The 288,358-nt window shown below is 46.1% G+C and overlaps 1 protein-coding gene and 1 pseudogene across 1 annotated transcript; one reads left to right on the forward strand and one right to left on the reverse strand.

Annotated features, from left to right (window-relative positions):
- Nucleotides 1-792: 792 nt before the first annotated feature.
- gpr63 (G protein-coupled receptor 63) lies at nucleotides 793-149,592 on the forward strand. Its single transcript, XM_038799551.1, has 4 exons — nucleotides 793-1,032; nucleotides 38,845-38,983; nucleotides 84,887-84,973; nucleotides 146,134-149,592. The coding sequence occupies exon 4, from the start codon at nucleotides 146,314-146,316 to the stop codon at nucleotides 147,559-147,561; it is 1,248 nt and encodes a 415-aa protein (XP_038655479.1). The 5' UTR covers nucleotides 793-1,032; nucleotides 38,845-38,983; nucleotides 84,887-84,973; nucleotides 146,134-146,313; the 3' UTR covers nucleotides 147,562-149,592.
- On the reverse strand, nucleotides 75,596-77,176 carry LOC119967924 (annotated as a pseudogene).
- Nucleotides 149,593-288,358: the final 138,766 nt, after the last annotated feature.

Raw genomic sequence — 288,358 nt, forward strand, 5'->3', positions numbered from 1 at the left:
TGATCAAGAACACGCAATAGCTGTTCCTTGAACAAGCTCCACATATCCAGTGTGCCCAACCCTTGCAGCCTACTTCTCCAACCGACACATCCTAAGTCATGTCTAATGGCATCATAATTGCCCTTCGCCCAGCTATAACTCTTGCCCTGCGGGGTATACTTATCCCTATCCATCACTAACGTAAAGGTCACTGAATTGTGGTCACTGTTTCCAAAGTGCTCTGAGCTGAGAGCCTGAATGCCAGTTCATCTGGAGTTCACCTTGTCACAGGCAGGCTCTGTTGTAAGACGATTAAAACCACTGTTTGCTTCTAACCATGTGTCGCATGAATTGATGGTCGCATCAGGAGGTGGGGATAAGATCAATTGACACGAATAGCCCCTTCTTTGTACTTTATGATTCTATTATCGGACGTGGAATATCAAGTGAACGGTGGTTGATTTGATGAGAATAGTGCACATTTGCAGAGTCCATCACTTTGCATAAACGCTGTGCAGGTTTCCCAGGTGATGTGCCATTTCTTTTTCCTCTTCTAGGACGATTCTAGTTAGCAACACATATATGAGGAAAAGTTAGGATGGTTTACTCGCTTTCCAGCGCCTGCAACTGAAGGGGGGGCTTGACAATAGCTTGGAAGGCAGCCCGGCTTCTGCTGTCAATCACCCTCCCAGGCGCGCGCGAGGAGAGGGACCCGAGCGCGGCGGCACTGGGCGCTCAGAGCACGTGACCGGCTGGGAGACAGTGCCGCCCGTGGCAGCTGGGCACGTGATGCAGTGCGCATTCGCGGCGGCGGTGGAGGCTTTGCTGCCAGCGACAATGTAGCAAAGCTGAGGAGATACAGTTTGTCTGTCTGTCAGTCAGGCGGCGGGAGGGGGGGGGATACAGAGTATGAGCTGCAAAGGAGCAGTGGATTCAGCAAATGAAAGGCAGAGCTCAACCATGCAATTCCCTTATTTAAAAAAAAACTCCCTGTCACATTCGCTGGAAGCACATCGGGAATAGCCAAGTGAAACACACACACATGCATGTGAGGTGAGTTGAAAGTTATTCACTTTTTTCGGGGAGTGGGGGCAGTGTTTCTCAGCAATAACACAAGCAGCAGTGAGCATTGTGACTGGATTGCTGGCGTTACACTCACTGTTCAAGGCACTGATTTGTGTTGTATCTGTCAGCCTGGTACTCACCGCTTGGTTTCCTGACTGTATACATTGAACGAACAATATGCAAAAATAATCGAATGCTTTTAAGTTTCTTTATCATCTTGTTTTGCTGGAGAATAAAAAAAAATGCAACCGATTCAAATCTTCCACTTCCCACCAAAATATGAAGACCTTGGTCTGACTTTTTAACTTTAAAGTACCGTGCCACAACGGGCATAAATGGGATATTGTTTGACCTTTTAATTTAGTGGCGAAATTGATGCTGTATTAATTGGCCCTGTTAGTATTCGAACACTTCAGTTTCAAGGTTTGTTTTATTTGTGCTGAGAAACCAAAGTCGATAGATTGATTTAACAATTTCAAGTGAGTTAATATATTTAATATTCATAAGGATTGAAATACAGTAGTGCTGCATTTTAGTGAAAAACTGTGTTAATGCAATTGAGCCCAGTACCTTTCTGAAACACTGAATTTTAAAGGACACACACACACACCCACACATATATATATATATGTATGCCCATGCAAAAAGCTCTTTTATTTTCAGATTTCCGATGCTTCAACGTCAATTAAAAAGAAATGAAAACAACACTTCACTTAAATATGCACTTGAAGGGGAAAAAAATGTACGAAAAATATCGTCAATTGCTGAAATTAGAATTATTTCCACCTCGCAACTTCTGCGATTTAAAAAAAAAAATCAACATCTAAGCGAATTGAGGGCAGTGGTTTTAAATCGAGACTTGGAAATCTGATGTAGATCGGAAGGAATTGGGACGATCTCTGAGTGGGGTTTTATGCAGGATTGGAAGAGGATGGCCAAGCTCTGAGCTTGTTGCAAGTTATGTACATAGTTCGGAGAAGGTATTGAAAAACATTGAGTCTGGAAATGACCACGACATGGATAAGAATTTCAACCGAATTGGGATGAGGTAGAGGCAAGAATGCAAACTGTGTTCGAGATGTGTAATTATGCATTGATACTTCGTACATCACTGTACTTGTGGGATTTGAAGTTTCCACTGTAGAACAAATAGTCTGATGAGCTAGAGAGGTATGAATATGGGGCCTAATTGTAAATGTATTAATAGGGTTGATTTGATCTTTTAATGTGTGTAAAATCTTTGCTGAATCACAATGTGATTTCGGAATAGCTGTCTGATTACAATTGTTATAGAATTGGTTACCGTGATGGCAGAATAGAGGATTTTGGAAGCTGGGTGTTGGAAAAACTGTTGAAAAGCAAGCTTGGGATAAGTTTGGTGATGAAATTGCAAGATAAAAATAGAGAGATGCTGACAGGGATGTTGAATTACAGTAGGCGAAAAGGGCTTCAAAAGAAGAGTGGCAGAGGGTGGAGGTATTTGGGCAGAGGGATAAAAGAACAGGTTAGAGTGAGATTTACATGACAGTCATGTTGCCATCATGTGTAACTGGCTGAGCTGTCTTAATGCGTGAAAGGTATCACTGTCAGTGAGCCACGTTTTGACCCAAATGTTCATGATGGGGAGGACATGGATTGAATTAAAGTAGTTATTTTTTTTTAAATATATATATGGGTGCCATTGACAAGGTCAGCATTTGTTGACATTCCCTAATTGGCCGTGAGAGTAGTTAAGTGTCAGCCATATTACTGTGGGTAAGGCAAGGACCAGATAAGCAGGATGGCAGATTTTTTTTTCCATAAAGGATATTAGTGAGCAAAATGGGTTTTATGACAATTTAGACATTACTGAGACTAGAGTTCATTTCTAGATTTTTAATTAATTGAATTTAAAATCCACTAGTTTCCATGATGGGCTTTGAACCAGTATCCCCAGAACATAAACCTGGGCCTCTGGAATATGGAATACACCTCCAGTAATATTAACAAAGGCCACTGCCCCCCTCATATTTGCCACCCCTTGTAAAAAAAATTTTAGCTGAAGTTTTATTTCTCAGCCCTGGTGAATCATATGCCCTGGGATGACTTTCATTCTGGAAAAATAATTTCTCCTGGACCACTGGAAGACAATTTATGCTGACTACTTATCCCTTTTGTGTGTTATGTGCAAAATTCATGTTTAAATCACTTGACAATCTTCAAGCCACTATCGAAACAAAATGGCCTACAAAGCAAATGAGTTGCTCCCTAGCTAATAATCAGTAACTTACGTTTTGGGAATCATAGCAATGAGTGTGTTGCTCCATGCGTGATGTAGCTTTTCTTCATCTGAGAAATAGGCTGGAGATAGACAAACATGTGACTGTCAAAAATAAATTAAATCTGAACCTGAATGCATTTTAATAAAAACATACAACTGCAGGTCTTTTATATTAATTGGCAACATGCCAATGTCATGTATTTATTCCATTTCTGTATATATTTAAATTCCAATGTAAATTTAACAAAAATGTTAAGATGTTTGCACGTTGCTGTTCATTGTAGAGCGTGATTTATAAACTGCTTAAGTATATTTCTCAGCACTTATGAATCATGCACCCTTGGATGACTATTTCATTCTCTGGCAGAAAATAGTCCTTCTGAATCATTTGAATACAGTTTATGCTGAGTATGTACTTGATATTTTCTGTTTGATATTTTCAACTTTTGTGTGCAAACCTTATGTTGAAATGACTTGGAGACTTTCAGTCTGCAATCTAAATGGAATGGTCTATGAAGTTAATTGTTTTCTGTGAAGCTGAATAGAACCTGGTGGTGAATATAAATGTTGGACAAATAGTGCTGGGAAGGTGAGGAATAGTCAGGATTGTAATTAAAAATCTAATGCTGTTCAAAGGATTAAAATGGAAAATATGTCTTCAGATGAAACAACAAATCGGTTGTGTTTTGTTATTTTGCATATAGCCTAAATTCTTACAGCACGTGTTGACGAGAGCAAGGAAGATGATCACATTCACCACAACACTGTAATACTAGGGAGATCAAATGTAGTTGTAGAGAACATGGCAAATTAGACATAGTACAGTTAGGGGGATAAATATCCTTCACAGTTCAACACCTTTGTTGAAAGAATGGGTTGCCTGCCCACTGCCATGCTTAAGAAGTTCTCCCTGGGCTGGAACAGAACTTGAGTAGGCAGGGAAAGATCCTATTGTTTTGGTTCTTTTTGGGAAAAAATAATTTTTATGGGACGTGGGCTTCGCTGCCAATGCCAGCATTTATTGCCCATCCCTAATTATCCTTGAGAAGGTGGTGGTGAACTGTCGTCTTGAATCGTGGCAGTCAATGTGGTGTAGGTACAGCCACAGTGCTCTAAGGGAGGGTGTACCAGAATTTTGACCCAGTGACTGTGAAGAAAGGGCAATATGTTTCCAAGTCAGGATGGTGAGTGGCTTGGAGGGAAACCTCCAGGTGATAGTGTTCCTATGTATCTTATGGTGAATGTAAGAAATTGGAATATATATTATATGTATCTGGTGCAGTAATGGTTCTAAAAGCCTGGGTTATATTGTGTATATATTTGATGCAGTAATCTTTTAAAAAAAAAAAATGCTTGTATAAAAGAAAGACTGACACTGTGTCTGCAGAAGGTGAAATGAAGTTGTCATAAACGTGTGGTCATCATTATTTCAATCCATGCTTATATTTACAAGGAGAGGCTTAATGGGTTTTTGTTATGATTTCTGGGGTGTAGATAATTAGAGACAGTGTTTAAACTTAAGCAATTTGTTCATGGGATTTGAGTGGAATGGGGATGATGTAATTAATGGGAGGAGATGGGGCTGAAGCAGTCAGTTTTGAGTTTAGTCAGTTTTGGCTGGGTGCTGAATAATAGCTTCTACAAAAGGCTGCCGGGTTAAACAGTAGTCTGACACAGACAAAAACGTGGAGGCTGTTTCCTGAAAGGATCGCTCGAGCAGTTTCTCAAAAAATATTTCTATTCGAAGATGGGCAAATAATCCTGTTTGCTAACTTTATTTAAAAGTGGTTTTTGACCTGTGCTGGGTTTGCTTTATTGGAGATAAAGAAGGTAGCAGTTAGGAGTTAGTTCTTCATTTTGTTGTTAACCGTTGTTTAACTGGTAATTGTAAGCTACATTTTGGTGCTGTTCAAGTAGTTTAATACAGTGCTAATAATAAAGTTTGTTTTAATATACCAAATCCCTATTTGGAGCGAAGTATCCTTTTATCACAGATTTACAAATGTTAAAGTTGATTGGGGTTCCTGTCTGTTTTCCTAGCAAATGCTGATGTCTGGGATCGTAATAAACTGCTACCCTTATACTTCTAGATGTTGGTGGATATGGGTTTGGAAGGTGTTGCCCAAGGAGCAGGAGCCTTTGGTGTGTTCCTGCTGTGCATCTTGTAGATGGTACACACGGCTGCTACTGGGTGTTGGTGGTGGAGATAGTAAATGTATGTGGAAGGGGTGCCAATGAAGTGGGCTGCTTTCACCTGTCACGCTTCTTGCATTGTTGGAGCTGCACTCATCCACACAAATGGGGAGTATTCCATTACACTCCTGACTTCCTTGTAAGTGGTGGACAGCCTTTGGAGAGTCAACAGTGTTACGAGCTGCTTATGACCTGCTTTTCTAGCCACAGTATTAATATGGATAGTCCAGTTCAGTTTCTAGTCAATGGTAACCCCCAGGATGTTGATTGTTGGGATTCAGTGATAGTAATGCCATTGAATATCGAGGGGTGATGATTTGATCCTCACTTGTTGGAGATGGCATTGCTGGTACTTGTGCAGTGTGAATGTTACTTGCCACTTGTCAGATAAACCTGGATATTGTTAGATCTTGCTGCATTCGTAGAAAGTGTCTGAGGAGTTGTGAATGGTGCTGACTGGTGGCGTAATGGTTAGCACTGCTGCCTCACGGTGCCGAGGTCCCAGGTTCGATCCTGGCTGTGAACAAAGAACAAAGAAAATTACAGCCCAGGTCCCAGGTTTGATCCTGGCCCTGGGTCACTCGTGTGGAATTTGCACATTCTCCCCGTGTTTCCGTGGGTTTCGCCCCCAGAACCGCACAAGATGTGCAGGGTAGGTGGATTGGCCACGCTAAATTGCCCCTTAATTGGAAAATGAATTGGGTACTCTAAATTTTTTTTTTAAAGTGAATGGTGCTGGACATTGATGATAGTGAACATCCCCACATTTGACCTTGTGTTTAAAGGAAGGTCATTGATTAAGTAGCATAAGATTGTTGGACCAAGGACACACCCTGAGGAACTCCTGAAGTCATGTTCTGAAATTAGATGACTGACCTCCAACAACCACAACCATCTTCCTTTGTGCTAGGAATGATTCCAACCGGTAGAGAGTTTCCCCCGATTCCCATTGACTCCAGTTTTACTAGGACTCCTTGACGCCACACTTGAGCAAATGCTGCCTTGATGTCAAGGGCAGTCACTCTCATCTGTTAGCCTCTAGCTGCTGTCGAGTAAAGAGTCAAGAGATCTGCTCATTTTCCCAAGCACCTTTATTTTTCTTAAGAGCATCACATCACATGCCTCAATGGCCACCTGTAGCCTCTTTACATATCAGTGCCAATTATTGGATCATATGAGACATCTAATTGGAATGTTTCTTAACCCATTCCTTAACATCATCTCACCTCTGGAGTTCAACTCCTTTGTCCATGTTTGAACCAAGGCTTTAATGAGGTCAGGAACTGTGTGGCCCTGGTGGAACCCAAACAAAGTGTCAGTGAGCAGGCTATTGCTAAGAAAGTGTCGCTTGATAGTACTATTGATGACCCCTTCCATCATTTTACTAATAATCTAGAGTAGACTGATGGGGCAATAATCGGCCAGGTTGGATTTGTCCTACTTTTTATTCACAGGACAAAGTTGGGCAATTTTCCAGATTGTCAGGCAGATGTCAGTGTTGTAGCTGTACTAGAACAGCTTGGCTCTTGGTGCGGCAAGTTCTGGAGCACAAGTCTTCATGACTATTGTTGGAATATTGTCAGGGCCCATAGCCTTTGCAGTATCCAGTGCCTTCAGCTGTTCCTTGATATCACGTTGGATAAATCAAATTGGCTGAAGACTGGCATCTGTGATGCTGGGGACCTCTCGAGGAGACCGAGATGGATCATCCACTCGGCATTTCTGGCTGAAGATTACTGCGAATGCTTCAGCCTAGTCTTTTGTACTGATGTGCAGGGCTCCTCCATCATTGAGGATGGGGAGACTTGTGGCGCTTCCTCCACCAGTGAGTTGTTTAATTGTCCTCCACCATTCGTGACTGAATGTGGCAGGATAGCAGAGCATAGATCTGATCCGTTGATTGTGGGATTGCTTAGCTCTGCCTATCACCTTGTTTCTCATGTTGCTTGACACGCGAGTCATCATGTATTGTAGCTTTACACCACATTTTTCGGTATGCCTGGTGTTGCTCCTGGCATGCCCTCCTTCACTCTTCTTTGAACAAGGGTTGATCCCCTGGCTTGGTGGTAATGGTAAAGTAGGGGATATGAGGTTACAGATTATGGCTGAGTACAATTCTGCTGCTACTGATGATCCGCAGCTCCTCATGGTTGCCCAATCTGTTCTGAATCTACCCCATTTAACACAATGTTGATGCCACACAATGAAGGGTATCCTTATTATGACGATGGGACTTCACCTCCACATGGACTGTGTGATCATCACTCCTACCGATACTGCCATGGATTGATGCATCTGCAGCAGGCAGGTTGGTTAGGATGAGGTCCAGTATGTTTTTCCCACTTGTTGGTTATCTCACCACCTGTTGCAGATGCAGTTGAGCAGCTATGTCCTTCAGGACTTGGCCATTAGTGGTGCTCCCGAACCACTCTTTGTGATGGGCACTGAAGTCTCCCACCTCAGTACATTGCCCTTGTCAATCTCTGTGCATCCTCTAAGTGGTGTCCAACATAGTGGAGTATTGATTCATGAGCTGATGGTGGATGGTACATGGTAATAAGCAGTTTTCCTCACCCATGTTTGACCTAAAGCCATGAGACCTCATGGGGTCCAGAGTTGATTTTGAGGACTCCCAGGGCAACTGCCTCCTGACTGTATACCACTGTGCCGCCACCTCTGCTGGGCCTCTCCTGCCGGTGGGAGGGGGCATATCCAGAGATGATGAAAGTGGTGTTTGGGACGTTATCTGTAAGGTATGATTCGTGAGTATGACTATGTCAGGTTGTTGCTTCACTAGATCATAGACCATAGAATTTACAGTGCAGAAGGAGGTCATTTGGCCTATCGAGTCTGCACCGACCCTTGGAAAGAGCACCCTACTTAACCCCACACTGCCACCTACCCCTGTAATCCAGTAACCCCACCAAACCTTTTTGGACACTAAGGGCAATCTAGCATGGCCAATCTACCTAACCTGCACATCTTTGGACTGTGGGTGGAAACCGGAGTACCCGGAGGAAACCCACGCAAACACGGGGAGGATGTGCAGACTCCGCACAGACAGTGACCCGAGCCGGGAATCGAACCTGGGACCCTGGAGCTGTGAAGCAACTATGCTAACCACTGTGCTGCCCCAGTCTGTGAGAAAGTTCTCCAAAATATTGGCGCAAATCCCCAGATGCCAGTGAGGAGGACTTTGCATGGTCGGAAGAGCTGGGTTTGCCACTGTCATTTCCAGTGCCTCGGGTGGAATCTGAATTTAGTAAAACTGGAAAGTAAAGTTAGTCACAGTTCAAGGGCAATTAGGGGAACAAATGCTGGTCTTGCCATTAACACCCAAATCCCATGAAACAACAAAGTTTGGGTGGCGGGGAGTGGGTTATAGGCTCCCTCAAAAACCATGCAGTAGGCTAAGAGTACACATCAACGAATAATGGGGGTCTATAAGAAAGGGACTGTAATAATCATAGAATCCCTAAGTGCAGAAGGAGGCCATTCATTCCATCGTGTCTGTGCCACCCTACCCAGATCCAATCCCATGCCCTTTCCTGCAACCCCACCCTAAGCATGACCAATCCACCTAACCTGCACATCTTTGGACTGTGGGAGGAAACCAAGGCAGACATGGGGAGAATGTGCAAACTCCACACAGACAGTTACCTGAGGTCGGAATCAAACATGGGTCCCTGGCGCTGAGACAGCAGTGCTGACCATTGTGCCTCCATGCCGTCCATAATCATGGGTAATCTTAATTTACAGATAGTAAATCTTGAGGTTGTGTTTATATAGAGCATTTGGGATAGTTTCTTATGTGTTCTGGAACCAATCAGGCAACAAGCAATCTTGGAGACAGGATTAATTCATGATATCATAGTACAGGGTCCTCTTGGGAGATGTTTATAGTCCACAAAGGACCACAGGCATTTTTCTGCATTAGAGAGAGACAGTTGTTAAATGTAGCCTTGGGGTTGGAGAGAGGTCTATTTTTGGAGGGGTTGTTCGCCAGCTTGCGGGAGTTAATGGAGGAATATGGGCTTTCGTATGCAGACAGATTTAGGTACCTTCAGGTGCGGAGCTGGGTTAAGCAGTTTTGTTTGGCCTTTCCGGTGGTTCAACATTGCTGGAGGCAGCATGGTGGCGCAGTGGGTAGCACTGCTGCCTCACGGCGCCGAGGTCCCAGGTTCGATCCTGGCTCTGAACAAAGAAAAAGAAAATTACAGCACAGGGACAGGCCCTTCGGCCCTCCCAGCCTGCGCCGATCCAGATCCTTTATCTAAACCTGTTGCCTATTTTCCAAGGTCTACTTCTCTCTGTTCCCCACCCGTTCATATATCTGTCCAGATGCATCTTAAATGATGCTATCGTACACGCCTCTACCACCTCCGCTGGCAAAGCATTCCAGGCACCCACCACCCTCTGCGTAAAAAACTTTCCACGCACATCTCCCTTAAACTTTTCCCCTCTCACCTTAAAATCGTGACCCCTTGTAATTGACACCCTCACTCTTGGAAAAAGCTTGTTGCTATCCACCCTGTCCATACCTCTCATAATTTTGTAGACCTCAATCAGGTCTCCCCTCAACCTCCGTCTTTCCAACAAAAACAATCCTAATCTACTCAACCTTTCTTCATAGCTAGCACCCTCCATACCAGGCAACATCCTGGTGAACCTCCTCTGCACCCTCTCTAAAGCATCCACATCCTTCTGGTAATGTGGCGACCAGAACTGCAGTATTTTAAATGTGGCCTAACCAAAGTCCAATATAACTGTAACATGACTTGCCGACTCTTGTACTCAATACCCCGTCAGATGAAGGCAAGCATGCTGTATGCCTTCTTGACCACTCTATCGACCTGCGTTGCCACCTTCAGGGTACAATGGACCTGAACACCCAGATTTCTCTGTACATCAATTTTCCCCAGGACTCTTCCATTGACCATATAGTCTGCTCTTGAGTTAGATCTTCCAAAATGCATCACCTCGTATTTGCCTGGATTGAACTCCATCTGCCATTTCTCTGCCCAACTCTCCAATCTATCTATATTTTGCTGTATTCTCTGACAGTCCGCCTCGCTATCTGCAACTCCAACAATCTTAGTATCATCGGCAAACTTGCTCATCAGACCACTTATACCGTTGTCCAGATCATTTATGTACATCACAAACAACAGTGGTCCGAGCACGGATCTCTGTGGAACACCACTAGTCACCTTTCTCCATTTTGAGACACTGCCTCCCACCACTACTCTCTGTCTCCTGTTGCCCAGCCAGTTCTTTATCCATCTAGCTAGTACACCCTGAACCCCATACGACTTCACTTTTTCCATCAACCTGCCGTGGGAAACTTTATCAAATGCTTTACTGAAGTCCATGTATATGACATCTACAGCCCTTCCCTCATCAATTAACTTTGTCACTTCCTCAAAGAATTCTATTAGGTTTGCAAGACATGACCTTCCCTGCACAAAACCATGCTGCCTATCATGGTGCTCTTAGTGCTCTTTGGGGGGGGTTTAAACTAATTCAGCAGGGGCATGGGAACCTGGATTGTAGTTTTGGGGTACGGGAGATTGAGAGTATAGAGGTCAGGAGCACAGATTTGACATCGCAGGAGGGTGCCAGTGTTCAGGTAGGTGGTTTGAAGTGTGTCTACTTCAATGCCAGGAGTATACGAAATAAGGTAGGGGAACTGGCAGCATGGATTGGTACCTGGGACTTCGACGTTGTGGCCATTTCAGAGACATGGATAGAGCAGGGACAGGAATGGTTGTTGCAGGTTCCGGGGTTTAGGTGTTTTAGTAAGCTCAGAGAAGGGGGCAAAAGAGGGGGAGGTGTGGCGCTGCTAGTCAAGGACAGTATTACAGTGGCGGAAAGGATGCTAGATGGGGACTCTTCTTCTGAGGTAGTATGGGCTGAGGTTAGAAACAGGAAAGGAGAGGTCACCCTGTTGGGAGTTTTCTATAGGCCACCTAATAGTTCTAGGGATGTAGAGGAAAAGATGATTCTGGAAAAGAGCGAAAGTAACAGGGTAGTTGTTATGGGAGACTTTAACTTTCCAAATATTGACTGGAAAAGATATAGTTCGAGTACATTAGATGGGTCGTTCTTTGTACAATGTGTGCAGGAGGGTTTCCTGACACAATATGTTGACAGGCCAACACGAGGCGAGGCCACATTGGATTTGGTTTTGGGTAATGAACCAGGCCAGGTGTTAGATCTGGAGGTAGGTGAGCACTTTGGAAACAGTGACCACAATTCGGTGACCTTTACGTTAGTGATGGAAAGGGATAAGTATACCCCGCAGGGCAAGAGTTATAGCTGGGGGAAGGGCAATTATGATGCCATTAGACATGACTTAGGATGTGTTGGTTGGAGAAGGAGGCTGCAAGGGTTGGGCACACTGGATATGTGGAGCTTGTTCAAGGAACAGCTATTGCATGTTCTTGATAAGTACGTACCAGTCAGGCAGGGAGGAAGGGGTCGAGCGAGGGAACCGTGGTTTACCAAAGAAGTGGAATCTCTTGTTAAGAGGAAGAAGGAGGCCTATGTGAAGATGAGGCGTGAAGTTTCAGTTGGGGCGCTTGATAGTTACAAGGAAGCGAGGAAGGATCTAAAGAGAGAGCTGAGACGAGCAAGGAGGGGACATGAGAAGTCTTTGGCAGGTAGGATCAAGGAAAACCCAAAAGCTTTCTATAGGTATGTCAGGAATAAAAGAATGACTAGGGTAAGAGTAGGGCCAGTCAAGGACAGTGGTGGGAAGTTGTGTGTGGAGGCTGAGGAGATAAGCGAGATACTAAATGAATACTTTTCGTCAGTATTCACTCAAGAAAAAGATAATATTGTGGAGGAGAATGCTGAGACCCAGGCTATTAGAATAGATGGCATTGAGGTGCGTAGGGAAGAAGTGTTGGCAATTCTGGACAAGGTGAAAATAGATAAGTCCCCGGGGCCGGATGGGATTTATCCTAGGATTCTCTGGGAAGCCAGGGAAGAGATTGCTGAGCCTTTGGCTTTGATTTTTAGGTTATCATTGGCTACAGGAATAGTGCCAGAGGACTGGAGGATAGCAAATGTGGTCCCTTTGTTCAAGAAGGGGAGTAGAGATAACCCCGGTAACTATAGGCCGGTGAGCCTAACGTCTGTGGTGGGTAAGGTCTTGAGAGAGGATTATAAAAGATACGATTTATAATCATCTAGATAGGAATAATATGATTAGGGATAGTCAGCATGGTTTTGTGAAGGGTAGGTCATCCCTCACAAACCTTATCGAGTTCTTTGAGAAGGTGACTGAACAGGTAGACGAGGGTAGAGCAGTTGATGTGGTGTATATGGATTTCAGTAAAGCGTTTGATAAGGTTCCCCACGGTCGGCTATTGCAGAAAATACGGAGGCTGGGGATTGAGGGTGATTTAGAGATATGGATCAGAAATTGGCTAGTTGAAAGAAGACAGAGAGTGGTAGTTGATGGGAAATGTTCAGAATGGAGTTCAGTTACGAGTGGCGTACCACAAGGATCTGTTCTGGGGCCGTTGCTGTTTGTCATTTTTATAAATGACCTAGAGGAGGGCGCAGAAGGATGGGTGAGTAAATTTGCAGACGACACTAAAGTCGGTGGAGTTGTAGACAGTGCGGAAGGATGTTTCAGGTTACAGAGGGAAATAGATAAGCTGCAGAGCTGGGCTGAGAGGTGGCAAATGGAGTTTAATGTGGAGAAGTGTGAGGTGATTCACTTTGGAAAGAATAACAGGAATGCGGAATATTTGGCTAATGGTAAAATTCTTGGTAGTGTGGATGAGCAGAGGGATCTCGGTGTCCATGTACATAGATCCCTGAAAGTTGCCACCCAGGTTGATAGGGTTGTGAAGAAGGCCTATGGTGTGTTGGCCTTTATTGGCAGAGGGATTGAGTTCCGGAGCCATGAGGTCATGTTGCAGTTGTACAAAACTCTAGTACGGCCGCATTTGGAGTATTGCGTACAGTTCTGGTCGCCTCATTATAGGAAGGACGTGGAAGCTTTGGAACGGGTGCAGAGGAGATTTACCAGGATGTTGCCTGGTATGGAGGGAAAATCTTATGAGGAAAGGCTGATGGACTTGAGGTTGTTTTCGTTAGAGAGAAGAAGGTTAAGAGGTGACTTAATAGAGGCATACAAAATGATCAGAGGGTTAGATAGGGTGGACAGCGAGAGCCTTCTCCCGCGGATGGAGGTGGCTAGCACGAGGGGACATAGCCTTAAATTGAGGGGTAATAGATATAGGACAGAGATCAAAGGTGGGTTTTTTACGCAAAGAGTGGTTAGACCGTGGAATGCCCTACCTGCAACAGTAGTGAACTCGCCAACATTGAGGGCATTAAAAAATTTATTGGATAAGCATATGGATGATAAGGGCATAGTGTCGGTTAGATAGCCTTTAGTTTTTTTTCCATGTCGGTGCAACATCGAGGGCCGAAGGGCCTGTACTGCGCTGTATCGTTCTATGTTCTATGTTCTATCACTGATAAGTCTATTTTCATAGACTTCATCAGTTTTGAATCGCCTCGATCTTGTGTAAGCTTCCTTTTTCATCTTAGCTACTCTCACAATTCCACCCGTCATTCATGGTTCCCTAATCTTGCCATTTCTATCTCTCATTTTCACAGGAACATGTCTGTCCTGCACTCTAATCAACCTTTCCTTAAAAGACTCCCACATTTCAAATGTGGATTTACCCTTAAACAGCTGCTCCCAATCCACATTCCCGAGCTCGTGCCGAATTTTGTTATAGTTGGCCTTTCCCCAATTTAGCACTCTTCCTTTAGGACCACTCTCGTCTTTGTCCATGAGTATTCTAAAACTTATGGAATTGTGATCGCTATTCCCAAAGTAATCTCCGACTGGAACGTCAACCACCTGGCCGGGATCATTCCCCAATACCAGGTCCAGTATGGCCACTTCCCGAGTTGGACTGTTTACCTCTTGCTCTAAAAACTCTCCTGGATGCTCCTTACAATTTCTGCTCCATCTATGCAGCACGGTAGCATTGTGGATAGCACAATTGCTTCACAGCTCCAGGGTCCCAGGTTCAATTCCGGCTCGGGTCACTGTCTGTGCGGAGTCTGCACATCCTCCCCGTGTGTGCGTGGGTTTCCTCCGGGTGCTCCGGTTTCCTCCCACAGCCCAAAGATGTGCAGGTTAGGTGGATTGGCCATGATAAATTGTCCGTAGTGTCCAAAATTGCCCTTAGTGTTGGGTGGGGTTACTGGGTTATGGGGATAGGGTGGAGGTGTTGACCTTGAGTAGGATGCTCTTTCCAAGAGCCGGTGCATTCTCGATGGGCCGAATGGCCTCCTTCTGCACTGTAAATTCTATGAAGAACACTACATGAGTCCCATTCAATGTTGGGGAAGTTAAAATCTCCCATCACAACCGCCCTATTGCTCCTACATTGTTTTATAATCTGTCTACATATTTGTCCCTCTACTTCACGCTCGCTTTTGGGAGGCCTATAGTAAAGTTCCAATATTGTTACTGCACCCTTCCTATTTCTTAGCTCTATCCATATTGCCTCAGTGCTCGAATCCTCCATCGTGCCTCCTTAATCACAGCTGTGATATCATCTCTGACCAGTAATGCAACTCCTCCACCCCTTTTACCTCCCTCTCTATCCATCCTGAAGCATCTATACCCTGGGATATTTTGTTGCCAGTCTTGCCCATCCCTCAACTAAGTCTCAGTAATAGTCAATAACATCATATTCCCAGGTACTAATCCAAACCCAAGTTCATCTGCCTTACCTGCTACATTTCTCACATTAAAACAAATGCACCTCAGACCACCTGTCCCTTTGCGATCATCATCTCTTCCCTGTCTACTCTTCCCCTTAGTCACATTTGAGTTTATTATCCAATACCTTACTGGCTTTAATTGCTGCTTCTTTACTGACCTCTAACTTCCTAATCTGGTCTCTATCTCCCTGCCACATTAGTTTAAAACCTCCCCAACAGTGTTAGCAAAAGCACCCCCGAGGACATTGGTTCCAGTCCTGCCCAGGTGTAGACCATCCGATTTGTATTGGTCCCACCGCCCCCAGAACCGGTTCCAATGTCCCGAAAATCAGAACCCCTCCCTCCTGCACCATCTCTCGAGCCCCGTATTCATTCTGACTATTCTTAAGTTTCTACTCTGACTATTTTGTGGCATTGGTAGCAATCCTGAGATTTTTAACTTATCTTCTAACTCCCTAAATTCTGATTGTAGGCTCTGGGTCACTGTCCGTGTGGAGTTTGCACATTCTCCCTGTGTTTGTGTGGGTTTCGCCCCCACAACCGAAAGATGTGCATGGTAGATGGATTGGCCACGCTAAATTGCCCCTTAATTGGAAAAACTAATTGGGTACTCAAAATTTATATTTACATTTAAAAAAAAACCAAACAAAACCTTGTTGGAACGGATTTTATCCTGCGCAGGATTGGTGGAGGGTAGTACCCGTGTATAGCGGGGAGGAGTTGGGTACGGTTGAGGGGTCAAAGGCGAAAATGGCTGGAGGAGTTGGAGCTGATTCTAGAGGAAGGGGTGTAGTGTAAGGTGTTGAGGATGAATGTGTAGAGGATTGGCTAGCTAACAGGAAACAGTCAGGATAAATGGGCAATCTTCAGGTTGTCAAATTGCAACTAGTAGGATGCCACAATGCTCGGTCTCAACAAAAAATCTATATATGCGGAGGTTGTGCCTCCTTTTTGAATTGCTGCTGGTCAGCAGTGTAGGCTAAACACAAGAAGCAAACTAGCAAACAAATGTGAAGCATGCTAATAGAAAGAAGGTTTGAAAAATAAGTGGATCTAAAAATGACTAGCGGAGTGGTGTCAACAATGTACTTAACAGTTGTAGCAATAATTCTCTACTTTTATACTTCATCCCCTTTCCAGTAAAGATTACCATTCAATTTACCTTCCTTATTACTTACTGTACTTGCATGCTATACTTTTGTGATTACAAACACACCCAGATTCCGTTGTACAGCATTCTGCAGTATCCTTCCATTTAAATAATATAAATAATATTCTGGTTTTCTATTCTTCCTGCCAGAGTGGACAGCCTTCTGTTTTCCCAGATTATTTGTCCAGGTGATTGTTCACTTTGTCCCAGATCATCATTTCTGAAAGTTTTTCATCACCAAGGTAAAGCTGACTGACCTGTGGTTGCAGGACTTATTTTCATTTTATTCACCAAAGGGATCTGGGCTTCGCTGGCTAAGCCAGTCTGTTGTGTTTACACCCCCCCCCCCCCCCCCCCCCCCCCCCCCCAACCTCAAATTGCCATTGAGAAGCTGGTGGCAAGCTGCCTTCCTGAGCTACTGCATTCCACTGGTGTAGGTACACCTACAGTGCCACTAGTGCTGGAGTTCCAGGATTTTGACCCACTGACAGTGAAGGAACGGCAACATATTTCCAAGTCAGGATGGTGAGTGACTTGGAGGAGATTTTGCACGTGCCAGTGTTCCTTCTCTCTGCTGCCCTTGTCCTCGGTGGTAGAGGTCACGGGATTGGGAGGTGCTGTAGGAAGCAGCTTGATGAGATGCTGCAGCACATCATGACTGCTACTACTGTGTATTGGTGATGGAGAGATTGAATGTTTGTGGATTGGATGACAATCAAGTAGGCTATCTTGTCCTGGATGTTGTCAAGCTTCTTGAGTGTTGTTGGAACTACACATCCAGGCAAGGGAAGAGTATTCCATCACACTCTTGACTTGTGCCTTGTAGAATGCGGGCAGTATTTGGAGACATCCTTTTGGAACAAGTGTGTAACGTTTGCAGTTCTCTGGGCCAACACTGTATCAAAGAAGGATTGGCACATAATGTCCATTGCTTCTAATTTCTAACCATAACTTCCATCAGTATCCCTGGATGCATCTGATCTAGCACTGGTAATTCATCAATTTAAGTACAGTCAATCTTTCTATCAATCTTTAGTCCAGCCATTGTCTCAATTGCATCCTCTTTCACTATGACATTTGCAGCAGCATTTTGTTTGGCAAAGCCAGATGCAAAATATCCTTTCTTTTTTGAAATAATTTTTATTGAAAAATTTTGAATTTGTACAACAATAACGCACCATAGTTAAATACCAAAAATAACAATAATATTAACAATCATAAACATTCGCCCCACCTCCATGAACAACACAGCATTTTAACAACAACGCAAATTAACACAATATAAAGTTACAGAATAGACACTACAATAAGGAACCCCCCCCCCCCCCTCCCCCCGGTTGCTGCTGCTATTGACCAAGTTACCTATCTTTGAGCCAGGAAGTCCAGAAAAGGCTGCCATCATTTATAGAACCCTTGTATTGATCCTCTCAGGACAAATTTGACCCTTTCCAATTTTATAAATCTCGCCATGTCACTGATCCAGGTCTCCACACTTGGGGGCCTTGCATCCTTCCACTGTAGCAGAATCCTTCGTCGGGCTACTTGGGACGCAAAGGCCTCTTTCGCCTCCTGCACTCCCGGCTCTACCGCAACTCCAAAAATCGCGAGTCCCCACCCTGGTGTGACCCTGGATCCAACCACCCTCGATACCGTCCCCGCCACCCCCTTCCAGAATTCTTCCAGTGCTGGGCATGCCCAGAACATATGGGCGTGGTTCGCTGGACTCCCCGAACATCTGGTGCACCTGTCCTCACCCCCAAAGAACCTACTCATCCTAGTCCCGGACATGTGGGCCCGATGCAGCACCTTAAATTGGATGAGACTAAGCCTCGCACATGAGGAGGAAGAGTTGACTCTCTCCAAGGCATCCGCCCAAGTCCCGTCCTCTATCTGCTCCCCAAGTTCCTCCTCCCATTTAGCCTTCAGCTCCTCCACTGACGACTCCTCCACCTCCTGCATTACCTTATAGATGTCAGACACCTTCCCCCCTCCGACCCACACCCCCGAAAGCACTCTGTCCATCGTCCCCCGCGACGGCAGCAGAGGGAATCCCTCTACCTGTCGCCTGGCAAACGCCTTTACCTGCAAGTATCTGAACATGTTCCCTTGGGGAAGGCCAAATTTATCTTCCAGTTCCCCCAGGCCCGCAAACCTCCCGCCAATAAACAGGTCCCTCAATTTGCTGATGCCCGCCCTTTGCCACCCCCTAAATCCCCCATCCTTGTTCCCCGGGATGAACTGATGGTTTGCCACCCAGTGGAGCCTCCATCGAGCCCCCTGTTTCCCCCCGATGCCGTCAGATGCAAAATATTCTGTTAGTACTTCAGCCATGTCTCTGCCTCAATGCTTAAATCCCCTTTTTGGGTCCTAGTCAGCAGCATTATTACTTTTGCCAACTTTTCAACGATTTATGTACTAATCAACGACTTTTGGATTTCATTTTATTTTAGCTGACAATCTCATGCTCTCTCTTTTCATTTACTTATTTTATTTTTAATTTAGAGTGCCCATTTTATTACCAATTAAGGGCGAATCCACCCTCTCTGCACATCTTTGGGTTGTGGGGGTGAAACCCATGCAGACACTGGGAGAATATGTAAACTCCACACGGACAGTGGGCTAAGATTGAACCCTGGTCCTCGGGACTGTGAGGCAATCGTGCTGCCCTTATCATACTCTCTCTTTGCTTCACTTTTTTCACTTCCTAAACTTTCTACATTCAGCCGGTTTTCATTTCTATTATCAACCTGACATCTGTCATATGTACCTTTGTGCTTTTGTACGTTACTCTTATCATTTTGTTTTGTCATCCAGAAAGCTCTGGCATTGTCAGCCCTATCTTTCCCCTTTGTAGGAATGTAACCTAGTTGTACCTGAAATTATTCCTCTTTGAAAGTGGGATTCTTGATGTGACCAAATGACAGATATACAGTTCTCCAAATATTTTATTTATTTTTTTAAATAGAAATTTAGAGTATCCAATTATTTTTTTTCCAATTAGGGGGCAATTTAAGATGGCCAATCCACCCACACCTTTTGGGTTGTGGGGGTGAGACCCACGCAGACACGGGGAGAATGTGCAAACTCCACACGGACAGTGACCCAGGGCCGGGATCGAACCTGGGACCCTGGCGGTGTTAGGCAGAAGTGCTAGCCACTGCCCCACCATGCCGTCCAAATTCGCAGAATATTTACTTTTCTAATTTCAAAGGACTCTTAAAGCAAGGTTATGTATTTACTTATGCACATTTAGCTGGCTTTTCACCTGACCAATTTGTGTGCATCCAAGCTCTTGACTGTAAATATTGTTTTCGTTTGATTGTACATGTAAGAAGTGGTCATAGCATTTGTTGGTAGCAATGAACAGCGACTGCCTCACTAAACCTCAAATGGGTTATCCTGACAATATAATTTCCTTAAGTACTTGGGTATCAGGATCTTTGTCTTCCAACTTCAAATCTGGAATACTGGAGATTGGTGTTGGGAAGAGTTTGGTACGTTTGTTCATATGTCACTTACAAGGCTAGCATTTGTTCTCATCCCTAGTTTCCTTAAAAGTGTGTCTTGCTTGGTCGTTTCAGTGGCAGTTAAAAGCCAAACACCTTTCTGTGGGTCTGGAGTCATATGTAGGTCACTTAAGGATGGCAGATTTCCTTCCCTGAAGGACATTAGTGCAATTAAAGCAATTTGCCTGAGGCTCTGGATTACCAGCCCAGTGAGTTTACCACTATGTCGTCATCTCCATTTCCATTTTCCACCCCTCGAGATGCTGTTTATTAGATTTATATCTTCGTGTCATGATCCCTTTCGTTGCATGGTCATTAATATTGGATGAAAGTCTAGGGTATTTCAAAAGATCTTCTGCATCGAAAAATTGCTTGGGCCATCCTGAGCTTTCTAAGAAGGCTTTCAAAGCTTTCAACGTTGACAGCACAAGCTGGGAAACTGATTAGTAACGTGCCACATTGGCTCCCCAGCATAACATAGACCTCCAAAAAAGTTATTTTGAGAGCGAACAAGAGCAAAGTGAGAAGGCTTCAGAAATTCAAACTATACAGTCTTTACCCCTGGCCCTGTGAATTATACCTGCACCATCTGCTGTGAGGAAAGGACTGTTCTAAGGTTGAGCTCCTCAGTGCAATTACAATATGCCAAAGTAACTGAACTACTTTGATCAAGACTGGTTATGATCTGATGAGCTTTAATTAGAACTGAGTGAGACCAATTTGGATTTGATTTATTGTCACGTGTACCGAGGTACAGTGAAAAGTATTGTTTGGCGCGCAGTCCAGACAGATCGTTCCATACATGAAAAAACAATAGGACATACATAATATAAATACATAGACACAGGCATTGGATGAGCATACAGAGTGTAGAACTACTCAAAATCGAGAAGATTTGTGAAGAGATCAGTTTCATCCATAAAAAGATCCTTCAGGAGTCTGGTAACAGTGTGGAAGAAGCTGTTTTTGAACCCGTTGACTTTTGTATCACCCTGTCCAATGGAAGAAGTTAGAAGAGAGAATAACCTGGGTGGGAAAGGTCTTTGATTATGCTGTCCACTTTCCCAAGGCAGCGGGAGGTGCAGACCAAGTCAATGGATGGGAGGTGGGTTTGCATGATGGACTGGGCGGTGTTCACAACTCTCTGTAATTTCTTACCGTCCTGGGCCGAGTATTTGTCATACCAGGCTGTGATGCAGCTAGATGGCATGCTTCCTATGGTGCATCCGTAAAAGTTGGTAAGAATCAATGTGGACATGTCAAATTTCCTTTGTTTCCTGAGGAAGTATTGGCACTGTTGTGCATTCTTTGTTGTAGTGTTGACGTGGGTGGACTGACAGATTGTTGATGATGTGCTCACCTAGGAATTTGAAGTTGACAACCATCTCCACCTTGGCACTATTGATGTGAACAATACTTTGCTTTCTGACGTCAATGACCTACTCATTTTCTGATGTTGAGGGAGAGATTGTTGTCATTACACCACTCCACTGGGTTCTCTATCTCCCTCCTGTACTCTGACTCATCATTGTTTAAGTCCAACACACTACGGGCGTGTCATCAGCAAACCTGGAGATGGAATTGGAACCAGATTTTGCCCCACGGTCATGTGTGTATAGGGAGTATAATAGAGGCCTAAGTACGTAGTCTTGCCAGTCCTTGGTATTGAGGACTATCGTGGAGGAGGTGTTGTTATTTATTCTCACTAATTGTGGTCTATGGGTCTGGAATTCGAGGATCTAGTTGCAGCAGGAGGAGCCAAGTCCCAGGTTTTTGAGTTTTGTTATGAGCTTGGCTGGTATTATGGTGTTGAAGGCAGAGCTGTAGTCAATGAATAGGAGTCTGATGTAGGAGTCCTTTTTGTCGAGATGCTCCAGGGATGAGTGTAGGGCCAGGCACATGGCGTTTGCTGTGGACCGGTTGTGGTGGTACCGAACCTGCAGCGTATCAAGGCATTCTGGGAGTATGTAGTTGATGTGTCTCATGACCAACCTCTTGAAGCACTTCATAATAATAGGTATCAAGGCCACCAGATGGTAGTCGTTGAGGCACGTTGCCTGGTTCTTCTTTGTCACCAGTATGATGGTGGTCTTCATGAAGCAGGTGGGGACCTCGGAACGGAGTAGGGACAGGTTGAAGATGTCCGTGCAGGATCTGAGTGCACAACCAGGGACTCTATCAGGACCCATTGCTTTCCGAGGGTTCACTTTCAAGAAGGCTGATCTGACTTTGTAAGCTGTGACAGTAGGTATAGGCGTGTCCGAGGCTGCTGGGGCAGTTGCCGATGGTTTCCTACTTGAACTGAGCATAGAATGCATTGGGTTCAATGAGGAAGGGTGCGCTGCTGCCGGAGATTCTACTCATTGTCATGACTTGTTCAACCATCTGGAAATTTAGATGTCATATTTTAACCAGATGACTTTAAAGTGTTATTTCTGTGTTTACAAATCATTGTTGATATGCAGATCATAATCAATTATATGGATTGTTGAGATTATTCACGTTGTCACAGACAAATGTATGTGTTGTTGCTGTCCATGATGAACATACTTTAGCGTTGAGGTGTGTGTATTTTCTTACCCTCGGAATTATGTTCCAATTCAAATAACTCCAGCAGCAAGCTTTTATATACATACAATTAGGAGTAGGCCATTTGGCCCATCAAGCCTGTTCTGTAATTCAGGTAGATCATGTGTGACCTTATTGTGGCCTCGATTCCACATTCCGGCTACCTCTGATAACCTTAGATTCTTGATTAACAAAATAGTCCGTCAATTTACCTCTGTCTTAAAAATATTCATTGAGCCTTACCTCCACCACTCTCTGGGGAAGAGTGTTCTTTGAGAGTCTTAAAATAAAGTTATCTATTATCCCATGCTTTTAGTTGAAGCAAAGTTCTTGTTAGCAGAAGATTATCAGTAAGTTGTGAGGCTTTCAGTAGTTGAAATTCCAGGAGGTTGGTTCTCAGATGAACTTGAATTTGAAACTGGTCCTTCTCCCATGTTCAAAATAGCGCTGTTCATTACTTGGCTATTTAATTAACAGCAGCTAGCTCATTAGCTTTTCGATGAAGGCAACAAATGTGGCCGACACACCCATATGATCAGTTCCAAATCTTTCCAAATAAGGTGATTATGCATCCTGTGTGATGACTTTAACACCATGAGACAGTTAGTGTCTGTGTCTGAATAACTCATTGAATTTGAAACTACCCTTTTGAATCGGTTTTAGGAAAGCATTGGGGCAACATCAGTCTGGAAAATTTCTTTTGTGCTCTACTTGGGGGCAGGGGAGTGTGTTAATCCACAAGGGAATCAGGACATTCTCGACAATCTTTTTTTTTGTAGCCTTTTAAAAAAATATATATAAAATACTGACTGAGTTCATAATATATTGGGACATGATACCTTGAGCAAGCTGATTTTAGAACAAACATTATAGATCGTGATCTTTCTTGCCCTTACAGTGTCATCTTAATAACAAACATTTTCCTGAGCATTTGCTTTTGATTTGCAATACTGGAGTTGTTATAGAATTTTTTACAATGAAACTAACTTGTGTAATGGGAAGAGACTAACGCGAGTATATACATGATTGTGTATAATATGGAAAATAATGAAAGATATTAGCATTGTTTTATTGTCTGACTACTAAATTTATATTTGCATTGCATTCATATAAATATTGCACAAATTGTGATGGTCGAATTCAGTGGTGGGCAACCTACGACCCTGGGCCACATAGAACCATGGAATGCCGACTGTGCAGGAGGAGGCTTTGCCAATGCTGAATCCCCCACAATCAACATGCTGGAGGTTACCATTGATCAGAAACTAAACTGGATGAGCCGTATTAATACTGTGGCTATCAGGGCAGGTCAAAGGCTAGGAATCCTACGGCGAGTAATTCACCTCCTGACCCCCCAAAGCTTGTCTGTCATCTACAAGGCACAAATTAGGTGTGTAATGGAATACTCTCCACTTGCCTGGATGAGTGCAGCTCCAACAACACTCGAGAAGCATCGAGTACATTGAGTGCAAGTTTAACTTGCCTGGTTCCTTAGGCAGCACCTTCCAAAACTACGGCCCTACCACCTAGAAGGTCAAGTGCAGCAGATACCTGGGAACCCAGCACCTGGTAGTTCTCCTCCAAGTCACTCACCACCCTGACTTGGAAATATATCCTTCACTGTCGCTGGGTCAAAATCTTGGAACTCCCTCCCTAACAGCACAGTGGGTGTACCTACACCTCAATGACTAGCAGTTCAAGAAGGCAGCTTACCGTGACCTTCTGAAGGGCAATAAATGCAGGCCAGCGATACCCACATCCCGTAAATGAATAAAATATGAGGCCATTCAGCCCATTGAATTTGCACCAACCCTCTGAAAGAGCACCCTACGTAGGACTACTCCTCGCCCTATCCCGCAATCCAACATAACCTGCACATCGTCAGACACTAAGGGGGCAACTTTAGCATGGTCAATCCACCTAACCTGCACATCTTTGGACTGTGAGAGGAATCCGAAGGAAACTCACGCAGACATGGAGAGTCATGCAAATTCCATGTAAATTACACACACACAAAGTCACCTAAGGCCGGAATTGAATGTGGGTTCCTGGCGCTGTGAGGCAGTACTGCTAACCACTGTGCAACCATGCCATTCGTTCTGGGTTCTGAGTGCGGTCCATGAAACATTTTATTGACCGTTACCCTTGCACAGGCCACGTTCCACTGATTTCCATCTGCGTAGTTTTAGTTCCCACTGGTATACGCACGTATGTGATAATCTTTATTACTGTCACAAGTAGGCTTACATTAACACTGCAATGAAGTTACATGTCAAAATCCCCTAGTCACCACACTCTGGTGCCCCAAGGGAGAATTCAGAATGTTCACTTCACCTAACAAGCACGTATATTTCGGGACTTGTGAGAGGAAACCGGAACACTAGATGGAAACTCGCACAGATTCTGGGGTAACGTGCAGACTCCTTGCAGTGACCCAAGCCGGGCCCCTGGTGCTATGGAACAACAGTGCTAACCAAGTGCTACCGTGCCTATAAAGTGGTACACATGTAAAGCAAGGGCAAATTAAATGAGGTGCCCATAACATTGACTGTGACTGTGAAAGCTGTGCATTCCCTCTGTGTTCGCAGTGTAAATATTTTTATAGGTTTTATCATTTGAAGTTGTTGATAGTTCTATTAATATATTGATGATTATTAATTTTCTAAAACTCGTTATGAAATACTTTGTGTATTAAATGCATTTAATCTTTTTCATGGGGTTATGGTTTGTGAACAAGACTGATTTTCAATCTTCTGAGATGAAGTAGGACCACTTATACAGCCCACTCACTAGCCTGAATTGCTCATCACTGGTCGAGTCATAGACGACATGAACAATAAAATAGACAATTTTGCTTGTTATTTTTGGATGTCTGCCTTGAATTTTTAAAAGTCTTTTGCTTTAAACTTTTACTTTCCCCCTTTTCCATTAAAAGTAGACAGGCAATTAACTTCATTATTTTGTGAAATACCTGCTACTACCTCCTGCAGTAAGAATATATTACTGCAGCACATATATCCACACCCTAACTATTACTGCACCTGATATATAGAATACAATATGTATAAATACATTTCTTATATTTATCACAGTGTGGACTAAATTACATTGAAAATAATTTAAATGTAATATTGTAATAAGTACATTTAGATGACTAGATTATAAGGATGGTTTATGTAGGTTCCTCATTGATACCTGGCAACTCTTGACATAAGTATACATCCTATTTTATTGGATTGGGACAGGATTAAATGGTGTAATTCCAACTACGGTCAAAAAATTTGTTGATGCTCATCACGAAGATTAATGTGAATAGTGACAGTGTGGGTTGGCTCTGTAAGTCTACTTGAATTTGGAGAACCAAACCTCAGCAATAAATCAAGTCTTTTAGGAGGGGAATGCATAAAACTGGAGAAATCGTAAAAAAAAAAACCCATTCTGCAAATTTAAATAAAGCAGTTGCGAGATAAGACTTGTTCTCTGCCATGACAATATGCCATTCTTTTGAGATTATTGAAACCTTGTAACCTTTACTACCATTTCTGCTCAACCGGGTGACCTTCCCATGCCCTTTAGTTTTAAACTTCATTACTGCCTAAAATGCAATTGGTATCACTGTTTGATTTCAAGATTAGAGAGTTCACTGCGAAAGAGCGAATCTAGTCTATTATTAAATAAATAACTACCCTCAAGTCGGACCATCCTGTTGATTAAACAATAACACAGTTTTTTAAATGGGGAGAATATATCAATGGCATGAAGCAACAATCTTTGAATAATCAGTCTTAAAGCAAATTAGTTTCAGCCTTAAATTTATATCAGTAAATTGATCTCCAACCTCAAATACAAGGTGTTGGATGAAGAAGCTCATGGTGCCTCTAATGATTTTCTGCACTCAAAAGACATTTGGCTATTGGTCATATGGCAGTGCTCGGTGACACTTGGCTAAAAATAGTGACTTTGTAAATGGCAAATTGGGCATGAAAATGTTTGATTCTGTCTGATCTTCATTTCCAAATTTTCCCATGAAAATAACATACAGCTGTGAAAATATCTTACTGCATTGTTGAAAAACATTGATGCCCATGTGTAATATCAAGTAGCATTTTAAAAGAAATCATAACATAAATCTTATCTCGAATAGATAACAATTATGTAATTTAGGAGAAAGCGTATTAACAAGGGTGTCATTAAACAAGCACACGTTTTCATTGGCTCTGAATTTCTCTAATTTGACAATTCCTTTGCCCCAGAGTAACATTATTCCTGTAGATAGATTTGTGGCACTTTGGGCTGACTGAAGATTCACTTCTAAAAAGGAATACAATTCCTTTTTTAAAGTTGCTATAGAATCTACTTCCACCACTCTGCTTTCCAGAGCACAACTCAATGTCAAAATAATGCCATTTCTGGTTCTTTTGTCGTTACTGTCAATCTGTGTCTTCTGATTACTGACCTTTCCGTCTGTGGAAACAGCTTCTTCTTGTTTATTGTATCAAAATCCTTTGTGATTTTGAGCACCTCTTTGGTGCTGTGAGGAGACAAATCCCTTGTACCTTTCTAGTAAATCTTTTCTGCACCCTCTTCCTAAAGTGTGCTGTCTAGAATTTGAACAAGACTCCAGCTGAGACCTAACCAGCCTTTTATAAAGGTTTAGCATAATTCTCTTGCTTTTGTACTCCTCTATTAATAAAGCCAAGCATCCCGATGCTTTTTGAACCACTGCCTTAATTTTCCTAATTTGTCTTGCTGCTGCTGATATTGTTGCAGACAAAATCACTCTTGCCATGCCGATAAGGCATGAAAGAGATCATAAACTGTTCAAGTCAAACCTTCATTTTTGCTTATTTAAAAATGGATTGGACCAAAAACATGGCTGCTACAGGTCAGATGATTCAGTTCTCAAAACTTCCAGCACTAATTACAGGGCAAAACTCAATACTCAACACTTGGGCAGCACGGTAACATAGTGGTTAGCACAGTTGCTTCACAGCTCCAGGGTCCCGGGTTTGATTCCCGGCTTGGGTCACTGCCTGTGCGGAGTTTGCACATTCTCCAAGTGTGTGCGTGGGTTTCCTCTGGGTGCTCTGGTTTCCTCCCACAATCCAAAGATGTGCTGGTTAGGTGGATTGGCCATGCTAAATTGCCTTTCGTGTCCAAAAAGGTTAAGTAGGGTTAAGAGCATAGGGTGGAGGTGTGGGCTTGGGTAGGGTGCTCTTTCCAAGTGACCAAATGGCCTCCTTCAGCACTGTAAATTCTATGATTCTACTCATCCTTGTGGAATCTCTTACCTGTCATTGTGTGGACCTATTTTAGTCAATGAAACAAGGGACTAGCAAATGGTGTCTCTCTCCCAACCTGGGCCTGGAACAGAGAGCGAGAGAGAGCCAGCAAAACTTAATTATACCTATCTCCTAAGGTGAACAATGGATTTTGACCAGAGACAGTTAAACTGTTAAGCTGAAACAGTCTCATCAGTGGGCAATGTCACACGACCTAAGATTTTTTTGGTATGTATCTGTGTAAAGTTTTTCTGGTTATTCAATTCAGAGACTGTTCAGTTCACTTCGAATGACTATCACAATAAATATCTGTTGCTTTTCAACTTCTGCAAAAGCACACTGCAACACCTGGCCATTTCCATAGTTGCAAACGTACCAATAGTGGCCACTTCATTGTTAATTATGCACATGAGACATCATGGCACCTATTCTGCATAGAGAGCCAACACGTTCTGGCTTCTTTTTTTTTGGGGGGGGGGGGGGGTGTTATCCTGTATTTTTATGCAAAATGAGTGATTTGTCACACTTTGTCCAATTCCAAGGTACACCCCTCCAAGTGGATGCCATATGTTTGCCATATTTGCTATAAACTTACCATAGAAATTCATTTGGCTCAAAAAAGCATGTGCTTGGTGACATTTGCAGGGTGTGGTGCAGTTCTTATTGCTTAAAACCTTTGGTAAGATGTAACCGATCTTTGTCTGCCCAGTGACCCACGTGCTCTACAGAGTTTTGAAGCGTGTCATATTTTTGTGCTTTCACCTGAACTCCATGCTTTTCCAAATATTTGAGCACCTTTTTCAGTCTTCCATCATGAAGCTGCTTGTGTGGGCAAATCAAATTAGTAACAATATCGCATACGGTATAATTTCCTGGACCAATATGTTGAGGAACCAATAACAGAATGAGCTATCCTAGACTGGGTATTGTGTAATGAGAAATAAATAATTGACAATCTAGTTGTGCGAGGCCCCCTGGGGATGAGCGATCATAATCATAATATGCTTTTAAGGTAATTGTTTCTGAGACTCAGGTCCTGAATCTTAACGAGGGATGATGGTTTGGGGAGTAAGTTGGCTATGATGGATTGGGAAACTTTATTTCAGGGTTGGCAATGGATAGGCAATGGCAAACATTCAAGGAGCTCATGGATAAACTGCAACAATGTTTATTCCTGTCTGATGAAAAAGTAGACTGGGAAAGGTGGCCACACGATGGCTTACAAGGGAAATTAGAGATAGTATTCGATCCAATGAAGGGGCACACAAATTGGCCAGAAAAAAAAGCAGACATGAGGATTGGGAGCTGTTCAAAATTCAGTAGAAGAGGACCAAGGGATTGATGAAGAAGAGGAAAATAGCACATGAAAGTAAGCTTGCGGGGAACATAAAAACTGACTCTAAACGTTTGTATAGATATGTGAAGAGAAAAGGATTGATGAAGACAAATGTAGGTCCCTTAAGTCAGAAACATAATAGGGGACAAATAAATGGCTGACCAGCTAAATACGTACTTTGTTTCTGTCTTCATAAAGGAGGACATAAATAATGTATCAGAAATTTTGGGGAACACAGAGTTTAGTGAGAGAGAGGAACTGAAAAAAATCAGTATCAAGAGGGAAATGGTGTTTGGGAAATTGATGGGATTGAAGGCTGATCTATTCCCAGGGCCTGACAATCGACATCCCAGAGCACTTAGGAAGTGCCCTCGAAATAGTGGATGCATTGGCGGTCATCTTCCAACATTCTATAGACTCTGGAACGGTTCCTGCAGGTTGGAGGAATGTAACCGCACTATTTAAAAAGGGAGTTGAGAGAAAACAGACCTTTCAGCTGATGTCAGTAGTGTGGAAAATTTGAGAGCCCATTGTAAAAGTTTTAATAGCAGAGCACTTAGAAAATAATGGCAGAATCGGACAGAGTCAGCATGAATTTATGAAGAGTAAGTAATGCTTGGCAAATCTACTGGAACTCTTCGAGGATGTAACTAGTAGAGTTGATGATGGAGAGCCAGTGGATGTGGTTTATTTTGACTTTCAGAAGATTTTTGACAAAATCCCACATAAGCGATTAGCTTGCAAAATTAAAGCACTTGGGATTGGCGGTAGTGTATTGAGATGGATAGAAAACTGATTGGCAGCCAGGAAACAAAGAGTAGAAATAAATGGGTCTTTTTCCGAATGACTGGTGGGGTGCTGCTGGGACTCAAAATTATTTACAATATTTATCAATGATTCAAATGAGGGAACAAAATGTAAACCTTCAAATTTGCAGTTTTCACAAAGCTGGGTGGGCGAGTGAGCTGTGAGGATGCTGCTGAGATGTTTCAGAGTGATTTGGACAGGCTGGATAAGTGGGCAAATGCATGGCAGATGCAGTATAATGTGGATAAATATGAGGTCATCCTCTTTGGTAGCAATAACGGAAAGGCAGATTATTTGGCAGCAATAACAGAAAGGCAACTTATTATGTGAATAGCTATAAACTGAGAGAGGAGAATATGCAATGAGACCTGATGTCTTTGTCACTGAAGGTAAGCATGCAGGTGCAGCAGGTGTTTTTAAAAAAAAAAAGCAAATGGAATGGTGGCCTTCATTACGAGTGGACTTGAGTATAGGAGAATGATGTCTTGATGGAGGTATACAGGGTGAGGCCACACCTGGAATATTGAGTGTAGTTTTGGTGTCCTTATATGAGAAAGAATGTCCTTGCTATAGAGGGAGTGCAGCGAAGGTTTACCAGACTGATTCCTGGGATGACAGGACTGACGTTTGAGGTGAGATTGTGTCAGTTTGGGTTATATTGACTGGAGTTCAGAAGAATGAGGGGTTCAGAAGAATCTCATAACCTATCAAATTCTTACAGGGTTAGACAGGATAGATGCAGGAAGGATGTCCCGATGGTGGAGGAGTCCAGAACCAGGGATTACAGTCTGACAATATGGGGTAGACCATTTGGGACTGACATGAGGTATTTCTTCACCCAGAGAGTTGTGAGCCTGTGGAATTCACTACCAGAGAGGCCAAAACATTGTTTTCAAGAAGGAGTTAGATAGAGCTCTTGGGGCCAAAAGGGTCAATGGATATGGGGGGCAGACAGGGCAGTTTATTGGGTTGGATGGCCAACCATGATGATAATGAATGGCGGAGCAGGCACGAGGGGCTAAATTACCTACTCCTCTTATGTTCAATGTTTCTACCATCTTGTGTGAGCTTTGCTTCAAAACAAAAAAGCATGTTCTAATTTAAATTGTGATGTAACCAGTTTCTTTCTAGCAATGTTGGTTTTCATCTTTCGCAACAGTGATGAACAATTTTTTTAAACTTAAGAGTACCCAATTTTTTTTTCCCAATTCAGGGGCAATTTAGCGTGGCCAATTCACCTAACCTGCACATCTTTGGGTTGTGGGGGCGAGACCCACACAGACACGGGGAGAATGTGCAAACTCCACACGGACAGTGACCCAGGGCTGGGATTCGAACCTGGGTCCTCAGCGCCCCAGTCCTAGTGCTAACCACTGTGCCACGTGCTGCCCCATTGATGAACAATTTTGCTAATTGCTCATTGTACATGAACAGAATTGACAGTTGTTAACAAATCTGCCCTGCAATGCTCTCTCAAAATTTCCAAAATTAAAATGAATGGACACTTTTTCCGGGGCCATGATAAACTCTTCAATAAGCTCACTGGGCAACTGATTAATGATTCCGAAATAATAGCAGTCCGCAATCTCCAACGGCTTGGGTTTAGAGTGCTGCTCCAACTTGATTAACATGCCTTGACAGTTACATGTCTTTTGGCTTTGCTAGAGCATGCAAATTTTTGTGTTTCTTCTGGGCCTGCATCAGTCAAAAATATCATCCCCCTCTGTAAGGTTGACAACCGAATTATCAGTATCTTCAAGGATATTGTGAGCAGTTAAAAATATTTCTAGCCATTCCACATAGACACTGAAGCACTGTCATTGCTGTATTTCCCCAGACGCCCAGTAATACCTGTTGACAGTAGCACAGTGGTTAGCACTGCTGCTTCACAGCACCAGGGAACATAGTTCAATTCTGACCTTGGGTGACTGTGTGGAGTCTGCAGGTTATACCCGTGTCGGCATGTGTTTCCTCCGGGTTCTCCAGTTTCCTCTCCCAGTTCAAAGATGCGCAGGTGAGGTGGATTTGCTATGATAAAATTGCCCCTTAGTGTCCAAGGGTTAATTGGGGTTATGGAGATAGGGCATGGGAGTGGGATTAGGTTAGGGTTCTCTTTCAAGTGTCAGAGCAGACTCAATGGGCTAATTGGCCTCTTCCTGCACAGTAGGGATTCTATGACGTAGACATTTTAAAAAGTCTGTCCACACGGGTGCAGCATCCTTTTCTCTGGATTGGATATTTGAGCATTTACAAGTTTCTTGGCTCATTAGCTGGAAGGTTTTCCGACACATAAAAGTTTCAGCTAGGGAATTAGTGATCCCACTTTCGGCACAAAACTTGTCATAACTATACAGACAAAATCACTTGTGTGAACAATATAGTTGTTGGTACAAAATTAACTAGTTGAATATGGTTTGGCATATGTACAAATATCCATAAGAGGGTACTATTATAGCCACCTTTTAAAGGTTTATATAAATACACAAGTGTCTCCTCCGTTCCTGCATCTGGACTTCTGGATCTTTTAGTCAAGTTTTTTCAAACTTTTTTCCCCGGGACCCATTTTTGCCAACTGGCCAATTTTTGGTTCGCTTATCTTTAATGCATTAGGTCCTAATGAGTCACCGGGTGCTAACTTTAATAAACAAAAACACAAGATTGTATATCCCTCTCAGAGAAATCTTTACAATTTAAAAAATAATCAATTGGACTCTGGATCAACATATTTTCTCCCTGTGAAGAGACCACCCTTCTCCAACCATCAGTAAAATGGTGACAATCATGAATCTCCAGGTCCCAATTTCATAGTCAAAAGTATTAGGGGCATATGTTTGTTTTTTTAGAAATAGTGAGTTGACAAGGCAATGCATTTCTTGCACACATGCCCAGCTGGGCACTGACTGACCACAGGAAAGGACAAGCAACAGTATACACTGAAAAATGAGACTTCACATAATAAAACATTCCAATTTAAAAAGTGACAAAATACATACAAATACACTGAATGCTCTAAGGATGCAGGATATTCAGATTCTGGTCCCTTACTGCTGTGAGATGGTTGTGACAGTGTGCCACGCAGTTGTTCCAATATTTTGTGTAAGTTGGTGGATCAGAAAAACATCCAACAGCACAGAAGTCATACAAAACAGCCATTTGAGTACAATGCATCAGTGCTGGTACCATTATACTTACTGTGCTCTGAACAGGTGTTTTCAAAGAATGGAGCTGGTGCATGTTCGCATGACTCTGTGTTGGACCTCTTTATGTCTTGGCTTTTGAATATCACAGATGACCACCGAAGAATATCTGCCACCTGAAAATGAGACTGGAAGGGAGGTTAATACCTTCCCATCACCTGGATTTATTCCACCAGTCTGGTCCAGGCAAGATGGATTATCTCAATGTGGCATTGGCCGTCCTAATGTAACGGATGATTTTAACCCAAACACTGGAAATGTTATCACGGCCACTGGCAATGGCAACAACTCTCCCACCTGCTCCTTTCTTAATATAAATTTAGAGTAACCAATTAATTTTTTCCACTTAAGGGGCAATTTAGCGTGTTCAATCCACCTACCTTGCACATCTTTAGGTTATGGGGTGAAACCCCTGCAAACACGGGGAGAATGTGCAAACTCCACACGGACAGTGACCCAGAGCCAGGATCAAAGTTGGAACCTCGGCGCCGTGAGGCAAGAGTGCACCACCGTGCTGCCCTTTCACCTGCTCCCATCGAACCAGCAACAATCGAACCTTCAAACACTTATAAGATCATACAGGCCTTTGGGAAGTGAACTATCATATGAATTTTCCCATTCCTGATGTTAGTTTGAATCTGGTGCCAAATCATGGGACCTTCATGCTTCCAGCAACAATAATATCAAACCGTCAAATGGTCAAAATGTTGAAGCATTCTCACAGACAGCAGGAAGTAAAAAGCACCGATTACCTTTCAGCAAGCAAGGAAAATATAGTGCAACATTCACATGAGAATAAGACGGAAGCCAAAGTATCGTGAACAAGCTTTTAAAAAAAATTAAGAATAGGTGCAATTTTATCACCATTCTGGAGAACTGGTACTCCAAACTTTTGAGTTCCATCATCTGTAATTGTTAAATGAATCCAATAATATGCTGACCTTCCTTCTTTCATGATCGACACCAACTTTCCAAGCCAGTCAGCCGTACTGAAGATGGGGTTGAAGTGAACATTGAACTTATGTTTGATTCACTCCACTGCCCAGCGATCAATCACTCTATTACTCTTGTTCTATATTCAGTACATGTAGAATTGGAATATATGAAGTGATGCTTGTATTTCTGTATTTCTGGGCTTCTGTCATGAATAGAATTGTTACAATACTGCCCTGGTCATTCTTTTCCCTCAATATTTATTCAAGTGTTGTGATGATTGCTCAGAAGGTCAACATTTACTGTCCATTCATCATTTTCCTTTGAACCATTTTCAGTCCCTGTGGCATAGCCCTGTGGGGCTGGTTTAGCTCACTCGGCTAAATCACTGGCTTTTAATGCAGACCAGCAGGCCAGCAGTACGGTTCGATTCCCGTACCAGCCTCCCTGGGCAGGCACCGTAATGTAGCGACTAGGAGCTTTTCACAGTAACTTCATTGAAGCCTACTCATGACAATAAGCAATTTTCTTTCATTTTCATTTCATTTTCATTTTTTCATACTCACACTGCATGAACCACTAATCTGCATATTCTTTTGCTCAGTACACACTGACCACTCAGCCAACTGAGCTAACCATGCCGGCTGAGGTTATTTATGAAGGCCCTGCCTTCTCGACCTTGGTCTGAGGTGTGGTGACCCCAGGTTAAATTACCACCAGTCAGCCCTCTCTCTCGCTCGCGCTCTCTCTCTCAAAGGAGAGAGCAGCCTCTGGGACTATGGCATCTTCTATTTCATTCATTTCACAGACAGACCACATAAATGTTACTAATTTATGATGAATTATATTTGCAAATTAAAATAAATAGTGAGTTTACGCCAAGAGTTTGTTTTGATCTTTAAAATGGAGACATATTCTGCTCACCAACTGGCATCAACTTTGATATTCCAAGCATTGTTACCAAATAAATAGAATCGAGATAAAAGGCATTTCTGATTTCCACTGCATTGTGTTTCCCCAGCTGTATTTATATTATTTTAAAACCACGCTGACATTTTATCATTTTCACCAAGTTGACATAGGAACCAGTTGACTTGGATATTCACTGCATGGTCCCTAAAGTCTGGATCCCCCTCCCTCTTCACCCCCGCCACATCTGACTCTCTTTCTACTCCTATGGCACTCCTTAAAACCTACCTCACAAGGTTTTGGCCATCTGTCCTAATATCTCCTTTTGTGGCTGGGTGTCGAATTGTGTTTGATAATGCTCCGCCTTGGGATGTCTTTCACGATGTTAAAGATGCGAGTGGGCATTGTTAAAACTGTTGTTTTTTCAACGTTGAAGACCTGGCTAATGTGGCCAGAATAATAAGCAGATACTTATTTTCTATTTGTGTAACTGAAGGACTGGAATTAAGTTATCACTGTTTGTTTTGACTGAGTTTTTCTTCCAACTTTAGTCTTCAAAAAAGACTGTTCCACATCTTCAAAAATATATTTTCTTACAGTTCTTTTCTTGTTACTCCTCTTAGTACGAATGAAAGAAGTCTATGCTTTGAGCAGAAATAATGCAAATTTTAATTGTTTTCAAAGTTAACATAGACAAGCATTAGCTATGAATATTGTGTAAGCATTTTGCTCTAGCAATTAAACCAATGTACACTTGTGTTACTCATCAAAAGTTGGACTAAAGTTGGACTTCAGGTGGCAGGGATGTGCTGAGCAGTCGTAGGAAAGGTGGAGCTCCTCCTGGAAACTTGGATTTTGACGTATTCAGCCCGAAAATAGGCCACTGAGCCAGCAACCCCCCCCCCCCCTTAAACATCACGGACACAAAGCTGATGCCCCCAAACTAACCAACGGGTGAAAGGACGTGAAACTAAGCAAAAGCCAGGAGAGAAAGGTTGAGAAGGCGCGGGCACAAGGAGCAAGGTGGAGCTGGACACAACTGTATGAGCAAAATCTTCCCTTTGACTCCAAAGGTAGGTAAGGTAGGAGCAGAGCAGAGAAGACTGCCGTTAAAACTGGCCCAGACCAAATTCCAATACCTGGGGATCCAAATAGCCCACAACTGGGCATGGATCCACAAATGGAACATTCCAAGTCTGGTGGAGGAGGCACTGTTTCTTCACAGCGCCAGCGTCCCAGGTTCGATTCCTGGCTTGGGTCACTGTCTGTGTGGAGTCTGCACGTTATCCCTGTGCCAGCTTGGGTTTCCTCTGGGTGCTCCGGTTTCCTCCCACAAGTCCTAAAGACTTTAGGACATTCTGAATTTGGACATTCTGAATTCTCCCTCAGTGTACCCGAACAGGCGCCGGAATGTGGCCACTAGGTGCTTTTCACAGTAACATCATTGCAGTGTTAATGTAAGCCTACTTGTGACAATAAAGATTATTATAAAATGGACCTGCAGCGGTGTGGCTCGCTCCCTCTGGCAGTGAGAGTACAGATGATCAAGATGAACATGCTTCCCAGGTTCCTCTACATGTTCAGATCACTCCCGATCTTCACCCCCAAGGCCTTTTCCCCACAGTTGATAAATAAATCATGGCGTTTGTGTGTGGGAGAGAAGGGAAGAACCCGAGGATTTGGAAGAAGATCTACAAAGATAGAGAATCGTGGGAGGCCTGGCCCAGCCAAACCTCCTGTTCACTGTGGCGGCTACCGCCGAAAGGTTGTGGATTGGGTCAAGGAACCGGGAGCAGAATGGAGGAGAGTTTCTGCACAGGGACATCCCTCTGAGCACTGGCCATGACAACAGTCTCTCCCCCCCCCCCCCCCCCCCCCCCCCCCCCCTCCCCCCCCCTCAACCAGAAACTCAAAATTCCAGTGGCAGTTGCCACATTTTGAACTTGGAACCAAATGCGACATTAGTTTGGCCTGACCATGGCCCCCATGTGAAAAAAACACAAGTTCACTGTGTGACAATGGATGTCTCCTTCAAAAGGTTGTAACAGGACGAAGGGACTCTGACGGTTCAAGGCATTTGCATAGAAGACAGAGTAGCGACCCCAGAGAAGCTAACAGACCAGTTCCAGTTCTGGAAATGCACCAAGTCAAAAGCTTCCTCCACAAGGAAACAACAGCATTCCCCCAGATACTAGGACACTCCCTACTGGAAAGACTATTGACTGCGGGCAAGCTAGGAGACGGGAACCAAGCGGACAAGTACGGATGATTATTGGAAAGAGTCATGCTCACCCCTGGATGAGACCAGGGAGAGAAATGGGAGGAAGAACTAAGCAGGGAGATAGGGGAAGGACTCTGGTTCGAAGCACTGCACAGTACAAATTTCACCTCCACGTGCACAGGGCTGAGCCGAAGGCGACTAAATACGTCTCTCAGGGCGCACTTAACCAGGGCGAGATTGAGTGGGTTCTTCCCGGAGGTGGAAGACCAGTGTGAACAGTGCCAGGGAAGCTCGGCCAACAACACCCACATATTCTGACCTTGCCCCGACTTGTCAGGTACCAGACTCCTCCTTCGAGATCATGTCCAGTGTTGTGTGGGGTGAGGATGGAGCCTTGTCCGCTGGTGGCGGTCTTCAGGATATTAGAACAGGCAGAGCTTTTCATGGGGAGAGGAACTGACTCCTGGACTGTCTCCCTGATCGCCTGCCAGAGACTCCTGCTCGACCGGCGATCAGCAGCACCACAAAAGGCTGCAGACTGGTTATCCAACCTGGAGGAATTTCTCAAGCTAGAGAAAACAAAATATGCCATCGGGGAGCAGAGCAGGCTGTTCACCAACTTGTTCCAGGGCCTGTTTGTAACCAGCATCCAGTAAAGTAGGGAGGAAGAGCAGGGGAATGTAGGACAGGCCGCAAAATAAGGAAGAGTAAAGGGGAGGGGTAGTGCGTGGAGCGGCAATTGGGGGGGGGGGGGGGAATAAACGCACCAGAGGGAAACGCAGGGCAGGTAGAAGGGGAGAGAGATCCCCCCCCCCCCCCCCCCAAAAAAAAAACGACTAAGTGCAAGGAAGCAATTGGGTAGGGGGTAGGCCACACAACAGTAACGGCTGACCGTCAGGGGCACCCAAACAGGACCCCTCCCTGTATCTATATAAAAACTGCCTCTCGGGGAAGCGCAGACAGCCACTAGCCCCAGAAGACCGAGTGGGTGTACTATGGGCCATAGTCTGATCCAGAAAGTGCTCAGCAGCATTTTCTTTGTAAATTTATCTCTGTCTATATCTTGCTCGATTACCTTATGACCGCAGCTAACCTATGTGACAAGTCCCATGTATTGAGAGGATATATCATATGTAGAATAGCCAAAACTACAGTTACTGCAAATTCTTCTGGATAAATATTTTGTCTCATGAAATGCATATGGAATGTCAAAACTACAATAAAAATATTTTTTTTAAATTGTAATGTGAAGTTAAAACTAAACTAATTTCCAATTTTACTTGCCAAATTTCTCTGCAGCAGTGCATAATATTACTAACATATCCTCCTTGTATGTGTCATCTTTAAATTGTAGATGACTTTTTCGATTTCCTACTCCAACTGTCAGTAATTTTCCAGGGTTCCCCTTCTTTTAAATTAACCCATTTGTTCTGTTATGAAATAGCCCATCCCTCAGCTTCAAAATTCTTCGGAAAATCAGATTGTCAAAGGGGTTATCAAGTTGGATTGTTGTTCCCACTTTGATAAAGACTGAAAATTCCCTCTATCTACAGAAAGTGATTATATTGCTCTTGGCTTAAATTAAATCACAAAAGGGGTTTCACAATAGATTTCAGTTGGTGGAAGAAAGAGAAGCTGGATGGTTGATGCAATTATCTTTGAATCTTTTTCAGGAATCCAGGCAACTGTTCCAGCCATGGGAACAGCTGTTCATTGTGGATTTGTGCCATGGGCCTGGGAGGCCAGGTTGCTGTAAACAAAATTCTCCGGAGCCATAGCTACATTATGGACAGCGTGATGATCAGATAACAGGTAGTCATTCTGCTTGTAACTCCAGATCTGGAGCGGTTTACAGATGACTGTACTTGTGTTTGGGGTTGGATGGGTAGGTGGTTTTTCGTGGATGCGGTGGTGATGGTGGTATTGTACAGCTCAAAATAAGAGAAAGCAGGTGATAAATTTGAACCCCAGTGTTGTAAGATTGAAAATTTCTGTCATAAATGTTCAGAAATAGGTTGAGCCAAATAAATCCGGTATATTAAAAAAAATTAAACAGGGAATCTGCTTCATGTCCTGCAACACCTGTCATGTGTACATTTATGTAGGAAAACAGATAATTTGTCTTTAGTAATGTTAATGCATTGATCAATGTTGGGAAGGAAATATGGGATGACTCCCCTTCCAGTTGTGCCATGTTAACATCTACATCCACCCAGGAGGGAAGATGTGGCGTTGGTTTATTCTTTTCATTCAAAAGGTGGCACCGCTAACCATTCACTGGAGAATCAGCCCATATTAGGGTCTTGAACTTCTTGAGTGGGCTTTGCATAAAAAAAACCTTTTCACTTCAAAGCAAGTGACACTATTGAGTCATGCCTATTGCATAAATGAATGGAGTGAGGCTGTCTTTGTTTTAATTTGGTCAACTTAAGTAGTGCCGTTTTTATTGCTGTATCGAAACAGTGTGAGGTGCACTGACCTTTTGAAAATACTAAATAACGGGGAAAATGAAAGACTGAGAATTTTGTTACCATTTTTTCAGTTTGAATCAAATCTGTAATGACGGAGAGGAGATGGCAGCTGAATGTGGAGTTTATTAAGTATGCTTTGTTTGACAGTCAGAGCTTGATTTTAACCAGATATCGGGTCTCATCTGATTTCCATTCCAAATGGGAAACTGCAAAACCGTTTTATATTAGTTAATTTCTTAAGCCCACTTCACGTGTTCCCATTTCAATAGTTTATAGCTTACATGTGTTTGGGCTTTTGGTGCCAATGAGATTTTGTGACTCAGTTACTAGTTGAAATTTAGATATTGTCACATACCTTCTACACAAGCTGTTGCTTATATAAACTGGTCATGCACATTGTACATGTGAGGCAGTAGAGCAACAAAAAGCACTTAACAGTTACAATTGTATGTATTTTGAATCTGTAGACATTCATAAAAACAGACCTTATTTTGGCCTTGATTTGTACCTTATTTATCTCGAGTAATGCCAAGCTATCAAATTTTTTTTTGCTCTCTTTGAAAATTCTCACTATATTCCAAAGCAACATTGGTCCGTCGTCAGTTTTAGAAGAAATACACATGAGGAACAATGACACAGAACATTTTAGCTTCAAAATTACCAATAACCAGATGAGTCTTGATAATTTTATTTGAATTTAGGTTCAATGCAACAGTTTTGTCTGGGGTAGGAAGGCGACTAGAGAGGTGGGAATGAAACAGAGTGGAAATGAGCAAAGACAAATGAATGAGAGAGGATATGTTTGGAGAATGGGTGATGGGGAGTGGGTATGGGGGAGAGAGCAAGTGCGATAAGGGAATGGGGACAAAACACAATCACGGAGGAAGTATGGGGAGGGGAAGGAAAGGAGAGCGAGAGAGTGTGATAATCATGGAGATGGTGGAGGGATTCTTGAATGACATTGTGGTAAAAGATTTAAGGAGTTGATATTTTTCAGCGGGCCATTTCCACGTAGCATGGGGAAATCTTCACCCAGTTGTATTCCCCTCAGTCTAAGCAACCTTTTTTCTGCAACTTAGGAATGCGATTGGGGGGTGGAATGCTGCAGTCAAGTGAGTTTCTCCTCCAGGCAGGGGCAGCTTAGATTTAGATATTGCCATCGCAGTATATCCTCAGCAGGTACTGCCTCCACTGTTCCATGAGGATGAGACATCCTTCACCAGTGTTACAATCTAGGATTCTGCTCCACGTGATCCTAGTACCTACTTCTCACATAAATTACTCCGTATTGGATGGCCCCATCCAAAATAGTGACTGACCCTTAATGTTATCAGAGTCCTGTTAGGCTCCAGATTCCCTTGCCAACTTTCCTCAGGTTGTTTTCAATGCTGATAAATTATTATCCTTCAATCCCTCAGCATTACACCCCTGTTTTCAGAAAACCTTGCACTATAACCAATGCTATTCCAAAGTAATTAATCAAAATGTAACTTCTATTCATGCTATTTTTAGTCACACTTTTGTGTTAAAAATTCTTTGTCAACTTGTTTATTTTGACTTGTTCTGTCAAATTTATGTTGCATAATTCAACTTTTTGATTCTTTCCCAATGCCGTGCTATAATATTTGTATCTAATATTCCTGTGCTGTGGCTGCTGAGATGTGAACTAATTCCCAGGTTACTCTGCTGGCCTTACACTTGCTGCCCCACAGACACAGGCACACAGACACTGACACACACACACACACACACACACACACGCAAACATACTGACAGATAGATACAAAGACGCACTGACACGCGCACACATTGACGCGCGCGCACGCACACACACACACACACACTGTCACTTCCTGGTTATGTTGCCAAGCAAGAAATGTGGCTCCGTGTCAGGACAGTGTAACGCTTCAAGCAGCTTTGCTGTTGCTAGTTGAACTCCATCTGCCACTTCTCAGCCCAGCTCTGCATCCTGAATATCCTGTTGTAACCTGAAACAGCCCTCGACACGATCCACAACTCCACCAGCCTTCGTGTCATCGGCTAACTTACAATTCCACCCTTCCACTTCCTCATCCAAGTCATTTAAAAACCACAAAGAACAGAGGTCCCAACAGATCCATGCGGTACACCACTGGTCACTGACCTCCAAGCGGAATACTTTCCATCCACCACCACTCGCTGTCTTCTATCGACCAGCCAATTCTGTATCTAGCCAAATTTCCCTGTATCGTATGCCCCCTAATTTTCTGAATGAGCCTACCATGGGAAACCTTGAGGTTCATACCATGAGGGCAGCACAGTAGCCTTGTGGATAGCACAATTGCTTCACAGCTCCAGGGTCCCAGTTCGTTTCCGGCTTGGGTCATTGTGGAGTCTGCACATCCTCCCCGTGTGTGCGTGGGTTTCCTCCGGGTGCTCCGGTTTCCTCCCACAGTCCAAAGATGTGCAGGTTAGGTGGATTGGCCATGATAAAATTGCCCTTAGTGTCCAAAATTGCCCTTAGTGTTGGGTGGGGTTACTGGGTTATGGGGATAAGGTGGAGGTGTTGACCTTGGGTAGGGTGTTCTTTCCAAGAGCCGGTGCAGACTCGATGGGCCGAATGGCCTCCTTCTGCACTGTAAATTCTATGAAATGCCTTATTGAAATCCATATACAACACATCCACTGTCCGACCTTCATCAGCGTGTCCCGTCACATCCTCAAAGAATTCAATGAGGCTTGTGAGGCATGACCTGCCCCTCACAAAGCCATGCTGCCTGTCTTTAATCAAACAATATTTTTCCAAATAATAATAAATCCTATCTCTCAGAATCCTTTCCAATATTTTGCTCACCACAGACATAAGACTGACTGGTCTGTAATTCCCAGGGATTTCCCTATTCCCTTTCTTGAACAGGGGAACAACATTCGCCTCCCTCCAATCATCCGGTCCTACTCCAGTGGAGAGTGAGGACGCAAAGATCATCCCCAATGGCGCAGCAATTTCCTCCCTCAATTCCCGTAGTAACCTTGGATATATCCCATCAGGCCCAGGGGACTTATCTATCCTGATGCTTTTCAAAATTTCCAGCACATTCTTTTTCTTAATATCAACCTGTTGAGCCTATTAACTTGGTTCACACTGTTCTCACTAATGAATACTGAAGCAAAATATTCATTTAGGGCCTCCCCTAGCTCCTCAGACTCAAGGCACAAGTTCCCTCAACTATCACTGATCGGCCGTACTCTCAATCTGATCATCCTCTTATTTCTCACATAAGTGGGGTTTTCCCTATTCCTTCCCGCCAGGGCTTTTTCATGCCCCCTTCTAGCTCTCCGAAGTCCATTTTTGAGTTAATTCCTGGCTACCCTGTACCCCTCTAGAGCCGTGCCAGATCCTTGCTTCCTCAACCTTATGTAAGCTTCCTTCTTCCTCTTGACTAGAAGCTCCACTTCACTTGTCATTCAAGGCTCCTTCACCTTACCATTCCTTCCTCATCTCAGTGCGACAAAACTATCCAGCAACTGCTCCTTAAACAACCCCCACATTCCTGTTGTGCATTCCCCCGAGAACAACTGTTCTTACTTTATGCACCTCAGCTCCTGTCTAATAGCAGTATAATTTCCCCTCCCTCAATTAAATACTTTCCCATACTGTCTGTTCCTAGCCCCCTCCATGACAATGGTAAAGGTCAAGGAGTTGTGGTCACTGTCACCGAAATGCTCTCCCACCGAGACATCTGATACCTGGTTCGTTGCCAAGCACCAAATCCAATATGGCCCCCCCCCCCCCCCCCCCCCCCCCCCCCCTAGTCAGCCTATCTATATTGAGCCAAGAATGCTTCCTGTACACACCTGACAAAATCTGTTCCATCCAAACCATTTGCACTATGGAGGTTCCAGTCAATATTAGGGATGTTGAAGTCACCCAGGACAACAACTCTTTTACTTCTGAACTTTTTCAAGATCTGCCGCCCAATCTGTTCCTCCATCTGTGCTGCTATTGGGGGGGTCTATAGAAAACTCCCAATAAATTGGGGCCTCACGGTAGCATGGTGGTTAGCATCAATGCTTCACAGCTCCAGGGTCCCAGGTTCGATTCCCGGCTGGGTCACTGTCTGTGTGGAGTCTGCACGTCCTCCCTGTGTGTGCGTGGGTTTCCTCCGGGTGCTCCGGTTTCCTCCCACAGTCCAAAGATGTGCGGGTTAGGTGGATTGGCCATGCTAAATTGCCCGTAGCGTAAGGTTAATGGGGGGATTGTTGGGTTACGGGTATGTGGGTTTAAGTAGGGTGATCATTGCTCGGCACAGCATTGAGGGCCGAAGGGCCTGTTCTGTGCTGTACTGTTCTATGTTCTATGTTCTAAAGTGACTGCTCTTTTCTTGTTTCTGACTTCCTGCTTTTCTGCAGCTGTGACGCACTCCCTAATTAACAGCACCACTCCCCCTCCCCTTTTACCCCCCTCCCTATTTTTCTGAAAACATCTAAACCCCGGAACATCTGACATCCATTCCTGCCCCTGTGAAATCCATGTTTCCGTAATGGCCACAACATCGTAGTTCCAAGTACTGATCCATGCTCTAAGTTTATCTCCCTTATTCCGGACACTCCTTGCATTGAAACAGACACACTTTAACCCATTCCACTGTGCAACTTTACCCTATCAACTGTCTATCTTTCCTCACAGACTTGCTGCATACCATTTCTGCCTGTTCAACAGCTACCCTATCTTCTGATCCATTCCTCTGTTCCCATCCCGCTGTCAAACTAGATTAAACCCTCCCAAAGAGCTCTAGTAAACCTCTCACCTGTGATGTTGGTGCCCTTTCAGTTTAGTTGCAACATATCCTTCATGTAGAGGTCCCACCTTCCTCAAGGTATCCCAATGATCTACATATTTGAAACTTTCCCTCCTATGCCAGCCCTGTAGCCACGTGTTCAGTTGCACTCTCTCTCTGTTCCTTGCCTCACTTGCACGTGGCACCGATAGCAATCCTGAGATTGCTACTCTACTTGTCCTGCTCTTTAGCTTCCAACGTAACTCCCTGAAATCACTTTTCAGATCCTCATCCCTTTTCTTAGCTGTGTTGATGGTGCCTATGTGCACAACGACTTCTGGTTGTTCCCCCTTCCCCTTAAGAATCCTGTAGACGCGGTCTGAGACATCCCCGACCCTAGCACCCAGGAGGCAACATACCTTTCGGTCGTCTCGTACACGATCACAGAATCTCCTATCCATTCCCCTCACCATTGAGTCTCCTAGCACTATTGCTTTTCCATTCTCCCACTTTCCCTTCTGAGCCACAGAGCCAGGCTCGGTGCCAGAGACATGGCCGCTATGGCCATCCCATGATATGTCTCCCCCCCCCCCCCCCCCCAAACCCCTGCTCAAGAATGTGCGGCAAGGCCGTGTTTTCCCTGTGGGCCGAGCAGCCAGCCCCTGACAACACCGCGGGGTGGGGGGAAAGACTAAACAGAAGACGGCATGACGGTCGGACTGGGCCCATCCACACCTTGGCCCCATCACGAGCACTGACCCCGTGTGTCCATCCCAACCAACTCAGAGGCCGCAGCCTCACTTTGGGATACCGCCGCCGCCTCGCATCAACATGAGGGGCCTGGAGAGACCACCACATGGGCTCCGGAGGGCGGTGGGGAGCCTGTATACGGCCCCGAGCTGGAGGCTGTCCCGGCCTCGCCACAGTCCCAGGAGCTGGGCGATGCGGAGCGGTGGAGGCCCCGCAGCTAGATGATCCTTCCCCCCGCAAGCGCTGCCTGCCCAGGCTGGAGGAGGGTGGGTATTGCTACATCATTCCCAGGCGAGCGGGGTTGGGTATCTCCTACGTTTATTCCCATCACCCTGACGCCCAGCCGCCAAGGCGCCCGAGCTGCTATCGTCTCCCGAGCAGCAGAGCCCGGGGCAGGGCGGAGATGTGACCCCCGACGGCTCGTGCCGCCCCGTGCGGTTTTACTCCCCGGTCACCTTCTTTAATTCATCGCTGGGAGCTGGCGGCAGCCACCATAGAATTTACAGTGCAGAAGTGGAGGTGGAGTCAGAGCCGCCACAGCCCACTGACCTAGAACCGTGGGAAGAGCCTGCGAGGGACCCGCCTGAGGATGATCCTGGAGATGGGATCGACTCGGCCTCGGGCTAGCCGGTGGGCGCATGTTGCCTGCCGCACTACATGTGGCGGGGGACTCGGGTTCGGAGGAGAAAGGCAGCTCAGTAATGGGTGAGGAGGCGGATTTAGACGTTCTCTACAGCGAGGCGGAGGGCACCGAGTCTCCCCTCATCTCCTCGGGAGAACTCCGAGCATTTTTGAAAACGCATCAGTCACCAGGACTGTGTGCGGCTGGCCCTGGACAGCTGGGGAAATCTGGGGCTGCTGCTTGAGTCTACCCACGTCGATGCCAGAGAGGTGCGGGAATTCGATCAGGACCAAGGGGAGCAGCGCCAAGCCGTTCTGTTCCTTGCGGGGCTCCTGAGAGGGTGATGACCCGCTACTTCCTCCGAGCACTGAGATGATTGGTGAAGGACACACACTACAACTGACATGGAGGTAACCATAGTCGGCCTCAACATCAACGGCAGCAAGGATGCACGTCGCCTTTTCCAGTGCTTCTCTGACTTCCGGGACGGAAAGTACGGGGTGTGCTTCTTGCAGGAAACCCATGCCATTCCGGGTGATGAAGCTCTGTGGACCCTGGAGTGGCAAGGTGTTCATGAGTCACTTGGCCCCACGTTCGGGCGGGATGGCTATCTTGTTGGCTCCACATATTCAGTCGGAGATTTTGGGGGTCAAGGAGCCAGTGCCAGGCTGTCTGTTGCACTTAACGGTTCACGACGGGGATGTGGTTCTTCGCTTTGTGAATGTCTACGCTCCCCTGGTTGGGCCGCAGCAGGCGACTTTGTATGAATAAGTGTCCACTCTTCTAGGCACTAGCTCGGTGGGTGAATGCATCTTCCTCGGAGGGGATTTTAATTGCACCCTCCAGGACAAGTACCGTCATGGAGTCCAGCGCAGCTCGCCGGTGCTGGTGAAGTTGAGGGACCTGGTTAAGTCCTTCGACTTGGTGGACATCTGGCGGACTCTCCATCCTGAATTGTGGGTGGACACCTTTGTGCGCCCTCTGTTCGGAGCGTCCAGAATCGACCGTCTTTACATTTCCAAGACGTACTTGCCCAGTGTTCCGAAGGCCTCTACCGCTCGGACCGCCACCTGGTGTGGGCGTGGCTCGCCCCGTCCCGCGCTCAGACACGGTACTGGCACTTTAACAACCTGCTGCTGGAGGACGAGTGGTTCCTGTACTCGTTTTGCCATTTCTGGGCCGGCTGGAGAAGGAAGCGGGGTGGCCTTCCCTCCTCGAGGCTATGGTGGGACGTGGGCAAAACTCACGTCCGCGCCTTCTGTCAGGGTTACATGATAGGGTCTACGGCGGGGTGGAACTCCACGATTGCCAAATTGGCTGAGGAAGTCTTCGATCTGGAGTCATGTCTTGCTCAGCCTGATGAGGACCTCGCCGTGGGGCTGGTGTACAGAAAGAAGAAGGGCGCGCTGCGGGACGTGCACCTTTCCGGGTCCCACGGCGCGTACGTGAGGTCGCGGATCCGTCTCCTGACGGACATGGACCGCGGCTCCCCCTTCTTCTACTCGCTGGAAAGAGGATGCGGGGCCCGTCAGCAGATTTCTACGCTGCTGGCCGATGACGGGTCCCTCGTCTCGGATCCGGAGTGGGTCAAGACCCTGATTAGGGACTTTTATTCCGACCTCTTCTCTCCGGATCCATCCAGCAAGGAAACTTGCAGACACTTGCCGCAGGTCGGCCTGGAGGGCGCAGGGAAGCTCGATCAAATCATCAACCTCCAAGAGCTGACCGGTGCCCTGGACAGCTTGTCACGGGGCAAAACTCCAGAGCTGGACGGGCTGATGGTGGAGTTCTTCAGGGCGTTCTGGGATGTCCTGGGGAGCAACTATGCGGGGGGTCCTGGGGGAATGTATCGCGACTGGAGAGATGCCCCTTTCGCGGCGCAGGGCTGTCATTGCCCTGCTGCCCAAGAAGGGGGATCTCCGTCTATTCAAAAACTGGCGCCCGGTCTCCCCCCTCAGCACGACTACAAAACTTTTGCCAAGGCAACGTCTGTACGCCTTGGCCCCGTGCTGGACCACATGATCCACCCTGACCAGTCCTACACAGTCCCGGACCACACAATCTACGATAACATCCATCTGGCCTGGGACATAATTCATTTCACCCAGAGGATTGGTCTGTCGAGCGCCTTCCTGTCTCTTGACCAGGAGAAGGTGTTCAATAGGGTGGGGCACGAGTATTTGCTCGGGACTCTGCGAGCTTTCGGGTTCGGGACGCACATTGCCGCCTGGATCCGATTTACTGTATGCTGCCTCGAGTGTCTGATTAAGGTTAACGGGTCCCTGACGGTGCCCCTTTGCTTTGGGAGAGGAGTGGATCAGGGCTGCCCCTTGCCTGAACAATTTTATTCTCTGTGCGTGGAGCCTTTCCTGCGCCTCGTGCGGAGGAGGTTGTCGGGGCTGGTTCTGCACGAGCCGGACATGGAGCTGGTCCTCTTGGCTTATGCTGATGACGTGTTCCTCACGTTCACTGACGCCAGTGACCTGTGGAGGATGTGAGAGTGCCAGGCTGTGTACTCCGCCGCGTCTTCTGCTCGGATCAACTGGGCTAAATGTTCCGGACTCCTGGTCGATCCGTGGCAGGTGGACCCCCTCCTAGAGGAGCTAAGGCCCTTCAGCTGGAGCCGTAATACTTGGGAGTGCATCTTTGCCTGGCCGGTGAACTGGCAGGAGCTGGAGACCAAAGTCACCACTAGCCTGGGACGCTGGACAGGACTGCTCTGAATGTTGTCCCACAGGGATCGAGTTCTCGTCATAAACCAGCTGATCGTCTCTATGCTGTGGTACTGGCTGGTCACTTTGACCCCTCCCCCTGACTTTGTCACGCGCATCCAGAGGACTCTGATTCGGTTCTTCTGGGACAAAGGATTGCACTGAGTCGCTGCGGAGGTCTTGAGTCGCCCCGATTGCGGAGGGCAGTTTAGCGCTGGTGTGCCTTCGTACCCAGATTGCGACTTTCCACCTTCAGACTCTGCAGCGATACTTGGGCGTCGAGCCTCCTCCACGATGGTGTGTCCTGGCGATGTATTTCTTCACCAGGTGCACGGCCTAAACTACGATGTGCAGCTGCTGTTCGTTGACCGGAATGGTCTTCGGAACTCTTTGTTGCCGCTGCCCTCCTTGTACCAGGACCTTCTCAAAGTCTGGAACACGGTCGCCACACGCCGCAGCTCTCTTCCCCCCCATCAGGAATCGTGGCTGTCGTAAGGGAGTTGATGCTCAGGAACCCGCACCTCTGCCAATATCCATTCAGGTCGCTGGCGGAGCGGAGGGCTGTGGATGCCGGGGTGACCAGGATCGGGGACGTGCTGGGTGGCGAGGGGCAGGCTGGATGACACCCTACGAGCTTGCCAGGCAAGGAGCGATGTCTGTCTGGTGCACGGCCAATGCTATCCAAGGCCCCAAAACGGTCATCCTCGGCCCCGTGGGCACAATTGGACTTGAGATGGCGCGGTTGTGCGGTGGCATATCGTCTGAGCAGACCCCTGCTCGGACGGAATTTCACATTGTTCCCAAACCCCGGAACCCCCCCCCCCCCCGGGTGCTGTGGGTGCCCCACAGCCCCAACCACCTCTTGGAAATACCCTTCGTGCCTTTTCGCATTGCGCGGAAGGGGTTCCTGTACGGCCTGCTGTTGCACATCTTCCACCTTCTTGTCCTTGCGGGGGTCACCACTGGAGGTCCTTCTACAGAGCTGTCCTTCCCATAAAACTAAGGGACCTGGCGTGGAGGGTGTTGCGCATGGCAGTGCCGTGCAACCATTGTTTAAACCACTTCACGGCTTTGCCAGAGACCTGTCACTTTTGCGGTCTGGTAGAGACCGTGGAGAACGTCTATGGTGTCTGTCCTGGGCTGCACTCCCTTTTTGGTTTTTGACAGCGTTGTTGAGGTTTTCTTTACACTTCAGCCCCACGCTCCTGATCTACGGACATCCGGTGCCGAGGGGGGGCGGGGAAGGTGGAGGACCTCCTCATGAACCTGCTCCTGGGCCTGGCCAAACTTGCCATTTATAGGTCCAGGCAGCGGGCGACTGAGGGGGTTGTCCAGCCTGATTGTCTGCCCATCTTCCGCGGCTTCGTTTGCGGCCGGGTGTCCCTGGAGCGGGGGCATGCGGTGTCCACTTGCACACTCGAGGCCTTCCGTGCTCGGGCACCACAGGGGTTGGATTGCCTGATCAACCCAGATTTTCGCACTTTAATTTGATGGGTTCTTGATACGTTTTTGTTTTCCTTTCTTGTTCTTTTTGGGCTGTGCTCCACTCGGTGTTTTGGGGCACTCCCCTCTTTCGTTCTATCCATCAGTTACTTTATGTTCTTTAGCTTGCTTGTCACACCCAGCATCACTCCAGTGTCAGTGGCGGATGCTGCCTTAACTCCTGTACTTGTAGATAAACGTAGAGGTCATCAATTCACAAAAAAAAACACCACTTAAAAACAAAGGAAATAATAAAAAATAGAAAAAATATTTTTCTTTGTTTTATTTTCCCCTGTTAAATTAGAGTAGTAAGACCATATAAAAGGTCTAACCCAAACAGCAACTTTTAATTTAATTTACTAAATAAATAAAAGACTAGTCTTTGGATAGAAATTAACCCTTAATATCCCTTTATCACTGAACTCTTACTTTAGCACTCTAATGCAGCCCAAATTCAGCTCCTGGCCCAGATGGAATGTATCCCAGGTTACTGAAAGAGGTGGAGGGGAAAATCGCAAATGCGCTTGGGTAATTTACCAAAATTGGCTCTGCTCTGGTGTGATTCAGGCAGATTGGAAAACAGCAAATGTGACATCACTGTTTAAAACAAGAGGTAGACACAGGATGGATAAATATAGGCCAGTCAGCTTATCTTCTGTAGTGAGGAAAATGCTTGAATCTGTCTTTCAGGAAGAAATCTGGATAGAAATTGTCCCATTGGGCAGAAACAGCATGGGTTCATGAAAGGCTGGTCATGTTCGACTAATTTAGTGGAATTCTTTGAGGACATTACGAGCACGGTGGATAATGGGGATGTGGTGTATCTGGATTTCTAGAAGGCATTCGACAAGGTGCCGCACAAAAGACTGCTGCATAAGAAGAAGGCGCATGACGTTACGGGTAATGTTTCAGAATGGATAGATGACTGGTTAACGGACAGAAAGCAAAGAGTGGGGATAAACGCAAGTTTTTATGCTTGGTGATCAGTGGGTACTAGTGTGCCTCAGGGATCAGTGTGGGTACTGCATTTGTTCACAATTTACATAGATGATCTGGAGTTGGGGACTAACTGTAATATGTCAAAGTTTGCAGATGACCCTAAGAGAGTGGTAGAGCCAAGTGTGCAGAGGACACAAAGTCTGCAGAGGAATGCAGATGGTTTAAGAGAGTGGGCAAGGGTCTGGCAGATGTAGTTCAATTTCGATGAATGTGAGGTCAACCATTTTGGTAGGAATAACTGTAAAATTGACTATTATTTAAATGGTAAAAAATTGCAGCATGCTGCTGTGCAGAGGGAACTGGATGTCCTTGTCCATGAATCGCAAAACGTTTGTTTGCAGGTGCAGCAAGTAATTAGGAAGGCAAATTGAATGTTGTCCTTCAATACTAGAGGGATGGAGTTTAAAAGCCGGGGGGGGGGGGGGGGGGTTTAATGTTGCAGCTGTCTAGGGTCATGATGAGTCCACACCTGGAGTACTGTGTTCTGTTTTGGTCTCCTTACTTGAGAAAGGATGTACCTGCACTGGAGGGGGTGCAGAGGCGATTTACGAGGTTGATTACGGAGAGGGCTAGAGGAGAGATTAAGTAGACTGGAACAATACTGTCTGCCTTCTTGACCACTATCGACCTGCCACCTTCAGGGTACAATGGACCTGAACTCCCAGATCTCTCTGTACGTCAATTTTCCCCAGGACTCTTCCATTGACTGTATAGTCCGCTCTTGAATTGGATCTTCCAAAATTTGCCTAGATTGAACTCTATCTGCCCATCTCTCCAATCTATTTATATTTTGCTGTATTCTCTGACAGTCCGCCTCGCTATCTGCAACTCCACCAGTCTTAGTATTATCTGCAAACTTGCTAATCAGACCACCTATACCTTCGTCCAGATGATTTATGTATATCAGAAACAACAGTGGTTCGAGCACGGATCCCTGTGGAACACCACTCGTCACCGTTCTCCATTTTGAGACACTCCCTTCCACCACTACTCTCTGTCTCCTGTTGCTCAGCCAGTTCTTTATCCATCTAGCTAGTACACCCTGAACCCCATATGACTTCATTTTTTCCATCAACCTGCCATGGGAAATTTTATCCAACGCCTTACTGAAGTCCATGTATATGTTATCTACAGCACTTCCCTCATCAATTAACTTTACTCGAGTGGGGGACTGAACTGATCTAGGAATTCAAGATGAGGCAAACATGAGGAACTGTGGGCCATCAGCAGAATTGTTCAATGAAGAGAACATGCCAGGATCAACACCAGGCAGAACTAAAAATTAGGTGTCAACCCAGTGAAGCTACAACACAGGATTACTTGAATGCAAAACGGCATTATCAGCAAGCAAAAGACAGCTAAGTAATTCCACAATCAGCGGTTCAGCTCTAAGCTGTGCAGTCCTGCCCCATCCAGTCGTGGATGGTGGTGAATAATTAACCAACTTTCTGGCAGAGGAAGCGGTACAATTGTCTCTATCCTTAATAATGGAAGAGCCTAGCACATCAGTGCAAACGATGAGGCTGAAGCATTCACTAAAATCTTCAGCCAGAAGTGCTGAGTGGATGATCCATCTTGGCCTCCTCAGGAGATGGCAGTTTTCTGCCAAATCTATTCAATGTCTCAATAATCTCAGGAAATGGCTGAAGGCACTGGGTACCAGAAAGACTGAAAATATTCTGGCAATAGTACTGAAGATTTGTGTCCCATAACTTGCATGTCCCTAACCAAGCTGTTCCAGTACAACTACAACACTGGCATCTACCTGGCAATGTAGAAAATTGGCCAGGTGTGTCCTGTACACAAAAAGCAGCACAAATCCAACTCAGCCAATTACCGCCCTATTAGTCTACTCTCCATCATCAGCAAAGTGAAGGAAGGCGTCAACAACAGTGCTATCAAGTGGCACTTACTCAGCAATAACCTACTCACAGATGCTCAGTTTGGGTCCCGCAAGGGTCATTCAGTTCCTCCCCTCATTACAGCCTTGGTTCAAACATGGATAAAAAAGCTGAATTCCGGAGGTGAGCTCAGAGTGACTACCTTTGACATCAAGGCAGCATTTGACCAAGCATGGCCTCAAGGAGCTCAAGCAAGACTGCAGTAAATGTGAATTTGGTGGAAAAGCCCTCTGTTGATTGCCGTCTCATCTTGCTCAAAGGAAGATGGCTATGATGGTTGGTGATCTCAGTTCCAGGACATCACTTCAGCAGTTCCTCAGGGTAATGTCCTCTGTATATCCATCTTCAACTGCTTCATCAACGGCCTTCCTTCCATCATAAGGTCAGCTGTGGTAATATATCAAAATGATCACTATTCACAACTTGGATACTGGAGCAGTCCATGTCCAAATGCGCAAGACCTGGACAATATATTTTAAAAATAAATTTAGAGTACCAAATTTTTTTTTCCAATTGGGGGCAATTTAGCGTGGCCAATTCTACCCTGCACATCTTTGGTTTGTGGCGGTAAGACCCACGCAAACACGGGGAGAATGTGCAAACTCCACACGGACACTAACCTAGGATCGGGATCGAACCCGTGTCCTCAGCACCATGGAGCAGCAGTGCTAACCTCTGCGGTACCATGCCACCCTAAGATCTGGACAATATCTGTGTTTGAACCGCAAAGTGGTAAGTAGCATTCGTGCCCCACAAGTGTCAGGCAATGACCATTTCCAACAAGAGAGAATCTAACTATTGCCTATTGAAATTCAATTGCTGAGACCCCACTGTTAACATCCTGTGGGTTGCCATTGACCAGAAACTGAACAGGACTAGCCATATAAATATTGTGGCTATCAGCGCCGATCAGAAGCTAGGAATCCTGGGATGAGCAACTCCCGTCCTCACTCCTAAAGCCTGTCCATCATCTACAAGGTAAGTCAGGAGTGTAATGGAATATTCTCCACTTGCCTGGATGAGAGCAGCTCCAAAAGCACTCGAGAAACTCAACACCATCTAGATCAAAGCAGCCCTCTTGATTGGTGCCTCTTTCACAAACATTCACTCCCTCCACCACCGATGACCAGTGTCAGCAGTGTGTTCCTTCTACAAGATACACTGCAGGAACTCACCAGGGCACCTTTAGAGCACCGTCAAAACCCACACTACTACCATCTTGGGCTGATAAGTGGCAAGTTACATTCGTGCCACAAGTGCCAGGCAATGATCATCTCCTACAAAAGAGGGTTGAACCATCACCCCTTGACATTCAATGGCGTTACCATCGCTGGTCCCTCACAATCAACATCCTGGGGGTTACCAGTGATCAGAAACTGAATTGGACTGGTCATATTAATACTGTGGCTACCAGGGTAGGTTAAAGGCTAGGAATCCTACTGCAAGTAACTCACCTTCTGATCCCCCAAAGCCTGCCACCATCTAAAATGCACAAGTCAGGAGTGCAATGGGATACTCTCCACTTGCCTGGATGAGTGCAGCTTCAGCAACATTCGAAAAGCTCAACACAATCCAGGACAAAGCAGCCCTCTTGATTGCTCCCTGTTCCACAAACATTCAAACCCTCCACCACCAACGAACAGTGGCAGCCATGTGTACCATCTACAAGATGCACTGCAGGAACTCACCAAGGTTCATTCCCTAACCTTCCACCTCTAGGAACTGCATTGGTTCAAGAAGATGGCTCACCAGCACCTTCTCGATGCATTTGGGGATGGCCAACAAATGCTGGCCTAGGCAGCGATGCCCACATCCCATAAATTAATTAAAAACAAAATGGTCGTTGTTTGAACCATTCCCAGTGTGGTAGCAAATTCCACACTCTTGGCACTCTGGATAACGATGTTCCTTCTGGATTCCCTATTGGATTCCTTGGTTGCTACCTTATTGATGGCCTCTAGTTTCCTCTTCTCCATATGAGAACACATTCATTCTATCAATCTTTTGTAATTTTAAAGACCTTTATCAGGTTACCGCTCAGACACCTTTTCTCATGAGAAAAGAGACATAGCCTGTCCATTCTTTCCTGATATTTGTACCAAACACATTTTTGGGATCATCCCTGTAGACCTGCAGTACACCCTCTATCCTTTCTCCAAAATGGCATCCAGAACTGTAAGCAGTAGGCTGTTTTTTTCTGAACAAAGGATTCATAGAGGTTAGTAGAAGTTCCCTAGTTTTCAATTCTATTGCTTGAGAAATAGAGCTGAATGGTTGCTTTGCTTTTTTATGTCTTTAGTAACCTGTGGCACAACCTTTGGTGTTTTGTTCTCTAAGATCGTTTTGTTCTTCTACCCAAACTCAACACTAACAGTTCAACTAATGTGATCTCTTCATTCTATCTTTTGACAGTAAATACCTATTAACAGATTCTTAAATTCCCTGTAAAACCCACATCATCCGGCCCCGGGACCTTGCCCGGCTGAAGTTCCTTAACGGCCACACCCATCTCATTTTTGGAGAAGGGTCAAACGTTGATTCTTTGAAACCACAGGGAGCTTGAGGGACGATGAGAAGTGCTCCATGTGTATCACCATGCCACCAGATTGACCTGACTTGTACAATTGGGCATTAAAAATCCCAATATGCTCTGTTAATAGGTTTAGTTTTTGTTAACCTCTTATCCCCTGAATTCCACCTGCCTTCTTCTTAGTTACAAGACCCAAGTACTTGCTTGGCTTATGTCCAACCTCCTACATTTTTTGCTTTGTTAACCTTCGACTTCTCTCGGCATATGGTGCCAATAAAGAATGAAGGGCCTTCCTGTACTCCCTACATCAGCCAGACAAACCTCCAACTTGTGCTGGTTTTCCAACATTCTCCATCTTTTGTTGGCTGTGAAAGAAATAACCAACCCCTCAGCATATAAGCCTTTCAGGTCTCCCGCAGGTTGGAAAGAGGGACATCAGAAAGGAATTGACCAGAAGGAGGCATCAAACTGCCATGATCTAGATGGGGTGGGGGACTGCTAAACTCTCCCAGCAAAAATTCCAGTTAGACTGGAGCATGGTCAGAGATCACAATACACAGAGAGCAAGAGGGCACAAAATGTAGGATAGATGTAGATGTAGGAAATGTAGGATAATGGTGGAGGAACCATCTACATAAATTTTTAAAGAGTTATCCGTGGTCGGGGGATTCTGTGTTCTGATGCCTGCTTGAGTGGGTAGTGATTTCGGAATAAAGGGTCCTGTGTGGTGTTTGGCTGCAATGACCTGGCACTCGTGTGGGGTTCCTTCATACTGCAGGTTGTCCGCTAAAAATGTGTGGCTATTTGTCTGTTTAACTGTGATGTCCCTTCCTTGTAATAACAGTGTCCAACAAGCTGCTCTGATCTGGCTAACTGAACCGTCCTTTAACCTACCATCTAACAGTAGCTGCTTTGGGGTGTGCTCGGTTAAAATCGTTCTGGGGTTGAGGCCTGTGATATATGCAAAATATTGAACTGCCCAAAAGACTGCGAGCAAGTGCCACTCGTAGGCTGAAAATCTTTGCTCCACGGGATCCAAAACTCGTGAGGCATAGGCAACGGGTTCTAAACGGTCATGTCTTTCCTGTAGGTGTACTGCAGAGAGGGTTCAGTCGGTGGTCGCTACTTCTATGGGTCTGGTACCTGCAAAGCGGGGGATGTGCCTAGGGCGCATTTGAATTCATCGTCCGTGTGCTGAGGAAGCCATTTCCATGGGGCGTTCTTTTTAAGGAGTTCTGAAAGTGGGGCTTCTTTTGTGGAAAACCATCTATATGGTTTCTACAATACCCAACTAATCCTAAGAATGATCGGAGTGCAGTGACATTGTGGGGTAGGGGCAATTTAACTATTGATTCAATCCATTTCTGTTCGATCTCTATTTTCCCATGGGTGATAATGATGCCTCCCGTGGGTGATAATGGTGCCTAAGTAAAGGACCTTTTCTTTCAGGATCTGGGCTTTTTTCGGGTTGACTTTGCATCCAATTGATTATAAGAGACCTAGCAATTCGGAAAGAAGCTTAACATGTTCTTCCTTTGTGTCCATCTGTAGGAGTAAGTCGTCCACATACTGAATAAGGCATTCGGGTCGGGAAATCCCTGCTTCAGCATGGTTTCGGGACTTGTGGCAACGGTGGGGGCTGCTAATGGGGTGACCTTGTTGACTCTCTGTAGTCAGTGGTTAATCTCCATGAACCATCGGGTTTCTTTATGGGCCAAATTGGGACATTGTTTGTTGAGGCTACGGGCCGAATTACTCCTTGATCGAGTAAGCTATTGATAACTTTTGCAATCTCACCCTCGGCTTTCTGTGGGAAACCATATTGCTTCTGGGGCTTGGGATCGCGACCTGTAATTGTGACTATTCCTGGAATTTTTCCACAATCGTGCTTTGGCTGGGCGAAGGATGCTTTGTTTTCTTAGGACCTCTCTAATCATCTTGTATCTACTAATGGCTTGTGGATCAAACCAATAGTCGCTTACTGAGCAGATTATATGTTTGTAGTTTCCTACTGTGAGCGTGGCGGGGGCTCTTGCTGTTCTGGCCATTTTTCGTACACACTTATTCACGGGGTCAAAGGAAAGGTTGTGTGAGCTCATGAAGTCGATTCATAAAATGTGCTCTGCTGTTTGGGCAAGTCCACTAAAACAACGGGGTGTTCGGTGTTTATGTTTCTGATTTGAATATCTATGGGGCCATAATGTATCCCTGCTGTACATGTCCTGTAAGTCGACTAAGAGCGATGGTGTCTGTGGCGGGCCATTTGTCACTCTGAAACATTGTGGAGGAGTTTAAAGTGGTGCTGATCCCTCCTGTGTCCCAAAGTAACTCTACTGGTTGTCCCCGGACTGCACCTGTGACTACTGGTCTGCCTGATTTGTCCCAGAGTGTGTCGCAGACCCAAGTGGGGGAGCCCGAACACCATCAATCTGTGCTATTAATCACTATATTATCTGATCGGACGCTAGTGCTATGTATGGGCCTAACATTGATCCTAGGTGGGGCGTTCAATTGCTGGTTCGGAGGGCATTGCATTCACGGGCATAATGTCCTTTTTGTCCACAGTTATAGCAACCTCATGGTGCCTGTGCTTTGGGGTGTTGACCTTCATTTCTGCCCTCATTTAGCCATGCCGGGTCCTGAGTAGTCCTGACTGGGTTCATACTCGCTTGTGCCTTCTCCTGATCTGCCTTTTTATGTAGGGATTGTTCCCAAGCTCTGGAAAGTGTCTTTAAAACCCAAACTTCATTATGTGGGGCGTCTGCGGGGTCGTAATTTACACGAGCCTTTTGACCCGCTTCTGTGGCGTGGGAGACTAAAGTACGAGCCCATTTAGTTGTGTTGTTGTTATCTAAGTTTGTGCGGTTCAGTTCCCCAAATACCGCTTTAAAATGGATCCAAAGGTGACCTGCGTATGCAGTCGAATGCTCTCCCTTCTTTCGTCAACATCGGTTCAAACCTTCTACGGGATCTCCTCTGTTGTATCCAATCGCGTCTAAAATAGCTGCCCTCATCTCCAGGAGGCTTCCTCGTCCTACATTCTGTGGTTCTAGTAAAGCTGAGCTAACGGATGGGTCAAGGCTCATAAGCTTAACTTCCTCCCTTTCATCTAGACCGTACATAACTGTTCGCTGCCGTACTCTCAAAGAACTTATGCGGGTCTGCTGTGGATTCAAATGGTTCAATTTTGGCGCAGGCATCTCTCAATTGGGTGCAGGTTAATGGGGTGGTGTAAACGAAATCGGGCTCCTCGAGATCCTGTGACGTGTGCTGTGTGGTGACTGGATTCATGGGGATGTGTGCTGCCTGTGCAGTCGGTGACGCGGGTTCTTTCCTTTTCGGGGCCTGGAGGGCTCTATTCTGATTTTCTGTATCCTTCACATATCTATGGGCGGTTTCATTTAGTTCTTGCCAACTGGGGCCATTCTCCTGATCTAAATTCGGTCAAAAGGTATCTCTGAAGCTGTTTTGCACTTAAAGCAGTGACTGTAACTTTGCTATTTGTTGCCTACATTTGGCGTGATCTACTGTACTGTGTTTGTTCCGTTGTGGAACTATGGAGCGCTCGTAAAGATGCCTTCAAATCTGCGCATTGTTTCTTTAGCTATTCTACCTGCTGTTCCGTCTCTTCTTGTACCAAAATTGCATGCTGTGTATCTTGGTAGGCCTTATGGTTCTGGGTCTGGAAGCTGCTAAGGTGTACTATACAAGATTGGTGTGCCTGTTTGACATCAGCGATCTCTTTATCTTTAGCTGCCAACTGTTCACGGAGTTGCTCATTAATTTTCTCACATTCACTAACGTTTCCTTCATTCTTCTCCTCTTTCTCAACTAGTTGTTTGCGGAGCGTCCTCACGACCTCCTCTGTGTCTCGCAATTGTGCCAAGAAGGACACGATCGCCATCGGTTTACGAACTTTCACTGCATTCTCTTCATGTACCTCGGTTAGGTTGTCGCACCAGGTTTGTCCTATGCTTCCTGCACCTGACTCTTCATTTGAACAAAACGCGGGCCAAAGGGGCCATCCTTTCCCCTTCAAATACTTTCTCAATTCCTCTTCCCATATGGGGCACTGCTCTGCTCTACTGGTCGCTGCGACCTCGGGTTCCTGCGGGTTCATTAGGTGTTCCATTGCCTTTGCTGCCATTGCTTCTATTATCTCTTTTCCTACCGTTAATTTGGGACAGGGGGGATAAAGCGGCGATTCGAACAGCGGGTATGGCCGAGGCTATTTTCCGGTTCACAATCCTCCCGATAGTTTTACGCTATGAAATCTAACGAGTTTACCTTGTATCCCTGTTAGTACTCATGCAAGTTAATACACACTTCCGAATCTTGGAGATTTGATTTGATACGGGCCTTACACTTGTGGTTTCTTTCACTTTTCTCAATTGGGTTTCTGATGCAAAGTTTTGTGGGTAAATAGACTAAAAGGTCTGGAGGTAAATCAACAGTTGGAAACATTTAAATAGACAAATGCTCAATCAAAATACACTGAAAAACAAAAACTCAGCAAGAAAGATCTCTCTGTGGCTCAATCAGGAAATCAAGGACGGCATTAGATTAAAAGAAAAGGATTATGTTGCAAAAAAATCAATATGAGGACTGAGGATTGGAAGTGTTTTAGAAACCAGCTAAGGACCACCAAAAATTTGATTATAAATAAAGATATTAGAATATGGGTGGCCACTAGCCAGAAATAAAAGGACATTTTATCAGAGATTTTATAACTAAACAAAATGGAAAAGAGCAGCTAAAGCAAATGTTGGACCCTCAGAAGCAGAGACAAAAGAAATTATTATTGGCAATGAGTCATTGAACATTTTGTGTGTCTCCATTCTAAAAGATACAAGTTTCATAGCAGGAAAGGATGGTAACCTAGGGGCTGAAAGTGAAAAAATTAATATCAGCAGAGAAAGAATACTGGAGGAACTTGAGGGACGAAAATCCCTTGCTACTCCCTAGTGTTCTAGAAGAGATGGTGGATGTGCTGGCAATTGTTTCACAAATTTTCTTCGATTCGCGAAGGGTCCCATTATATTGGAAGTTGGCAAATATTACACCGCTTTTTAAGGAAGGTAGGACAGCAAAAACGTTGAACTACAGGTCAATTAGCCTAATATCAGCTGTTGGGAAACGCTGGAATGTATTATTAAGTAAGTCTTACCATTAGACCATAGCATGATTAGAACAAGTCAACATGCTAAAGGGAAATCCTATTTGATCTATTTATTCGAGTTTTTGGAGAATGTGACTAGGAGAGTACATAGAGGGGATCCAGTAGATGTAGTTTAGCTGAATTTCCAAAAGACATTTGATAAGGTACCACACATTAAAAAGTTAGTGGGCAAGTAAGGTCTCATGGATTTGGGAATAATATATTATTCACATTGGGAGAGGATTGGTTAACAGATAGAAAGCAGAGAGTGGGCATAAATAGGCTTTTACCAAGTTGACAAGCCGTGAATAGTGGAATGCTGCAAGGGTGAGTGCTGTGGTCTCTGGTATTTTCAATCCATATCAGTGGCTTAGATGAGGAGATGGAGAGTAATATATATAACTTTGCTGATGAATCAAAAATAGTTGGAATGCTGAGATTTGGGGAGGACACAAAAGCTGCAAAGAGAGCTAGACAGGTTAAGTGAGTGGGCAATAAAATAGCAGATGGAGTATAATGTAGTGAAGTGTGAAGTTATTCACTTTAGTCATAAGAATAGAAAAGCAGAATTTGTTTTAAGGTGTGAAACGTGTAAGTGTTGATGTTCAAAGTTATTTGGGTGTGATCGTGCTAGGATTGCAGAATGTTTGCATGCAGGTACAGCAAGAAAGCAATTAAGAAGGAAAGTGCCATGTTGGTCTTTGTTGCAAGTGGATTAGAGTAAAAGAATAAAGCAGTTTTGCTGCAATTGTACAAGGTTTTGGTGAAATCAGCAATACTGTGTGCACTTTTCGTCTCCCCATATTTAACAAAGGATATGTTTGCTCTGGAGGTGGTCCAGTGAAGATTCCCGAAATTGGTCTCTGAAATGAGGAGATTGCTGACATGTGACACTAATAAAGATGAATATTCATTCGATTGTGATGATCCTATGAGAAGAGGCTGAGGAAATTGAACTTTTATTCTCTGCAATTTATAGGAATGTGTGGTGATCTCATTGAAAATTACAAAATTCTGAAGGGTCTTGAATAACACATTGTTTCCATTGTTCAGTGAATCTAACATATGGGGTCACAGTTTCAGGATAAGTGACCGATCACATAGGATTGAAATGAGGGGAAAATTACTTCATTCGAAGGAGTTTGTATCTTTAAGATTCTCTATCATAGGGGGCTTTAGAGGCTCCATCGTAGAATACACTTAAGGCTAGGATAGACTGATTTTTGGTGTCTCAGAATTAAAGGATATAGGGAATGGGTGGGAAAAGGGAATTGAAGCCCAATAGCAGCCAGTATTAAACGGCAGAGCATGCTTCATGGCCACATGGTCTTCACCTATTTTTTGTGTGTTCTTGTGTGAAGGTGGTGGTGGGTGGGAACTGGTTGGGCCTCTGTGGAAGAAGCAGAGAGCTCTGAGACCTGGGATAACGTGTTGAGGATTGGACATCAGTGGTGAAGAGGAGATGGTTAGGGTCAGGAAACTGTTGAAGTCATGGAGAACAACAAAGGATTCGTAGATGTAGGTAGGAGGGGACTCTTCAAGGAGAGGAAGAATTGAGGTACGATAGGTTGAAATTTAGGCAATTAATGCTATGCTAATCTTCAATTAAAAGATCTCGGGAGGGTAAGAGGCCAGAGTGAGGGTAAAATTGGAAGGGTTTCCACTGCGAGGATAATAAAATGTGGAAGTTCATATCAATTCAGATTTCCTTAAAGCCTTAATGAAGTACCCCATGAGAAATAGGAAATCTGTTTCTGGGTTTCCACATCTAACTATGCATAAACAGATGCCCAAAGCTGCTGTCAGTTTCGTAGGGTAATTACGGCAAAGGATGACAGTTTAACTGTTATTATAACTGCATAATCCAGGCAATTGCATTTTCTGCATTACTATTATTTGCCTTTCTGTTACTGCTTCAAATAATTCAATAAGTTGGGTCAAAGATGACCTTTCCTTTCGCAATCTGTGATCACTCCTCCATAATTTATTTTTAACTTCCAGTTGTAATTCTATTAGATCCTTGAGTAAGGATTTCATTACCTTTCTCATTATTGACATTTTAAGCTAATTGGCCCATAGTTCCCTGGACTTGTCTATCACACTTTTTAAATACAGGAATTACATTAGAAATCCACTATCCTCTGGCACTATTTAATTTTCTAATGAGTTTTTGTAGATAAATGTGTATATGTATATATTATCTTGGTGCATATTTTTGCAACTTGACTTCAGCCATGTGAGTTTGCATGTCTGAAATCATTTTGCAAAAAGATGGGTGTGTTCTATTTGGCTCTTTCCCAAGATAACATTTCTCAAAGAATTCTTCTAAACGCAACAGCAATTCATTTTATTTCTGAGAAAAAAATTCCAGTGGACAGTTTGATTCATGTGCCTATATTCATACACAACAGTTGTACAGTAAACATGTAATCATGCAAGACATTCTTTCTCTTTAACAAATTGTTAATGCTCAATATTTATTTTCCCGCAGCAGTGGATATAATGCAATGTATAAAGTAAATGATGTAACCTTATTAATTACGCATACATTTTCTGGGGTGAAATTGACTAAAATGATCAGCTGAAATCCCAAGACCTGTCTCGATGAATGAAGTAAATTAAATTGCTGTCTTTTTGCCGCAATAAATTGTGTTGCAGGTGAGTTGAAACCAGTTCTATTATTCTCAACTTGCAGGGTGAAGAAAGTTGAAGTCTTGCTTAGTTTTCGGCTGCGCTGGTTGTTGAGACGCATTTCCTGGCTTTGGAATCTTTAATGCTGCTACTTTTCCCAATAGGGACTATTTAATGTCTGAATGTCCTGATTTCAGTCTGGATCTTTAAAACATTTACCTATTCTCTATTGCAAATGGTGCATACGCATCTTTAAAACCATTTTCATTTACAATTTAAAAGGCTGGAGAACAGACTGCTTATAAATTCTGATTTACAGTCACTTTAAAGACGCTGCATGGACTATTTTGCAGTTTTCATAAGACTGCTGTAATTGCACTGTTTGTTATGTGGCGTAATTGGTGGCATACTGACATTTCAGTATTCATTTCGAAACATCGAATCAAAATTATTATTTTTCATTAAAAAATATATACTTTTTTCCTGTAAAGGTTTATTGAATAAATTTGTACATTGTGACCTATTTTGGAAAACTGAAAATAATTGAAGGACAATCCATACAAGGACATTGTATATCTCATGTATTTTCTTGAATTTTGTTTAATCCCTTTTCTTCCATGTACTGAATGATCTGTTGAGCTGCTTGCAGAAAAAAACTTTTCACTGTACCTCGGTACACGTGACAATAAACAAATCCAATCCAATCCAATACTAGCTTAATGCCCAGATAGCCAGAAACATTTTACATCTGTACCTTGAGATTTCTCCATGCGTTATTAGTTGGCAATGTATTAGTGTATTTGTGTGAAATTCCTTTATTTGCTCCAGAATTAGCATCTATGCCTTCAGCTGCTAAGGCCCCAGGCTCAGCAGTTACCAACCTAAATCCCTCTGCCTCTACTTCATTTTCCTCTGTAAGACGCTTATTAAACAATGGGTGCGATTTAATAGTCATGTCCTGCCGGAATCAGGGCGGGATGTGGCCAGTAGATCCCAGGAGAGGCCACTTCTGGGATCCCCGTGGTCGTTTGACCTCGTTAGATCTCGCGCGATGTCGCGATTAGATCGCGCCCACAATGGGCAGGATCCTGGCTCTTGTCGTTCGAAGAGCTTAAAAGCTCGAACCGACATCCCGCGTTTATCGGCATTGACGGGGCGACCCCAACTGGGTGCTGATTAGCACTCCTCCCCACAAACTGGCACCAGGCAAAAAGGCACATGGGGTCTCCCATGCGATTGGAGGCCCCCCGGATGGTCGGCCTCTGACCAGGCTGTTGCCACTAGGGCACCTTGGCACTACCCACCTGGGCACCCTGGCAGTGCCACCTGGGTGCTTGCCTGGTGGTGCCAGGCTGGCAGTGCCAAGGTGCCAAGCTGGCATATTGCCTGTGCCGGAATCGTGTCAGGTGTGGTAGGTTGCATGGGAAGGGGGTGGCTTGAAGGAAGAATCCCAGCGCCACAGTTGGCACATTGGGGAGCTCCAAAGATTTAAAAATGACACCCAATCTCTTCCTGCACTGAGGAACTCTGCTCACCGGAACTACGCAGTGCAGGAAATGATCTTTGGTCATCTTAGTTAATGTTGTCTGAAATGGCTTGGTGCATGTTTTGTTAACTTTCCTGTGAAGAACATGGGGCACTTATTATTGCAACGGTACTAGATTAATGTAAGTTGTTGTATTTCATTGTCCTATTCATCTGGGCCTTTTCCTGGCCATTGAGCCGTCTCATACCTTTGGTGTGAACATTATTATGTGTGAGTCACATTGATTAAAACAACATTGGCGCCTGTTTAATATTCTTGGATCCCAATTCTTAAATCTCAAGGATGTCCAAAATGTGGCTGTTGAAGTAGTGTGAAACTAAGTGTGAGCTATGAGCATGCGTATCCTGGGGCCCTGATTCTTTATTTTGCTCTCACTCTCTTTCTCTCTCTCTCTCTCTCGCTTTTCCTAATAGATAAATCTGAGCATTGGTAGCAAATTTTTCTCATGCTGCCATGCTTTAACGTGAACTTCAGGGTGTCTTTTGAAGTTGTCTGTCATCCTCTCCTGGAACAGTGGCATTGAGTTGAGAGCACAGGGCCTGATAGAGGAGACCGTGTTCAACCAGGAGAGGGTTATGCCCCACCCCACATGGCTTTCTCAAAGCTGTTGATCCGGCGAGACCCCTCCATTTGTCACCATGTGGCAATCCTGGATGAGGAGGAATTAACTGGTCCCCTGTCTTTATTGTTGGGCGCAGCAAGATTTAATCTTGAAAGGATCCCTTTTTGTGGATGCCTTTTCTCCAGATCCAATGGTTATGCTTCATAAGGGCCCATGGTATTCGAGGCAAGGTACTAACATGGATTGACGATTGGCTGTCAGACAGAAGGCAGAGAGTTGGGATAAAAGGTTCTTTTTCGGAATGGCAACCGGTGACAAGTGGTGTCCCGCAGGGTTCAGTGTTGGGGCCACAGCTGTTCTCTTTATATATTAACGATCTAGATGACGGGACTGGGGACATTCTGGCCAAGTTTGCCGATGATACAAAGATAGGTGGAGGGGCAGGTAGTATTGAGGAGGTGGGGAGGCTGCAGAAAGATTTAGACAGTTTAGGAGAATGGTCCAAGAAGTGGCTGATGAAATTCAACGTGGGCAAGTGCGAGGTCTTTCACTTTGGAAAAAAGAATAGAGGCATGGACTATTTTCTAAACGGTGACAAAATTCATAATGCTAAAGTGCAAAGGGACTTGGGAGTCCTAGTCCAGGATTCTCTAAAGGTAAACTTGCAGGTTGAGTCCGTAATTAAGAAAGCAAATGTAATGTTGTCATTTATCTCAAGAGGTTTGGAATATAAAAGCAGGGATGTACTTCTGAGGCTTTATAAGGCACTAGTTAGGCCCCATTTAGAATACTGTGAGCAATTTTGGGCCCCACACCTCAGGAAGGACATACTGGCACTGGAGCGGGTCCAGCGGAGATTCACACGGATGATCCCAGGAATGGTAGGCCTAACATACGATGAACGTCTAAGGATCGTGGGATTATATTCATTGGAGTTTAGGAGGTTGAGGGGAGATCTAATAGAAACTTACAAGATAATGAATGGCTTGGATAGGATGGACGTAGGGAAGTTGTTTCCATTAGCAGGGGAGACTAGGACACGGGGGCACAGCCTTAGAATAAAAGGGAGTCACTTTAGAACAAAGATGAGGAGAAATTTTTTCAGCCAGAGAGTGGTAGGTCTGTGGAATTCATTGCCACAGAGGGCGGTGGAGGCCGGGACGTTGAGTGTCTTTAAGACAGAAATGGATAAATTCTTGATTTCTCGAGGAATTAAGGGCTATGGGGAGAGAGCGGGTAAATGGAGTTGAAATCAACCATGATTGAATGGTGGAGTGGACTCGATGGGCCGAATGGCCTTACTTCCGCTCCTATGTCTTATGGTCTTATAAGGAGCCAATTTAACCAGGATTTCTTGAGTTAGAGATGGAGTGAGTTTATTAATTACTAAAGACAAGAAAAGGGTAAATCACATTCATACAGGTTAGAAGGGAGCATTGAATTCTGAGTAAGTAAATCATTTTAATAGAGAACAGTCCTTGATTCCTGGGACATAGTGAATTGAGTGTTGTGGTCATTGCGATTTGAGATTCCAGTAGTGTTGACTTCAGTGGATGAATAACTAATTTGGAGGTTCCAGTAGATGTGACTTCAGCTGGCAACAAGACAGTTTTGTGCCTCCAGTGTTCTGTAATTTTGACTCCCACAGCCAAAGAGAGAGAGATATGTTGCTGCAAAAATAGCTATTTGCAGGGGCACTGTGTGTGGGTGTGCCTGCTGGCTTTTACTTGTGTCAGAACCTCCAGCATTTATTCTTGCAGAGCACACACAGACAGACCACTGTGACAGCTTTCCAGCTGGCTTTACCCATTCTTTGCATATTCGAATTGGGAAGATGAATCCACAAAAGTCTGTCTGCGCATTACACAAGAAATCTCTTGATGAGATCACCATTATGCCCCATTGTCTCGACTGGTGACAGAAATTATTTTCTTTCTCCATACTTTTAGAAGTATGATTATTTGGTAACATGGTGGGGTTCCATTTTATCATGGAGAATCATCCTGCATCAGCCAATGACTTGAGTGCACATTTTTAAAAAAAAAACCTCGGATCATTTTTAAAATCCAATATTTCCAGGCATAATTTGGTGGTTTTTGCTTCACCATTATGCCAAGAGATATTAGTTAGTCCTTTGAAGTTAATTTTGCAGTTTCCCTCGAATGCTTGTGGCTTCAAGGTCATTAGCATTGGTTCAACGGGTCTCCTATTGAATCCAAAGACACACATTAGCTATTTGTCGGTGACTGCAGTGTCATTGTCCACTTCCCATTAGATTTGCAAGCCACTCTCGATCTCTTCAATTCTGCATACAAGAAACTAGGCCTGTCCTTGAATATTGCCGGAACAAAACTCAACCCACAACTGATCAGTCATACTTCCCATAAATGTTGAAGAAAAGACTCTAGGTTATTTTTAATATTGGGAGATAACAACAATCTGTGACTAAAAAATAAATTAATTTGTTTTCAAAGCAAAGATTAAAAATCAGATTGGTATGAAATGCAAAATATCCAATCCTTTGTTTTCCTAAGATCATTGCCTCTTTTCGAGTCTGTGACTAGGTGATCAGTTTTATGATGGTGTGTGCTCATCGGTGTTGTATATTGCCATGGAAACTGTTTCTGCTATTAAATGAAGTCCAAACTGTGCACCAGTTGTGAAGATTCCTGAAGTCTGTTTTTGCATCACATGTGACTGGCTATAATATGCAAAACAATTCAATCAGATCCCACAAACCAGAAGGATACAGCACACCACCAGTCTGTACAGTGACACGGAGAGAGAGATTTGACATTTGATTGTGCTGGTAAGTATTTTTTTCTTGTTGACAAATTTTCTTGTTAACAAATTTGTCTATTTGAAGTTTTCCAAACAATGTAAGGGTATGCTGGCAGAGTGGTTAAATTACTATACTGGTTCAACCATCAAGACTAATAAGCCAGAAAATGTGGATGTTATTTAAAGTAGCCTGCTGGTGTGGACCTACATAATCGGAGATGTGGCCCGAGGTGGTAGAATGTTGCATGGCACATGTGCTTGCAGAAAACTGACAACCCATTTAATTAGTGGCGGGAATGGGCCAACATGGGGAACCCAATTAAGCTCATTATTGAACCAGTTAAAGGCCATTATCCCCAAGTCCACCAGAGTTTAGTGGCAGCTCAGGGATGCTCCCACACTTGCATGGGTCTCCCATGTCTCTTGAAGGCCTATCGGGTTTGCCAGCAACTTCTAGGGGAGCCCTTCTTTCAAAGGCATACAGTGGCTGTTTGAGGGAAGCGGAGATCCACCATCCTGCACTTGCATCTGACACTCTTCACACCCTGCGCTGCTGAATCATGATCCCAAGTCAGCACTATTCACTTGTATCCAGGGATCCAGCAGTGATGTCTTTTGAAGGCTTTTGAGCATTATTGACAGCAGCCACCACTCCTAGTAGAGTTGCTGACAGTTTGAAAATTCAATTTCAGTAAAATTGGCCAAACAGATGTGAGATTGCCCAGTCAAGGCTTACGTGTGACTCCATTTCCACACCAACATGGATGACAATTGACTGCCCAGTAAAGGCTTACGTGTGACTCCATTTCCACACCAACATGGATGACTATTGACTGCCCAGTCAAGGCTTACGTGTGACTCCATTTCCACACCAACATGGATGACTATTGACTACCCTCTGAAGTATCCAGTCGCTCAGTTGTGTCAAATGAGTACTCGAGTTAAGAAGGTGGCCCACCACCAGCTTCTCGGGGCAACTAGGGATGCCCAATAATTGCTGGCCTTGCGATAAAACCCATATCTTTAAAATATCTAAATATATATCTCACCATCTTTGAACCAATCTTTCCTGAGTTCATGGTGATTTCCTTGTGTTTCTCATTACTGGATGATACAGCCACCATCAGTGAACAGATACGGCATGGTTGCACAGTGGTTAGCACTGATACTTCACAGCGCCGGGGACCCGAGTTCGATTCCTGGCTTGGGTCACTGTCTGTGTGGAGTTTGCACTTTCTCCCCATGTCTTCATGGGTTTCCTCCGGGTGCTCCGGTTTCCTCCCACAGTCCAAAGATGTGCAGGTTAGGTGGATTGGCCATGCTAAATTGCCCTTAGTGTCCAAAAAGAAAGGTTAGGTGGGGTTACTGGGTTATGGGGACAAGGTGGAGGTGTGGGCTTGGGTGAGGTGCTCTTTCCAAGGGCCGTTGCAGACTAGATGGGCTGAATGGCTTCCTTCTGCACTGCAAATACTATGATTCTATGATTCAAGGGGGTTAATTGGGGGGATGACTGGGGAGGGGTGGCTGTGGGTGTATGGGGGAGGCAGGGTGGGTGGCACGGGGATGCCTCTGATGCGCTCGGGTGGCTCCAGTCGAGGTTCCCCTCCACCTTTGTCAGCACCAACCCTGCAACTAATGCTGCTGGGCTTCCTGCATGGTGCAGACCCACCCCCAAACCTCCATAGTGGGTAAGATACTATCCGGAGTGTGATGAGGTCATTGATGGTCATTAATTAACCGCTAGAATACTTCAATATGTGTAAGGGCAGGTGGACTGTCCATTGCTTCTCGTATCCACGTAAAATTTCAGATAAGTCAGGGGCGGGTGAACAGGTGGCAGGAAGACTACCCACTGGGTTTTATATGTTCCATTCCGGTTTCAAACACACCAGCAGATGAGTATGAAATCGAGGCACTCGTGTGATACAATTACAGATTTTCTTTTCAAACATACAGTTTCAGCTCTAAATCAAAAGATGAAGAATTATTAGTTGCGTGACTTCCAATGATGATCAGATCAATCTTATCTGGTGAATCACTTGGAGAGTATTGAAATAGTTTGGGTTTAAAGTGATTTTGTTTGTATTTACTGGTTGTGCAGAGTAGCTATTTGGCTTGGAAATTATTTCATGTCTACTTCGAAAATGCCTTTGGAACTTGTGCATAATTTGAATTCCAGGACAGCGTGCAGTGCTGAGTATTTTGACACACTTGAGTGTAGGAATTGATGGGACTTGTTACTGTGTGTTCTGCTACATCTAAACACTTGACTTTGTTTGTGTATCAATACAATAAATATACCTAGTGGTAATGGGTATCAGTACAATAAATATGCCTAGTAGTAACACAAGGAATTTTGGCTAGTCTTAGTTAACCTTGAAGATAAATATGTTTTTATTATGTGTCAAAAAGAATAACTAAGGATATTAATATTGGTGGGCAGCATGGTAGCACAAGTAGATAGCACTGTGGCTTCACAGCGCCAGGGTCCCAGATGAAAACAAAAAGTGAAATTCGCTCATTTTCACAAGTAGGCTTCAAATTAAGTTACTGTGAAAAGCCCCCTAGTCACCACATTCCGGCGCCTGCTCCGGGAGGCTGGTACGGGATTTGAACCGAGCTGCTGGCCTACCTTGGTCTACTTTAAAAGCCAGCTCTTTAGCCCTGTGCTAAACCATCCCCATTGGGATTCCCCGCTGGATCACTGTGCGGACTCTGCACATTCTCCCCGTGTCTGCGTGGGTTTCCTCCCACAGTCCAAAGACGTGCAGGTTAGGTGGATTGGCCATGCTAAATTGCCCTTAGTGTCCAAAAAGGTTAGGAGGGGTTATTGGGTTATGGGGATAGGGTGGAAGTGAGGGTTTAATGTGGGTCGGTGCAGACTCGATGGGCCGAATGGCCTCCTTCTGCACTGTATGTTCTATGTTCTAATATGACAATGATAGTGAAGAAAATGAAGCCATCTTACATTGGATTGGATTTGTTTTATTGTCATGTGCACCAAGGTGCAGTGAAAAGTATTTTAAAAAGCTTCATTTATGGGATGTGGACATCGCTGGTTAGCCCAGCATTTATTGTCCATCTCTAGCTGTCCTTCAGAAGGTGGTGATGAGTTGCCATCTTGAATTGCTGCAGTCCTTGAGGTGTAGGTGCACCCACTGTGTTGTTAGGGAGGAAATTCAAGGATGTTGCCCCAGTAACAGTGAAGGAGCGGCAATATAATTCCAAGTTGGGGTGGTGAGTGACTTGCAGGGGACCTCCAGGCAGTGGAGTTCCCAGGTATCTGCTGATCTTGTCCTTCTAGATGGTAGTGATTGTGGGTTTGGAAGATGCTGTTGACGGAACCTTGGTGAATTACTGCTCTACATCTTGGCTGTCACTATTCATCAGTGGTGGAGGGTTTGAATGTTTATAGAAGGAGGAGCAATCAAATAGGCTGCTTTGTCCGGATGGTGTCGAGTCTCTTGAGTGTTATTGAAGCTGCACTTATCCAGGCAAGTGGAGACTATTCCAATATACTCCTGACCTGTACCTTCTAGATGGTGGACAGGTGTTTTGGGGGTCAGGAGGCGAGTTTCTCGTCATAGGATTCCTAGTCTTTGACCTGCCCTAGTAGCCACAATATTAAAGTAGCAAGTCCAGTTCAGTCTCTGATCAATGGTAACCCCCAGGATGTTGGTTGTGGGGGATTCAGTGATGGCAATGCCGGGGGCGGGGGGGGGGGGGGGGGGGGGGGGGGTGCTTGGATCCTCTCTTGTAGGAGATGGTCTTTGCTTGGCACTTGTGTGGAGCGGATGCCACTTGCATTCTGCGTACAGTTCAAACGGATCATTCCATACATGAGAAAAAAACCATAGGGCATTTATAAATACGCACAGGGGCTGGTTTAGCACTGGGCTAAACAGCTGGCTTGTAAAGCAGAATAAGGCCAGCAGCGAACAGGTGCCAGAATGTGGCGACTAGGGGCTTTTCACAGTTACTTCATTGAAGCCTACTTGTGACAATAAGCTATTATTATTATCATATTATTACAAAAACATAGGGTATACATAGATACACAAAGTAAACACGTAAACAGACACGGGTGAAGCGTGCAGCAGAGAAGATATTTGAAGAGGTCAGTTCAGTCCATAAGAGGGTCATTCAGGAGTCTGGTAACAGCGGGGAAGAAGCTGTTTTTGAATCTTAGTGTGTGTCCTCAGACTTTTGAAAGAAGTTAGAAGAGTGAATGAACTGGGTGCGAGGGGTCTTTGATTATACTGCCTGACAGTCAATAGATGGAACTGTGTTCACGACTCTCTTTAATTTCTTACAGTCTTGGGCCAAGAAGTTGCCGTACTAGGCTGTGATGCAGCCAGATAGGATGCTTTATATGGAGTATCCATAAAAGTTGGTAAGAATCAATGTGGACATGCCACATTTACTTAGTTTCCTGAGGAATTATTGTCGCTGTTGTGCTTTCTTGGTCGTAGCGTTGACGTGGGTGGACCAGGACAGATGGTTGGTGGTGTGCACACCTAGGAATTTGAAGCTGTCAACCATCTCCACCTCGGCCCCATTGATGCTGACAGGGGTGAGTACGATACTTTGCTTCCTGAAATTAATGAATGAAAATTAATTTCATGAATGAATGCTACCATGCAGCATGGTAGCATGGTGGTTAGCATAAATGCTTCACAGCTCCAGGGTCCCAGGTTCAGTTCCCGGCTGGGTCACTGTCTGTGCGGAGTCTGCACGTCCTCCCCGTGTGTGCGTGGGTTTCCTCCGGGTGCTCCGGTTTCCTCCCACAGTCCAAAGATGTGCGGGTTAGGTGGATTGGCCAGGTTAAATTGCCCGTAGTATCCTAAAAAAAAAGTAAGGTTAGTGGGGGGGGGGGGGGGGGGGGGGGGTGTTGTTGGGTTACGGGTATAGGGTGGATACGTGGGTTTGAGTAGGGTGATCATTGCTCGGCACAACATTGAGGGCTGAAGGGCCTGTTCTGTGCTGTACTGTTCTATGTTCTATGTTCTAAAAATTAAATGAAAATCGCTTATTGTCACGAATAGGCTTCAGTGAAGTTACTGTGAAAAGCCCCTAGTCTCCAAATTCCAGCGCCTGTCCGGGGAGGCTGGTACGGGAATCGGACCGTGCAGCTTGCCTGCTTGGTCTGCTTTAAAAGCCAGCGATTTAGCCCAATGAGCTAAACCAGCCCTTGGAGCTATGAATAGCTCCATCGTTTTGCTGACATTGAGGGAGAGATTGTTGTCGTTGCACCACTCCACTAGGTTCTCTGTTTCCCCCCTGTTCTCTGACTCATCATTGTTCGAGATCTGACCCACTACGTTGTGTCATCAGCAAACTTATAGAACATAGAACATAGAACATTACAGCGCAGTACGGGCCCTTCGGCCCTCAATGTTGCGCTGACCTGTGAAACCATCTGAAGCCTATCTGACCTACACTATTCCATTTTCATCCATATGTCTATCCAGTGACCACATAAATGCCCTTAAAGTTGGCGAGTCTACTACTGTTGCAGGCAGGGCGTTCCACATCCCTACTACTCTCTGAGTAAAGAAACTGCCTCTGACATCTGTCCTATATCTACCACCCCTCAATTTAAAGCTATGTCCCCTCGTGTTGGTCATCACCATCCGAGGAAAAAGACTCTCACTGTCCACCCTATCTAACCCTCTGACTATCTTGTATGTCTCTATTAAGTCACCTCTCAGCCTTCTCCTCTCTAACGAAAACAACCTCAAGTCCCTGAGCCTTTCCTCGTAAGACCTTCCCTCCATACCAGGCAACATCCTAGTAAATCTCCTCTGAACCCTTTCCAAAGCTTCCACATCCTTCCTATCATGTGGTGACCAGAACTGCACGCAGTACTCCAGGTGCGGCCGCACCAGAGTTATGTACAGCTGCAGCATGACCTTGTGGTTCCGAAACTCAATCCCCCTGCTTATAAAGGCTAGCACACCATATGCCTTCTTAACAGCCCTATTAACCTGGGTGGCAACTTTCAGGGATTTATGTACCTGGATGCCGAGATCTCTCTGTTCATTTACACTACCAAGAATCTTGCTATTAGCCCAGTACTCTGCATTCCTGTTACTCCTTCCAAAGTGAACCACCTCACACTTTTCCACATTAAACTCCATCTGCCACCTCTCAGCCCAGCTCTGCAGCTTATCTATGTCCCTCTGTATCCTATAACATCCTTCAGCACTATCCACAACTCCACCGACCTTCGTGTCATCTGCAAATTTACTAACCCATCCTTCTACACCCTCTTCCAGGTCATTTATAAAAATGACAAACAGCAGTGGCCCCAAAACAGATCCTTGCGGTACACCACTTGTAACTGAACTCCAGGATGAACATTTGCCATCAACCACCACCCTCTGTCTTCTTTCAGCTAGCCAATTACTGATCCAAACCGCTAAATCACCTTTAATCTCATACTTCCTTATTTTCTGCAATAGCCTACCGTGGGGAACCTCATCAAACGCCTTACTGAAATCCATATATAGATGGAGTTGGTGTCAAATTTTGCCACACAGCCGTTTGTATACAGGGAGTATAGTAGGGGGGTACGTAGGCAGCCTTGTGGGCCCGGTATTAAGGATTATCGTGGTGGAGGTGTTGTTTAACCTTACTGACTGTGCTCTATGGGTCAGGAAGTCGAGAATCCCATTGCGGAGGGAGGAGCCAAGACCTAGGTTTTGGAGCTTTGATATGAGCTTGGCTGTGAATATGGTGTTGAAGGCAGAGCTGTATTCAATGATTAGGAATCTGACAAAGGAGTCCTCTTGTTGGGATGCTCTAGGGATGAGTGTAGGGTCAGGGAGATGGGATCTGCTGTGGACTGGTTGTGGCGTATGCGAATTGTAGTGGACCAAGGCATTCTGGGAGTATGGAGTTGATGTGTCTCATGACCAACCTCTCGACGCACTTCATTGGACAGCAGAATTGCACAGTGGTTAGCACAGTTGTTTCACAGCTCCAGGGTTCCAGGTTCGACTCCCGGCTTGGGTCACTGTGTGCGGAGTCTGCACATTCTCCCAGTGTCTGCGTGGGTTTCCTCCGGGTGCTCTGGTTTCCTCCCAAAGTCCAAACTTGTGCAGGTTAGGTGGATTGGCCATTCTAAATTGCCCTTGGTGTTCAAAAAGGTTACGGGGATAAAAGGAAAGGGTGGAGGTGTGGGGTTTAAGTGGGGTGCTCTTTCCAAGGGCCGGTGAAGACTTGATGGGCCGAATGGCCTCCTGCACTGTAAATGTTATGATTTTTCTTTCACTAACTATGTACAATCTTTATTTAAAAGGGCTGCATAAGAGAAATGTAATTTCACCATTATATTTAATACCAAAAGTTTTTTTTAAAATTGGACTCATTGCTAAAGAAACCACTTACATCAAATAAATAATTAAGCTATGCAACTTTGCATGTGGCAAGTTAAATGAATAAAGCTCAGTAAATGCAAATACTGCAGTTTTAACAAATTTAATATTTGCATTTCTTTCTGATTCATTCCTTTACATCTTTCACTCACTCAAGTAAAAATCCACATAAACATACTTAGTTTGTACTCTCACTAGATGGTGAACTTGTGCATTATCTTGCATGATCCCCAGATGCCATAGAGGAATGGCCTCTCTGCTCCTTGGAAGGAACTCAGATAGGGATTTGCTGTGGCTCCTACTCCTGGAGCGACTATAGGACTTGCGCCCCCGGAGCAAGATCTACAAGAGCTATGACTGCAAAACCGGGATCTGCTACGAGACCTGCGCTGTTTACGTTCTTCAACCCTGATGTTTCTTCCATTGAACTCTGTACCAGAGAGCTTCTCAAAAGCATTCTTCATGTCACTGTGGGAGGCACATTCAAAAAATCCTTCATTCAATTGGTGCCTGTGCGCATCCGCAAAGGTAACTTCTCCAGCCTGTCCCATGAAATCTTTCAGATCCTGCCAGCTAACTCTGGAAGATGAGGTCTCAACAATTACTCTGTTATCTGTACGAACTGGAGGCCCATTTCTTCCTTCACTGCGTTGATAGCTCTGGCTAAAGCCACCTTGATAACGTCTCCCTCGTCCTCCCCTATTGTGTGCTCTGGCATGCTCAACGTCACTCTTTCATTGCACAACTCTTTTCCATCCAGTTCATAAACTGCATCCTCTGCATCTCTCTAATCTTCAAACTCCACAAATCCAAATCCATTCTTCAAATCAATTTCTTTAATTCGTCCATATCCTTGGATAACCGCTTCACATTCTTTTCAGTGGTGTAAGGGCTTAGTCTGTCAATGAATACTCGGGCACCCACTGTTGCTGACCCAGAATACAAGCTCTCTCTGTATCTATTCTCTCTGCCGCTGATGCCTCTATTCACTCCCCCCCCCCCCCCCCCCCCCCCCCCTCAAAATCCTCTCAAAGCACTTCATAATGATTGATGTCAAGGCCACAAGACGGTAGTTGTGGAGGCACGTTGCCTGGTTCTTCGTTGGCACCGGTATGATGATGGTGGTCTTGAAGCAGGTGAGATCCTCGGAACGGAGTAGGGAGAGGTTGAAGATGTCCGCGAACACATCCGCCAGTTGGTCCATGCAATATCTGAGTGCACGACCAGGGATCCCGTCAGGACCTGTTGATTTCCAAGAGTTCACTTTGAAGAAGGCTGATCTGACTTTGGAAGCTGTGACGATGGGCATAGGTATGTCCACGGCTGCTGGGGCAGTTGACAACGGTTTGATGGTCCCCAGCTCGAACCAAGCAGAGAATGCATTGGTTTCTTTGGGAAGGCGTATGCTGCTGCAGGAGATTCTACTCTGTTTTGTAGCATGTTATGTTGTTTAAGCCTTGCCACAACCGATGAGAGTCCATGAAGTTAGTCTGTGACTCTAGCTTAGTTGGATATTGTCTCTCGGCATCCCTGATGACTTTGCGGAGGTCATACCTGGATTTCCTTTATAGGTCAGGGTCGCCTGTCTTGAAAGCCTCAGCTCTGGCTTTCAGTAGGGAGTCAACCTCCCGGTTAAACCATGGTTTCCGGTTGGAGAACACGATTACTACCTTCTTTGGCATGCAGTCTTCCACAGAATGATGAAGTCTGTGACGGTGGTGGCATACTCGTTTAGGTTTGTTACTGAGTTCTTAAATGTGGATCAATCCACTGATACCAAGCAGTCACGTAGTTGCTCTTCTCTTGCCTTAGACTAGCACTCTACGACCTTCTTAACCGGATTTCTGGCTTACGTTTCTGCTTGCATGTCGGGAGAAGGCACGCCGTCTTATTGTCCGATTTTCCGAAGTATGGTCAAAGATGGATCGGTAGGTGCCCTTGATTTTTGTGTAGCAGTGGTCGAGAGTGTTGGCACCATTGGTGGGACAGGAGATGTGTTGGTTGAAATTGGCAGTACACTCTTGAGGTATGGAATCATAGAATTTACAGTGCAGAAGGAGGCCATTCGGCCCATCGAGTCTGCACCGGCTCTTCGAAAGAGCACCATGCCCAAGCCCACACTCCCACCCTATCCCCATTACCCAGCAACCAGGACTTGTTGAAGTCCCCGTCCACGACGAACAAGGCCTTGGGTGTTCTGTTTCATTGTTATTTATAGCAGTGTACAATTCGTCAAGTGCCTTCTTCACTTCTGCCTGGAGTGGGATGTAGACAGCCATGATAATGGCTAAAGTGAACTCATGGAAGGTAGTATGAGTGGCATTTCACAGTCAGGTATTCCAGGTTCGGGGAACAGTAGCCCACCAGAGTAGCCATGTTTGAACACCAGGAGAAATTGATGAGGAAAACCTCTCCACTCTTCGCTTTGCCCGATGGTGCTGTGCTGTCCATCCCGTGTATTTAGAAGTCTTCAGGTTGTATGGCACAGTCCGGTGAGGCAGGGGTGAACCATGTCTCTGTGAAACAGAGCACACAGCAGTCTCTTAATTCCCTCTGAGAGGTAAGTTGAGCGTTGAGCTCAGCCAGCTTCTTTTCAATTGCTTGGACATTTACCAGGAGTATGCTGGGAAGAGGAGACTTGAAATCACATTGTTTTAGTCTCACCTGCAGACCGCTGCATTTCCCGCGCTTCCTCGGTTGGCTGCTCCTTCTGGATGGTCCCGGGATCCAATGGGAGATGTTGGACCTTGTGGAAGGTAAGTGGTTGCTCCTGGCGGGGGCCGGGGCGCTGGTTCCGATTTCAGGGTTGCCTCTGGCAGGGTCCAAGGGGGCTGGTTGTGATTTTGGGGTTGCCGGGTGGGCATGTTTGCGATCCGGTCGTGCCCCAGTGATCTGAGAGTACGGGTCTACCTTTCTGAGTGTCCGGGTCTTCGCTTTTTAGTCCGGGCTTGGGTCGCAGGCAGGGTCTTCCTGAAATGAAAAAATGAAAATCGCTTATTGTCATGAGTAGGCTTCAATGAAGTTACTGTGAAAAGCCCCTAGTCGCCACATTCCGGCGCCTGTCCGGGGAGGCTGGTACAGGAATCGAACCGTGCTGCTGGCCTCCTTGGTCTGCTATAAAAGTCAGTGATTTAGCCCATTGAGTTAAACCAGCCCCTGTGAGCTAAACCAGCCCCCTGGATCAGGTTGGGCTGGGTCCCATGTTCGTTTCCAGCGTTGGTGGTCTGGTTGGGCGCTCCTGGAATCGGACCACCACGTCAGTTCTTCTTTCCTCCATCTGACGGTACATCGGGGCACTGGGCGATAGCTTGCACCCCAGTGTACCTTTGTACATTGGTGGGATCACCTGGAAGAAGTCATGGCATCAGATTGATAACATGGATAGTGACTGCAGAACAATTTAGACCTGCATTGTCCCCAAACTTGCGAGTGCTATTTAATCGGGTGGCACAGTGGGTTAGCACTGCTGCCTCACAGTGCCAGGAATCCGGTTTCAATTCCAGCCTTGGGTGACTGTGTTGGGTTTTCACATTCTCACTGTGTCTGCGTGGGTTTCCTCCCCCAGTCCAAAGGTATGCAGGTTAGATGGATTGATGATGATCGATGTGCGGGGTTATGGAGAGTGGGCCGAGATAGAGTGCTGTTTCGGAGGGTTGGTGCAGACTCGATGGGCCGAAAGGCCTCCTTCTGCAGTGTCCGCATTTTATGGTTTTTGAAGAGAAAACTACTAAATTGATGAGCTTCAAACATATATACCTGCAGAAGGTATTTTCTTTTCAGCCTGGCCATCCTGAATTGCCCTTGGACTGAGTGGCTTGCTGGGCCATTTCACAGGGCATTTAAGAGTCAACCACATTACTCTGGATCTGGAGTCACATGTAGGCCAGATGAGGTAGGGATGGCAGATTTCCTTCCCTAAAGGACATTAGAGAACCAGATGGGTTCTTTATGACAATCGGCACTGGTTTAATGGCCCTCATTAGACCCTTAATTCATTTTGAATTCAAATTCGACTAACTGCCATTGTGGGATTTTAACGCAGGTCCCCAGGGCATTATCCTCGGTCTCTGTATATTTAGAAATTACGTTTCATATTTTTGAGCCCCGATTCAACTCTTGCAGAGTTGAAAAATAGACACTTTACATCTCTACATTTCTTAATCTCCATCCTCTTCCTGTATCCCCCAAATTTTCACTTTTGTTTTATTGTTAAATTATAGTGTGCTGTGATGAAACTAAACGAAACAAAACGTGCAGTTCTTTTACAACAATCATGAAACATTATTGGGAGAACCTCACTTAATATATTATGATGTGATGAAACCACACAACCCGAGTGGAAAAGTTATATTAATACTGATCAGAAGCTGGGTGATATTTCTTTCAGAACAAGGCTGCAATAAAATGTATGTAATTGAAATTCTGGCAGCAGAGATTCATGATTTAATCCTTAAAATACAATAATAGCATAGTTCCTTAATTGAAATGATTGGTCACTGATGAAGGCTGAAAAGCAGGATTTGTTCAGAAAATCCTACACTTTTAAATATAAATGATCTGTACTTAGCTTAGACGATTGAGATAGAACTTCCTTCAGAGGATGTTTTAGAAAATATTAATCATCTGTACACTCTATTGAGAACTCAGCACATGTATTTTTACCTTAATGTATTGTCCTTCTGTTTTAATACAAGTAGAAACATTTTGCGATTAGGTTTATATGTCTGTTATAAAACTGATTTAAAAGCAAAATGTTTGCCGGTTAGTAGTTCCCGATTCAGTCATCGCTTTGATCTGTTCTCAATTTAGGTTTTAATAATCATTACAGTCCATGTGGTATACCCACAGAGTATATAACATGTGGTATACCCACAAAGCATATAACATGTGGTGTACCCACAGAGCATATAACATGTGGTGTACCCACAGAGCATATAACATGTGGTGTACCCACAGAGCATATAACATGTGGTGTACCCACAGAGCATATAACATGTGGTGTACCCACAGAGCATATAACATGTGGTGTACCCACAGAGCTGTTACAAAGGGAATTCCAGTATTTTGATCCACTAACACCGAAGGAATGGTGGTATAGTTCCAAGTCAAGATGTTCAATTGGAGGGAAACTTGTACTTGGTGCTGTTCTCACCTGGAGAATATGGCAGGCAGCTTTGTCTTGGATGGTGTCAAATTTCACGAGTGCTGACTGTTGGAGCTGAATGAGATGCAGTTGTACCGTACTTGCTGAGCAATCCCTGATAATAGCTACAGTAAGAATCAATTTAAGTTCATCAGTCAAGGTCTACAACCCTTATTTTTCTAGGTGGAAGAAGTTGTGGGTTTGTAAAATGCTGTCAGGGCCTTGACAAATTGCTGCACTTCATCTTGTTGAAGGATGGATGGATTTGTTTATTGTCACTGTACCGAGGTACAGTGAAAAGTATTTTTCTTATAGCAGCTCAATAGATCATTAAGTACATGAAAAGAAAAGGAAATAAAAGAAAATACATAATAAGGCAACAAAAGGTACACAATGTAACCAGATAACAGTACACACTAGTGCCACTGTGTGCCAACCACCAGGCTCTTTGTCAAGTTGTATAAAATTTCTTGAGTGCTATTGGAGCTGCATAAGGTATTCCATGATTGGACAGCACCTGTTGAACAGTAAGTAGTTGCCATTGTCCCAGATGACCATGGTTGCTTTCCCCTTTAAGGGGGAGAGCTGACTGGTGGTTGTTTAACCTAAGGATCACCACACCTCAGGTGATGGGCAAGATTGTTATGAATTAGCTAGTGCGGGAATTGAACGCGCGTTGTTAGCCTCACAAACCAGCTGTCCAGCCAACTGAGCCCTGCCTGTAGAACAACCTGGAATGTCTTAATAGTTACACTAACAATTTATGTTAATCAGTTGAGTTCGTAATGTGGCTTATTTAAAGTGACATACATTCAAATGCAGCCACCTGTCGGCTGCAAACAAAATAAATATGTTCAAGCCTTGCACCTTTTTTGAATTACCTGGTAACTCAGGAGCCAAAAGTTGTTTTCTCCGTGGAAAAGCCTCTGCCAGCATGGATGGTTAAAAGGAACATTATGTTTAACTGACTTGCGAGTTTTTTGAAGAGGCAACAGAGGGTTGATGAGGTGTTGATTGGTAAAATGGACGTTCAGAAGGCATTTGATACAGTGTGTTGTACAACAGACTTGTGAGAAAGTTGTCGTTCATTGAATAAAAGGGGCTGTAGCAATGTGGATACAAAACTGGCTGAATAATAGGAAGCAGAGAGTCAATGGATTTTTTCAGGGGGGGGGGGGGTGGTGGAAGTTGTGTAGTGGTGTTCCCCAGGAGTCTATATTGGGAGCCTTGCTTGTCCTGATATTTTTAATGATTTAGATCTTGGTGTGCAGGGGACAATTTCTTAAGTTTTCAGACGGAACAGCACTCGGAAGTATTGTAAACTGTGAAGAGGACAGCGTAGAACTTCAAAACAATATGGACATTTTGGTGGAGTGAGCAGAAAGGTGACATAGAATTATAGAATCCCTACAGTGCAGTCGAGTCCACGCTGACCCTCTGAAAGAGCACTCTACCCAGGTCCACTCTCCAGTCCTCCTCACCCTATCCCCTAACTCCAACAGATGAAGTTCAATGAGGATAAGTATGAAGTGATGCATTTTGGTGAGAAGAACCTGGACAGACAATATAAAGTAAGAAATCTTACAACACCAGGTTAAAGTCCAACAGGTTTGTTTCAAACACTAGTTTTTGGAGCACTGCTCCTTCCTCATTCACCCCAGTCCAACGCCGGCATCTCCACATCAGACAATATAAAATAAGGGGCAAAATTCCTAAGGGATTGCAGGAGCAGACAAACAAGCAGAGGGACCTTGGTGTATATGTGAACAGATCATTATAGGTTGCAGGACTGATGGAGAAATCAATAAAGCATATAGTATTCTGGGCTTTATTAATAGGGGCATAGGGTACCAAGAGCAGATATGTTGAACTTATACAAGGTACTAGTTAACCCGAGTCAGAATATTGCGTGCAGTTCTGGACACCACACTATAGGAAGGATGTGAACGCATTGGAAAGAGTGTAGTATAGTTTACAAGAATGAATCCAGGGTTGAGAAACTTCAGTTATGAGGATTTATTGGAGAGGTTAGGACTGTTCTTCTTGGAGAGAAGGCAGCTAGGACGAGAGTTGTTCGGGGCCAGGGTTTAGAAAACACTAAATATATTATGGAGTTCACCTGACCTATAACTGTTTACTGATTTTGGCTACGATAAGCACAAGAGACTGCCTTTCAGGTGATATTCAACAGAGTTCTTTGCTGCTTTTAATCAAAAAATAAGCTTTATTCTACAAATTTTGTTAACATTTTATAAATACACAGAGTAAGAATTTTTATCAACTACAAACAAAAACCCCACACAGCTACAGTAATCTTATGTATCACCCTTAATGAATTCTCCTTTAACTGTTCCAATTCAATAACAAAATCCAAGTAAAACCAGAAACCCCTGTATGGTCTGTTAAAAGGTTTTTAAAGGTGGCCAGCCCATGACATTCTTACTGGTATAAGACTTGTTATTGATACTCTGTTCCCTTTTTCAAACAACAGGCTTGAATTTCTTCTAGAAAGCAATTATCTCTTTCAAGTTATCAAGCAGTTTGGAAACAGCTTTTAAAATGAAGATAGACAATTCTTTCACCCTGCGCAGTTCAAAACCACTCCAAACTCAAAGCAAAAGTAAAAACTCACAGAGCCACAGCCCAGCTCCACTCACAGAATAACATAATTGAAGCCATGTGATAAGACAAAAACATTTCTTAAAGGGACACTCCCATGACAGTTGATAGAGACATTCAAAATTATGAGTGGACCAGACAGAACAGATAAGGAGAAAATGTTCCTGCTCATAAATGGATCAAAAATGAGAGGGCAGAGATTTAAAGTGATTTGCAAAAGAAGCAGAATTGATGTGAGAAAAAACGTTTCCATACAACGAATGGTTTGAGTTGGAATTGCACTGCCGGGAAGTGTGGTGGAGGTATGTTCAGTGAGACATTCATGAGGGCACCTAATTGAATACAAACAATATGCAGGGGTACAGGGAAAAGGCAAGGAATCATGATGTTTGTTTGGGAAGCCGATGAGCCAAATGCCCGCCTTCTGCATCATAACCATTCTGTGAAGAGAGTCAAGTTGAAAGCAAGTCAGTACCCCTTTCTGCTGTATAAATTGTAGTATAAATTGTTGCAATTGTTTGAAATTTGAAATTTTTGCATTTGTCCTGATGAATGCAGGATGAAAGGCTCTAGAATTCGGCACTTTTGTCCATGTTTGCATGATGGCAATAATGAGGTAAGCTGATGAGTGCCATCTGCAGAACCCAAACTGAGCACCAATGAGCAGATTGCAGCTGAGTATGTTCTGCTTGATAGCATTGTCAACAACATCCACCGTTTTACAGATAACTGAGACCAGCCTGTTGTACACAGGTGTACATGTTAGGTGCTGGAATATTTTCAAAATAGATGTTCGGTCAAGATTAGTTAGTATTCGTATTTGTTAGCTTTGTCTATGTTTCATTCATTTGTGCAACTGGGCAAAAAAAACTAAAATTATTTTTTTGTTGCAGTTGGAATTATACCAATTAAATTAGTTATATCGTATCATTTTGAATATAGAATTACAATAATTCTTCTCATTATCTGTTATTTAAATATCTGCAGTTCAGACTGATCACTGCTGTGCTGCGAAATATCAAGTGTAATTGTTTTAATTCGGCGTCCTGATATTGAATGAGTCACTTAGTTTATTTTAAAGCAATGTTTGCTATCTTTGCAGAAAAACATTAGCAAACAATTTTTCTACGTTTGCCAAATATTCCGAGCAGTGACGTAGTTTATTTCAAAATGTGTCTTTGCGTCACGGAAGCCGTGTGTTCTTTACCTGCTGACTTCTACTTGTATAACACATTGCGACTGTTTCTAATGCTTCCAGTCACCTTACAACCTGGGAGTGATGGTCGTCTCGGAATTTTCCCAGCCTACAATTCAAATTTAATTTTTTTTTACAATACTCAATTATTATTTCTTCCAATTAAGGGGTAATTTAGTGTGGCCAATCCCCTAACCTGCACATCTTTGGGTTGTGGGGGTGAAACCCACGCAGACACGGGGATAATGTGCAAACTCCATATAGGCAGTGACTCGGGGCTGGGATTGAATTTGGGTCCTCGGTGCTGTAGGCAGAAGTGCTAACCACTGCGCCACCGTGCTGCCCCCAATTCAAACTTTTCAATGAAATTTTACAGACACCTTTTTATTTCGTCAGGAAAGTTTAAAGGATATATGAAAAAGAAATACACCCTTTCCTTTCACTGCTGTTCTTAGTTTTGCTTTTTCCCTTTCCACAGGCTTATATGGCTGTGCATTATTCCTTGGGCAAGTGGTACCTTGTTTCCAGAGTGTTTCAAGAACGGTATTAAGTTAGCCACCAGAAGGTGAGTACTCAGTTGTTTTTCTCTCTCACTGTGAGGAAGTTATTTTACTTCTGTTCACTGCATAATCTGGCAGCGCTGTTATTGAATAAGCTGCTGTATGAGAGCATGGGAGCACTGAACCAGCATAGAAGTGTATAGTATTTATAGTAACATGCACCTTTAGAATTTAGGGGCACAAAATTTGTCCTATTTTGGTTGATAATGTTCCTGTGATGTGTTTTCAGAAATTTTATTATGATAAAGACGCTCTTCTTTTAGACTTAAGACAAGCTCTTAATAAGTTAGTCATCATAATAGCAAGAATGTATAAACTTCAAAACAATGCATTTAACATAAAATTACAGATAATGTAGAAACCTGCCACCTCTCCCTTGCAATAACATCTGCATTATGAATTCTCAAACAAGCTGTGAAAAATTTCTTCTGGATATTCTTATGGATTTGACAGTGGATGTAATTTTCTGTTATAAAATTAGCCTTCCTTTCATTTTGAAATTTCAGTCATTACAAATTATGATTAGTGCTCATTTTTATAACGGATCTGGTAAAAGATTTTGAGGAAGCGAGCATCATTGACAGCTATTTTCTATGATTATCTGAAAGGTTAAATACATTCAGCCCTCAGCTTCTGCTTGCAGATTGCACAGCATCTTTTGTTATCCACTGGGTATACATCTTTTCAAAAACAAATTGACTGCTGTCGGATCTGTTAAAAGGTTTTTGAAGATTACTATGAGTATTTTGTGCCATGAATTCAAGATAATGCCTCAGCTAGACTGAACTTCATTCTTATTTCAGTCATGAAACACAAGTTGTGGATGCAGTCTTTACAGAGCAACTTTTGTGTGGATAAAACATGGGGCGCAAATTTCATGTGCATGGCGCTGCTTCTAAGGGGCACATTTGGATTTCCACGCCATTTGTCCCTATCTCCCTGGTCGTGCTGCATTCTCCGAGGACATGTGCGTACTCTGTCTGCACTGAAGCACATTGATTTGGCTAATGTCACACAGCCCAAGCAACTAGTGTGATGCTAGGATCCCAAATTTGAACAATGCAGACCATGGCAATTGTGTCATCAACTCTGGAAAAAGGAAGTTTAACGCAGCAAGGTGGATTAGTGCAGTAGTGTAATTTGGAGGACCAAGAAATGAAGAAGGCAGACCCATTTAGATTTTTGGAACTTTCACTCATGCAAATTATCTGAAAGCATTTTGGAGCATTTTTGGAGATGTTTTGGCGGGTTCCAGCATTTTCCAGATACTGCCGCTGCAACCTCACGAGGATGAAAGAGGTGTTGGTGACTGGTGTGCACACTGGCTGCAACAGGCATGGGGCTGGACGTGCTACTGGGTCTGCAGGATGGCGTGGATGTGGAGTGGAGGCTGCAGAGAGGCAAGCTCATGGCCATGTCCTCCGCCCTGTTTTGAGCCAGCTTCTTCCATGTTCATTGATGGTGACAAGCAACTGCCTGGTCGGCCAGGCAAGGACCAAATATCTTGGTATGCATGCCCATTTAATGTTACCCTGCATGCCACTACTTTGAGGTTCTCATTTGAGTCCTCAGCAGAATTACTTATTTGCCACCTTGTTCACAGGTGAACTGGTAAACAAACCACTTTTTACCCCTCATTGCATCTGAGTTGTGCCTGGTGATTTATGATGTATTTATGATGTGCTGATCTCAATTTTATGGTGAGGAGTTGCTCCATCAGTCCTGAGCTGTTCCGTTCTTCCCTCTTCCTGGTGCTCCTGGAAAAATGATGTGCAGATGCCGGCGTTGGACTGGAACGAGCACAGTAAGAAGCCTTACAACACCAGGTTAATTCCAACAGGTTTGTTTCAAATCACTAGCTTTCGGAGCACAGCTCCTTCCTCAGTTGAATGAAGAGGTGGGTTCCAGAAACATGTATATAGACACAGTCTTGCATCTTTGAATTTGTCTATATATATGTTTCTGGAACCCCCCTCTTCATTTACCTGAGGAAGGAGCAGTGCTCCAAAAGCTAGTGTTTGAAACAAACCTGTTGGACTTTAACTTGGGGCAGGATTCTCCCGCAACTGGCCGGATGGCCCATCGCCGGCACCAAGAGCGGTGCGAACCACTCTGGCGTCGGGCCACCCGGATGTTGCGGAATCCTTTGGGAGCTAGGCCGCCGCCGGAGGGGTTAGCGCCGTGCTGAAGGGCCACCGTGGGCCGCCGCGAGTTGGCGCATGCGCAGAACCGCCGGCATGTTTCCTGCGCATGCGCAGGGGGTTTCTTCTTTGCGCCGGCCATGGCGGAGCCCTACAGAGGCTGGCGTAGAGAGAAAGAGTGCCCCCATGGCACAGGACCCCCCACAGATCGGTGGTCCCCGATCGCGGGCCAGGCCACCGTGCCCCCCCCCGAGGACTCCGCTAGCCGCCGTCCAAGTCAGGTCCCACCGGGATGGACCATGTCCATTTCACGCTAGCGGGACTGGCCGAAGACAGGCGGCCGCTCGGCCCATCGGGGCCTGGAGAATTGCCGGGGGCTGGGGGGCGCTGCCAATTCTCCATAATCCCCGGCCCGAAAACCGGCACCGGAGAATTTGACTGCTGCCGTTAGAGCGGCAGGGCGGGATTCACGCCGTCCTGCGGCCATTCTCCGAACCGGCGGGGGTCGGAGAATCCCGCCCCTGGTGTTGTAAGACTTCCTGCTGGGAGAAGACACATAGAATATCTTGGATGTCTCAATACAGGATCTCAGAATAGAAAAACTTTTAAGGAATGGGATGTTGGTGGAAAGCAGGTTGTCCATGGTCGTACTATCTGCAGCTTGCCCATCAGTCACCTAGCAGTATGAGTGTGTGCTGTGAGTGGAGAAGGGTTGTAAGGTATGAAGATGCTGACATCCTCTGTGTTCATGGTAATGTTGGATATTTCAGGCTCTCACAGCTGTCATCTTGGTGCAGTGAAACATCTCATCTGTGGGGTTAGGAATGTAAGCATCCTTGTATCTTACTCTGCTCTAGTCTTTTCTCTGGTGTGCCTTTAAGAGATGGCCTTTCCTGAATGCAGTCAAACAGTGCTGCTGGGCCTCCTGCTATGTGTAGAACAGTGTTGTGAAGCAAGGAGCAGCATTAGAACATAGAACATAGAACAGTACAGCACAGAACAGGCCCTTCGGCCCTCGATGTTGTGCCGAGCCATGATCACCCTACTCAAACCCACGTATCCACCCTATACCCGTAACCCAACAACCCCCCACCCCTTAACCTTACATTTTTAGGACACTATGGGCAATTTAGCATGGCCAATCCACCTAACCCGCACATCTTTGGACTGTGGGAGGAAACTGGAGCACCCGGAGGAAACCCACGCACACACGGGGAGGATGTGCAGACTCCACACAGACAGTGACCCAGCCGGGAACCGAACCTGGGACCCTGGAGCTGTGAAGCATTTATGCTAACCACCATGCTACCGTGCTGCCCTTAGAGGTGCTCCAGCTAGCACCAAGTAATTCTGATGAGATGGATGTATGAAGTTTGCGTGTTGCTTTCTCCAAAAACGCCCATGCTTGAAAATCGGGGAAAATGAGTTTCAGGTTGACTGCCTTTTGTTAAAATAGCTCTGCAGAAATTTCCTCCAACTAAATATTAGGAAGGCTGAAGATGCTGCTTTTGGTATCTGTCCCAAACTCTGTTCTCTGGAGACCAACTCCAGCCCTCTCCCTGGTAACTGAGGCTGAACTATACTATTTGCAACTTGTATGTTATATTTGACCCCAAGATGAACTTCCTCCTCACCCCCGTTCCCCCAACTCTAGCCCTCTTTCCTCCTTGATGATGCTCCTTAAAACCCACCTCTTTGACCACACTTTAGATCATTGGGCTGAGTATCACCTTTTGTGGCTTGGTGACAATTTTCTAATGATCCTGCGAAGTTCCATGGGCCTTCTTCTATATCGACGGCGCTGTGTAAAAACATGTTGTTCTACTGGTGAAAGGTTATCGCCCCAAAGTATTAACACTGTCCATCACTGATGTTGTCTGACCAGATTACTATTTCCTGCATTTTATTTTTAAGTGGATTTGAAGTCATGTTCATTTTGATTCACGTGATTTATGGAGGCAAAATTTAACGCTATTCTTAGTAGAGAATGTGAACTAGTATTAAGGAAGGCATAGGAGGATTTCTGGTGATGGCATGTAGCGAGCAGTCGCACACGTGTTGGCTCCCGCCAGGATACTTTGTTTCTGGCCCTATTCGGCCAGTTTTTGGGTGGCGTTTGGGGGGGGGGGGGGGGGGGGAACTTGAGCAGTTCGATAAGATAAGGTTTCCATGTAAAAGTAATGCCCAAAAAGTATAAAAGAAGGCAGCAGATAGGCAAAGAATCATCGTCAGACTCTGAAGCCTCTCGTGCTTTGTTGACGGAGCAAATGTCGGACGCTCCTGCCGTGACTCTGACTCTGACAACTCTGTGGACGGCGCAGATGCTTGCACGCTTCTTGGCAGAAGAACTTAAGAAGAGGCGGCAGGCAGTCTCTCAGGACCACGAAAAGGCGTAGATCGCTGTCTGTGCGGAGTTTGCACTTTCTCCCTGTGTCTGTGTGGGTTTCCTCCGGGTGCTCCGGTTTCTTCCCACAGTCCAAAGATGTGCAGGTTAGGTGAATTGGCCATGATAAATTTCCCTTAGTCTCCAAAAAGGTTGGGAGTGGTTACGGGGATAGGGTGGAGGTGTGGGCTTAGGTCGGGTGCTCTTTCCAAGGTCCGGCGCAGATTCAATGGGCCGAATGGCCTCTTTCTACACTGTAAATTCTATGATGCTATAAGATGTTTGGGAAGATGGTGGGGAAGGGGGGATTGCCATCCCCTCCTGAGTTGGTCCGGGCCCATCGGTTGCTCAGACAGAAGCCCCGATCCGGGGAACCACCACGGGCGATTATCCTCCGGTGCCACAGTTGTCAGGAGAAGGAACAAGTCCTGAGGCAGGTAAAGGACCTATCAGGACTATAGGTGAGAGAGCCAATCTGTCAGGATATATCACGATGTGGGAGCAGAACTGGATAGAAAGCATGTGGCTTTCAACAAGTTCAAGGCTGCAGTGTTCGATTTGGGATGGTATACCCTGTGTGCCTTTGAGTGACTTAGAAGGAGAAAACTATTGTTTGGCGCCCGCCGGAGGATGCAGACAAGTTTGTAAGGAAGCATGGGCTGGGGGAGAACTAATTGTTATGTGCATTTGTATCTGCATTTATTGAGATCTTGTATTGTGGTGGAGGGATTTGCTGGTGTGTTTTCTGGACAAGTTTGGAGTTTGTATTTTTGTGGTTGTTTATGGGCTGGGTGTTTTTTTTCCTCTTCTGTATTAAAATTGAATATGGGAGCAGGTACAGCAATTGTTAAACATTTATTCTGTCCCCTTCTCCAGTGCCCAAGTCAGAGGTGATTATTTCAATGGACGCTGTAAAATTGTTTGACAGGGTGGAGTAGGGGTACCTATTTGAAATGTTTGGAAGGTTTGGCTTTGGGCAAACTTTTTATCATGGATTTGGCTTTTGTACATGGCCCCCACTGCAAATGTGTGTATGAATGCCCCGAGCTCGGGTTACTTCCAGTTGAGCAGTATTGGAGGCGTAATGGAGATCTTAGACGTTGGATACAAGTTAAATATGGGGAACAGCAAGGTGTTCCCAATTGAGACTAGAGGCCAGGAAAGTAGGTAGGGGAGTTGTCTTTTAGGGTAGTGGGGACAAGGTTTAGATACATAGAGCGCATACGACGGTGGCACGGATGAGTTGGTTCTTTGAGGGGGTAGAGGATGGCTGTGGGCGATGTGCATGGGGGGGCCTGCGATTCACGTTGATATGTTGCAGGCTTGTCCAAGATTATTTAAATTATAAATTTAGAGTACCCAATTTTATTTTCAATTAAGAGGCAATTTAGTCTGGCCAATTCACCTACCCTGCCCATCTTTTTATGTTGTGGGGGTGAGACCCATGCAGGCATGGGGAGTGTTAGAGGTGAAAATATTCACACGAAAGCCTGAGTATAAGTAAAAAAGCAGTTTATTATATCAGAATTCTGGGAGAAAAGGCCTGAGGCTCTGCAGTCTATTGACAGCACCCTTTTCTCACTTGAGCTAAGACTCCCACTAGTTAAAATACAGATTCAAGGAGCGGAATTAGTTGTATTCTCATGTACATACAATCAACGATATTCGCATCACACTTCATTACATGCAGTCAATCAATTTTCCTAGCATCCCAGTTATCACATATATGGTTAAAGTGGGTATTGTCTTACCCACCCCTAACTTCATACACAAGTCATTCTAAACTAACATAAGGATGTTTGGGGCAGCACGGTAGCACAAGTGGATAGCACTGTGGCTTCACAGCGCCAGGGTCTAAGGTTTGATTCCCCGCTGGGTCACTGTCTGTGCGGAGTTTGCACGTTCTCCCCGTGCCTGCGTGGGTTTCCTCCGGGTGCTCCGGTTTCCTCACAGTCCAAAGACGGGCCGGTTAGGTGGTTTGGCCATGATAAATTGCCCTTAGTGACCAAAAGAAAATGTTAGGAGGTGTTATTGGGTAATGGGGATAGGGTGGAAGTGAGGGCTTAAATGGGTCGGTGCAGACTCGATGGGCCGAATGTCCTCCTTCTGCACTGTATGTTAGATGTTCTATGTCCTGTCTACAGCTGGGGTCCTTGGGCTTATCAAGGGCATATAACATTTCTTGTTCTGTGAAGCTGTTATCAGTGGCTGTTAAAATACTCCCTAGGTTTTCATGAGGTAGTTTACACAGTTTGTAACTTATTGTGAAAGGAAAGTGGCTAGTTTGGCTATTTTGTGTCTTTAGTATTGCTTTCATAGCTAAATGCCATTTTGTGTCCTTTCTGATATTAACAAGCATTGTGTATACACTATCTAGTTCTACAAATTGCCTCTTCAAAACAGGCTTCTAAGCCAATGAGTACCTTTTGTCTCAGCAGAACTATTCAGATGTAATAAAGGAGCACAAATGTAGTTACAGGGCCACCTATAATTTATATCATAGTCTAGTAGATGCCCTCCAACAGGGAGAATGTCCAAACTCCACATGGCCAGAGACCTGCAAACTCTGTCCTCCGGATTGAGACCAAGCTTGCTGTGGACAAGTGGTTGAATAGACACTACATTCATGGTCATACCTCATCCAAACAGATAATGGTACAGTGAGACGGAACAGACAAGCAGTAGTGGTCACTTAAAAACAACCTTCTACACAGGCAAAGGAGTCATCTACCCAATCAAAAGGCCAGAGATGCTGTGTTTATCATGGCACCTAGATGACTGAAAATAATGAAACTGATTGATCCATTAATTTTTCTTCTGCTCAGTAAAGTTTGAGAGATCACACGGAGGACTCAAATTCATAGAATCATAGAATTTACAGTGCAGAAGGAGGCCATTTCCCAAACTCTTCCAAAGGAGCTACAAACCCAATCGGGTAGACTCATGAAACTACCACAGTGGTTACCTCTATATTGAAAAACAAATCTAAGTCCGATTTAGCATGATGTGCAGTGAGAAGAATCAGAGACTTTTTGGGGGGGGGGGGGGGGGGGGGGGTGGGTGGATGTACTCCAATAGTTTAATTCTAACTGTGTGGTAGGCAAATGAGACACGGTGTACACGCATCACAGGCAGCGATGCAATGTGTTGCTGTCTCTTGTGGATCTCCTGTCAAGGAAGCCTCCAGTGAGTGATGTTCCAATAAAGTTAATATTCTCTTTTCCTCGGCCAACTCTGTAAATGTTCTGTTCCATAATCCTGCAAAGTTATTCTTTTCAGGTGCTCATCCACTTTGCTTTTGCAAGCATGATTGAATCAGTCTTCACTACATTCTCAGGCTAACCGTTCATTGGGTCGAACAATTTTCCTCATGTCACTGTTGGCTGTTTTGCCATTCACCTTATATCGGTGTCTGATTCTCGGCCCCACTGCCTATTGGAACAATTTCTCCCAGTCAACACTGTGTCGAGGTCCCTCATGATTTTGAACACCTTTGTTTAATCTCTGAATCTTCCCTTCTCTAAGGAAAACAGCCCCAGCTTCTGCAATCTATCCATATAACTGACATCCCTCATTCCTGCAACCATTCGCGCAAATCTTCTCTGCACTTTGGGAGAGTTGTGAATGCTGTAGAAAGTGTGCAGTGCCTAGAATTGGACATAATGCTCCTAATGAAGCCAAATTAATGTTTTAAAAAGGCTTACTATAGCATCCTTGCTTTTATACTCTATTTATAAAGCTAAGGATCACCCATGCCTTGCCATCTTTGATGATTTCTGTACATCTACCCAAGGTGTCTTTCTTCTGGGGAGGATGAACAGCCAGAGGTTGGGGGTCCAAGTTGGTGCCAATAACTTTGTGAGGAAGGGGGTGTGGTCATGCAGTCAGAAATTTAGATACATTAGCATGCAGGACCTCAAAAGTTGTAATTTCTGGACTACTCCCAGTGCCACATGCAAGTGAGTACAGGAATAGTATTATAATAATCGTGTCATAAGTAGTCTTATATTAACACCGCAATGAAGTTACTGTGAAAATCCCCTAGTTGCCACACTCCGCCGCCTGTTCGGGGACACTGAGGGAGAATTCAGAATGTCCAATTTACCTAACAGACACGTCTTTCGGGACTTGTGGGAGGAAACTGGAAACCGAACCCGGGTACCTGGTGCTGTGAAGTAACCACTGTGCTGCCGTGCCACAGAAGGCAGATGAATGCTTGGGTGGAAAGATGATGCAAGAGGAAAGGACTCTCAATTCCTGGGACACTGGGACTGACTCTAGGGGAAGGGGTGGGTTGTACCTGGACTGAGCTGGGACGGATTTCCTTGCGGGGCATTTTGCTAGTGTATGGTGGGCTTTAAAATAACTCAGTAGGGGTGTTGGAACAATGAGAGAATATTAGAGAGTAATACCAGTGCATGAAATACTGGGAGAGACCTGTAGCACTAGAATAGACAATAATAAGTTAATAGGTGGAGTCAGGGTATGAGAGAAAGCAATGGAATCTAAATCAGGGTTATAATATACTGCACCTATGTGAATGCACTGAGTGTAGTAAACAAGGTTAATGTGTGATTATGATTGGGTGATAATAGAGACCTGGCTGGAAGGGCAGAGCTGGGTGTTAAATATCCTTGGGTATCAGATATTCAGAAAAGTTAGTAAATGAGGAATGATGGGTAAGAAGAGCTTTGCAACGCTGAAGAAAAAGGATGTCCCAGAGGGTTCAAGGACAGAATTAATTTGGCTGGGACTAAGGGACAAAAAGGCTGCAATCACATTATTATGTGTAGTCTATAGATTGCCAACTAGTGGAGAGGATGTAGAGGAACAAATCTGTAGGAAAAATACAGGCAGGTACAAGTTGTTAAAATGGGAGATTTTAATTACCCGAATGTAGACTGGGATGTAACATTTGGAAGCATTGTAAACCGTGGAGGAGAGTGTAGAACTTCAAAAGGATATGAAAAGGTTGGTGCAGTAGGCAGATAGGTGGCAGGCTCCTTTCAATACGGAAAATTTGGGGCAGCAGGGTAGCATGGTGTCTAGCATAAATGCTTCACAGCTCCAGGGTCCCAGGTTCGATTCCCGGCTGGGTCACTGTCTGTGTGGAGTCTGCACGTCCTCCCCCTGTGTGCGTGGGTTTCCTCCGGGTGCTCCGGTTTCCTCCCACAGTCCAAAGATGTGCGGGTTAGGTGGATTGGCCATGCTAAATTGCCCTTAGTGTCCTAAAAAGTAAGGTTAAGGGGGAGTTGTTGGGTTACGGGTATAGGGTGGATACGTGAGTTTGAGTAGGGTGATCATTGCTCGGCACAACATCGAGGGCCGAAGGGCCTGTTCTGTGCTGTACTGTTCTATGTTCTAAAAGTATGAGGTGCATTTTGGTACCTCATTGAGAGCTAATTTAAAATAAGGGTTACAGCTCTAAAAGGATACAGGAGCAGAGGGACCTGGGTGTAAATGTGCATAGAACATTCAAGGTGGCAGGACAGTTAACTTGTATAAGATGCTAGTTGGGTGGCATGGTGACACAGTGGTTAGCACTGCTGCCTCACGGCGTTGAGCACCCGGGTTCGATCCCGGCCCGGGTCACTGTCTGTGTGGAGTTTGCACATTCTCCCCATGTCTGCGTAGGTCTCACCCCACAACACCAAGATGTGCAGGGTAGGTGGATTAGCCACGCTAAATTGCCCCTTAATTGGAATATTTTTTTAAAACTGCTAGTTTTATGTAGAGTTCTGGATACCACACTTCAGGACGAGCGTGAACATATTGGAGAGACTCGGAAGAGGTTTACAAGAATGATTCTATGAGAAACGTCACTTACGAAGACAGATTGGAAAAGTTAAGGCTGTTCTCCTTGGAGAGGAGACTTTTTCAGGAGGCTTTTTCAGGCCGCTCAATATCATTAAGGCCTGGACAGAGTAGATATGGGGAAACTGTTCCTGCTCATAAATGGATCGGAAATGAGAGGGCACAGATTTAAAGTGATGGCAAAAGAAGCAAGTGCGATGTGAGAAAAAATATTTTCACACAGCCAGTGGTTTGGGCCTGGAATCTGCTGCCTGGAGGTGTGGTGGAGGCAGGTTCAATTGAGGTATTCAAGAGGGAAAGCAGGGAAAAGACAGGAGAATGAGTAAGTCTCAATGCTCACCCGCAGCGCCTGTGGAGGCCCAATGGGCTGTATGCCCTCTTTTTACACAACAATTCTGTGAGGCTTCTCTTTTCCTGCATCTACTTTAGAATTGCACCTTTTCAAAATACAAAATGGTCTCTCTTTATTCTTCCGACAAAAATCTATCAGTTCACGCTTTTCTACGTGAAATTGCGTCTGCCGTATGTCCCACCATTCCCCCAGCCTCTCTGTATCCTCTTGAAGTCTATTGCTATCCTCTTTGCATTTGGCAGCACTCAGAAATTTTGTCAGCTGCAAATTTTGAAATCAGGCCCTCAACATCACCCAAGTTTGGGTCATTAATGTATATCAAGAGAAGCAGTGGTCCTAAATCTGACCCCTGGGGTGACCTCACCTATAACTTCCTTCAGTCTGAAAAAGACAACCGTTCATCAGTATCTGTTTCCTGTCACTCAGCCAACTTGGTTTTCATGCTGCTAGGGTCCCTTTTATTCCACGAGCATTCCAATTTTCTGGCAAGCATATATTGTGTGGCAAATGCCTTTTGGAAATCCATTATGCCACAACATCTTGAAGGAGAAAAAATTGCAAGGATACGGGCAAAGAGCTGAGTAACTTTATAATAGCTGGCACACGCTCAGTGGGGCATTTGGTCACCTTCTGCGATTTATGATTCTGAGATCCCAAGTTGTCCAGGACTTTCCAACTGATTTGCTACGTTATTGGTGTTTTTTTTAACGTAAACCATCATGAAAAGTCCAAAATCGTGAATACTGTACTGTGACACAATAGAAACATTCTAAGCATATTGTTATTCTTGGCCAGTTCTGCAATTAATCTCTGCCATTCCACAGATGCATATAATATAATTCTGAGTGGACTTCCGGTGGCGTCTATGAAGTGGTAAGTCGCACATTTGGTGGTTCCTGCTCGGGTTGGACTTTTGGACCTTTTCCCTCGATTTTCTACCGGACTTGATTTGTAAAACTGATGACAGAGGCAATTGTGTACTGAATTTGCACATTGGTGCATGGAGAGAAGGACTAAAAGTGCTCGTAAAGGCAGAAACGGAAAGACAGAGAAGGCTTGCGCTGAAGCTGCAGTTATTCAGGAAGGCAGAAACGGGACTGTTTGGACCCGATAAAAGAGTCAATTGAGCGGCTGGAGCTTCGATTGGACGCCCAAGGTCGGGCAATCCAGAAGGTAGCAAAGGCGCTGGCTGAGCAGGAGGATCATCAAACTGCGGTGGAGTTGGAGGTGGGGATGCTGAGAGACCAACAGAAGAAGCTCCTGGAGAAAGTGAAGGACCCAGAGAATAGGTCTCGCTGGCAGAACTTGAGAACCGTTGGGCTCCCGGAGGGGACTGAAGGAGCGGACGCTGAGGCATACATAGCGGACATGTTCGAGAAGCTGCTGGGGGATGGGACATTCTCCCGACCCTTGGAGGTGGACAGGGCTCACAGAGCACTCGTGAGGAAGCCGCGAATGGGAGACCCTCCCCTAGGGCAATAGTGGTGAGATTCCACAGGTACATGGATAAGGTGCGCATTCTACCGTGGGCCAAGCAGACACGGAGCTGTAAGTGGGACAACAGTATCCTGCGGTTTACCAAGACCTGAGTGTGGAGGTGGCCAGGAGACGAGCAGGCTTCAACCAGATTAGGTCCATCCTTTTTAAGAAAAAGGTGAAGTTCAGACTGTTGTATCCAGCCGTCTCTGGGTCACGTACGAGGAACAGCACTTTTATTTTGAGTCGCCTGATGACTTGCCTGGACTTTGTGAAAAGGAAAGGACTGGTGGTGGACTGAGAACTTTTGAACTTTGCTGCATTTTTTTTTTTTTGTATTCCTGTTGTTTAAAAAAAAGTTTCCCGTTTTTTGTATTGTGGGAGCTGTTTGCCATGCCTTCTGTCTTGATTTGGGACCAGTGGCAGAGCTGAGTGAGTTAAGGTTTTCATTTACACTGTTGGGGGTGGAGGTGTGCTTGTTTAGATTTTGGTGTTTTTCTGTCGGGCAATTGTATGGGGATTGTTTGATGTTGGAGTATGTTTGTATGAGCTGGGGGGTGGAGAGGAAACAATAGATGGGAGACTATCCGGCGCCAGGGATGGGGGCCACCAAGCTAGCTGGGCGGACTAGCTCACGGAAGCGTAGTGGGGAGTGTGCATATGTTTGGTTTATTTAAGGGGTTGGGTTACAGAGTGTTGTTACTGGAGAGGGGAGGGGGGAAATGTTCTGCTGATGGAGGGACTTGGGCTGAGGGACTGAGAGGAGGTTGGGTGCGGAGGCTGCCTTGGGGATGGACCGGTGGAGCATGGGCTGGAGGCGGGCCCAAAAAAGGGATGGTTGATCGGTGGTGGTGGGGGGTGGCGGGGGGCGCAGGCGCAATGAGCCCCCCCCAACTAGGCTGATCATCTGGAATGTTTGAGGGTTACATGGGCCAGTCAATAGGGCACGTGTGTCTGTGCATCGTAGGGGACTGAAGGCGGATGTGGTAATGTTGCAGGAGACGCACCTTAGAGTAACTGACCAGATTAGATTGAGGAAAGGCTGGGTCAGTCAGGTCTTTCACTCAGGACTAGACTCAAAGACTAGAGGGGTCACAATCCTGATCAATAAGCGGGTGATATTTGAGGTGGGTAGAGTAGTCTTGGATGTGGGAGGTTGGTACATTATGGTCAGTGGGAAACTTGAGGGGGTGCAGGTGGTGTTAGTAAATGTGTATGCGCCAAATTGGGATGATTTTTTTTTTCCATGTGGAGTTTATAAAGAGGATGCTGGGGAAGATACCGGACCTGGACTCACACAGGTTGGCCATGGGAGGGGACTTCAACACAGTTATGGACCCTGGCTTGGACCGGTCAAGCTCAAAAATGGGCAGGGTGCCAGCAATGGCAAGGGAACTAAAAGGGTTCATGGAGCAGATGGGGGAGGGATGGATCCGTGGAGATTTGGGCAGCCGAGGGTGAAGGAGTTCTCCTTCTACTCACACGTGCATAAAGTGTACTCCCGGATTGATTTCTTTATTTTGAGCAGGACCTTACTGGCAGGGGTGGTGGACACGGGGTACTTGCCGATCACAATCTCAGACCATGCTCCGCACTGGGTTGATCTGCAGGTTATATGTGGGACTTTTGGTCGACGAAGGGTGTGCGAGCGGCTGAGGAAATGTATTCAGAACTACCTGCAGGTCAATGACAAGGGGGAAATTTCAGCAGCGGTGGTCTGGGAGGCATTGAAGGCGGTGGTTAGAGGGGAGCTGATCTCGATACGGGCCGATAGGGAGAATGTAGACAAGGCAGAGACGGACCGACTGGTAAAGGAGATGCTACAGGTCGATAGGAGATATGCGGAGACCCCAGAGGCAGGGCTTTTAAGGGAACGCGGAGACTATAGGCAGAGTTCGGCTTGTTAATCACAGGGAGGGCGGTGGAGCTGCTAAGAAAGGCGAGGTAGGCGATCTATGAGTATGGAAAGAAGGCCAGCAGAATGCTTGCACAGCAGCTTAGAAAGAGGGAGGCAGCCAGGGAGATAGGGAAAGTAAATGACGGAGATGGAAACCTGGTTGGAGATTCAGCAGTGGTGAATAAGGCGTTTAGGGATTTCTACAGTTGGCTGTATAGGTCGGAACCTCCTACGGCGCCGGAGGGGATGAGGAACTTCTTTGGGGGGCTGAATTTCTCAAAGGTGGACTGGGAGCTTGTAGAAGGGCTGGGGGCCCTGATCGGATTGGAAGAGATAGTGGAGCGTCTGAAGGCCATACAGTCGGGTAAAGCCCTGGGGCCGGACAGGTACCCAGTGGAATTTTATAAAACGTTCTCTGGGGTATTGGGGCCGGTTTTGATGAGGATGTTCAATGAAGCAAGGGAAAGAGGGGTGCTGCCCCCGACGATGTCACAGGCCACGATTTCACTGATTCTGAAATGGGACAAGTATCCTCCAGACCGATATCCCTGTTGAATGTGGACGCCAAACTGCTGGCCAAAGTTTTGTCCTCCAGGATTGAGGATTGTGTTCCGGACATTATTAGGGAGGACCAGACGGGGTTTGTTAAGGGTAGGTAGTTGGTGGCCAATGTAAGAAGGTTGTTAAATGTGATCATGATGCCCCCTGAAGGTAGGGAGGAGGAGGTAGTGATCGCAATGGATGCAGAAAAGGCTTTTGATCGGGTAGAATGGGATTATCTGTGGGAGGTACTGGGACGGTTCGGATTTGGACGGAGCTTTATTGACTGGGTCAGGTTACTGTATCAGGCACCTGTGACAAGCGTACGGACAGATAGGACCACATCGGACTATTTTAGACAGCACCGGGGGACGAGACAGGGATGCCCCCTCTCCCCAATGTTGTTTGCACTAGCTATAGAGCCGTTGGCAACTGCTCGGAGAGCCTCAAGGGACTGGTCCAGGGTGGGTGGGGGGAATGGAGCACAGAGTCTCACTCTATGCAGACAACCTGCTTCTGTATGTGTCGAATCCAATAGAGGGGATGGAAGAAATCATGGGGATTCTGGGGGAATTTGGCCGGTTTTTAGGGTATAAGCTAAATATAGAGAAAAGTGAGATGTTTGCGGTCCAGGCGAGGGGACAGGAGAGGCGATTGGGGGAGCTGCCGTTTAGATTAGTAGGGGGAAACTTTAGGTACCTAGGCTTTCAAGTGGCGCCGGAATGGGACCGGTTGCATAAATTAAATCTGGCCCGACTAGTCGACCAAATGAAGGACAATTTTCGGAGATGTGACGTGCTCCCTTTGTCATTAGCTGGGAGGGTGCAGACGGTAAAGATGACGATCCACCCCAGATTCCTGTTCGTGTTTCAGTGTCTCCCCATTTTATTCCGCTGTCCAAAGTGATCACTGGCTTTGTTTGGGAGGGGAAGACCCTGCGAGTAAGGAAGGTAATGCTTGAGTGGAGTTGGGGAGAGGGCAGGCTGGCGCTGTCAGATTTTAGTAACTATTACTGGGCATTGAATATAGCCATGATCAGGAAGTGGGTGGTGGGGGAGGGGCCGGCATGGGAGCGTATGGAGGAGGCTTCATGCAAGGGCACCAGTCTGTGGGCGTTGGTAACTGAGCCTCTGCCGTTCCTGCCAGCACGGTACTCCACCAGCCCTGTGGTGGTGGCGGCCCTGAGAGTCTGGGGGCAATGGAGGAGACATGTAGGAGCAGAGGGAGCATCTGTCTGGTCCCCAATCTGTAATAATCACCGTTTTGCCCCAGGAAGTATGATAGGGGGGTTCCGGATATGGCAGAGAGCAGGGATTGAGAGGATGGGGGACATGTTTATAGAGGGGAGCTTTCTGAGTATGAGGGCGCTGGAGGAGAGGTTTGGGTTGGCGAGGGGAAACAAATTCAGGTATCTGGAGGTGTGGGACTTCCTACATAAACAGGTGTCAACCTTCCCGCTCCTACCGCTAAGGGAGGATTCAGGTCTGGGTAGCTCCAGAGGGTGGGTAGGAGAAGGGAGCGTCTCTGGCATTTACAAGGAACTTATGGGGTCAGAGGTGACACAGACCGAGGAGCTGAAGCGCAAGTGGGAGGAGTAGCTGGGAGGAGAGATAAAGGATGGTCCATGGGCAGATGCGTTGAGTAGAGTCAATGCGTCCGCAACATGTGCCAGGCTCCCCCTGGCACAATTCAAGGTCGTTCACCAGGATCATATGACAGTGGCCTGGGTGAGCAGATTCTTTCGGGTGGAAAACAGGTGTGCAAAATGAGGACCAGTGAACAAAGTCCACATGTTCTGGACATGTCCGAAGCTTCGGGAATTTTGTCAGAGGTTTGCTGATGTCATGTCCACGATGTTAAAAACAAGGGTGGCACTGAGTCCAGATGTGGCGATTTTCGGAGTGTCGGCAGACCTGGGAATCCAGGAGGAGAAAGACGCAGACGCTCTGGCCTTTGCTTCCCTGGTAGCCCGGAGGCAGATACTATTAGCATGGAGGGACTCAAAGCCCCCAAAGTCGGAGACCTGGCTATCGGACATGGCTAGATTTCTCTGTTTGGAGAAAATCAAGTTCGCCTTGAGAGGGTCACTGTTCGGGTTCGCCCGTCGCAACCGTTGGTTGACTTCTTTGCGGAAACTTAATCGTCAGCAGAAGGGGGCGGGGTTACTTTAGCTTGCAGTAGGGGGTTAATAAAGGTGGGACCTGTAAGGGAGGGAGACGGCTTTTGCACTATGTTTATACTTTCATGTACAATGTTTATTTTGTTATTGTTATAATCCCAAAAATACCTCAATAAAATGTTTATTAAAAAAATATATATTACTGAGTGTACTTTGCATTTATACAAGCTGAAGTTCTCTGGCTGTTTGCTGGCAATGGGCTTCTCTGGTTTCCCTTCCACCATCCATGGGATTCGTGGCAGCGTGGGGTGGCTTCAATGGGCATTCCCATTGACAGGGACGGGAGCACAGGATCAGGCCACCAGCAAACGGCACGCCACCTCCCTCCGTCAAGAAACACATGGCTGGAAGGCTGGAGAACCCCACCCAAAAATGGTAACTTTAATTTTTATTGGCCTTTTTAATTTGAATAATCTGTCCATGATGTTATTGAGCTGTCTGCACTTGTTATCTTAATTTGCACACCAGCATATGCTGCGGTACATTAGATCACAATGAAATTATTATGAATGGATTCAAGAAAGAGATTTTTTTTTTTAATTGAAATTAAGTGGTGCCCATTTAAGTGAAAAATATTCAGTCATGGATGGCAGAAATTGCCATTGCTGAAAAGGTGACTGAGTCAGACATATCAGTTCTAATTGTACGTGGTTCTTATAGAATGAGTGATAGGATATGGGTTTGCTGCAGCCCATCAGACCAGATAAGGATGGCAATTCCTTCTCTAATGGATATTAGTGATGTGGGTTTTTACAACAATGAATTATAATAATGACCTTATTGAGACTAGATTTATATCCCAGATTTACTAAGTGAAGTTAAATTCCACCAGCAGCCGTGGTGGGGTTTGAGCCCATGTGCCCAAAGCATTAGCCTGGGCTTCTGGATTGCTTGTCTTTATTAGCTGAGGCATAGAATATAAAGGCACGGAGATTATGCTGGAGCTGTATAAAATGCTTGTTAGGCCACAACTAGAATACTGTGTGCAGTTCTGGATGTCACACTCTTGGAGGGATATGATTGCACTCTAAAGTGTGCAGAGGAGATTCACCAGGATGTTGCCTGGGTTGGAGCATTTCATCAACGAAGAGAGGCTTGTGGTTCTTCTTCGAATAGAGAAGGCTGAGGGGGGGACCTGATCGAGGTTGCAGAATTATGAGGGGCACAGGGTAGAAATGCAGAAACCGTTCAATAATCGGGGAGCATAGATTTCAGGTAAGGAGCCGGAGTTTTAGAGGGAATTTTGAGGAAAAACTTTTTCACCCAGAGGGTGGTGAGAATCTGGAACTCATTACCTGAAAGGGTGGGAGAGATGGGAAGCCTCCTGACACTTAAGTCGTATTGAGATGAACACTTGAAACACCATAGCATACAAGGCTTTGGACCAAGTGCTGGAAAATGGGTTTGGAATAGATTGGTGCTTGATGGCTAGCTTAGACACGAAAGGCCTCTTTCTGTACTGTAAAGCTCTGACTCTATTACTAGTCTAATGATGATGTCACTACGCCCTGTCTCCAAGACAGACCTTTAGTCGGCTTTCTATTAACCGCTTTCATTAGCGAGTGGAAACCTTGAGAGAGGTTTTAGCAATAATACAGGCAGATAGTTGACTGCTCAGTGAGAGAATGTCTCTTGTTTCAAGAGATAATGGCAGCAGCCTAGCTTTGATCCCTTGATGCAGTGGCGAAAGAACTAATGGGGCAAATTATGCTTCCAAACTCAAGTCCACTACCATAGCGAAGGACAAGGGTGAAGACACACGAGAACATCATTTCCTGGAAGTTCCCCTTCAAGGCCAAATATACTACCATCTCCCCCCCCCCCCCCCCCCCCCAATTGCTTGAAGAACTACCCTACAGATCCTCATGAGTCTTGTCTACTAATAATGAACAAAATCAACCTTTTAACCCTCCCAAAGAACGGTTTAAGGAGGAAGACATCAAGACATTGAGACAAAAACCTTAGAAGATCATTCATTTTAAAGACTGGACTATGCCGCCAGGGACAGAAGAAAGTTGTCCCACTTTTGCAGATTGGACTTAACCTTGTCCACCAGACTTGCAATTTATGCAACTGTACCCAATCATGGGACACCCGGACTTCCAGACCGGACTTTTAAGCACATCAGATAACTGTCGTAAGACCTGCTCCCCTCAAACCAAGTGAATGTCTGTGGATTTCTCCACAAATTCCCGCCAGTCAATTCTTATACAGTCAAATTCTTTGTCTCAAGGCTTCCACATGAGTGATTTCCAGTTCCCCTTTCAAAAATCACACTTTCAAATTTACTTTTAAATTGTGCTTCCTCTCCACTGCTTCCATCAAGATTTTGCTTTTAGGTTTCAATAATAATAATAATATTAGTGTCACAAGTAGGCTTACATTAATACTGCAATGAAGTTACTGTGAAAATCCCCATAGTCGCCACATTTTGGAGCCTGTTCGGGTACACAGAGAGAGAATTCAAAATGTCCGATTCACCTAACCAGCACGTCTTTTGGGACTTGTGGGAAGAAACCGGAGCAGCCCAGAGGAAACGCGCAGAAATGGGGAGAACGTGCAGACTCCACACAGACAGTGACTCAAGGCGGGAATCGAACCTGGGATCCTGTGAAGCAACAGTGCTAACCACTGTACTACCATCACACCCCTCCCCTCCATTCAGGTTTACAATATCTTAAAAGCTTTTACGAACTCTGAGGCCCAACCATTGATTTCCACAATTATTTCACAATGTCTCCCAAACTGTAGTAATTTTCCACAAACCTGAACACTACTATAGATCTCTTTCCGGCATCTCACGATCCAATGCCTTTCAACACTGAGACTTTATTGAACAGTGATGTATCCTGGCTCCCATGTTTTGTCTGTTCTGTTAAGTCAAGACTTCTTGGAAACGTCTCTTCATTTCTCTAGTTTCCTTAACTACCTGGACTTTAGGTTTCCGGCATCTGTTTTCTTGGCCATAGTATGGCTTTTCTTCCAACAATGTTGAGGGAGATGTTCCTCTCATGCCTTCTAAAACAAACAGCTTCAAGTAGAGCTGTGAGAGCTACCTTCTCTCTCACTACCTGTCACCAACTTTAATCAAATTAGCTCAACTAAAATTAAATACTTCTTTACTTACGAGGCCTCAGATGTTAAGAAACCTCTGCTAGTTTATTTATTCTTCTCTCCATATCGCTCTCTCAGCACAATAGAATCACAATTGTAATTAAAACCAAAATTCTCAGGGTACAAATTAAATCTAGGTGAGTGAATATTTTGTGGAGTCTCGGCCAGGGGTGGGGGGCTACTATTAGACCACAAGACCATAAGACATAGGAGCGGAAGTAAGGCCATTCGGCCCATCGAGTCCACTCCACCATTCAATCATGGTTGATTTCAACTCCATTTACCCGCTCTCTCCCCATAGCCCTTAATTCCTCGAGAAATCAAGAATTTATCAATTTCTGTCTTAAAGACACTCAACGTCCCGGCCTCCACTGCCCTCTGTGGCAATGAATTCCACAGACCTACCACTCTCTGGCTGAAGAAATTTCTCCTCATCTTTGTTCTAAAGTGACTCCCTTTTATTCTAAGGCTGTGCCCCCGGGTCCTAGTCTCCCCTGCTAATGGAAACAACTTCCCTACGTCCATCCTATCCAAGCCATTCATTATCTTGTAAGTTTCTATTAGATCTCCCCTCAACCTCCTAAACTCCAATGAATATAATCCCACAATCCTCAGACGTTCATCGTATGTTAGGCCTACCATTCCTGGGATCATCCGTGTGAATCTCCGCTGGACCCGCTCCAGTGCCAGTATGTCCTTCCTGAGGTGTGGGGCCCAAAATTGCTCACAGTATTCTAAATGGGGCCTAACTAGTGCTTTATAAAGCCTCAGAAGTACATCCCTGCTTTTATATTCCAAGCCTCTTGAGATAAATGACAACATTACATTTGCTTTCTTAATTACGGACTCAACCTGCAAGTTTACCTTTAGAGAATCCTGGACTAGGACTCCCAAGTCCCTTTGCACTTTAGCATTATGAATTTTGTCACCGTTTAGAAAATAGTCCATGCCTCTATTCTTTTTTCCAAAGTGCAAGACCTCGCACTTGCCCACGTTGAATTTCATCAGCCACTTCTTGGACCATTCTCCTAAACTGTCTAAATCTTTCTGCAGCCTCCCCACCTCCTCAATACTACCTGCCCCTCCACCTATCTTTGTATCATCGGCAAACTTGGCCAGAATGCCCCCAGTCCCGTCATCTAGATCGTTAATATATAAAGAGAACAGCTGTGGCCCCAACACTGAACACTGCGGGACACCACTTGTCACCGGTTGCCATTCCGAAAAAGAACCTTTTATCCCAACTCTCTGCCTTCTCTCTGACAGCCAATCGTCAATCCATGTTAGTACCTTGCCTCGAATACCATGGGCCCTTATTTTACTCAGCAGTCTCCCGTGAGGCACCTTGTCAAAGGCCTTTTGGAAGTCAAGATAGATAACATCCATTGACTCTCCTTGGTCTAACCTATTTGTTATCTCTTCAAAGAACTCTAACAGGTTTGTCAGGCACGATCTCCCCTTACTAAATCCATGCTGACTTGTCCTAATCCGACCCTGCACTTCCAAGAATTTAGAAATCTCATCCTTAACGATGGATTCTAGAATTTTGCCAACAACCGAGGTTAGGCTAATTGGCCTATAATTTTCCATCTTTTTTCTTGTTCCCTTCTTGAACAGGGGGGTTACAACAGCGATTTTCCAATCCTCTGGGACTTTCCCTGATTCCAGTGACTTTTGAAAGATCATAACTAACGCCTCCACTATTTCTTCAGCTATCTCCTTTAGAACTCTAGGATGTAGCCCATCTGGGCCCGGAGATTTATCAATTTTCAGACCTTTTAGTTTCTCTAGCACTTTCTCCTTTGTGATGGCAACCATATTCAACTCTGCCCCCTGACTTTCCTGAATTGTTGGGATATTACTCATGTCTTCTACTGTGAAGACTGACGCAAAGTACTTATTAAGTTCCTCAGCTATTTCCTTGTCTCCCATCACTAGATTACCAGCGTCATTTTGGAGTGGCCCAATGTCTACTTTTGCCTCCCGTTTGTTTTTAATGTATTTAAAGAAACTTTTACTATCATTCCTAATGTTACTGGCTAGCCTACCTTCATATTTGATCCTCTCCTTCCTTATTTCTCTCTTTGTTATCCTCTGTTTGTTTTTGTAGCCTTCCCAATCTTCTGACTTCCCACTACTCTTTGCCACATTATAGGCTCTCTCTTTTGCCTTGATGCATTCCCTGACTTCCTTTGTCAGCCACGGCTGCCTAATCCTCCCTCTGATAACCTTTCTTTTCTTTGGGATGAACCTCTGCACTGTGTGCTCAATTACTCCCAGAAACTCCTGCCATTGCTGTTCTCCTGTCTTTCCCACTAGGCTCTGCTTCCAGTCGATTTTCGTCAGTTCCTCCCTCATGCGCCTGTAATTACCTTTATTTAACTGTAAAACCTTTACATCTGATTCTACCTTCCTTCTTTCAAATTGCAGACTAAATTCTACCATATTATGATCACTGTTTCCTAAGTGTTCCCTTACTTTAAGATCTTTTATCAATTCTTGATCATTACATAACACTAAGTCCAGAATAGCCTGTTCCCTCGTGGGCTCCATCACAAGCTGTTCCAAAAAGCCATCCTGTAAACATTCAATGAATTCCCTTTCTTTGGGTCGGGACTCACTTTAGATACCTGGGGTGCAGGTTGCCTGAGATTGGGGGGGGAGTGGGGGCTCCGTAGGTACAACAGTTCTAGTTCGGTGGGGAGAGTGAAGGCTGATCTGGCAAGGTGGGATGGTCTACCTCTGTCTTTGGCGTGTCGGGTACAGGCAGTTCAAATGAATGTTCTGGTGCAATTCCTGTTTATTTTTCAATGCCTGCCAATTTTCCTGCCAAAGGCATTTTTAGAGAGACTGAAGGGATGATTACCTCGTTCATATGGGGATGGAAGGTGGCCAGAATTAAAAAGATGCTACTACAGAGAGGAAGGCAGGTAGGGGTTTTGGGTCTTCCGAACCTGGTGTATTGTTACTGGGCGGCGAATGTGGAGAAGGTACGGAGCTGGGTCAGAGGGGTTGACTCTCAATGGGTCAGAATGGAGGGAAGTTTGTGTAGGGGGTCGGGATTGAAGGTGCCCGCGACATCGTTACTCCCGACGGCCCGGTGAGATACTCGGGGAGTCCGGTAGTAATACCTTCGTTGAGAATTTGGAGGCAGTTTCAACAGCATTTCGGGTTGAGAGCAGGGTTAAGGGAAATGCCGATTCGGGGGAAACCATAGATTTGAGCCAGGGAAGTGGATGGAAATGTTCGGAGATGGGAGGAGAAAGGAATTGGAACATAAAAAGATTTATTTCTTCGGGGTCGTTTTGTGGGATTGAAGGAACTGGGAGCGAAGTATGGGCTGAAGCATGGGGAAATGTTTAGATAGATGCAGATTCGAGACTTTGCCAGAAAGGAGATACAGAGCTTCCCAGTAGAGTCGGCTTCGACATTGCTGGAGGAGGTGCTGACGACATGGGGACTGAAGAAGGGGTACTATTGGCGGTTTACAGGGCTATTTTGGAGGAGGAGAAGGCACTACTAGAAGGGATCAAGGCAAAGTGGGAGGAAGAGTTGGGAGAGGGTATGGAGGAGGGGTTAAGTGAGTTTAAGAGCCCACGTAGCTGTGCTGATGCCAAATTGAATGGTAACCTGGGCATCCTGGCAGTGTTACCTGGGCACACTGGCAATGCAGGATGGCACCCAGATGCTACTGCCTTGCCAAGGAGATGCTAGCCAAACACCGATTAGTACTGGTTCCCATAGACGAAGACTTGGTGGGGGGGGGGGAAGAGGAGGAGTCCTCCCAGGCCGATCGGAGGCCCCTGGGTACTACGCACCTAAGCACTGACAGCATGGCACCCTGGCAATGCCACCTGGGCACCTTAGCAGTGCCACCTGGGTGCCAGCCTGGCATTGCCAGGGTGCCCAGGTGGCAGTGCCAGGGTGCCATTCTGGCATTTTCCCATCTCAGGAATTGGGCCAGGGTGTCCCTTGCCGGCATGACGTGGGGTGGGGGGTGGGTCAGCTTGAGGACCCCCCAACAAGTGAATTGGGGTCCAGGGGTTGCGTAGGGGGAATTGAGAGGTTGGGTCGCCATTTGAAAATGAGGAGCTCCGCTCGTCTTGCCTCCTCAGTGCAGGATATGCAGCTAAGTGCAGCCTTGGTGGTGTGTTCCCTGCCGGAAGCCTAAAGAAAAAGAGTGCCATTCAATAGCAAGTTCATTCCCGGTGTTCCAGCCCAGAACAGACTTTACATCGCGTACTATATCATATGTTTGGCACAGTGGTTAGCACTATTGCATCACAGCGCCAGGGACCCGGGTTCAATTCCAGACTTGGGTCAGTGTGTGGCGTTTGCACATTTTCCCCGTGTCTACGTGGGTCTCCTCCGGGTCCTCTGGTTTCGCCCCACAGTCCAAAGATGTGCAAGTTAGGTGGGGTTAAGGCAGTAGGTCGGGGAGTGAGTCTGGGTGGGGTGTTCTTTCAGAGGGTTGGAGCAGATGCGAAGGGCTGAATGGCCTCCTTCTGCAGTGTAGTAACTCTGCATTCTATGGAAATATAAAATTCCTTAAAACTACCTTTGTTTTCCTAACAGTAAAATGGATCAACCTAAAATGTTAACTGTTTTCTCTCCACTGACCTTGCCTGCCCTGCCGAGTTTTTGTTTCATATTTCTATCATCCACAGCTTTTTGCTATTGTATTAGTGGCCAATTGCCATCTTGCTTTGCTGAAAATTGGAAGTTGGTGCACTTGTTTAATGTCCGTGAGCCAAAACATGAGTGATAGCTCTTTTTGTTACGTTTTGGTTCACTTTATCCTGGGACTAGAAAAACATTTTTAATTCAAGAAGCAGTTATTGCATTGGATAGAGGTCTCATAAAATGTTTGAAGTCTGCAAAGGTTTATCAGGGCTATCTCATTCGGCTTACCTGCTCTTATTGTACCGCCGCACTCTAACAACGTAAAGGTGATACATCAGGCCAAGACCTCATGCGAAAGCCATACGTCACAATTTTGGATTGGACTGCTCAGTGCACTGTATTTTCTCATGTTTGGTGTCACTGCACAGAATTGGAAATATTTGGGTGGTATGGTAGCACAATGGTTAGCACTGTTGCTTCACAGCTCCAGGATCCCAGGTTTGATTCCCGGCTTGGCTCACTGTCTGTGCAGAGTCTGCAAGTTTCACCCGTGTCTGCGTGGGTTTCGTCCTGGTGCTCCGGTTTCCTCCCACAATCCACAGATGTGTAAATTGGTGGATTGGTCATTCTAAATTGCCCCTTGGTGTCCAAAAAAGGTTGGGTGGGGTTAATGGGTTGCAGGGATAAGGTGGAGGTATGGGCTTAGGTAGGGTGCTCTTTACAAGGGCCGGTGCAGGCTCGATGGGCCGAATGGCCTCCTGTAAATTCTATGATTCAAGCATCACGTTTTCTCAGTCCAGTGCCTAGATACATGATAGCCTGTCCGAAGGCTTCACTCTGCAACCTGCGATGCATTATATCCAGCTGGTAGCTTGTTAATTTTACATGATACCAACCTATTTAGTACATTCTTTCTATCTGTTTTTATGTTATCCAATATGTCTACTCCCCATTTCCTCCCATGGAATATTATCATCCTCTTGTGAAAACCTATGCAAAGTACTCATTCAGTAGTCATGTTCTCTGCCTCCACCAAAAGAATTCCAGTAATAAATTTGATATTTTATTATGACTTACTGGGTTGGATTCTTGCCTTTCTGGGTCAGAGGTCGTGGGTTTAATCCAGTGTAGCTCTTGAGGGAGTGCTGCAGAGTTGGAGAGGCCATTTTCAGTTTAGATGCTGAACTGAGGCCTCTCCTGCCCTGCTGGGTCGGTGTAAACATTTGGGCGGCAGTATCTTGAAAAATAGACTGAACTTTACTCGGTGTCTCAAGCCCATGTCTTACTGCATTGTGAGCATAACTAATTGATGTCAAAGGCAAAGGCATATAAGTATTATCTTTTGCAAACGTGTTCAGATGCTGAAATACTAAAGTTGCTCAAGTGCTGTTTAAAGAACACTGAGTAACTTAACTGAGTAGTCGCTTGCATCTGAGGCTAATATTCAGGGCTGAGTTTGATCTTTTTCATTATCATTTGAACCAATGTCTCTTTTAGAGCTGTGACAGCTCATTTGCGATTTGTAAATTGGTATGAATGCTCCAGTTGAATACCAAAGTTCCCACATTATCACGGCCAACACCTAAGAAACCTTCAGTGACTACATAAAATGTTATGGTGTTTCTTTTCTTGGCACATTACTTCCCACGCTTCCCATTTATAAACCATTTTCATTCATGCTGACTGGACAAGTGATGTAGTGGTTGCGATCACAGAATCCTGTTTACGGGAAATTTGTGTTTAAGAGAGTGTAATTTGAAAGCGCAATTCCACTGTGACTGATGCCCAGACTTGTCTTAAAGGGGTGCTTTGGGCATTCAAATTTTATGTTTTCTCACGGTATAAGGCAGCACTCGCGTGCATATTCAGATTTGAAGAATTTCGGTGTTTCTCATAAGACAATAACCAATAGCCTCGACAATGACACCTTTTTATTGAGCAATTTTGCAAAATCTGTTAATTTTCACTGCATTGTTGTCATTGGTACAATTGTTTCAGCGACATCTTGTCATGAAGCAGTGTGCTCGAGTTCCCATCGGGTCACAGGTGCTTGTTTTCAGCTCTTAATCCCAGAACACCATTTTAAAGTTATTTATACAATACTAATTAGTTGAAAATACCTTGTTGAATAAATGAGCTGATTGCAGCGTCATTTAACCTATATAACAGGATAAATACGAGTTATTACCCATTACTGTCAGAGCTGAACCAATTTTTAAATCTTTTAATTAGGCTTTTGCTAAACAGTAACAGTGTTGGTTTGTTTCTATTTTTAATGATGTGCAAGCAGCAAAAGTGTTTGTAAATTATTCTCCATGCTCATTAAAGAGTGTAATTTTGAGCAGAATAAATCAGCTTGCAGTCTGACTATTTAAGATGTTAGTCTCTATGGTGCTTGTGAAAAGCCAGGAAAAAATGGATTTGAGATGTGCAGCATCCAGGGTTGCTTTTAACTCTCCCCTGTTAGTTTTTTAAAAATGTATTCTTGTCCATAACCAAAAGAAAAGGTTATAAAATCAGATCTAGACATCTACCCAAAACACATTGACTAACCAACATCTAGGGTGCAATCTAATGGAAAGGTTTCGAAGTGTCATTTGTGGTGGGTTTTGCTGGGAGTTTCCCGTTGGTTCTGTCGGTGAGTTCCACGTCGCTATTTAAGAACACTTAGCAGTCACTTTTCGGGCCTGGGTGGTTTCTCGGTCAAGCGCGCACTTAGATAATTATTTTCATCACTAGGGAGCTGGACCCATTGGCTAGACTGGTTCCTCCTAGATCGGGCTGACATTTTGAAAGGGTGCTTTGATCTCTGTGAGCGTGTGGGTCCCCCACACTCCTCACCAATGGGCAATGTCACCTTCCACCTAAATGGGCATTACTCCACACCCCCTCCACGTGATGACACACCGCTGAGGGTCCCCCTTTTTCAGGCCTCCCAAGACCCCCCCCCCCCCCCCCCCTTGCCCTCCACGAGGCTCCTTCATGCTCACCCTACATCCCCCATCCTTCATACCCACCCTCTTTTCATGGGCATGGCTCCCCCCTCAGGCTCTGACCCTTGGCAGTGCCACCCTAGCACTGGCACCCGACCAGCCTAGCAGTGCCAAGGTACCAGCTAGGGACCTCCGTTGGCCTGGGACAATCCCCCGGGTGCCGTTCTGCCTGGTCCACATTTCTGTGGACCAGTACTGAACGCTTTCCAGGGGGGGACTTCCTGGGCAGGCTGTTAGATGCCAGGAGGCTGGTAGATCCCGGGTCAACACGCCTAATCAGGTTTAAAAGCTACTTGGGTGTGCATGGGTTGATCACCTCTATTGTAGGCGGGATCCTGATCGCACTGCCTCACGAGATCTGAATAGAACTTGCGAGGTGTACTGGCTGTCGGGAAGCCTGTGGGAGGCTTCTCCTGGCATCTACCGGCCGTGTCGTGCTCCTGTATGGTCGCGGCATGGACGGTTGATCACGCTCCTAATGTTTCTTGTACGTTTCAACTGATACTTGCATTTATGTCATGCCTTTAACATAATAAAACATAAGAACATAAGAACTAGGAGCAGGAGTAGGCCATCTGGCCCCTCAAGCCTGCTCCGCCATTCAATTAGATCATGGCTGATCTTTTGTGGACTCAGCTCCACTTTCCGGCCCGAACACCATAACCCTTAATCCCTTTATTCTTCAAAAAACTATCTATCTTTACCTTAAAAACATGTAATGAAGGAGCCTCAACTGCTTCACTGGGCAAGGAATTCCATAGATTCACAACCCTTTGGGTGAAGAAGTTCCTCCTAAACTCAGTCCTAAATCTACTTCCCCTTATTTTGAGGCTATGTCCCCTAGTTCTGCTGTCACCCGCCAATGGAAACAACCTGCCCGCATCTATCCTATCTATTCCCTTCATAATTTTAAATGTTTCTATAAGATCCCCCCTCATCCTTCTAAATTCCAATGAGTACAGTCCCAGTCTACTCAACCTCTCCTCATAATCCAATCCCTTCAGCTCTGGGATTAACCTAGTGAATCTCCTCTGCACACCCTCCAGCGCCAGTACGTCCTTTCTCAAGTAAGGAGACCAAAACTGAACACAATACTCCAGGTGTGGCCGCACTAACACCTTATACAATTGCAACATAACCTCCCTAGTCACAGGAGTATTATGAAACAAACTATGACACCGAGCCACATGATGAGATATTAGGTCATGTGACTGAAAGCTGGTCAAAGCAGCTTTTTAAAGAGTATAGAGCATGGAGCATAGAACGCACAGTGCAGAAGGAGGCCATTCGGCCCATCGAGTCTGCACCGACCCACTTAAGCCCTCACTTCCCCCCCTATCCCCGTAACCCAATAACCCCTCCTAACCTTTTTTTTTGGACACTAAGGGCAATTTAGCATGGCCAATCCACCTAACCTGCACGTCTTTGGACTGTGGGAGGAATCCGGAGCACCCGGAGGAAACCCATGCACACACGGGGAGAACGTGCAGACTCCGCACAGACAGTGACCCAGCGGGGAATCGAACCTGGGATCCTGCGCTGCGAAGCCACAGTGCTAATCATTTGTGCTACCGTGCTGCTGTAAAGGCGTGTCGTAAAGGCGAAAAGAAAGTTATAGAAAGGGCGTTACAGAGCTCAAGGGCCATGACCTTGGTGCAGTTGGGTGGTAGGAAAACAAAGGTAGTTTGAAGGGATTTATATTTGTTGTGGTACACATTCAAAATATTGTTTTAAGTGGGTTTAATTTAATGTTTCTGTGCCTGGAAAGGACATATAGTTAAATTTATGCTGGGCAATGTTGTTTGTGTGTGGGTTGGTTTCAATTCCAACTGGGATTCTATTCTGATGGAGATAGCTACGTTGTACAGAGTAAAGATAATTTTTTGGCAACTAAAGACCCTTGTAAGGGAAAAAATAAATCTTTTGTTTATTTTTATCTGGAAGCCAGAGCAGTGTGTTGATCACCAGCCGGAGAGGAAACAGCTCTGATAAAAGCAGTAGTTTTAGAAATCTAAACATGGAACACCTCGCTTTTGTTACAAGTGAAAACCTTGCAATCGAGTAATGGTTATCCAAAGAGCAGCTAGTTAAAGAAATGAAAATACGTTTCTGGGTGGTCAAAGGGTAAAGGGAAGGGAACAGGGGACTCTTCAGTAAAGACAGACAGAGCTCAGGTGGAGGCTAAGATGCCAGGAAGACACCTGAGTGATTTTCAGGTTTGGGAGACGTTACTGTAGTTTGTGGAGTGTGAATAGAAATGTCTGCAGGAAGTGGTGGCTGGACCTCAAGTGTGTGAAAGCAGTGAAAAAGAAATCCTAAATGGGGTTGATGAAAGTGGAGTAGAAACTCTGTTCACAAGAGTCTACTGAAAAATGTGGACTGGATTTTGGAATGCAAATCGCGAATAGAAAGCATAATTGAGAGAGAAGATTTTGAAGCATGTTTTGGGGATTAGAGTTTGGAAACCCTCATATGACAATCATCTGGAAGGATTCTGGAAAGTTATGTTGGACCACAGCCAATCTGTTTTTTTTAAAAAAGGACTTTAGTGTGCTCATGAAACCATTGTAGCTTTGAATGTACTGTGTCATCTGTATGTTTGTTATCCATGTTTGATAAATTGAAATGAAATGAAAATCGCTTATTGTCACAAGTAGGCTTCAAATGAAGTTACAATGAAAAGCCCCCCAGTCGCCACATTCCGGTACCTGTTTGGGGAGGCCGGTACGGGAATTGAACCGTGCTGCAGGCCTTGTTCTACTTTACAAGCCAGCTGTTTGGCCCACTGTGTTAAATCAGCCCCAGATATTAACAACAACATTTATTTTGTTGTTAATAATTAAAAGTCCTATGACTCTGTTCCTCCGCATTTGATTAAAAAAATAAAAAATGTGGGGCGGGATTCTCCCGCAATTGGCGGGGTGGCCCGTACCAGCGCCAAGAATGCGCGAATCACTCCAGCGTCGGGCCGCCCGGAAGTTGCGGTATCCTCCGGCCAGCGCGAACTGGCGCACACGCAGGACTGCTGGCGTGTTCTGGTGCATGCGCAGGGGGTTTCTACTCCGCGCCGGCCATGGTGGAGCCTTACAGAGGCCGGTGTGGAGGGAACGAGTGCCCCCATGGCACAGGCCCGCCCGCAGATCGGTGGGCCGGATCGCGGGTCAGGCCACCGTGGGGGGCCCCCCGGGGCTGGATCCCCCGCCCCCCGAGTACCCCGCCGACAAGCCAGGTCCCGCCGGGATGGACCATGTTTCACGCTGGTGGGACTGGCCGAAAACAGCCGCCGCTTGGCCCATCGGGGGCAGCAGAATTGCCGGCGGGGCTGCTGTCAACAGCCCCCGACAGGCGCGATCCCCGCTCCGCCTGAAAACCGGCGTTGTCGAATTTGGGAGTCGGAGCGGCGGGGCGGGATTCGCCCCCCCCCGGCAATTTTCCGACCCGGGGGGGGGGGGGGGGGGGGGGGTCGGTGAATCCCGCCCATGGTCTTTTGAGGGTTCTATTGTAGCATCATCCTATGCAGTTGCAACATAAACTGGGGTCATAACACGGGCACAACAGGCCATAATTAGAGGAGCACAAGATATCTTTGATGTTTGGTGAACAGTATGGCTAGCCATTTCGCCCCCTCTCTCTCTCTCTCTCTCTCTCTCTCTCTCTCTCTCTCTCTCTCTCTCTCTCTCTCTCTCTCTCTCGCGTCACCCTATAACATGAGAGTACAATGATATGGATGAAAAAATGAAAATCGCTTATTGTCACGAGTAGGCTTCAATGAAGTTACTGTGAAAAACCCCTAGTCGCCACATTCCGGCGCCTGTCCGGGGAGGCTGGTATGGGATCTAGTGGGCTTTGTAACCATGTAGTAACGCTAATGGTTGTTTCTCTGGTTGGCAATCAGTAGCTAGTGGTGTCCCTCAGGGATCCGTGTTGGGCCCACAATTGTTCACAATTTACATAGATGATTTGGAGTTGGGGACCAAGGGCAATGTGTCCAAGTTTGCAGATGACACTAAGATGAGTGGTAAAGCGAAAAGTGCAGAGGATACTGGAAGTCTGCAGAGGGATTTGGATAGGTTAAGTGAATGGGCTAGGGTCTGGCAGATGGAATACAATGTTGACAAATGTGAGGTTATCCATTTTGGTAGAAATAACAGCAAACGGGATTATTATTTAAACGATAAAATATTAAAGCATGCCGCTGTTCAGAGAGACTTGGGTGTGCTAGTGCATGAGTCACAGAAGGTTGGTTTACAAGTGCAACAGGTTATTAAGAAGGCAAATGGAATTTTGTCCTTCATTGCTAGAGGGATGGAGTTTAAGACTAGGGAGGTTATGTTGCAATTGTATAATGTGTTAGTGAGGCCACACCTGGAGTATTGTGTTCAGTTTTGGTCTCCTTACTTGAGAAAGGACGTACTGGTGCTGGAGGAGGAGATTCACTAGGTTAATCCCAGAGCTGAAGGGGTTGGATTATGAGGAGAGGTTGAGTAGACTGGGACTGTACTCATTGGAATTTAGAAGGATGAGGGGGGATCTTATAGAAACATTTAAAATTATGAAGGGAATCGATAGGATAGATGCGGGCAGGTTGTTTCCACTGGCGGGTGACAGCAGAACTAGGGGACATAGCCTCAAAATAAGGGGAAGTAGATTTAGGACTGAGTTTAGGAGGAACTTCTTCACCCAAAGGGTTGTGAATCTATGGAATTCCTTGCCCAGTGAAGCAGTAGAGGCTCCTTCATTACATGTTTTTAAGGTAAAGATAGATAGTTTTTTGAAGAATAAAGGGATTAAGGGTTATGGTGTTCGGGCCAGAAAGTGGAGCTGAGTCCATAAAAGATCAGCCATGATCTAATTGAATTGTGGAGTAGGCTCGAGGGGCCAGATGGCCTACTCCTGCTCCTAGTTCTTATGTTCTTATCTGATGTTCCTCCCACATCCCTGTGTGACCTGGAAAGTTATCATTCTACCCACAGTTAGCATAGTTGCTCTTGCCATTTTACTCTGGTGTGAGCGTCTTGCACCTTCCCAGAAAGCCTCGACTTGGTCCTCTCCTATCCAAGGCATCCAAACCACCAGGCTTATTGGGCGAAGCACAGAACAGATGGCATGATTCCCTTCATTCCTCCATTTTAACTTGCATTAAAGAGACCATCCAAAACACAATCTTATAATCTTTGTTACAACTATGAGGTTCATAAGATTGCTATGTTTTAGGACTGTCATTAATTGAGGGTGAAGTGAACCATTTACTTCCACAATAAAAAAATTGTGTCTCAAAGATAGCTAATCGGCATTTCCTCCTAGATATCAAGTCCATGTGATTCATGTTGCTATGACCGGTGAATTGGGAAGGGTTTCTAATGCAGAAGATTCACAGACACGAGCAGTTTTCTAAAATCCAGGACATGGAGAGTGAGCAGCTAGATGACAAAAGTGCTTCATTACACAGGAATAGGGCTGGGTATTCATACTCAAATTGAAAAGCCTAAATGTGTGAGAATTTGATCAAGGCTGTAAGATTAGCTTACACGAGAATGAAACTCACCAGGAAAAACACTTGCCATGAAAGAAGGTTTTGGGGTTAAACGTTACAAGGATGGATAGGAATCAAAGTAAACTTTTGTGAGTTAGGATTTGCTTTGGACTGGAAAATCAAATAACTACAGAAGTGTAAAGTGTACCTGTGAAGTGGGTTTATTGGTTAAGAGGAGAGTTCTGTGTTGTCGTTTAAAATATAGTGTTTGTTCAATTGTGCTTGATCTGTTTGTTACGGTAAAAGTCTTAAAACATGAAATCTTCTTGTCATCTTTTCAACTATCAGCTGGGTTTTTAAAATTTCACTTTTTGAAAGTTAATGGGCCCTACAAAGATCGTAACAGCTTTGTTTGTAATAAGGAAATTACCGAGATAGGCAGGGGTGGGGGCTTGGCAGGATTTGAAAACATTCACAAGTTAAAAGCCTTGAAAACCTTCGATCTTGCCTGAATCAGTTTCCCTGAGATACAGGAAATTACAGGTGAAAATTTGTATCTCCCCATTCCATGATGTAGTTGCCGAATACATAAACCACTGGTACCTCGAGGGCCAAAGATTTATCGTATTAATTAATGTTGTGATATTGGTCAAGATTTTGTTGTGAAAATGGCAGAAAGTTTAATGGAACTCACTTGTTAATGCGTAGCTTGTCTGGAAATGTGTCAGGAAACCACATGATTTGCAAATTGCACACGTTGGATGATTTGTGCCATTTAATTTCACTAACAATGACTGCTCCTCCTCAACTACCCCGTGACTTTCAGGTTTTTGCTGCATTTTCACATAAATTGTCAGTTAAACCTATTGCAGAAAGTAAAGACTGTTGCTCAACAGCACACGTACTTTGTTCATACAATTTATGTTCTTTCAATGCTGCTCAACTCCTCTGGCCCAGAAAAGGAGCTATTTAAACCATGAAGTTTCATTTCTGCAAGCAGTACGATGTCGAGAATTGTTTTATTTGATTTTTTTTTTCTTACTTTTCTGCCTCTTTTCCTCTTTCTCTTTAATCAAATCTTTCTTTCCCTCTTTTTAATTGTTTTTGCATATGATTTGACTTTATTCACCCTATATGGGTGTTGAGTACAAGAGTTGGCAGGTCATGTTACAGTTGTATAGGACATTGGTTAGGCCACATATGGAATACTGCATGCAGTTCTGGTCGCCACATTACCAGAAGGATGTGGTTGCTTTAGAGACGGTGCAGAGGAGGTTCACCAGGATGTTGCCTGGTATGGAGGGTGCTAGCTATGAAGAAAGGTTGAGTAGATTAGGATTGTTTTCGTTGGAAAGACGAAGGATGAGGGGGGACCTGATTGAGGTTTACAAAATTGAGAGGTATGGACAGGGTGGATAACAACAAGCTTTTTCCAAGAGTGAGAGTGTCAATTACAAGGGGTCACAATTTCAAGGTAAGAGGGGGAAAGTTTAAGGGAGATGTGCGTGGAAAGTTTTTTTACGCAGAGGGTGGCGGGTGCCTGGAACGCTTTGCCAGTGGATTGGTAGAGGCGGGCACAGTAGCACCATTTAAGATGCATCTGGACAGATATATGAACGGGCAGGGAACAGAGGGAAGTAGATCCTTAGAAAATAGGCGACAGGTTTAGATAAAAGATCTGGATCGACGCTAGTTGGGAGGGCCGAAGGGCCTGTTCCTGTGCTGTAATTTTCTTTGTTCTTGTTCTTAGTATATCATTCTCTGTTAGTCCTCTTTTCTTCTTGATGCTAAAGTGTCACTGGGGAAAGCTTCATTCTTCAAGATACCAAATACCCCATTTTGTTTGTTACTGTTTGGCATCGGTAGCAATTTACATCACAAAATATTTGAGCTGAGCAATGAAAGAAAGGGGGCTAATCAATAGGGTTGGTTCAAAGATACTCGCTGCAGTCTGGCCAAGTTTTTTTTAAAAGTGGGAACCCAACCTCCTCACCTCTCTTTACCATGGCCTGAGAACAGTTCTATGTTTTCATCTGAATCCAAGGACAAGCATGCATTAGAAAGTAAACTTGTACTCTTCTCATTAGTGTTACCGTGCAACAGAACCACTTTTTCTCTCGATAGCGATAAAACAAGTGTACAAGGGGTAATGCACATATTGAACTTTTTCATTCGGCACAGAATGTGGGAAATAGTTACTGATATGGCATTGGTCACTTACCCATGCTATATGTCAAAACAAATTCCACATCAGATCTGCATACTCACAACCATTTGAGGAGTGAAATTGCATTTGTAGAGGTTTTCTATGACCCGAGAACACCCCAAACTGATTTCCAGCCAGTGAACTACTTTTGAATTGTGGACATTGTTGTAATTCAGAGAAAGTCACTTCATACGCAGCATGGGTTCATAAAGGGCAGGTCGTGCCTAACTAATTTAGTGGAACTTTTTGAGGACATTACCAGTGCGGCAGACAACGGGGAGCCAATGGATGCGGTATATCAGAATTTCCAGAAAGCTTTTGACAAGGTGCCACACAAAAAGTTGCTGCATAAGATAAAGATGTATGAAGTTAAGGGTAAAGTGTAGCATTGGTTAATTAATAGAAAGCAAAGAGTGAGGATTAATGGGTGTTTTTCTGGTTGACAATCCAGTAGCTACTGGTTTCCCTTGGGGATCAGTGTTGGGCCCACAATTTTTCACAATTTACATAGATGATTTGGAGTTGGAGACCAAGTGCAATGTGAACAGGTTTGAAGTGGTAAAGCAAAAAGTGCAGGGTCTGGCAGATGGAATACAGTGTTATCCATTGTGAGGTTGTCCATTTTGGTAGGAATAACAGTAAAAGGGATTATTATTTAAATGATAAAATATTAAAATATGCTGCTGCGCAGAGGGACCTGGGTGTCCTAGTGCATGAGTCGCAAAAAGTTGGTTTACAGATGCAGCAGGTGATTAAGAAAGCAAATGGAATGCGAATGGCGTTTTGTCCTTCATTACTAGAGAGATGGAGTTTCAGACTAGGGAGGTTATGCTGCAATGAGGTGTTGGTATGGCCACACCTGGAGTATTTCAGTTTTGGTCTCCTTGCCTGAGAAAGGACGTACAGGCATTGGATGGTGTGCAGAGGAGATTCACTAGGTTAATCCCAGAGTTGAGGGGGTTGGATTACGAGGAGAGATTGAGTAGACTGGGACTACTCGTTGGAATTTAGAAGGATGCGGGAGGATCTTGTAGAAGAATAAAATAATGAAGGGAATAGATAGGATAGATGAAGGGAGGTTGTTTCCACTGGCGGGTGAAAGCAGAATGAGGGGGCATAGTCTCAAAGTAAGGGAAAGTAGATTTAGGACTGAGTTTAGGAGGAACTTCTTCACCCAAATGGTTGTGAATCTATGGAAGTCCCTGCCCAGTGAACCATAAGAGGCTCCTTCATTAAATGTTTTTAAGATAAAGATAGTTTTTTGAAGAATAAAGGGATTAAGGGTTATGGTGTTCAGGCCGGAAAGTGGAGCTGAGTCCACAAAAGATCAGCCATGATCTCATTGAATGATGGCACAGGCTCGAGGGGCCAGATGGCCTACTCCTGCTCCTAGTTCTTATGTTCTTATGAAAATGTTTGCAGATTGAGCAACTTCACGTCAGTCAGTGAGCCGGAGGCTGAGCTGCAGGATCTTTGACACAAGGGAAGGAGAAAAGTTTCCTGGTTGGTTTGTTCCAGGAGGCAGTGACACCTGTTAGGACAGGGTCTTCAGATTTGGTCACTGATCAGGGACAGGAGATTGTGACTGCGAATCAGTCAGGGGACCCAAAGAGCAGGAATGTCAGCCTCTCCAGTTGTCCAATAGGTTTGCGGTTGTCTCAGCTTGTTTGGATGAGAGTGTGGGCTGCAGGATGGGTGAGCACACTGATCATGGCACTGTGGTACAGGAACGTATTCAAGTGGGGGGGCAAAAAGGAACGTATTGGTCGTAAGGGACAGTGTAGTGAGCGACAGTCCAGACGGCTGAATCACCTGCCGGGTGCTCGGGTTCAGGACATCTGCTATGAGCTGGAGAGGAACTTGCAGTGGGTAGGGGAGAATCCCATTGTCCTTGTGCATTGTAGGTATCAATGACATTGGTAAAACGAGGAAAGAGATTCTGCATAGAGTACATTAAATTAGTGATGTATGTGGCTCAAAGACTAGTGTGGGAGAAGTAGGTTCCAGTTTGTGGGATACTGGTACCAGTACTGGGAAAGTGGTAGCTATACCACTGGGACAATGAACCATGTTAGGATCAGTGCTCTTGCGAAGTGCGTAACTTGGGAATTAGAGAGGGCTTTGAACTCAATAGTGAGGGCAACAGATCAGATGTGATTCTCCGAGCCTCTGTGCCGAAATCGCGATCGGCGGCGGGACGGAGAATGGCCGATGAGTCCGAAATCCGCCGTGACGCCGACCGGAGAATCGCCGCGAATCATACACGCAACCTTTGCAGTGCGGGTAGGGGGCCATTGACAGAGGTCCCCACGGCGATTCTCCGAGGATAACTGACCGAGTTCCCGACGGCATGGTTCTAACCATGTTTTGCCCATCCGGAACGGCCAGTGGCGGCTGCGAACATTCCAATACTATGGAAAATGGTGGCGCCATGGGCTCTTTTGATGAAGACACAGAGAAGAGGAAATCATATTTGGAGAGATTCCATTATGACATTCTTGTCAATCTACAGAAGAGATTGCATCAGAAGTACCTGCTACTTCTAGTCTTCCCTCAGGAAAAGAGACTGTAATGCTTTCCAGGTAGAGACATTTACTCCAGAACCTGAAAATACATCCAGGGTTGAGAATGACAAAGTCCTGGAAGTGCACAGGCAACTAGCGAGAAATAGATGCCCACCACTTGTCTATCTTATGTGCTGTGTTATATGTATATTGATACAAATGACTTTGTTAATATCCTTTTTATTAGTTATGTTGGACTTTCAAAGTAAAAGGGGAGGCATGTTATATCTGTGGGTTATTGCTGTTGAGTGCAATGTCTCTTTAAGAACAGAGTCACATGTCTTATCTGACAACATTGGCTACCTGGCTGGCCTTTGGGGAGTCTGGTGACAATCCTTGTGCAGTGAAGACCTATTCAATAGGCCTCTGTTAATCTTGCATCAAACCCAGCAGGTTCTGCAATCCAATTCTTTTGTACTGTTAGTTTAAAGATACAACAGCAAATCTAAAATTAGAGACGAGGGAAGAGAGAAAAATAGCAATATGGGAAAGGAGGGTCCGAGGATGGCAGGAAGGGACAGAGAGAGAAGCCTAAGAATGCACAAATATTCAAGGCTAGGTGTTGCAAAGCAAAAATACTGAAATGAAGGCATGTAACATTCATAACAAAGTAAATAAATTGATAGCGCACATTGCAGTAAATAATTATGACCTGATAGCCATTACTGGGACCTGGCTGCCGAAGAACAAGGATTGGGTAAGGGTTATATGACGTTCGAGAGAATCGGAAGCTAGGTGAAGGTGGAGGGTTGGCAGCATTAAACAAGGATGTCATTGGTGCAATAGTTAGAGATAACCGAGGTTCAGGAGATAAGGATGTAGAATCGGTTTCATAGAATTTGCAGTGCAGAAGGAACCATTTGGCCCATCGAGTCTGCACCGGCCCTTGGAAAGAGCACTCTGCCCAAGCCCACATCTCCATCCTATCCCCGTAACCCTGTAACCCCACCACATCATCTTTTTGGACACGAAGGGCAATTTAGCATAGCTAATCCAGCTAACCTGCACCTCTTTGGACTGCGGCACGAAACCGGAGCACCCGGAGGAAACCCACGCAGGCATTGGGAGAACATGTGGACTCCGCACAGACAGTGACCCAAGCCGGGAATCGAAACTGGAACCCTGGACCTGTGAAACACCTGTGCTAACCACTGTGCTACCGTGCTGCCCTGGGTGGAGGTGAGGAATAGTTGGAGAAAAACGGCACTCGTGGGAATGCACCACAACGTAGAGCAAAGTATAGAAGTAGTCTGCACGGTCTCCCCTTGTCTGCTTGGCTTTTCTCCAGGTGCTCCGGTTTTCTCCCACAAGTCCTGAAAGACGTGTTAGTTAGATGAATTGGACATTCTGAATTCTCCCTCAGTGTACCCGAACAGTCGCCGGTGAGTGGCGACTAGGGGATTTTCACAATAACTTCATTGCAGTGTGGGCAGCACGGTGGCGCAGTGGGTTAGCCCTGTTGCCTCACCGCGCCGAGGTCCCAGGTTCGATCCCGGCTCTGCGTTACTGTCCGTGTGGAGTTTGCACATTCTCCCAGTGTTTCTGTGGGTTTCACCTTTTCTCCCACAAATCCTGAAAGACGTGTTAGTTAGGTGAATTGGACATTCTGAATTCTCCCTCAGTGTACCCGAACAGTCGCCGGAGAGTGGCGACTAGGGGATTTTCACAATAACTTCATTGCAGTGTGGGCAGCACGGTGGCGCAGTGGGTTAGCCCTGTTGCCTCACCGCGCCAAGGTCCCAGGTTCGATCCCGGCTCTGCGTTACTGTCCGTGTGGAGTTTGCACATTCTCCCAGTATTTCTGTGGGTTTCGCCCCCACAACTCAAAAGATGTGCAGGGTAGGTGAATTGGCCACGCTAAATTGCCCCTTAATTGGAAAAAATGAATTGGCTAGTGTAAATTTAAAAAAAAACTTAATTGCAGTGTTAATGTCAGCCTACTTGTGACAGTAATAAAGATTATTATTGGGCAGCACGGTAGCATAGTGGTTAGCACTATGGCTTCACAGCGCCAGGGTCACTGTCTGTGCGGAGTCTGTGCGTTCTTGCCGTGTTTGCGTAGGTTTCCTCTGGATGCTCCAGTTAGCTCCCACAAGTCCCGAAAGATGTGCTTGTTAGGTAATTTGGACATTGAGTTCTCCCTCAGTGTACCCGATCAGGCACTGGAATGTGGCGACTAGGGGCTTTTCACAGTAAGTTCATTGCAGTGTTAATGTAAGCCTACTTGTGGCAATAAAGATTATTATTATTAAAGAAGAAATATTGGCTGCTTGTGATAAAAGAATGATTATAATCGTGGGTGACTTTAACCTACATATAAACTGGAAAAATCAGGTTGGCAGTAGTAACCTGGATGAGGAGTTCTTAGAATGCTTTCGAGATTGGTTCCAGAACATGCTGTTCTAAGAAACTCCAAGAGAGCAAGGTTACATTATATTTATTACTGTGTAATATAACAAGATTGGACAGCACGGTGGTGAGTGGTTAGCACTACTGCCTCATGGCGCGAGGACCCGGGTTTGATCCTGGTCCCGGCTCACTGTCCGTGCGGAGTTTGCATATTCTCCCCGTGTTTGCGTGGGTTTTGCTCCCACAACCCAAAGATGTGCAGGGTAGGTGGATTGGCCACTCGATTGCCCCTCAGAAAAAAAATGAATTGGGTACTCTAAATTTATATTTTTTTTAAAATTATGTCTTCAGAGTAGAGGTACCTCGTGGTAAAAGCGACTACATTATCATTGAATTTATCAAAAAGTTTGAAAGGGAGAAGAGTGGATCTAAGACAAGTATTTTGAACTTAAGTAAGGGCAACTATGTGGGCAAGATAAAATGTACTGGGATACTAGACTAGCAGATAGATCAAAAGAGAAGCAGTGGCAGACATGTAAGGGATATTTCAGAATACTAAGAATAAGTATATTTCTGCTGTAAAGAAAAATTCTAAAGGAAAGAGCCAACATCTATTATATACTAAAGAAATTAAGGAAAATATCAAACATTTAGGAAACAACATACAACTGCTTAAAGGTAAATGGCAGGTCAGATGATTGGTCAGAATATAAAGAACAGCAGAGAATGACTAAAAGGTTAATCAAGAGAAAGAACTGAGAGTACAAGAGGAACTTAGCTAGGAATGTAAAATAGACAGCAAGAGTTCCAAGGCAATTTAAACAGGAAAATACAGGATGCCTGTCTTGGGAAAAATGTTATTATTTATCCTTAAAGAGGTTATAGCTGGGCACTTGGACAAGCTCAAGGTAATTGGGAAGAGTCAGCATGGTTTTGTGAAAAGAAAATCGTATTTAATCAATTTGTTGAGTTCTTTGAATTTGCACTATTGATAAAGGAGATCCTGTAGATGTGCAGTACTTAGATTTCCAGAAAGCATTTGATAGGCCTTTGTAAAAGTTAAAAGCTCATTGTGTAGGGAGTAGCACATTAGCCTGGATTAAAGATTGGATGGCTGGCAGAAAAGAGAGAATGCAGAAATGGGTATTTGTCTGATTGGCAGGATGTGATGAATGTAGCCCCGCAGGGGTCTGTTGGGGCCTCAGCGTCTTAGAATTTACATTAATGACTTAGATAATGGGAGCAAAGGCATGGCAGCTAAATTTGCAGGTGACACAGAGATAGGAAAGTGTCTTGTGAAGATTATAAGGAGTTTGCAGAAAGATATAGATAGGTTAAGTGAGTGGGCAAAAATTTGGCAGCTGGATGTGGGAAAGTGTGAAGTTGTTCACTTTGATAGGTAGAAAAAAATGCAGAGTACTACTTAAGCAGAGAACAACTGCAGAATGTCAAGGTGCAGAGGGATTTAGGTGTTCTCGGTGCTTGAGTCACAAAATGTGAGTATGTAGATGAAGCATGTAATCAAGAAGGGATGCTGTCCTTTATTACGAGAGGAATTGAACACAAAGGTCAGAATGTTATGCTTCAGTTAAACAGGGCTTTAGTGAGACCGCATCTCAAGTACTGTGTGCAGTTTTGGTCTCCGTATTTAAGGAAAGATATAAATGCATTGGAGGTGGTTCAGAGGAGATTTATTAAATTAATATCTGAAGAGCATAGGTTGGACAGACTGGGCTTGTTTCCACTAGAATATAGAAGAGTGAAGGATGACTTAATTGAAGTATATAAGATCCTGAACATTTTGACAAGGTGGATGTTGAAAGGATGTTTCTCCTTCTGAGTGAATCCAGAAATGGAGTGCACTGTTTTAAAATTAGGAATCGCCCTTATAGGACAAAGGAAATATTTTTTTTTCTCTTGAGTGTTATGAGAATTTTGAACCCTCTTGTTCAGAAGACGTTGGAAACAGGGTCACTGAATATTTTTAAAGTAGAGGTTAGATAGCTTCTCGTTCAGCAAGATAATCGAAGGTTATTGGGGCAAATGGGAATGTAGAACTCAACACAAACAGATCAGCCATGATTTTATTAAATGGTGGAAGAGGCTCGACGGCTGAATGGCCTCCTTCTCCTATTTTGTATATTGGCGGAAGATAAAAACAGGTCATTTGTTGATTTGCCACACAAGCCATAATACTTGGTGTTTCCTTAACCTTAAAATGCCATGAACAGGTAATGAAAGTGAGAGGCTGCATTCTTCACATTTTATTTCTTTATTGTTCTCTTTTCTCCTTTCTTGCCCTTTCAGAGCCAACAGCTTCAATGGAGGACTTAGAGCAGCTTTGCAGGTGCTGAAAAAAACATGTCTAGAATGTTGTCTGGATTGCTTTACCTCTTTATGGGATGGGGGGGGGGGAGAAGAACCAAAAAGAATGGCATGACTTACTGGTATACAATGGAAAAGAGGTTGTGAGCATTAGATCTTTTCAAGGGGCAGATCCTGCAGAAGTCTGCAGTGCAGAGTGGAAAAGACTGCATGCCGCAGAGACTGCAATAATTATCTGAGAAAATCAAGCTCTTCTTGTTTAGTTTCTTGGGACGTGTACTACGTTATTGACTTGTGTCGAGATTATTAATTCATACTGGCATTTACAGTACGCAACTAGCTGAGTTGGATGAGTAGTTTTACTCAATTTTGTGTTTATTTCTGTGCTTGCTGCAGCTGTCAGTACAGACACGGACCTCTTGGGCATCCCATAAAGTACCATATGGATATATATCATAAAATTCTATGATCAATATACAAATTCCATTATATTAAGAGTTTTGTTTGTTGAACATGAGTGAAAACTCATTTTTGTTTTGACTTATTTTGAAATCTACAAATACATCCTCATGAGAACAAATTATACGAAGGGTTGATTATGTCTGACACACTTGATTGAACTTTAGGGGCGTGACTGAAGTAATGGACAGGGATGTTATTGATCTAGACTTCCAGAAGGCATTTGATAAAGTTCCTCACAAGGGACTATTATCTCAAGTTAAAGCTCCTGAAATTCAAGGCAAAAAGAATTATTGACTTGGTTCGACATTTGGCTGTATGGCAGGAGACAGACAATAGGGATAATGGGTACGTACTCTAATTGCAGGATGTGACTAGTGGGTTCCTGCAAGCATCTGTGTTGGGGGTCTGAGTTATTATTGTAATTAACAACTTAAATGATGGGCTAGAAAACCATGTACCCTGGTTTAACAATGACATTTTAAGTAGTGTAGTTGGAAACATAAACTTACAAAAATATTAATAGATTAAAGGAATGGACAAAACTATAGCAAATAGATTTAAATGTAAGAAAATGTGAAGTCATCCATGGGCCTAAAAAGAGTGGAAAATGATATAAAATGGTCCAAGACATAATGATGGGGGTCCAAATAGAATTTGAGGTTGAGGTACATAGTCTATTAAAATGTGGACAGTCACAGAAAAAATGTTTAACTTTTATATCGAGAGGGCGACAATACAATGGCGTAGAAGCTATGTTTCAGCTATACAAAGCCATGGTTAGATCTGTTGTGAGAAGTTCTGGGTACGATACCTTAGGTAGGATATATTGGCCTTGGAGAAAAGTGCAGATTGGGTTTACCAAAATGATATCTGCATTCCCAGGAATAAATTACGAGGAGTTATTTAAGAACGGAGGGCAGTACGTTAGAAAACCAATCTAGCAATCTTAGTCCAGTTCGAATTTGCATGAGCCCAAAAGGCAAAACTCGCTCCATTTTGGCATGGATTGCAATCAATTATCTACTTAAATTCAGGAGGCTGATTTAGGAAATAGAAATGTCAGATTGACACACTAAATTATGCTATTTTTAAGATGAAGGTTATAGAACATTTTTGAGCAGAGTTGAGGGAAGATTAGATGCAGGGTTATAGATGCTATTGATGCAGAGTAATCTTCCACAAATAGATCAACAGAGCAGTCTAGAGGGACCGATATTTCTCCTGTTTCTTACGTTTGCAAAGATGACTTTGAAGTTCTTGACATCATGCTGAATACGTGATATTCTTCTATTCCTAGGTATGAGGTGGAATATCTAAAATGAAGGAGAGTAACTTGAAATAGTAACCTGGAGAGAATGAAATTAGATAGATTCTTGATAAACAAAGGGTTATTAAGGGTAGGCGGGAGGTTACAGTCAGATCAGCCATGTTTTTATTGAACGTCGGAGCAGGCTCAAAGACCCAGTGGCCTACATCTGCTCCTAACTCATATGTTCGTATCTTCAGAATTATTCCGATTAATTATGTGAATGGCCTGAGATATAGCATGCAGATCTTCATGTGGATCAATATTTCTTGGGAAAGATAGCCAAGTGTGTTGTATGAAAAGTTCAGATTTTAAGTATGCCTGTGGACATTTTGGAACAGGCCAGATCCATCAAGATTAAACAATTGCCTTATGTTAAAGGAGTTACAGCATCTAAATTCCAGCAGGGATGTCCCATCCAAACCAGTTTCAAACTAACAAAAATGGTTGTTACCTTTTAAGGTGTCACAGGACTTCAGAAGCATCCACTCAAATCAAGGCAGGTCTGTTTAAATGAGACAGTAGTTTAGTAACATCATACAGATCATTGTCCAGCCTTCATACCTCAGTGATTCTGGATTTAACTCATGTCCATTTCGTGTTTCTAGGTGCTACAAAAAAGGCAGAAGCAAAATGAAAGGCCACAGTAGGAAATTTTATAAGTCCAAGCAGTTTTGTTTTTGTTTCATTTTGCACTATATATCTTTCTAACACGTATGGCCTACGTACCTACCATCACATTGACACTGAAATTCATACATCACATTACTTATTTGTGTGATAGTCAGAACATCCTTTTGGCTTGAAGGCAGCATCCTGTTAGGGGTGAATACCACTCGTGTTGCTACTGCATAGTAGCAGTATAAAACAACTAGCTTCACCCGTTGCTCAAATTTTGGAGATACCTTGTACTTCTATAGCAATCTAAGGTAGACCGAGCACTATTTAGGGTTCTGTAAATAACGTGAATGGAGCTTTAGGAAGATTGCTCATACAATTTAAGATGGAGAACTTCAAGCCTACACAAACGCTCTGCTGATATCACCACAGATCCTGTGATGCTTCACCAGTAGGGATGTATTCTCTGATGCATATTACCCCTTCCCCTTCTTTAGTATAACAATGTAACATTTATGAAACAGGCCCACCTATGTATTATCTTTATACATGTATATACACAACTTAATAAGACCATCTCTCAGGTGGACGTTTATTCTTTTGGGTTGAATTTTAGGTTCTGGAACCTGGCTACTCGAGATCTTGGAAGTGTCCTCGGTAGGTGGTTCATCCTGTGAAGTTACTCCAGTGCCCATCTGCATAGGCATTGTAATGCCCTCAGAAGCCAAATCTGCACTTGTCTCTGCATTTGGACTCTGTTCCAAAGTATTGTTGAGTTTCCAAGGGAAACAGGTGGTGATTTGACTTTGTGATGAAAGTAGCTGATCGTATGATGTCAAACTCTTTCATCATCCGTCTGCACGGTGTATGATATTGGACTTGTTTTTGCTAGGATGACAGCAGAGACACATTTCTCGTTGGTGGTATAGCTTCTGGTGAGCACTTCCTCTACTTCATTAAATACTTACTTTTTGAGTTTTGTTTCCATCTCACAATTTGTGGTGGTTGTTTGACAATCACTGAAGTATCAGGTGGAATTAACAAATCAAACTGTTCGGAGTTTCTTTTTGAACAGCAGCATTGCTGGTGAACATTGTGCTGGTGCGTGTGCCGTGTTCCGATAGACATTAAGAATTTGTTCATTCTTCTTGCTGATATACCCTGGTCTTCAGATGCCTTGATGGGATGCTTCAATGATTGAACAGAACGTTCAGCCAGCCCATTTGTTGCAGTATGGTACAGAGCTGACTTGCAGTGGTTTACACTGTTTCTCTTCAGGTAGTCCTTGAACTCCTTCGAAGTGAACTAAGTACTATTGTTGTACACTGGCAGCCTTGTTCCTTGTGGTATCTATTTTGTGGATCTTTGCTCCAGTCCCTATGAAGCTTGTTTTGTTGCTAGCTCCATAGATGTGGCAACTGCCACAGCAGCTTTAAGAGTTAAATCACTTACAGTAAGCAGTTTTCTCTGATTAGCTTCACTGTGGAGACAGACCAGCCTGTCACAAAGAGTGTCATCAAACTCAGTGGTTTGCTAACCTCCTTAAAGTCACTACGAATTGTAAAATGATTTCACCTTCTTCCTGATAACAACGGTGGAACCAAAACCTTTCTGCAATAAACAAAAGTCTTGGTGAGAAATGCCCTATTAAAATTTTCATTAGTTTGTTATAGGACTTTACCTCTCAGTTTTGCTGGATGAACTAAATTTTGGAGCAGCATAAATGTTTTACACCCTACCGAACTGAGAAATGTTGTGAACTTTAGATCCTCTAATGTTTGATTTGCTATGGGATATAATTGAAATCTTTCCTCATATGAATTCCAAGTCTCATAGTCTTCTTCAAATGCACCCATGGCGCCCGTTTGGCAGCCATTCTGGACACCAGAAACCAATTTCCTCCCTTCTGGTTATTTTGGATGTATGGTTCAAATGATCCCCTTATCAACAACGCAACTTGGAATCTTTTTCTTTGCCTGACTATGGTTTGACTTTTTCCCAAGCAGTGACCTGTACAGAGTCAGAAAAGTTCTGAATTCCCATTTCCCGCAGCCCATTTAGCTTCCCCTGTCGACCTGACTCAACGGTAAGCATGTTTTTGAATTATAGGTCTTCCTCCTCATGGTTATGTTCCATGATTCTTTTTTAAAACCTTCAGCTTCTGTGGCTTGCTTCGCCCGACGTGTGAGGGAGTCCGGTCCCGAGAACCCTCTCTCTGCTCTTGATGTTGTCTCCACTGTTTTTGTCGACTATTTTCTTCTTTCAACAATTTGATTTTGTGCCTGAGTCCTCGTCACCAGTTTCCTCTTTTTGTTATCTCTTAGTTAGCCACCAAGCGGGAAAGTATGGAGGTGCCCACACTTTGTATTCTTACAAACACAAGAGCTTTTATTAAGAGGTGTTGCTCATACAATTTAAGATGGAGAACTGAAAGCCCATGCAACACACTCTGCAGGTTTCACTCACGTGATGCTTCACCAGCAGGGATGTATACTCCGATACGTTACAATAGGGCCCTGTTCTTTGCAAGCAGAAAAAAACATGTACACACATTGTGCCTGTTTCAACTGAACAAAGTACATGGCAGCCATTCACCGACACATTCCTTAAGGCACTGCCTTGACCAGTCAGCGTCAAACTGCCTTATTTAAATTAAAAACAGTGCTTGGCAGTTAACTGTCTGTCATATGGGGCATTTGCCATTGGCAACAACTCTACCAACTGGAGTTACTTGCCAACCAATCCGCACTTTCTTCTTGTACAGTAAAATTTGTTTTCCCATTATATTGGTTGTCTTGCGAAGTGCCCTGATCATAGAATCTCTGCAGTGCAGAGGGAAGCCATTCAGCCCATCGCACCTGCACCGATCCTCAGAAAGAGCCCTCTACCCAGACCCACTCCCCTGTTCCATTCCTGGAACCCCACCTTACCGTTGGACACCAAGGGATAATTTTAGCATGGCCAATCCGCCTAATGTGCACATCTTTGGATGAGTTCAAGTCTGAAGCTTCAGATTTTTATTTTTCAGCAGTACTAAATACTGATAATTGAAAGATATTGGGCGGGCTTCTCCGGCCAGTGCTGGAATCGGAAAACATGATTGTGCGGAAAATCCACTGTCAGCCAAAAATTGAGGGTGGATGCCATGCTCCAGTGCCCGCGACAGCGGCGTGAATGCCTTCTATGCCATGTGCCAGCATGGCCATGCAAATTGTACAGTAAAGACTGTTGGTATATCATTAATGGGCCCAGTCCGGTATTTTCCGGACCTTCCACAATGTTACACCTCCCCCAGGAGGAATTACTGACTGTTAGGTTCACTTGTGGTATTTTAAATCTGGAAACAGGCTGCTGAGGGTGCGGGAGGAGGAAGAAAGCGTCCGCAACATCGCTATAGTGTGCTGACAGTTGTGTCGCAGGCATGGAGGCATCTGCCAGGACTGGGGGAGTAGCGGGGGGAGGTTAGGAGGTAGGCCGCAGGGCCTGGCATGGACCATGGCCATTGCTGCAGTCTCCAAGGCAGCCATGCAGCTGCACACACCGCTGACTGCCCACTGGGACCAATACCATCATCATGGTTGGGATGAGGGTTGACGTGCATTTGAATTGCGCGGATTCTACATAGTGCTATCCCATTAACGGGGCCTGAATCGCCCTGGGATTCTGCTTTCGCCCACGTAGAACACTCGTGATTTGGACTTCCGGTTGCGGCTATGAGCTGAGCGGTCAAATGTAATGTTGCTCTCATATGAAATTCTCGAATACGGCCTTTTAACCCCATCAAACAGGCACCATAATATCCCCTAACCCCACAGCTTAACCCCCAGAAACCACATCAACGAGAAATAGGAAGAAAGAGTGGAAAAGAGCGAACCTCCCAGCAGAAAAGCCAGCAGGGATGAGGGGGGGGAAACCTCTGAGCCGACAGCCACATGAGGTGGCACGGAACCAGGAAGGACTGACGGTAGCATGGTGGTTAGCATCAATGCTTCACAGCTCCAGGGTCCCAGGTTCGATTCCCGGCTGGGTCACTGTCTGTGTGGAGTCTGCACGTCCTCCCCGTGTGTGCGTGGGTTTCCTCCGGGTGCTCCGGTTTCCTCCCACAGTCCAAAGATGTGCGGGTTAGGTGGATTGGCCATGCTAAATTGCCCGTAGTGTAAGGTTAATGGGGGGATTGTTGGGTTACGGGTATACAGGTTACGTGGGTTTAAGTAGGGTGATCATTGCTCGGCACAACATCGAGGGCCGAAGGGCCTGTTCTGTGCTGTACTGTTCTATGTTCTATGACCTCGCAGAGCTCCCAGCGCAAATTCCAGTGCCAATGGACAAACTCATGGACTTCATCACCTCCGAGCTCCAAAGACACATGGAGGAGCTGAAGAGAAACCTCCCGTCGAGGCGGCAACCGCCCCCATGAGGGAGGCCATGGCTAAAATGGAGAGCGGCAGTTTGTTGCCCAAGAGTCGATTGCAAGAGACCTCGAGGTGGCCACCACAAATCAAGGGGACCAGATCGGGGCACGCCGTGAAGCTGGCAAGCCTGTTCAAGACCCAGAAAGAACTGAAAGAAAAAATAGACGACCAGACCAGGTCGTGACACTAAAACCTAAGAATCATGGGGCTGTTGGAACATATGGAGGTGAGGAACCCCACACAATACACAGTGACGATGCTTGAGAAACTGGTCGGTGAGGAGGGCTTTGCCAAGCCCCAGGGGGTGGATCACGCCCACAGGTCACCTCGGCAGCGGCCCAGAGCTAGGGAACTTCCATGGGCGATAATTGTAAAGTTCTACAAGTATCAGGACAAGGAGTGGATCCTGAGGTGGGCGAAAGCGCGAGAGGGTAGAAAGGACATCCCATTTGCTGGTACCAAGACATTATGGCAAACCTGGCCAAGCGTCGGGCTGAATTTAACGGTGCTAAATCCACCCTATACACACGCAAGATGTGAATTGCTGTGCTTTACCCTGCCAAGTTATGGGTCACACAGCAGGGGAAAGTTATTTCGACGCTCTGGAGGAGGCCAACAAATTTGTCCAAAATAATGGTCTGGGCAGGCAGTGATTGCACACAAGGGCTGGAATGTGAGTTACGAGAGTCAAGAGGGGTTGGAATCAACATTGACAGAGCGATGGCTGGGGCGGGGGGGGGATGCAGACGAGGGTTAAATAAAGGAACCTGACCAAGAGGGAAGCCGCTTCACTGGCGAGTAAGCTGGTGTACGGGAGTACAGTGAAGGAGAAGGTCGCAGTGCGCCTTCCAAGAAGGAGGGGGAAGACAGAAATTTAGCGGAGGCAAAGGGAAAAAGAAGGGGGGGTCGGAGTTGGGGAGGGGATTGGAGTTGTGGAGATAGGGGGATTAGGAGGGAAAGCACAAGGGTAGGAGGAGACGGTGAGAGACAGAAGGTGAGGAGGGTAGAGCGCTGATTGCAACAGACACCACGTGGAGATAGCAAAAAAGAGGAAGCAGTTGGTCACCATTTTAAACTGTGTGAGAGTGCAGGCCCAATCGTGCCGGGCCCACAAGGTGAGTATGGTTAACCCCACAGGAGAAGGGTGGATTTTTTTTTCTCCTGCCCCCTCCCCCAATCTGGTAGTTACATGGAACATGAGGGGCCTTAACTTGCCGGTGAAGAGATCCAGAGTCCTCACCCATTTCAACAGTCTGAGGGTGGAAGCAGCCTTCCTACAGCTAACATACCTGAGAGACGGACCTACTGCGGGTAAGAAAGGGCTGGGTGGGAGAAGCGTTTCACTCATGGCCATATTAATTAACAGGACAGTCTAATTTACAGCACAGTAAGAAGTCTTACAACACCAGGTTAAAGTCCAACAGGTTTGTTTCAAACACGAGCTTTCGGAGCACGGCTCCTTCTTCAGGTGAAGCATACAGCGACAAGCATAGTATCGGACCCAGGGGGGCAGTGTGCAATCCAGGATCCCGGGTAGTTTTAATAAACATATATGCCCCAAACTGGGACAACGCAGAGTTTGTCAAGAAAACGATGGCAGGAATCCCGGACTTGGGCACCCACTGACTAACCATGAGAGGCGACTTTAACTATGTACAGGACCTGACATTGGATAGATCCAACCTCAGGATAGGTAACGTGCCAGGCATGGCATGGGAATTGAATTCCTTTATGGAGGAGATGAGGGGTTAGAACCATGGAAAAATAGTTCTCCTTCTCCCATGTGCATAAGGCCTACTCACAGACCTTTTTTGTGCTAGGGAATAGCACCCTCTTCCCAGCACAAAAACGTCTATCCGCCCCAATGGGCCGGATTCCCGATGGCGAGGGACACGTGTGCTCTCAGTTTTCATGAACCCAGCATGGCGGTTGTGGACTGTCATGTACAGTGGTTGATGTTGTCCCCTGGCATTTCACTTTAAGTTGCCGAGCAGTTAAAATAATTTCCACTGTTCCACGGTATGGTCAGAAGCCACACTGGCTTTCTGGGAGGACTTCTTCAGAGACTGGAAGAAGGTGGCTAGCAAGAATTTGGCCGATGTTCTTGGCGATGGAGAGTGTTATATTTTAAATAATGACTTATCTAAAATATATATATTACTCTTGAATACAACAGGATGATAAAATGACCAATAGTCTTCTTGTTGAAAGATGAATTATTTAAGGAGTAATATGATAATAAACTGAGTCCTTTTACTTAATACTAAACTAAAAACAATGAATTAAAGTACAATACAGATAACTATATAACTATACACTATTGTACCAAACTAGTTCTAACTTCTCTCATATCGGGCAGCACGGTAGCATTGTGGATAGCACAATTGCTTCATAGCTCCAGGGTCCCAGGTTTGATTCGGGCTTGGGTCACTGTGTGTGCGTGGGTTTCCTCAGGGTGCTCCGATTTCCTCCCACAGTCCAAAGATGTGCAGGCTAGGTGGATTGGCCATGATGAATTGCCCTTAGTGTCCAAAATTGCCCTTAGTGTTGGGTGTTACTGGGTTATGGGGATAGGGTGGAGGTGTTGACCTTGGGAGGGTGCTCTTTCCAGGAGCCGGTGCAGACTCGATGGGCCGAATGGTCACCTTCTGCACTGTAAATTCTATGATGTCTTGCTTGTTCACTGTTCTGATGTCATCTGACTTAAAAAAGGCCCTCCAAGCCTGCACCGATCCAGATCCTCTATCTAAAACTGTCGCCTATTTTCTAAGGATCTGTATCCCTCTGCTCCCTGCCCATTCATGCATCTGTCCAGATAGATCTTACATGACGCGATCGTGCCCACCTCTACCACCTTCTCCTGCAATGCATTCCAGGTACCCACCACCCTCTGCGTAAAGAACTTTCCACGTATATCTCCCTGAAACTTTTCCCCTCACCTTGAACTCATGGCCCCTAGTAATTGAGTCCCCCACTCTGGGGGGGGGGGGGGGGGGGGGGGGGGGGGGGGGAGGGAAAAGCTTCTTGCTATCCACCCTGTCTATACCTCTCATGATTTTGTAGACCTCAATGAGGTCCCCCCTCAACCTCAGTCTTCCTATTGAAAATTATCCTAATCTACTCAACCTCTCTTCATAGCTAGCACCCTCCAGACCAGGCAACATCCTGGTGAACCTCCTCTGCACCCTCTCCAAGGTATCCACATCCTTTTGGTAATGTGGCGACCAGAACTGTACGCAGCATTCCAAATGTGGCCAAACCAAAGTCTTATATAACTGTAACATGACCTGCCAACTCTTGTACTCAATACCCCTTCCGATGAAGAAAAGCATGCCTTATGCTTTTTTGACCACTCTATCGACCTGCGCAGCCACCTTCAGGGTACAATGGACCTGAACACCCAGATCTTTCTGTACATCAATTTTCCCCAGGACTCTTCCATTGACCATATAGTCTGCTCTTGAATTGGATCTTCCAAAATGCATCACCTCGCATTTGCCCGGATTGAACTCCATCTGCCATTTCTCTGCCCAACTCTCCAATCCATCAAAATTCTGCTTTATTCTCTGACAGTCTCCTTCACTATCTGCTACTCCACCAATCTTCGTGACATCTGCAAACTTGCTAATCAGACCACCTATACCTTCCTCCAGATCATTTATGTATATCACAAACAACAGTGGTCCCAGCACGGATCCCTGTGGAACACCACTGGTCACAGTTCTCCATCTTGAGAAACTCCCTTCCACTACTACTCTCTGTCTCCTGTTGCCCAGCCAGTTCTTTATCCATATAGCTAGTACACCCTGAACCCCATGAGACTTCACTTTCTCCATCAGCCTACCATGGGGAACCTTATCAAACGCCTCACTGAAGTCCGTGTCAGTGACATCTACAGCCCTTCTCTCATCAATCAACTTTGTCACTTCCTCACAGAATTCTGTTAGGTTGGTAAGACATAGGGCAGCACGGTGGCACAGTGGTTTAGCCCTGCAGCCTCACGGCGCCGAGGTCCCAGGTTCGATCCCGGCTCTGGGTCACTGTCCGTGTGGAGTTTGCACATTCTCCCGTGTTTGCGTGGGTTTTGCCTCCACAACCCAAAGATGTGCAGGTGAGGTGGATTGGCCACACTAAATTGCCCCTTAATTGGAAAAATGAATTGGGTGCTCTAAATTTATTTTTTAAAAGTTGATAAGACATGACCTTCCATGTTGCCTATCACTAATAAGCCCATTTTCTTCCAAATGGGAATAGATCCTATCCCTCAGTATCTTCTCCAGCAGCTTCCCTCCCACTGATGTCAGGCCGCAGGTCTATAATTCCCTGGATTATCCCTGCTACCCTTCTTAAACAAAGGGACAACATTAGCAATTCTCCAGTCCTCCGGGACCTCACCCGTGCTAAAGGATGCTGCAAAGATATCTGTTAAGGCCCCAGCTATTTCGACCCTCGCTTCCCTCAGTAACCTGGGATAGATCCCATCTGGTCCTGGGGACTTGTCCACCTTAATGCATTAATGTGTTTGCGAAAGGTATTTCATGACCCAGGAAAAAGACAATGTTGTCGAGGAGAATACAGAGATACAGGCTACTAGACTAGAAGGGCTTGAGGTTCATAAGGAGGAGGTGTTAGCAATTCTGGAAAGAGTGAACATAGGTAAGTCCCCTGGGCCGGATGGGATTTATCCTAGGATTCTCTGGGAAGCTAGGGAGGAGATTGCTGAGCCTTTGGCTTTGATCTTTAAGTCATCTTTGTCTACAGGAATAGTGCCAGAAGACTGGAGGATAGCAAATGTTGTCCAGTTGTTCAAGAAGAGTAAAGACAACCCCGGTAACTATAGACCAGTGAGCCTAACTTCTGTTGTGGGCAATGTCTTGGAAAGGTTTATAAGAGATAGGATCTCTCATCGTCTGGAAAGGAATAATTTGATTAGAGATAGTCAACATGGTTTTGTGAAGGGTAGGTCGTGCCTCACAAACCTTATTGAGTTCTTTGAGAAGGTGACCAAACAGGTGTATGAGGGTAAAGCAGTTGATGTGATGTATATGGATTTCAGTAAAGCATTTGATAAGGTTCCCCATGGTAGGCTATTGCAGAAAATACAGAGGCATGGGATTCAGAGTGATTTAGCAGTTTGGATCAGAAATTGGCTAGCTGGAAGAAGACAAAGGATGGTGGTTGATGGGAAATGTTCAGACTGGAGTCTAGTTACTCATGGTGTACCACAAGGATCTGTTTTGGGGCCACTGCTGTTTGTCATTTTTATAAATGACCTGGAGGAGGGCGTAGAAGGATGGGTGAGTAAATTTGCAAATGACACTAAAGTCGGTGGAGTTGTGGACAGTGCGGAAGGATGTTACAAGTTACAGAGGGACATAAAAGTGTGAGGTGATTCATTTTGGAAGGAATAACAGGAAGACAGAGTACTGGGCTAATGGTAAGATTCTTGGTAGTGTGGATGAGCAGAGAAATCTTAGTGTCCATGTACATAGATCTCTGAAAGTTGCCACCCAGGTTCAGAGGGTGATAAAAGAAGGCGAACGGTGTGTTAGCTTTTATTGGTAGAGGGATTGAGTTTCGGAGCCAAGTTGTCATGTTCCAGCTGTATAAAACTCTGGTGCGGCCGCATTTGGAGTATTGCGTGCAATTCTGGTCGCCGCATTATAGGAAGGATGTGGAAGCATTGAAAAGGGTGCAGAGGAGATTTACCAGGATGTTGCCTCGTATGGAGGGAAGATCTTATGAGGGAAGGCTCAGGGACTTGAGACTGTTTTCGTTAGAGAGAAGAAGGTTAAGAGGTGACTTAATTGAGGCATACAAGATGATCCGAGGATTAGATAGGGTGGACAATGAGAGCCTTTTTCCTCGGATGGTGATGGCTAGCACGAGGGGGCATAGCTTTAAATCGAGGTGAGATAGATATAGGACAGATATCAGAGGTATGTTCTTTACTCAGATAGTAGTACGGGTGTGGAATAACCTACCTGCAACAGTAGTGGACTCACCAATATTAAGGGTATTTAAATGGTCATTGGATAAACATATGGATGATAAGGGAATAGTGTAGATGGGCTTTAGAGTGGTTTCACAGGTCGGCGCAACATCGAGGGCCGAAGGGCCTGTACTGCGCTGTAATGTTCTATGTACTTCTATGACCACTTTTAGCCCTCTTGATTCCTCGTTTCAGATTGGTCCTACATTCCCGCTATTCTTCCAAAGCATCCTCTGTCTTCAGTTGTCTTGACCTTATGTATGCTTCCTTTTTCCTCTTAGCTAGTCTCACAATGAAAAATGAAAATGAAAATCGCTTATTGTCACAAGGAGGCTTCAAATGAAGTTACTGTGAAAAGCCCCTAGTTGCCACATTCTGGTGCCTGTTCGGGGAGGCTGATATCGCCTGTCATTCATGGTTCCCTAATCTTGCCATTTCTATCCCTCATTTTCACAGGGATATGTCTGTCCTGCACTCTAATCAACCTCTCTTTAAAAGCCTCCCACATATCAATTATGGATTTACCTTCAAACAGCTGCTCCCAATCCGCATTCCCCAGCTCCTGCCGAATTTTGGTATAGTTGGCCTTCCCCCAATTTAGCACTCTTCCTTCAGGACCACTCGTCTTTGTCCATGAGTATTCTAAAACTTACGGAATTGTGATCACTATTCCCAAAGTAATCCCCGACTGAAACTTCAACCACTTGGCCGTGCTCATTCCCCAATACCAGGTATATTATGGCCCCTTCCCGAGTTGGACTATTTACATATTGCTCTAGAAAACCCTCCTGGATGCTCCTTACAAATGCTGCTCCATCTAGACCTCTAATACTAAGTGTATCCCAGTCAATGTTGGGAAAATTAAAATCTCCTATCACCACCACCTTGTTGCTCCCACATCTTTCCATAATCTGTTTACATATTTGTAACTCTATCTCACGCTCGCTGTTGGTAGGCCTGTAGTACAGCCCCAACATTGTTACCGCACCCTTCCTATTTCGGAGCTCTTCCCATATCGCCTCACTGCTCGAGTCCTCCATTGTGCCTTCCTTCAGCACAGCTGTGATATCCTCTCTGACCAGTAATGCAACTCCTCCACCCCTTTTACCTCCCTCTCTATCCTGCCTGAAGCATCGGTATCCTGGGATATTTTGTTTCCAATCATGACCTTCCCTCAACCAAGTGTCAGTAATAGCAAGAACATCATACTCCCAGGTACTAATCCAAGCCCCAAGTTCATCTGCCTTACCTCCTACACTTCTTGCATTAAAACAAATGCACCTCAGACCACCAGTCCCTTTGCGTTCATCATCTGCTCCCTGCCTACTCTTCCCCTTAGTCACACTTACTTCATGATCTAGTTCCTTACAGGCTTTAGTTACTACCTCCTTACTGTCCACTAACCACCTAATTTGGTTCCCATCCCCCTGCCACATTAGTTTAAACCCTCCCCAACAGCGTTCGCAAAAGCACCCCCAAGAACATTGGTTCCAGTCCGGCCCAGGTGTAGACCGTCCAATTTGTAGTAGTTCCACCTCCCCCAGAACTGGTCCCAATGTCCCAAAAATCTGAACCCCTCCCCCCCGCACCATCTCTCAAGCCCCGTATTCATCCTGCCTATTCTTTCATTTCTACTCTGACTACCACGTGGCACTGATAGCAATCCTGAGATTACTACCTCTGAGATCCTACTTTTTAACTTGGCTCCTAACTCCTAAATTCTGCTTGTCGGACCTCATCCTGTTTTTTATCTATATCATTGGTGCCTATATGCACCACAACAACTGGCTGTTCACCCTCCCCTTCAGAATGTTCTGCAGCCTATCTGAGACATCCCTGACCCATGCACCTGGGAGTCTCGTTTTTGACCACAGAACCGCCTATCTACTCCCCTTACAATTGAATCCCCTCTGACTTATAGCCCTTCCATTCTTTTTCCTGCCCTTCTGTACAGCAGAGCCAGCCACGGTGCCATGAACCTGGCTACTGCTGCCTTCCCCTGGTAAGCCATCTCCCCCAACAGTATCCAAAACGGTATACCTGTTTTGGAGGGAGATGACAGCAGGGGACACTTGCACTGCCTTCCTGTTTTTTCTCTGCCTTTTGGTCACCAATTCCCTGTCTCCCTCAGCAATCCTAATCTGCGGTGTGACCAATTCGCTAAACGTGCTATCCACAACCTCCTTAGCATTGCGGATGCTCCAAAGTGAGTCCATCCACAGCTCCAGAGCCGTCATGCGGTCTAACAAGAGCTGCAGCTGGACACACTTCCCGCACGTGAAGGAGTCGGGGACATCAGCCATGTCCCTGAGCTCCCACATTGAGCAAGCGGAACAAAAAACGGGTCTGAGATCCTCTGCCATTTTTAATCTTAAACTTAACTTAGTCCAACTATAATATCAAATAATAGATAAATGAAAAAGGAAAAAAAAAGAAAAAATTTTATCAATCACACAATAAAAAGAAATAGATATAGAAAAACCTTACCTTATCAACAGACCAGTCATTTTTTGGTTCGAGGAGGAGGGCGGGTGGGAGACACTACACGTGTAGTGTCTCGGGTTCAGCCGCTGCCCAAATATATCAGTTCACTCACCTTCCCAGAGCGCAATTCGACCACTCCCACTCGGCTCCTCCCTCTCACTGCTCCCGACAGCCCCCTAGTTACTGCTGTCGCTGTTACCGCTGAAAAACTGAAGGCCGCTTCTCCTGTAAGGTAAGTTTTTAAAACGTGAAACTTACCTTCCCGACAGCCCCCTGGTTACTGCTCTCGCTGCTACTGCTGAACGACTGAAGAAATCAATTCTTGTAGTACCTGACTGTGAGCCAACTAATGTTGAAATGACTGTACGACATTTACATACATTGATCATGTATATTGATACCTGAATATCACTACAGAGAGTACGACGATTCCTCTGTCATACCCAAAGTCCGCTTTGTCACCTTTCTTAAAGATGGTGGGGAAGAATACATCCCTGAGGTTGGCAGGAGTTTCTGTAGCCGCCGAAGCTGGCCACTTCCCAACATAAAATGGAACATTGAGTTGCATGCAGGGAAAATTGGACAATGACAGAGAGGCAGGCAGGTTGCAGAACCTCTCTGTGGATTCTGTCTGTGAAGAAACCAGACAGCATACAAACTAACAAGCTGCGCATATTAATCAAGCGATTCCCGGTGATTCCCAGACACAATGGACACAATTAAGAATAACAAAGGCCAAGCTAGACTCTTCGGCGCCAGCAGGAGTCCCGGACAATAAGATACAAACAGCCCCAAGAACCGCCCAGTGATCGAGGAACAGCTCCGTTATTGGGGAAATTCAAATCAATCGATTGGGAAGAGACCAAATCGATTGCAAGTTTATAGAGGGTCCGCCCAAATGGGCGCGAAACCCAAAACAGTATAAGACAGAGACCCCAACCCCAGCTCTCTCCCTTAGCCAGCCCTCCTCGCTCTTAGCCGGACATCCCAGCAGAACACCTTTGCAGCAGCTCTCCAAACTTACTAACTGGTGTATTGAGTCATTGATCTGAACTTGAACTTGAGCCTCGTGGCGGTATCATCAAGATACCTGGCGACTCTAGAGCTTAAGAATAAAAACAGCCAATTGAGTGTAAAGCACACTCACCCAGAACGAGTAACATTTCCCTCCCAGATTTTCAGGAACAGCTGTTGGAGGTGGACGGGTGATCTCTTCTCCAAGTTTAAACATTTCCGCTGAGATCCTTCCACTCCCATAGCTTTTCCATTCTTTATGTTTAATGACGGTTTCGACTTCATCCACGCTTGGTGAGAGTCCAGCATCATCGTTGATGGGGAGCTGGAGGATTTCCTCAAACACGCTCTCTGAGTTCTTGGAAATGTTATCTCCATCGAAGGCCGATGTTTTCTCTGTCGCTTGAAGAATCCGCCGTTACTCTGCACTAGTTTGAGTCCTAAGGTATTGGGTCCATATATTCCCTGGTGGCACTGAAGAAGCCGCGGGTGTCGTGCTTGTCAGTGAGGAGTTGCAGCTCCTTCGCTTTCTCAGTCCACCATTGGTTCTTGATTTCCTTAGTTCTTCTTTGTACCTCACCTTGGTTAATTGATGAACTCTCTACTTTGCCTTGTTGGATATGGTGTTTTGCCAGCATAGAGCTTTCCTCTTCTTATCAATGAGATCTTGGGTGGTCTGAACCAGTCTTGGTGTTTCCTGGTCTTGCAGCTGATGGTTTCTTCACCGCTTGAGATGATGGCTGTCTTCAGCTCTTTCCAGTTTTCCTCCACTCCATTAGAATGGACACCTTGGAGACTTTGAAGAAGACATTATCGGAAGTTGACTAGCATGCTTGGCTCTTGAAGCCGCTCAAAGTTGATCTTTTTTCTGAGCTGTTTCTTCATGTTCTGCTGCTTCTGGTGGCCCTTGACAGTCATGTTTGATGGTATTTGATAATGCCCTTATAAAGTATCTTGTGATGTTTTCCTCCAATACATCTCCCGTATAAATATAGGTTGTTGTTTCCTGTAATTCTTCAACAACATTTTGTACAGCTTTAGTCTAGGAGATTTATGGATCTCAAATACAAAACCAATTTATATGATGAAAAGTGTTTTATAAACAATGTTTAGAGTCAGTTCGATGAAGGGCTTAGTTTTTTTTTAGTAGGCTTGTATTACCCCAGCTTCTTTAAAAGATAATTGGATAGCCGATTGCAACACCAGTTTTGAAACCACAGTTCAGAAATAATTCAAGAAAATCCAGAAGATGCATGGAACTGCTCAAACTTGATTTACTATAAATCCATTAAATTAATGCAGAATAGTGCATTAGAATGCTAATGTTGCATGTTAAGATTCAATTTATGTTTGTCGATTTGTTACAGTGGTTACTCTGGAATTCCAACGATGGAGTTATCATTCAATGGTATGAGTTCAAACTGTGGTCAGAGATCACTGGTACTTGTCTAGTGAGGGCCTCAAACCTGTGTTTTCAGTTGTTTACTGTCCAATCAAGGAGAGTCAAGTGAGGTCCTTTGAAGTTGATATGGCTTCAGTGATTACATGACTTGCAATAAGAAGTTAGAATGGTGCTCCATAGACAGTCGGGCGTCCTCATCCTTTGGAACGAAAGAGAAAATGCTGGAAAATCTCAGCAGGTCTGGCAGCATCTGCAGGGAGAGAAAAGAGCTAAAGTTTCGAGTCCAATTATTCTTTTTCCAAGCTTGGTTCGCTTTGACAAAGAGCCATCGGACTCGAAATGTTAGCTGTTTTCTCTCCCTACAGATGCTGCTAGACCTGCTGAGATTTTCCAGCATTTTCTCTTTCGTTTCAGATTCCAGCATCCATAGTAATTTGCTTTTATCCTTATCCTTTGTTCCTGGCTAGCTTTTTAAACATTTGGCTGGATGGCTGACTTTTAATGCATGTGTATAGAAAGCCATCATCATAAATAAGTGTCTGCAAATTAAACTTGAGAAATATATGAATAGAGAATTTCTGATTCGCCCTTGTGGAATAGACATTCTCCCTACAACGTGACGTATGATTTTCTGCCCCACCTTCCTATTTCCCAGAAAAATCTTCTAAAAAATGGAATAGTTATCTAATTGTGTTTGCAACATTTCAATTCCCATTGTCAGCTGTGTGCGTATTTTTTTTTCCTTGATCAGTACTTCCAGTATAACTGATTGAGGCAGATTTTGGCCTTTGATTAGTTCTGACTATCATCACCATTTATGGAAGGAGAATAATAAGTGTTTCTCCAACATTACCTTTCCTATCTAGGCTCGGAGTGGCAATGATTCAGAATTTTGTGAGGTTGCAATGACGCCGTACGCTGATAAATGCTTTGGATTTAAACTTAATTGCAACTGAATTTTCCAAGAGTGATGTAACAAAGTATGAAAATAGAACTTCTCTTCCAGACAGCCAGGGCACTGATTTTATTTTTCTCTTTTTTTCCAGATTGTGAAACTGGAATCCAATAATACCATCAGCAGTAGTTGGTAACTGCACAGTTTCAAGAGGTAACTACACAACTTCAAGAAGAAACTGCTATTTCAGCCAATATGTGACTGCCACAAATGGTACTTCGGTGATGCAGGATGATTCCTTTACATTTTGGCCAATGGCCCTAGCATAACCATGGTTTATTCTCCACTTTTGACTGCAGATGCAGGGACCTCAAATAGCACAATTGTCACTTATGAACATGCCTATTTCAACTCTACAGCACATCCTGTAATTCACAATGAGATGGAACTATCTGTTAATGAAGAATCTGCCACTTATAGAACTGCAGAAGGGAACTCCATGGAAAATAGCACAGCAATGCCCTCTCGGTCAGACTATGGGAGTTTAGGCCTTCCTCTGCAGGTCTTCCTTTCAGCAGTTATGGTGGTAATAGCTTTAATTTCTTTCCTGGGAAACTTTATTGTCTGTCTCATGGTCTATCAGAAAGCAGCTATGCGGTCAGCTATTAATATCCTCCTGGCAAGTTTAGCCTTTGCAGACATGATGCTTGCTGTAATGAATATGCCTTTTGCCCTAATCACTGTTAATACCACCCACTGGATCTTTGGTGATATCTTCTGCAGAGTGTCTGCCATGTTTTTTTGGCTTTTTGTGATAGAAGGAGTAGTTATCTTGCTTATAATTAGCATTGATCGATTTCTCATTATAGTTCAACGGCAAGATAAATTGAATCCTTACCGTGCCAAGCTGCTTATTGCCATCTCGTGGGGCATGTCATTTTGTATGGCCTTTCCCCTCGCGCTTGGTAGTCCACATCTGCCTGTGCCATCTCGTGCTCCGCAGTGTGTATTTGGCTATTCCACAGACCCTGGTTACCGGGCTTACGTTTTGTTAATAATAATTGTGTTCTTCTTCATCCCATTCATGCTGATGCTATACTCTTTTATGGGTATCCTCAACACTGTCCGGCATAATGCCATTCGGATCCATAGCAGCTCAGATAGCATTTGTTTGGGCCAAGCAAGTAAACTTGGACTGATGAGTCTGCAGAGACCGTGCCAGCTAAGCATTGACATGAGCTTCAAAACACGTGCCTTCACTACCATCCTGATCTTGTTCATTGTCTTCATCATCTGCTCAGCGCCATTCACCACATACAGCCTTGTTTCTACTTTCAACAGTAGTTTTTATCATAAAGATAACTTTTTTGAGATAAGCACGTGGCTCCTTTGGTTAAGCTACCTCAAATCTGCACTCAACCCATTAATTTACTATTGGAGGATTAAAAAATTCCGGGATGCTTGCTTAGAGCTGATGCCAAAAACCTTTAAGTTCTTGCCACAGCTACCTGGACGTACCAGAAGGCGAATTCGTCCAAGCTCCATTTACGTTTGTGGGGAGCATCGATCTGTGGTTTAAGCTACAAAACCCTGTATTTTTAGAAATATCTTCTTAGATACTGCCATCACAGGACTTACCGATTTTGTTTTGTGTGGAATATTTCCCCAAGGTTTCCTTCTGCTTAAAAATGCCTGATAAACGTCTTAAATACAGATGTAGTTGCATTCTCTGTAGCTGCAAACAATTGTTTAAAATTGTGAATTCATGTTTTTACAATGTAAATTCGAAAATATTGCCTGTGCAATTTGTATACTTTTTGGATACTTTGTAAACATTGGTCAGGCTCTGCTTCAAAGCTTGTGAATTGCTGTCCATTGGTTTGATGCTGCTAACTTTAGTGAGAATGTGCAATTCTGTGTTTTGTGTTCTGACCACTAAATGGAACTGACTTTTATTAACAATATGAATTAAGCACAATTGTCCTCTCAGGCTAACGACAGATGAAAATGAGCACCATATGTTAATTACTTATTATTTTTGTGGTTTCCTACTCGAAGAACCAAGAAATGCTGACTTTATGGAGTTTCTTTATAATGGCAAAGCTCATTTGATTCACTACTGTGTAATTGAGAATTGATGTTTAACAAAAGTTGATAGCAAAACATTTAATTTCAACTTTTCACCATTGTAACTCATAAAAATAACTTTATTTTTGTTTATAATAGTTTTACATAGGACAGCTAGAATGAGTAATTCCATTGCTAACATGGTCCATGCAGGATGTAAAACATATGTATACTCAGGGAATTCATTTGGTACTAAGAATTAGTCAGTGCTCGATTCTGGTTTGATTAACTTTGCTTAAATATCCTGTGGCTCTGTACATTAGCTTAAATACCACTAATGAATTTAAAGATGAATGTACTATTTTATAAGCTGTAAAACAGAATTTTGGTTTCACATTTGAATAAGGAGAGCAAAGGCCATTAATATTAGTGAGTATTGTACGGGACAGTTTTTAATTTATCTGTAGTAATTTAGGTATTTTACTTTCTTGATAATGCTTGAAGCACCACTTTTTTAAATGATGCTAAATGATTTGTCTGTCTTTGCAATGGTCCAGGAGGACTCATCACATGGTCCAGGATTACTAATCACTCTGTGTGCAGCTAGCAGCTAGAAACAATGTGTCATTTGATTAAGAGTGAAGGCAGTGCTTTGGTAACCTTTCTTCCACTGAATGGAATCAAGTCATTTTGTTTTCCGTATAATTCATTTCAGTTCTGTGTGGTCCTAATTATTTCATTGCTACTTTTCACAAGACCATTCATTTAATTGTTTCGTGCTTGCATGTATATATAAACCTAATGTTCCAAACTGATTTCACATTTATCTATGCTAGCTGTTTAGTACTGTTGATCACTTGCTTAGTAAGGATAAATCAGATCCAGATATCATACTCCTCAACAAAAAGCAGATGTTAAGGAAATAAATAAAAAGATTTGTATTTATATAGGACCATTCATGATCTCAGGACATCCCAAAGCACTTTGCAGCCAATGAAATACTCAAAGTATGATCCGTGTTGGCATTTTGACAAACTTTGGCATTCAGTTTACACGTTGCAATGTTCCAGAAACAGCAATGTGGTAATGACCAGATAATCTGTTTTACTCAAGTTTCTTGAGAAATAAATGTTGGCCAGGACAATGGGGAGCATTCCCTTGCTTTTCTTCAACCGGTGCTGTGAGATTGTTCACGTTTACCTGAGACAACAGGCAGGAACTTCATTTAAAATTAAATTTCAATTTCAAAGACAGTGCCTCCAACTGTGAGGCACACCCTCAACACTCCACTCCGGAGTGTCAACCTAAATTCCGTGCTATCTGTGGCGTGGGATTTGAGTCTGACTCAAAGTTGACTGTACGGACACTGAACCATAGCTGACACTTGTTATGGGCCAGGGCTTCGATATCCAGAGTGTATTATGAAGTCCACCGACCTGCAACTTTTATGTTGAATTTAGCTCGGATGAGCACAAGAGCCTTCCCTTCAGGCGTGATTCATCTGTCTTCCTAGACACTTTAATCAAAACAAGCTTTATTCTAAAAACTTAGTTAACACACATATATATATATGCATAAACACAGAGCAAGAATTTTTTATCAATTACAAACATAAAGACACCACACAGCTACAGTAATCTATGTATAACACTTAATGAAGTCCCCCTTAACTGTTCCAATTCAAAAACAAAATTCAATAAACCAAAAACCCCTTTTCAAGGGAATGGCCCAGCACTCTGCATTCTTACTTGAATAAGACTGATTTCCTTTGATTCTGACCCTGTCTCACCAGCAGGTTTAAACCCTTCCGGAAATCGTAAGACCATTTGACATAGGAGCAGAATTAGGGAACTCAGCCCATCGGCTCCGCCATTCAATCATGGCTGATATTTTCTCATCCCCATTCTCCTGTCTTCTCCCCATAACCGCTGATCCCCTTATTAATCAATAACCTATCTATCTCTGTCTTAAAGACACTCAGTGATTTGGCCTCCACAGCCTTCTGCGGTAAAGAGTTCCACAGATTCACTACCCTCTGGCTGAAGAAATTACTCCTCATCTCTGTTTTAAAGGGTCGTCCCTTTAGTCTGAGATGGTGTCCTCTAGTTCTAGTTTATATCTTTTAAGTTACCAAAGCAGGTAGCTATAATCAATGCTTTTTTTACTGGAACAACTATAATCAATGCTTTTTTTACTGGAACAACAATGAAAATAGAGCGAGACAGGCCAAAATACTTATTTCTCCCTAAGTCCACAGCAGTCAAACAGAAAGTGAAACTAAAACAAACCTCACAGCCATAGCTCAGCTCCACATACAATGATATCACTGAAGCCATGTGATAAGACAAAACCTTTCTTAAAGAGACATTCATACAAAAATGGGATTTCTGATAAATAGACAGAACTCTGCTATAGGGTTTCTGGACAACGCTAGGATTCAATTTCTCAGAAATCCTATCCAGAAAGCTCAATCAATAAGTCCTGCTCAGCATTTGGTTGTAAGGTGTGTCAATGAGCAATGCCATAGAAGTTGTAATTGGGAAAACAAGATCATGACAATTGCTGTGGCATACCTATCCCGAATCCCAGTTTTTGATACAGTACTGAAACCATCAGTTATCCCGGTCAGTTGGCGTTCCAGTTAATTGAATAGTTCTTGGTAGGGAATGAGAATATCTTGGGTGTGTCTCTTCTACCCTTTCCCACCCCTATTGAAGAAGCCAATGAATGTGGTTGAAGAGTTCCAGGAAAGTGAGTTGCCAGGTTCATCCAGCTTCCCTGGAAATAAACTGTTGATGCCATTATATATTTTTAGAAATATATTTTTAAAATTAATTGATACGACGTGAGCATCGCTGGAAGGGCCAGCAATTGTTGCTCTTCCCAAATTGTCCTTGAGTGGTGAGCTGCTGCCTTGAATGACTGCAGTCTGTAAAGTGAAGATACTTCTACAGTGCTGTTAGGGAGGCAGTTCCAGGTTTTTGATCCAGTGCCAGTGAAAGAATGGTAATGCAGTTCCAAGATAACATGGTCTTTTACTTGGAAGGGAATGTAGGTGGTGGTGTTCACAAGCATCTGCTGCCCATGTCCTTCTAGGTGATAGAGGTTGTAAGTTTGAAAGGTGCTTTTGAAGGAGGCTTGGCGAGTTGCTGTAGACCATGTAGATAGTACATAATGGGGAGGCCGTGGTATAGTAGTACGTATTGTCGCTGGACTAGTAATTCAGAGACCCAGGGTAATGCTCTGGACCCGGCTTCGAATCCCAACCTGGAAGTTGGCTAAATTTGGTTTGATAAAAATCTGGACTTAAAAGTCTAATGGTGGCCATGAAGCCATTGTCGATTGTTGTAAAAACCCATCCGGTTCACTAATGTCCTTTAGGGAAGAAATGTGGCCCATATGTGACTCTAGGTCCACAGAAGTACGGTTGATTCTTAAATGCCATCTGTGGTGACAATAAATTCTTACTCACCCAGAGAGGCCCACATCCCATGAACGAATAAAAAACAATGTTGCATCTGTGTACTGGCATTGTTTACATTGGCAGATGGGCGCAGATCATGCTGGTTGCATTGTCCTGTATGGTGTCCTTGAGTGTTGTGGCTGCACTTATCCAGGCAAACGGAGAGCATCTCATTCCTAACTTGTGCCTTGTAGGTGGTAGACAGGCCTTGGGAGGCAGGAGGTGAGATGCTTGTCACAGAAATCCTAACCTCTGACCTACACCTGTAGCCACTGGCGGAATTCTCCGCAACAGGAAAAAATCGGCAAAGCCGTCGTGAACTCGGCCGAGTTTCACGACGGCCTTGGAGGCCGCTCCCCTACCGGCGGGGATAGGAGGGCCGTGCCGGGAAACTCGGCCGCCGGGCCTTGTCCCTGGCGTCAAGGCCCGGCGTGCCAAGAATGACGCCACAGTGCGCCTAATGACGTCAGCCGCGCATGCGCGGGTTGGGCAGCTCAAACCCGCGCATGCGCGGTTGCCGTCTTTCCCCTCAGCCGCCCCGCAAGACGTGGCGGCTTGATCTTGCGGGGTGGGGGAGGGGAAAGATTGCGTCTCTTAGAGACGCCGGCCCGACGATCGGTGGGCACCGATTGCACACTTACCTGGCGCGCCATGTTCACGACGGCAGCGACCAGGTGTGGTTGCCGCCGTCGGGAACGGCAGGCCGCTCGGCCCATCCGGGCCGGAGAATAGCGGGGGTGCTGGAGAGTCGCTGTTCTGCCTTCGTCGGGCGACTCTCCGTGGATATCCGCGAGTATGCCGACCACGGACATTTGGCCGGTGGGGAGAATAGCGGGAGCACGTCGGACTGGCGTCGCGGGAAAAAACGGCGCGGCCCGCTATACTCCCACCCATCCTGGTTGCGGAGAATCGTGCCCACAGTATTTTTACGGCTGATCCAGTTGAATTTCTGGTCAATGATAACCCCCCGGATTTTGATTGTGGGAGATTCAGCAATTGTAATGCCATTGAATGTCAAGTGGGGTAGATGGTTAGTTGGTTGGATTTTCTCTCCTTGAAAATGACCATTGCCTAGCAATGTGGCATGAATGTTACTTGCCAATTACCAGTCCGAGTCTGAATATTGTTCTGGTCTTGCTGCATATGGGCATGCACAGATTTAGTATCTATGGGGTCGCAAATGGTGCTTCACACTCTGCAATCATTAATGAACATTCCCACTTCTGTTCATATGATGGAGATGTTCATTGATGAATCAGGTGAAGATGGTTGGATCTAGGGCACCAACCTGAGGAACTCCTGCAACAATGTCCTGGGACTGAGATGATAAGCCTCCAGCAATCACAACCTGTTTATCCCATTGTAGTATGTGGAGCATTGCCATGCACAAATTAGCACAATATTTACTCCAGTGCCTAGTTTTTAAAAAGCAATGGACTTCAATTTTACTAGGGCTCCTTGATGTCACACTCGGTCAAATGTTTCCTTGATGTCAAGGATAATCACTCACTTCACCTCTTGCATGTTCAGCCTTTTTGTTCATGTTTAGACTCGGGTTGTAATGAGATCAGGAGCTGAGTGGCCCTGGTAAAACACAAACTGAGCTTTAGTGAGTAGCTTGTTGCTAACTAAGTGCTGCTTGCTAACATTGTTGACATCTTCCATCACTTTGCTGATGGGACGGTAATGATTGGATTAGATTGTCCTGCTTTTTGTGGAGAGGAAATACTTGGGCAATGTTTCACATTGTTGGATAGATGCTTAAATTGTAGCTGTACTGGAACAGTTTGGCAAAGGGTGCAGCTCATTCTAGAGCACAAGTCCTCAATACAACTGCAGGATGTTGTCAGGGCCATAACCAAGTGAAGGGATGGGCAAACATCTTTGCCAGAAGGCTACATCTGGGCATGTCAGACGATAGATGCTCAAGACTTGAACAGTTAAATAAAGATAAGTTTTGGTACAGAATAAACGTAAAACCTTCATTATTAGGATAATTGTACCATCATAACAATGCATGACAACAATTAAACCAAACATACCCTCTTTTTCACGCCCTCATTACTCAATGTGAATATTGTAGTTGTTCACCCCTTTTTTATAATGGCTTCAAGACCAGGTGTCAATTTTGTTGTGGAACTTCACCATAAGGAGCTGTGATGATGGTCAGTTTACTGGAGGGAATATTGGAGGATGTGGAATAAAAAATAACAAACTTGTAATGTAGAATTTTTTATGTCTGCAGAATATCCCAAAATGTTTCATAATCAGTTAATTGCTTTTTAAAACCTAGGCACAGGAAGTAAATATTGTGCTAATTTGTGCATGGCAATGTTCCACATACTACAATGAAATAAATAAGCAGTTAATGTTATTTGATTGTATTGGTTGAGGGACATATTTTGACCAGGGCACTGGAGTGTGCTCCTCTTCAAATAATGTCTTGGATCTTTTATGACCACATGAACAGACATTTCAATGTCTGGTCAGAAAAATAACATTTCTGATAATGCAGCTCTCCCTTAGTACTGCATTTGAGTCCAGCATTTAGTTTGAATGCATGATCTTCGGATTGAGGGGTGTGTGTTTTGGAGCTCAAGCATCAATTGGATGGATGACTGTCTCATTGCAAATGCATTGTGGCAGTTTCCTAGATAATGGGCATTCAGTCATCCAAACATAACGAAATAGGAGCAGAAGTAGTCATTTCGGCCCCTCTTGCCTGCTCTGCCCTTCAATAATATCGTGGTTGATCTGTTTGTTTTCAAGCTCTACATTCCCATCTGCCCCTGATATCCTTTGATTCCCTTGCAGAACAAGAATATTATCGACCTCTGCCGTACAAATATTCAATGACCCTGACTCCATTGCCTTCTGAGGCAGAGTTCCAAAGTCACACAGCCCTCTGAGAGCAAGCAATCCCCCTCATCTCTGTCTGAGACCCCCAATTTTAAAACCATGCCACCTCGTTCTGGACTCCCCACAAGAGGAAATATCCTTTCCACATCCACCTTGTCAAAACCGTTCGGGAGCTTATATACTAGAGTCAAGCCACCTCTTATTCTCCAATGGAGGCGAGCCCAACCTTTCCTCATAAGACAACCTGCTCATTCCAGTTATTAATCTAATAACCCATCCAAAAATATTACATCCATCTTTAAATAAGGAGACCAGAACTGCAGAGAGTATTTGAGATGTGGTCTCACTATAGCCCCGTATAACTGACACATCCTTACTTCTTGTAATAAAGGCTGGCATTCCAGTTGTCTCCTCGATTACTTGCTATACCTGCGTACTAACATTTTATGACCCATGCACTGGAACACTAAATCCCCCTGCACCTCGGCATTCTGCAGTCATTCTCTGTTTAAAAAATACTCTGCATTTTTTTCTACCTATCAAAGTGAACAACTTCACACTTTCCACATTCTATCCACATTATATTCCAGCTTCCAGGTTTTATCCCACTCAACCTATCAGTATCTATCTGCAAACTCCCTTATATCTTCACAACATAGTTTCCTATCTCTGTGTCATCTGCAAATTTAGCTGCCATGCCTTTGCTCCTGCCATCTAAGTCATTGATGTAAATTGTAAAGGATTGAGGCCTCAACAGACTCCTGTGGGGCCACTCATCACATCCTGCCCTTCAGACCCATTTCTGCACACTCTCTTTTCTGGCAGCCATCCAATTATCTATCCATGCTAGTATATCATGGTAGCACAGTGGGTAGCACTGTTGCTTCACAGTTCAAAGGTCCCAGGTTTGATTCCTGGTTTGGGTAACTGCGGAGTCTGCACGTTCTCCCCGTGTCTGCATGGGTTTCCTCTGGGTGCTTCGGTTTCCTCCCACAAGTCCCGAAAGACGTGCTGTTAGGTGAATCGGACATTCTGAATTCTCCCTCTGTGTATCCGAACAGGCGCCAGAATGTGGCGACTAGGAGCTGTTCACAGTAACTTCGTTGCAGTGTTAATGGATGCCTACTTGCGACAATAAAAATTATTATATCACCCCTACACCATGAGTTTTTAATTTCTGCAGTAACTTTTGATCTGCCGTCTGATCAAATGATTTCTGGAAATCCAAGTATAGTACGTCGACAGGTTCCCCTTTAACAACAGCACATGTTACTCCTTCAAATAACTCAAGATAAATTGGTTAAACAGGACTTGACCTTTCACAAAACTGAGCACATTTTGAAGTTCCCAGCTATAACTTTCTTAATGATTGTATCTAGCACCTTTCCCATGACAGACATCAAGATAACAGGCCTATAGTTTCCTGTTTTCTCCCTTCTTGAATAGAGGTTACATTTGCTACTTTCTAGTTTGATGGAACCTTTCCAGAATCTAGGGAATTCCCGCAGTTCCATTAGTTTGCCAAGTGATTGTAATTTCACCAAGTCACTGCCGGTGGTCATAAACAGCCTGTACATTGAGCAAATGGAATCCCTTTCTGTTCCTGAAAGCCACTAAGTTTAAATGATGGTCTTGCAAGGCCATATGTCAGTGGCCCCAGGATTGAGGGCATCCTATTGAATTTTGGAGCTTTTTGCCTCGGTCTTCTCTGGCAATGGGAAGTAATAGATATGCATTCTCGACATAGAGCTGCAAAGATATCCTTCCGGCAGAGGTATACAGAGAATTGTGATATGTGGGGCCTCACGGTAGCATGGTGGTTAGCATCAATGCTTCACAGCTCCAGGGTCCCAGGTTCGATTCCCGGCTGGGTCACTGTCTGTGTGGAGTCTGCACGTCCTCCCTGTGTGTGCGTGGGTTTCCTCCGGGTGCTCCGGTTTCCTCCCACAGTCCAAAGATGTGCGGGTTAGGTGGATTGGCCATGCTAAATTGCCCGTAGTGTAAGGTTAATGGGGGGATTGTTGGGTTACGGGTATACGGGTTACGTGGGTTTAAGTAGGGTGATCATTGCTCGGCACAACATCGAGGGCCGAAGGGCCTGTTCTGTGCTGTACTGTTCTATGTTCTATGTGACCTTTTGCAGCCAGTAAGATGTAGCAATATAAAAATCCAGTGCTGTTGTGACCTTAACTGTCACAGGCAATTTCATGGATCTCTGTAATGACCTCTGTTGAAAAGTGCAGGCTAGAAAGCCCCCCCCCCCGGAAAGCAAAATCAGTGTGGAGCTGACTTGTTCCATGCCAGCCCACCCCACAGCCATGATGCACTATGGGCAAGTGAGGAAATCCTTCCCTCAGGAACTATTGACCAGCAGCTCCAGTGATCCCAGCAGCACCAAGCAAATTAGTGGTGATGCCGAGACTGCAGGCATGCGCTAGATGGAGCCCGGAGAAAGGTTTTTAAAAATTCATTTATGGGATGTCGGCGTTACTGGTTAGGCCAGCATTTATTGCCCATCCCTAATTGACCTATAGAAGGTGATGGTGAGCTGTCTACTTGAACTGCTGCAGTCCATGAGATGTAGGTATGCCCACAGTGCTTTTAGGGAGGAAGTATTGGGCAGGGAAGGTTTGGGTAGTTTAGTGAGGGGGGCCACAGGAATGGGAGTGATGGGTTTTATAGAACAGGCATATAGAAATAAAGGGGGGTGTACTATATTAAGGGGCCTGACCTCTATTGTGCAAAGAGCACACCTTCCCTCCCTGAACATGTAAGGCTACTTGAGACACTAAGAAAGATTATTATTATTACATGGCACGCCAAATCCCAGGGATCCACTTGGGAGGTGTGAAGTGCCCACTTAACTATGATTGCCAATGGTGGCCCCCCTTTGATTACGGGGTCAGCAACCCCAGTGTCCCCGGGCTCATTGTCCGGGAGCGAAAATGGCTACTCCCCTCCACGGGCCCCTACAGCAGCCCTTCCTACACCTTCACGTTTTCAAAAAAGGTTAATCTGTGCCCACATGACCACTTACTGGGGAGGTTGTTAAATCATGGGAGGCTGTTAGATAGGGGGTTGCTCACATTAATTGTATGGAGTTGGGCTTAAGTGTTGATCCTGATTTCGCTAACCGGCGTGGGCTGGTTAAATCGCAAACAGGTCAGCGCCTGGCGGAGTTCTTGATTTTGACCTCTCTCGTGATCTAACAGCCTCATTGTGCTGTCGCTTAAGCACAACGCGGCCATCAAATCGCGCCCAAGGTCTTGACTACCTTCTTGAGTCCCATGTCATTATTACAAGACAAGCAGGAAAATTATCCCAGTATCCGGGCTAACATTTTGGCCACCCCAACCAGACTGGTGATTCATTTTGCCTGCAAGAAAGAAGTGGCTAATCAAATAGGCTGTGATGTGACTTGGGACATGCTAGCAACACAAAAGAGTATAAGGGCTTGAAAATTTGCAGGATACACAACATAGGGCATACATAACTTTAAAGCAGCCATCAGAGTTTCTGAAATGGTCAAAATGAGTAATATATTATAATAAACAATTAGTTAATTGCTTCTACGACTTTATGTAGTGCAATGAGGATGTATCACAACAGGGCATTTGTAAAAGCAATTTGGTGTTTCTGCAAGGTTTTGAAAATTGAAGAGGCATGCCTGTAATTTTTTTGACGAAATGTAGATCTGCTGTGAAATCTAAATCTTTTTGAGACAAATGCATTTTAAAGAAACTATTGTCTGTATTCCGCTCATTTCCAGATTTGATTTAGTGCCTTGGAATGAATAACGTCTAATCAGAGAACGTAATGGTGGAGGATTGTTGTTAGGTTAACATCAAATGGAAATGATGGGAAACTGTGTAAATTAATGTAAAATATCTTTCTGGCTGCTTGTAAGAATTTACAGGAGCATCTTTATTCATTTTACTTTTTGTGGTTTTTCAACGTTTAATTTTGGTGTCTGTGGCATCTTGTGCTGATATCACTGCAGCTATAAAGACTTTCAATGCAGCTTCATGCTATTTGCCAAAACTTTTTTAAAAACTGCAGTTGTATAGTGCCTGCCATGACTATAGGTTGTCCCAAAGTGCATCGCAACTAATGAAGTACTTCTGAAATGTATTTACTGTTGTAATGTGGATAACATGGCAGCCAATTTGTGCTCCGCAAGGTCCCCCAAAAAGCAATGAAACAAATGATCAGATTATTTGCTTTAGGTATTAGCTAAGAATCATAGAATTTGCAGTGCATGCGGCCACTCGGCCCATCAAATCTACACCGGCCCCTGAAAGAACACCCTACCTAAACCCACACTTCCCCATCCCCGCAACTCCATCTAACTTTTGGATGCTACGGGGCAATTTAGCGTGACTAATCTACCTAACCTACACATCTTTGACTGTGGGAGGAAACCGGAACACCTGGAAGAAATGCACACAGACACTGGGAGAACGTGTAGACTCCGCACAGACAGTGACCCAAGCAGGGAATTGGATTGGATTTGTTTATTGTCATGTGTACCGAGGTACAGTGAAAAGTATTTTTCTGCAAGCAGCTCAACAGATCATTCAGTACATGGAAGAAAAGGGAATTAAACAAAATTCAAGAAAATACACGAGAATACATAATGGGGCAACACAAGATATACAATGTAACTACATAAGCATTGGCATCGGTTGAAGCTTACAGGGTGTAGTGTTAATGAGGTCAGTCAATAAGAGGGTCATTTAGGAGTCTGGTGACAGTGGGAAATAAGCTGTTTTTGAGTCTGTTCGTGCGTGTTCTCAGACTTCTGTATCTCCTGCCTGATGGAAGAAGTTGGAAAAGTGAGTAAGCCAGGTGGGAGGGACCCTTGATTATGCTGCCCGCTTTCCCCCGGCAGCGGGAGGTGTAGATGGAGTCCATGGATGGGAGGCAGGTTCGTGTGATGGACTGGGCGGTATTCACGACTCTCTGAAGTTCCTTGCGGTCCTGGGCCGAGCAGTTGCTATACCAGGCTGTGATACAGCCCGATAGGATGCTTTCTATAGTGCACCTGTAAAAGTTGGTAAGGGTTAATGTGGACATGCCGAATTTCCTTAGTTTCCTGAGGAAGTATAGGCGCTCTTGTGCTTTCTTGGTGATAGCGTCGACGTGAGTGGACCAGAACAGATTTTTGGTGATGTGCACCCCTAGGAATTTGAAACTGCTAACCATCTCCACCTCGGCCCCGTTGATGCTGACAGGGGGGTACACAGTACTTTGCTTCCTTAAGTCGATGACCAGCTCTTTAGTTTTGCTGGCATTGAGGGAGAGATTGTTGTCGTTACACCACTCTACTAGGTTCTCTATCTCCCTCCTGTATTCGGACTCGTCGTTATTCGAGATCCGGCCCACTATGGTCATATCGTCAGCAAACTTGTAGATGGAGTTGGAACCAAGTTTTGCCACGCAGTCGTGTGTGTACAGGGAGTAGAGTAATGGGCTAAGTACGCAGCCTTGTGGGGCACCGGTATTGAGGACGATTGTGGAGGAGGTGTTGGCGTTCATTCTTACTGATTGTGGTCTGTTGGTCAGAAAGTCAAGGGTCCAGTTGCAGAGTGGAGAGCCAAGTCCTAGGTTTTGGAGCTTTGATATGAGCTTGGCTGGGATTATGGTGTTGAAGGCGGAGCTGTAGTCAATAAATAGGAGTCTGATGTAGGAGTCCTTGTTTTCGAGATGCTCTAGGGATGAGTGTAGGGCCAGGGAAATGGTGTCTGATGTGGACCGGTTGCGACGGTACATGAATTGAAGTGGGTCAAGGCGTTCCGGGAGTATGGAGGCGATGCGCTTCATGATCAGCCTCTTGAAGCACTTCATTACAACTGATGTCAGGGCCACTGGGCGGTAGTCATTGAGGCATGTTGCCTGGTTCTTCTTTGGTACCGGTATGATGGTGGTCTTCTTGAAGCAGGTGGGGACCTCGGAGTGGAGTAGGGATAGGTTAAAGATGTCTGTGAATACCTCTGCCAACTGCCAACGCAGGCTCTGAGTGGACGACCAGGGATCTCGTCCGGGCCCGTCGCCTTCCGTGGATTCACTTTCAGGAAGGCCGATCTGACTTCAGAAACTGTGATGGTGGGTATGGGTGAATTATGGACTGCTGGGGCACTCGACAGCGGATTGTTGATTACCTGCTCAAACCGAGCATAGAATGCATTAAGTTCATCGGGGAGGGGTACGCTGCTGCCAGAGATACTGCTCGGCTTCGCTTTGTAGCCCGTTATGTGGTTTAGTCCTTGCCACAACCGCCGAGTCTGTCTGTGACTCTAGCTTAGTTTGATATTCTCTCTTGGCATCACGGATGGATTTGCGGAGGTCGTACCTGGATTTCTTGTATAGGACAGGGTCGTCTGCCTTGAACGCCTCAGATCCGTCCTTCAGTAGGGAGTCAATCTCGCGGTTGAGCCATGGTTTCCGGTTGGGGAATGTACGTACTGCTTTCTTTGGCACGCAGTCGTCCACACATTTGCTGATGAAGTCTGTGACGGTGGTGGCATACTCATTTAAGTTAGTCGCTGAGTTCTTAAATATGGACCAGTCCACTGTCTCTAAGCAGTCACGTAAGAGCTCTTCTGTCTCCTCGGACCAGCACTGCACAACCTTCTTAGCTGGATTCTCCCGCTTGAGTTTCTGCTTGTAAGCCGGGAGAAGGAGCACAGTCTTATGGTCTGATTTCCCAAAATGCGGTCGGGGGATGGAACGGTAGGCGCCCTTGATTTTTGAGTAGCAGTGGTCAAGAGTGTTGTCGACCCTGGTGGGACAGGAGATGTGCTGGTGGAATTTTGGCAGTGCACTCTTGAGGTTGGCTTTGTTGAAGTCTCCGGCCACAATGAACAAGGCCTCCGGGTGTTCTGTTTCATAGTTGTTTATGACTGTGTACAGTTCATCCAGCGCCTTCCTCACTGCTGCCTGGGGTGGGATGTAGACCGCTGTGATAATGGCTGAAGTGAACTCACGTGGAAGATAGTATGGGCGGCACTTTACGGTCAAGTATTCCAGGTCTGGGGAGCAGTAGGTCGCCAGGGTCACCACATCCATGCACCAGGAGAAGTTGATGAGGAGGCAAACCCCTCCACCCTTCGCTTTGCCTGAAGATGCCGTGCGGTCCGCCCGGTGAATAGAGAAGCCTTCAGGTTGTATGGCACAGTCCGGTGAGGCGGGGGTGAGCCATGTCTCTGTGAAACAGATCACACAGCAGTCTCTTACTTCCCTCTGAGAGGTAAGTCTGGCGTTAAGTTCATCCAGCTTGTTTTCAATCGCTTGGACGTTTGCCAGGAGTATGCTGGGGAGAGGGGTCTTGAAACCGCGTTGCTTCAGTCTAACCTGCAGACCGCTGCCTTTCCCTCGATTCCTCGGTCGGCAGCTGCTGCTGGATGATCCTGGGATCCGATGGGAGACGTCAGCCCTTGTGGAAGGTAGGTGGCTGCATCTGGCGGGGTCCAGGGCGCTGTTTACGTTTCCGGGGTCGCGTCTGGCAGGGACCCGGGCGCTGGTTGAGGTAGAGGGGTTGCTGGGGGGGCGAGTTTGTGGTCCAGATGGGTCCCGGCGTTCTGCGGGCGCGGGAATACCTTGCAGCGTGTTCTGGTCCTCGCGCGCGGCCTCCGTTGAACCCGGGTCCCTAGCGCTGTGAAGCAACAGTGCTAATCACTGTGCTACCATGCCGCCCACGGTAGCATAAGGAATAAATATTGTCTGGGACACCATGGGTGGGATACCCTGCTCTTTGTATGCAGTGGATTCTTATAGATCCATCTGAAAGGGTAGAATTCCTTAGTAATGCACTGAAGTCTCAACCTAAATTATGTACTCTCAAGCATCGTGTATGGGAGCTTAAACCATTATGAAAGGTATTTGGCTCATTAATGGTTTACATCAATTTTATGTAAAATACATTACAAAACAAAAAATCAAGACTCAACCATGAGACTGCTAACACTGAACAAAGGCTGTCAGAAAACCTCACGATTGTTCACAAAAATATATTTGCTGTAAAATGTACTTTCTAGCATTTATGGATATTTGCTAGCATTTACAGACATTTTAATCATTTGTTATAAAATAATTTGACTGAGGAAGAGGATTAAAATATAGTGGGCGAAATTCTCCGACCCCCACGACGGGTCGGAGAATAGCGGGAGGGCCTTCCCGACATTTTTCCCGCCCTCCCGCTATTCTCTCCCCCCCCCCCCCCCCCCCCCCCCACCCGCCCAACTCCCGACACGAATCGCTGCCGCCGTTTTTTTACGGCCGGCAGCGATTCACAGTTGTTCGATGGGCCGAAGTCCCAGCCCTTTACGCTGTTTTTACGAACGGCAAACAGACCTGGTCTGGCCGTTCGTAAAAACGGCGGGAACAACTCGCTTTTTATAACCATGGCACCGATTGGCACGGCAGTACCACGGCCGTGCCAAGGGTGCCATGGGCCCGCGATCGGTGCCCACCGATCGCGGGCCCGATGCCCGCGCACTATTTGTCCTTCCGCCGCCCCGCAGTATCCATTCGCGGGGCGGCTGAGGGGCATCCCGGCCCGCGCATGCGCGGGTTTCGCGCAAATACGCGATGACGTCATCCGCGCATGCGCAGGTTGGAGTCTTCCAATCCGCGCATGCGCGGCTGATGTCATATGACGCGTCAGCCGGCGCTAACTCCGGCAAGCGGGCTTAACGAAATTCGTTAAGCCCGTGATGCCGGAGCTTGCGGCGTCGGGCTGCTAGCCCCGACCGGGGACCAGAATCGGTTCCCGGTCGGGAAGGGGCACGCTGGCGTCAAACCCGCCCGGGTTTGACGCCAGCCTTACGATTTCTCCCGTTTTGGGAGAATCGCGCCCAGTATGTTTAGGAAAGAGTACAACATGAGTAGTAAAAAACTGCTTCATAAATTAGAAATATATTCTGGTTTAACTAAAACTTTAAATTACAATTAGTGTCTTGTAGCATATTTGAAGGTGATTGCACAATCATCTGAGCCACATAATCATAGATAGTTAAAGAATTTACAGTGCAGAAGGAGGCTATTCGACCCATTGAGTCTTCACCGCCTCTTGGAAAGAGCACCCTACCCAAGCCCACACCTCCACCCTATCCCATAACCCAGTAACCCCACCCAACAGTAAGGGCAAGTTTGGACACTAAGGGCAATTTATCATGACCAATCCACCTAACTACATCTTTGGACTGTGGGAGGAAACTGGAGCACCCAGAGGAAACCCACGCACACATGTGGAGAACATGCAGACTCCGCACAGACAGTGACCCAAATTGGGAATTGAACCTGGGACCCTGGCGCTGTGAAGCAATTGTGCAAACCACTATGCTACCGTTTATTATGAAATATAATTCAATTCATTATATATTGAGAGTTGTGATTAAATGCTTTACAAACATTCCTTTGTTTTAATCATTTGAGGATCAATCAACCTCCAGTTTTTGCTCATGTGGGAAGCAGGGTAGCGTTTTGGCAATGTCACTGGATTTCTAATCAAGAGGCCAAGGCGAATGTTCTGGGGACATTGAGTCCAAATCCCACCAGATCTAGATTAATACATCCGGAACTGAGAGCTGGTCTCAGTATTAGTGACCATGAAACCTACGATTGATTGCTGTAAAACCTCATTTGGATCACTTGTTTTGACTTGAAGGCATATACAGCCTAATACCCTGGCAGCATAGTAGTATTATGTTGGTGCCACTGCAACATCTGGATATGACCCACTAGATATAGTGACGGCTCTGTTGTGTTTCGCGTTGGAGCCATTTGCACCTAATTGCGAGAATGAATTTCTCAATGTTGTGGTAGATGATGTGCTGCCAGGTTACATCTCTTATAACCACTGGCCAAATCTGGCTTCAGCCAAAGTTTTGGAGCAAGCATGAAGAATCTAATATCTATGTACATTATTATGATTTTTAGATTTCTCACTTGATATTTTCCTTGAGTTAATTCTTGTGACTCCTTGCTTCATACTGTCTAGAGTGTGCCTTTTACATGTTCAATATCTATGTAATGAACTCTGGGTGAAACAACCAACTTTTGCTGCTACATCCAACTGAATAGGCCACATGACCCCAAGTGATTTATGTTTTGACTTATGGAGGTCAAAGAATGAATATTACACCAAATTGTGGCTTGGGCTATATGCAGGCAGTCAGTTTTATAAAAATTGTAAAGAGATATGTGCATAGTGTTAAATACATAAATAGTTTTACAGTAATTACATTTGGAACATTGAAGAACAAAAGTGCTTTTCCTGTGCTAAAAAGGACAAACCTGAACCCTTAAACATCAGCCCAAATGAGTCTTGTGCGGCAATTTGCTACCACGGGGCATCTGGCCTGACCTCTTACTGTTATCTGCAGAATTGATTGGGCAGATGTCAGACACACCAATCAAAATCTTTAGGAGATGCAGTGGAACAGAGAAAATGAAACTTTGTTTTAACTCTTAAATTTAAATGAGAGCTGCAAAACAAATATATACTTGAAAAAGACAAGTACCATTTAAAAAATATTTAATAGATTTTGTCACACATCTGTCCCCAAAATTTTTGTATGATCTGTGGTCGCATCCAATAAACAATATCAGCAAACAATAATATCCCTATTAAAAAGAATAAAGAACTGAAATGCCAAAATCTTTAAGAGCAGACAATGTTTAAAAAAAAATACCCTGTATGAGCATCTGTTAAGAAAAAATGCTGGTGGATGTTTTACATGTCGACTGTTAATAAGAATTCTGTGCCGCAAATATGCGCACTCACAAAATTTAGCTAATCCATCCTTCCTGAATTACACATTGGGCCAGGTTTTGCTGAGCAGGACATCCAACAATATCCACCATCTGTTAAACTTAAACATTCAAACTGGCCCTTCAGTTCAAAGGGTTTCTTGCACTTAAAAATGTTAAAAATGCAGACTGGAAACAGTGGGGGAAACAAGTTATCTGGAACTGGAGCAAACAAGGTAACTCCTTCACTAATTGAGAAGTGGGGGAACTAAATTAAAAGAGATAAATTGAATACCAAATCAGGAAGAGAGAAAGAACAATTGGATTCAGAGAAAAAGATCAACAAAGAAAAACTTTTAAAAACATGTTTTTAATTTTACATTTTCAAAACATTCAACAATTAAAACCTGAAGAAATGCGGCATTACACTTGACCTCTTTCGAACTGAAAATTAACTATTTTAAGTGGCAGTTATTAACACTTACTGTTAAAAGAGTGCTTATTCTTTTAATTAATAAATAATTAATTACACTTGGCCTAGATGTGTGAGACAGATTTAGTCCACACCTACTCTGCAAATACAGCAACTTTGTGACATTCTGTGCAATGTGGTATCAGAAAAGTGCAGTTTTCACAAAGTTAACAATGGAATGGGCAACTCAGACATCAAATTCACATTTGACTGTATATCAGGTTCCTGCCTGAAGTTCCGGGACTATTTACAGATAAACAATAGTGTGCGTCATTTGCCTCACCAATATTTTGACAGCAAAATCTGATCTTCTACTTCTACTTGTTTTAATGTATTATTAGTCCAATCTAACGAGTTTCTCAACTTTACTTTAACCCAGTGTGATCAGGAAGTCAAGTCAATGAGATAATCCATCAATGGCACACATTCTTCATTTTGTTGTGACATACAGTAGTACTCTGAACATAACAGGAAACTGGAGCATCCAATTTTATTCCGATAGTGTCAGCTGGTGATGCGGCAGCATTTTGTGTGCCTCACTCATGTTATTAGGTTAGATATAACAATGCAGATTGAACCTGTTTGTTGTGCACTGCACCAACTATGTGCCTTAACTCAACTGAGATTAGCACCCTTATTACAGAAGACAATTGTAGAAGCCTAGATACTGAGAAGTTATCGCATTAAGGTAGCTTGCCCTATGGAAACAAAATGGCAATTCATGATTTATTTTTGATTGTATATGCTGATACAATAATATAGCAAATATTTCATAGGGTGTTTTAACGTTTTCATTTGAAATAGTAAATTGTGGCTATATTTAACAAATAGTGTATTGAACAGAGAATATTATGAAAGATAGCAAACTCTTGGCCATAATAGCTGAGTTATTTAACATGGAGATGCTACTATGCATGCACTTTAAAACATTCTTGGGAACTATACCTATTTTACGTTTCAAATGCAAATGCATGAGAGAAAGGTACTGAAATTTCAAATGTCCTTTACCTGTCTCGTTTGCAGCTTTATTTTATTAGTTTTAGACCCAAGAATGAATAATATTTGGTCAGAATGCAAATCACATTAATTTACCAGGGTGCTTTTGGTATTCTTTCAATAGCAGCTGAATGTGCAAAAAAAATACATTTTTAATGCAGAAATACTTTGAAAAGATGTTATAATTTGGTGTTTAGGCTGATCGCTTCAAACTTTATAACTGCTTCTATTTCTCCTCTTCTGTTACTGAGAAACCTTGCTTTTCTTGTGAATATGTTGAATAACCTATCTGTGCTATTTTTTCTTTGAACTGAAATATATTGTGTCAGTGCTGCTAGAACGTTGTCGTTTACTTGAATAATTCATTTAGATGTTATGAACAAAAGTGGCTAAACTGCATGTGAGTTATCTTCTTCACTTTGATTAATTGTTCTTTCTGTAACCTACAATAAAATGTAATATTCAAATCTGTTTGCGTTTCTTAATCACTGTTGACTGATCACAAAATGAACATGGATGAGGCGGGTGCTTCTTCTGTTAGCCCATTTATCCATACAACTGCTTTCCCATTTTCCCCTCTGTTCCTCACTAGAAAGCTCATTCCATCATTTTGTGAAGAACTTCCTGACATCAGTCCTACATTTTCCTTTGACCCATTTGAATTATGTTCGTATGTTCTATACTTTAAAATTTGATAACGTTTTCTGGATCTACTTTTTCCATACCAAATTATCCCTTCTATTTGTCTCCTTTCCAACATGAATAACTGGAGTTTATATGGCTTTTCTTATTTCAGTGCTGTGCTGCAAAGGGTGAGTCTTGTGACTCTTTTCTGAATGCTATTGCAGGTTTCAACAGCCCAGTTATGATTCAGTAATTGCAGAGACAGAGAGAGCCTCGTGTTGCCTCCATTGAGGATGGTCGATCAGGAAAGCACCTGTCAGGCACTCACCTGGTCAGCACTGTCTCTCCACCAGTAGTAGTAGCAACTGATGTACGGCACCACAGGCCAGGGTTTGCTGATGGACCCAGGTCATAGGCAAGAGAGAATGAGTTTGGGGTCGCAGACAGTGGGGAGGTGGCTGGCTGGGAAAGGATGGGGTAGCTCTCATCAGGCCCCCTTGTCCAGATAATGAGTCACTGAAAGTCATCTCTAAACTCATCGCTGGGAATGGTCACTTTTTGGGCTGACTTGAGCACAATGGAAGTGCAAATGACTTATCTGACTTATGATCGAGCGATTTGACTTTGATGATTGCTGCACCACAGTGGTTAGATAAGTTGAGCATTAAATATACTGTGATCCTATCTATTCTTCAGCTATATCCTTGGTTGTTTCAGCAGTATTCCCAATATTGCCAAGTTTTTATTCCTTTGCAAACTGCTTTACCCATGTCTCCATTAAGGTTAATTTGCCACAGTTCTGTCTATTCACATATTGTACCTAACTTTTTAAATTACAAAACAGCCTTTTCAGATTCAATAACGGTGTCTAATTTTATATGATCTGCAGATTTGCTTTGAGTTTCCACATCTAAGTCATAAATTAGAAGCAATACAATTCCCGTTGTTAATAATGGAGAATCTCCATTTAGTACTTTGACATAATTTCTCAGTCAATTTCTGATCTTTTCCCAAGATTTAGTCTAACTCTCCACCGTGTTGAGCTTAGCCAGTATTTTGTCAAATACCTCACACAACAATTCATATGACTTTTATCTTTATTGATCTTAATTACCTGACTCACAATCAGCCAAGTTGAAAAGCTGCCATTTCCAAACAATTTGAATGGAATTCATTAGCATAAAGAGAGCAGAAATATTCAAAATTCCTTTGCAGTTTTACCTTGAACTGTCCTTTCTTATTTTAGGCAACATTTCCACATCAGGAGAAATCCTGAGTGAGAGAAATTGAAACACCTGCAATTTTCAACCACTGAAGTCCCATTTTTACCTTAACAGCTGCTGTTCATGATGCACACTTCTCTTCTATTGCGAGCCAATGGTATTGTTCATTGTATTTACATTTTAGCTGACTATGCGTGTGTGGTAGTTTTGTCAGAATTTGATGGCAAGACGACACATTCCAAAAGCGTAGAATCTTCTCAATGGTGCCGTGATGGATAGTGAAATATGGAAGAACCTGGGACTGCACTTAATGACGATGCGTTTTACAATAGATTTTCCCAGCAATGGCCTTCTATTGGCTGCCTCCTTGTTTGCTGTTGTATTAATGCTGCTGAGACAGACCAAGGACTGCAAGGGCAATTTTGGAGGAGTGCATTGAAAGTTAAAATGACAAGGACTGAAGGTATTGGGCCTTTCAGCACTGAGGAGAAACCCATCAGTGTACATCTTTTGATTATGGGTGTGGCTATTGCTGCCAGTGGTCCCCTCTTTGGGCTATGTAGCGTTGTCCTTGCCTTGATGGACATGGGAGTCCCCCATATGTGGCTGAGTCTGCTCCACCAGTAGCAAATGCTGGCACACCTGCCTCATTGGATTCATAATCAGCTTCCAAAATTCGGGCAGCTGCTTCGGGTCCCTGTCCACACATGGGAAATGAGTTGAATGCTCTGGGGAGACAACCTGAGTCAACTCCCCCCCCCCCCCTCCGTCCACTCATCCCAAACAATCTCAACCTCTAAGCCTGTCATCGTGGTGCTGGGATATTTCAAACCAAATTGGTAAAATATAATTTCAAACAGTGTCATAGAAACGTATAGAAGCAGAAATAGGCCAATTGGCCCTTTGAATCTGCTCCGCCATTCATTATGACCATGGCTGATGATCCAACTCTGTTCACCCCTTTTGCCCCAAGAGCAATATTTAACCCCTTCTTGAATACATACAATGTTTTGGACTCAACTGCATCCAGTGGTAATGAATTCCACAGGCTCACTGCTCTCTGGGTGAAAACATCTCTCCTAATTTCAGTCCTAAATGTTCTACCCCATGTCCTCAGACTGTGACCTGTTGTTCTGGACACCCCCACCATTGGGAACATCCTTCATTCATCTACCCTGTCCAACCCTGTTCGAATTTTATAGTTTTCTATGTGATTCACCCCTCATTCTTCTGAACTCCAGTGAATACAATTCTAATTGACTCAATCTCTCCTGACAGGTCAGTCCCACCATCGCAGGAATCCGTCTGGTAAGCCTTGGCTGCACTCTCTCTATTTGAAGAACATCCTTGCGCGGATAAGACCAAAACTGCCCACAATATTCCAGGTGTGGTCTCACCAAGGGCCTGTTTCATTTCAGCAAGACATCCCTGCTCCTGTACTCAAATCCTCCCACCATGAAGGTCAACATACTATTTGTCTTCTGTGCCGCTTGATTTTTTTAAAAAGTATTTTTGTTCAACAAATTTTCAACTACAATTCACAACAACCCAATAAACCCACCCCACCACCCCCCTCAACAGTCAACGGTAATCAACTCCAAAAGTGCATGATAAACAAACCCCAATAATTGTAGAACACATTACTCGCACCCCCCCCCCTCCCCCCCCAGAGCAAATTTCACTTCATTCAGAGTCAAAAACTCCAGAAGGTCCCCCCTACCAAGCCGAGGCATAGGGTGGAGAAGCTGACCTCCACCCCAACAAAACCCGCCGTCTGCGGGCAATCTGCAAGGAAAGGTCCAAGACACCTGCCTGCAGCTCCAGCTGGTCTGGCACCCTGAATATGGCTTCTAGGGGACTGTGTTCAATGTCCACATGTAGAACCCCTGCGATGATGCTGAACACCATCCTCCAAAACCTTTTCCAGCTTCGGGCAGGACCAGAACATATGTACATGGTTTGCAGGGTCCTCCCACATCAGTCACAGATATCCTCCACCCCTTTGAACAGCCAGCTCATTCTAGACTTTATGAGGTGCACCCTGTACACTACCTTCAACTGTATCATCCCCAGTCGCGTGCACGGTCGAGGCATTTACCCGCCGCAGCACCTCGCACCACAGACCCTCCTCCAGCACCACCCACTAACTCTTCCTTCCAGTGCACCTTAACCCCCTCCATAGACACCCCGTCCTCCTCCAAAATTCTCCCATAAATCAGTGAGATGACCCCCCCTCTCCAAACCCCCCTCCCCCGCTGACAGCACCAATTAGGCATTAGGCAGACGCGATCGGGAGACCTCCCTCACGAAGTCCCACACTTGCATATCTAAAATCTTGCCCTGCGTCAGCCCAAACTTCAACAATTCCAAATTCGCAAATCACAATCCCAGAGAAAGATGCTTCTTTCCTTAATCCTCCTCTCTTGTCATCCCTGGAACCTTGCATCCATCCTCTCAGGCTCGAATCCATAGTTTCCCCCAAATTGACTCTCTTCCCCCCCCCCCCTCCCCCACCCCGCTGACCCAGCTCCCAACCTAAAATGCTGCCAAAACTGCCTCCAGATCTTCAACGTGGCCACCACCACCAGACTCACCGAATACTTCCCTGGGGCCATTGGCAGTGGTGCTGTTGCCAGCGCCTGCAATCCCGACCCCCTACAAGAGCCTGCCTCCATCTTTACCCACAAAATCGCACCCTTACTGCTTCATTCCCCGAATCTTCTCTGCATTTGCCGCCCAATAATAATACATTAAAATTTGGGAGGCACCGCCTGCTGTCTCCTCTGCAGTATCACCTTCCTAATCCTTTTGTTTTCATGTATTTTATTACAAACGTTTATAAAAAAAGTTACAACAATATACAAATCGGGAAAAAGGCGTTGCAACAATCAACTATAGTTTGTACAATTCTCTCCCTTTTTCACCCCCCCCCCCCCCCCCCCCCCCCCCCCCTTGCTCCCTCCTCAGCCCCGTCCCCCTAGCGATTAACAACTCCTCAAACACGGTCACGAACATCACCCACCTTATCTCAAACCCTTCGGCTGAGCCCCTTAGCTCATACTAAGGTTAACAAGGGCTGCCCCACCCATTCACATAACTGGTTGGCACCTTAATCTACTTTGATCTAAAAGCAGGTTGGGTTGGGGGGGGGGGGAGGGGGGGGAGAGAGAGGAGTATCAACTCAGGCCAATTTAAATGAGCAACTTGTAACACTCCCAGTGAGTTCTCCCAGTGAGCCAGAGTGCGACACAGCAAAGAGTGAGTTTGGGAATTTGAAGCTAGGTGGGGAGGAGGTGCTTTTTAATCCTGCTAAGTGACTGGTAAGTAGTTTTTCTTTTCATTGCCTAATTTATTTATTTTTTTCTTTTTTTTTTTGGAATTGTAGTTGTGTAAGTTAACCTAAGGTTTAAGACATGGCAGGAGATCAAAGACCCGTGTCATGCTCCTTGTGTGCGATGTGGGAACTCAGGGACACGTCCACTGTCCCTGGCTCCTTCATGTGCAAGACGTGTGTCCAGTTGCAGCTCCTGTTGGACCACTTGATGGCACTGGAGCTGCGGATGGACTCACTTTGGAGCATCCACGATGCTGAGGCGTCGTGGATAGCATGTTTAGCGAGTTGGTCACGCCGCAGGTGAAAATTACTGAGGGAGATAGAAAACGGGTGACCAAAAGACAGAGCAAGAGTAGAAAGGCAGTGCAGGTGTCCCCTGCGGTCATCTCCCTGCAAAACAGATATACCGCTTTGGATACTGTTGAGGGAGATGGCTCACCAGGGGAAGGCAGCAGCAGCCAGGTTCATAGCACCATGGCTTGCTCTGCTGTGCAGCAGGGCAGGAAGAAGAACGGAAGGGCTATAGTGATAGGGGACTCAATCGTAAGGGGAATAGACGGGCAGTTCTGTGGACGCAAGAACTCAAGAAGTCAAGCGAGACTCCAGGATGGTATGTTGCCTCCCTGGTGTAAGGGTCAAGCATGTCTCGGAGTGGCTGCAGGACATTCTGGGGGGGTGGGGGAGGGTGAACAGCCAGCTGTCGTGGTGCACATAGGCGTCAACGATATTGGTAAAAAATGGGACGAGGTCCTACAAGCTGAATTCAGGGAGTTATGAGTTAAACTAAAACGTAGTATCTCAAAAGATAGTAATCTCAAGATTGCTACCAGTGCCACAAGCTCGTCAGCGTAGGAATGTCAGAATAGATAGGATGAATGCGTGGCTCGAGAGATGGTGCAAGAGGGAGGGATTCAAATTCCTGGGGCATTGGAACCGGTTCTGGTGGAGGTGGGACCAGTACAAACCGGACAGTCTGCACCTGGGCAGGACTGGAACCGATGTCCTAGGGGGGTGTTTGCTAGAGCTGTTGGGGAGGGTTTAAACTAATGTGGCAGGGGGATGGGAACCATTGCAGGAAGTTGGAAGGTAGTAAAGCGAGGATAGAAACAAAAGGCATTAAGGGCGAAAGTGTAAGGCAGAGAAGATATAGTCAAAAATCAAAAAGGGTGACAGTGCAAGGTACAGTGACTGAGGGGAGCTCAGTGAATAGGCCCAGTAATACTAAAAGGAATAAAACGGGAAGTAAAAACATAAATGGTAAGCGATGTTGCAGGTTGTTAAATGAAGATATGGGTTCAACGACAAGGAAAATTAGGAGAAAAGTTAAGAGGAAATATAACTTAGGAGAGGTTACTGATCGAGGTGTTAAGATTCAAAACAAAGGTATAAAAGCCAACATTAGTGTGCTTTACCTAAACGCTCGTAGTATTCGGAATAAGGTAAATGAGTTGATGGCGCAAATCATCGTGAATGACTGATTTAGTGGCCATTACTGAAACATGGTTAAAGGATGGGCATGACTGGGAGTTAATATCAGAGGGTATCAAACTATTCGGAAGGACAGAGTGGAGGTGAGGGAGGTGGTGCAGCTCTGTTACTTAAGGATGACATCCGGGCAATAGTAAGGGATGACATTGGTGCTATGGAGGATATAGTTGAATCCATTTGGTTGAAATTAGGAATAGTAAGGTGAAAAGTCACTGATAGGAGTAGTCTAAAGGCCACCAAATAGTAACATTATCGTGGGGCAGGCAATAAACAAAGAAATAACTGATGCATGTAGAAATGGTACAGCAGTTATCATGGGGGATTTTAATCTACACGTCGATTGGTTTAACCAGGTCGGTCAAGGCAGCCTTGAGGAGGAGTTTATAGAATGTATCCGCGATACTTTCCGAGAACAGTATGTAATGGAACCTATGAGGGAACAAACAGTCCTAGATCTGGTCCTGTGTAATGAGACAGGATTGATTAATAATCTCATTGTTAGGGATCCTCTTGGAAGGAGTGATCACAATATGGTGGAATTTAAAATACAGATGGAGGGTGAGAAGGTAAAATCAAACACTAGTGTTTTGTGCTTAAACAAAGGAGATTACAATGGGATGAGAGAAGAACTGGCTAAGGTAGACTGGGAGCAAAGACTTTATGGTGGAACAGCGGAGAACCTTCCAAGCGATTTTTCACAGTGCTCAGCAAAGGTTTATACCAACAAAAAGGAAGGACGGTAGAAAGAGGGAAAATCGACCGTGGATATCTAAGGAAATAAGGGAGAGTATCAAATTGAAGGAAAAAGCATACAAAGTGGCAAAGATTAGTGGGAGACGAGAGGACTGGGAAATCTTCAGGGGGCAACAGAAAGCTACTAAAAAAAGCTATAAAGAAGAGTAAGCTAAATTATGAGAGTAAACATGCTCAGAATATAAAAACAGACAGTAAACATTTCTACAAATATATAAAACAAAAAAGAGTGGCTAACGTAAATATTGGTCCTTTAGAGGATGAGAAGGGAGATTTGATAATGGGAGATGAGGAAATGGCTGAGGAACTGAACAGGTTTTTTGGGTCTGTCTTCACAGTGGAAGACACAAATAACATACCAGTGACTGATAGAAATGAGGCTATGACAGGTGAGGACCTTGTGAGGATTGTTATCACTAAGGCGGTAGTGATGGGCAAGCTAAAGGGGCTGAAGGTAGACGAGTCTCCTGGCCCTGATGGAATGCATCCCAGAGAGCTAAAAGAAATGGCTAGGGAAATTGCAAATGCACTAATGATAATTTACCAAAATTCACTAGACTCTGGGGTGGTCCCGGCGGATTGGAAATTAGCAAACGTGACACCACTGTTTAAAAAAGGAGATAGGCAGAAAGCGGGTAATTATAGGCCAGTGAGCTTAACTTCAGTGGTAGGGAAGATGCTGGAATCTATCATCAAGGAAGAAATAGCGAGGCATCTAGGTGGAAATTGTCCCATTGGGCAGACGTAGCATGGGTTCATAAAGGGCAGGTCGTGCTGAACTAATTTAGTGGAAATTTTTGAGGACATTACCAGTGCAGTAGATAACGGGGAGCCAATGGATGTGGAATATCTGGATTTCCAGAAAGCGTTTGACAAGGTGCCACACAAAAGGTTGCTGCATAAGATAAAGACGCAAGGCATTAAGGGTAAAGTAATAGCATGGATAGAGGATTGGTTAATTAATAGAAAGCAAAGAGTGGGGATTAATGGGTGTTTCTCTGGTTGGCAATCAGTAGCTAGTGGTGTCCCTCGGGGATCAGTTTTGGGCCCACAATTGTTCACAATTTACATAGATGATTTGGAGTTGGGGACCAAGGGCAATGTGTCCAGGTTTGCAGACGACACTAAGATGAGTGGTAAAGCGAAAAGTGCAGCGGATACTGGAAGTCCACAGAGGGATTTGGATAGGTTAAGTGAATGGGCTAGGGTCTGGCAGATGGAATACAATGTTGACAAATGTGGGTTTATCCATTTTGGTAGGAATAACAGAAAAAAGGATTATTATTTAAATGGCAAAATATTAAAACATGCTGCTGTGCAGAGGGACCAGGGTGTGCGAGTGCATGAGTCGCAAAACGTTGGTTTACAGGTGTGTAACAGGTGATTAAGAAGGCAAATAGAATTTTGTCTTTCATTGCTGGAGGGATGGAGTTTAAGACTAGGGAGGTTATGCTGCAATAAGGTGTTGGTCAGGCCACACCTGGAATATTGCAGTTTTGGTCTTGTTTCCTGAGAAAGGACGCGCAGGCATTGGATGGTGTGCAGAGGAGATTCACTAGGTTAATCCCAGAGTTGAGGGGGTTGGATTACGAGGAGAGGTTGAGTAGACTGGGACTGTACTCATTGGAATTTAGAAGGATGAGGGGGGATCTTATAGAAACATGTAAAATTATGAAGGGAATAGATAGGATAGATGCAGGCAGGTTGTTTCCACTGGCGGGTGAAAGCAGTGCTAGGGGGCATAGCCTCAGAATAAGGGGAAGTAGATTTAGGACTGAGTTTAGGAGGAACTTCTTCACCCAAAGGGTTGTGAATCTATGGACTTCCTTGCCCAGTGAAGCAGTAGAGGCTCCTTCATTAAATGTTTTTAAGATATAGATAGATAGTTTTTTGAAGAATAAAGGGATTAAGGGTTATGGTGTTCAGGCCAGAAAGTGGAGCTGAGTCCAGAAAAGATCAGCCATGATCTCATTGAATGGCTGAGCAGGCTCGAGGGGCCAGATCGCCTACTCCTGCTCCTAATTCTTAGGTTCTTATGTACTTATCAACTCTACTATTTGCATCCTCGAAGAATTTAAGCATGATGATTTCGCTTTTAAACCCTCCCCAACCACTCCAGCAAATACTCCCCCCAGAACATCAGTCCTGTCCAGGTATAACATGTCAGTTTGTACTAGTCCCATCTCCCCCACAACCAGTCCCAATGTCCCACGAATCTAAAAAATCTCCCCCTCACACCATCTCTTCAGCCACATATTCATTCGGTATACCCTACTCTGACTAGCATGTGGCACTGATAGTAAACCTGACATCACTACCTTTGAGGTCCTATTTTCAACTTACTTCCTAACTCCCTATATTCTGCTATGTTGTTTGCACCAATGTGTACCATGATCACTGACTGTTCACTCTTCCCCTTCGGAATGTCCTGTAGCTGATCTGCCTTTGACCTTAGTACCAGGGAGGCAACATACCATTCTGGGGCTCCTTTGTGACCACAGAAATACCTTTCTACTCCTTTTAAAATTGAATCCCCAAGAACTGTTGCATTCCCACAATTTGTACTCTCGCATAGTTGAATAAATTTGGCTGTTGCAGCTTTCTCTTGACAGGCCAATCCCCTCTACGGTATCCAAAGTGCTATATCTGTTTTTCAGGGGAATAGCCATACATATTTGTGCATTGCCTGTCTAGTCCTCTTGCTCTGCTTGGTGGTCACCCATTCCCTTCCTGCCTGTGAATTCTTATCCTGGTGTGACCACCTCTCCATATATGGTTTCCATAATACTCCATGCCTTGAGGATGCTCCACAGTGTTCCCAGGCTCTGTTCCAGCTCGAAACTCCTGGGTTTCCAGGAGTTGCAGCTAGAGACACTTCCTGCGTACATGCTGGTCCCAGGCACTCAAAATCTTACTGGCTTCCCTCATAGCGCGGGAAGAGCACATAACGACTTTGAGCTCTCCTGCCGTGACTTCCTCCTTCAAATTAAATTAAACCATTTAGAAGATCCTTACTTTAAATTACTTTAGGGCCCTTATTCCCTGCTCGGCGTCGTTACAGAATATAGTCCTTCAAAACGATGAACCACAAAATAAGGTATTATATATTATAGACAATAAATTTAGTCAATACTTAACTGAATGTAACTGAATGTACTTACACAATCAGTTGCTTCCACTCGCCCTGTGCTATCTTTGAATCCTTTTATTTTAAGGGGCAATTTAGCGTGGCCAATCTGCCTACCCTGCACATCTTTGGGTTGAAACCCACACAAACACAGGGAGAATATGAAAACTCCACGCGGACAATGACCCGGGGCCGGGATCGAACCCAAGTCCTCAGCACCGTGAGGCAGCAGTGCTAGCCACTGTGCCTCCCCACCACCTTTGAATCCTGATGTCACTTCAGGAGATCCAAACTAGAACTAGTTCCTTTATCCACCCGGCTCTGCTCTTGAACTTTGTCTTATTTTGTTTGCCTTTTACCTTATTTACCCTAACTTGATTAAATGTACCTTTCCTATTGCCAGTGTTCCTTACTGAAATTCAAGGATCCAATTCTTTTGAAATTATACTTTTATTCCAGTTTAAGATACATCAACACAATCCCTGACAGCAGCATCTCCTCCAGTCAATTAACTTACCGCTTTCTTGTGACGGCACTACTGGATTTCTTTTTCAAACACGGCCCGCTGCCGCAATACAGGATGTCCCTCACAGGTCTGGCTGTCTCCGCTCCTGGAAGGTGTGTGAAGGCGAGCCTCACTCTCTCTTTATCCTCTTCCCAGTACAGGGTATCCTTTGCAGATCTGGCTGTCTCAGCTCCTGGAGGGTAAGTGAAGACCCCAAGCCTTTATCTCTCTTTATCCTCTTACCAGTTACAGGGTGTCCCTCACTGGTCTGGCTGTCTCCGCCCTGGGGATTTATTGAGAAAGATGGCAACTGTACATGTTTTATTTCTTACAAACACCTGCTGAAACAGTATATGAAAATGCTGAGGAATTTGATGAAATAACTGTAGTAAAACACAAGATTTGCTTGCGCTAATCATTTCCTAATGGCCATAATTTATGCAATGATGTTTGGATGTTTCTTGAAGGTATCTTCATTCCGCTGAACGAATGCAAATTTTATCTTTGCAACTAACATCAAAATTTGCCTCCGTATACATAATCATGGATAATGGCACACATTTGTGAAGTTTTACATGTAAATGCTAGAAAGCCTCAATTTTGGCATTATTCTTGAGTCCACTTGAAAACAAAATGGTATTAAATCTTTTTTGAATAGGACACTGCATAGAGCAAGATGTTCTCAGTTCTGGGTGAATTGTAACCTTTCACATGAAAACTCTAACCCAGTATATTGGGGAAGTTAAATTACCAGCCTCTGGTCCCTTACTTTAAGTACTTACTTTTAGTACTTAGTCCAAAGACGTGCAGGTTAGGTGGATTGGCCATGATAAATTGCCCTTAGTTACCAAAACCCAGTCCAACGCCGGCATCTCCACACCAAAAAGGTTAGATGGGGTTATTGCAGGGGTGGGCAAACTTTTCCGTGCAAGGGCCACATTCAGAAATTCACAATTTTAAAGGGCCGCATAGTATAGTAAGTAAAATAATTAATATTTTAAATAGCCAAAATAAAAGGTCTTTAAAGAAAAAAAAGCACATTTATTTGAAAAACAAAGTAACTCAGTAAGTAACAAAACAATGTCAATGAGAATGATGCATCTGACTGCAGTCATTTGCCAGTTTGTTGAAATCAGGTGTCAAGTTGCTTGTGCTGATCCTTAACACTGAAGATTTGAGTCTGTGAGAAGTGATCTGTTCTTTGACTTGTTAACTTTCATTATAGAGAAAGTCTGCTCACAAATGTAAGTTAATGCAAACAGCACAAACATCTTTCTTGCAAATGTTCTCAGATTTTGAAACTTTTCTGAATGCAGAGATGCATAAAACTCGACCAGTGGTTTACTTTCAAACATCCTCTTTAAAGAGTTGTCGGCTTGCAAATCAATCAGTTCCATCTGCAGTTCTTCAGTAGCTGTTTCAATGTCACAGGCAAAAGGTGAGCTGAGCAAACCGAACTGTCCTTCAATTGCCTTGAAATCAGCAAATCTTCTGGTAAATTCCTCTTTTAAAGCCATCAACTGGGAACTGTACTTGTGCGCTAATGCTTCTGTAACTGCTCGTGTTTTCAACAGAGGAAATTGAAAAAAGTTTTGCTCATTCAGCTGCTTGGTAAAAAGTTTGAGTTTCGCTAGAAAGGCTTTCACTTCCATGTACAATTCATGAGCAAATACAGCTTTGCCTTGTAGTTTTGTGTTTAGCTCATTCAGCTTTTGCATTATGTCCACAGCAAATGAAAAATCACAAACCCATTCGTGTCACTCAGGGCCGGCCCAAGGTACCGGCAACTCGGGCAGTCGCCCGGGAAGCCATGTGCTAGGGGGCGCCAGAGACTCGGGTCCCGCGCATGCGCAGTTGGGCCGGTGCCAACCAGTGCATGCGCGGTGGCCGCCCCCCCCCCCCCTCCCTCCGGCCGCCCCCCCCCCCCCCCCCCCCCCCCCCCCCCCGGCCCCGGCCCCCTCCCCCCCCCTCACCCCCCGAAGGGCGCTGAAGTTCAGCTTGCCCGGGGCGCCAGCAACCCTAGGGCCGGCGCTGGTGTCACTCCATTTCCTTTGAAAAGTCACAAGAGATGTCTTTCATATTGAAAAACATGACAATCTCTGCTTTGAGGTCCCACACCCTCTTTAGTACTTTTCCCATGCTTAACCAGCGGACATTTGTGTGGTACAGCACATCAGTAAAATCTGCCTCGATGTCTTCCATGAAACTTCGGAATTGCCTGTGTTTCATTCCCCGTGCTCTTATTAAATTCACTGCACGCACCACTGGATCCATAACATGTTTGAGTTTTAAAGAAGATTTACAGAGGCTTTCTTGATGTATGATGCAGTGAAAAGACAACGCACTGTGCAGTGGAAATTCTTCTTTGATTTTATCATTCATCAACCTCACAAGGCCAGAATGTTTACCTATGAGTGCAGGAGCTCCATCAGTTGTAATACTTGCCAGTTTATCCAGGCTTAATCCAGACCTGATTAGACTGTTAATGGCACAGTTGTACAAATCTTTTCCAGTAACTGTGTCTTTGAGAGATTCCATAGATAACAATTCCTCTGTAATCTCAAAGTTTTTGTCAATTCCTCTGATGTAAATGAGTAACTGAGCAGTATCCAGAATATCAGTACTCTCATCTAAAGCAATAGAATACCACTGAAAACTACCACTGGCTGTCAACAGCTGTTCTTGAATATTCACTGCAATTGCATCCATGCGACGAACAATAGTTCTTCGTGAGAGAGATATGGTTTCTACTTTTGACTTCGCTTCAGGACACACAACACTGACAGCATCAAGCATGCAATCTTTAATAAATTCTGCTTCTGCAAATGACTTGTTTTGCTTTGCAATTTTATTGGCCAATATAAAACTTGCCTTTGCCGCGTTCCTTTGTAGAGATTAAGTTTTCTCAAACATAGTTTGCTGTTGCTTCAAACTTTTTACCAGATCAGTTGCTTTCTTTTGCAGTTCGTGCTTTGATGAATTGTGTCCAAAGTTAGCATGCTTGGTTTGAAAGTGCCGTTTCAAATTGTATTCCTTGAACACAGCAACTGTTTCATTGCAAAGCAAACATACAGCTTTAACTCCAACTTCAGTAAAGAAATACATTTCAGTCCACTCTTTGTTGAAAACACGGCATTCATCTTCAATTTTGCGCTTTTTCGATAACCTCGAGCAACTCATTTCGCGCGGGAAGCCAACAGAAGCACAGCCTAGGCGAGTCAACGATAAAAACGCGCGTAGTGGGGGTGGATGAGTGGGGCTGTCTTATTGGTCAGTTTAGTTGGGTGTGCGACCAATAGGAGTCCAGGTTACAAACAATAACAAGGCTTATTGTTTGTAACCTGGACTCCTATTGGTCGCACACCCAACTAAACCGACCAATGAGAGAGCCCCACTCATCCACCCCACTACGCGCGTTTTTATGCGGCCCGCCAATGAGGTGCCCGGAATCATAACCGGCATTTTTGAAAAGCCGCCGGGGAAAAGCCGCTGAAGTAAATGCGGCTTTTCCCCGGCGGCTTTTCAAAAATGCCGGTTATGATTCCGGGCACCTCATTGGCGGGCCGCATAAAAACCTTTGTCGGGCCGCATGCGGCCCGCGGGCCGTAGTTTGCCCACCCCTGGGTTATTGGGTTACGGGGATAGGGTGGAAGTGAGGCCTTAAAGTGGGTCGGTGCAGACTTGATGGGCCGAATGGCCTCCTTCTGCACTGCATGTTCTATGTTTTATGGACATATGGGCACAGTAACTGAGGTTATGGCATTGGGCTTGTGATCAGAGCCCTGTTATTAATGAGGCATGAGTTACCGAGTACCATTGCAGCAGCTGGGAAATTGAAATCCAGTCAATTAAATCTGGAATAAAGAAAGCTAGTATCAGTAATGGTGGCCATGAAACTGTCAGATTGATATTTTAAATCCATCTGTTTTACTAATGTCCTTCAGCGAAGGAAATGTGCTCTCCTTACTTAGTTTGACTGAGATGTGACTTAAACCCCAGAGTAATGTGGTTGACTCTTCGCTGCCCTCTGAAATTCAGTTGTACCAATAATGCTGTATTGAATTTTAATGGTTCAAGAAAGTGGTCCATCACCTTCTCGAGGGTAATTTGGGATGGGCACTAAATGCTAGCCTTGCCATCAATGCCTACATCACATGAATGAATGCAATTATACTAACTGAATATGCAATATAAAAATTAAATTAATTAAAATATGATACCATTCAAAATTTGTCACCCTGATATTTCTGATGGATTTTCTTTATTAATATGGGCCACCGTTCTTTTCACCTAAGGTGGCTAATTTAGACATCCTTAAAGTTAAATGTTTAGGTTTTTCAAAATTGCATATTTTAAATAGTATTTAATATTTATTCGGAGACACGTTACTTAGTGCTGGGGAGCTTGATGAGAAGCATATATAACTTTGTATCTCGTTGTCAGCTTAACATTTTCTCAGCCAGCAAGGCAAGTGGAAAGGTGGTGCGTGCAAACAAATTGATTTGTGCCTAGAAATCCATTAATGATTTGTCAGCGTTAACCGTCTGGAAACTATGAATTATGAAGTGCCAGCTAAGAGCTGCTCTTTGAATTTGAGAACAGTACATCCAGTTTTTGTTAGACATAGAATTCATGCAGTGCAGAAGGAGGCCATTCAGCCCATCGGGTCTGCACCAACTCTGTGAACATACACTCTACCTAGGCCAACTCCCCTGTCCTATCCCTGTAACTCCATAACTCCACCGAATCTGCACACCTTTGGACAGTGGGAGGAAACTCACGCAGTCACGGGGAGAAAGTGCAACTTCACCCCGTCTCCCAAGGCCGGAATTGAACCTGGTGCTTAAAGGCAAACGTTGACTGAGAATAACTGTCAGCTCCCAAACAACATGAAGATTCAATGAAAATGTTTTTTCCTAAGTGGGGATTTGGATTTGCCAATTTGTAATGACATTGTCAGTGACTTATTTTAAACAATAGCTTGCAGTGATTTAAAATTTGTGAAGAGCAATTAGTAGTTCAATCGAGCGGCACTGTGCCACAGGGCGACATGGTGGCACAATGGTTAGCACTGCCCCCTCAATGCCAGGGACCTGGGTTTGATTCCTGCCTTGGGTGACTGTCTCTGCGAGGGTTTGACTGTTCTCTCCGTGTCTGTTTGGGTTCGTTCGGGTGCCCCGGTTTTCTCTCCAAATTCAAAGATATGCTGGTTAGGTGGATTGGCCATGATAAATGTGTGATAAGGCAGGAAAGTAGTCCTGGGTGGAGTGTTCTTTCGGGGGATTGGTGCAGACGTGATGGGCCGAATGACCTCCTTCCGCACTGTAGGGATTCTATGGATGAGCGAAAGAATTGTGGTGTGCTGGGGTCATTTGGGGCAATTCCTAAATTGGGAATCCAGAGAGGGCATCATTCATGGCTAAAAGATTAGCGAGGAATATGTCAGTTTTACCTCAAGGTCCATGAAGGCTAATGCTGAGTGAGTCAGGTTTGCTGTGCTGTTCTCCCTTGAGCACTGAATAGTTGATCTGTTCAGGAGCTATCATTGCCTTTTTAAAATAGTGGTTGCTAAATGTTTTCTACAGAGCTAAAAAGAGAATGATCTGTAAAACTAACCCACTAAATGACAAGTGATGGCAGGCACCGAATACAACCAAATGTTTCCAAGTATATACCAGCCCTGAATCAGTGAAGTATACCTCCTTCATTAACATCTGTCGAGGCTGAGAGAAAAATAATTTGATCTCATTGTGGTAAAATGCTGTGGAACACAAAATGGGTAAATTGCATTAAGCAATCCTTTCTACTTTGTGACATTGGTTTCAATGAATTTTCATTGCACCCTTTTTTTATGGCTCCAATATCCTTCCTATAAAAGGTTTCCCACAATTGCATGCAATATTCAAACTCTGGCCCATCCCATGTTTTGCATTAGTTTAACATCGCTTTCTTTTATTCAATGAATATTCAATGAATTTATTTATAAAAACGAATCCCAGCTGCCTTTTAGATTGCAGTTTCTGTCATGTCTCTAAAAGGCGACCACTTGACTTACCTTTGTATTGCTAATGGATGTTTGGAGAAACTGAGCCATAACGTCAACACTGAGTTGAAATAAATATAGCCTCATGGTTAGGGGAGGTTGAACTGAAGGCTAATCTTCTGACTGAATTCTGGAGCAATATAAGGGAGGGCAGGAAAATGTACGACCTCAAGATTAAATTACTATCTGGATTATTAACTGAGCCACATTCAAATCGGCACATGAGCAGACAATGAAGGAGAATTAACACAGGGATGGCATGGGAATGTGCGATTCCCTTTGATGGGGCCAGTTCTGGAACAGGAAGGAGCTATATATATATATCAATGGGAAGGGTTCTGCCATAAGTGAGGCGGAATGTGTGTCCTGGCGGAAAAGGTAAATTGGGAGGTTGAAAAGGATTTAAACAAGGAAAGGGGAGGCAGTGCGAGATCTACAAGAAATGTAAGCATCCTAAACATAAATAGAATAATGCAGCAGAGCACAGGAAAGAATAAATAAACAAGGACACGATAGCAAGGGAATATGTAGTTATAGAATGGGAGTCTAAAAGATGGTTAAACATAAAGTGAGAGGAAATCTTGTTTAAATATGAGTTATTCTGCCTCACGGCGCTGATGACCCAGATTCGAGCCGGTTCTGAGTCATTGTCCATGTGGAGTTTGTGCATTCTCCCCGTGTCTGCGTGGTCTCACCCCCACAACCCAAAGATGTGCAGGGTAGGTGGATTGGCCACGGTACATTGCCCCTCAATTGGAAATATTATAAAACAAAATTCGTTCACAATCAGTGTATACAGAATGGGTTAATGAGTTAAAAATCAGTGCACACAGAATGGGTTAATGAGTTAAAAATCAGTGCGTACAGAAATGCACACAGTGTCTGTAATAAAACGGGAGCTGCAGCCATGCATTGAGATGACCCAGATATAATAGGGGTTATGAAGTCATGGCTACATAAAAATCAAGACTGGGAAATTAAATATAGGAGAGAACATTGCGTGTTTAGAAAAGATAGCACGGGAAAAGGGGGTGGTGCATTAGTTGTACTTATTAAGGATAACAATCACAGCAGAATAAATGGATACAACTCTTAGCAAGACAGAAATAGAATCCATTGAATCAAGATAAAAGTTAATAAAGGATGAAGTACACCAATTGGTGTGATCTACAGACCACCTATTAGTGGAACGGAGGTGGAGGAAGAAATGTACAAACAAATTTGGAAATTAAATAAAAAAACAGAACAATAATTTTTAGTGAGTTTCAAATACCCTGATGGTAAGTGGACAGCAGAATTTGGAAAAGGGAATAAGGGGCTGGATTTATGATGTGACTTGTGATATTAATCTGAAATTTCACTGACTGACCAAACATGTACTGAACTGTTTAAAAGGAACTTTTCAAAGATGAGAAAAGACACTGTAAAAGAAAGTGGCCACAAATCACCTGACATCTTGTATTGCAAGTTGACCAGCTTCTAGAAAGTTCCACTGTGATTTGCAATTTGTACATGCGACATCCTTGGACAAACAAAATGCACAACTATACTGTCAAATAATGATGTGGAAAAGCATCCACAGAGAGCAGGAAAAGTATATTCTGCAAAAAGGAAATAACAAACTAAGTACCAGCAGGGCTCCATGGCTGATTAAGGGCATAAGGGGACAATTAAGGGCTCGGAAAGAGACATACATTAAGTACACAGACAGCAGAGGAGTACATGATAAAAGAAAATAAGAAATGGTTCGAAGAAAAGTAACAAAAGTAAAGAGAAACTATGAAATTAAATTATCAAGGAATAAATTAATCTAAGTGAGAAAGGATAATGCCCCTGGTCTGGATGGGTTGCATCCATGTATTTTAAAAGATTCCAGAGGAGCGATTAGCAAGGCATTATTGCTTGCATTAATAATTTGTTAGAAAAAGATGCAATGCCAGAGGACTGGTGAATAGACAGTGTTATTCCTGTTTAAGAAGGGAGACAAAACATGTCCTGTGAATTATAGATCAGTCAGCTTAACATTGGTGGTAGGAAGAATAACAGCATCCTTAATAAGGAAGAAGATAGAACAACATACACAAATGAAAAGTATAATAATAAGTAGTCAGTATGGATTTAAAAATAGGAATCTTTCTTGACTAATCTTAGATAATTTTTTAAGGAGGTAACCGAGAGAGTAGACAAGGGTAATGTAGTAGACGTATGTTATCTGCATTTCAAAAGATTTTAGATACAATGCCCCATAATAGACCTATGAATGAGGTCAGAAAACGTGGAGTCGAGACAAGCAGCAGAATGGAGTGTTAGCTGCTTTTAAGACAAAGCAGAGAGTTCGAATAAAGGTCATTTATTCAGAGTTGCAGATGGGAAGTGGTATTCCACAAGGCACCACTGCTGTTCACAATTTGCATCAACTATTTGGAATCAAAAACGCAATTTCTGAATTTGCAGATGACACTAAATAGGAAGAAGATGGGCAATAGTGAGGAGGGCTGAAAAAATTATAGGAGAGAAATTCACACCATTTTTATTTTTAAAAAAGTGATATTTGGAAATATACTACTGAAAAACATCATGAAGAGCTGGAACTGATTCAAAATGAAATGGTGTCTGCACCTAGCCAAATTTTCTACTGCTACTGAGAGGCTGGTGACTTTCAAGTAAGTCATGGCAGACCACTGTTTGCATGTTAATGATTAGATGTTTACATAGACAATTTCTATTGTGAATGTTGACAAAAGAATTGCAGGAAATAGGATTTTGCAGATAGGATGTTTTGCCGTGCTGAATTTTAAAAAATATATTCATACATTTTAAGTTATATTTACTGCTATCACTCGTAATGCTTTCCCATCAGGCAGAGCGCTGCCTAATTATTAACACTTCCAGTTTCAGACTGATTTTTGAAAATGAACTAAACAAAAAAAAGTCCTCACCATTAGCCCCCTTCATCCCACCACACACTTCCATACCTCATCCATGTGAACCCATGTCCCTCCTATGCCACTCAAAGTCCTCTTATGCCACCCTACCCCCTGTACCCTCCCACTCCTGTCCTTCATACCCCCATGCCAACACATCTCCCCAAACCTTTTACTCCGCCAATGGCCCTTTTTAAAAATTCTTTCATGCGACGTGGGAATCATTGGCAAGGCCATCATTTTTTCCCCATTCCTAATTGCACTTAAACTGAGTGGCTTGCGAGGTGACGTCAGAGGGCAGTTAAGAGCCAACCAAATTACTGTGGCTCTGTGAGTTACATGTAAGCCAGAATAGCTAAAAAGGTAGATTTCTTTCCATAATTGATGTCAGTGAATCAATTATACTTTCATGGTCACCATTACTGAGACGTGATTTTAATTGCCGTTTTATAAATTTAATTCAAATTCCACCAGTTGGCGTGGTGGGATTTAATCCTGTGTCCCCAGAGCATTTCCCTGGACCCTCTTGGTTACTTATCCAGGAGCATTATTACTACACTACCATCTCCTCAAATATAGTCCCTATGCCAATTTAGTGCCAACTCATCCCAGTCACCATCCTTTGCCCTTACCTCTCCAATCTACCATGGAAACATATGTACAAACATACTAAATAGGAGCAGAAGTCGGCTATTCAGTCCCTTGAGCTTGCCCTACCATTTGATAAGACCATGGCCGATCTGTTTGTGTTTCAAGTTCTACATTTCCATCTATCCTCCGATAACTATTGATTAACCTTATATTCTTGTCAGGCAAGGGAATCCAGCTACCTCCCCTGAAGAATATTTAATGACCCTGCCTCCATAGGCTTCTGAGGCAGAGAGTTCCAAAGTCTCTCAACCCTCTGAGAAAAACCTCAGGAGCCACACTGACATAAAATAAAATTGTGATTAGACACACCACTTTATTTAAAAAAAACATTCAACACGTTGAAATTCCTTCAACTAATCATGGAATTCCTACAATGCAGAAGCAGGCCATTCAGCCCATCAAGTCTGCACCGACCAAAATCTCCCACAATAACAAACATTTCAATTCTGTAACCACTTGGAGCTGTCAGTCAAACTGCTTGCTTAACAGCAACCTCACTGTGATAATATTAGGTTGTAAAATCAATCATGCACCACAGATCCTATAATGATAACCCTCAGACAGAGTGAAATACCAAGCACTGATCATTTTAAAATGCCACACATTTTTAAATGCAAAGTCCAGCAGAGTTAAATTTGTGACAGTTTTGGCAGTTCCATTGAGTTTTGACAGTTCTAATGAGCTTTAATAGTGCTTTATCATTTCTTTGACAGCTTTGACCGTTCTTTGAAAGCTTGACAGTTTGACAATTCTTTGACTTTGACAGTTGTTTGACAGCTTGACAGTTTGGACAATTACAATGAGTTTATGCAAATCGTGTCGACTTATCATAATCCCAAAAGGCACCTGACCTGTCTAAAAGGGTGTCTTACCCCTCCCAAAGTTGTCCCAGGGCCGTTTCCAAAGGGGTACCTTACGTATACAAATCGTGCTCTGGCTATCCAAATGAATTCATAAGGCTCAGACTCACTCTTATCTGGTCTAATTTGCACACTTCCTGTTTCAGACATGTCCCTCAACAAAATTACATAAGTGGAGGCAGCTGTTGAATTTTCTGGACTGTTGCCAGAAATTGCTATTTAGAACTCTACCTAATCCACTGCTTTGTGAAAATGGAAGAGTTGGGTTTGGCATCAGGATTTCTGAAAACTGTCTGCAGTATTTTCTTGCAGGCAGAGCACTTCTCCATCTGTATGAAAATTCAGGCCTATATTACTGAAAAATGGTATGAAGATGATAATGTGGAAATAATTTAATTGAGGACTCACATGGCAGCACAGTATTATAAACATTCTGAACATTTATCGATTAAGCAAATGGCCGATAAAGTCGTTGTATTTTTAATGTATCATATTATTCCAAAGAGGAAATATTGACAGCTTGGCAAATTCAAACCCACTAATAAGAATTCAATAGCATCACTTAAAAAATTAGGAAAATGGCAAAATTGTGTTGCATGTAAAACCAAACAAATGTAGAATGGAACTTTCCTGTAAATATGACTTCAAATAAACCAGTGTTTTTCAAATATTTTTTGCCCGGGACCTATTTTTGCCAACCCCTCAGGACGTACGCTGGCTGACCTTCGTGACCCACCATTTTTGCTTACCTTTAATATGACAGGTGAACCTGCTTTGTCCTCACAATTTCACTTGCTTTGTCATTCAATGTTACATTTCTTCTAAGGACTTCAGCTGATAATTAAGATCACACTGCATCTGTTGAAAAAAAATCAAGAGGCTTGTCCTCGTACTCGCCATGCTTAGTCTTAAAATGCCTTTGACGTTTTGAGAGTTTTAACCTTTCACTTCCTTACACCTAAAACATATACAAACTTTGGATTCTGATTTGGAGTGGCACAATTAATAAACCCATACCTCAAGAAATCAATCTTTATACTGCTTTGTTCATGTTTCCAGCTTCTTCATGGGTTGTTCACCCATCGCTCCGCCCCTCCAGCGCTCCAGCTCACATAAGCACTGCTGGCAACTACAAAATCGCACCCAGAGCACGTGACGTCAGTGCATGGGGTGTGCGACCTGCTCTCTGCCGCCGCTTCTGGAGAGAAGGTTCCATTGATTTTTTTTTAAATTAAAAAAAAAGAATCTGCTCCTGGGTCAGCGCGCTGACGTCAGGATGGGGTGGTCTGGCTCGCTGGGCTCCAGGCCTGCGTACCGCTGAAGGGCCACACATGCGCGGGATGGCCTGTCACGGCTGGCATTTTAAAAAGCCGGTCCTGGCCGCTGGGCACTTCTTCCCATGATTGGGAACACGACGGTTGATGGCCCTGTGACTCTCCTGACACCTGCCCGTGGGCACGCAGACGTACTTGTTAGGTGAATTGGACATTCTAAACTCTGTCTCCGTGTGCCTGCACAGGTGCCGGAGTGTGGCAACTAGGAATTTTCACACTTCATTGCGGTGTTAATGTAAGCCTACTCGTGATACTAATAAAGATTATTATTACAATCTTTATTGTCACAAGTAGGCTTACAATGCAATGAAGTTACTGTGAAAAGCCCCGAGTCGCCACATTACGGTGCCTGTTCGGGTACACAGAGGGAGAATTCAGAATGCCAAATTACCCAACAGTGCATCTTTCGGCACTTGTGGGAGGAAACCGGAGCGCCCGGAGGAAACCCACGCAGACACGGGGAAAACGTGCAGACTCCGCACAGACAGTGACCCAAGCCGGGAATCAAACCCGGGACCCTGGCACTGTGAAGCGACAGTGCTAACCATTGTGCTACTGTGCCGCCGTATTACCTGCGAGTCACGACCCTGACTTTGAAAATGACTGCAATAAACCATAAAGACTGAACATTAGAGATAACAAAGAGAAAAGTGGCTCGAGAGAGAGAGGGAATGAGGGCGTATAAGAGGAAGATGCAACAGAAAGTACACAGAAAGACAACACAAAAACAAAGAATCAGATAGCAAGAAACAACACATAGGTGTTTAACTAGTATAGTTAGAAATGTGCAGTACACTGCACAATCAAAAAGCAAATCTTTAACAGGAACAGCAGGCGTGAAGCAAAGGATTATGTGCTCATCAATCTCATTGTGTTGTTTTCAAGATTCTATAGTCCACACATAGATAGATTAATCTCCAGCTATTCAGTTATACAGTTAGGAGGGCAAGGTGGAACTATAAAATTAAATTATCAAGGAACATAAAATAAAATACTTTCCAAGCACATCAGTTTAAAAAAAAAGGGAAGGCTGTAATGGAAGTAGGATCATTGAGGAATAGGCAAGGTAATACCCCAGGTAACTGCAGTATTTCTCTTTTCTCTTGAACAAAGGGGTGGCCTAATAGAAGTCATTAAAATGATGAAGTTTGATAGAGTGGATACAGAGAGCATGTTTCTTGTTGAGAAGAGCATAACTAGAGGCCATCAATGTAAGCCCGTGAATCCTATAGGGAATTCCAAAAAATCTTCTTTCCCCAAAGAGTGATGAGAATGTGAATCTTGACTCTAACACGGGGAATGATTGGAGTAAATAGTATAGATGCATTTAAGGGTTAGCTAGACAAGCATATGAGAGAGAAGGGAATAGAGGTTTACAATGGTAGGTTTAGATAAAGAAAGATTGGAGGAGGTTCAAGTGGAGCATAAACACTGGCATGGACTGGTTGGACCAAATGCCCTTTTCAGTGCCCTGTATTGTATGTTATCCTATCCTATCCCATTCATCTGGCACCGAAGGTCCGATAACTTAGTTTTTTTGTTTGCTCTTTTGTTTTCCTGAAAGTGTTTCCAGGTGGCATTTTATGAGCACTGGTTCCTGCCTGGTATTGGGTTTCTTCATCCATTAGTCTAGATGCTGAATGTTAGCAAGCAATTGAATTGCAGGAAGCATAAATGGTTTATTTAAGACAACCGAGAAAAAGCAAAGAGGCTGTTGCTTCATCTCAGTCTGACCTTGGAGAAATGTGTTCAAGCTAAAGTTGTCAGTCACCAAATCCCTGGGTCCCAAGATGGATAAACAATTAAGGCACATGTTCCTCACATCTTCTAATTAATACTCAAGGTACATATCATTTGCTGTGTTGAATACCTTGGGGAGACAGACTGACAGTAAATGAGTTTTGTAGCCGTTCTGCATCAGAAATTTGACTGTTTAATATTAAATATGAGAAATATGAGAATAATTTAGTTCAGTGTACTTTATACAGCAATGCTGTCAGTTGTAACCACAAATTCTACTTAATTGTTTAGTTAGAGCTGGAAGTGCAAAGATCGATTGTTACTATGGAACCAGTTTGAACCTATTATCTCATAGTTGGTGCATACAGTGTAGGCGGACTGCGACAGGATTATTTTCCACTCCCACTTGTCAATTACAGAAATCAATAGCTTTTTTTGAGAAGCTTGCATTAAAAACATTTATAATAAAATATATTAAAAAACGCACTTTAAGAGTCATACAGCCTTAATGGCACAAAAGAAAATCATTCAGTCCAATAAGTCCATGCTGGCTCTCTGCAGCACAATCCGATCAGTTTTATTCCCCTGACTATTTCTATAGTCCTGTAAGTTTATTTTCCTCATGTGCCCTACAATTTCTTTTTGAAATCATTCATCATCTCCACTTCCACAACCCTGAAATGCAGCAATCTCCAGGTTGTTACCACTTGATACACAAAAATGTCTGTCCTCCCAGCCTCCTTTTTCTTTTGTCCAAAACCATAAATCCATATCCCCTGGTGCTTGTATCATCAGAAAATAACAACAGCTTTTCTCTGTCTACCTTATCTAATCCTTGCACACCTCTACCAAATCTGCCCTCAGTCCCCTTTTCTCCCAAGAAGGACAACTTCAGCTTCTCCAACTTCATGTTGTAGTTGAAAGCCATAGGACGCAATTCTCCGATATTGAGGCCAAGTGTTCGCGCCATCGTGAACGTCGTCACGTTTCACGGATTCACGACAGTGCGAACAGGGCCCGGGCATGACCTATTGGGGGCCAGCACGGTGCTCGAGCGGTTCATGCCGCTCCAGCCTCCTTATGCGGTGTCAAACGGCGCATGCGCATTTAGGCCGCGCCATCCTGCGCATGCACGGGGAATTTCTTATGCGCACCGGCCCCGACCCAACATGGGGTCGATGTTCAGGGGCCGGCTGCGCCAGGAAGTAGTCCCGGGGGCGGGGGGGGGAGTGGCCGGCCCGCCGATTGGTGGGCCCCAATCACTGGCCAGACCGCATCAGAGCCCCCCCCCCCCAACCCCCTCGGTGAAGGAGATCCCCTCCGTCCCCGACTGTTCCCGCAGAGTTCCCGCCGGCAGTGACCTGGGTGAATGGCGGCAGTGGTACTCTGTCGTGTCGGAGCGGCCACTCGGCCCATCCGGGCCGGAGAATTGGTGGCCCCACATTGGGGCGTCCGCAGCTCGGAGAATCACACGCCGACGTCGGGGCATCGTGGCACGGTTGCGGCGATTCTCCGGCCCGGCGCGGGGCACGGAGAATCGCGCCCATAATCCTTGGAACCATTCTGGTAAATCCCCTCTGCTTCCTCTCAAACACCCTCACATCCTTCCTACAGTGTGGTGACCAGAACTTGACACAATACTCTAGTTGTGGCCTAACCAGAGCTTTATAAAAGATCAGCATAACTTCCCTGCTTTCGTACCCAATACCCCTTACTTATAAAGCCCAAGATCCCATGTGCTTTGTTAACTACTCTGAATATGTCCCGCCACCTTCTAAGATCTATGCGCATGACCCCCCTCCCCCACAGTTACCTCTATCCCTGCACACTGTTTAGAACTGTGCCATTTAATTTATATTGCCTCTCCTGAAAGATTCTGCCAAAATGCTTCACCTCCCCTCACTTCTCTCTATTATTCCAGATGCTGCTTGTCAGCCCATTCTGCTCGCCTATCTATGCTCTGTTTATTGGTATACACCTTTCTATCAGCCACAGCTTTATATTTGGTATCATTGGCAAATTTAGAAATTTTACTATATACTGTGTGGAGTTTGAACTTTCTCCCCGTGTCTGTGTGGGTTTCCTCCGGGTGCACCAGTTTCCTCCCACGGTCCACGGGTGTGCAGGTTAGATGGATTGGCCATGCTATATTGCCCCTTAGTGTCCAAAAGGTTAGGTGGGGGTTACTGGGTTACGGAGATAGGGTGGATGCGTGGGCTTAAGTAGGTTGCACTTTCCAAGGGCCAATGCTTCTCGATGGGCGAATAGACTCCTTCTGCACTGTAAATTCTCTGATTTTATTCCAATATCCAATCCATATGATACCAGTACTGATTCTTAGGGAACACCACTGTCTTCCGCAACCCCCCCCCCCCCCCCCCCCTCTCTCTCTCTCCCCCACCCCCCACCCCTTGGGAAAAATAAGCATTTATCACGTGTGGCGGTATGATTTGCATAGCTGTCTGCCATTGGTGCAGAACACCGGCTTACCATTGGCCCTGGTCGGTCATGTGCTTCTCGACCGATTGGTTGAGACCAGTCATGTGACGGCTCTCCGATTGGTCGAGAGGCTGAGTTAACCACGCCTCCATACTGAGGTATAAATAGTCAGAACGCCTGGTGGTCGTCCATTTATTGTAGTCGACCGCAGGGCTAAGTTCTAGCTTATTAAAGCCTAACTTTTTGTTCATAGATATTTTCTGTTACTTCACCAAAATTTATATTACATGAGTCAACTACAACCTGCCTTTCACAAATCAGTGCTGGCTATCTATAACTAACTCAAACCTCTTGAAGTGCTTCTTGATTTTCCTCCCCTGATCATTGTTTCTAACACCATACCCACCACTGATGTTAATGGCCTGTAGTTACCACCTACCTCTCCCTTGTGAATGATAAATCAGTATAACCCTATGTTGAGCCACACATTGTGGTGGGACAATGTCCTACTGCAGATGATGGCATACAGTGCCTTATGGATGCCCTGTTTTGAATTTCTAGATCTACTCTTGAGTCTATCCGATTAACAATGCAATGGACGGTGTCTTCAATGTGAAGATGGGTCTTTGTCCCCACAAGGATTCTGTAGTGGTCACTCCTGTTTTTAAAAATAAATTTAGAGTACCCAATTATTTTTTTCTAATTAAGGGCCAATTTAGTGTGGCCAATTCACCTACCCTACACATCTTTTGGGTCGTGGAGGTGAAACCCACGCAAATACGGGGAGAATGTGCAAACTCCACATGGACAGTGACCCAGAGCTGGGATCGAACCTGGGACCTTGGCGCCGTGAGATTGCAGTGCGAACCCACTGCGCCACAGTTCTGCCCTCTGTAGTGGTCACTCCTACCAATGCTGTCATTAACAGGTGTATCTGAGACAAGTAGATTGCTGAATCAGGTTTTTTTGCTAATGTTTGTTCTCTCACAATCTGACACGTGCCCAGTCTTGCAGATTTGCCCTTCAGGACGCAGCTCCTGCATTGAGGGTGGAAAGGGCACAAAACGTACCCTGAGCGGGGGACTTCAATGTCCGCCATTTTGAGTGTCTCGGTAGCACTACCAATGATCTGCTGGCTGAGACCTGAAGGACAGATCTGCAAGATTGGGCCTGTGGCATCAGGTACTCTTAAGTGTTAAAGTCTAAGCGGATCTCGCACACTATCAGCATAAGGGACATCTTGTTTGGAATGCAATATCCGCGATCACTTTAACATCACCACCATCTCATGTGTCATCCTGCACAAACAAACATCTCTAGTCCTTCCTGGAAAGGGTATAGAACATACACCAGTCATGACTGCTTCCCAACCTCTTTAAAATCCATTCTCATCAAATCCCATTCCATCTGTCTTCATACAGGCAAAGCTGGCCCACAGCAGGTCTGGTGGAGGGCATTGACGAAAAACAGGTGCTGATTTGCTTCAAGGAGGAGGCAGCTGACTGAGTTGGCTGAGGAGGACAGGAATATTACTGTGCTGAAGGTGAGATTGACCTCCCCCAGCAACCCAGTACGAATGAGCCCTCCTCCAGCAATCCAGTATGGATGAGCCCTCCATTAATCCAGATACATCATGCCCTCCTTAGTGAGTTTCATATAGTGATGCATTCTGCCTACTCAGGAATAAATTCTATCTTCTCTCCCTTCTAGGTACCAGCAGGATCAAGTCAGAATGCCTCTAGGCAGCCTCTCAGCTCCAGCCCCCAATCCACCTTGGATGATGATGCTGAGGGCCCATGAACCGTCACCGCATTCACCTGCAGCTCCCACCAGTGCAGAGAGAGGCGCAACCTCGAGAATCAGAGGTGCCTAATTATCCCCCAGCAACATGACAGCACACTCACAAATAGGATTGGAGAGAGTTGAGCACAGCCATGTGATTTCAGCCTTTCTCAAGGCACTGTCGGGCTGCCTCAGTTGGATTTGAATACAACCCTTCCTTAGAGATTTTGAATGTTTGGAAGCCATGTCAATTCCACAATGCAATGTGCAGGGTCTCATGGAGCATCTTGCATTTGCTATGTATCCTGTTGCTGAACTCCCTTAATGCTGTGACACCCCCTTCCTTCTCTCATTCCTAAAAGCTCAATCAAATCAACTCAAATGTGGCCCAAGCCCTAGGCTAGAATTGTATGGCTCCATCGTGGCAGGCTTGGGGTTGTAAAGTGCAGTGGACTGTTCAAAAGTCCACTGTACTTTGGCTGGCTCGCGTGCCCTGGACTACCCCCCTACAGTGCCCCCCAGCCCCTAATAAATCCCCCTCTGCCTGTGGATCGGCCCTTATCCAACTGTGACAGCGCTTGACTGAGTCTGCCATGCCGAGTTCCCGATGGATGAGTCTGTGGTAGTCACCACTGTTGTATTATATTGTATATACAGCACTGCATACGAGGGTATGACGGTAAGGTCCATGTACTACAGGCACGGGTGACAATCCATGCCTGCTGGCTCTGCCCAGTAGGTAGAATATAAATGTGTGTGCTCTCCATACAGCAGCCATTTCGGCAGCAGCTGGAGGAGGCCACACATCTGTGTAATAAAGCCTCGATTACATTCTACTCTCATTTCATCGTAATTGATAGTGCATCAATTTATTACACAGAGTTACAAAGATGGATCTCCGCATCAGCCTGCAGCTGCATCCTCAAGCAGACAACGCCAAAAAGGACTTTGCCAATTGGCTAGCTTGCTTTGAAGCTTACATCGGATCTGCGACAGACCCAATCTCAGAAGCACAGAAGCTCCAGATTCTGTACACGCGGCTGAGCACCGATGTCTTTCCCCTACGCAGAGGCCATGGCGCTACTGAAGGAGAACTACGCTCAGCAGACAAATAAGATCTACACCAGGCACCTCCAATCCTCGCGGCACCAACTTCCCGGTGAATCTGTGGAAGATTTCTGGTGTGCCCTGCTCGCCCTGGTGAGAGACTGTGATTGCCAAGCCATTTCGGCCGCTGAACATTCTAACCTGCAAATGAGAAACTTATTTGTTACGAGTATAAGGTTGACCTACATCCCCCTGCGCCTCTTAGGAGAGGCTACGCTTGACCTCGCGGTGACCAAGAAACTAGCGCTCTCGCTCACAGTCGCCTCACGCAGCATACATGCATATGCTCCCGACCGCACGGCCCACCTCTCCTGGGCATCGTGGACCCCGCCAAGGACCACCCCATCAGCGACCGCCCCCAGCCAACCCAACCCTGGGGAACCCAAGTGCTACTTCTGCGGACAGACAAGACAACCCTGGCAGCACTGCTCGGCGCAGAGCGCGCTCTACAAGGCCTGCGGCAAGAAAGGACATTTTGCTGCAGTGTACCAGGCCCGCTCAATCGCCGCTATTGTCCCTGCACACCCCACGTGCGGCCAGTGGGCACTGCTATCTTCCTCGCCTCAGACCGCATGCGGCCCGTGGGCGCCGCCATCTGCCTCCCCTCACAACACATGTGGCCCGTGGATGCCGTCATCTTGCTTGCCTCACAACCAATGGGCGCCACCAACTTGCCTGCCCCAGGACATGTGCGGCCCGAGGGCGCCGCCATCTTGCCTGCCTCAGGACACGTGTGGTCCATGGGCACCGCCATCCTACCCGCCTCAGGACCCCTGCCTGTCGGGCCCCTCATCGGGCCACTCGTCGCCTGCAACCGCCGCCGACCAGCCGCATCTCGCCTCCGTCACGATCGACCAGTCCCGACCGCACAACCTCGTGACCGCATTGACAATGGTGAAGGTCGATGGGCACGAGATATCCTGCCTTCTGGACTCTGGGAGCACTGAGAGCTTCATCCACCCTGATACGGTAAGGCGCTGCTCCCTTACGGTACACCCCATTAACTAGAGAATCTCCCTGGCCTCGGGATCCCACTCTGGCGATCCGGGGGTACTGCACTGCCACCCTCACCGTCCAGGGCGTAGAGTTCAGCGGCTTCCGCCTCTACGTCCTCCCCAACCTCTGCGCTGCCTTGCTACTCGGCCTGGACTTCCAGTGTAACCTCCAGAGCCTAACCCTGAAATTTGGGGGGCCCCTACCACCCCTTACTGTATGCGGCCTCACGACCCTTAAGGTCTACCCGCCTTCTCTGTTTGCAAACCTCACCCCGGATTGCAAACCCATCGCCACCAGGAGCAGACGGTACAGCGTCCAGGACAGGACCTTCATCAGGTCTGAGGTCCAGCAGCTGCTGCGGGAAGGTCTTATCGAGGCCAGCAACAGCCCCTGGAGAGCCCAAGTGATAGTGGTGAAAACTGGGGAGAAACACAGGATGGTCGTTGACTATAGTCAGACCACCAATCGGTACATGCAGCTCGATGCATACCCCCTCCCACACATGTCTCATATGGTCAATCAGATTGAACTGTACCGGGTCTTCTTGACAGTGGACCTGAAATCTGCCTACCACCAGCTCCCCATTCACAAGGTGGACCGCCCATACACTGCGTTTGAGGCGGATGGCCAAATTACCATTTCCTTAGGGTTCCCTTCGGCATCACTAACGTGGTCTCGGTCTTCCAACGGGAGATGGACCGAATGGTTGACCGGTACGGACTGCGGGCCACTTTCCCGTACCTGGATAACGTCACCATCTGCGGCCACGACCAGCCGGACCACGACGCTCACCTTTCCAAATTTCTCCACGCCGCTAAACTCCTCAACCTAACCTACAACAAGGAGAAGTGTGTGTTCAGCACGAACCTATTAGCCATCCTCGGCTATGTGGTTCAGAATGGAGTATCTAGGGCCCGACCCCTGATCGCATGTGCCCCCTCATGGATCTCCCCCTTCCCCACTGCCCCAAGGCCCTCAAACGATGCCTGGGGTTCTTTTTGTACTACGCCCAGTGGGTCCCTAACTATGCGGACAAGGCCCGCCCACTCATCCACTCCACCGGTTTCCCACTGACGGCCGAGGCTCACCAGGCCTTCAACCGTATTAAGGCCGACATCGCCAAGGCCGCGGTCGACGAGATGCTCCCCTTCCAAGTCGAGAGCGATGCATCAGGCGTCGCTCTGGCCGCCACCCTCAACTAGGCAGGCAGGCCCATAGCATTCTTTTCCCGCACCCTCCCTGCCTCCGAAATTCGGCACTCCTCCGTCGAAAAAGAGGCCCAAGCTATCGTTGAAGCTGTGCGGCATTGGAGGCATTACCTGGCCAGCAGGAGATTCACTCTCCTCACTGACCAACGGTCGGTAGCCTTCATGTTCAACAACACACAGCGTGGTAAGATCATAAATTATAAGATCTTGCGGTGGAAGATCGAGCTCTCCACCTTTAATTACGAGATTTTGTATCGCCCCGGTAAGCTCAACGAGCCCCCCGATGCCCTGTCCCGAGGTACATGTGCCAGCCCACAAGCGGACCGACTAGGACCCTGTATGACGATCTCTGTCACCCAGGGGTCACCCACTTTTATCACTTCATCAAGGCCCGCAATCTGCCCTACTCCATCGAGGAAGTCAGGGCTGTAACCAGCGACTGCGAGGTCTGCGCGGAATGTAAACCGCACTTCTACTGGCCAGACCGTACGTACCTGGTGAAGGCCTCCCGCCTCTTTGAACACCTCAGCGTGGACTTCAAAGGGCCTCTCCCCTCCACCGACCGCAACACGTATTTTCTCAATGTGTTCGACGAATATTTCAGATTCCCCTTCGCCATCCCATGCCCCGATCTGACGTCTGCCACCGTCATCAAAGCCCTCAACACCATTTTCGCTCTGCTCGGTTTCTCCGCCTATGTCCACAGCGACCGGAGATCCTCATTTATGAGCGTTGAGCTGCGCCAGTACCTGCTCAGCAAGGGCATTGCCTCGAACAGGACGACCAGCTACAACCCCCAGGGAAGCGGGCAGGTGGAGCAGAAGAATGGGACAGTCTGGAAGGCCGTCCAACTGGCCCTTCGGTCCAGAAAACTACCAGCCTCCCGCTGGCAGGTGGCCCTCCCCGACGCACTTCACTCCATTCGGTAGCTCCTGTGCACTGCGAGTAACGAAACCCCCCACGAACGTCTCTTTGCCTTCCCCAGAAAGTCCACCTTCGGGGTTTCGCTCCCGACATGGCTGGCAGCTCCAGGGCCCGTTCTCCTCCGCAAGCACGTGCGGCTCCACAAGGCAGACCCGTTGGTTGAGAGGGTACAGCTACTCCACGGAAACCCGCAGTATGCCTACGTAGCGTACCCCGATGGCCGATAAGGCACCGTCTCCCTCAGGGACCTGGCACCAGCTGGGTCCTCACACACGCCCCCCCCCCAGCCCCGGCACCACCCCCTTCCCCCAGTACACCGCACCACAGAGCCCACTCCAGGACAATCCATCCTCCCCTTGGTCCCACGAGGATGAAGAGGATGTCGAAACGCTACCAGAATCACCAACAACCGAGCCGCCGCCTGACTCGCCACCAGCACTGCGGTGCTATCGAAGACGGATCAAGGCGCCTGATCATCTAAATTTGTAACCTGCTCTGAAATTTTAATGACAACCTGTAAATAGTTTTCCCCCACCTCCACTGGACTCATTTTTAACAGGGGCTGAATGTGGTAGTCACCACTGCTGTATTATATTGTATATACTGCACTGCACACGAGGGTATTACGGTAAGGCCCCTGTACTACAGGTACGGGGGTAGATCCCTGTATGCTGGCTCCGCCCAGTAGGCAGAGTATAAGTGTGTGGGCTCTCCGAGTGCATCCATTTCGGCAGCAGCTGCGGGAGACTACACATCTCTGTGTAATAAAGCCTCGATTACACTCTACTCTCGTTTCGTCGTAATTGATAGTGCATCAAAGACAACACACGATCTATGGCGTCGGGAACTCGGCAGATCAGGGGTGGAGCAGCGGGGGGGTGCAGATGAGGGGTGGAGCATTGGGGGGGGTGGAGCATTGGGGGGGGTGGCCTCAGACAATGTCCTGAGGCCGTCGATACGTGGCGCGGCGGACTCTTCGAGTATGGCACATTGGAGGGGGCGGAGCATTTCGAAAGTGGCGCTGCCCCCGATTTGGTCGGGAACTGTGATTGTCCGGCCGATCGCCGAATGTGATTTCAGAGCCGCCGACCAGAGACTCCAGCCCCATGTCTTTGGTGGGGCAGGAAAATCCTGCCGGCGGGGTGGACCGTAAAATTCTGCCCCTGATGTGTTATTTTATCAAAGCGCATCATGAGTTCCCAATTCATTAGCTGTTCAAGTAAGTCTTCCGTACTTTCCTCAGTTAAGCCTTTGTCTCCATGTTCTCGTGAGGGTGCCCCTTGAACTGGCTCAGTCCAGTAATCGCTTCCTCCAACTTGGCCTCCTACTCCTCTCCTGTATAATTTCATCAGGCAGTCAACACAGTGATGATGCACATTTACTTTGAGAGCAACTTCCAATCTCCCGCTATCACCGTGTAAGTGGGGGAGGCGTTGGTGTTGTGATTTTGGCACTGGACTAGTAAACCAGAGATGCAGAGTATTGCTCTGGGCACCCAGATTCAAATCCTGCCATGACAGATGGCAACATTTGAATTCAATAACAATCTGGAATTAGAAGTCTAATTGTGACCATGAAACCATTATCCATAGTCATAAAAACCCACCTATTCACTGATGTCCTTTAGGGATGGAAATGAAATGAAAATGAAATGAAAATCGCTTATTGTCACGAGTAGGCTTCAATGAAGTTACTGTGAAAAGCCCCTAGTCGCCACATTCCGGCACCTGTTCGGGGAGGCTAGTACGGGAATTGAACCGTGCTGCTGGTCTGCCTTGGTCTGCTTTAAAAGCCAGTGATTTAGCCCAGTGTGCTAAACCAGTCTGGACATCCCATGAATCCAGACCCACAGCAATGTGGTTGACTCTTAACTGTCCCATCAAGGGGCAATTAAGGATGGACAATGGGCAATAAATGTTGGCACCACCTGCGACGCCCACATCCCATGAACGAATTTTTAAAAACGTCCCTCTGAGCAACCTGTAACTACACAATGTACAGGTAGAGTTCCTCTGTTCACTGCTGCATCCCCAGTAAGCTTGGAGCCCATTATCATAGTCGTAGACATTCCTGCCATCCTGATCCATCACATAAGCCCCATGTGGACTTCACCCTATGTGAAGTAGGCAAGGGTGATGGTCTCTCGGGCACCGGACCCTCGCCCCTGCTGCCTTTCCTCCATCCACTGGCTGGTCCGGCGGGTCCTCCCAGGCTTGTCCTCCAACCCCTTCTGGTCCAGCACCTCCTAGCTCTCCTCCTCGGAGGTAGCCACATGTTCCTCCCCCTCCAGCTCCAGCACATCGCCCTGCTGCTGTGCAGGTTGTGGAGGACACAGTATACCACCACAAAGCGGCCGACTCTCTGGGCGGTATACTGCAGAGCACCACCAGAGCGGTCGAGGCATCGGAACCTACCTTGAGGAGCACTGCTCAATGACAGCCGGTGTGGCCACATGGGCCTCGTTGAATGGGTCTCCGCATCAGTCACCCCCCTCAGTAATGGCATCATTAGCCAGGTCCTCAGTGGGTACGCTTTATCCACCTAGAGCCAACCGACCATCCTGGGATGGTCCTCGAAGAGGCCGCAGATGTCCAACTGCCCCAGAATGTAGCTGTCATGCACACTCCTTGGGAAGTGTGTATACACGTGCATGATCTTCATGATCACAACACCACCGCCTCCCCCACTTACAGATGAGCTGGACGTTCAGGGAATGGAACCCCTTCCTGTTATGTTAGGCAGTCCCAGACGGCGCGGTGAGTGCAAGGCAACATGTATGCCATCTATTAACCTTGGAGGTAGGGCACCCAGAAAATGTTGGAGAATCCTGTTGCCCAGGCATCTTGATGGGCCTGGTCCATGTCTAAGTGAATATAATTCGTTGCCTAGACAAACAGAGCATTCATGACTTCACGGATGCTCTTATGGGTTGTAGCCTGTGAGATGCCGTATAAGTCCCCGCTCGAGCCCTGGAATGAAACTGAGGTGTATATGTTCAGGGCTGCGGTGACCTTGATGGCCAACAGGAGTGGGTATCCTCCTCCTCCTCCAAATGGTGCCAAGTCTGCAAGAACATGGCACAGGTGCTGTACCGTCCCCTTGTTGAGTCTGTGATCTGTTCGAAAGACCAGCGACGCCTGTACATGTTGGGCTGTCACCGGCCTCCCCTTCTGGGTCCTCTTGGTCTGGAACGGGGCCCTGCACATGGGCTGCCACCACCTGAAGCCTCTGTCGACACTGCTGCCACCGCCTTCTCTGCCGCCTGGCCCGCCAGCAGCATCACGAGGACAGCTTCTGCAAGGTCCAAGATATCGTCCGTTGCATGTAATATCTGTAAGGAATTGGGACAGGGCATGAGACTGACAATAAGCGGTGTTTTTCTCCCTGGGAAACCCCTTGCCCCCAATCGCTCCCCAACCCCCACCATCCACCTTCCGCCTTGCACCCCTGGCCACAGTGGGGGCCCCTGCTCACTGGACCCCACACTCACAGGCACCCGATGTAACATTACCTGCCCTGAGCACTGGTCCCCTCCCCGGTGCATGTGCCCACTATCTGGTTGCTGATATGTCCCCAGTACTGGGGCACAGGCCCTGAGTGCTTGGCCACTGCGTCTGTTGTGTTGCCTTCCGGAGTGTTCAGTCATCATAGTCTGATTGGGGTGCTAGGCAATAATTCCCACATACGACATGGCACGCCCACCCATGAGGATCCACTTGGGAGGTGTGAAGTGCTCAATGAATTACGCTATGATTGCCAATTCTCTATTAGCAATAGCCTTCAGCCGCTCAGCCAGAGACCTCTGCTGTCAGTGGGAGTTATTGGTGGTTGGTGGGACTGCCAGGCTGGGGGTGCGGGTGCCCCAGAACGGGACCACTTGGTCTAGGGGTGGGCATGGCAGACCCATGGGCACTGAGACACCCATTCTCCCTCCCTCCCCATCCGCGGCCATGAGCGGCCATCCCCCCTGCTCTGCAACCAGTGACCACCTGCTGGGTCGGCAGTTAGATAATGGGAGGCCGTTAGAAAGGGTGTCACTCCTGTTAATTGTATGGTGATTGGGCTTAAGTGGTGATTATTGGTTTCTCGCCCCGCCCAAGGCAGAATCCTGATTTTGTCAACGGGAGTGGGCCGGTTAGATCGCAAACAAATCCGCGCCCAGCGCAGTTCTCAATTTTGGCCTCTCCCGCAATTAAACTGTCTCGACGCGCTCTTGCTTAAGTACAACACAGCCATTAAATCGGGCCCTATGACTCTAATAGAGTTTTGACTGTGACCGAATCAGACGCAGGAGAGGTACTGAAAGAGGTGGTGGTGGGGTAGAGCTTGGTATCATCGTATGCACACGGATAATATCACATAACATGCAAAATATCACCAAGGGGCAGCTTGTAGATGAGAAAAAGGAGGGATTGGATAGATCCTCAGAAAACTCCAAAGATAACAGTGTGGGAGTGGGAAGAGAAACCAGTACAGGTATTTTATTTTTTATATAAATTTAGAGTACCAAATTACTATTTTTTTCCAACTAAGGGGCAATTTAGTGTGGCCAATCCATCTACCCTGCACATAGAACATAGGACAGTACGCCACAGAACAGGCCCTTTGGCCCTCGATGTTGTGCCGAGCATTGTCCGAAACCAAGATCAAGCTGTCCCATTCCGTCATTCTGGTGTGCTCCATGTGCCTATCCAATAACCGTTTGAAAGTTCCTAAAGTGTCTGACTCCACTATCACAGCAGGCAGTCCATTCCACACCCTAACCACTCTCCGAGTAAAGAACCTACCTTGGACATCCTTCCTATATCTCCCACCCTGAACCTTATAGTTATGCCCACTTGTAACAGCTACATCCACCCGAGGAAATAGTCTCTGAACGTCCACTCTATCTATCCCCCTCATCATCTTATAAACCTCTATTAAGTTGCCTCTCATCCTCCTCCACTCCAAAGAGAAAAGCCCTAGCTCCCTCAACCTTTCCTCATAAGACGTATCCTCCAAACCAGGCAGCATCCTGGTAAATCTCCTTTGCACCCTTTCTAATGCTTCCACATCCTTCCTATAATGAGGTGACCAGAACTGCACACACTACTCCAAATGTGGTCTCACCAGGGTCATGTACAGTTGCAGCATAACCCTGCGGCTCTTAAACTCAAGCCCCCTGTTAATAAACGCTAACAAACTATATGCCTTCTTCACGGCTCTATCCACTTGAGTGGTAACCTTCAGAGATCTGTGGACATGAACCCCAAGATCTCTCTGTTCCTCCACATTCCTCAGAACCCTGCCGTTGACCCTGTAATCAGCATTCAAAACTTTTCTACCAAAATGATTCACCTCGCACTTATCAGGGTTAAACTCCATCTGCCATTTTGCGGCCCAGCTCTGCGTCCTATCAATGTCTCTTTGCAGCCTACAACAGCCCTCCACCTCATCCACTACTCCACCAATCTTGGTGTCATCAGCAAATTTACTGACCCACCCTTCAGCACCCCCCTCCAAGTCATTGATAAAAATCACAAATAGCTGAGTACCCAGCACTGATCCCTGTGGTATACCGCTGGTAACTGGTCTCCAGTCTGAAAATTTTCCATCCACAAGCACCCTCTGTTTTCTATGTGATAGCCAGTTACTTATCCAATTGGCCAAATTTCCCTCTTCATAAGCTGACCATGGGGAACCTTATCAAACGCCTTACTAAAATCCATGTATACGACGACATCAACTGCTCTACCTTCATCTACACACTTAGTTACCTCCTCAAAGAATTCAATCCAATTTGTGAGGCAAGACTTACCCTTCACAAATCCGTGTTGACGATCCAGGATTAAGCTGCATCTTTCCAAATGGTCATAAATCCTATCCTTCAGGACCATTTCCATTAACTTACCGACCACCGAAATAAGACTAACCAGCCTATAATTACCAGGGTCATTCCTATTTCCTTTCTTGAACAGAGGAACAATATTTGCCACTCTCCAGTCCTCTGGCACTATCACCGTGGACAGTGAGGACCCAAAGATAAAAGCCAAAGGCTCTGCAATCTCATCCCTTGCCTCCCAAACAATCCTTGGATATATCCCATCTGGCCCAGGGGACTTGTCGACCCTCAGGTTTTTCAAAGTTGCTAATACATCCTTCCTCAGAACACCTACCTCCTCCAGCCTACCTGCCTGTATCACACACTCATCCTCAAAAACATGGCCCCTCTCCTTGGTGAACACTGAAGAAAAGTGTTAATTCAACGCCTCTCCTATTTCTTCTGACTCCATGCACAAGTTCCCACTACTGTCCTTGACCAGCACTAACCTCACCCTGGTCATTCTTTTATTTCTCACATAAGAGTAAAAAGCCTTGGGGTTTTCCTTGATCCGACCCGCCAAGGACTTCTCATGCCCCCTCCTAGCTCTCCTAAGCCCTTTTTTTAAGCTCATTTCTTGCTACCTTGAAACCCTCAAGCAACCCAACTGAACCTTGTTTTCTCATCTTTACATACGCTTCCTTTTTCCTCTTGACAAGACATTCAACCTCTTTTGTGAACCATGGTTCCCTCACACGGCCACTTCCTCCCTGCCTGACAGGGACATACATATCAAGGACACGCAGTATTTGTTCCTTGAACAAGCTCCACTTTTCATTTGTGCCTTTCCCTGACAGTTTCTGTTTCCATCTTATGCTCTCTAATTCTTGCCTAATCGCATCATAATTACCCCTCCCCCAATTATAAACCTTGCCCTGCCGTATAGCACTATCCCACTCCAGCTTTGAGTTGTGGGAGTGAGACGCATGCAGACATGGGGAGAATGTGCAAACAACGTACGGACAGTGACCAAGGCCGGGATCGAACTCGGGTTCACCAGCGAAGCCAGTAGAGGTTATCCTTGCTACCGTCCTCTCATCTTTTACGATATTCCTTAAAATCTACCACTTTGAGCAAACTGATCTCTTTGTGACAAATGTTATTTTATAACACTTTTGAAATTGACCGTGGGAAAGTTTATCATGCTAAAGATGTCAAATAAATAGAAGTTGGGAAGTCCCACTCAGCTGGGCGACGGAGAGAGATCTGAATGGAGAATAGTGTGGTCTGCCCTGTCAAAAGCCGCAGACAGGTTGCAAACATGAGGGGTAATGCAATTCAAGTTGTTACAGTGACAGCACGGTGGCACAGTGGTTAGCACTGTTGCTTCACAGCTTCAAGGTCCCAGGTTCAATTCCTGGCTTGGGTCACAGCCTGTGCGGAGTCTGCACATTCTCCTTGTGTCTGCGTGGGTTTCCTCCGGGTGCTCCGGTTTCCTCCCACAGTCCAAAGATGTGCAGGTTAGGTGGATTTGCCATGCTAAGTAGTCCTTAGTGTCCAAAAGGTTAGCTGGGGTTACGGGGATTGGGTGGAGACATGGGCTTGGGTAGGGTGCTCTTTCCAAGGGCCGGTGTAGATGGGCCGAATGGCCTCCTTCTGCACTGTAAATTCTATGATTCTTTGACAGACTCTAATCTTGCTTTAAATAAAAACAGAAAACGTTGGAAATACTCAGCAGTTAGGGCAGCATCAGCGGAGAGAGAAACAGTTAATGGCCGAGATTCTCCAAAATCCTGGATAAGTGTTGACACCGGCATAAACACCAGTGTTTCACGCCGGAGTCAATGGATCTCTTGGCCCACCGATTCAGTGGCTCACAGGGAGCCAGCACGGCTCCGGAGTGCTCCAGTGCAGGTCTGCGCATGCGCATGGTGGCCGTTTCCACGCCAGCGCAGCGCAAAATGGCGTAGTGACACAGCGGGCCCGCGTGGAAGGAGGTAGGCCCCCCCAGATTACGCGCATCTGGCAATTGGTAGCCCCGATCACGGGCCTGGCTGTCGTGGAGGCCCCCCCGGAGTCTGATCCTCCCGCCCACCAGGACAGCCACTGCGGCCGTGGTCCGAGCTCCTGACGGGTGGTACCATATGTGAATCACGCCGGCGGAAGTTGGGGGGATCTCAGCAGGTCGACCGCGGAGAATCAGCGTGGGGACCTCTTTCAACGGCCACCGACTGGCGCCGCTTTGACCGAGCGTGCGCGACTGGTGCCGATTTTCCGGTCGGCAGAGAATCAAGTTCCGGTTCGATCCCGACTCTGGGTCTCTGTCCATGTGGAGTTTGTACATTCGCCCCGTGTTTGGCCCCACAACCCAAAAAGATGTGCAGGATAGGTGGGTTGGCCACGCTAAATTCCCCCTTTATTGGAAAAAAACGAATTGGGCACTATAAATTTATATTTTAAAAAAGACAATTTCAATCGGATCCATCTTATTCAATTGGACAGCATTCAACCGATGCATTGCATACTTTTTTTCAAAGCTCTTCTCCATTATGTTCAGTGACACTGTGGACTACTGCTATTGGGTTTTTTTGTTTGCATAGGACCACTTTGCCATGCATGGCAATGTGCTTGCATCTGCCCCCATCAGTTGCAGAAGAAGCATACAAACAGCCGAACAGATTGATACCCAGATTCCTTCCCACGCCTTGGGTTTCACACCTGCACCGGGGACCATATCTGGAACTGAACTGTACCTGCTGATCCTACCGCCAACCTCGCAGTCACACTGCCCCATATTTGGTTAATCTCCCCTTCAGCCACGCTTTGAAGTTCACTGGCGCCTTTTTGGGCGCACTCTCTCACCAGAGCTATCTTGATCGCTTTTTATAATGTATTTGTGGCCTCTGCCAGAAGCGTCTTCTGGATATAAGGGATCTCACAAACCAGCCGGCCTTGCAACATATCGCTAAGCATGGTCCCAAACTCTTGTGTTCAGCAAGCTATTTATGCCTGTAAGGGCTGAGGCTGTTCATGATCCCTCACTGCTGATTTAAACTTTTAAAACTGGAGGATAATCAAAGTTGTAATATTATTTAACCAATTTCACTATCTGGTCAAAAGTCTTCGAGTCAGGTGTCTCTGGCGACATGAGGTTCCTACTCACATCATACGTTTGTGGACGGCAAACTGTCAGAAGTATCACCTTATGTTTGTCCTCGCCTGTTTTTCTTGTTTGCGGTAAAGAAGAATCGGAGCTGTTCGATGTACTGACTCCGTGACTCAACCCCTGGTTCAAAAGGGCTTAGTTTCCCAATTGTTATATTTTTTTGTTGCCGCAAAGAGAAAAGGTTTGGAGATGCCCACACTCTTGCAAAACACAATGCGAGGTTTATTAAGGGTGTTTCTCATGCAATCAAGATGGTGATCTGCCCAAAGCCCGATGTCAATACACATTACGTGACACTGAACTAGGAAGAATCTATTCCCAGAGACATAACACCCTTCCCTCTTTACTTTATTAGTGCAACGACAAGAATTAACATTTATACAACAGATCCCCCGATATGTTATTTCTGTTCAGATATACGATTCAGTAAGACAGTCATTGTGGTGGACATCTATTCCTTTTTGGAAGAATTAGGCATTCTTGAACTTGGCTATGTTTTACCTCAGAAGTGTCCTCATTTGCTTCTGTAGATGGCACTTCTTGAGTAGTTATTTCAGTATTTGTCACTGAAAAGTCCTCCGAAACAGAATCTGAACTCTTCAGTGACTCTGGTCTCCATTCTAAAGTATATTCTCACAATCTTACATTTTTATTAGGATGTTTATGTTTGTGGCATAGATGGTGCGGGTGCTATCAGTCATCCGCTTGGAAAATTGATGTTTTTCACTGCCTCCAGAACAATTGCTGCAGAACCTGCTGTCGTCAGGCAGCAAAGATGTGTCAATTGTAGAAACCCACAGGATTTGTTGTGGAATGCCGCATACTGCCAAGTCACTTGACACAGCCATAAACAAAGCAGAATGGCAGTGTCCATGGAGGAGTGCATTTGGGAAGCATTGCACCTTCTCGGAACGTGAGAAGGATGACAATGATGGTAGTGTGGGCACTGAGCACTATTACAAGATCCATGAGTGAAAGGAAATTGAATAAATGTCAGGATAAGGAAGAATGAACATGGCTGTCAATTGGCCTTTAAAAAAAAACTTACTACTTCCTTGGCTCCAGCAAACATATTTTCATGAAATCACACATTTGTGCATATCATTATCAAAGCCCCATTTAAACATGTTTATTGGATACCCAGAACTTTCAGCAGTTTACTGAAAAATATCTTACTGAGGATAGTCCCCGAGGTTCAGTGAGAAAGGCAAGGTCAATTAATCTCTGGTTTATTTCTTAAAACTTCTTTGTTCCATTGAGTTTTTTGTTTATACCAAACATTGAGCAGTTTGACAAGTTGACATAGTCATTTCCCATTTTCTGCCAAGTTTGTTGATTGGACTTGGCCGGAATGGCAGATGTTTTCCTGGCGGACAATGCTTAGGGTAACTGGGTAACGATTGGAAACAGGAATCTCAACTGACTTTTTTATTCCCCTCCCACTGGCCTCCTTCACTCACTATTAACGAGGAACAAGAAGTCCAATTCAAGGACCACTTGAATTCAAGTCAAATTGGCTAAATCAACACAAAGTACAAATTGAATCCGGAACCCACTAATCTGTATGATTCAGCATTACATATTTCACAATAGTCTGATTTCTGTGAACGTATTTCTTTTCTTTTATTTGCAATGAAAGGTTAACTTGAAGTCAAAATCCAAAATGATTAGAGTATGCAGTCCTTTGGAATAATCAGGATTCTGCCCACAGAAAATCTGTCACTGTGCAAAATTATATCTTTTGCTTCAACAATTAAATGCAAATAGAGAACAATAATAGAACAGGGCAATAGTATAGAATAGACCTTTCTTACTGAATCGGAATTCAGAATTTAATTTTGCTGGCGCCAATTAACACATCACATCTGCTTTCTACTCGTTTAAAGTAGGAACTATGCAGGATGTGAATAATAATCGCCTGCCATTTATCTGAATTTGCATCATGAAGACTTCAAGACCCAACAAAATTACTATTATGGAATATGTACAAATTTTAAAAGCCTGAATGTTGTATTTGTTTTGATCCTGAGAAAACACTGGGTCTTCATGCATGATTTAAAACCTAACACCTCAAGTTTGATCTGTTAATGCAGCGGCGAATATTTTTGGCTTTTGTTTTTATATAAAATTAATTTAAGGAGAATATTAATTTTGTTCACTCAATCAGAAACTTAATGCAAATCTATCTGCATGTTCTGAATGTCCTTGACCTTTCTGTTCCTTTTAGTCCCGATGTCCGTGGCAATGCTCATGGCAACTGCCACAGCAGCTGAAATATTTAAGAGAAAAGCCACAGCTTGTCCCCCATTATCCGGCTCCTCCTCAGGCTCATCCTCCAACCCCTCCTGGTCCGCCTCCTTCTCCACCTCCGCAGATGAGGCCACATATCCTCTGCCTCCTCCTCCTTCTCCAGCATGTCGTCCTGCTACTATGCCAGATTGTGGAAGGATGGACTGCCGGGCACCGCCAGAACGGAGAAGACATCGGAACTGCATTTTCAGCAGTCTGATGCACTGCTCAACAAAAGCACAGGTGGCGGTGGTGCCTCATTGTATTGAGTTTCGGCCTCGGTCTCGGGACTCTGCACTGGCCCCATCGGCTATGTCCTCAGCGTGTATCCCTTGGGGGCCCCCCAAGCCAACCCGCCATCTTGGGTTGGTCCTCAAAGGCACTGGGAATCTCTGAGAGCCCCACGAAGTTGCTGTCATGCACGATCCCAGGGCAGCAGACACACATGCGCACAATTCTGAGGTGATGGTCACACACGGTCTCAAAATTCAGGGAGTGAAAATTTTCCTGTTAACATAGGGCAGTCCATTTTGTCACAGGGCCTGCCATCGACTGGACCCAGGGCATCCTGGCGATGGCGGCAAATCTTGAAGCCCGGGCATCTTGGTTGGCCTGGTCCAGGTCAAAGTTGATATAGCCTGATGCCTGGTCTTACAGGGCATCCGTCACATCGCGGATGCCCCTGTGGATGCCACACAAGTCCCTGCTTGGGCCCTGGGATGAGCTGGTGACATCGACATGGAGGGTTGTGGTGACCTTCACGGCCACAGCGAATAGGTGTCCTCCTACTCCATGGGCGGCAAGTCCATGGAGACGTGACACAGATGCCGCAATGTGTCTCTGGTGAGAGGTAGTCCTCTGCGGCATATGGTGTCCATCAGCTCATGAAATGACCAACGATGCCTGTACACCTTGGGTGATCACTGGCCTCCCCTTCTGGGTCCCTCCTCAGTCTGATGGGTGGTCATGTCTTCAGGGTGTGTGCCAGCTCACTGCACATGGGGTGCCACCTCCAGCCTGTGTAGTCACTGCTGCCTTCTAAGGCATCGATCTGTCTTGGCTACCACAAGCACAGTGAGGGCAGCCTCTGAGGACTCAACACCAGCAAGCATTGTTTACCTGAAAGGAATTAGAGGAGAGAGACTGACAATCTGTTAGGGTTTCCATCCTGGAACCCTCAAATCCCCCAAGCCTCCCCTACCCTTACCATGACTGCTCCGCCTTCTTGCAGAGTGACACCTATTGAGCCCAGTAAAGCCAGTTGTGCTGCCGAATCCTGCTCTGCACACTAGCCCCCAGCCAGTTCAGGAGCCCCTTGACCCCAGACCTCTTCCGGGAACATTACAGAGGCCATGCTCATCTGCCCTACCCTCATCCATACACTTACCCTTTCATTGTGAGAGGATCACCTGCTCTTTAGTGTTTGATTCTTGGCAGCTGCCTCTCTGATGCTCATGCTGCTGGAGTTCCAAAGTTTGCTGGACATGCAGTGCACTGATCATGCTCTGAGACATGGCACCTGTGCCTTTGAGGAGGGACTGGAGAGTAGAGAATGTTTTGTTTATTAAACGGTCAATTGTACGTTTATACAAAAGATAACAACAAACTACTTAACAGTCCACATATCACAATAACCATTAACCGACAAGGAAAATTCACCATGCCACACACACGCGCAAGCACCTTTTCACTATAGAAAATTGGTACAAAGCTATAACTATGCATTTATACAAAGAAAACCAAATACACTTTAAACATTGAACAATCAACAGTACAATGAAGTCATCAGCATCCAAATCAACCTGTCGTGCTCTCCTATTCCTGCAACTCCCAGCAGTACATAGAACATAGAACAGTACAGCACAGAACAGGCCCTTCGGCCCTCGATGTTGTGCCGAGTAGACTCACATCAATGGAAAGTCGCTTGGTGGTAGTACAACAAAACACCAGAAAGTAACTCCGCACCCCTTCCCTCTCTCCAGCAGTACGTTCCATACTCTTGGCCACAAAAACAAAAGGGGCTGACTTCCTCGCTTTCCTTGCTCCAGGCTACAGAAGTAAAAGAGGCAGCAGCAAGCAAAAACATAGCTTCCAGGGATTAAACATGAACAGTAAAGTCACCAACAATCTGCAAAAGCAGTTCTTCAACACCTTCAGCAAGTTGTTCAGTTGAGTAGGCAGCATGGTGGCACAGTGGTTAGCACGGCTACTTCATGGCACCGAAGACCCGGATTCGATCCCGGTCCCGGGTCACTGTCTGTGTGAAGTTTGCACATTATCCCCATGCCTGCATAGGTCTCACCCCCACTACCCAAAGATATAGGGGTAGGTGGATTGGCCACGCTAAATTGCCCCTTAATTGGAAAAAAAGAATTGGGTACTCTAAATTTTATTTTCCAAAGATGTTCAGTTGAATCAGGCCGTCAGCCTCCCCCTCCTCCAGCACTGGAAGCAGGTCATTCAGTCCAATTCCTTACTCGGGCCACAAAAACAAAAGAGGCAGCAGCAAACAGACACACAGCCTCCAGGCAGCTGCAGCAACATTCGGGTCACCCCGCCTATCTCGCCCCTTTCTGCAACTCCCAGCAGCAGACTCAAAGGCAGGAATAATCATACCAGAAAGTCACACTGACACAGAGCATGACTGAAGAGTGAAAGAGCACTCCATTCCCCTTTCAAGGACTGGTAATAGGCCAACTTGCATCCTCCCTTTGTGTTATGCCAGGTCACAGAAGCAGAAGATGCAGCAGCAAACAAACACTAGGCCTTCAGCCATTGCAGCCACAAGCAGGAGCAAACAGCAAACACAACCTTCAGCACCACTTCAGAATACTGTGTTCATTAAATGGTCAACAGTAACACAGATTTGAAAATTAACTGCATAACATTCCACAAATCATACGAACCAGTAAACAACAAGGAAATGTCACTGTCTCATATTGGTACCAATACAAAGCTATTTCAGCTCATTTTCACAACAAAAAACAAACAAACACGGTATCACCCTTGCAGGTTCCTCAGCAGAAACAGAGGATAAGCCTGAGAATGTGTTATCATGTCCAGAACTTTGTCATAGCAATTATCTGCCCATCAATGTGTGACTTGTTCCACACATCAGTGCCATTCACCGTCCAGGAACTGCAACTGTGCAGGCCTGCCCACACTGCCGAATTTCATCGGAACCAAATCCAAGCATACACATGTTCCACTGGCGCTCAAGGTGCAGCTGAACATTGTAGATTTCTAGCATGATTAACCCGGGGTGACGTGCCAGTCACATGCAACACTCATCACATCAGCATCAAAAACATCAGCAATCTGTGAAAGCATTTCTTCAACGGCGTGTTCAGGTGGCCCATTGGGATCAATGTTGCGCACCAGGTCCCACAGCGCCTTCTGGCTTCAAACTGGATTGCCTTCTGAGCCCCTTGAGCGCAGTGATACAGGACACAGGTATCTTATAAAAACTTGTTCTTCTTTCTGACTACATAAAAAGAAGGAAAAAGCAACAGCAGACTCCAGGCATTTGCAAGCCAACAACAGGGGCAAGCAGCAAACACAACCTGCAGCTGTGAAGTGCTCTCACAACTAACAAGGCCAATTCCTTATTTGGAATAGCCTTCAGCTGTGAAGCTAGAGGCTGCTCACAGTCAAAGGGTAGTGAAATTAAATTTCAGGAGAGAAGCTGCAGGAGGGCTCTGTCCTGGAAATATTTGGTAGGACAGACAGGATTCAGGTGTGGTTGCCCTTGTTATGGGTCTCCACAATATTTAAAGATGGCTTGAAGGCCTCACAGACACAATGCCCCTTATCTCTCCCCCCGGCCCAGGGGCAACTCGTGACTTGGAACGCTCTAGCTCCCCGAACAACACAACCCCCCCTGAAAGGGCCCCCACAGCATTGGCGCAGCAGCTCTGATGCCCTTGATATGCAAGCTGGTTAAGTTGAAAGGGCTACTCACCTCCTCACTTCTTCTCAGTAGCCATTGCACCAGCATCACGTTTTTGAAAAGGCTGACTAAATGCTGCCCATGTGACTTCCCACTGTAGAGTCAGGTAATTTCCAGGAGGCCGCTGCATTTGACTTAGGGGTAATGACATTTTCAACAGTTTTCGGTGAGATCCGGAACTCTCAATCGGGAGCGGGCTGGGTGAATCGCAAAATGGTTCATGCGCCACAAAACTCAATTTTGTCCTATCCTGCTGTTCACCTGGTGTGCCCAATCTGCGCCGGGCTCAACGCCACTGCTGAATCGTGCCCAATGCTTTATAATACTGCTATCATTTCAGACATTACAGTCACTGTTTTTTAATGATTAATTAATTTAATCAGATTAGATTGAGGTTTATCTTTAATTATCTGATTTACTGTGGACTAAATATTCTTTGTTCTCTTCATTTTGCACTTCAAAAATTACAGTTTAATAATTGAATGGCTGTTTATTAACAAAACATGAAATGTAGCAAAAATAGAAATACTGTCGCTATATCTGTGGCTTAAAAATAATTTAGTGCTAAGTTGCCCATAGCTGCTTCTTAATGTATTAACTATTTCACCGGTGATTAAATTGGGCTTTGTCCCCTTCAATTTCTCATGTATAGGCAGCTCTAAAGCAGAGTGTTAGTTTTCACTTATACCCTGAATTCAGCTCCACCAAATCACTGCTTCTCTCGATTCCTCCACTGTTGCTGAATTATCAAACTGCTTATCCGGCATTCAGAAATAACAGCAGTAATTATACTCTGAATGGATGTAGATTTAATGCTGTAGAAAGCAGAGGCATTTTGAATGCAGGTTCACAACAAGTTGAAACTAGCACCTATTGATCTCCTTCAGGCATGGCGGTCTAGATGTGATAGGTTGAGGGACTGGACAAAAATTAAGTGCTGAAGCTTAAGAAAGTAACATCATTCCTAGCTTCCTAAATGATAGTGAGATATGCAGACTATAACAGTTATATTTAATTCAGTTTTTGCTCTCTGTCATATGCTGTAAAAAATTGGCACCACACTTATTGAAGGGGCAGAGGTGGTGACAGAAGATCAAGCTGCTACTTTGCAAAATTTTAGCTTAGACCTGCATGATACCAATGAACGTAGGGAACATTCACTTGCCTTAACACATGACTGGATGGTCAAAACACACCTGAGGTCTGCGACTGTGAGGACATGTTATCTAGCAAGCAGGACTAACGAGCATTTGCACATGGCCTTCCATAAGTGTTTGAACATCTTTGTGCTGTCTCTACAAATCTAGGCACGTGATTAGGAAACATATTTAGGAGGGTGTTCTTCAGGCCAAAGCTCTGACAAGGTGCTCCACTTTTGCAGTGTAAAATTTCTGAATGGTGTGTGGTGCGGTAGGAATGAGCTTCATTTGATTCTTGTGCATTTCCTCAGTTGCTGGATGTAAGTACCGATCTCAATAAAGTGGTGGTAACCTTCCGTCTTGTGAGATAATGGTTTGTACCATGTTACGCATCACCTTGTCAGGCTTAGGAGCCCCACTCTGGAATAGCAATCTTTGCTAGTTTTCTGCAGAGGAAGACAGTGGGCGTAAAAAGTGCATGTTATCTTCTTGACCAGCTGAGCTTTTTGTTTCTGCCTGCCTCTTCCAAACAACCAGCTTCCAGAGGTCATAGCCAGCAGTGACTGTCTCCCAGATGTCAAACCCAATGTCTGCCATATTCATATTTCACTTCTAGGCGTCCTTATCATGGACGTATGGACACAAGAGGTTGTGCCTTGTTGCCAGTTCACCATGCAGAATTACTTTGGATGTACAATCATTACCCACCAGATGAACATGGCTGAGCAAGCACTGACGTTGTTGGCTTAGTAATGAGTGTATCCTTACTGCATTGACTAAATTTCTAGATCTTGCCTCCACAAGATTCAGAAGAAATAGGAGCAGGAGCCTGCTTTGCCATCCAATATGATCATAAGAATTAGGGACAGGAGTAGGCCATTTGGCCCCTTGTGTATGCTCTGCCATCCAATCTGATCATAGCTGACCTTGGGTTTCAACTCTATCTTCCTGTCTGAACGAGACTGTGCTCCTGTGTTATAGATTCCCCAGCAAGTGGAAACAACCTAACAGCATCCCATGGACCAATTTAGAGAAACTTTGCTGTTCCACCGCAAATGCAAGTATATTCTTCCTTAAATGTGGAGACCAAAACTTAACACCGCAATCGAGATGTGGTCTCACCAAAACCCTGTACAATTGGAGCAAGACTTCTTTATTCAAATATTCCAATCCCCTTACAATAAAGACCAACATGGCATTTGTCTTCCGAATTACTCAGTGCATCTGCATGCTAACTTTCTGTGTTTCTTGTATGATGACACTTAAATCTCTTTGAACATCAACACTTAAAAGTTTCACTCCTTTTGAACAATATTCTGCTTATTTTATTCAACTGACCAAAGTGAGTAACTTCACACTTCTCTGCATTATATTCCATCTTGTTGCCCACTCACTTAACCTGTCCGTATAATTTTGCAGCCTTTCTGTATCCTCTGCATGGTTTACCTTTCTGCCTAGCTAGATATCATCAGGAAACTTGGATAATTACTCTCTGACTCTTCATCTAAGTCATAAATATAGATTGTAAATAGCTGACGCCACAGAACTGATCTCTTCACTATTCATTATTTGCCAAATTGAAAAAAAACACTCTCTGTTTCCAGAATGCTTTCAGATTTTATTTATGGGCCAGAACGTCCGAGGTGTGGCAATCATCTGATTGATGATAGCTGTATATCCCGAGATCTTCCTTTCACTAAACTTATTTGGGAGCTGTATGTTTCCAGTACGGCCTCCCCGAACAGGTACCGGTATGTGGTGACTAGGGGCTTTTCACAGTAACTTCATTGAAGCCTACTTGCGACAATAAGCAATTATTATTATAATATTTGTAGATGACACAAAGCTAGGTGGGGGGATGAGCTGTGAGGAGGATGCACAGATGCTTCAGTGTGATTTGGACAAGTTGAGCGAGTGGGGAAAAATATGGCAGATGCAGTAGAATTTATCCATTTTGATAGCAAAAACAGGAAAATGGATTATTACCAAAATAGCTGTAGATTGGGAGAGGAAAATGTGCAGCAGGACCTGGGTGTCCTCGTACACCAGTCGCTGAAGTTAAGTATGCAGATGCAGCAGTCGATGAAGAAGGCAAATGGTATGTTGGCCTTTGCAGGGAGAGTATTCAAGTAAAAGAGCAGGGACCTCTTGCTGCAGTTATACAGGGCCTCGGTGAGACCACATCTGGACTATTGTGTGCTGTTTTGGTTTCCTTATCTGAGGAAAGATGTTCTTGTTGTGGAGGGAGTGCAGCAAAGGTATTCCAGACTGATTCCTGGGATAGTGGGACTGACGTATGATGAGGGATAGAGTCTGTTATGATTATATTTGCGGGAGTTCAGAAGAATGAGGGGGGATTTCACAGAAACCTATAAAATTCTGACAGGACTAGACTGGGTTGATGCAGGAAGGATGTTCTAGATGGTGGGGGGAGTCCAGAATCAGGGATATAGGGTGGACCATTTAGGACAGAGATGAGGAGAAATTTATTTTCCAGCAAGTGGTGTGCCTGTGGAATTCTTTACCACAGAAAACAGTTGAGGCCAAAATATTGTGTGTTTTCAAGAAGGAGTTAGATGGAGCTCTGGGGGAGAAAGGGATCGAAGGATATGGGGGAAAAGTGGGAACTGTTTACTGAGATGAATGATTAGCCATGATCAGAATGAATGGCAGAGCAGGCTTGAAGGGATGAATAGTCTACTGCTGCTCCTATTTCCTGGGCGGGATTCTCCGAGCCCCGCGCCGGGCCAGAGAATCGCTGCAACCGCACCACGCCGGCACGCGATTCTCCGGCAGAGTCCTGCCGGCGCCGTCCACACCTGCTCGCGGCAAGCGGGAACTCTGTGCGCAGGGTCGGGGGGACGGTGTGTGGGGGGGGGGCTCCTTCACTGGTGGGGGGGCCTCCGATGGGATCTGGTCCCAGGATCGGCTCCAGCCCCGGCCCTATTTTGTTATGCGGCCAGTCTCTGAACCCCTGCGCCATGTTGCGTCGGGGCCGGCGTGTTGAGGAACCCCCCTGCGCATGCACGTTGGCGCACGTCACTGCGCATGTGCGGGTTGGTGCGGCACCCAGTTGGCGCCGGGAAGGGAGGCTGGAGCCACGTGAACCGCTCCAGTGCTGTGCTGGCCCCCTGTGGGCGTTCACGACAGCGTGGATACTGCCGGCCAAATAGTGCCTCCAATGTTGCACCGCTTCGACTATGGCCTGGGCTTCCTTTTCCACAGAGGGGTGGCGGAGTTCGGAAGCCTGGAGGGTTCTGGAGAAGAAGGCCACGGGACTGCCCGCTTGGTTCAGGGTGGCCGCCAGAGCTACTTCTGATGCGTCGCTCTCGACCTGGAAGGGGAGGGACCCGTCGATGGCGCGCATCGTGGCCTTTGCGATGTCCGCTTTGATGAGGCTAAAGGCCTGGCAGGCCTCTGTCGACGGTGGGAAGGTCGTGGTTTGAATGAGGGGACGGGCCTTGTCAGCGTAGTTGGGAACCCATTGGGCGTAGTAAGCGAAGAACCCCAGGCAGCGTTTGAGGGATTTGAGGGTATTGGGGAGAGGGAGTTCCATCAGGGGACGCATGCGTTCGGGGTCGGGGCCTATTACTCCGTTACGCACTACGTAGCCGAGGATGGCTAGACGGTCGGTGCTAAACACGCACTTATCCTTATTGTATGTGAGGTTAAGGAGTTTTGCGGTTTGAAGGAATTTCTGGAGGTTGGTGTCATGGTCCTGCTGATCGTGGCCGCAGATGGTGACATTATCAAGATACGGGAAGGTAGCCCGTAATCCGTACCTGTCGACCATTCGGTCCATCTCCCGTTGGAAGACCGAGACACCATTTGTGACACCAAATGGAACACTAAGGAAGTGGTAGAGGCGCCCATCTGCGTCAAATGCGGTGTATTTGCGGTCACTCGCGCGGATGGGGAGCTGGTGATAAGCGGACTTAAGGTCCACAGTGGAGAAGACTTTGTATTTCGCGATATCGTTTACCATGGCGGAAATATGGGGGAGAGGATACGCGTCCAGTTGCGTAAACCGGTTGATGGTCTGGCTATAGTCGATGACCAAAAGGTTTTTCTCCCCAGTCCGGACCACCAGCACTTGGGCTCGCCAGGGACTGTTGCTGGCCTCGATGACCCCTTCCTTCAGTAACCTCTGGACCTCGGACCTGATGAAGGACCGGTCCTGGGCGCTGTACCGTCTGCTCCGTGTCGCAACGTGTTTGCAATCGGGGGTGAGATTAGCAAACAAGGAGGGGGGTTCCACTTTGAGGGACGCGAGGCTGCAGACAGTGAGGGGGGGTATAGGGCCGCCGAATTGGAAGGTCAAGCTCTGCAGGTTACACTGGAAGTCCAGTCCTAGGAGTGCCGGTGCGCAAAGGTCAGGGAGGACAAGGAATTTATAATTTTTTAAAACCTTCCCTTAGACCGTGAGGTCCGCGATGCAGCAGCCGGTGATGCGGACGGAGTGCGAACCTGAGGCTAACCCGATTTTGTGTTTTACAGGATGGACAGGGAGCGCGCAGCGTCTTACCGTGGTAGGGTGAACAAAGCTTTCTGTGCTCCCGGAGTCCAGCAGGCAGCCTGTCTCGTGGCCGTTGAGGTGGATCAGCGTTGTCGTTTTGGCGAACGAGCGTGGACGTGACTGGTCAAGCTGAATGGCCACGAGCCGTGGAGAAGATCCATAGTCGTCGTCGGCCGAGTAGGTGCTGGCAGAACCTTGCGTGCCAGTCCCGGAAGGTGGTACCCAGGATCCGCACGTGGAGTCGGGATCCCAAGATGGCGGTGCCAAGGACCCGCACGTGGGGTCGGCGCCCCAAGATGGCGGCGCCCGCGGGGCCCTCGTGGTTGAGGGGGGCAGAGTTAGTGGTACCGGCGAGCCGACCGGAGCGGCTGGGAGCGGGGGCAGAGAGGCGCAAAGGCCAGGCGCAGAGGCCCGGGGGCGGCGAGGAGAGAGTTGCGCGGTGCGCTGGAGGGGCCCGGAAGGGCCCGGAGGAGAGAGAGAGACACGCAGGCCGGGCGCAGGGGCCCGGGGGCGGGGGGGGGGGGGGGGGGGGGGGGAGATCGGTGCGGCGTACTGGAGGGGCCAGCAAGGGTCCGGAGGGGGGGATCCCTGGTCGCTGCGCGGTACAGCAGCGACCGATTTGGCCTGGCAGACGGAGGAGAAGTGGCCCTTTTTCCCGCAGTTCTTACAGAGGGCGGAGCGGGCTGGGCAGCGCGGGCGAGGGTGTTTCGCGAACCCACAGAAATAGCAGCGGGGCCCCGTGGACTTGTCAGGGCATCCCGCGGCGCAGGCCAGAGGGGGGTCGGGAGCGGCGGATGGCGGTTGGGAAGCGTGCCAGGAGGCCCAGGGTGGTGCAGCGCAGCTGGGGACATAGGCGCGAGCGTTTAATTCGGCGACCTCCAGGGAGGTGGAGAGAGTCCGTGCCTCAGTTAAGCTGAGGTTGTCTTTCTCCAGCATCCGCTGGCGGATAGCGGCAGACTGCATCCCAGCCACGTAAGCATCTCTGATCAGCAGTTCCATGTGCTCTGTGGCTGAAACTTGGAGGCAGGAGCAGTTCCTCCCCAGGATGGCGAGGGCACGGTAAAATTCGTCTAATGACTCACCGGGGAGCTGTTGTCTGGTAGCCAGCAGATGTCGGGCGAATACTCTGTTGACTCGTTTAAGAAACTGTCCATTCAGTTTAAGCATGGCCGCATCGTACTCTTTCTCTTCCTTGATCAACGCGTAGGCTGCTGTGCCCACGCTGGAGTGGAGGATGTGAAGCTTCTGTGCCATGGTGGGGGGGCTGTTTGCGGACGCCAGGTATCCTTCGAGACATGCCAGCCAATGTTGAAAAATTTCCGAAGCGTTCTGAGTTTGCGGGCTGATGCGGAGGCATTTTGGCTTGATCCGGAACTCCATCTTCAAAAATCTAGCTGATTAAATTGATGAGCCATCAATCGAACGTGAGACGAGTTGCTGTACAAAATCAGCTAGAAGTTAGCCCTGTGGTCGACTACAGTAAATGGACGACCGCCAGGCGTTCTGACTATTTATACCTCGGTATGGAGGCGTGGTTAACTCAGCCTCTCGACCAATCGGAGAGCTGTCACATGACTGGTCTCAACCAATCGGTCGAGGGGCACATGACCGACCAGGGCCAATGGTAAGCCGGTGTTCTGCACCAATGGCAGACAGCTATGCAAATCATACCACCACATACGTTTAATGGTCCCAGACACTTTGAGAAGCCGGGAAGAAGGTACGTTTGTAAGGTAAGTGGGTGACGGGATTTTTTGGGGTTAGAGGGGATTGCGGGGGCAGTGCAGGATCAGTTGTTGGGGTTGGGTGGTCAGTTGGGTTTGGGGCAGTTGGTAGTTGAGATGGTAGTCTGGGGTGGAGGGTAGTCAGGGAGTGGGGGTGTAGGGCATAGTCAGGGGAGTGAAGGTCTTGATGGATGGCTAAGTTGTCTGTTGTGGGGGCTAGTCATGGGGGATTGAGAGGGTAGTTGGGGTGGGGGTAGTTAGGGTTGGGGGCTAATGGTCGGAAGGTGCAGTTGAAGGTCGAGGTTGTCAGAACAATAGTTACCCAGGATTAGACAAGGTTTTAATGGTGGTTGGGGGAGAGGGGAGGGATATCTGGTGCTGCAAAGAAATGACCATGGCTGGGTGACCCCTTCCTAATGGTAGATTCTGAAATTATATTAAGGCTTTCATGCGATTCCAACAGATTGCAAAGCAGGATGTGAATAATACTAATAAAAAAGCTATTTTATTTTATTGCACAGATAATATATACAAGAGGAGAGACCATTATTGGATCTGTTATTGGGAAAAGCAGATAAGATATTACTACAGCAGACATGAGAGTTTACTGATAAAACAAAAGGTTGGATTGTCACTCTTATTATTGACAGATAGTGTTTGGACTTGCACCAAGATATCTCTACTCTTTTTCCATTTAACTATTTGCAGGGTTCAACAAACAATTTCACCATCATTTGTCTTTATATTCCAGCCGTATTATTGCTACAATAAGAATTAATTAGACCCGTTCTTGGCTCACAATAACTTTAATGGCTCCCTACGAACTTTAGCACTGTTGCTTAGGTTTAGCAGATTAATTGGTGAGATCATATCAGAGCATTAGAGAAGTCCACATGTAACATGTGCAATATTCTGGCACTGCTCCCATATCTAAAGAGGATTGTCAGATTGTGACCAGAGCCTCCATAATTTCCAACCCTACTTCCCTCGGATACAGTGCAAATGACAAAGCTGAAGCACCAGTATAGTGGTCAACACTATGGCTTCACAGCACCAGGGTCCCAGTGCGATCGTAACAGGTAGCCAGCATACGGCATTTGCCATCCAGTGAGCTCAGTGTGGTGTCTTGTAGTGACTCAAATGTAGATGATACAGTGGACTGGCCCAAAATAAAGGCTTTGTAACTGGTGCCGAGATACTACCTGAGTATGGTCACGTATCAGCTGATGAAACCTCTTGTGGTCACAGTACATCTCTGTAAAGTGAGGATAAATCTAGTCAGCCTTCATTGCAATCAGAACCTTAGTGACATGTTATACAGGTGGATGCCGAACAACAAGATGTTGCAGATATCAGCTATTCCTGCTTGGAAAGACATTGATGCAAAAGTGTTTACAACCACATCCATCTTCACAGCCGCCTGCAACACAGTCTTGCCCTGCCCTGAGTTAGTAGTTCTAACTACAATAGATGCCAGATTTCAGTGAGTTCCAACTTAGTGAAGCATGGCCTCTACTGACACAGTTCTTAGCTTAGTTTGAGGTAAGAGAATTGCTCCCTGAAGGCTCTGGATGGATATGGCTGATACCCTCCTCCCCATCCTCCTCATCCACTTTCAGCAGCTTCTCTTCCTCTGTGCTACCTCTGCTCAATCTCTCTATCATTCTGCAGGTGAAAAGGCATAGCAACTACTGCACCCATGACTGGCAGAAAGTGGGCTAAGCAGAATCCTTGAAATCAACACATCACATGCCATGGAAAGAGCAACTTCAGCTTGTTGTGCAGCTGCCCACCACGTTTACGATAAGCAACTGTGAAAGACGTTAACCAGCAACTAACCTGAAAGTTGTTGATGATCCTTGTAAGGCTGACTGATGGGTGTAGCCTTCCTGCTGCCGAATGCATGTGTGTTCATTATGTGAGGTTAAGAGGTCAGGTTAGCGGGAGCATTCAAAGCAAAAATGGCACCACAAGATTTAAATTAGGGTGACAAGCTGACTGATGTCATGATCTGCCTACATTGTACTAACAACCCACTAAAATTATGTCTCGTGTGGCCCACGCCCAAGTGTGTGCATGCGAATGCACACCCATAGTGCTGAAAATAAAGCCACATGCAATTGAATGTGGCAGGATTTGTTTTAACATGTCTCAGTGTTTTTAATATTGAGAAATATTTAATGTTATGTGAGTGATTTGAATATTCTCCACCTCGCCGACCTCAGTTCACATTGATTTACTGTGCATCAAACCCATGACATACCTGACAGTTTAATAGACAGAATGGACTATGGGGGGAGTTTTACCTGCATTCTGGCAGTGTTTGATGAAACAGTGTGGAGAGAGCTTTACTCCAGTTTCTGACCTGTGCTCTCCTTGATCGGGAACATTATTGCCCATGACAACCCCTCCAATTATTGCTCCAATGGTCCCACTTTTGATACCGGATGATCCTTAAACATTGTTTCTCACGCTCATTCCTGTTTTAGCGAACTGCCAGATTTCAAAACACTCAGAAGGTTATAATATATTTGCCTCATTGCAAAACCATTCCCTCCAGCTGCCTCTCAGTATCATAACAAGAGGGAGGCTCGGTAATCAGCCAAATGTGGACAAGGAACCATTGATTAGTGGGACCTCAAAATATGAGAGAGGATCCATGAGGGTAAATGTGGGAGGCTGTGATCTTTGCCTGGAATTTCAGCACATGGGTGTGGGGTGAAAAATGGGACTAATTGCAGTGAGGCTGCACACCAGGAGCAGAATCTGACCATGTGACCCTGTAACAGTTCGATTGAATGGGGCTTAGCCCTACATTGTGGCGTGTTCCTGGCTGCTTTGTAATTGGCTGCTGACTACTTTGCAATGTAACCTGGAGACAGGTTAACTGGGGCGAAATTCTCCGATGTTCGTCGCAATGCCCGGGACCGGCGGGCAAAAACGGCGCTGATGACTCAGGCGTCAGGGCCCGCTAAACAGCGCGTATTCTCCGGGGAACCACCTAGGCGTAGTAAAAGGGCCCGTAAGACCAAAAAAATAGACACGTAGTAAGTTGGCACGGGTGAAGGGCACAGACTAGTTTCAGGGGCTAGGGCACATGTATGGACTTTCTGTTATTAAAATCACTTACACACCTACAGAAGCTGCCTTTGTGTTCTGTCCGAAGCGTGCGGGGGTGTCATGTAGGTTGAGCGCCAGTGTGTGAGGAGGGGTCTGATGTCGGCCTCAGGTGAGTGTGCCCCCCCCCCTTCACCTGGCCCGCCCTCTCAATCCCTCCGGGCAGAGGATGGGACCGTGCGCTGCAGTGTGACGGCCGCATGCAGGGATGGTCCGGAAGGATGGTGGTACTGTGGCCATTGGTCAGACATTTTACAACGATGTGGAGCCAGGAGCTCATCGCAGTGCGTGACGTCATCATCCTCCATGGACTGCAGTAGACACGCTTCCATCGGCGACCGTGTGAGCCCGGCCCATTGTGTCGCAGGTGTTGTGCATTCAGGTGGGGTGGAAATGGTTGGGGAGGTGTTAGGGTGTTGGTGCTGGGTGGGTGAGGGGGGAGTGAGGGTGTTGGGTGGGTGAGGGGGAGTAAGGGTTTTGGTGTTGGATGGGAGGGGGTGGTTGTGGGGAAGACAACATGTAATCCTTGCCCTTATCACCCCCCCCCCCCCCCCCCCCCCGACCCACCCAACCCACCTGCACTCGCAGTTTGTCATTTCTCTCTCTCCCCGGCCTGTCACCCACCTCCAAGCTGAACGGCATTAACCACCAGCAATGGTTGACGCCGTTAAATACCAACTTTGATTTTCGCCGACGTGACCCGTGGCCAGATGAGGAAAGATAAAAAGCTTTACTTCTCCACAATGGTGATGCGGAACTTAAGGATGTTTTTGAGATTATTATCCAAGAAAAATTAAATTAATCAATTAAAAATGCACTAACCGCCTATTTCCCATCCAAGGAAAAAAATGAAATGATTGTCTTCCAATGCACTACACAGGAAGCAAATGAGACAAGTGACCAATATGGCATGTAAAATGGGGATCAAAATATAAACGATCGAAGGTTGTCTCTCTTGTAAATTATTCCAAAAAGCACTCGAGAAAGCTGTCAAAGCTGTTGGAGTTAGCAAGATCGCTATCATTTTCAGTCTAGAGCTACTGAAGTGAAGGCTGCCAACAGTAACTACCACACTCCAAACTGAACTCCTGTGAACACTGTTCATCGCTCACATGCCAGGAACCCACTTGCAAAGCAATAACAGCTATCTCACAAACCGTAATACGTGTTCAAAATTTTTTCCCACTGTCGGTGGACAAGGGCAAACAGTGGAAAGATAGTGGAAAACCTTACTGCTCCAGAAATGCTTTTCCTCATCAGGTATGGCAATGTTTGTCCCTCATCAGAAAATCAACTACTAAGACCAATACCAATAGAACAGCATGGCAGCGTACTACAGCAACAAGGAGAGACAATGGACTGTAACTTCCTCTGAGCGGCGACCAACATCAGGTCCAGTGGTGGGGGTTGGGCGTCAGTGGGTGGGTCGGGTCGGGCTTGGATCAGGGAATGTCCAGCCAGGTCAGGGGTTGGTACAGCTGGGTCAGGGGGTCAGGTTGGATAGGGAGGAATCCAGGCAGAATGAGGCACCAGGGATGAAAATTGGGCCTGCGGCTGAAGGAGTTTGGTGAGGAGGAGAGGCAGGTACCATTGTTCATTCTAACCTTTTCACCCTGTAGGAATTGGTTTCTGTTCTACTACAGGGGAAGAAGCAAGGAGTTGGTGAGTATCCAGTAAGTGGTCAAGGTCTACTTTCCTAAGGTTTAAACTTGTACTGGAATTTATGATTAAGATTAAGATTAACTAATAAATATCTAAAAGAAAATAAATAATTGAATCATAGAATTTACACTGCAGAAGGAGGCCATTCGGCCCATCGAGTCTGCATCAGCACTTGGAAAGAGCACCCTACTTGAGCCCACATCTCCACCCCATCCCAGTAACCCCACCTAATCTCTTTGGACACTAAGGACAATTTAGCATGGCCAATCGACCTAACCTACACATCTTGGACGGTGGGAGGAAACCGGAGCACCCAGAGGAAATCCACGCAGACACGGGGAGAACGTGCAGACTCCGCACAGACAGTGACCCAAGCCGAGAATCGAAACTGGGACCCTGGACCTGTGAAGCAACTGTGCTACCATGCTGCCCGCTATAAAATAGTTAAGTAATTTAATTGAAGGTAACAAGTATGGCAGGACTAATGATATGTCATGGCTGCAGCAAATGGGAGCTAATTGATACTGGTTGTGGTGAATTATTGCATTAACCATTCACCATGTATGTCACTGTATCACGTTGTTGCCCATGTGGGCTCCACCTATGGACCATTGTAAGATATTACCTGGAATGTATCATGTTGGTGCCATTATGGGCTCTACCCCTGGCTCCACCCCTTGAGGGGAGGTATAAAGAGCAGTAGCCTTGTAGGCGACTCTCAGTAGCAGAGCAGTCACAGGCAGGCACTGTTCTAGTCAATTAAAGCCACAGTTTACATCCACTCTCTGTTTCGCGTAAATTGACAGTCGCATCAATTTAATCGACTACAACACCACAATGGAATCGGCCCTCAAACCTGACTGACTGGAATTCGACCCGCAAGTCGCGGAGGCAAAAGGGATTTTTTCACACTGGCTCCGCTGTTTCGAGGCCTACCTCGCCGCCTCCTCCTTGCCTTCCGCCTTCGATGACCAGAAGCTGAGCCTCCTCCATGCCCAGGTGAGCTATCGAATCTCTGTACAACTCGAGGAAACCTCCACCTACACAGACACCCTCGCAATGCTGAAGCGCCTATACGTAAGGCCAGTGAACGAGGTGTACACGCGGCATTTCCTCACTACCCACCGCAAACGCCCCGGGGAATCGCTGGAGGAGTACCTACGCGACCTCAAAGTCCTTGCATGAAGTTGCAACTACCAGGTCGTTACGGCCACTCAACATATGGACCTCGCCATCCGGGACGACTACGTGGCTGGAGTCAGGTTCAACTCTGTGAGACAGCGCCTATTCGAGAAAGGTGCCCTCGACCTGGAAGAGACGGTAAAGCTAGCCTCCTCCCTCTATGTAGCGTTCCAGAGCCTCAACGCGTTCCCGTCTGATTACGCGACCCCCTCGTGCACCCCCGACCAGACAGTACCCTAGGCCTGTGACGCGCAGCTGCTCGCCCAACATGGGGGGCTACCCTGCTCTTTCTGTGGCCAGCATCAGCACCCCAGGCAGCGCTGCCCGGCTCGGAACGCGAACTGCAGCGACTGCGATAAAAAGGGACATTTTGCTAAAGTTTGCCTGGCCAGGTCCAAATCCTCAACATCGCAGGCCCGACTCTCAGACTCACAGGCCCGCAGACCCCGCATTGTGGCAGCTTGTCCGCCCCCCCCGGACGCGTCACCGGCCTCGTGTTGTCCGTGGAGGCAGCCATATTCAAGCCCGCACAACGTGTGCGACTCACTGGGGCCACCATCTTGGCCATCCTCGCCCATGCAGCCCGCTACCTGTGACTCATGGGGGCCGCCATCTTGGACGCCATCTTCCTCGCTGCCCGACACATGCGACTGACAGGGCCGCCATCTTAGCCGCCATCTGCAATGCCGCACGTCACGTGCGACTGACAGGGGCAGCTATCTTGGGACCACCCCAGCACCTCCGACGACGCCGGCTACCCGCAACTCAGCGCTGTCACCCTGGACCAGTCGTGACCCAAACACCTCTGGAGCTCCATGATGACCGTCCGGGTAAATGGACACGAAACGCCTTGCTTGATCGACTCCGGGAGCACGGAGAGCTTCATTCATCCAAACATGGGAAGACTCTGCTCGCTCCCAATCTTCCCCTGCACATCAAACCATCTCCATCGCTTCTGGGTTGCACTCGGTGTAGATCCAAGGGTGCACTACTGCAACCCTCGCAATACAGGGCGCCAAGTACGCTGATTTTAAGTTATATGTACTCCCCGGCCTCTGCGCTCCTCTCCTGTTGGGACTGGATTTCCAGTGTAACATCAGGAGCCTAACTCTGAATTTCGGCGGGCCCCTACCCCCACTCACCGTATGTAGCCTCGCGACCCTAAAGGTCGACCCTTCCCCGCTCCCCAAAATCTCACCGCCGACTGTAAGCCAGTCGCCACCAGAAGCAGGCGGTACAGCATCCAGGACAGGACTTTCATCCGGTCTGAGGTCCAGCGACAATTGCTGAAGGGGAATTATCGAGGCCAGCAATAGCCCCTGGAGAGCTCAGGTGGTGGTCGTCAGGACCAGGGAAAAGAATCGGATGGTTGTAGACTGCAGCCAAACCATAAACCGGTACACGCACTTTGATGCATACCCCTTCCCCGGATCGCAGATATGGTTAACCAGATCGCACACTACCGGGTGTTCTCCACGGTGGATCTGAAGTCTACGTTCCACCAGCTCCCACTACCGCCACTACATGACCTTTGAGGCAGACGGCCGCCTCCTCCACTTCCACCAGGTCCCCTTCGGCGTCACAAATGGGGTCTTGGTCTTCCAAAGAACAATGGACCGAATGGTGGACCAGTACGGGCTGCGGGCCACATTACCGTACTTGGACAACGTCACCATCTGCGGCCATGATCAGCAGCACCACGACGCTAACCTCCAGAGATTTCTCCAAACAGCCCAAACCCTTAACCTCACTTATAACAAGGAAAAATACATTTTCCGCACAACCAGACTTGTCATCCTCGGCTACGTCGTGGAAAACGGAGTTCTAGGACCCGACACCTCCCCCACTGCCCCAAGGCCCTGAAAAGGTGCCTCAGATTCTTTTCCTATTACACCCAGTGGGTCCCCAACTACGCGGACAAAGCCCGCCCACTAATCAAAGCCACCATCTTCCCACTGGCGGCTGAGGCCCGCCAGGCCTTCAGCTGCATCAAGGCAGATATTGCCAAAGCCGCGATGCACGCGGTGGACGAGTCCGTCCCCTTCCAGATGGAGAGTGACGCGTCAGAGGTCGCCCTCGCCGCTACCTTTAACCAGGCAAGCAGGCCGGTAGCTTTTTCCTCACGTACCCTCAACGCCTCCGAAATTCGACACTCCTCGGTCGAAACTGGTGGAAACCATCGTGGAGGCACTACCTCGCTGGTAGGAGGTTTACCCTTGTTACCGACCAACGTTCGGTAGCCTTCAGGTTTGATAATACGCAGCGGGGCAAGATCAAGAATGATAAGATCTTGAAGTGGAGGATTGAGATATAGTGCATCATCCTGGGAAGCTCAACGAGCCCCCAGATGCCCTGTCCCATGGCACGGATGCCAGCGCACAAGATGACCGACTCCAGGCCATCCACGATGATCTCTGCCAACTGGGGGTCACCCGGCTTCTCCACTACATCAAGGCCCGCAACCTGCCCTACTCCATCGAGGAGGTCAGAGCCATGACCAGGGACTGCCCGATCTGCGCAGTGTAAGGCCCACTTCTATCAATCGGATAAGGCCCACCTGGTAAAGACATCCTGGTCCTTTGATCGCCTCAGTATCGACTTCTAAGGGCCCCTCCCCTCCACCAACCGCAACGCGTATTTCCTCAATGTCGGTGACGAGTTCTCCCGCTTCCCCTTTACAATCCCCTGCCCCAACACGACCGCGGCCACCGTCATTAAAGCCCTACATAGTGACTTCACCCTGTTCAGTTTCCCCATGTACGTTCACAGTGACCGGGGCTCATTGTTCATGAGCGACAAACTGCGTCAGTACCTGCTCGGTAAGGGCATCGCCTCGAGCAGGACTACCAGTTATAACCCCCGAGGAAACGGGAAGGTGGAGAGGGAGAACGCGACGGTCTGGAAGGCCGTCCTCCTAGCCCTACGGTGTAGGAATCTCCCAGTTTCCCACTGGCAGGAGGTCCTCCCCGACGCACTCCACTCTTTTAGGTCCCTCCTTTGCACGGCCACAAACAAGACCCCTCATGACCGCCTGTTTGGTTTCCCCAGGAAATCCACCTCCGGGGTCTCGCTTCCATCTTGGCTGAAGGCACCGGGGCCCGTCCTACACGTCAGGAGCCATAAGTCCGACCCCCTGGTCGAAAGGGTCCAGCTCCTTCACACCAACCCCCAGTACGCATACATAGAACACCCCGATGGCCGACAGGATGCGGTTTCCCTCCGTTACCTGCACCCGCAGGTTCCACTACCACCGCCACCCCAACTTACCCCACCCAACCTACACTGACCAGCGCCTCCGCCCCTACATGGCACCCACACCCCCTCCCACCCTCCATTCCCCCTTTACCAACCCACAGGAACGAAGCTCCAGAAGACACGCTCCCGGAGTCCGTACCCGCACCGGCAACTTCACTACCCATGCCCGCACGGATGAGTTCGACACCCGGGCCAGCTGCTATACCAGAGCTTTGCCGATCACAGTGCACGATCCTGGCACTGGATAGGCTGAACTTGTGAACCCTTCACCCCCACCGGACTCCAATTTTTTTTAACAGGGGGTAAATGTGGTGAACGTATTGTATTAACCATTCACAATGTATGTCACTGTATCACACTGTTGCCCATGTGGGTTCCACCTATGGACCATTGTAAGATATTACCTGGAATGTATCATATTGGCGCCTTTGTGGGCTCCGCCCCTTGAGGGGAGGTATAAAGAGCAGTAGGCCTGTAGGCGGCTCTCAGTAGCAGAGCAGTCGCAGGCAGGCACTGTTCTAGTCGATTAAAGCCACAGTTTACATCTACTCTCTGTTTCACGTGAATTGATGGTCCCATCACTGGTGTAATAAATCCAGGGCAAACACATGTGTAGTAAGTGTAGGTTGAGGAATGTAGGCTGAGGTATTGAGCTGGAGGTTGATCTGCAGATACTGCGACACATCAGGAAGGGTGAGAGTTACCTGGGATAATCACACCCCTTAGGATAGGTTTTTGTGGTTTGGAAGGTGCTCAAGGCCAGAAGGGTGTGACTGCAGGCAAGGCTGCAGAGGGCAGGTGTGCTGGAGTGTCAGCATCTGCAATTATTTTTTTTGTTTTTTGTTTTTTTTAAAATTTAGATTACCCAATTATTTTTCCAATTAAGGGGCAATTTAGCGTGGCCAATCCACCTACTCTGCACATTTTTGGGTTGTGGGGGTGAATCCCACGCAAACACGGGGAGAATGTGCAAACTCCACACGGACAGTGGCCCAGAGCTGGGATCGAACCTGGGACCTCAGCGCCATGAGGCAGCTGTGCTAATCACTAGGCCACCGTGCTGCCCTTGCATCTGCAATTATCAAATAGATTTGAGGTTCTTTCAGCTTGTTTGGATGAGAGTGAAGGCTGCAGGGTGGATGAGCTGAGTGACCATGGCACTGTGGTACAGGAAGCCATTCAAGTGGGGGGGGCACATGACAATGTGGTGGTAGTCGGGGACAGTATAGTGAAGGGGATTGACACTGTTCTCTGTAGCAAGGGGCGAGAGTCCAGACAGCTGTGCTGTCTGCCCAGTGCCAGAATTCGGAACATCTGCTCAAGGCTGGAGAGGAACTTGCACAGTGAGGGGGAGGATCCAATGGTTGAGGTCCATCTGGGTCCATCCCTTGCCTGGATGAGTGCAGGTCCAGCAACACTCAAGAAGCTCAACACCATGCAAGCAAAGCAGCCCGCTTGGTTGCTCCCCCTTCCGCAAACATTCAAACCCTCCACCACCGACCAACAGTGGCAGCCGTGTGTCCCATCTACAAGATGCACTGCAGAACTCACCAAGGTTCCTTAGGCAGCGCCTTCCAAAACAACAACCACTACCATCTAGAAGGATAAGGGTAGCAGATACCTGGGAGCACCACCATCTGGAGTTTCCACTCCCAAGTCACTCACTATCGTGACTTAGTAATATGTCGCCGTACCTTCACTGTTGCCAGATTGAAATCCTGGAACTTCCTCCCTAACAGCACTGTGGGTGTACCTATACCTCCGGGGCTGCAGCGTTTCAAGAAGGCAACACCACCACCTTCTCAAGGTTAACTGGGAATGAGCAATAAATGTCGGCCTAGCTAGCAACACCCACATTCTGTAAATGAATTTTGAAAAAGATACCAACAACATAGACAGGGCGAGGAACAATATTCTGCATAGTCAGTAGTAGAAGCTGAGCACCAAATTAAGCAGAACCTCAAAGCTAAAATGTTCTGGATTACTACTTGAGCCACATGCAAATTGGCATGGGACAAATTAAATGAGAGAAATGCATGTGTGGCTGAAAGGTTGGTGTGGGAAAGGTGGGTTTCAGTTCATGGGGCACTGGCACCTGTACTGGGGAAAGTGGGATCTGTACAATTGGGACGGTCTATACCTGAACTGTGCTGGGGCTAAGATTCTAGCGAGCCCCATAACTAGGGAAGTAGGGAACGTTTTAAACTGAATAATGGGGACAAGGAATCAAATTTGGGAAGATGTCATAAACCAAAGACTAGAGACAAGACAAGAGAGAAATGTATTAATATGAGAAACGATAAACAGACAATGACAGGAAGAGACAGAGAGTAGAAATCTAAGAGTAAATCAGCAGATAAGGCTAAATGCTACAAAAATAATAACATTTCAAAACTAAAGACTCTGCAACGAATCGCACATCACGTTCAAAACAAAGAACTGATAGTGCAAACAGAAATTAATGAGTATAATCTGATAGCCAGGATAGAGACATGGCAGCAGATGACATTGATTGACATTTAGGGAGTTTGGAAAAAGTGGAGAGGTGGCTCTATTAACTAATAGAGGGGGATGACCTAAGTTCAGGAAACCAGGATGAAGGAGCAGTGTGGGTTGAGATGAGGGATGGTGAAGGCAAGAAATAACTTGTGTGTGTAGTGTACAGTCCTTCTAATTGTAACTGCACAGTAGGACAGAATATAAAAGTAGAGACAATGGGAGATTGTCAGAAAGGTACAGTGATGATCCTGAAGAATTTTAATTTACATATAGATTGGAAAAATTAGATGGGTAACGTTAACATAGCTGAGTTCATAGAATAATTTCAGGATAGTTTCTTAGAACAGTACATTCTAGAGCCAACCAGAGGGCAGGTTATATTAGACCTAGCATTGCGCAATGAGACAGGTGCGATTGATAACCTTATAGTGAAGGTAGCAGTAATCATAATCTGATTGAATTTTACATTGAATTTGGGGGAGAGAAGAGTGTGTCCAAGACTAGTATTTTAAACTTAAATAAGGACAATTATGAGGCCATGAAAGCAGGGCTAGCTAAAGTGAAGTGAAAAGTGTGCTAAGGGGTTGATCAACAGATGTGCAGTAGAGACATTTAAAGAGATATTTTAGAATACACAGAATAGACATATTCAAATGAGAAAGAAAAATACCAAAGGGAGGATGACCCATCATCCATGGTTAACTGAAAAAGTTAAAACAGAATCTACTTAAAGGAAAAACATAAAATAATAATCTTTATTAGTGTCACAAGTAGGCTTACATTGCAATGAAGTTACTGTGAAAATCCCCTAGTCGCCACAATCTGGCGCTTCTTCGGGTACACTGAGGGAGAATTCAGAATGTCCAATTCACCTAACAAGCACATCTTTCGGGACTTGTGGGAGGAAACCGGAGCACCCGGAGGAAACCCACACACACAGCGAGAACGTGCGGACTCCATACAGACAGTCCCCCAAGCCGGGAATCGAACCGAGGTACCTGGTGCTGTGGAGTAACTGTGCTAACCACTGTGCGAACCAATGCAAGATAGATAGCAGGTCAGATCATGGAAAGAATATTAAGAACAGCAAAAGACGGATAGTAAACGGTTCTATAGAAAAGCGTTAAGAAAGTCAGCATTGGTCCTATAGATAGTGCATCTGGTAAATTAATAATGGAAAGTCGGGTTCTAGCGTATGGTACATCACTGTTCCTTCACTTTCGTTGGGTCAAAATCCTGGAACTCCCTCCCCAATAGCACAATGGGTGTAGCCACACCACATAGACTGCAGCTCACCAGTATCTTCTCAAGGGGAATTAGGAATGCACAATAAATGCTGGCTTAAACAGTGATACCCACATCCCTTACATGAATAAAAAAAAGATACTTTACACCAACTGTCAACAAAATCACAGAGAAACCGAATAAGAACAATGAACAAAGAAAATTACAGCACAGGAACAGGCCCTTCGGCCCTCCCAGCCTGCGCCGATCCAGATCCTTTATCTAAACCTGTCTCCTATTTTCCAAGGTCTACTTCCCTCTGTTCCCGCCCATTCATATACCTGTCTAGATGCTTCTTAAATGATGCTATCGTGCCCGCCTCTACCACCTCCGCTGGTAAAGCGTTCCAGGCACCCACCACCCTCTGCGTAAAAAACTTTCCACGCACATCTCCCTTAAAGTTTCCCCAAACAACAGTGGTCCGAGCACGGATCCCTGTGGAACACCACTAGTCACCCTTCTCCATTTTGAGACACTCCCTTCCACTAAACACTTTGCTAAACTTGGCTTCAATGCCAGCTACCATACTTCAATGGCAGCACGGTAGCACAAGTGGATCGCCCTGTGGCTTCACAGCGCCAGGGTCCCAGGTTCGATTCCCCACTGTGTGACTGTCTGCGTGGATTTCCTCCGGGTGCTCTGGTTTCCTCCCACAGTCCAAAGATGTGCAGATTAGGTGGATTGGCCATGCAAAATTGCCCTTGGTGTCCAAAAAGGTTAGGAGGGGTTATTGGGTTACGGGGATAGGGTGGAAGTGAAGGCTTAAGTGGGTCGGTGCAGACTCGATGGGCCGAATGTCCTCCTTCTGCACTGTATGTTCTATGTACCATCAATTGAGTTTGTAAACAGATCAGGATATCTTATAGTATTCGCTATTCGCACTGGACCTTTCTGATATAAAATGTTCAGCTTTGCTGTTAACTCAACAGCTGAGGTATTTCCGTATATGATTCAGTCAACACTTGAAGAACTTGAAAGCATGCTGATCACTGATCATCACTGATGATGTTGTTATCTATGTGCCTCTATGCATGTCGACAATGTCTTAGAGAATATAACCTCACCTTGAACAAAGACAAATATTTTTCAATGAAAGCAGAATTGAATTATTCAGTCACGCATTTATAGATGAAGGAGTATTGCTTGATCTACAGAAAGATGAAGCTATTGCAAAAGCTGCAGCACTTACAAATGTCCAGGAAGTCTGGAGTCTACTCATTATGTATTGTAGTCACTTCATTCCTGACCTTGCAAGTTTGGTCATTTGCCCCACTACGTAATCTGACAAAAGAGACCACCAAGTGGACCATTCATACAAACAGGCTGTATACGAGATAAAATAAGGGTTGTCAGCAAGTTGAAAAAATGCCTATTTCAAACCTGAGGAAAGCATCCAGCTAGCCGTGGATACAAGCTCGGTTGGGTTAGGCATAGTTCTTGTGCAGAAAGACAAAGGAAGGCAACTCAACAATCGATGAAATGGCTTAAATATTGGTAACACCTGTACAGCAATGTTAGTTGCAGAAAGAGAAGTATTCGCAATCAGTTTTTGTTTAGAAAATATTTTATTGAGGCATTCATAATTTTAGCATTTTCACATTTTAAGCAACAGAGAGATCCATCACGTGCAAAAAGCTTACAATAACATACCCAACTCTCCCCAGCCCTAAATCCTAATTTTCCTTGAAGAAGCCGATGAACGGCTGCCACCTCCAAACAAACCCCTGTAATGAACCCCCAATTTGGAGGCTCCGAGTCCCTCCATCTCAGCAAAATCCATCTCTGGGCCACCAGGGAGGCAAAGGCCAAAACGTTGACTCCCCCCCCCCCCCCCCCCCCCCCCTCCCGGGCTCCCGGATCTTCCGACACTCCAAATGTTGCCATTTCTGGACTTGGAGTCACCCTGCCTTCCAGGACCTCTGACATGACATCTGAAAATCCCCAAATATTCACAATCACATGGGCTATCTTACATATCCATCTCTACTTGTATGTCCAAAGTGTGTCTAATCGATCATAGATCACGAGTCTGATTGTTCAGATATCCACAGAGCAAATAACCTACTCAAATAAAGCGCTGGGTACTCAAACTACAAGAGTACGAGTTCCACATTTAGTAGCAGTCAGGTAAGTTCAAGCCAATGAGATATCTTTCACAGTATCTGTTACCAAGTCAGTTCTGACAGCTGGTTCGTGATGTAGAGTGAGGACAATTCCCGTATCGGCTGAGGTTATTCATGAAGGCCCTGCCTTCTCAACCTCGCCTCTCCCCGAGGTGTGGTGATTTGGTGAACCTCAGGTTAAATCACCACCATACCCCTCAAACGGGAAAGCTGCCTATGGTAATCTGGTACAATGGCGACTTTACAAGTTATAAGGAACAAGTTGCCACACAACATCTTAACCAAGTAAGCCTAATTACAGTGCCATTGTCACTAAAACTAGCTGACGTCAAAATGGCAACAAAACAAGATGAGCAAATATGTATGACGGCTATGGAATCACAAAATTGGAAAGTCATGATCAAGAGAGTGTCCACAAACACAATTGCTATCACACTAAAAGGTCTTCACAATGTTCGAAGTGAACTCATCGTTACAACCACATCTGATCGTGTGTGACACAAAAACTGCATTGTCATTCCACAATCATTGAGGGAGCATATTGCTGTTGTATGTCATGAAGGTCATCAGGGAATTGCCAAAACCAAACAACCCTTTTGGGAAAAGGTAGTTTCCACGTGCTTGGTAGAGCACAAAAGAAATCAGTGTTTGCCAAGTCAAGCAACGACAATGTCCAATCTTCACGATCTTCTTAAAATGCCTGCTTTACCTCCACACCCATAGATTGAACTTAGTGTTGACTTCACAAATTTGCACATTGGTGAACTACATCAGATGATGACATCAAATTCCCTGTCATGAAAAGTTCAGTAAATTTGCAATCTATCTGGGTTTCGCTCTTTGAAAAATCACACCCCATTGGCTAAGAGCGAATGGAGAAAAGATTTGTGCATACCTTTAAAGAAGTGAGACAGCTCCAATAGAAATCAAGTCATGGAAGCAAGAGTTATATCACTGTCCTCACCATTACAGAGCGATTCCTCGCTCAACTACTGGACAACATACAACTATGTCAATCTTTGCAGATCCTATGCACATGTCTCCTGAGCGACACCATGGAGCAAATGATTAACATGTATGTGAATGAAATCAAGAACAGAAGGATCAAATGAAAATAAAGTCAGGAGATAAAGTTTTTGTGCAACTTGCGAAACATGCTATGCTTCTAATTTACTAAAAAGGTGAGGGATGTCGTGCATTGAAAGTTCATTGTACATATCATCCACCTGAGACCACAATACATTCATGCAGAGAGCCGTTAGGGATATAAAGAGATTGTGAGGACACCACTTCAGTCACCAGCCCAGAACTAGGATCCAATACAAAAAGTATTTAATCAACTTCCCTAGAGTAGCAAGGGTAAATATTAGTCTTTATTTATCTCTCCCTCTGTAAAACACATGGTAGCCATCTTCATGCTCTCTGCCCCAGTACTCTGACCAATCTCCTTCTCTCCATCACTTTTTTATTACCCAAAGTAAAGATACATCTTATTCGCATTACAAAATTTATCTTCACTTCCTCATTGCTCTCCTCAACTACTAGCACGAATCTTCACTCAACTCTTCATCCTATCTGCATCTTGATTCATCTACCTCTTGGCAAAACCATTACATGCACAAGCCCCTTTGACCTGCACTTTCTTTTTCGGTGATTGTTCACAAACACATCCTTTCTTTCTGCACAATAAAACAGTACACCAGTCATGGGAAAATCATTAGAACTCGTGATCCCAGAACTGGAGCCACAAATTATCAAAATTATTGTGACTGCCAGAGCTGTTCATAGCAGACATTGAGGCCAGAAACTTCACTGAATCAAGACTCTGATGATTATTTCTACTCCTTCATTAAGCACAGAAAAAACACAAATTCAACCAGCTTGATCCATATCAAATTACACGGTGAGGTGTGTTTTCTGCAACTGTGCAGCGAACAAGTGGTATACAAACATTTTTCCCTTTTCTATTTCCTCGAGATCCTCTTCAACACCATAATCCAGCCAGGCTCATATCAAAGCTCCAAAATCTAGGACTTGTCTCCTCACTCGGCAACTGGATCCCCGACTTTCTGACGCACAGATCATGATCAGTAAGAATAAACAACAAGACCACCTCCACAATAGTCCTCAATACCACTCTCATTTTAGGATTTTCGAGAATGTAGTTTCTCTCCATGTAGCATACATGTTAATTAGTAAAACAATTACAACATTTAGTAATTTACTTTAATTAAAGGCTAACAGTCTGATCGCAGCAATTTCCTGACAGTAAATAGCTGCATGGTAAAGTGGAGAAAAGAAAAATGTCATTAACAATTTTAGCTCCTCAATGTGCTCCTCTTCTGAAGCTGATTCTCAAACTAGAATATGTCGCTCCATATGTGGAATGACTCCTGATGCATCTTAATTGTTTGGTTTGTGGCTGATTAATTAGCCTAGTCCTTAAAGATCACAGGCATCCCTCTCCATTAATGAGAGACAATTGGTTTATTCATAGCTTAAGGCCTACCACTCTGAGTGTGGGGTAAATCAAGGAGGGAGGCCACCATGAAGTACCACAGCCAGCACAGTTTGATTGATTGATCCCATGCTGTTGGCACCATCCTGCATTGCGTTTTAGACATCAAGCTAACTGAACTAACACATAAAATCCCTACCAGTACCGAAAGAGGCCATTGGGCCCATCGAGTCTGCATCAACCCTTTGAAAGACCACCCTACCCTGCTGTGAGGCAGCGGTGCTAACCAATGTGCCGCCGTGCCCACCCTAACTGACACTCAACTTAACAATGTGTATTAAGTAACCAAACTCGTCTATGTTCTCTTCATTAACGTTTAGGAGCCAGTAATTGATAGTTCAAACTGAGTTTCAGATAGTTCAAAAATGTAATTTATTCTCCCAAACAACAGAACTAAAAATATCCTAAGCTCCAGCTGCAGCTCTATCAACTGTCAACTTTTCGAAAGCTTCTCAAAGACATTACCAATTCTTGTTGCAATCTCCATAGAGACCAAGAACTTAGAGAAGCTTTCAATTAACAGCTAAAAAGGTAACGTCAAGATTTGATGTTTTAAAACTGTTGCTTTTAACAATTGACCAAGAACATTACGATTTTTAAAAGGCTACATATATGTTAAAACTACAAAAAAACTAATTCCCCATTTAACTTTTAGCACAACCAAAATGTTCCCACTACAATTATTTGTCACACTGTCCCTTAAGCGGATGCTTCATCTTCCAGAACCAGTAAAATTATTCTTAGCTTCCAATGATTTGCTTCCTTTTTACTTTCCCAGCTGGATACTTTCAATCTCAGAACTAAGGGTTACACTGTAGATACTTTCTCTCTCGCCAAGCTAGGCAAATCTTCCAGCCTCCTTTAAATCCGCACAATATCAAGCATCTCAATCAGAGCTTTAACTCCTATATATATTTTCTCTGCTTCAGGCGCAAGGCACCTGCTTTCTGCCTCTCACATGGTTGGAAATCACACCAAAGTAATCTGCTATCCATCTCTGATATTCATGGATTCATAGGAAAGCCTGTAACCTGATCTCAAAAATGATTCCTTTGGTCTTCTTCCCCATTGCAACATGGAACACCATAACCTTGTATCGATGTAGAATTTCTAAAGACTGCCATTGATCTCAACCACGTTTCATCTTAGAAGTAAATAAATAGTTTATATCACATCTATTCGCAACCAAATACCTGTAACAATTTACTGGAAGCTTTGGGGACTTGGGATTTGAACATAGTACACTAAGGGACTGCTGCCTTCATCTCTAAGCAAACACATGTTCTTCTCAGTAAAGCTGCATGAGTCCTCCTTTGTTCCATAATAATCAACCCCCCCCCCCCCCCCCCCCCCCCCCCGCGCCTTAGGCTTACTGTCAGACAGACTCAAGAACAGGCCACATGCCCCTTCATTCACCCTAACTTTGAAACAATGCACCCAACATATAACGGGCTTATAAATCTCATAATTGTAACACAAGATTCCCTAATATTTAGCATCAAAGACAGGATGTTCCCTGCTGGCCTCTGAACTTGTTTCACATTGAAATGTGAGGTAGAAATGTGTCACTGTGTGGCAATCAGTCACTCTGTGTTTTTCCATGGAGCTTTTAATTAATCACCAAAGGGTGGGCTCACTGCCCAATTAAGGGTGGTGAGTGGGGTCTCAAAGCTGGAAGGCCAATCAGCAGCCTTCCAGCTTGAAAGGACCGACAATCTGGAATGGAAGGTTAGTAAGGTAGAGCATGCTTTTAAATTCAGATCCTCTCTCTCCAATTTCTTTAGATTTAAACTGAAAATGGACAGCACGGTGATGCAGTGGTTAGAACTGCAGTCTCACAACGCTGAGGTCCCAGGTTCGATCCGGGCTCTGGGTCACTGTCCATATGGAGTTTGCACATTCTCCCCGTGTTTGCGTCAGTTTCGCCCCCACAACCCAAAGATGGGCAGGGTAGATGGATTGAACACGCTAAATTGCCCCTTAATTGGAAAAACATGAATTGGGTACTCTAAATTTATTTAAAATAAAAAGATTTAAATTGAAAATTGCTTTTTGCAGCCAATCCACCACTGTGGTGGGGCAAACCTATCTACAGAGCATGCTGTAGTTGCAGTAGGCATGCAGGGTGGGCCTCTAGGTCTGCCTGAAATGTTATTACCCCTGGACCACTGTCCAAAGGCTGCCTCCAGGCAATGAAACCAGCCCCCATGGCCCCTGGGAACCTGGAAGCAAATGCCAAAATCTCATTCAGCCCCCTTTAATTGCCCTTAAATGGTTCTTAACAAGTCATATCGGTTAGCTGTTATGTGAAGATGGGAGCTCTGCCGCTCCCACAAAATAGGGGCTGGTTTAGCACAGTGGGCTAAGACAGCTGGCTTGTAATGCAGAGCAAGACCAGCAGCGTGGGTTCAATTCCCGTTCCAGACTCACCGAATAGGCGCTGGAATGTGGCGACTAGAGGCTTTTCACAGTAACTTCATTGAAGCCTACTCGTGACAATAAGCGATGATTATTATTAAATCCCAGCTCTGAGAAAACAGCCCCAATGCAGGATGGAGCCAAGGGGCTGGCATGCAGGCCAGCAGAGCTATTTTGAGCCCACGTATGCCTCTAATCCTGGCCCTGACAGGGCCTAAAAATCAACTATGACTTTGAGGATTCCTTTCTCTTGTCCCTTATTTATATATTGAAACAATTTATGCTTTGTATATGTGGGAGTACCTTCATCAGAAGGACAGCAGCAGGTCAAAGAGGTGAGTCACTACCACAATTCCAAGGGCAACTAGGGATTGACAGTAAATGATGCCAGTCATGCCCATAATTTGAAAATGAGGTTTAAACATGTGTTTTTCCGTCCTGCCGCACCAGATTTCTGGTTCAGCACGCCATCGGGATTCTCCATTTCACCAGCTGGTCAATGGGGTTTCCCATTGTGGGGCAGCCCCACGCCATCGGGATTCTCCATTTCACCAGCTGGTCAATGGGGTTTCCCATTGTGGGGCAGCCCCACGCCATCGGGGTACCCCTGGGCTGCTGGCAAAATGGAGCATCCCGACGTAGGAGAATTCAGCTCGTGGCTCTTCACTACATAAATGAAAATGAAAAATGAAAATCGCTTATTGTCAGGAGTAGGCTTCAATGAAGTCACTGTGAAAAGCCCCTAGTCGCCACATTCCGGTGCCTGTCCGGGGAGGCTGGTACGGGAATTGAACCGTGCTGCTGGCCTGCTTTAAAAGCCAGCGATTTAGCCCAGTGAGCTAAACCCGCCCCTAATTAAATATGCATCATATGCATCATTCCACTGTGATTGACTTTAGCCAATTTCTATAACCTTCCAATGAACAGTGACTGTGACTGGACGGTAATTGCTTAATAATGAAATGCTCAAATGCAATTATTGTTACAACTAATTCTTTGTTTAAGCCACTGCTACAACAGGCTAAAATATTACAATTCATTGGCTCAATAATTAATTCCAAAGCTGGCCACTTACTTGATGTGTCCAACACTAGAATAATCCGGATTCAAGATCAATGTAATTACTTTTTGAAATGAATAATCCTATTTTAAAATTTTTATTTTTGTGTGTCAACTATGCACACAGAATTTGAAGGTGCAATCTCAGAGACTCTGAAACTATCTCAGTAATAAATGCAAAATCAAAAAGTTTAAGATAAATTGAAATGAAATGAAATGAAATGAAAATCGCTTATTGTCACGGGTAGGCAGGCTTCAATGAAGTTACTGTGAAAAGCCCCTAGTCGCCACATTCCGGCGCCTGTCCGGGGAGGCTGTTACAGGAATCGAACCGTGCTGCTGGCCTGCTTGGTCTGCTTTAAAAGCCAGCGATTTAGCCCTGTGAGCTAAACCAATTGCTATCACAGAATGATGACAGATGGAGCAGGCTGAAAAGTTTTGCAGGATAAATAATTGACCACTTTTCCATTTAATTAGTCCAACCAAAGGAATAAATTAGATCATAAATCAACTGACACATCTGGTACAATAGAGTCACAAACAACAAGGGCAGCAATTGTGACTGAAGTCCCAGCGACTGACAGGACTTGCTAAAAGCAGTCCACCAATTCTCATGATTGAGTTGAATTAATCACAGTAAGTGTTCAATGATGGACTGTCGATCATATAGTTAAAACAAATAGAAAGTTATTGTTCATGTTTTGACAAAATAAAACATTTCAAGGCTCCTACAAAAGCATTAGGCAAAATTTAAGGTGATATTGAAGCAGATGACCAAAATCTGAATTAAAAAGGTAGGTGTTAAAGGGTCCTAAACATGGAATGAGAGTCAGAGAGTCAAGTTTAGGAAAATAATTTTGGAGTTTAGGTCCTGGAAGGACCACCATGGTGGAAGGATTGATATTGGAGTTGGTCATAAGGCCTGAACTAGAGGAGTGCAATTATCTCAGAGGGTTAAAGGAGATTACAAAGATAGGAAGGGTGAGGACATGGAAGGATTGAGAAACAAGAGTGATAAGTTTGAAACAAAATATTAGTAGTCATAGTTTTACAGCACAAGAAGAGGCACTTTGGTCCATTGTGTCTGTACCAGCCATCAAGTAACTATTGAATCTAATCCCATTTCCCAACACTTGGTCCATAGCCTTGTATGCTAAGGCATTTCAAGTGATCATCTAAATGCTTCTTAAATGTTATGGGGGTTCCTGCCTCTACCACACTTTTAGACAGTGAATTCCAAATTTCCATCACCCTCCGGGTGAAAACTTTTTTTTTCAAATCACCTCTAAATCTCCTGCTCATTACCTTAAATCTATGCCCCTTGGTTATTGTCCTTGCTACTAAAGGCAAAATCTCCTTCCCATCTACCCAATCTATGTTTCTCAGAATTCTGTACACCTCCATCAGGTTCCTCAGCCTTCTCTGCTCTATGGAAAACAACCTCAGCTTAAGCAACGTCTCTCCATAGCTCATATGCTCCAGCCCAGACAACATCCTGCTGAATCTCCTCTGCACCCTCTCTAGTGCAATTTTCTGTTTAACTGATGGCCAACGTAGGTCAGTGGGAACAGGACTGATGAGTGAACAGGATTTGATGCAAATGAGGATGCAAATGGCAGTGTTTTGGATGACCTCAAACTTCCTAGGGGCTCAACTATGGGAGGGCAGCCTGGAAAGTGTTAGAATAATCAAGTCTAGAGGCAACAGAGAACTAAATGTTCAGATTATGTCATAAAACATGACAGAGTAATTTATATTCTTGCTGAACACACTTCTTTTTAATGGAATGCAATGGCTTATGAGACTGATTATTCCTCACTGTAGTTTTGGGTTGCATTGTTTGCATCATTAATGGGAGAAGTAGCAGTTTACACATAGGTTTTTTAATGATAAAATTGCAAGTGTTCAACAGATATTTAGTGCAGAATACGTTGTTTACGACATACGGATGGATAGTTGCTTACCACAATGTACATGTGAACAGACCCGAAAATGTTACTTTAATTTTAATTCTTATTTTGTTGGAAAGTAAATAGTTCTCCCTATTTATGATAGTGCAGATATTGGGCTGGCGGCGACACCCATGGTGTGAGTGGTTGCACATTTGGTGGCTCCCGCTTGTGGTGGACTTTTTGGACCTTTCCCCCGATTTACAGTGAATCTTGGCGATAATACAAAGTGCTGGTGAGGTGAAAGAAGAGAGTTTATAGATTTGTGAACCAGAAGTGGTCCATAAATTAGGGCCTTGATTCTCTGGTATCCGGCGGGGCGGGCCGTACTGGCGCCAAGGAGTGGCGTTAACCACTCCAGCTTCTGGCCGCCCAGAAGGTGCAGAATTCTGCGCATCTTCGGGGGCTAGGCCAGCGCTGGAAAGGTTGGTGCTGCGCCAACCGGCACCGAAGGGCCTCCACCAGCCGCAGTGAGTTGGTGCATGCGCAGGAGCCCCAGTGTGTTCCCAGAACCGCTGGTGTGTTTCCTGCGCATGCGCAAGGGGTTTATTCTCCGCGCCGGCCATGGTGGAACTTTACACAGGCCTGGAGGGAAAGAGTGCCCCCACGGCACAGGCCCGCCCGCAGATCGGTGGGCCCCGATCGCAGGCCAGGCTACCATGGGGCACCCCCGGGGGCAGGATCCCCCCGCGCCCCCCTGAGGACTTCGCAGGCCACCCTCAGAGCCAGACCCCGCCGGTACAGACCTAGGACGGAATTCTCCGCAATGGCCGACGCCGTCGTGAAACCTGGAGTGTTTCACGATGGCGTCGGCGGCCGCTCCTCGCCCCCTATTCTCCCCCCCCCGGGGGGCTAGGAGCGGCGTTTTGTATATCTCGGCCACCGGGCCTTGACGCTGACGTCAAGGCGGCACGCCGAGAATGACGTGGCCGGCGGCGCCTAAGTGACATCAGCCGCGCATGCGCAGGTTGGCCGGCGCCAACCCGCGCATGCGCGGTTTCCGTCTTCCCCTCCGCTGCCCCGCAAGATGTGGCGGCTTGATCTTGCGGGGCGGCGGAGAGGAAAGAGTGTGTCTGTTGGAGAGGCCGGCCCGACGATCGGTGGGCATCGATCGTGGGCCAGTCCCCTCCCGAGCACGGCCGTGGTGCCCGATCCCCTCTCCGCCCCCCACAGGCCGCATACTCACCTTTTGCGCTGTGTTCACGCCTGCAGCGACCAGGTGTGGTTGACACCGGTGTGAACAGGTCGGGAACAGCAGGCCGCTCGGCCCATCCAGGCCGGAGAATCGCGGGTCACCGTGAAAAATGGGGACCGGAGAATCTCTGGGGGAGGGGGGGCCACTGCCAACGGTCCCCGACCGGCGCAACGTGATCCCTGCCCCGCCAAAAAACCGGCGGTGGAGAATTAGGCAGCCGGCGTGGAGCGGCGGGGCGGGACTCACACCGTCCCCCGACGATTCTCCGACCTGGCGGGGGGTCGGAGAATCCCGCCCAAGAGAGCGTTCATCAAAAACTGGTGTGGAGCCTGTGACACAGGGGAACATGGCGGAGGGTCAGGGACCAAAACTGCCAGCCCAGTGGTCAACAGATCAACTTCTGGTCATTCTGCATGAGAAATTTGCTCAGCAGAGGAAGGAATATCTGGAGGACTTAGCCAGGGTGTTGGATCTGATAAAGGTGGGGATTGACCACATGGAGAAGAGATTAGAAGCCCAGGGCCAGGCGATCCAGAAGGTGGAGGAGGCGGAGGGGAACATGATGAGCAGCTAGCCATGATGGCGGCGGAGATGGGGCTGATGAGGGACCATCAGAAGAGGCTGCAGGACAAAGTGAAGGACCTAGAGAACAGATCGCGCAGACAGAATCTGAGGATTATCGGCCTACCGGAGGGCAGCGAGGGAGCGGACGCTAGTGGATATGTGGCATGTATGTTCGATAAGTTGTTTGGAGAAGGTGTGCTTGCTCGACCCTTGGAAGTGGACAGGGCGCACAGGGCGTTTATGAGGAAGCCACAGAAAAACGCGTCGCCGAGGGCGATGATGGTACGAATGCACTGGTTCCCGGAGAAGGAACAGATTTTGAGGTGGGTCAGGCAGACGAGGCGCTGCATATGGGAAGGCAGCGAGCTGCGTGTCTACTAGGACCTGGGTGCAGAGCTGGCCGAAAGAAGGGTGTGTTTCAATGAGGCAAAATCGGCCCTCTTTAAGAAGGGGGTGAAGTTTAGCATGTTGTACCCAACACGTTTGTGGGTCACGTATGAGGACCAGGAACTTTATTTTGGATCACCAGAAGAGTCGATGAACTTTATCAGGGACAAGGAACTGGAAGGAAATGTTGGACATTGAATTTTGGAGCGAGTGGTTATGTTTTAGAACTTTGGTTGAACTTCTTTTCTTCTGGTTTTTATGAACCATTTTTGCACTAAGTTTGGGGTCGTGGCTCAGTTTGTTTGTGTGTTAGCATTGTTCTTAATGGGTTACGGTGGGGTGAATTTTCTTCTTTGTGTTTGTTAGGGATTGTAATGTTTGCATATGTAAGTTGGTCGAGCGAGGGGGAAGGGCTGGCTGTGTGGGCTAGCTCGCGGAAGCACAGTGGGGGGTGAGCAGGTGATAAGTTTGTTGATGGGGGTTGGGATTGTTATTTTGTTATGGCGTGGGGGGTGAGAAGGAGGGGGAGTATAAACCTGCTGACAGGGGAGGGATTGATGAATGGTGACAGGGTGGGGGTCGATGACGGTGGGTGCCCGAGGGTGGGCCTGGAGAAGCGCAGGACACGAGCTGGAAGCTGGCCTAGGAAGGGTTATGGTTGGTTGGCAGGGGCGCGGGGAGGGGGGGGGGCTGGCGGGATTCCCCCTGACCAGGTTGATCACATGGAATGTGAGAGGTCTGAATGGGCCGGTCAAGAGGGCTTGCGTGTTTGCGCATCTTAAGAGTTTAATGGCGGACATGGCAATGCTACAAGTGGCATACCTGAGGGTGGTGGATCAGACTCGGCTGAGGAAGGGGTGGGTTGGGCAGGTATTTCATTCAGGGCTAGACTCTAAAACAAGGGGGGTAGCGATTTTGATTAATAAGCGGGTAGCATTTGAAGTGGGAAGCATAGTGACAGAGTCAGGGGTAGGAACGTTATGGTGAATGGAAGCTGGAGGGACTGCCAGTCGTATTGGTGAACATTTACCAAACTGAGACGATGTGGAGTTCATGAGGCAGGTGTTGGGGAAGATTCCTGATCTGGACTCGCATTGGCTGATCATGGGGGGTGACTTTAATATGGTTATGGATCCAAGACTGGATCGGTCGAGTTCAAGGACAGGGAGGGTATCAGCTGCTGCCAAGGAACTAAAGGGGTTTGTGGCAAAGATGGGTATGGTAGATCTGTGGAGGTTTGGACGGCCGAGATCAAAGGCTTTTTCTTTTTTCTCCCATGTACACAAAGTGTACTCCTGGATCGATTGTTTTGTTTTGTTTAGGGCATTCCTGGCAGTGGTGGTAGACATCGAATACTCGGCGATTGTATTTTCAGACCACGCCCCACACTGGGTGGACGCACGGGTGAGCAAGGAGCCAGTGCCCGCACTGGAGATTAGATGTAGGACTGCTAGCGGAGGAGGAGAGAGGCCATCCAGAACTCTGTTGAGATAAATGACACAGGGGAGGTTTCGGCAGCAATGGTGTGGGAGACGTTGAAGGCAGTCGTTAGAGAGGAGTTTATTTTGATATGGGCACATCGGGAGAAGGTAGAGCTGGTGCAGATGGACAGATTGGTGAGGGAGATTCTTCAGGTAGACAGGAGGTACTCGGAAGCCCCGGAGGCAGGGCTGTTGAAGTAGCGGCAGAAGCTGCAGATGGAGTCTATATTTAATTTATGCCCCAAACGTTGGCCAAATTCCCCTTGGATCCGCATAATCTCTCCAATCCCCCCTAGCGGGTCAGGAATATACAGGAGTAGGTCATCCGGGTATAACGAGATCCTGTGCTCCGCACCCCCCGCCTCTCCCGGGCTAACCCCAGTTCTTTGATGCTCTCTGCGCCATCACCAATGGCTCTATAGCCAAGGCAAACAACAGTGGGGAGAGTGGACAACCCTGCCTCGTCCACCGGTGCAGCCTAAAATAATCTGCTGACAGGGGAGGGATTGATGAATGGTGACAGGGTGGGGGTCGATGACGGTGGGTACCCGAGGGCGTACCTGGAGAAGCGCGGGACACAGGCTGGACGCTGGCCTAGGAAGGGTTATGGTTGGTCGGCAGGGGCGCGGGGAGAGGGGGGAAGGCAGTGGACCAGGGAAGGCTGTGGACCAGTTGAGAAAAGCGAAGGGGGGCAGTGTATGAATAGGGGGAGAAGGCCAACAGGAAGTTAGCACCAGTTTAGGAAACGGGAGGCGGCTAGGGAGATAGGGAAAGTGAAGGACAGAGGGGGGGAACACGGTCTTGGACCCAGCGGGGATGAACAGGGTGATCAGGGAATTTTATGGTTGGTTGTGACAACACGGTGACGCAGTGGGTTAGCCCTGCAGTCTCACGGCGCTGAGGTCCCAGGTTCGATCCCGGCTCTGGGTCACTGTCCGTGTGGATTTTTCACATTCTCCCCGTGTTTGCGTGGGTTTCGCCCCCACAACCCAAAGATGTGCAAGGTAGGTGGATTGAACACGCTAAATTGCCCCTTAATTGGAAAAAAGTAAATTTAAAAAAAAAAAAGAATGATGTTCCTGATGGTAGGGGTTTCCAGGACGAGGAGTCACAGTCTGAGATAAGGGGTAGACTAATTAGGACTGAGATGAGGAGATAGTTCTTCACCCAGAGAGTGGTGAGCCATTGGAATTCGCTACCACAGGAAGTAGTTGAGGCCAAAGCATTGTATGTTTTAAAGATGGAATTAGAAAAAGCTCTTGGGGACAAAAGGGACCGAAGGATATTGAGGGGGGGGGGGGGGGGGGGGGGGAGGCAGGAACAGGCTGTTCAGTTGGGTGATCAGCCAAGATCATAATGAATGGTGGAGCAGGCTTGAAGGGGTGAATGGCCTCATTCTGCTCCTATTTTCTATGTTTCTATTATGGTAAAAGTGGCACAACTAAAATGACTGACATTACATTAAATTTAGCACTGATGCATTCATTTGCAATTGCAGTTTAGATCGGTTTCTGTGAGGCACAGCAATGATAGCAGTGATTAATTAATTGTTCTACCTCCTCCTCCTTCAATCTAAAGAGCTCCAAGCACAAACCTGTACAGAAGAGTCTTTTAAGGAAAGGTTGATTAGAGTGAGGACAGACATGTCCCTGTGAAAATGAGAGATAGAAATGGCAAGATTAGGGAACCATGGATGACGGGTGGAATTGTGAGACTAGCTAAGATGAAAAAGGAAGCATACATAAGATCGAGGCGACTCAAAACTGATGAAGCTTTGGAGGAATATCAGGAAAGTAGGACAAATCTCAAAAGCGCAATAACGAGGGCTAAAAGGGGTCATGAAATATCTTTGGCTAACAGGGTTAAGGAAAATCTCAAAGCCTTTTATTCGCATATAAGGAGCAAGAGGGTAACTAGAGAAAGGATTGGCCCACTCAAAGACAAAAGGGGGAATTTATGCGTGGAGTCAGAGGAAATGAGTGAGATTCTTAATGAGTACTTTGCATCGGCATTCACCAAGGAGAGGGACATGATGGAGGTCGAGGCTAGGGATGGATGTTTAAATACTCTAGGTCATGTCGGCATAAGGAAGGGGGAGGTTTTGGGTATTCTAAAAGGCATTAAGATGGACAAGTCCCCAGGACTGGATGTGATCTAGCCCAGGTTACTGAGAGAAGCGAGGGACGAAATAGCTTGGGCTTTAACAGATATCTTTGCAGCATCCTTGAGCACGGGTGAGGTCCCGGAGGACTGGAGAATTGCTAATATTGTCCCTTTGTTTAAGAAGGGTAGCAGGCATATTTCAGGGAATTATAGACCTGTGAGCTTGACGTCAGTGGTAGGCAAACTGTTGGAGAAATTACTGAGGGACAGGATCTATTCACATTTGGAAGAAAATAGACTTATCAATGATAAGCAGCATGGTTTTGTGCAGGGAAGGTCATGTCTTACAAACCTAATAGAATTCTTTGAGAAGTGACAAAGTTAATTGATGAGGGAAGGGCTGTTGATGTCATATACATGGACTTCAGTAAAGCATTTGATAAAGTTTCCCATGGCAGGTTGATGGAAAAAGTGAAGTCGTATGGGGTTCAGGGTGTACTAGCTTGATGGATAAAGAACTGGCTAGGCAACAGGAGACAGAGAGTAGTGGTGGAAGGGAGTGTCTCAAAATGGAGAAAGGTGACTAGTGGTGTTCCACAGGGATCCGTGCTCGGACCACTGTTGTTTGTGATATACATAAATGGGGCGCTATTCTCCACTCCCACGCTGGGTGGGAGAATCGCGGGTGGGCCGCTCTGGCACTCCCCCGCAATTCTCCCACCGCCCCCAAAATGGCGTGTCGTGTTTTGCGACACACCGCTCGGAGAATCGCGGGCCGCCGTTTTTCACAGCGACCCGCGATTCTCCGACCTGGACGGGCTGAGTGGCCGGCCGTTCCCGACCGGTTCACGCCGGCGGCAACCACACCTTGTCGCTGCCGGCGTGAACAGGGCGCCTACAGTTGTTTCGTGGCTTGTGGGGGCGGAGAGGGGAATGAGCACCACGTCCGTGCTCGGGAGGGAACTGGCCCGCGATCGGTGCCCACCGATCTTCGGGCCGGCGACTCAACGGGACGCACTCTTTCCCCTCCGCCGCCCCGCAGGATCAAGCCGCCAAGTCTTGCGGGCCAGCGGAGGGGAAGACAGCAACCGTGCATGCGCGGGTTTGAGCCGTCATTCGTCGTGACCAGAGCCGCGCATGCGTGGGTTGGAGCCGGCCAACCCGCGCATGCGCGGCTGACATCATTAGGCACGCCGGCCACGTCATTCGCGACGCGCCGGATCTTGACGCCAGCGACAAGGCCCGGCGGCCGAGATTTACGGCATGGTCCTCCTAGCCCCCGGGGGGGGGGGGGGGGGGGGGGGGGGGGAGAATAGGGGGCCAGGAGCAGCCACTGACGCCGTCGTGAACCTTTCCGGGTTTCACTACGTCGTCGGGCCTTGCGGAGAATTCCGCCCATGATCTGGACGAAGGTATAAGTGGTCTGATGAGCAAGTTTCCAGATGATACTAAGATTGGTGGCAATCTTAGAAGAGTCCTGGGGAAAATTGATGTACAGAGAGATCTGGGAGTTCAGGTCCATTGTACCCTGAAGGTGGCAACGCAGGTCGATAGAGTGGTCAAGAAGGCATACAGCATGCTTGCCTTCATCGGACGGGGTATTGAGTACAAGAGTCGGTAGGTCATGTTACAGTTGTATAGGACTTTGGTTAGGCCACATTTGGAATACTGCGTGCAGTTCTGGTCGCCACATTACCAGAAGGATGTGGATGCTTTAGAGAGGGTGCAGAGGAGGTTCACCAGGATGTTGCCTGGTATGGAGGGTGCTAGCTATGAAGAAAGGTTGAGTAGATTAGGATTGTTTTCATTGGAAAGATGGAGGTTGAGGGGAGACCTGATTGAGGTCTACAAAATTATGAGAGGTCTGGACACGGTGGATAGCAACAAGCTTTTTCCAAGAGTGGGGTGTCAATTACAAAGGGTCACGATTTCAAGGTATGAGGGGGAAAGTTTAAGGGAGATAGAACATAGAACATAGAACAGTACAGCAAAGAACAGGCCCTTCGGCCCTCAATGTTGTGCCGAGCCATGATCACCCTACTCAAACCCACGTATCCACCCTATACCCGTAACCCAACAACCCCCCCCTTAACCTTACTTTTATTAGGACACTACGGGCAATTTAACATGGCCAATCCACCTAACCCGCACATCTTTGGACTGTGGGAGGAAACCGGAGCACCCGGAGGAAACCCACGCACACAGGGGGAGGACGTGCAGACTCCACACAGACAGTGACCCAGCCGGGAATCGAACCTGGGACCCTGGAGCTGTGAAGCATTTATGCTAACCACCATGCTACACAGAGGGTGGTGGGTGCCTGGAACGCTTTGCCAGCGGAGGTGGTAGAGGCGGGCACAATAGCATTATTTAAGATGCATCTGGACAGATATATGAACGGGTGGGGAACAGAGGGAAGTAGATCCTTGGAAAATAGGCAACAGGTTTAGATAAAGGATCTGGATCGGCACAGGCTGGGAGGGCCAAAGGGCCTGTTCCTGTGCTGTAATTTTCTTTGTTCTTTGTTTTGTTCTCGAACATTTCCTGCTGCAATTCCTTCTAGAACTGTGCTAGAAACCTCCTGATATATGAAAGATATATACAGTATATGCTCCAAACTTACTATTTTTTATCAGAAAAAAAACTGCATGAATTTAGACACTATTTTAACAAAACTGTAGTCACATGATATTATACTTTCTTTCAGTATTTTATTTTTGCGTGTTGTAATGTTGAAAGCACCACTTTTACCCAAGAGCTTTAATTTTATTACAGTACTCTAATTTGTTCTTGAGTTGTTTCACTTAAGTTCTCAAAGTTGAGCTTTATTGGTCAGTTCCAGAAGATTATATTGATTACCATCATCACAATGTACACATGTGTCTCAGAATCACGGAATGGTTACAGTACAGATAGGGGCCATTCGGCCCATTATGTCTGTGCTAGGACTCCAAAGGAGTGATTTACCTTGTGCCACTCCCACAACTTCTCCCCATGAACCCTGTACATTTTTCCTTCAGATAATAATCCAATTTCGTCTTGAATGCCTCAATTACACTTACCTCCCCCTTACTCTCTGGCAAATCATTCCAAATCTTAACAACTTGTTTAAGAGTCTGGACCAGATCCTAACGTCTACATGGATACCAAAGAAGGACCCCAAACACATTTTTTGAAATTTGTGAAACCGTGAGGAAAGGGGGCTGGATTCTCTCAGCCCATCCCGGTTTGGAGAATTGCTGGGCCGGGTGCGATTCGCGTGACGCAGCCCAGACGCCGGTCCGCCAAATCTCCCGTCACCAGAGAATCGGCGCTATGGGCGCGGTCGGCGCAGCATCAGTCGGGGGCCGTGATTCTCTGTCCGGGATGGGCCAAGTGGCCGCCAAGAAAGCCTGAGCACTGCCTGTGCTGTTCACATCTGGTCTTACCCGGTGGGATCTCTGTGGGACCTCAGCGACTATCCTGCCTGCTGGGGGCGGAGGGGGCACCCAACCCCGGGGGTGGGGGGGGGGGGGGTCTTAATGGTCCGATGGAGAATCTCACCCAGGGTACTTTGCTCCAGGAGTGATTCCATTGACAAATAGGGATATGGTGTAGTCAAGCAAAATTTATTATTAACACAGGATTAAACTACATACATCACTGAAAATAGTTAACAATTGACAGTTGAACAATTCTGAATAATAAAAAGAAACATTTTATCTTCTGATACTTCCTCTATCTCCAATCAAGCAAAATCCATTTCAGGTCAAAAACCACTTGCAAATACTGTTAGTAAACACAGGGATACTTCCTGTTCTCTAGGGAGAGATTTCTTGGAAAGACTGCTTGAAGAGGGAGAAAGATAAGTTCAGAAAACAGCCTGCAGATCCTTCTATCTGTGTCAGACTACTGCTTAACCTGACAACCTTTGGCAAATACTGCTCAGCTTAAAGCACCTCGCAGAACACTAAGCTAAACTGCCTGCCACCGATCTTGACACCTCCCGTCAATCACATCATCCTAATCCCATTCAGAACTCCTGACCTGCCTATCCAAGTCGACATACACTGTCTCAAATTATCTACTCGCCAGGGAATCCCCAGTAATTATATCAAAATTCCATGAGGCCTCTCTTGGTAAATACATAGATAGTTGGAATAAATGGTGATCTCCATTTTACAACATCTTAATTGCACTTTTTGCAGAGAGAGAGTTTGCCTGTATGTTAAACCAGGACTTTTAAAAATATTACCGCAATCCAGGCTTTTAATAACTGCTGCAACTGGCTTGTAATATAGAACAATGCCAGCAGAACGTGTTTGATTCCCGTACCGGCCTCCCCGAACAGGCACCGGAATGTGGCAACTAGAGACTTTTCACAGTAACTTAATTGAAGCCTACTTGTGACAATAAGTGATTATTATATATTATATATGATATATTACAAATTACATATTACATATTATATATTATATATTATATATTTATATAATTTCCTACATTCATCCCAACTTGCTGCATGTAAAAAAGATTCCTCAAGCTGATTTTGCTGAATACCTTAAATCACTCTCAATCATTCCATTTGTGGGGACAATTTTCCCGCATCTATTGTATCCTGAACCCTGCCAGATTTTGAATACCTTGATAGAATCTCCCCTTTAACATTTTCTTCTCAAGGTAAACAGTCCCAACCTCTCTAACCTACGTAATTTACTTTAGTAACTCTCAACTCTGGAACCATTCTCATTAATCTTCCCTGTAGTCTCTATAATGCCTTCACATCTTTCCTAAGTGTAGTGCTCCGGGCTGGCCCAATGCTCTAGCTGAAACAGTATTTTATACAAGTTTAACATAACCTCCTTTCTAGAACATAGAACAGTACAGCACAGAACAGGCCCTTCGGCCCTCAATGTTGTGCCGAGCCATGATCACCCTACTCAAACCCACGTATTCACCCTATACCCGTAACCCAACAACCCCCCCCCTTAACCTTACTTTTATTAGGACACTACGGGCAATTTATCATGGCCAATCCACCTAACCCGCACATCTTTGGACTGTGGGAGGAAACCGGAGCACCCGGAGGAAACCCACGCACACAGGGGGAGGACGTGCAGACTCCACACAGACAGTGACCCAGCCGGGAATTGAACCTGGGACCCTGGAGCTGTGAAGCATTTATGCTAACTACCATGCTACTCTGCTGCCAAAGTACAAGTACAAAAGTACAAGTTCTCTTGTACTTCTCTTGTACTTGATGTCCCTCTTAATAAAGGCTAATAAATAAGACTTTATTAACTACTCTCTCAACCTATCTGTCTGCCTTCGATGACTCATGTACATATACAGCCAGGCCCCTCTACTCCTGCAAACTCCCTTTATTTTATATTGTCTCACCATGTTCGTCCTACCAAAATGAAGCACTTCACGCTTTACTGTATTGAATTTCATCTGCTACTTACCTGCCTGGTCCACCAGCCATGCCCTCTTGAAGTCCTCTGCTATCCCCACAGTTCACAATGCTTCTAAGTTTCGTATTGTCCACAAATGTTGAAATTGTGTCCTGTACTCCAAGGTCTAGGTCAGGAGAAGCAAGGGTCTGAAAACCGATCCCTGGGACGCTCCGCTACAGACCTTCCTCTAGTCTGAGAAACATCCTCAAACCACTGCTCCCTTGTGCTTAAAACTTCTAACTAAATAACGTTTATATATGTAGCATTGGAGCATGATGTGCTGAAGTCTTGGTCTGCCAAAAGTATCCTTGGTTTAATTGATTACTCTTGTCAAGCTGCAGTTTATTTTTGATAATGGTTGTCTCTGCCCTTTTCGGGTGGTTGAGTCAGTTTTCTAGATGCTTCTCAAAGGCCTTGCGTAACAAAGCAATATTTTACTTTCCATTTTCCCAGCTGAACACTTCCTGCTTTATATGGGGTTAGAAGAACCAGGGATACAGTTTACATGGGCAGTTTCTGAATTTTTGATGCTGGAATGATGATAAATATAGGCTGTCTTTCATGAGCCCAACAAGAATTAGAAATTTCAAATGTATTTCTGAGACTGAACATACATCCAAAGTTGATGAAGAGCTGTACATCAGGAACATTCACAGCTATTCTTGTCACAGATGCTGAATAGCCTCTTGCATGTTTTCTGCATTTCTATTTTCATTTAAGTATACCTATCCATCTTGCTTTGGGTTTGCTTCACATCAGTGTAAGTACAGCTGGCACAAGATTGACTTTGTATGCAGTGATCGGCAACCTTGATAGTCCCATATGCTTTCACACTTCCCAGCAACTGAACAGAACTGACTAAAAGTGTGACATTTTGGCACATGTCATCCACAGTGATGCAAATGGACAGTGTGATTGCCTGCTCACAGTTTGCCTTGCTACGCATCTGCTGTTGGTGGTACAGGTAAGTGCAGTTTGATGACAATAAAATAGATATGACATTCACACTACACTGATAATCAGAGGATAATGAGGCATTAAAATGACCTACTTAGATGGACAAATAACAGATTTGCATTTGTAAGGGGGCTGAACTCTATCCATTAGTCTTGCTTTTTAAAGATGCATTCTATGTCGAACGCATCAGTAAAAACAATCATTATAATGCACAAATTTGCATTCAAGGATAAATTAATGCTTGAATAGATATTGCTCTTTGTGGAAAAAATATTCTCAATATTGCACCATACGGTCCTGGACTTCATCTCTTTACTCAGTGAAAGACTGTCTCGTAAGGACCTATTCCCTTAATGATTGAACTCTCAATTGAATATTCACAAGATTGCGGGGATTGATGAAAATGTGTTAAGCAAATCTTGCAATTTCTGTACTTTCTTTATCAACATGAAATTATAAGATAAATCTGGCGAAATTGTATCACTGTGTAACTTCAGTGTGTCATTGGCATAGCAGAAATGGTACAAAATATATAAAATGGCTCCTTCTCCACCCCCAGCAGAAAAATAACAAGTTTCCTCTCAACTTTCATGATCACGTTACTCAATGTTTTATAACTTCACAAGAGAATTCTCAACTATGTTTTATGGTCATCTCGTAGCTAACAACTTAACTATTGTATCAAACCCAGCCAAGCGCTCTGGTAATGGTAAATCATGTTTGACTAATTTGCTAGAGTTCTTAGAAGATGTAACAAGCCAAGTAGATATTGGGATCCTGTGGATGTAGTATATCTGGGCTTCCAGAAGGCATTTCATAAGGTGTTGCACAAAATGTTAGATCACATGGGGTTAGGGATAATTTATTAGATTAGATAGAAGACTGTCTGATGGACAAAAGACAGAGAGTTGGGCTAAATGGGTCCTTTTCTGGATGACGAGATGTAACTAGTGGGGTGCCACAGGGTTCAGTCCTTGGGCACCAACAATTTACAATCTATATTAACGACTTGGATACAGGGATACAAGATTTAGTGCAGATGACACTAAAAGATAGTACAGCAAGTTTCAGTGAGGAAATAAGAACCTTACAAGTGGACATAGATAGTTTAGGGGAGTAGACCAAAATGTGGAGTTTAATATGGATAAAAGCGAGGTCATCCATTTTGGTCAGAAAAATGGAACGGCATCTGATTATCTAAATGGGGAGAGACTTTGGGATGCTCCGATGCAGAGGGATCTGGGTGTCCTCGTGCATGACTCATAGAAAACGAGCATGCAGGTGCAGCAGGTAATAAGGAAAGCAAATGCAATGTTGGCATTTCTTGCTAAAGGAATAGAGTATAAAGGTAAGGAAGTGTTGTTGCAACTACACAAGACATTGGTGAGACCGCATCTCAAGTATGATGCACAGTTTTGAGGAAAACTGTAGTGGCATTGGAGATTCCAGAGATGAGAGGTTTGTCTTGTGAGGAGAGATTGAACAGTTAGGCCCATACTCTCTAGAGTTTGGAAGAATGAGGAGAGATCAAATTAAGGAATATAAGATGCTTAAAGGTATGGATAAAGTAGACGTGGAGTGGCTGGTTTCTCTTGTGGGGCATTCTAGAATGAGAGGTCATAGTCTCAGGATAAGAGGTAGCAAATTTAAAACAGACATTAGGAGAAACTACTTCTCCCAAAGGGCTGTGAATCTGTGGAATTCATTACTTCAGAGTCCAGTGGTTGCTGGGACAGTGAGTAAATTTAAGGAGGAATTAGACAGTTTTTAATTAGTATTGGGTTGAAGGGTTACATGCAATGAGCAGGACAGTGTAGACGAGGCCATGATGAGATCAGCCATGATTGTATTCAATGGTGGAGCAGGCTCGGGAGGCTAAATTGTCTACTGCTGCTACTGGTTCTAAGAAAGAATCATAGAATCATAGAATTTACAGTGCAGAAGGAGGCCATTTGGCCCATCGGGTCTGCACCGGCCCTTACAAAGAGCACCCGACTCAAGCCCACGTCTCTACCCTATCCCTATAACCCAGTAACCCCATTTAACTTTTTTGGACACTAAGGGCAATTTAGCATGGACAATCCACCTAACCTGCACATCTTTGAACTGTGGGAGGAAACAGGAGCACCTGGAGGAAACCCACGCAGACATGAGGAGAACGTGCAGACTCCTCATAGACAGTGACCCAGTGGGGAATCGAACCTGGGACCCTAGAGCTGTGAAGCAATGTGCTAACCATTATGCTACCTTGCTGCCCCACTATTCTGTCTAATTCCACCTTCCAGCTCTTGGTCCATAACCCTGAAAGTGACAGCACCTCAAGCACAAATCTTGATTAATAAGCAGATTTCTTGATTAATAAGGGGATCATGGGTTATGGGGAGAAGGCAGGAGAATGGTGATGAGGAACATGTCAGCCATGATCGAATGGAGGAGCAGACTCGATTTGTCGAATGGCCTAATTCTGCTCCTGTATCTTATGGTTATATCATCTCTCACTTTTGCCCATGTGTATATACACATATATTTCACATATATTTCAGTACAGTGGAGGGAGTTACCTGGTAGTCATACTTGATGAAACTGCTGGAAAGTGATAGCCTTGGAACAGACATATCTGGAAGATAGAATTTACTGCACAGCTATCTCTCGCTAAATATGCTGAGTTACAGTTAACAAAATTAAAAATTAGTGCGGACGAGGGTTGCGGGTGGGGGGGGGGGGGGGGGCACAATAACATTTCTTCAAAGTATAACTCATTCTTTCAGACATATTGAAAAAAAACCTCCTATTTCTATACTTAGCATGTGGCACCGAGAGTAATCTGGAAATTATTAACTTTGAAATTCAGTTCATTCATTTCCTTCCTAACTCCCTAAAATCTGTCTGCAGGGTCTCATCCTTTTATCTCACCATATTGTTAGAATGGGTATGGGCCATGACAGCTGGCTGTTCACCCTCCCCCCTCAAGATAATTTGCATCCCCTCAGTGAATCATTAAAAAAAAAAATTTGTTCTTTATTTTTTTTAAATTTAGAATATCCAATTCATTTTTTCCAATTAAGGGGCAATTTAACATGGCCAATCCACCTAACCTGCACATCTTTTGGGTTGTGGGGGTGAAACCCACGCAGACACGGGGAGAATGTGCAAACACCTCACAGACAGTGACCCAGGGCCGGGATTCGAACCCGGGTCCTCAGTGCCGTAGGCAGCAATGCTAACCACTGTGCAATCACCTTCACCCGTGATGATGAGATACGAGTTTGGATCTGTTTGTCGCAGTACCTTTGCATATTTAGACCATCCATTTTCTTTGGAATCTTCCAGTCTGTCCGTGTCTTCTGGCTGCGAAGGTTGGAGTCTTTTCGCGGGGCTATGGTAGAATCCCTTTTGGCTCCTTGGGCGAAATTCTCCGACCCCCCGCAGGGTCGGGGAATCGCCCGGGGCCCACCGGTCGGCGGGCGTGCCTGTGCCGTGGGGGCACTCTTTTTCTTCTGCCGCCGCCACGGCTTCCACCATGGCGGAGGCGGAAGAGATCCTTTCCACCGCGCATGCGCCGGTGGTGACGTCAGCGGTCGCTGACGCTCCGACGCATGCGCGGACTCATGCTGACCGGCGAAGGCCTTTCGGCCAGCCCCGACGCCGAACGGCGTGGCGGCAAAGGCCGTTGGCGCCAGTCGGTGGAGCGGGAGCCACTCCAGCGCGGGCCTAGCCCCTAAAGGTGCAGAGAATTCCGCACCTTTGGAGAGGCCCGTACCGGAGTGGTTGGCGCCACTCCGCTACGCTAGGACCCCCCGCCCCGCCGGGTAGGGGAGAATACCGCCCCTTTTTTGAGAGATCATTGTCACTCTAATGTATGGTTCACTGGTTCCTGAGGAATATAGGGCAAGGTCTTTCTCAGTTGCCTATTCATAAGCATCTGGCTGGCGATGGCCCATTGATTAGTGATGCAGAACGATAACTCAGGAGCGCGAGATAGGTGTCATCTCGGCTATCTAATGGTTCTTTCAGGAGCTGTTTAACAATATGAACGCCTTTCTCAGCCTTACTGTTCGACTGAGGGTAGAGAGGACTGGAGGTGACATGTTGGAAATCATACAGCCGTGTAAATTCTGTTCACTCATAACTATCAAAACATGGACCATTGTCACTCATGACTACATTCGGTATACCGTGGTGCGCAAAAACCACTTTAACATTCTTAATGACACATCTAACCGTGGAATTCTCCAGATATTTAGAAAAATAGATCCATGCCAACCTTCTGCCATGAAAGTGTGACTACCTCACCCATCTGCATTGGCTCCTTGCTTTGTTTGCATTGAAACTTCTGGCAGGTTTCATGGTTATCCACCATCATTTCAAACTCGTAGTTTATCCCTGGCCAATAAACTGCAATCCTGGCTCTTTGCTTTCACTTTTCCATCCCCAAGTGCCCTTCGTCGGGCTTCATTTGGATCATTGACCTTAATGACTGTAGAATCCACAGCAAAAATCCCTTCACTTAACTCTGCTCGTACATTGTAAAAACTTAAGAAGGATCTTCTGGGCCATCATTTGTGGAGATATTTTCTCACTTCCTGCAGACTCTGTTTTGGTGGTTTCTTCTTTAATTATTTTTGACTCGTTGTCAGATACTGGCAGAGACTCAGTAATAAGGTTTAAATGGACGGGCACATCCTCATCTAACTGGAGTGTTTCTTCTATATCTGCAGCTCTAGATAGAGTATCAGCAACAATGAGTTGCTTTCCCAATGTATGAATCAGCTCAAATTCATACCATTGGAACTTCATGATCATTTGCTGAATCGTCAGGACATCTCGTTAAGATTTTTTAAATGATATCGACCAGTGGTCTGTGGTTAGTTTCCCCCAGGAACATTGGAAGACCACATAAGTAATATGGAACTTTGTCAGCACATTAATCAGCCCAAGGCATTCCTTTTCAATTTGCACTTACCTGCGTTCAGTATCAGACATTGATCTGGAAACCAGTTTCCTTCCAGATTTTGTTGGAGTAGGACCGCTCCCAAACTATACTTTAATGCATCCGTTGAGATTTTCTTTTTTAAAATAAATTTAGAGTACCCAATTCATTTTTTCCAATTAAGGAGTACTTTAGCGTAGCCAATCCACTTACACTGCACATCTTTGGGTTGTTGTGAGGGTGAAACCCACACAAACATGGGGAGAATGTGCAAACTCCACACGGACAGTGACCCAGAGCCGGGATATCCGTTGAGATTTTCGTATTTTTTGCTGGGTTGATAAACGTCAGGACTGGCGCTGTGGTCAACGAAACTTGCAGTGCCTGCCATTCTTGTTCATGGCTGGTGGACCACTGGAATGTTGTGTCTACCTTTATAGTTTTCCTAAGGTGTGCAGTTTTAGCTGCCAAGTTGGGAATAAATTTGCCCACAAAATTTATCATCCCTAGCATGGGGGGTGGAACACAGAGTCTCATCTATGCAGACGACCTGCTTCTGTATGTATCGGACCCGATAGAGGGGATGGAAGGTATCATGTGGATTCTGGGGGAATTTGGCCGGTTTTCGGGGTATAAGCTAAATATGGGGAAAAGTGAAATGTTTGCAGTCCAGGTGAGGGGACAGGAGAGGCGATTGGGGGAACTGCCGTTTAGGGTGGTAGTTCATGTACATAGACATGAAAGTGGCGCGGGAATGGGACCGGCTGCATAAATTAAATCTGGCCCGGCTAGTAGACCAAATGAAGGACGAATTTCGGAGATGGGACGCGCTCCCATTGTCATTAGCTGGGAGGGTGCAAATGGTGAAGATGACGGTTCTCCCGAGATTCCCATTTGTGTTTCAATGTCTCCCCGTCTTTATTCCATGGTCCTTTTTTAAACGGGTCAACAAAGTGATCTCTGGCTTTGTTTGGGCGGGCAAGAATCCGCGGGTAAGGAAGGTAATGCTTGAGCGGAGTCGGGGAGAGGGCGGGCTGGCGCTGCCAAATTTTAGTAACTATTACTGGGTGGCATATATAGCCATGATCAGGAAGTGGGTGGTAGGGGAGGGGTCGGCATGCAAGGGCACCAGTTTGGGGGCGTTGGTAACTGCACCGCCGGCACTGTACTCCACCATCCCTGTGGTGGTGACGGCCCTGAGAGTCAGGGGGCAATAGAGGAGACATGTGGCAGCAGAGGGAGCATCGGTCTGGTCCCCAAACTGTAATAATCACCGGTTAGCCCCGGGAAGTATGGATGGGGGGGCGTTCCAGATATGGCAGAGAGCAGGGATTGAGAGGATGGGGACATGTTTATAGAGGGGAGCTTTACGAGTACGAGGGCGCTGGAGGAGAAGTTTGGGTTGGCGAGGGGAAACAAATTCAGGTATCTACAGGTGCGGGACTTCCTACGTAAACTGGTGGCAACCTTCCCGCTCCTACCGCTAAAGGGGATTCAGACAGGGTAGTTTCCAGAGGGTGAGTAAGAGAAGGGAGCATCTCAGACATTTACAAGGAACTTATGGGGTCAGAGGAGACGCAGACCAAGGAGCTGAAGCGCAAGTGGGAGGAAGAGCTGTGAGGAGAGATAGAGGATGGTCTATGGGCGGACACATTGAGTAGAGTCAACGCGTCCGCAACATGTGCCAGGCTCAGCCTGATACAATTTAAGGTTGTTCACCGGGCTCACATGACAGTGGCCCGGATGAGCAGATTCTTTGGGGTGGAAATAAGGGGCGAAATTCTCCGACCCCCAGCAGGGTCGGAGAATCGCCTGGGGCCGCCGAAAATCCCGCCCCCGCCGTGGCAGAGATTCTCCGCCTCCCGGGAAGTGGCAGTGGCAGGAATCTCTCCACTCCGATCGTCGAGGCCCCTGCGGTGATTCTCCGGCCTGGATGGGCCGAAGTCCCGCCGCTGGGTGGCCTCTCCTGCCGCCGAGGTTTGAACCACCTCTGGAACGGCGGGATCAGCGGCGCGAGCGGGCCCCGGGGTCCTGGGGGGGGGCGGGGGGCGATCGAATCCCGGGGGTGCCCCCACGGTGGCCTGGCCCGCGATCGGGGCCCCCCGCTCAGACTCCGGGCCAGTGCCCTGTGTGCACTATTTTCCTCCGCGGCCGCCACGGCCTTCGCTATGGTGGAAGCGGAAGAGACCCCCACATCACGCATGTGCTGGCAGTGACGTCAGCGGCCAGCTGCCGCTGACGTCACTGCCGGCGCATGCGCCGACCGGCGAAAGCCTTTCGGCCAGCCCCGCTGCCGGGGACACTGGTTGTTTGCGCCAGTCTTCTGGTGCAAACCGCTCCGGCGCGGGGCTGGCCCCCAAAGATGGGGAGAATTCCCCACCTTTGGAGAGGCCCGACCCCTGAGTGGTTGGCGCTACTCCCCTACGCCGGCACCCTCCATCACGCCGGGTAGGGGAGAATGCCGCCCAAGGTGTGCAAAATGTGCGGGAGGACCAGCGAACCATGTCCACATGTTCTGGGCATGTCCGAAGCTTAGGGGATTTTGACAGGGGTTTGCAGATGGAAGCCCACGTTGTTAAAAACAAGGGTGGCACTGAGTCCAGAGGTGGCGATTTTCGGGGTGTCAGAAGACACGGGAATCCAGGCGGAGAAAGAGGCAGATGTTCTGGCCTTTGCTTCCCTGGTAGCCCGGAGACGGATACTATTAGCTTGGAGGGACCCAAAGCCCCTGAAGTCGGAGACCTAGCTATCGGACATGGCTAGATTTCTCTGTTTGGAGAAAATCAAGTTCGCCTTGAGAGGGTCACTGCTAGGGTTCACCCGGAGGTGGCAACCGTTTGTCGACTTCTTCACGGAAAATTAATCGTCAGCAGAAGGTAGGGGGGTTAGTTTAGCTGAGAGTAGCGGGTTAATGAAGGTGGGACCTGTAACGGAGGGAGACGGCTTTTGCACTATGTTTATAGTTTCATGTACATTGTTTATTGTGTTGTTGTTATACCAAAAAGTACCTCAATAAAATGTTGATTAAAAAAAAACCTTTAGGCAGAAATAATGCCAAATAGCATTCTGAGGAAGCGATATCTTCCAAATGGTGTGTTGAATGTACGTAATTTAATGATTTCTTTATCTAATTTAAGTTACCAGAAGCCTTGTGACATGACTAAATTGCTGAAACAAGTTACTTCTGCCATCTCACATGTTATTTCCTCCCTTTTTGGTGTAAGATAATGTTCCCTTTTAATATTGAGGTTCAAATCTTTAGGGTCCATACAAATTCGTAGGTCTCCATTCTTGACATAAACCATAGAGTTTACCCAGACGGTAGGTTCTTATATGTGCTTAATTACGCCTAAAGCTGTCATTGTCTCTAGCTCAGCATTCAATTTGTCTCTTAATGGAGCTGGTACACATCTCGGTGCGTGAGTCACTGGCTTTGTGTTCTCCTTTCATTGGATTTTGTATGTGTATGGTAGAGTAGCAAAACCTTGGAAAATCACAGGGACATCATTTAGTATGGAGTCTCCTGAGGCATGTGGGCTTGTTGTAGAGCTGTTTGCACTATAGACTCATTTAACTAACTGCAGCTCCTCGCATACCTCTACCCCATCAAAGATTTGCCTTCTGCCGCCACAATGGAAAATTTCAATTTGTAAATTCTGTTTTTGACATCGACATCGAGCTCGCATGCTGCTAACATCGTGATTTAATTACCATTGTAACCTCTTAACAATACTGTTTTGTTTACTACTTGTGGTTCAATTCGTAGCTTTTTGATAAGGTTGGCCCTCGTACCTATGTCAAGCTTCATTGTTATAACTGTGTCATTTATAGGGCAGCACGGTGGCGCAGTGGGTTAGCCCTGCAGCCTCACGGCGTCGAGGTCCCAGGTTCAATCCCGGCTCTGGGTCACTGTCTGTGTGGAGTTTGCACATTCTCCCTGTGTTTGCGTGGGTTTCGCCCCCACAACCCAAAGATGTGCAGGGTAGGTGGATTGGCCACACTAAATTTCCCCTTCATTGGAAAAAATTTATTGGGTACTCTAAATGTATTAAAAAAAAGAGAAAAAAAAATAACTGTGTCATTTATCATTAATGCCACTGTCCATTTATCTTTTTGATTATTTGCCTTTGAGTCACTATTGGTGAAAATTGTTAAGAATGCATTGTCGTTTGGCATGACTTGAATCCCCTTGTCTTCACTGGAAAGCATGTCGACATAAAATGTATCCTTGAGGCACACTTCATCAACTATGTTGGTAACTTTTGTTTGTTCAGGCCTTTTCCTGCGGAGGATTGAGTCAGCCGCTCAAAATGGCCACCTAGACTGAGAGCACATTTTTTATTCGAAGCGTCACCACAATAATGGCCACCTTTGCGCCAAAATGCTGGAGACTCAATATGCTTATCTGTTTTGCTGAAAGCTCGCTAGCGTGACATATTTTGATAGCATTTTCGAGTTGAAGCTCTGTTTCTCTTAGTAAGCTATTGTTAGATATCCCAAAAATGATCTGATCGTGGACCATTGATGACTGGGGGGGGACTAAAATTGCACGACTGCGCCCTCAACCACAAGTCGGTGAGAAAACTATTAAATGCCTCACCTGCGATTTGGGTGCGAGTGCGAAATAAATAGTGTTCAAAGATTTCTTTTTTTTAAGACAGCAATGCCAATCAGATTGCTTGAGAACTTCATTGAAGTTCTTCTATCTGCCTTGCTTTTGAAGACTAGTGTGTGAAAAGTTTCAATTGCTTGGGGACCTGCTACAATGAACAGCAACACAATATGCCTCCTGTCAGGCTGTGGCTGCAAAATGGAGTTTGAACCGCTGCTTAAAAACCCACCAATTCTATTCTACATTACCGGTGATCCGAAGCTGTTGAGGTGCCTTGATACCTTCCATTCTGGGCTTTGAAGTTTTACCACGCGTTGAGCACCAGTTGCCAATAGCTTGCAGGTTAGTAGAGAGATGCATTTCTTTCTTCTTCTTCGTCAAAGTTATCTTTAATAGTTCAGATTTTTGTGCAGAATAGTCTTGTTCTTAGTTGATCATCAAATTCTGGTACCATGTCATGTACTGTAGACTACCGATATGAATGATGCACTACAAAACATCTAGTTAAAATAATTTATTATGAAACAACTGCATGGTAAACATAATTAGAATAAATAAATAACAAACCACTAACACTAACTCGCTATTATAGAGCAAAATAAGACAATCCACCAACACGACTTACTTCCAGCTCCCCTAGGCACAGAGTCACGTGGTGGGTTTACACTGCCACCTGGTGGTTGGAGGTTGTGCATAACATTATCTACAGAATTGCTTTATGTATATCATTACATCAATGATTTGGACGTGGGTGGGAGGTATGATGAAGATGCTTACAGTTTATATAAAAATTGGCCATATAGATGATAATGAGGAAATAAACTGTAGACTGTAATAGATTATCAATACACTGATCAGGTGAATAGAGAAGTAGCAAATGGAGTTCCGTGCAGAGAAATGAGAGGCAATGGGCGGGATTCTCCCTTTCCCAACACCTATTTTGTAATCAGCGATTGGGTGGAGAATCCATTTGTTCGACCGAATTGGGGATGGCGCTAGTTTTACGTAGGTTGTGCATGCTCCGACGTCTCCAAAACAGTGTCATCGCAGCGTGTACTGTACGTCATGGGGACAGGCTCAGAACGTCACCTGAGGGCCCTCCCCTGATGCTCCGCGCCCACGTTCCCAACTGCGCGGATGACGTATGGTCTCAGTGGTTGGGAATCTGGTGTGGTGGCTGCGGACTGTGTTCAGCGCCACTACAGTCGGGCGGCAGCCGTGCTGCTGGCCGGATGGGCGGGGTCTTCGGAGAGGGCTGTGGGGACCTGTGGGGGGTGGACATTGGGAGATGAGGGGGTGTCCAGGGGGGCACCATCTGGCAAGTCAGGTCTGCGTACGGCTGGCGCTATGTTGTGCGGTGTGACTGCTGCAGGCCGTCGACGTGCGCATGCGCGGTCACGGACCCGGCCATTCTCCGGCCATTTATTTTGTGGAGGCAGGGCATTATATGGGCAGCACGGTAGCACAAGAGGGCAGCACGGTAGCAGATGTGATTAGCACTGTGACATCACAACGCCAGGGTCCCAGGTTCGATTCCCTGCTGGGCCACTGTGCGGAGTCTGCACGTTCTCCCCATGTCTGCGTGGGTTTGCTCCGGGTGCTCCGGTTTCCTTCCACAGTCCAAAGACATGCAGGTTAGGTGGATTGGTCATGATAAATTGCCCTTAGTGACTAAAGAAGGTTAGGAGGGGTAATTAGGTTATGGGGATCGGGTGGAAGTGAGGACTTAAGTGGGTCGGTGCAGACTTGATGGGCCGAATGGCCTCCTTCTGCACTGTATGTTCTATGTTATACGTGGCACGGCTGCTAGCCCCTCACCGGTCGGAGGATCAGTGCTGGGGCATCGCCGATTTTTCCCACGTAAAACACATGGATCCTCTGGACATTGCCTCAAAATCTGCAAATCCAGCCCATTGTTTTTGGTCAGGACAAGGGAGAATACATAATAAAGGTTAGGCTACTGTGATGTGTACAGGAATTGAATGACCTTGGAGTGCATATCAACAGATCCCTGAAGGTAGCAGGACAGATTATGGTTAAAAAGGGTGAGGCATAGAATATAAAAGTATGAAGGTTATATTAGAACTAAATAACATGCTGATTAGATCACGTTGAGGGTACTGCATAAAATTCTAATTGCTGCATTCCAGCAAGAACGTGATTACACAATAGAAGGTGCAGTTGAGATTTTTGAGGACGTTGCAAGGACTGGAGAATTGTAACTTTGAAGAACGATTGAATAGGCTAGGGTTGGTTTCTTTGAAACAGAGGAGGCCGAGACATTTAGTTGAGGTGTATAAAATTATGAGGGAACTTGATAGAGTGGATAGGAAGGAGCTATTTCCATCAGCGGAGAAGTGAATAATCAAGTGGCATGGATTTAAAATAATGATAGTATATTAACAGGGAGTTGAGAATTAGTTTCCACCCACAGACTGATGCAGGTCTGGGCCGTGATTCTCCCCTACTCGGTGGGGCGGGGGGTCCCGGCGTATTGGAGTGGCGTCAACCACTCCGGCGTCGGGCCTCCCCAGAGGGGCGGAATTCTCCGCATCTTTAGGGGCCAAGCCCTCACATTGAGGGGCTAGGCCCGCTCCGGAGTGGATGCCGCTCCGCCGGCCGGCCGAACGGCCTTTGGCGCCACGCCAGCTGGGGCCGAAAGCCGGCCGGCGGAAGTCCGTGCATGCGCCAGTGCGTCGGAGGCTGCTGACGCCATACCGGCGCATGCGCAGGGGAGGGGGTCTCTTCTGCCCCTGCCATGGTGAAGACCATGGTGAAGGCGGAAGAAAAAGAGTGCCCCCACGGCACAGGCCCGCCTGCCGATCGGTGGGCCCCGATCGCGGGCCAGGCCACCGTGGGGGCACCCCCCCAGGGTCAGATCGCCCCGCGCCCCCCCCCCCCCAGGACCCCGGAGCCCGCCCACGCCGCCAATCCCGCTGGCATCAGAGGTGTTTTGATTCCCGCTGGCGGGATTGGCCTGTCAGCGGCAGGAATTTGGCCCATCGCGGGCCGGAGAATCTCCGCGGGGGGCCAGTATCAACAAGATTAATAATTGTCAAAGTGGGCTTAGACTGGATAGCTTTTATTTGAGCAGCATCAACAGAATTGGCTGAATGACCTCCTTCTGTGCTTTGAATCTCCAATGATTCCGAGTCTAAATTCCCCATCAAAACCAGTTCTCCCTTCCTGCCATATAACCACACCTTCACTCACTCACTGTTTCATGCAGGCTCCGGCTTGAGAGTAGATTTTCAGTGCTACATTGGCCGAGATTAGAAGATGTTTCATCGTTTGGAACGCCTCTCCGTAGTTGCAATCATCAGAATTTATTTGGCTGCATAAGGGTCTTGCAGTGATTGATTCTAGTCCTGTGCTGATTGCAACATGGCCAAGTAGGTCATATTTTGCTGGCTCCTGGTTTAACTTCGTAGATATCTTGAACAATCAGCAAAGGCACGGTTGTGGTCTAAGGGCTAGACCGTATGTAAGTAGCTGCCCCTTGACCATTGATAGGTTTGAAGAGGTGTAGGAGGTGAGGTATTCATGTGATGTATTAGCATAGGTGAGTTGGACCAAATTTACATGCTGCAAATTCAATGTAAATCTACATAATTTATTCAACCATCTTTGCAATGAGTCATTGTGTTCAAATGGCACAAATAGAGATGACTAGCTGAGAAACGTCATGGTACTGAGTACTGTACAAAACCTTTTGTCATACATTGCAGACCATCTACTCATTGAAATAAAGCCTTTTGATTGATATAGGCCATGAAGTTGTGATGGGCTGTGAATTTGTTGGGGGCACTTTTATTTCTATCTGACTCAATCACTGACAGAGAAGACTTTGAAGTTGCTTCACTTCCTCTTACTGTCATGTATATGCTTGCACTTTAAACCATTTTTTCCAATTAAGGGGCAATTTAGCATGGATAATCCACCTACCCTGCACATCTTTGGGTTGTGGGGGTGAGACCCACACAGACACGGGTAGAATGTGAAAAGTTCACATAGACAGTGACCCGGGGCCGGGATCGAACTCGGTCCTTGGCACCATGAGGCAGGAGTGCTAACCACTGTGCCACCGTGCGACCCGTGCTTGCACTTTCTGAAACATGGCAGAGATACACTCCTGGTATGGCTGCACAGCCTCATAGCCCACATCTGAACGCATGAAGGTCAATCTTTTTTTAATATAAATTTAGAGTAGCCAATTAATTTTTTCCAATTAAGGGGCAATTTAGCGTGGCCAATCCACCTAGCCTGCACATCTTTACGTTGTGGGGGCGAAGCCCACGCAAGCACGGGGAGGATGTGCAAACTCCACACGGACAGTGACCCAGAGCCGGGATCGAACCTGGGATGTCGGCGCCGTGAGGAAGCAATGCTAACCACTGTGCCACCGTGCTGCCCCATGAAGGTCAATCTAAGGAACTCAGTGATTGCGTGTATATTCAAGAAAGGAGCTAAGTCTGCAGAGTAAACTCCCTGCTTCTGCCACTGGGAAGATAATTGCAATTCCCCTCCTCAATCACCTCCTAGTGGCTCGAAGAACAGCTTCCATAATTGCAATGCAGTTTTCACCTAGCGAGTGGCATTTTGTGGAAATTTACATTTGATGAACCATCAATTGAACATGAGACGAGTTGCTGTACAAAAGTAGGCTTTAATAAGCTAGATGTTAGCCCTGTGGTCGACTACAGTAAATGGCCGAACCACGGGCGTGCTGGGTATTTATACCTCGCCCTGGAGGCGGGGTTAACTCAGCCTCTCGACCAATCGGGGAGCCGTCACATGACTGGTCTCAACCAATCGGTCGAGAGGCACATGACCGACCAGGGCCAATGGTAAGCAGGTGTTCTGCACCAATGGCAGGCAGCTATGTTAATCATACCACCACATTCACCCCTTGCGGAGAAAGAAGCCGGGGAGGGGGGGGGGGTATCAACGAGAGCTGGGGGGGGGGGGGAGGGGGAGAACTGATGGTATGAGTAGTAGCCAGAGAAGGGAAAAAAAAGGGTTTGGCTTCCCACTGGCCCAGACATTTAACAATAGTACATATTGTCCATACAAGGTCCATGGTGTTGTTGAAAATTAAATAGACTCGATCAGCCTTTTTGTTGCCCGTGACGTCCTGGCAGACCGCCGCAGTGGAGTTGGTGATGCTGGTTCAGCCGATGGTGGTGGTTCCGCTGATGTCCTGGAGTCCGGGAGCGATGGTCCTTGAACTGTCTCCGTCACCCGGGCTGGTGGTGGAGACGCCATGGATGGGGAAAGGGTGGCCTGGGTGGTGCGCTGGGGGAAAAAGAACAGGGGGGGGGTCTGTGGTGAAGGGGGGGGAAGGCCGCACGCCGGCGGGTGCCAGGTCCCGGAGGGAGACCATGTCCTGCCGACCGTCGGGGTACTCCACGTACGCATACTGCAGGTTAGCGTGGAGAAACTGGACTTGTTCCACCAACGGGTCGGACTTGTGCACCCGCACATGCTTCCGGAGCAAGATGGGTCCGGGGGCGGCCAGCCACGTCGGGAGAGGGGATCCGGAGGACGACTTCCTGGGGAAAACAAGAAGACGTTCATGAGGTGTCTGATTTGTTGTGGTACAGAGGAGTGAGCGGATAGAATGTAGGGCATCGGGCATAACCTCTTGCCATCGGGAAATAGGGAGATCTCTGGACCGGAGGGCCAATAGTATGGTCTTCCAGATGGTACCATTCTCCCGCTCGACCTGTCCGTTACCCCGAGGGTTATAGCTGGTCGTCCTGCTAGAGGCAATGCCCCTGTTGAGCAGGAATTGACGCAGCTCGTCACTCATAAATGAGGACCCCTGATCGCTATGTATGTATGCGGGGTAGCCGAACAGGGAGAAAATGGAGAGGAGGGCCTTAATGACGGTCGATGTGGTCATGTCAGGGCAGGGAATGGCGAAGGGATAGCGGGAGTATTCGTCGATTACCACCAGGAAGTGAATGTTGCGGTTGCTAGAGGGAAGGGGCCCCTTGAAGTCTAGGCTGAGACGTTCGAAGGGGCGGGATGCTTTGATCAGATGTGCGCGCTCGGGGCGGTAGAAGTGCGGTTTGCACTCCGCGCAGATGTGGCAGTCACGGGTTACTGTCCTGACTTCCTCGATGGAGAAAGGCAGGTTGCGGGCCTTTATGAAATGGTAGAATCGGTCACCCCTGGATGGCAGAGGTCCACATGGAGGGAGCGGAGGCGGTCTATCTGCGCGCTGGCGCAGGTACCGCGGGACAGGGCATCAGGAGGCTCATTGAGCTTCCCATGATGATACAAGATCTCATAGTTGTACGTGGACAACTCGATCCGCCACCGTAAGATTTTGTCATTCTTAATCTTGCCCCTTTGTGTATTATCGAACATGAAGGCCACTGACCGTTGGTCTGTGAGGAGGGTAAACTTCCTGCCGGCCAAATAGTGCCTCCAATGTCGCACAGCTTCGACTATGGCCTGGGCTTCCTTTTCCACTGAGGAGTGGCGGAGTTCGGAAGCCTGGAGGGTTCTGGAGAAGAAGGCCACGGGTCTGCCCGCTTGGTTCAGGGTGGCCGCCAGAGCTACTTCTTATGCGTCGCTCTCGACCTGGAAGGGGAGGGACTCGTCGATGGCGCGCATTGTGGCCTTTGCGATGTCCACTTTGATGCGGCTAAAGGCCTGGCAGGCCTCTGTCGACGGCGGGAAGGTCGTGGACTGAATGAGGGGACGGGCCTTATCGGCGTAATTGGGAACCCATTGGGCGTAGTGAGCGAAGAAACCCAGGCAGCGTTTGAGGGATTTGAGGGTATTGGGGAGAGGGAGTTCCATCAGGGGGCGCATGCGTTCGGGGTCGGGGCCTATCACTCCGTTACGCACTACGTAGCCGAGGATAGCTAGACGGTCGGCTAGATGGCTAAACACGCACTTATCGTTATTGTAAGTGAGGTTAAGGAGTTTTGCGGTTTGGAGAAATTTCCGGAGGTTGGTGTCATGATCCTGTTGGTCGTGGCTGCAGATGGTGACATTATCGAGATACGGGAAGGTAGCCTGTAATCCGTACTTGTCGACCATTCGGTCCATCTCCCTTTGGAAGACCGAGACCCCATTTGTGACACCGAATGGAACCCTAAGGAAGTGGTAGAGGCGCCCATCAGCCTCGAACGCGGTGTACTTGCGCTCACTCGCACGGATGGGGAGCTGGTGATAGGCGGACGTGAGGTCCACAGCTCTTACAGAGGGCGGAGCGGGCCAGGCAGCGCGGGCGAGGGTGTTTAGCGAACCCACAGAAATAGCAGCGGGGCCCCCCGGACTTGTCGGGGTGTCCCGCGGTGCAGGCCTGAGGGGGGTCGGGAGCGGCGGTTGGCGGTGGGGAAAGGAGGCTCAGGGTGCTGCAGCGCGGCTGGGGACATAGGCGCGGGCGTTTAAATCGGCGACCTCCAGGGAGGTGGAGAGAGTCCGTGCCTCAGTTAGGCTGAGGTTGTTTTTTCCAGCATCCACTGGCGGATAGCGGCAGACTGCATCCCAGCCACGTAAGCATCTCTAATCAGAAGTTCCATGTGCTCCGTGGCTGAAACTTGGAGGCAGGAGCAATTCCTCCCCAGGACAGCGAGGGCCTGGTAAAAATCGTCTAATGACTCACCGGGGAGCTGTTGTCTGGTAGCCAGCAGATATCGGGCGAATACTCTGTTTACCGGTTTAAGAAACTGTCCTTTCAGCTTATCCATTGCCGCGTCGTAATCTTTTTCCTCCGCAATCATCGCGTAGGCCGCCATGCCCATGCTGGAGTGGAGGATGTGAAGCTTCTGTGCCATGGTGGGGGGGCTGTTTGCGGACGCTAGGTAACCATCGAAACATGGCAGCCAATGTTTAAAGATTTCTGAAGCGTTCTGAGTTTGCGGGCTGATGCGGAGGCATTCGGGTTTGATCCGGAGCTCCATCTTCAAAATTTTAGCTTATTAAATTGATGAACCATTAATTGAACGCGAGACGAGTTGCTGTACAAAAGTAGGCTTTAATAAGCTAGATGTTAGGCCTGCGGTCGACTACAGTAAATGGCTGACCGCCGGTCGTGCTGGGCATTTATACCTCGCCCTGGAGGCGGGGTTAGCTCAGCCTCTCGACCAATCGGGGAGCCGTCACATGACTGGTCTCAACCAATCGGTCGAGAGGCACATGACCAACCAGGGCCAATGGTAAGCCGGTGTTCTGCACCAATGGCAGGCAGCTATGTTAATCATACCACCACAACATTCAATGCAGAAAATTCAAGAAAAATGCAAGGAACAGTACCAAAACTGCACATGCCATTTTTTGGACCTCATGAAAGTCTGATTTTAACTCGAGGTTTATTGGAGTATCCTTCTCAAATTTGGCCGGCCTCAGAAACTTGCCAGTAATGTGATTCACTATTGGGTTTCACTTATGTCCTTCAGGGAAGGAAATCTGCCGGTCTGGCTAAAATGTGACTCCAGGCCCACATAGCGATGTGGTTGGCTCTTAACTGCCTCCCTCTGAAATATCCTCACGAGCCACTCAGTTCAAGGGCAATCAGGGGTGGGCAACAAATGCTGGCCCAGCCAGTGACGCCCGCATCCCAAGAACAAATTAAAAAAACTATTCTCCACCAGGTTAGGTGGGGTTATGGGGAAAGAGTGTTAGAGTAGGCCTTGGTAGGGTTCTCTTTCAGAGAGTTGGTGCAGACTCGATGGGCCGAATGGCCTCCTTCTGCACTGTAAGCATTCTATAGATTTTATTCTATGATGATTTGCGCGCCGTGAACCTCATCAAAAGAATCATCGCTGACCCTATCTGAGAGAAGACAGGGGTCAAACAAGGTTTAACATCGGATGGGCGTGTGGATTGTCTGGGTCATATTGACATCAAAAAGGAGGAGTAATTGTGTGTTTTAAAAGACATTAATGTAGATAAGTCTCCTGGGTCTGATGGGATTTACCCCAGAATACTGAGGGAAGCAATGCAGGAAATTGCTGGGGCCTTGACTGACATTTTGCATCCTCATTGGCTACAGGTGAGGTCCCAGAAGACTGGAAAATAGCTAATGTTGTACCGCTGTTTAAGAAAGGTAGCAGGAATGACTTCCGGTTGCGGTGATGACGTGTTAAGCCGCACATTTGGGAGCTCCCGATTTTAACGGACTTCTGGGCTCTTTTTAGAGTCCCAAACGGCGCTTTTTTGATGTTCCCCGGTGGGGGAAGGTGTTGGGAGAAACATTCTCCGCAATTTATGTTTCAAAATCAAAGTGGAGCAAGGAGAAAAACGGCAGCAGCTCCCCAGAAAAAACGGGGGAAGGAATCCAAAATGGCGGCCGGCGGAGCACCCGAGGACTGGTGGAAGTGGGTGCAGGAGCAGCAAGCTGCTCTCCTGCGCTGTTTTGCGGAGCTGAAGGCTGAGTTGCTGAGCTCACTGAAGGAAACAACCAGTAAGCTGATGGAGACCCAGACGACCCAGGGTGCTGCCATCCAGGAGTTGCAGCAGCAGGCCGTTGAACGAGAGGAGGAGGCCGTGGTCCTCGTGGATAAGGTGGAGGTGCACGAGGCACTCCATAAGAAGTGGCAAGACCGCTTTGAGGAGCTGGATCTCCGCATGAGGCGGACGAATTTAAGGATCTTGGTACTTGCGGAGGGTCTGGAGGGGTCGGATCTGCCGACCTACATGGCCAGCATGTTGAATTCGATGGTGGGGGCAGGGTCGTTCCCTCTGCCCCTGGAGCTGGAGGGAGCCCACAGAGTACTGGCCAGGAGGCCCAAGGAAAATGAACCCCCGCGCGCGATGCTGGTGAGGTTCCACCGGTTCAGGGATCGGGAGTGTGTGCTGCGCTGGACCAAGAAGGTGAGGAGCAGCAAGTGGGAGAATTCGGTAGTGCGGATCTACCAGGACTGGAGTGCGGAGGTGGCTAAGCGGCGGGCCAGGTTTAACTGGATGAAGGAGGTGCTTCATAAGAAGCACGTAAAGTTTGGGATGTTGCAGCCTGCGCGCCTGTGGGTAACTTATCTGGATCGGCACTACTATTTTGAGTCCCCGGAGTAGGCGTGAGCCTTTGTGCAGAAGGAGAAGCTGGACTCGAACTAGGGGTTGGGGGTTGCGGGGTCGGTTGTATTGTTATATTGCTGGTTTTTGCTGTTGTTGTGTTTTCTGTACTTTTGTAATTTTGACATGTTTTCTTTATGTGGGTTTTGCTCTGTTTGGGGTGGACCCCTGGAGGTTTGGGAGGCCGAGGGTGTGGGAGTATTCTTTTTTCTCCCACGTCCATAGGGTTTATTCCAGAATAGACTTTTTCGTGGTGAGTAGGGGACTGATTCCGAGGGTGGGGGAGGCCAAGTATTCGGCCATTGCAATCTCCGACCACGCTCCGCTTTGGATAGATTTGGAGATGGGGGAGGTACGGGACCAGCGCCCGTTGTGGCGTCTGGATGTGGGGTTGTTGGCGGAGGAGGAGGTGTGCAGGAGGGTCCGGGGAAGTATTGAGGGGTACCTCGAGGTTAACGATTCGGGGGAGGTCCGGGTGGGGATGGTCTGGGAAGCCCTGAAGGCAGTGATTCGGGGGGAGCTGATATCCATCCGGGCCCACAGGGAGAGGAGCGAGAGGAGTGAGAGGGAGAGACTGGTGGGGGAGCTCCTGGAGGTGGATAGGAGGTATGCAGAGGCACCAGAGGAGGGATTGTTGGGGGAGAGGCGTAGCCTACAAGCTAGGATTGATTTGTTAACCACCAGAAGGGCGGAGGCACAGTGGAGGAAGGCACAGGGGGCGGTGTATGAACATGGTGAAAAGGCGAGTAGGATGCTGGCGCATCAGCTCTGCAAGCGGGATGCGGCTAGGAAAATTGCTGGAGTGAGAGATAAGAGTGGGAATGTGGTGCGGAAGGGGGTAGAGGTGAATGAGGTCTTCAAGGACTTTTATGGGGAACTGTACCGGTCAGATCCACCGGCGGAGAGGAGGGGAATGGAGAGTTTTCTCGACGGGCTATCTTTCCCGAAGGTTCAGGAGGAGCAGGTGGAAGGGCTGGGGGTGCCAATTGAGCTGGAGGAGCTGGTTAAGGGGATTGGGCAGATGTAGTCTGGGAAGGTGCCGGGGCCGGACGGGTTCCTGGTGGAGTTCAATAAAAAGTAGACCTGGTGGGCCCCCTGTTGGTGCGGCATTGGAGGGGGGGGGGGGGGGGGGGGGGGGGGGGCTTTGCCCCCCATGATGTCGCGGGCGCTGATTTCCTTAATCCTAAAGAGGGATAAGGACCCCCAGCAGTGTGGTTCGTACAGGCCCATATTTCTCCTTAATGTAGACGCCAAGTTGCTGGCAAAGATCCTGGCCACCAGGATTGAGGACTGTGTGCCAGGGGTGATACACGAGGACCAGACAGGTTTAGTTAAGGGAAGGCAGCTGAACACGAATGTACAGAGGTTGCTAAATGTCATTATGATGCCGGCGATTGAGGGGGAGGTGGAGATAGTGGTGGCGCTGGATGCGGAGAATGCTTTCGATAGAGTGGAGTGGGGGTACCTATGGGAGGTGCTGGAGAGGTTTGGATTTGGAGAAGGGTTTATTAAGTGGGTGAGGCTACTGTATGAGGCCCCGATGGCGAGTGTAGTTACTAATGGGAGGAGGTCGGATTACTTCCGAGGGACCAGGCAGGGGTGCCCCCTGTCCCCCTTGTTGTTTGCACTGGCAATCGAACCTTTGGCGATGGCGTTGAGGGAGTCAGGAAGGTGGAGGGGTTTGATGCGGGGTGGGGATGAACATCGGGTGTTGTTGTATGCAGATGACCTGTTACTGTATGTGGCGGACCCAGTGGGAGGGATGCCGAGGGTGATGGAGCTGTTGGCTGAGTTTGGGGACTTTTCAGGCTATAAACTGAATCTGGACAAGAGTGACCAGGAGGAGGGAATTGGTAGGCTCCCGTTTAAGAGGGCAGGGAAGAGTTTCAGGTACCTGGGGGTGCAGGTGGCCAGGAGCTGGGGGACTCTTCACAAGCTCAATTTCACCAGGCTTGTGGAGCAGATGTTGGAGGAATTTAAAAGATGGGATATGCTGCCATTGTCGTTGGCGGGGAGGGTGCAGTCCGTCAAAATGACGGTGCTCCCGAGGTTCTTGTTCCTGTTTCAGTGCCTGCCCATCTTCATCCCCAGGGCCTTTTTCAGGAGGGTGACTAGTAGCATTTTGAGCTTTGTGTGGGCGCGTGGGACTCCGAGAGTGAAGAGGGTCTTTCTGGAGCGAGGTAGAGATGTGGGGGGGGGGGGGGGGTGGCGGCGGCACTGCCCAACCTTTTGAGTTATTATTGGGCGGCCAATGTGTCAATGGTGCGTAAATGGGTGATGGAGGGGGGGGGGAGGGCGGCATGGAGATGGCGTCCTGTGGAGGCACGAGCCTGGGGCCCTGGTAATGGCGCCGTTGCCGCTCCCTCCCACGAGGTATACCACTAGCCCGGTGGTGGCGGCGACCCTAAAAATATGGGGGCAGTGGAGGCGGCACAGGGGGGAAGTGAAGGGCTCAGTGGAGGCTCCATTAAGGGGGAATCATCGGTTCGTTCCGGGGAACATCGACGGGGGATTTAGGGGGTGGTACAGGGTGGGCATTAGGAAGTTGGGGGACCTGTTTATGGGCGGAGGTTTGCGAGCCTGGGGGAATTGGAAGAGAAATTTGGGCTCCCCCCAGGGAACACGTTCAGGTACTTGCAGGTAAAGGCGTTTGCTAGGCGGCAGGTGGAGGGATTTCCTTTGCTGCCCTCGCGGAGGGCGATGGACAGAGTGCTTTCGGAGGTGTGGGTTGGGGATGGGAAGGTGTCTGACATTTATAAGATAATGCAGGAGGGGGAGGAGGCGTCAGTAGAGGAGCTGAAGGCTAAGTGGGAAGGTGAATTATGTGAGCAGATGGAGGATGGGACTTGGGCGGATGCCTTGGAGAGGGTTAAGTCTTCCTCTTCATGTATGAGGCTTAGTCTCATCCAATTCAAGGTGCTTTATAGGGCCCATATGTCTGTGACTCAGATGAGTAGGTTCTTTGGGGGATGAAGATAGATGTGTCAGGTGTTTGGGGAGTCCTGCGAACCATGCCCATATGTTCTGGGCATGCCCGGCACTGGAGGAATTTTGGAAGGGGGTAGCGAGGACGGTGTCGAGGGTGGTTGGATCCAGGGTCAAGCCAGGCTGGGGACTTGCGATCTTTGTGGTTGCGGTGGAGCCGGGAGTGCAGGAGGCGAAAGAGGCTGGTGTTTTGGCCTTTGCATCCCTAGTAGCCCGGCGGAGGATCTTGCTGCAGTGGAAGGATGCGAGGCCCCCAAGTGTGGAGACCTGGATCAGTGACATGGCGGGGTTTATCAAACTGGAAAGGGTCAAATTCGCCCTGAGAGGATCAGTACAAGGGTTCTATAAACGGCGGCAGCCTTTCTTGGACTTTCTGGCTCAGAGATAGGGAAATGGGTCAATAGCAGCAGCAACCCGGGGGGGAGGGGGGGGGGGGGGAAGAGAGGGGGGGTGTTATCTATTTGTTCTACGGTTATTCAATTTAATATGTTGTTAATTTAATTTGTTGTTAATTTATTCTGTTGGTCATTGGGGTTGGGGGGGTGGGGAGGGTTCGGTGTACGAGCTGTTACGGTTCTGGGGTGTTATGACTGTTATTGTTAGAGACCGTTGCTATTTTCATTACTGTTTGTTGTTGTATAAATACAAAATTTTTCAATAAAAATTGTTTTTAAAAAGAAAGGTAGCAGGAATAATCCAGGCAACTATAGGCCAGTGAGCCTCATGTCGGTAGTCGGTAAATTATTGGAGAGAATTCTCAGGGACAGGATTTATATCCATATGGAAACAAATGGACTCATTAGCGATAGACAGTATGGTTTTGTGAAGAGGAGATCGAGCCTCACTAACTTGATCGAGTTTTTTTAAGGAGGTGACAAAGATGATTGTTGAGGGGAGGGCGGTGGATGTTGTTTACATGGACGTCAGGTGCCTCAGGGAAGACTGGTACAAAAGGTGAAGTCACATGGGATCAGAGGTGAGGTGGTAAGATGGATACAGGACTGGCCCGGTCACAGAAGGTAAAGAGTAGCAGCAAAAGGGTGTTTTTCTGAATGGAAGTTTGTGACTAGTGGTCTTTGAAAGTGGCAACACAAGTGGACAGGGTAGTCAAGAAAGCATATGAAATGCTTGCCTTCATTGGACGGGGCATTGAGTATAAAAACTGGTAAGTCATGCTACAGTGTATAGAACCTTGGTAAGGCCACATTTAGAATATTGCGCACAATTCTGGTCGCCATACTACCAGAAAGATGTGGAGACTTTGGAGAAGGTGCAGAGGAGGTTTACCAGGATGTTGCCTGATCTGGAGGGTGTTAGCTATGCGGAGAAGCTGAATAGACTCGGACTGTTTTCATTAGAAATACGGAGATTGAGAGGTGACCTGATAGACGTCTACAAGATTTTGAGAGGCATGGCTGGAGTGGATGGGCAGGCACTCTTTCCCAGGGTGGAGGGGTCAGTCACCAAGGGACATAGGTTAGAGGAGGTGTGCGAGGCAAGTTTTTACACAGAGGGTGGTGAGTGCCTGGAATGCGATGCCACGGGAGGTTGTGGAAGCACATACATTAACGGCATTCAAAAGGCATCTTGACAAATACATGGATAGGATGGGCATAGAGGGATACGGCAGTAGGAAGTGCTGAGGGTTTCGGCCAAGGTTGGTATCATGACCGGTGCAGGCTTCGAGGGCCGAAGGGTCTGTTCCTGTGCTGTATTGTTCTTTGTTCTTTGGTACTGGATCTCTATTAGTCCAAGGCATAAGCTAATTCTTAATGTACACACCTGCATCCTTCCATACAGCTTTTTCCTGAGTTTCCAGTCTATTGTTCATCCTTGATTAATCAGAGAGAATGATGGCTGTCACAATAGAAGCAAAGCCATGCTGTTATCCCGTGGCTCTTTTGTTCTGTATTTATTTGGTTCTAACTTTGAAATTTGTAAAGTCAGTGATTGAAAATCTTGCACAAAAAAGTGAAGTGCGACAGCGATGCTGAGTCTGTTTGTACAGAGGCTTCCAGTGACCCTATATAACAGGACAAGGTGGGAGTTGCAGAGCTTTGCTGATGCAGAGTGAGGTTGCTGGAAGCTTGGCCGATAAAAGGGAATGAAACATTGTGGGTTGTTGCTTGTTTAAACTCGCACAGTTCCTGAACGAGAGTTGTTAAGCTTTGGGAATATTGACAACTTCCAAAAAAATCACTTCCATTCTTGGGCCAGAGTACAGGGAAATATATGTGTCTGATCTTGATTCAAACATTGGATAGGCCAGCATGGTGGTGCAGTGGTTAGCACTGCTGCCTCACCCAGGTTCGATCCCGACTCCTGGATCCGGGTCACTGTCTGTGTGGAGTTTGCACATTCTCCCCTTGTTTGCGTAGGTTTCACCCCCACAACCCAAAGATGTGCAGGCTAGGTGGATTGGCCACACTACATTGTCCCTTAATTGGAAAAAATACCGGGGCCTCGCAAGGCTGCGTACTTAGTCCCCTACTGTACTCCCTATACATGCATATGACTGTGTGGCAATTGGCTCCAACTGCATCTACAAGTTTGCTGATGATGCGATCCTAGTGGGTTGGGTCTCAAACAACGATGAGTCAGAATACAGTGGTGTAACGACAACAATCTCTCCCTCATTGTCAGCAACACAAAAGAGCTGGTCATTGACTTCAAGAAACAATGTACACACCCTGACTGCACCATTGGGGCCAAGGTGGAGATGGTTAACAGCTTGAAATTCCTAGGTGTGCACATCACCAGCAATCTGTCCTGGTCCGCCCACGTCGATGCTATGACCAAGAAAGCACAACAGCACCTATAATTCCTCAGGAAACTAAGGAAATTTGGCATGTCCAAATTGACTCTTACCAATTTTTACAGATGCATCAAAGAAAGCATCCTATCTGGCTCCATCACAGCCTGGTATGGCAACTGCACAAGGACCATGAACGAACCGATTGCCAGCTCAGGGTTCTAACACATGTATATATGAAAAATGAAATGAAAATCGCTTATTATCATGAGTAGGCTTCAGTGAAGTTACTGTGAAAAGTCCCTAGTCGCCACATTCCGGCGCCTGGCCGGGGAGGCTGGTACGGGAATCGAACTGTGCTGCTGGCCTGCTTGGTCTGCTTTAAAAGTCAGCAATTTAGCCTGGTGAGCTAAATCGTTGAATGTATTATGGATAGAAATATTTTATTTGGTATTGCGGTAGTAGTGCTCATTATCTACCCGTCAGCACCTGGCAGGGTGTTATATAGAGTAGAGAGTATTCAGGTAATTTGAGGAAATCATTACGTTAAATACCATAAGGTATCATTATGTGCTGTAGAAACAGAGGGAAACATTATCTGTACAGCTTTAGAGGGGTATAGAGTAGAAACCACCTCAGTACACTTCCAATATATGGAACAGAAGAGGGAAAGTGCAGGTTTAATGCTACAGTAAATTGTACAATGGAGGTTAGGTGGGCTTCAAAGGAGCCAAACCATATTGCATACCTGGGCGAAAGGAGATATGCCATATAGCAGCAGAACCTTTGATATGGTGTGCTTCAACCCATAAGTACCGGCAAGGATAGGGAAGATTGAGCTAGTGGAATATACAAGAGGAAGGGTTGACATGTAAATTTCAGATAATGTGAAGGACAATCTGACACACCACATGAATCAGTACTCCGTTGAAGTTCCCCTCTTGTCGGAACATCTGACAATGATCTGAAAACAGGCTCAGAGAATATATGGAACATACTACACACTTCACCACAGGTCTGAGCTTCAGTGGCCAGTATTGATCAGATTGACACCTCCCCATAATGGGAAGATCGGTGGAATTGGGGCTCAAACATACAAATAGACCCGTGAATTTGTATTACCTCTCATGTTCTGGTCATAATCCAAATGATTGTGTACTTAACTTGCCTAATTGTCCATACTAAAAAGGCTCACAAGAAGTGGTAATGGGGAATTAGGTTCTGAAATTGGGTAATAAGATAAGGGATCATATGCTTGCAATAAAAGATCGGTTAATAGAGTTGGTCTGACCACATACCTTTACGAACCTAACCTGGATACCTGGTCAATATCAATGGTGGTGGAGAGTAAGGAACAGTTGGCACCTGAGAATTGGCTGCCTTAGGCTAGGCTAAGGGCCAAAAGGGGGGGGGGGGGGGGGGGGGGGGGGGGGGCTGTAAGAGGGAAATAATGAATATGGTTTATTACAACAATTGGCATTACAAACAGGATACTCATATTGGATCATTGGGATGGCTCTGCAAAAAGGGTGTTCATATTTTATTTACCACCCATAGTTAGTGCACTAAGCCTGCCTGAAAACAAACTGGTCGAGTATGAAAGAATCTGGGAGAGGAGAACACAGGTCATGGGGAGGCGCCAGGGTAGGTGGGCTGGAGGGGACCTGCTTCAGAGACACTCTCTGACAGGTTGGGAAAAAAATAATTGTTCTATACCTGAGACTTCTGAGATTAATTTGTATAATATTCTGCTCAATAACAGCAGGAAAGGAAATGATCTTCCTTCTTAAAGATTCAGACAAAGCGATGAACAATTATGGTTCTAGCTCTGAATAGCTGACACTTTCAATGGTAATGATGGTACAATTCAACATGAGAGCAAGTCCATCATTTTGGACAGAGTTCCTCTCAGAGTAAAAGGGACAAAAGCCACAATCAGACCAGCAGCCTTGTCTGATTTCTGTCTCATCAGTCTAAACTTGTTTTCCTTGTTTCTTCAACTACTATTTGACATCACAGTGTTACATTTTTGTCTGTTCTCCCTAAGTTATACTTCAGAGATGCATGGACTGCTGCTTGGGACACTGTTGTCAACCTAGCCATGGCATAGAATCTCAACCATATTCATAGGGAGCATCACCTCCAAAAATATGATGGCTGTTAATATGCAATGTAACAGCTTCTGATGGGCTGAAGTTAATTTTAAAACTTCTAAACTGTTATCAGAAGCTGTACATATGAAAATTATTTTCCCAGTACCTGCAAATATCCTTTAGGTTCTTAATGGAGGTTCCATTATACCTGTCCTTTTAAGGCCCAAATAGAGACAAGGGGTTGGATTCTCCGGTCATCGGCGATCGGCCGAAGAATCCAGGTTTTCGACAGAATCGGGGGTGGCGCCGCTTTTGTGATGCTCCGCCCACTCCTCTAGGAGTATGCCATGTGGTGATATGCATCACTGTAGATATACAAGGGGTTAATGTAGGTACATGTAGACTAGCTAGACACTAGAGGGAGCACCAGAGACACTTAACCAATAGGTCAGTAAGATAGGACACGACCAATGGGCATTCATGATACACACAGAGGTGACACTACCACAGGGGGGCATTACACCAACCCATATATAAAGGACACAGCACACATGATCTTCCTCTTTCCAGTGGAGACACTCAGTGAGTACAGACACAGGGTTGATTCAACATCACACCCACCACGTGGATTGTAGCAGACTGGTTTGTCAATCTGAGTAGCTACAGAAGGATTAACAGTAGAGGCGAATCCGAGTAGGAGAATTGTAAATAGTTTAATAAACGTGTTGAAGTTATCACCACGTCTGAACCTTCCTTTGTCAGAGTGAGCATCAAGGAAGCAGCTAATGCTACGCCAAGAGCATAACAAGACACGCCGCGCCATGTATCAACAGCATCAGGCCATTGCCTGAGGCCTGTTCCCCGATGCTCCGATCCCAACCAGCCAAGTTCCCAAAGGTGTGGGTCTCTCATGGTCTCATCAGTCGGGAACTCAGCGTGCGGCTGCGGACTCAGTCCAGCGACGTCACAGTCTGGGGAGGGCCGATCCGCGGGTCTGGGGCGTTCAAGGCGGCCAAAGGGGAGCACTATTTTGTGGGCTGGGTCCGTGGATTGTGTCCGTCATGTAGTACAGTGGGGCAGCTGCAGGACCCGGCAATTCTCTGGGCCATATCGGCAGCTAGAGCTGGGTGCTGTACGCTGCCGTCCGGCTAGCCCCCGGCAAAACGGGGAATCGGTGGCCATTTTGGGCGTAAAACGCCAACGTTCCCACGCTGGCGTGGGGACAGAGCCCCAGAATCGGACAATCCAGCCCAGATTTCCTTTTCCCAATGGGGCCTCCCCGGTGCATGCTAGAGGTGTTCCACGGCTGCAGAAAGGAAAATTAAGTACTGAATTTGATGCACTCCACTCAGCTTACTCCAGGACAGCAAAGCTGACCCTATTAACCCGAGCAATTTAACTTGAATAATATTTCTAATATTCACCTTCACAGCACAATATTGCTTCTTTTGCAACCTGGGAAGAATGTTATAGTTAACATAGAACATAGAACAGTACAGCACAGAACAGGCCCTTCGGCCCTCAATGTTGTGCCGAGCCATGATCACCCTACTCAAACCCACATATCCACCCTACACCCGTAACCCAACAACCCCCCCCTTAACCTTACTTTTATTAGGACACTACGGGCAATTTAGCATGGCCAATCCACCTAACCCGCACATCTTTGGACTGTGGGAGGAAACCGGAGCACCCGGAGGAAACCCACGCACACAAGGGGAGGACGTGCAGACTCCACACAGACAGTGACCCAGCCGGGAATCGAACCTGGGACCCTGGAGCTGTGAAGCATTTATGCTAACCACCATGCTACCCTGCTGCCCCAAGTTCTTTAAGTATACAGCACCAACCTCCAGTGATGCTTAAGTTTGAATGGAAATACACCATTTTATATTCCTGGCTAGATAAAGTTCTATGCAGCTCAATTTGTTACAAAATATTTGACCTTTTCTTATATTCTCATTGGACCTCTGTCAGTCATATCTCTAAGGGGCAGCCAATTCCTCATTAGTGTCTATGACTGCTATGCAGTTATTCAAAAAGACTCTCGTGAGCAGAGAAGTGCTTTCTAATAATCATATCCTTGGTTAAATGAGTATGTTCCTGATGGGAAAGATTTATTCTGCAATCTTATGCCACAGTTGTAGCTCACAGGCAACAATCAATCATACTGAATTCTATTCATTTGGAGGATGAGCTCTTATTAGAATGCAACCATCAAACTGTCTATCATTTATGTATATTTTGAGCAGTACAGGAAAATATTTAATGCTATTCAAAATCAAAAGTAGCTTATTAACATTTCCCCGTATCAATATATTGGCCCATAATTTGTGGTCTAAATGTCAGTTAACTCTGTTACTTATGGGCAGCCCCAGTAGCGCAGTGGTTAGCACTGCTGCCTCACCGCAGTGTGGACCCGGGTTCTATCCCGGCTCAGGGTGACTTTCCGTGTGGAGTTTGCACATTCCCCCTGTGTTAGCGTGGATCTCACCCCCACAACACTAAGGTGTGTAGGGGAGGTCAATTGCCCCCACACTAAATTGCCCCTTAATTGGAAAGAAAATAGAATTTGGTACTTTAAATTTGCTTAAAAAAACACTTTGGGCGTGATCTTCTCAAAAGAGAACAAAGTCCCGCAGCTCGTTTCACTGTGTGTTTCCCAGCACTCGCAGTGCCGAGAAACACATGACACGACTTGGTTGAATAAGGGGCCTGAATGGGGAACGTGCGGCCGAGGCCGGACATTCGGGGAGCTCTGCACGCCAGAATTCCCCATTGTAGTGGGAGATTGGGACTCCATTTAAAGTTGGGGTCCTGATCTCCGAGGCCCCGAAAAGAATCCTCAACTCTCCCCTCCCATCCCACTCCCCCCCCCCCCCCGCCCCCCAACATCCAGACTGGACAACCCCGGCCCCATTGCATGTGCACAAATAATGGCAGCTTGGCAGTGCCAACCCGGCACCCTGGCAGTGCCATCTGGGCACCTTGGAAGTACCAGGGTGGCAGACTGGCACTTCCAGGGTATCCAGGTGGCACCAGCAGTGCCAGGGCATGCCCCTGCCCAAAGGGCATGCAGCATGGGCCCTCCTATCCAATTGGAGATTGGAGACCCCCACGAGTGCCCGTTTGTGGGGACCAGTACCTAATGGCGCTTGCCCGAGGTCCTCCGAGGAGAAGGGATTGAATTCCAAAGTTTCAGGAAGCTTGGGAATCTGCACATTAGAGTAAGGCTTACTGTCTTGCTGTAACATGCTGATTTGCTAAAAAGTGGTCACGCTCATTGTGGGCAGCATTCCCCTTGTGAGATTGCGTTGAATCTCACGAGGCATTGCAAGCCAGGTAGATCCCGGGAGCGGGGTCTCCCAGTTTTCACTGACTATGCTGTGCCACGGCGAGCTGCTCTTCCGGCGCAGCGTGGCCAGAGGATTGCACTCAACGTTACTGATGCACAAATGCTACAGTACTTTTGAACACGTGGATGCAAGGGGAATCCAAAATAGTCTGCCCTAGAAACACCATTCCACCTT

Source organism: Scyliorhinus canicula, chromosome 6, assembly GCF_902713615.1.
Source record: "Scyliorhinus canicula chromosome 6, sScyCan1.1, whole genome shotgun sequence".
NCBI classification, from domain to species: Eukaryota; Metazoa; Chordata; class Chondrichthyes; order Carcharhiniformes; family Scyliorhinidae; genus Scyliorhinus; species Scyliorhinus canicula.

Excerpts from the sequence above, each read along its gene's own strand:
- gpr63 (XM_038799551.1), top strand. The coding sequence starts at position 146,314 with ATGGTTTATTCTCCACTTTTGACTGCAGATGCAGGGACCTCAAATAGC.